Raw genomic sequence first — 288,358 nt, forward strand, 5'->3', positions numbered from 1 at the left:
AAATTCATAGGTCAGAGTTTTTTTCAAGTAACAATCCCTTCATGTGTGACTTAGGTCAACATTTGGGGTAACTTGGCATTTCTCAAGCGGCCTAAAATAGGAGTTTCTGCCCAAAGTGAGAATTCTGAGTAACTGTTAATTTTTCAAGGTGTATTACTACATGGTGAATTACCTCAGTATTTACCAGTACATATTCGGCAGGTCATACCTGCTGAAATTTATGAAAATTACTCAGGTAACGCCACGTTTCTTGATAATTCCCTATTCAGTAATGGATAGTTCAGAATTTCTAATTAAATCTGCATCCTCAAATGACTGATACCCTGTGTTGTTGGTAATTTCCTGTGCAAAAGTATAATATTGGGATTTCCCATGTGGTTGGAATGAGGGCCTACGAGGTTTCAAAGTTAAAGAATTCACATTGCAAATCAAAATCTAATGACATGCTGAGCCTGAAAAAACCATCTCAAAACACTGCACCAGGTTAATGAAACTGTTGGCTTCAAATCAGCATTTTGTACTATATTTGACAACAACATTCTGACAATACACACTGCAAGAAACGAAAAAACTTAAGATTGATTTACATGATTCTTCTTATAACATTAGAGTCATTCTACTCCTATTCCCATAGCTTTAACCATGCAAGATATCTGTATATAAAGACATTTATCAAGTTCTTGTACAATAGTATTAGTCATGGGTGATCTATTTGTCTCCGTTATTGGTATGAAACATAAAGCATATTCAACTTTAATATTAGCTTCATCTGCAGGCTTTTACACATCTACAAAACAAATGATCATCATGCATGTGCACGTGGTGCCTATCTGGTGTTACTTCCAGTAATACTGAAAAGCATTTAGGAGATTGTGCACTTTCTTAAAAAGTAATGTTTATTGGCACTTGGTAGAGTTTGAAAATATTCTTTTTGCATATTTTCCTCAAGTAATGCAAGTAATGAAATTGCTTTTCAGTTATTTTCCCTAGATGCGCCATCATGACTAGACTAAACAGCACCAAGTATTCAACATGTTGGCAATTTTTTATTGTCAACAGTTCTCCCTAAAGCAATTAGGCATTAACATTTCTCTCCAGTATTCTTCTTTTCACCTGATCACATATGCATTTTCGTCATCAATAATTTTTCATTTATTAAACAATTCAAGTTCTTTCCAATTGGCAAAGCATTCAAAATATTCTGTACTTCTTTCCAGTGAAGACAGAATTAAGCTATGTTTTTTTATAGTTCTTCCATTAATTTTCAGTATGTGATGTAGTAATTGCTTGATTTCTTTTTCCATTTTTGGAATTACTGTTTGTTACCTGTATACTGGAGAAATTACCACAAATGTAAACTCATAATACTTACAGGTTTAATTTTTTACAATGCAGTTAAAATGGGTTATCAAAATAGCACAATACACTTTCAATAAATTATTTTCCAATTACAAAATCATAATACAGGATCTCATTGGGATAGGTTGATCACTCGTGGTAAAAAGAAGTTGTCAATTGTTTGCTTTCTAAACAAGCTTGAGCCAATGAAAAACTGAGATTCGTCAACAGTTAATATTGTAACCCATTTCCATTAATTTTATCTTGTAATGGTGAGCAGAGGATTGTCCTGTATTTCCTTTCATATGAATTTGATTTCTGCATGTGGCTGTAAAGGTTAATAGATACATGTTATCCTCATCTAGAACTGGGTCTTGAGTTTCAAACCACTATTTTGTGAATGTGAGAAATCCCCATTTTGAAGTAATATCTCTTAATCTGATGGATGTCAATATGTATTAAAAAGACCACTTTACCTGTATCAATGTGTGATAGATCCACTTTACATGAATTTCTGGCTAATTGACCTTGATGGGTGTTAGAGATAAGTATCCCTTAACACTGCATCTCTTCCTACTGGCATATGTGTTTCATTGTGCTATGTTATTGCTTATGAAAACTGTAGAGCAGGTAATCTTGACACTAAGGTGCACATTTAGAAATAAATTCATAAACATATTATCTTAAATCACAGCTTAAAAGTTGATGTTTGAAGCTTACTTACATTTTGTATTTGCAAAATGTTGGGTCGTACTCAAAGACGGGTATGAAATGGGAAGCAAAAGCAAATAAGGCTGTGCCACTAACATCACACTAAATCAATAAGATGGGGAGGGAGAACAACTGCTATCTCTGCCTGGTGGTCCCTGTTAATATTTATATTTATTATAAGGTGAGGGGTCACCACTGTATAGTTATAGTTAGGTCAGAGATTCCATAGGAAGCGTATTTTTGTTTCGCTAATAACTTTAGCGCTGTTTGATGATTCTTCAAAAACTTTCCGAAACAAAGTTGATCCTCCTCAGTTCCTTACTGGAAAGATTCAGGGTGATTAGTCAAGTGGGGGCCAAGCAAAAGGAGGGTCCCAAAAACAACAAATTTGGTAAAAAGTTAGAACTTTACTCAGAAGACGTGCTTTTTATTATTTGTTGTAAATCCGTTCAGTCATTTTTGAGAAATGTACGTTTACAGAGGTGATCAGTGTTCTCATGAAGGGGTTAAAACTATAGTCATATCATCCAAAGTAGTTTAGCACAGGACCTAGCCAGAAGCTAAACACAGTGGTGGGGGGATTGGGTGCCCAGGGGGATTTTGGTCTCCGGCCGTCTCTGCAGCCAAACCCAGGCTGAGCACAGCCAAAGGCCATACGCAGCAGTAATTGTGTGCCCCCAAGAAGTTGGAGGCCCATTGGGGTTGCGTATAGGGCCTGGCCAGAGACCATACCCTGTGCCAAACCTCACACTGTGTGTTGCAGAGGATGGGCACCCATAAGGGGTTGGGTGCAGGGCCTGTCCAGGATCCAGGCCCTCCTGCAAATTCCAAGCTGCAAATTGGCAGAAGAAAATGCTCAGCAGGGTTGGGAACCCACAGGGGGTTGGGCACAAAGCCGGATTGGAGGCTAGGCCCTGCAGCCAAACCAACCCTGTTACATGGACAAAGCCGATGAGCAGCAGAGGTGAATGCAGGGGGCTGGGGCAAACCACCCACTGTGCACAGCCTTTGGCTTAAAATTGATAAAAACCTGGAATTCACTAAAAACCTAAGGCTAAAGTGACTTTATAGTTTAGTATAGTAATAAGATCTTACCTTAAGTTTAAAAAAATCTGAAATTCATATGAGTGATGTAATTTGAGATTTAATCAGTGAAGTCATCAATGATGTCGTTTAATACATAAATAAAGTTGATCATGAGCAACAGAAAAAGGCGTCTCTTGACGACAATTCCACACTCCCCTTAGCAACTGACTGGAGTCTGGAACACCCATTAAAAAATGCCCACAGAACTACAAGATATAACACAGAATGAACTACATGGAAGATGCCTTCCCCCTTAAGGAAAGCAAAGAGGAAATATATGTGATAACAAATAATAACAATATATAGTGCATCCTTTAAAATAAAACAAAATCTTTCAAATGTTAGGGTTTTCCAGCATGCCTCACAATTCTGCTGCTCCGCTCAACTGAGTGACCAATATGTGTACTATCACAATGCACAGTGCACTTTAACGTCTAAGTTAGTAAGTGCATTTGAGTTACTTCTTAATTTGCTAAGCTTTAAACATATTTCTGGAATTCATAGTGGACCCTTTTTTCGGACTTTTAGAACTCTGCTTGAGGTTTTTGTTTCTCCAGTAATTGTTTTAGCAAATTGTATTTCTTTTTGCCAATGTAATGATTCCAAATCCTTTGAACTTATTTGTACTGTAAATAACTGTGTATGATAAAGCTGTATGCTTTTTATGCAAGTTGTATATGTTTTTATGGTGTACTTTTATGGTTCTGTGAAATAAAGTGGATTGATGATGATAATACTAATTCTGACTTTCTCTTCCTGGAAAAGCCCTGTGCCCATCTTCTTCTCCATTTATCGTACCTATACCGTTACATGAAACACTCATTACTTGAACATTCTTTTCACTGTTAAATAAAAAAATCCAAAATTATCCTATCACCAAAAGTTGTCCCTGAAGATATGTTATCACTTCTAGCTTTACTCATAGTGCTAGACTGTACCTTGGCATCACTTCTTTACCTCCACCATTGGCTGTGTTCAACTCATATGACATGTTTGGATTCTTGAATTATCTTGGAGCTAGAATAAAATGTCAAAGAATTATTCCTACGACCTGGTGGCCTTCTTATTCTTGCGACGTCCTTATCTGAAAATCTGTCTCTAAGACCATTTTTAACTAATCATACCTAGCTTTACTTTAGTTTGCACTTCTTTTACTCTTTCACACACATCCTTCACACTCCATGCCTGTCTTCTTCTTTAATATTCAACTACGATATAATCCACTCAAAGGATGTCTACCCCTAAGCAACAAAGATTCTGCAACCCCAATAGTCTATTGGAGAGTATTGTGATAACTCCCAAATCTTTTTGCAACCGCAACTTTAACATCCGCTCTGAAAAACTAGCCAACTGAATTATTTCATTGAACAGGTAGTTCACTCTCTCCGCCACGCCATTTTCCCACGGGGCTGTACAATGCTACTGAGATATGCTTGAAGCCCAATGACAACAGGAAAGAATCCATCATCTGAAATTTAAACTGCATTCCATTGTATGTGACTAAATACTTTGGCATACCTTCCTTATGTAAAAGATCTTATAAAACATTTTGCTTTGGGTTCTCTTAAAAATGTATAGGAAACCCACTTTGAGTGGTAGCCAACTAAAACCAACTGTCCCTCATGCTTCCTTTTCGACAGTGCATAGAACCAAAGAAATGTATTCCTAGTTTCTCCCATGGAGATTCTGGAAACTCCACCGGGCATAAGGGAGTATTATGGGTACAAGGTGATTTGTCAGCCAACGTGCAACCTTCGAAACCCACAACATACATCTCCACTTCGGTATTCATTCCTGGCCACCAGTAATGTAATCCAAAAATTTTTTTAGGTCCAGTCATGCCTGTCAAGATGTCCTTGATGGGCAAATTTCAATTAGCGACCTCTCAGCTGCTACCAGCAATAATACATTTCCCCTGTAAAATTAGACCACCCTCCACAGTTAATTCATCCTTGACTTTGTGTAAAAAGTTTGACTTCATCACACACCGATTATCTTTGAGCCATCCTTGTGTAATACATTTCTTGAGTAAGGCTTGTCATGCATCATCACTATCATTCTTCTCCCATTCCTGTTAGAGACTAACCCCTCAGCAACCAGCACTTCATCTACCAAGACCACCACTCACTGCACTTCAACCTTATTTTTGTCTGTGAAATTGTCTAAAAGACAGTGTGAAAGGAAATCAGCCCTGGAATTCTTCCCACTAGGGATATGTCTTACTCTAAAGTTAAACTCTTGCACTCTGCATAGTAATCCGATCAATTTGGGACTCGCCTTGTTAAAGTTCACATCACTTCACAAATACACCAAAGGTTTGTGATCAGTAACCAATGAAAATAGGTTGAGAAGTGAATGGTTGCCCATTACCAGGCTAATTCCTCCCTCCTTATTGTACTATCATTTTTTGAGCACTGAAGGGATGTCTGGATGCAAAGGCAAATTAAATGTCTGGATGCTTGCTTTACTATAACCATTTGGCTTAATACGAGCCCTACTCCAACTCCACTGGTATCCACAGTAAAACTGATCTGGCTTAATATTTAAAGGCATGAAGTGCTGGATCACTTATTATCAATATCCTCTATACATTTTTCAGACTCCTCCCCCACAAGAACATTTAGCACTGCTCATCAATTGTTATCTAAAGGGTTCCGTCTATAAAGCACATTTGTCTGCAATTCTTGAATAATATTCAAAAAGACCTAGAAACAATCATAATTGATCTTCGTCTACAGGTGCCAGAGCATCCTTTACAGCTTCAACCAGGTCTGCCTTTGGTTTTATACCTTGCACCAAACTGTGATTACCTAAATATTGTACCTCATTCAAGAGAAACTGATACTTTTCTTTTTTAACAGAGATACTGCTTATCAAGATTGTTGTACACTCTGTTAAGGGTATGAAAATGTGCCAGTTGCAAGTCTTAGCACTATCCCAAAAGCTCCTTGATCCCTCCATCCTAAAATGTTATAGCCTCTCTACGCCACATAAACTTTTGAGTAAATGAGCCTGTCCCCATGTTGAATATTGCCAAAGAAATAACCCATTATTTCTATTTCAGATCCTCCAGAAGCTACAGTTGTATATCTGGAGGACATAAATTATCCTTACTCCATTCTTTCATGTACAATTTATCTGCTATAATGGTGCTACACGATCCAATATCCACTGTAACATCAACTTTCACAACCCCAATTTTCACATCAGAAACTGGCTCGCCTTTCTTTCCAGGCTTTTCTCCAGTCTCTACCATTTTAATGGAGAGAACCCTTCTTCCTCTGTCAGTTATGTTCTCTTTTTTCCATCAACCTCCAGTTGCTGCTCATTTACTAGTGCAACCTTTTGGCTGTTCTTGCATGCCCTATTGAATTGTCCAACCTTTCTGCACTTCATACACGTCTTTCTGAAGGCAACACAAGTATTGGAATTCTTCAAGTAACTCTCTGATCCACACCAACTCAAACTACTTTTCTCAGATTTCTCCTCGCTCGTAGAGGGATCACTAGAGTAGATATTTATTCGGAAAGCAATTGCATTTACATTTATTTTCTATTTCATCTGCCTGCTTAAACATTGCTAATTCTCTGGAGGCCATGACTGATTTCTCTATGCCTCTTGCAATTTTCAGTGTGTCTTCCAGAGTGGGATTTGGTCTGCTGTCTGTGCAATTGACTACTAATTGATCTCTTACATAATTATTCAAAACACCATCAATCTCACATGTAGATGCACGTATCCTCAATTTATCTAAGAAACCATCAATCGATTCATTTTGTTGTTGATGTGTAAAGAACCTCTGCCTCTCTACAATTATACTTAAGTCTCTTTAAGATGAGTCTCTAATGTATTGACAGCATCAGTAAATTCATCCAAGATAAGCGGTGCTGGAGACGTTATTGCAGATAAATGATAAAAAATCCTTTGGATCTCAGTGCCCAGACACTTGTAAATATTTACCCTTTTCCTCAACAGATCAAACCTAGTACCATCAATGGCAAGTATGTAACTATCAAAGGATCTGTACCATTGCTTCCAGTTACGCCTGGGCATTCCAAGTTTAGCAAGGAATGATGTAGATGCATTTACATTCTGCATTTTCAATAAATATCTCCACTTGGATATAAATTGATAATCTTTGTCAAACAGTGACATCAAAGGTCAAAAATGAGAGAGAGCAAAAAATCTGCAAGGATAGAAACAGCCAGGTTTGAACTATGTTATGAATAAAAATGTATATTTTAGGCAAAGTTATACTTTTTTCCCCTGAATAAAATCCAGTGACCAGGCACATTCAAGTATGGATAATATAAAGCGTTTCTGCCAGCACAGATCATATATCAGCCAATTCTTGACAAGATTTCATTGATCAATGAGAAGGTGCTTTGAAACCATCCAATCCTATACTTCATGCGAAAATGATTTGCTCAGTAGCCTACAGGGAAGCAAGCTGAAACAGATGGCTGAGTGCAGACTCTGTGGCGGTGCAGTGAAGAAACCATCAAAAAAGACCTCTGACCAGGCATGTGTGAGTTGCACTGTGTGTGACAGCTGTCAGGTAAGCAGACACAGAGAACAAATTCAGCCGCCATGCTGTGAGACTCGAGTAGGAGCTTGAGAGCTGTCGTGCACTGGGAGCTCGAGAGCCACTTAGTTATGAGTTATTTGAGTGGTGCTCCGCAGTCAACAACATCACTTTCCAGGCTCCTCTCAAAAACTGACAAAAGTTTAGAATGCTCATCAAGAGATGCCCACAGAACTACAAGAAGGTTCTAAATGTTAAAGCAACAAAGCATGAATTCCCTATAACACCATCGTTAATTCAGAGATTTAAGAACACTGGAACACCCTCCTCTTTCTGTTATGGACTGAGCACTTTGAATTCTGACTGTTCATGAGCCTGAGCTTTTTCTCATTCAGAGAGCTCACAACCCCCTTTGTAGGGAATCCACCTTTTCTACGTGGTTACCCAAGATTTTTAACCTTTTGTAGAAACCTATATTTTTGCTAGCTTTAAAACTCTGCACATATTACCCCTGCTAACAAGTAGTAAAGTGCCTGTGCTCCCCTTTAAACATGAATGGCCAGGGATGATTCATCTGAAATCAGCAGAAGGGTGGGGGCTGTGCCCATTCCATTGACACCTCACTGTAAAATTCGACTTCCCTGGTCTGTTGAGCCACATAGAACACCTAGAGTATGCTTGAAAGGGGAGAGAAAGGATTCAAGGAAAATTCTTGTGGATCCACTGTTTGGTTGTTGAAAGACTCAGATTTTGTCCTACCACACGTCTGTCTCTGGATTTGCTGTGGGAACCAGGGGTGGCTCCTCAGTTTGAGCAGAGGAGCATCACCCCACAGGCCAGAGGTGAAAAATAAAATGGCAATAAAATGTATTTATTGAAATTTTATTTTTCAGCAGTCGATCCGTCCTGAACTGAGTGACAGGATGGGCGGGGCCAGTGCTGTCAAGTGGCAGAAGAGAGCTGTGCGCTTTAAAATGCTCATGTCTCTTTGGCCAGTTGTATTGCAACGGCCAGCGCGACACACGCATGTTAAACTTCTCTAAACCAGCTGTCTTATACAGCTGGGTTAGAGAAAGCACACACCTCCAGTGCTCGAGAGCACTGAGGGAGGCCTCTCCAACTAATCCTGGCTGGTGAGAGCAGTGCAAGGATTGTTTAGGGGAGAGATGACTGGTGGAGGAGGACGTTGCATCGCGCCTCAAAGCAAGTGTTTTATTTATTTTATTTTTTGTGTCCCTCCTGCCCCAACCCCACCCCACCGCCCTTGGGAAATGGCTGCCGCCACTGGTGGGAACATTAGCTGCCTTGAACATTATTTGGGTGCTAGATGTATCCAGGACAAAGTAGAGGTCTCCAAAGGTCTAAAGGTCTCCAAATGTCACTTGACTGACCTCCTGTGTAATCTACAGGGCCATAGCAAGTTTCAAGTGGCCTTATCCTGGAAGTACCCAGCTAACTAGTGGCAACTAGACCGGGACTGGACCCTGCTGTTGGCTCCTCGCTGACACCCTGTGTTTCTCTATGAACCTCTCTGAGGTCCTGGGAGCTTTATGACTGTGCTCTAATGGTGGATTGGGACTTAACGGACTAAACCAGAAGGTAAAGGTTTTGACCAGAAAGAACGTGGTGGGTGTATCCAACCCATGCTCCATCGCGGTCAACCTAGAATTGGGCTTACGTCCCAGTCTACCGTGACCTTTGACTATCAATTGCGCTTTGGGCTTTTTGATGCTATTTCTCCTTAACACTTTACAAAGCCATAACTCTGGATTCCTTATTGGAATTTTGTTGTTTTGGGGTCACTTTATTTATTAAATTTTACTCTGTTTTCCTTATTTCATTTGGGATTTTTATTGCTGTGCACTTTGACTTTAATAGAGATTTGGTACTGAATAAATTGTGGCTCCTCAAACTTTTCTGTAATAAGAGCTAGGTGTGTTCAATGAAAAACATCTCAAGCTACTAGTATTAGTGTAGTAATAGTGACCACATCAGACACAACTCATTGGTGGCCACCCTATACAAGATAACCTGCAGTGATCACCTCAGTGCATTAGGCATGGTCGCCAGCAGTAATATCAAAAAGGATTAGTGTATTTCAAATGCCTTTTCATGAGTAGTAAATAACAGACATAGCTGCAATGTCCCTAGCACCAAGGTAACAATATTATTAAGCCTCTCCAACGCCACATGATTTATCACTCAAATAGCTTCAAAAATATTTTGGAAATTCAGCCATTTTTCTCTAAACATCTGCTGAGGAATACTGAAAATACCTCAATTTGCGTCTTGAATATACAGTTTTCAATTCTAGTATAAATATAGGAATTCCGCCAGCAAAAGGTTTCTAATTTAGTAGGCTGGCCTGTGCTCAGGAAAGCCACTTATAGGTAGGTGAAGATCAACCAGTAGCTCAGAAGCTATTTGTTGTAGAAGCCCAACATAAACACTTTACACATTGCCCTAAATTAAGCTTGTTTGGTCTGTGCCATATCTACCAGGGAATTGAGATCAGGTTAATTTAGTGACTTTGAGGGTTCTTTCAGACAAGAGTTTGGATTATTCCTCCGGGTGGATAATCAGCCACTCCAAATAATAATCAAAGTTCTCGCATTCCTATAACAAGAGACTCTGCAAATCCTGGCCTGATACTAGGAACGTAGAGAGACCAGAGGATACTGCAAAACCATAACAGAGAACATGTTATTGGGGACAATCTTTAAGTGAAATTAGTGGTACTGAGAGATGAAAAGTAAAGAGTATGGTCTGTGTTTGAGATACACAGTATTGTACAGTAAATGTGGTGTAACAATAATATGGATAGGGGCGCTCTGATCTAGAATCTTAGTGCATGAATTCTTTTAGAAGCATTCATTGTAAGGAGATATATAGACTCTTATTCACCTTGTAAAGAGCTCCGCTGCCTTTTGGCAAGGTCTGCGCTATAAAAATACTACACAGATACCTTCTTCTTACCTTCCTCATATGGTTCTTCTCATGAGTGTTGGTGAAGGGTGCATAAACTTAGCAATGCTGAGTGAATACTTACCGCGCTTCCTTTTTTTGAGGGTACCAGCGGCGACAACCTTCTGGAAGGACCTAAAAGAAAAGGAGAAAAAGATAGAGTGTACAGGACAGACAATATCCATTTGACCATGCCAGAAGAACAACTCAAGACAGCAGTCGCTCATCTTGTTTTCACGTTGAGAACCTAAATAAAGTCTCAAAATTACAAAATCAACCCAGCCTCCATGTCCATCTATTCGCCCAAGCGTCCTACGCATATACATACATGTTAAAGAGAGATGCAGGACATTAAGGGTAAAGTGATGTGAAAATCAGGGAGCACACGATCATTCTTGTCTCGTATCGACATGCTGTCCTGTGCTTTGTAAGTAAGTGATCTTTATGGCTTCTCTTGAGTGGTGTTATGGAAGGTACTTGCCTGATGTATGGTGGCAAGGAATTCCAGATCCTTATGGCCCTGCCTGAGAAAGAGTAACTAGTAGTTAGTTGCTCGAACTGTTGGGCTTCAAGCTGCAGAACTATTTTATTTCTCAGTGATCAGCCACCACTGGAGATTGCGTGCTTCCAGCGGCAGCCATTTAGGCGTCAGCAGTACTAGTGCAATGAGCTTGCATTTCTTTAACACAAGGATGAGCCAAGCATCAGAACCGAAGAGTGTTTTGTAGGGAGCCATGAATGGCACTGAGCAGCGTGTTACCGTACATAGTTCTTAATATTATTCTGTACTAAACTGTCAGCTTTAACTTTGCTCTCTGGATAAAGGGTTCTGAATACTGTCCCATTGATAGCTTGCATTTCTGGCTAGGTATTTGAAGAAGTGGGAATTGACATTCAGTTTGGAATCAGGGGTCAAGCAAGCCAAGAGATTTAGCAGAGGTGACAATTTTAGATAATGAAACAGAGGGAGGTCATGTAGTGAAGCCATTCTGTAAGAAAGCTATAGTTTTTGTTGGAGGACATTTGATAGAATTCAGTATTAAGTGGTTTACATTTTCATTTAGTTTCTCATATCAATTTTAATGTCACTGATGCAGGTTGTCAAAGTACAAATGTTATTTTTGTAGTTGATTTTTATGCTGAGCAAGAGCAGCATGTTGAACAAAGTAGATTTCATATTTCTGAGCATGCGCCTAATGATGCACTATGGATTTTAAAGATTAAAGGAATAAACAATTAGCCTTCAGGACACCAAATGGGACCAATGTGGATCAGAAAGAGAGTTTTCAACATGAACTCACATATGTAAGCTATGATATGATAACCAATACATGTATATTAACCCACATGCTTATAATGTAATATATAGACCAATGCACTTGTGCAGACCTTTCTTTGCAAGATTAATGGGAATGTGTGATGTATGGAAATGTTGAGTTACTGTCCCATGGCCTTTAGTATATTTCTGGTATAAATATGATTTATTTATAGCACGTGTAGAGTAATGTGCAATAACATGTCCTGGAACATGATATCTTGGACAAACCTGCAAAACAACACGTAACTGTACCCTCCCTAGTTACAACAACATGTAAGTGTCCTAAAGTATGGGGGCAGCTGACAAGTGACGTCATCAGTGCTTTAAGCGGAATGAAAAAGTTGGGGTGAGGGGACTTAAAATGGGTGTGGCTTATTAAGCGGCTTAAAGAAAACTTCCCAATGAGCGTGGCCTATATAACTAAGGGTGCAGTCTGATACATGCAAACTATAATCCTGTGCTTGACAAAGCATAATCAAAATCAGAGATATATATATTTTTAAATACCATTATCATTGACCATAAGCAAGAAGACATCTGACAAAGTAATTTTGAAAGTTATGTGGCAATGACTTGTGTATTCAGTTGGACTGAAATTGTACTTTAGGCTCTGGAACACCAATGGTAAACAACAGTATCCAATGTCGCTTCATCCCTGCATTGTAAAGGGGACTCACAGACACTGCGCTGCAATGCTAGTGTGTGACGGACAGGCAGGTATAGTTTTTCTTCAGCTGGACGACAGCAACAGAGGGCTTCTTAAGGCCCTGACTCAAAGTCCATTTTATTTTGCCAGGGATCAGCCCTAGGTGGACCTGGTCTTCTTAGAGCACTGGCCTTATGCCATGTGTGACACGTTGGTACACTTCTAACTTTTTATTAGGTCTTGCCTGCGAACGCAGCGCGAAGCGCTGCTGTCCGCCAGCGAGATCTATTGTTGCTGACTTGCCTCGAAAGTGGGACAGGAGATGGGCACGCGCAAGGCTTTTTGCGGATATGAGCCGGTGTACGCGCACGTGAACACGCACGTGCACACACGCGATGTGCACATCTCCTGTCCCGCTTCCGACGACATGCCAGCCCCGTTGGAGCGGCCCGCTGCAAGATGGGGCCGCTCAGAATTGCAAAAGTACACTTTCGCCAATATTAGCCCACACGGAGCACCCCCAGCCCTTCTTCACTCACCGGGCTGCTCTTCTGGGGGGGACTCCTCCTCGCGGCTGCAGCACTTCTGTTGCGGGGCTTCCCTGCACTCCTGGGAGCCCCGCGCTGCTGTGGTCATCCTCGGCCGCCGCAGTCTTCACCCGGGCCCCCTCCTGGGACCCATGGCTTCTCTTCACTCCGGCCGCCACCGCGGGGCTCTCCCTCCAGCATGGGAGCCCCGCGATAGCACGGCACGCCGGTTTCTGTTTTTGCCCGAGCAGGCCCCGCCCACGTCCCGGGCAAGGGCGCCCGACTTCCGACTTGAAGACTAGTTGCTTTTGTTATAGTACTATGGACACACGTCATAACTAACATTGGCATGGCGTTCTAACTTCTTCATTATGAATTGTTACTTAATGGTTTCTTTTTTCTCTTTGTGAACTTATTTGGTCTTATATTGTGCTGGTGACCGTTTGCTTTTATAAAGGGGCATCGCATTGAGGCTTAATGTTCTTATAGTTTGTTTGTACATCTTATCAAGGGCGCGGGGAGCAGTGACTAATAGGTGGGGGTTAACAGGGAATGGTAGTGTCCCATCGGGGACTCTGGAGTGCTGGTTGGATTGTTACTGTAGTTTAGAACTTAATTAATCCATCTATCATGGTAAAATGGAAGCCAGCTGATGACGCTCAAATACTTAATAAACCGAATAAATGCGCCAGAAAAACAAGGCATGCCTGCATCCTAAGCCAAATAGATGATCTGATAGTGGAGGTTGAGATTATATTAAACCCCCCTGCATCTACTTTAACTTGGGACCCGAGAACAGAAGAAACAAGCATTTGCAACGCAGTAGGTCTCGCATTTGCGAGAGTTTAAGCTATTGGCATTGTAAATGACAATGCCTTTTATTTATGGTTTGAAAACCAACACGTAAATAAAAGGCATTGCCATTTACAATGCCAATTGTTCAGACTCACAACTGCGAGACCTATTGCATTGCAAATGCTTGTCTAATAATGCTATGCATTCTGAGACTTTTGAATGTGATGTTAAAAGTAAAACTACAAATCCCAGAATGTGACATGCTGTGGCCTAAAATGTCAGGCCCGGCTTAAAATGTCACATTTGACACACCATTTGGAAGCAACATGTATGATGTTTCATTTAGGGAGACCACCTGTCCTTTATTTACACGGCTTGTCTGTGATTTTTATACGAGTGTCTGTTTTGCGTAAAAAGTCTCATTACGGACAGTGTTTTTGTACAATTTCAAAGCTGCTGAACTGAACTAAGATGAGCTGCTGACAGCCAATCAGTTCAGGAAATGGGAAGGATCCACCAACCCCAGTGAAATATGCTCAATACATTCAGCAGTGCCTGTAAGTTGTTTACTCTCTGTTTGGAGCAGCAACCAATAGGTGCTGATGAATGTGATGGGAGAGTGAGGAGGTCTTATTTTAATTTCTGCTCAGGGTCTCACATAAAGGCCTCACTTAAAGGGCAATAAGCCCTTCTTTTCTTGGAGTCTGGTCCTACCTGGGAGCTATCTGAAGCCTAACACCTAGATGCCAATGGAGGGAAACAAAAGCACTCAGCTTTTTGTCAACTTCACGAGTGCTTAAGAGGGACGATGCTTTGGAGACAAGTTTTTGACTTTGTTCGACCCCTGTATGTAAGAGCTATGCATGTACTTGAAGAATATCAGATGCTGATGTTGGACAAAAGATGTTGACAGCAGAAGAGATACGTCTTCGTTAGTGTATGGCGGATGGCAAGGCGGCAGATGATTTACAAACTTTGGGCCTGCTCCTTGCCGGGTTTGAAGAGGCAGGGGAGGGACGCGAGGATCACTCACTGGACTCTGACGCTTGACGACATACATTTCCCCCCCTTTTTTCCCCAGGGAGGTGGGAAGTGTATTCAAAGAGAAGAGGCTTGGACGGTGCTCACTTTAGTGATGTTTTTGTCCTTATTAAATACTTGTACGAAATTCCTACTGTTATATAACATCTGTGGAGGGATGGCGATGTTCTTGCAAAAAGTTGATGGTACAGAAGTTGCTATGCACTGTCTGTTAAGATGCATTAAAATAAAATCTTATTAAAAAAACAATATCGGATGCATCTGACTGTATGGGTAATTATACTAATACTGATTTAGATAACACTTTTTTATTTTTTCATTTAACTTCTTTCATAATACATGGGAACCTGCAATCCCTGTATAAAAGCTCAACTAGCATTTTCTTTTTACAGATGATTTCTGACCTTCCTAGTTGCCTGTAATTAAAAAAATTAAGTAGGCACTCTACTGTAATAAATGATTACAGTTGACTTCCAACATCACAATGCCAGCTAACAGAGGCGGCAGATGAGAGGAGAGGTAGGACATAGTGCATAATTCAAAATGTGCTATAAAAAACGAAAATGGAAAGATTTTCTTTTTCTAATGTCTTTTTCTAGATGACAAGGAAAAATGTATGGCAACATGTTTATTTCTTCCACACTTAAGGTAATTATAGGAAAGATAGAATATCACGGTATATTTCTGCATATTTTAAGCTTCCACATTTATTCTGTTAAGTCTGTTTTGAGTAAAACTGCTTCTAATGTCTATTTTCAACAAATACCTGTTTTATAATGTGTTTAGTTTTGCACCAGAGATAAAAAATGTATTCTTCATGTTTACAAACATCATATTTCTTTCATTAGAAAGAGAACCACACCAAAGATTCAAGTGGTTCGTGGGAAAGATGATTGTGTGAGCATGCATTATAAGGAATAAAGTACCCCCTCTCATATATATATATATGCTATTGCAAGACACCCCTGTTAAGTGAACTTTTAAAAGTTATATGGTCACAGAATTTCTCAGTTCCTTGGAATATCCTTATATGGCGCTACTCATCCCATTGTATAGTATCAAAGTCCTTTACAGCATTAAGCCCTAACATATAGGATCCTGGAATAAATGTTTTCCATTTCCAGCACTGTAGCCAATCATGTTACTTTTTAAACCATCCAAATGCCTCCCTTGAATTGGATCGCACTTTGTCTGCCAACCAATGATTGGCTGATAAGTTGCCCAGCCAATCCTTTGGATCTCCACACAGCTTTTCCTGTGCTCATTTGATGGCATGCTTAGGCTTGGGGTTACTTTGAGATTTCTGAGCCCTCTTTTTTTTCGGCCAGTGGACTTATGAACACTGGACCTAGTCCTGAGCGTGACCAGGCAAGTGAAATTGTGATGTGGCTTGCCCCAGCCCACTCTCCGGTGTCCCGCAATTTCACGTGAAGCACAACCAGTGGTGCCCCACTGTTTGAGGGGAAACCTTAGCATGCATTGCAAGCAGTGGACTTTTACCCTGCAGTGCCAGCTCTAGGCCATCATCAGTGCCCATGGCATGCAGAGCCAGCCCATGGTCCTCAGCATGCAGTGCCTGCACAACAGCTTCATTGTCGGGTACCAGCTGTGGCCCTTACATTGCACTGATTCAGCTCTCTCAATACCGTACTAGGCCCAAAGGATCTACATTGTGTGTAGCCCAGGGGTCCCTCAACTCATAATGCCTTTACCCTGCAATGGCACCCCAGTGCCTTTAACATGCGTTTGTTCATTTCTACATCAGGCCACTAGGAGCCTACATTCAATTTAGGCCATGAGTCACAGATATTTCAGGCCCCCTTATGGTTGTGACTCCACCCTTATTGCCCTGATGCCTCTTGATGCCGTCAGTGTCGGTTTCACTGCATCATGCCACTTGCAGATTGTATTGTGAAATATATTAATAAAGAATCCATCTGACCTGACTTCATGAGGCCTCCAAGTTCCTTGTTTAATATTAACTTACACCTATCAACCTTTTCTTTTAGCCTAGCATTTTGAAATTCCACTTTTTTCCTGCAATTTTCGTTCTCTTGCATTTCTCTCACTGCAGCGTCAGTGATGACTGATAGCTGGAAACATGAGGGAAAGAGCTGTTGTTCAGAGGAAAGCACCTAGAGGATGAATAGGCATTAGCTGAATAAATGAAAATACTGGTATAGCATGGCAGTGTGACCTGTACCACCTCACTGTGTTCATGGGGCTGAAATCCGAAAATTTGGGTTAGAAAAAAGGTTTTGAGCTTTTGTCTGGGGAGAAGGAGCTTGACGTTGGTGGGAAGTTGAGAACATTGGTGGTTATCTTTGCTGCATGGTGAGTAGGTTTGCTGTGAGGTTCCTATCATTGTTGCAAGACGGCTGGTCTTTCTGCAAGGTCATTGAACTTGTTGCAAGTAGTCGGCTTCATTATGGTGTTGTCAGCCTTGCAGTCACGGTGTGGAATTGCTTGACTACAAGGTGGTTGGTGTGATTTTGTAGAGGTCAACTTTTCTGCAAGATGAATAGCTTTGTTTTGGGATGGGCAACTTTGTAGTGAGGTTGTTGAATATGTATATGTATTTGTGGCACTGCAATTTGTTATTTGGTGATATTTGAAGTGGTTGAGGAGTTAATGGGGAGCTAGTGCAAAGATTTCAGTGTTGGTGAGATGATGTTCTATGCTGCTGTCCCACTACCAGTCCTGTAGGAGTGCTCTGCATCACTTAGAGGTTGTCTGTCTGAACAGGCCTGGGTTGAGTGAGTTAACTTAGCCAGAGGTTGAAGGAGGACCACTTCTCCGAGCAGAGGTTACTGAGAAGGCAGAAGTATTGGTGGACCACTGAGGACATCTGGGTGTCAAGAGTGATTCTGGAGTCAGGAATTACTTATAAAGTTTCACCTTGGTGCAGGGGTGAGGGAATGATTGACTGACAAAGGCTGCGTGTAGGGGCTTGAGTTAGTTGGAGGGTGGTGGTGTGCTTGGTATCAAGCAGGTGAAGCTCTACTTTGCTTCCAATGACTTTCTAGAAACTCCTTGAAAAGCAGGGGCCAGGAGGCAGGATTTTGGGGCATGTACTTGGTTTTGCTTGCTGCGTATCCACGGAATTAGACTTCACCTGCACCAGAGTGGGAGAGTAAACCAGCTGGTTCATTGGAGGGGCCCATTCTAGTGAGCTCCACTGCAAGAGTTATTTCTAGAGACAGCAATGGCAACAAGGATGTGGGAGCAGGGAATTGGATGGAACCATTAGTTAAATGAGAGTAACAGCCAGTGTTTAGTTTGAGCTGGTTTTCGCCAATGGGGACCACCAGCACTCATTTTGGGGACCCACGCTTATTTTTCCTCTTCAGGCATTTCTGAGACCAAGAGAGGAGCAAACACACAAAAGGTAAAGGAGGAGGAAGAGAAAGATAGAAACAACATCAACAAAGTGAAAATGCAGGAACCCATAAGAGTGAGATAAAGGGGTATGACGTGTCTGGAAGTGGATTAAAGAAGACTGGGGTGAATTCAAGACTATAGAGCCTTGGTATTTGGCACACTGACATTTCATAGCACCGGTTGCAGGCTTCTGAGCAGAGGTTTGGGCACTGGCACTCATTCTTTTACAAATTGGGTACAGGGAACAGCCAATCAAATTAGACTTCCCCAGATATCTGTCCTGCACCTCCCTCCCCTCAGGAAATGAGTCAATTCTCTCTGATGCTGGTTAGCGCAATGTTGAATTACATTTCAATTTGTGTGTGATTCTGACTCAATGCGCATGGAGCGCGTTCCCAGCCTGATATAAGCACCAAAAAAGCGGAAACAGTGCAGGGATGCATGCCTTTTGTAGATAGTATCCGAGCTTGTTATAAAGCACTCGGCGCGCTATTCTGTATGACTACTACAATTCACAGCGCTTAGGAACACGTTATAATTTTGAGTAACAAAATGCTCAAGAAATGAGTGTCATTTAGGAGGACTGCATTAAGTGAAACCTAAACTGAGTCATGCCTTTGAGTTCCTGAACTATGAGGAAACATAACGTACCAAGGTTAATATTCTTGTGTTTCTCTCGGACTGCTTGAAGGTTTCTGTGTGTATGGGTTCAGTGTATTACGTTATTATCACGTGTTGTTTAGAAATCCTTCATCCTGGGTGGGTTCAAGACCTCACTGCCTTTGTACCTCAGCATGCACCCAACTCCCAACAGACGCTCATATGCTCGTCCCTCTTGCTTTACAGGTAGCCATTAGGGACTGGGGGCGGGTGGGATTACACAGGGTGATGATATATTTCCATGGTTACTGATCTAATTCTTGTATATTTAAGGTGCTGCCTTGTACACATAGCAGGAATACCAACTCTGCAAAATCCAGGACCTCCTCCCGCGTGCCCCAGCCTTCTTCCTTGTCCAGTTGACACACATACGCAAGCAAGAGTGAAGGGACAATGGAGTTGGTTCACATCGTCTCTGCAAGGCCATACCGTGGGCTCAAGGTAAGGTTTGCGGTAGTTTCACAGGAAGACATTGCCTCAGCACAGCTCGCCGCATCTCGCCACCACTCCACTTGCTGCATCTTGCTTCTAAACATCATGGTCAGCGATCCCAAAATCTTGGCCCGGATCTCTGTACTGGGGTGAAAGAATGACATTGTTCTGCATTCTGTCGATCAACTGTTGTTTTTGCATTTGTCACCCCGAGTGGTATGGGTATGCCCAGACGTGGGTCCTGTGCTCTCCATGCCACTGGAATCAAGCTATCCTGGCTGAAGAGGGGTGAAACCCTGAAACTGGTCCTAGGATGCTTGTTTCCGGTCCAGGGAGGACATGGCTTGGCAGTTCGGGCTGGACTGTTCCCATGAGGCACAGGGTCAAGACTGATTTGCATATGGCTGGGTTCAATCTGGAATGGCATGGTGAGCAAAAAAACGATGGATTTAGGCCCAGATCTCTGTACTGGGGTGAATGTATGACATTGTTCTGCATTCTGTTCATCAACTGTTGTTTTTGCATTCAACACAGGTATACACAGTCTTATGTATATCTGCTAAAGAAACTAACCTTTGCATGGAACTTAATCTGATTATTTAACAAAGAATTGTAATCTTAACTCGAACTTTTAACAAAGAACTGTTACCTTTTTCAAACTTGACATACTGGCATAAAAGAACTATAGAAAAAAAGGGTGTGAAGAAAACCCCATGTTTACAAATACTCGAGTGAGTAGGGAATCATTGCTATACGTGTTAGATGTTTATGTTGTGCATTGTGACAGCGCATCACTGCAGTATTGGATATTTACCGCGCACTGAAGCGCCTTGCTGCATTTAGCAATTACTACATGGCATAACTTTTACACCTCAGTAACCTTGAGTTAAAGCATGTGTATTTGGTTTTGTGTATGCTGACATTAATTAAGAAACTTCTAGTCTCAGATTGTATTTCTTTGTTTAGTAGTGGCCTGAATTGTTCCTTTCATGTTGGGCACTTCTGGATAAGAGTCGGAGCAGTCATCTGATTCCCTAAAGATACCACCACTCCTGTTGTCTCCCAGGTATGGATTGGATAATCTTTACACACAACAGAGCGAGGGGACTCTGAGGCAATTAAGACTTAAGGCTAGACCCATAGTACATGGATTTAATTTCCGGTCAGGATGCTTGAATACTGGTCGGTGGATTCACACAATTGTATTGTTGAAACTATACAAAAAACAATGACCTTATGTAATAATTTTTTGTATTGATAATGAAATCAAGGTCCTCAATAAAGTATGTTAAAAAAAAAAAAAGACTTTCGGCTAGACCCAAGAACTAGTTTTATCCCCCTGGTTCACATAAGGTTTGACAACAGCGTGACAGTAGATGGCTCCACAGCAACCAGACACACAGGCCCTCCCTGAGCTCGATCGCTTATCCTGTAGAATGCTTACTTCTAGTAGAGGAAATGTATGGCATAGTGGAGGTGGGCCCATATTGTCTCTGTGAAGCCAATTATGAAGCTACAAGGTAAAGCTCACATTTATTGTCTGACAGAACACTAACCAATTTTAACTTGTACCTATGCCAGCTGTCTATTACTTTTATTTCATAGCTAGAGCCACTGGAATTATGTGACAGGGTAGGTCGAAATTATACAGCAGTGTTGATTAAATTATGTGATAAGAAGTGGCAAATTAGGAGGAATATGTGTCACATTTTTTGACAGATTTACCTCATTGTATTGTCATTTTTAGGGTCGGGCCTGCGAGAGCACGCATGCATCTCGTTTGCTAGACACTGTTGTTAACAGAGAAGGGCTTGGAGCCTGCCGGTTGCTTACCATTAGTTGGCTTGCGTAGCACTCTTCTTTACAGCCTTGTAATTTGTCACTGCAGGCCTAGCATCATTTCTGTTCCTCTCTGTAGAGCAGGAACCAAGCACTGATTAATTCAATTTAATCAGTACCCGTCCGCTGCTCTTGATGTGACTCAGGTACTATTTTGTTCTTTTTACCTTCTAGTCCCCAAGAAACAGATGGCATGTGACTGGCAAAAATGTGACCAATCTGTCCCACTCTAATCTGCTCAAACCTAATCCAAAACAATGTGTCCACTAAAATCGGCCAAATCCTGTTTGCCTCACTCCAATCCAAAATAATCTGCCCACTCCAATCCGCCCGCCCTCCAATCAGCCCCACTCCAGTCCAAAACAATCTGCCATGTTCAAACTTGCCCTACTCCAACCCAAAACAATATTCCCACTTCAATCCGCCCCACTCCAATCCAAAACATTTGACCACACTCCAATCCATCCAACTCCAATCTTTCCCACTCCAATCCAAAACAATCTGCCCCACTCCAGTCCAAAACAATCTGCCCCACTCCAATCCAATCAACCTCACCCCAATCCACCTACTCCATCACAATCCCCCCACTCATATCCAATCCACCCCACACCAATCCAATCTGCACCAATCAAATCTACCCCAATCTAATCCACACCACTCCCTCTCCAATCCACCCCAATTCAATCCACCACAATCCACCCCACTCCAATCTGTCCCACTCCAATCTGCCCAACACCAATCTGCCCCACTCCAATCTACAACAATCTGCTCTACAACAATCCAAAGCAATCTGCCCCACTCCCAATTCCAAAACAATCTGCCTCAGTCTCATCTGCCCCACGTCAATCCAGAACAATCTGCCCCTCTCCAATCCAAAACAATATGCCCTACTCCAATCCAATCCATCTCACCCCAATCCACGCACTCCATTCCAATCCACCCCACTCCCCCACTCCAATCCACCCCACACAATCCAATCTACACCAATCCAATGCACCCCAATCGCTCCCCATTCCACCCTAGTCCAATCCAAAACAATCTACCCCACTCCAATCTGTCCCACTCCAATCTGCCCCAATCCAATCTGATCAACACCAGTCTGACCCACTCCAATCCAAAACAATCTGCCCTACTCTAATTCCAAAACAATATGCCCATTCCCATACAAAACTGTCTGCCCGACTCCAATACAAAACAATCTGCCCCACTCTAACCTGCCCCACTCCAATACATAACAATCTGCCTCACCCCAATCCAAAACAATCTGCCCCACTCCAATCCAAAACAATCTGCTCCACTCCAATCCGCCGACTCCAATCTACCCCACTCCAACCCAAGCCACCTCACAACTATCCAATCCACTCTCCAGCAATCAAATTCACCTCAATCCTGCCAAATCCAATCCACCCGCTCCATTCCATCCACCTCACCACCCAACCCAATGCAATCCACCCCACCCCATCCCAATCCACTCTACCCCACTCAATCCAATCCACCTCACTCCAATCCAGTCCAACCAACTGCAATCCAATCTACTCAACTCTAATCCAACCCACACCAGTCCAATCCATACCACACTCCAGTCCTCCCCACTCCATCCCATTCCAGTCCACCCCAACACACTCCTGTCCAATCTACCCCACTCAACCAATTTCACCCCACTCCAATCCACCCCACCTCAATGCAATCCGCCACACTCCAATCCACCCCAATCCAATCCACCCCATCCAATTTCAAACCTCAGAACTCAAATTTAATCCACCCCATCCAGTCCACCCCACTCTACCTAACCCACCCACCCCATCCACCCCACTCAATCCAATCCATCCACCCCACTCCAATCCACCCACACTCCTTTCCACTCCAATCCACCCCACTCCAAACCACCCCATGCAGTCTAATCCCCCAACTCCACTATAATCCACTCAACTTCTCTCTAACTCACCCCACTCCAAACCACCCTACTCTAATCCAATCCACTCCACCCTTCCCTATCACTCCAATCCACCCACACCAAACCAATCTAATCCACCCACACCAAACCAATCTAATCCACCCCACTCCAATCCAATCGCCTTCACCCCATTTCAATCCACCCCATCCCAGTCCACCCACTCAAATCCAGCCCACTCCACTCAATCCAACCCACTCTTCCTCATCCAATCCACCCCAATCTACTCCAATCCACCCCTCTACCTCAGTTCCCTCCAACCCACTCCACCCTATTCCACTCCACACTACGACATTGCACTGTACGATACTCTCTGCCACTGAACTCTACTCCCCTCTACTCAACTCTTCCACTCTATTCCCCCCTACTCCCCTCAACTCCAACATATCCAGTCTATGACACTCTACTCCCCCCGCTCCACTCTAGGACACTCCGCGCCACTAACTTTTATCCATGCTAAACAGCAGTCACACTGTTATACAACTTGGCAAAAGACCTATTGGCTTTGCCAATGCTTGTTACACTTGTTAGCCCTATCTGGACACAGGTTTCACCTAGTTAGAACCAGTTTGACACAAATACAGCAATAAGCACCAGAAAGGTGACCAGTTTTATCCTTAGCGAAAGGGCTTTCACACAGGCTTTCGCTGTGTGACAACACGTGTTGCGTTTTGTTCTGTTTGAACTAGAAAAAAATGTGTGGTTAAACTCTGCATAATAGCAGATAACGGATTAAGTAGCAAGTGCGACAAATCGATAAATGTGGGTAAAACACCGCTGCCGCACAATCGCATACTTCCTGTGGCCTTCCCGAATGGTTCTGTAAAATGTAGCTTTTTTCCTGAATTTTGAGCTTTGTCCTGAATTTTAAAAATGACTGCCCGAAATCTGCTTACATACTAAGGGGTCACCCATTGCTGTCCTTTTTTGTATGTTTTTCACGTTTTAGAAACGACATTTAAGGCAGATTTCTCCAATTCCAATAGTTGCAAAAAGGCATACGTTTATTCTTAAGCGGAAGCCTTTCGTATGGTATCGATCTGGCTCTCTGAATCTCGTAACTGTCCCATTAACGCCTTCGGGTGTTGATCCACGGCCCTCCTGTCTTCCAAAAGCGTGTCAGTCTGCTTTGAGATTTCTGGGGCTGGTCCAGTTGGAAGGCCGGTTTGTTTTGGTGGAAGCGTAGCTGTAACGCTTATAGAAACCGCAATGTAGTTATTTCCAGCCTTGAAACTCTGTTTACCCTCTCCCTGCGCTCTTTTGTACCATTCCAATTTGAGAACAGCGAACTGTGGGATCCTCTGCTTGTTAACGCAGTGCTTTGCTTCAGTGTTGTCTTTTACGCGCTGTACGTTTTCAGCGAAGATTGCTCTTCATCGTTTCTCCCTCGCGATGTAAACAGAACTGAACCCTGTTGCCTCCAATGCAGGCGGAGCAGCCCGGGCTGGAGTTCCCCTCCCGGAGTGATGTCACGCCCTGCCCTCCCCCCTGGATCTTCGCCAGCGCTACACAGTCCGCTGGAGTCCGTAGCGCTCACTTCTGACCCAGTACTTTACAAACAATGAAACTGTCCCGTCGCTGTTCTTCCTCCTGATAGCGGCACAAACTTCCTCAAGTGCTGGGCTTTCTTTACCTCCAGCCCACAACTGCGGGGGAGAGCGAGCCCATGGCTGCGAGGGATGGGGACACCGTCTTCTCCTTCGGGTGAGTGGAGCTTGGCTGCTCGCGGCTCCTGTTCTGCCAGAAGCAGGGATTCTCTTAGAGTTGACTTGAAGCGCTTTTGGTGTGACTGTGCGGCTGGGGCGCTACCGTTTATTGTAATGTCAAATGAGAGGCCGCTTGTGCCAGAGCACGGCTATGAACTTCAAGTTCACAAGCAAGACTGGCTGCTAAAAGCACAACCATAAATTACGGCGTAACACAAGAGTACAGTGCTGCATCATGTACATCTACATTGGGCTGCACGTCGGGAAACAAGATCACACGTTAGTACATAGTGTGTGAGCCGAGCACAGGGGTTAGTTGTCTTCTAGACATTTGACCCAGAGCGCATTGTGAAGGTTCAGTCCGTCGCTGCCTGGCAATTCCAGCCACTTCAAACCTCAGTCTCTTATTAGCGCAGGTACATCTCAAACCGTGGTACACGCTTCCTCACTAACGAGATAGACAGTTACACAAGACACGCCTTACACGTCACGCAGGTGATCTACGCAAGAGCAGCTAGGAGCCAGCGTCAGGCAGTGACGCAAGAACGCGCTTTAGCGGCGAAGCAGCAGTCCTGCCACCCCGGGTCTGGCCATGGGGCTTCGAGCGTTAGGATGCTTTTCCTACATAGATAGATGAGCATATTAATTCGGCAAGAAGGACAGCTTTACACTCCCGATAATACTAATGTACATTCCAGCGTGTACACCAAGCACCCCTTTCCCGCGCTCTCTGGCTGTATAACTTTGCAAGGACAACCCAATGGAAGCAGAAGCGTTTTTTCTTATTAAAGGCTGCATCCTGCATTGCTTTGGCTGGTGTGGCGCGTGCTGTCGCCTCGCTGGGGGTGTGAAGAGCGCAGGGTTTATAGTTTATACGCGTTCGTCCCCCTGAGTTTACACGAGTTTCGTGAGAGAGGTAGGGAAAAGCGGAAATATTTCACTATGTAATGATGTGGGTATGTTGCGGTTCGCGAGGTAACACGTGGATGTGTTAGCGAGATGCGCAGGGAAGGATGGTAAGAGCTAGTGTCAGATAAGGCAGCATTGCGCGCGAGCGGCTTCCGCTGTCAGGCAGAGGCACATAGAGGGAGCGGGCGCATTTCATTTGCTGGCAGCGCCCAAAGGGGTTCCTGGGCTTACAGATTTATTGTTTGTTAAGGGTACTGCAGACGGAGTTTCCACAAAGTTACAAATGAGTTATAAGTAGTAGCTCGGGTTTCCAGAGGTTTGAGCTGTGAATGTATCCCTGGTGGCAGCAGCCTCGACTGTATCACACAGTGGGGTATACCGATTACCAGGTGGCTGCGGTGTTAGCTGTATTACAGTGGGGTATCCCAGGTGGCTGCGGTGTTAGCTGCATTACACAGTGGGGTATCCCGGGTGGCAGCGGTGTTAGATGTATTACACAGTGGGGTATCCCAGGTGACAATAGTGTTAGCTGTATTACACAGTGGGGTATCCCAGGTGGCAGCGGTGTTTGCTGCATTACACAGTGCGGTATCCCAGGTGGCAGAGGTGTTTGCTGCATTACACAGTGGGGTATCCCAGGTGGCAGCGGTGTTAGCTGTATTACACAGTGGGGTATCCCAGGTGGCAGCGGTGTTAGCTGTATTACAGTGGGGTATCCCAGGTGGCTGCGGTGTTAGCTGCATTACACAGTGCGGTATCCCGGGTGGCAGCGGTGTTAGCTGTATTACACAGTGGGGTATCCCAGGTGACAATAGTGTTAGCTGTATTACACAGTGGTGTATCCCAGGTGGCAGCGGTGTTTGCTGCATTACACAGTGCGGTATCACAGGTGGCAGAGGTGTTTGCTGCATTACACAGTGGGGTATCCCAGGTGGCAGCGGTGTTAGCTGTATTACACAGTGGGGTATCCCAGGTGACAATAGTGTTAGCTGTATTACACAGTGGGGTATCCCAGGTGGCAGCGGTGTTTGCTGCATTACACAGTGCGGTATCCCAGGTGGCAGAGGTGTTTGCTGCATTACACAGTGGGGTATCCCAGGTGGCAGCGGTGTTAGCTGTATTACACAGTGGGGTATCCCAGGTGGCAGCGGTGTTAGCTGTATTACACAGAGGGGTATCCCAGGTGGCAGCGGTGTTTAATGCATTACACAGTGGGGTATCCCAGGTGGCAGCGGTGTTAGCTGTATTACACAGAGGGGTATCCCAGGTGGCAGCGGTGTTTGCTGCATTACACAGTGGGGTATCCCAGGTGGCAGCGGTGTTAGCTGTATTTCACAGTGGGGTATCCCAGGTGGCAGCGGTGTTTGCTGCATTACACAGTGGGGTATCCCAGGTGGCAGCGGTGTTAGCTGTTTCACATAGTGGGGTATCCCAGGTGGCAGCGGTGTTAGCTGTTTCACACAGTGGGGTATCTCAGGTGGCAGCGGTGTTAGCTGTATTACACAGTGCGGTATCCCAGGTGGCAGCGGTGTTTGCTGCATTACACAGTGGGGTATCCCAGGTGGCAGCGGTGTTAGCTGTTTCACATAGTGGGGTATCCCAGGTGGCAGCGGTGTTAGCTGTTTCACACAGTGGGGTATCCCAGGTGGCAGCGGTGTTAGCTGTATTACACAGTGGGGTATCCCAGGTGGCAGCGGTGTTAGCTGTATTAACAGTGCGGTATCCCAGGTGGCAGCGGTGTTAGCTGTATTAACAGTGCGGTATCCCAGGTGGCAGCGGTGTTAGCTGTATTACACAGTGGGGTATCCCAGGTGGCAGCGGTGTTAGCTGTATTACACAGAGGGGTATCCCAGGTGGCAGCGGAGTTTGCTGCATTACACAGTGGGGTATCCCAGGTGGCAGCGGTGTTAGCTGTATTACACAGAGGGGTATCCCAGGTGGCAGCGGTGTTTGCTGCATTACACAGTGGGGTATCCCAGGTGGCAGCGGTGTTAGCTGTATTACACAGTGGGGTATCCCAGGTGGCAGCGGTGTTTGCTGCATTACACAGTGGGGTATCCCAGGTGGCAGCGGTGTTAGCTGTTTCACATAGTGGGGTATCCCAGGTGGCAGCGGTGTTAGCTGTTTCACACAGTGGGGTATCTCAGGTGGCAGCGGTGTTAGCTGTATTACACAGTGGGGTATTCCAGGTGACAATAGTGTTAGCTGTATTACACAGTGCGGTATCCCAGGTGGCAGCGGTGTTAGCTGTATTACACAGTGGGGTATCCCAGGTGGCAGCGGTGTTTGCTGCATTACACAGTGGGGTATCCCAGGTGGCAGTGGTGTTAGCTGTTTCAAATAGTGGGGTATCCCAGGTGGCAGCGGTGTTAGCTGTTTCACACAGTGGGGTATCCCAGGTGGCAGCGGTGTTAGCTGTTTCACACAGTGGGGTATCCCAGGTGGCAGCGGTGTTAGCTGTTTCACACAGTGGGGTATCCCAGGTGGCAGCGGTGTTAGCTGTATTACACAGTGGGGTATCCCAGGTGGCAGCAGTGTTAGCTGTATCACACAGTGGGGTATCCCAGGTGGCAGCGGTGTTAGCTGTATCACACAGTGGGGTATCCCAGGTGGCAGCAGTGTTAACTGTATTACACAGTGGGGTATCCCAGGTGGCAGCGGTGTTAGCTGTATTACACAGTGGGGTTTCCCAGGTGGCAGCGGTGTTAGCTGTATTACAGAGTGGGGTATCCCAGGTGGCAGCAGTGTTAGCTGTACTACACAGGCGGAGGGGGTGTTTGCTGTTAGCGGTATTGGCTGGTGGTGCTATTACTCCTCGAGATACACAAGGAAGGGGTTGAGCGAGGTGTTACCTGTTAGAGGTTGTACAGTGTGGTCCTCCAGGGTGATAGAAGTGACAGCTGTTAATGGTAGTGCACAATAGGGATCGACCATCTGTCAGAGGTAATGCAAAGTGGGTCATCTGGGGTGATAAGGCTTTAGCTGTTGAAGGTACATCTCATTGGGCTCGCCAGTTTACCAGCTGTAGCTCCGAACTCCCCCTCGCCCCCTCGGAGGGTGCACAAGGTGACCTGCAGGGCAAGGATGGGTGTCCTAAGACTGTAAGCAGGGTCACCCAGTGAATGTGTGTAGTGGCGCTTTAGCATGGGCATTGCATCGTTTGGGGCCTGGATGCTTTCGAGGGTGATGCTGTAGCTCATACATTGTAAAAAGACGCCATGCTCATTTGTTTTTAAGAAAGAGGATGTAAATGTTGGCAAGGTTATGCTGACTCTGAAGGAAGGAGCCTATTTTCTCTCACCAGACACGCTCACCAAGACTGGGGTCGGACCTGCATAGAAAATAGGCCCTGGGCACCAAAATAAAAGTGGCCCACATTGGTGAATGAGATAGCTAAAAAAAAAGTGGCCACTGTTTACAAATTGGGGCAGTTTTGTACTTGTAAAGACAGGCTGTAGACGTGTTTTACAAGGTATGGAAGACTGAAAACTTGCTGCGCTAGATTTTCTTTTTTACATGATTTTAATATGGGGAGACTAGCAGTAAAAACCAGTCTAGCAGACCGTAATACAGGCCTAAATAAGCAGCCAAAATAATGGCCCACACACCAAAGTGTCAGAGCAGGCCTCTGGCGCTGCCAGTGGCATAGGAAGGGGGGGTGGAGTGGGTGCGGGCCACCCCGAGTGTCATCACTGATGGTTGACAAAATGGCACTGAGGAGGTGAGAAAATGGCAAAAATATGTGTAACTATCTTTTTTTCCTTATTTAAAAAATGTCAATGGGGGGGGGGGGGGCGGTGGGTGACAAGAAATTTTCCGTATCGGGTACCACCTGATCTTGCTATACCACTGGGTGCTGCCTGCTCGTCCTATGGGCAAGCTCAACCCTGACCCTTACCCACTCACATGAACACGTCATAGGAGATATTTACACATGAAACATTTCTTTGAAGGCTCTGGTACTCAAGTTTTCAGTGTCTCTGTTGGACCGCCTGTTCTGAATACCCTGTCTAGTGAGGTACCCTGGCTGCAGGCAGGGCTTTAAGTGGCCGGGTCTCACCGGTGCTGAGTACCTGCAGTTTTTTTTAAAGGGGGCATCGAAATGGGTCTCTATCGGGTTCTCTTTTGTGCTCAGGCACAGGCAGTCGTTTTTTTCCGGACTGCAGTGACAGCAGGCACATCGATGTGCGCCCTGCTTACACTGCTCACTACTGGAGAAGTTACGGCATGACGTCATGCCAGGGGAGCGTTGTAGGGGAAGGGAAATCCTTTAAAGGGAGTCATTTTCTCTCTGGATTTCCCTTCTCTTTTTGAAACTCAGGAGCAGCAACATTGTTGTGGTGTCACCAGGGCTTTAAGTGGAAGCTTTTTCAATATTATCTACAAGCCATAGTTGATGCTTATTTATCTTATGCAACTCACATCCATTGACAAAGCCAATAGTCCTGACTTCTTGTAGGTATGATGTTACTTGTTGTTTTGTATGTCTCGATGCAATGACAGAAACAGCAAAATACAAGTAGGGCGGCATAGTATGCTAAGCACAGATTTTTAGCTTAAGTTTTTTTAAGCCACGCCCTTAGTTACATTGGCCACGCCCCGTTGAGAACCCTCCCCAGTTTTTTCATCCCACTTAAAGCCCTGGCTGTAGGTAATCGAAGGAAGGAGACAGCCATTGGGCGCCTGAACTGCAGCGTCACGGACCGCTAGCTTCCAGACACACGCCGGCCGCACCCTGGCCCTCGCGGATCGCTTTGGCACGGCCGCACACTTGTTTCCCTGGCACGCTTCCTAGCTTCAAGATTTAACCCTGGGCGGTGACTCTACATGTGATAGTACTATTTCCCTGCACACGCTAAAAGCACTCAGCACTGAAGTGGGAGTCTGAATAACCCTGGAAATGGTGTAACGCACGCCCTGTGTTTAAGGTTACAGCTGACCCCATGTCACCAAGAGCGCAGCGCTCCAGTCCGGAGTGTTTCTTTACAAATTTTTGTATCCCGATCAGTTCAATCAAGTGGTACCAAGGAGTAACAAAATAACAAACCTGTCTGGAGAGTTAGAAAGTGAAACGTGCAGGAAGTAGGAGCTTTTTGTACTGGGAGGCGGAGGTGCATAACCATCAAAGAAAGACGGTCGAGCCTGAAAGCTCCAGGGGTGCGGCGCTATGTAAGCTCCTGGAGGCTTCCACGTGCTCTGGGGTTCGTCTTTGTTGTATCATGCTCTATTGTGAGTTAGTGTTTTAAGTTTCTGTTGCGTGCTGATAGGTCCCTTCGAGGTGGTGTAAACGGAGTGGGACTTGTGTAGTGTGTTTACATGGACTGCCACGTGCTGTCATTGTCCGTGTGTCGAGTTCTGTGATGTCATTAATCTGGAATTCCGCGACTGCCAGTTCACCCAGTAATGCCAGGTGCTGGATGCCCGGGGGTTTGAGCTAATTAATACATTATTTGTATTGCTTTCCAAGTGACAGTGGATACTTTACATCTGTTCACTGCCTCTGTCACATTAGCTTTCCTTGTGCATTCTTGGTCTTTTTTTGGGACTTCTTTTGGTTGTGAGTGTACTTCTAATGTGATGTGTAATGCTATGTTACCGGCCCATGATCTGCCACTGGCATTGTGCTGCACTAGTTATTTTTAGTCTGGGACTTACTTTTCAATTGATGCCAAAGTTTCATTCGCAAACCGGCACGTGAGGATGTTTAGATGCATGAAGGGGCCTGTTCGGGCTGAATGTTCACTTGAGTTGTGGTTGAATATTTTTTAGTGTTGGACCAGAGGGATGTACCAAATCACATATGCATCTTCTACAATGGCTGGCTTGCCCACAGTGATGTAAATGTTTACCTCAAATATGATGTCACACTAGTGTCATCAATGATGCCAGTTAAGGTGTCATATGTGAGGTTGTGTGTAATATGTAGGGGACATTTTTTGTGTGCACCTAACTAACTATAATTGCAAGAGAAAATTTAGTGATTTCTGTGTTTATCTTATTTAATGGATTTTGGACTTAAGAAATACACAGATTAATGCGATCATATATATATTTTACTGTGTTGGTGATAGCGATTTTCTAGTATCCTTAACTTCTACGGAAAAAGTGATTTTTAAGTTTTGCCTGCACAGCACAAGTAATGTCCTTTTGAAATCTCTTATTAAAAAAAAAAATTCAAATGGGCTTAGAGTCAGCGGTGGACCAGGCGGAAGGCGCGCACACTACAGATCCCAACGACAACACTGCCCAGCTCTTAGTCTCGCCACACAGGCCTACAGGGACCACATATGGGAGGAGGCCAGGGTGCGAATCACGAAGACGCAACATACGATATACGAACTGGGGGACAAAGCTGGCAAATTGCTTGCGTGGTTAGATAAAAAGGAAAGGGGCAGCCGGTGAGTAGCACAACTTAGATTAACGAACGGGGAAACGATAACTGATCCCGACGACATCGTTAAGGCATTTGCACGCAATTACAAAACGGTTTACGCACCTGTGGTCACGACAACGGTTGAGGAAAACTTAGACGTCCTAAGAGATATACTTCTCCCAAAACTAATATCGCAAGATGCACAACTACTAGAAGCGGACCTCACGGGAGAGGAAATTGCTGCAGCCATTAAGGGACTTCAGCCGGGGCAAGTACTGGGGCCCAACGGTGTCCCAGTGGAACTGTTTAAAAGGGAGGCAGACACACTTGTGCCGCACCTGCTGAAAATGTACCAAGCCAGCCTGGTGACGGGATCGCTTCCTCGTGATCAGAAGGTGGCGACACTTATAGCAATACTTAAGCCCGGCATACCCCCCAGGAGTTCAACTCCTATCGACTGTTATCGCTCCTTAACGCAGAAGCGAAAATACTAGCTAAAGCGCTAGCGACCAGGCTGCAGCCCCACCTCGCGGCACTCGTACACCCAGACCAATCCGGCTTTATGCCGGCCAGAAATACGGCAATGAACCTGCGACGGCTACACGGTGTTCTGGCTCGAGGGCCATATATCCAAGAGGAGGCGGTGATTCTCTCACTGGATGCCAGTATGGCCTTTGACCGGGTGGAGTGGCCCTTCCTATTTGTGGTGCTGCGACATTTCGGTTTCGGACCGAAATTTCGCGCCTGGATACAGCTGCTCTACACACAGCCACTGGCGCAAGTAGTGGTAAATGGGTGCTTATCGGAGGACTTTCCGCTGGGGCGAGGGACTAGGCAAGGCTGTCCCCTCTCCCCCACTGCTGTTCGCCCTGGTATTGGAGCTCCTTGCGGCATGGAAACGGAGAGACCCAGTGATTCAGGGAATGAAGTGGACGGAGGGATGGGAGGACCGTATCTCCCTATATGCAGACGACATCTTATTATATTTGACACACCCAAGACAGTCCCTCAATTGCCTATTCGACATTTGTGCGTCCTATGGTAGGGTCTCCGGTTATTCAATCAACTGGGCCAAGTGGGTGCTATATATACTTAAGGCCCCCCCTCCCACGCCTGCCCCGGGGAGCAGAGATACAGATAACACAGACCGGCTTTAAATATCTTGGTATAAATATCACGCCCCACCATGCACAATTCAGGGAGCGTAATTTGCTCCCACCTCTGAGGAGACTGAAGAATGATGTTAAAAGCTGGCAATCACTCCCACTGACACTGCTGGGGAGAGCTGTGTTGTTCAAAATGATGGCTTTCCCTAGGTTCCTATACGCACTACAAAATACGCCCATGCCGGTTCCCAATTCATATTTTAAAGCCATTGAGGCGGAGGTAGGCCATCTCTTGTGGGAAGAAAGCCTCATCGAATAGCTATGAGTAAATTAACTCGGAGCTGGTATGACGGTGGTATCGCCCTGCCCAACGTTCAGCTATACTATTGGGCATCCCAGCTGATAGTGATTAACCAATGGCTGCACGCCTCACAGGAGGAACCAGCTCTTCGCATGGACAGGCACATTTTGGGTGTGAATGGACCCCTGGGTGCCTTATATGATAAACGAAAGAAAAGCACGCTAATAGGACCCGCGGCCCACACTGTGCATGTCTGGTACACGGCGCAGCGCGCACTAGGATGGGAGGGGGTGATAACTCAGCACACACCTCTGTGGGACTCCCCCAGGTTTGGCAAGCTGCGCATCAGCAAAGGTTTTACAAGGTGGGACCTCATAGGCATTTCCAGAGTTGGCGACCTATGGAAAAAAGGCGAGAGATTCCATTCGCTCAGCTCCATGCAACGTATCAGATGGCAGGAAGGGAACAATACCGCTATATTCAAATTAAACACGCCCTGACGAAGGCCATACCTACGGGAGCCGATCTGCCCGAGTCCTCTCCACTCGAGGACCGTTTACTAACAGACTCACTATCCAAAAAGGCAATCTCATTAACATATCGAAAATTGAGCAATAATCAGAAGGATCCCACACAGACTCTTAAGGAGAGATGGCGAGCAGAGATGGGGGAGTTGGACGAACAGGAATGGCAGGAGGCGCTGGCATTCCCGCGGGAGGTGGCGACCCCTTCCAGATTAAAACTAGTGCAACTTAAAATACTGCATAGAATGTACTTCACGCGATCAACACTACACAAAATAGGGAGGGCAGACACGCTACTTTGCCTGAGGGGTTGCAGGCTCACCGGTACTTTCTACCACATGATATGGGATTATCCCCACATTACACAATACTGGAAGGCGGTTATGACGACAATCACCCAGGTATGTGGGTTCGAGGTCCCCCCGGAACCTTGGATGTGCTTGCTTATTGTGTGGGAGCCCACAGATCTAAACCGTGAGGCTCAGAATTGGGCAACACTGTGCAACACACTAACCAAAAGGAACATTGCGCGACACTGGGGAGCCCCAACACTACCCACTCACCAGCAGTGGTGTCGGGATCTTGATAGCGCCATGGTGGCAGAAAAGGCAGTCTTTAGTAATAGGGGATGCCCCCGAAAATGGACACGAGTGTGGTGGAAATGGAACAACTTTCAGGGAAATATATGTGCCCCTCCACCCGAAGACTCCGATTCGGGCTTGAGTGACTGATAACCCGAAAACGGGCTCGCCATGAGAAAGTTCCCAATGTGAGGTGAGGGAATTCGGCAGCTGTATGGTGATGGGGTGGGCACAACTGTATTCATATTTCTATTCATTGTGTACGGAATTATTGCGTGTTACACTATGTCAATTATTCTCTATAACGGTCATGATTGTGAATTGCTCTACTCGATGTGTATTATAATGACAATAAAATGTTTCCCCCCCCCCCAAAAAAAGGGGCTTAGAGTCTGCTCATTACTTACTATTGGTTGGCTTCAACGTCACTCTCATCTACTTGCCTCTTTTTGGTCAGCATCTCCTGCTTTTGTAGTTTTATTGAGCGCCAGTTCGACCTAAAGATATTGGAGTGCTTTTACAGGTGCACCAGTTCAGTGTTAGCTGAGAGACGGATTGTCATTATTACTGTCACCTCACTAGGCTCCAGAGAGTACAGACATGCAGTAAAGTAGTACAAAATAATATTTTTTTATAAGTTAGCAAAAAGGCAAACTATCAACTCCAGGAATTCAGGTCACTGTTGCTAAGGACGGATGCGGATCACTTTGAAGGGTAGAATGCACCGCCAGTAGAGGCTGGCAGGGAACGGGATTAGAGGGGTGGGAGGTTTGCGGGGGGCAAAATACAAAAAGAAACACTTACCTCTTCACAGCCGCTGTGACCGTCTCTCCACTGTCGTATCTCTTTCTCCGGTGAGTTTCGGAAGCACCCAGGCTCCCCTGAGCCAATTGCAATGCTGCATTGTGATTGGTCTGAGCGCTGTGGTTCGGTGCCCAGACAGGCAGCGGGAGCCTGGGCATGTTCCTGTGATCGTGGGCTGTAGGCGGACTGGAAAAGCAGGCAAGGAGGCCGGATATAGTGGGCAATATTGACTGTTTATTGTACACAAGTCAGGTTGTATAGAAACCAAGGGGTCCCAGAAAGGTCTCAAGCCGCGAGAAGGACGACACTCCGAGTCGGCTTCTTCCTCTTTTCCCGTCTTGGTGGTGCCCCAGGACCTTTGATTCGTTGACGTCGACGTCGGCTTCGGCACCCGGCGGGGACGATTCCTCGGAGGGCAGTAAGAGAAAGAAAAGGAGCCGTTAGTCCTACTGAGGCTCGTTGTTTGAAACCGTAACCATAACCAGGGGTGAGAAAGGCGAAGAAATGACCGTGAGGGCAAAGGGGAGAGAAGGGAGATGGAGCGGGGCTGACAAAGGGAAAAAGGGGTGCTCGGAATGGGGCGTGTGGGACAATATGTACAAAGTGCATGGTGCTGTATACGATTTAGACAGGATCTGTCCGGTGAAAAGTACGTGCCTAGGGGAGAGGGGCATTTACACTGGAGTTACACTATTTACACAGAGCACCTAGCGTGCTATGAAGATGGTAACTGGTACTCACGCGCTCCGCCGTAACTCTCCTTCGAGTTACGGCCGCTCTTCAGCCACCTCCGTAGGAGTCCACCACTCTTCGGACCACTCTTCGGTTTCTCCGCCGCCGCCTTCACCGTTCTCCGCACCTCCAGTCGAAACCTCCTGCCATGATACTCCGACGCTCGCTGACTCCCTCCTTCCGTCTTTTCTCTGGCTGGCCGGCAGTATGGAGGAGGGACTTCCGGGGTCACGGGGCAGTCCTTTCGTTCCGGATTGGCTCCTGTAACAAAGAGAGGGGCGGGGTCTCCGTTGTCACGGACGCTGTAGATCGTTTTCCGTATGTTGTACCCTGGAAGGGAGAACATTGGAGGGGGAAAAATCCAGGGGCGGGGAACACGGGTTTTGGGTGGCTGGGGACTACCTCACATTCCCTTTCCCTAGCTGTCTTTCTTGTACGGGTTGTGGACATTGGGTAGCGGGAGAGGTAGTCTGCATTACCTTGGTTCGCTCCTTTCCGATGCACTGTGGTGAAGCGATAGGGTTGGAGGGCCAGGAACCAGCGGAGGACCCTATCGTTATGTCTTTTGTTCCGAGCCATACATTCTAGAGGGGCATGATCCGTGAATATGGTGAAGTCCCTTCCTTCCAGATAGTAGCGGAGGCTTTCCACGGCCCACTTGATTGCCAGAGCCTCTTTTTCTACAACCGCATAGTTCTTTTCTCGTGGAAATAATTTGCGACTGAGGTAGAGGATAGGCTTCTCGTTCCCAAACGGGTCTCTTTGGGACAACACCGCCCCTAGTCCCTGTTCGGAGGCGTCTGTCTGGAGGAGGAAGGGTTGGGCATAATCAGGACTGACTAATACGGGGCTAGAGGTCAGGGCATTTTTCAGGTCGGTATAAGCATTCCACAAAGCAGGGGTTGGGTTCTGAAGGAAAGTTTCTGTTTTTATGGACTTCTTTAGCAAATCTGTAAGCGGCGCGGCTCTTTGGGAAAAGTTAGGTACAAACCTCCGATAATAACCGAGGAGGCCCAGGAAAGCACGAAGGTCTTTTCTGGTCTGGGGAAAGGGAAGGGAGTGGATGGCTTCAGTTTTGCTTTGCTGGGGTCGTATCAGGCCTTCACCCAGGAGGTATCCCAAATACTTAACCGTTTGGGCTGCTAGGGTGGTTTTGGCAGGGTTGATGGTGAACCCGTAAGACCCAGGGAGGCGATGACCTTTTGCAGGTGTTCTAGGTGTTGTGTCCAGCTGTCGCTATAAATGACGATATCGTCCAGATAGGCTCCCGCATACAAGCTGTGGGGCCGCAATATGTGATTCATTGCTCTTTGGAAGGTGGCAGGTGCGCCATGCAGGCCAAACGGAAGCACTAGAAATTGGTACAACCCCTCAGGGGTGGAAAACGCCGTTTTCTTTCTGTCCTCCTCTCGGAGGGGTATCTGCCAATACCCTTTACAGAGATCCAGCGTGGAGATATACTGAGCCTTCCCTATACGCTCGACCATCTCGTCGACGCGAGGCAACGGATATGTGTCGAAGGAGGATATCTTGTTGACTTCTCGGAAGTCAATACAGAATCTGACAGACCCGTCTGGTTTGGGTACAAGTACTATCGGGGAGTTCCAATCGCTCACCGAGGGTTCTATTATACCCATTTTCAACATCTGCTCGATCTCCCTCTGTATAACCACCCTGCGGGCTTCAGGGATTCTATACGGTCTTTGCCGCACCACCTTCCCAGGTACTGTTCGTATGGCGTGTTCAGTGACGGCGGTATGGCCGGGAAAAGACGAAAAAACCGTGCGTAAGGGGTACAGACTATTGGTTAGTTCGAGACACTGTTGTGATGTCAGTCCAGAGTCTATGCAAGGGGAAAAGGAAAGGGGAGTAGGGTCCACCGAGCCAGAGAGGGCGAGACGAGGGCCTTCCCATTTTTTCAACAGGTTTATATGGTATATTTGAGTGGTACCGCGTGTGGGATCAAGGTCTAATTCGTAGGTGACTGGGGTTACCTGGCGAAGGACAGCATAAGGACCCTGCCACTGGCCTAAGAGTTTTTGATCGGAGGATGGCATCATTAGGAGAACCTGGTCACCCACGGAGAAGACGCGGTTTTTGGTACCCCTGTCGTATTGCTCCTTCTGTTTTGTTTGTGCACTCTCTAGATTACGGTGGACTATGTCTCTTATCATAGCTAAGTGTGTTTTTAGATTCTCCATGTATTCGGAGAGGGGTCTCGTGTGATCAGGTTCCGCTTCCCAGGCTTCTTGGGCCATATCCAGTAGGGTACGAGGGGGTCGGCCATAGAGCAATTCATAGGGTGAATAACCGGTGCTGCTCTGGGTTTTACAACGAATAGCGAACAGGGCCAATGGTAACTTGTCCTCCCACCGCTTCGCCTCTAGCCCCAGTAATTTGTTTAGGGTTTGCTTTAGTGTGGCGTTATACCTTTCCACAAGACCATCGGTTTGGGGATGGTATGCTGAGGTTCGGATCTGTTTGATCCCTAGGTGGGAGCAGACTTGTTTCATTAGATTGGAGACAAAAGGGGTGCCCTGGTCGGTTAGGATTTCCCGGGGAAACCCTACCCTAGAAAACACCGAGATGAGAGCTTTGGCGACATTTTGGGTTGTTGGTTGACGCAGCGGCAGGGCTTCAGGGAAACGCGTGGCATAATCCACTATGACTAGCTCGTTCCTACAGCCGCTTCGTGAGGGCAACAAGGGACCTATAATGTCCATCCCTACTCTTCTGAACGGGACATCAATAACTGGAAGGGGTTGTAGGGGTACCCTAGGTGGGCGATATCGGCTATGCTTTTGACATACCGGGCACTCTCTACAATACGTTTTAATGTGTTGGTGTACCCCCGGCCAGTAGAACCGTTCTATGATGGATTGGCTAGTTTTTTCCTCCCCAAAATGACCGCCCAGGAGGTGGCTGTGGGCCAAGAACAGGACCTTCTCTCGAAAAGGGCCAGGGATCAGAAGTTGGGGCTTTTGTTGGATCCCCCCTTTACGATATAATAACCCATTCTTCTTGTAGAAGTAAGGACCTACGGTAAGGGGATCCTCGTGGTCTAACGCTTTTGCCCATGCTTCCTGTAGGTTAGGGTCTTCTTGCTGTGCTGCCCTGAATTCCCTGTCGGTCTGCCAGGGGTGTTCTTCCGGTATGACCGGAAAAACCCAGGTGTACTCTCTTTTCTCCTTTTTCTTCTGTGTTTTGGTTTTCGGGACTTTGGATTCCATCGTAGGGGAGGATGGCCCCTGGGGAAAAGGGGCTTCTTCCCACCAGCGGGTCAGGGAATCGGTGGTGTCCTGCAGCAGTCCTGGTAAGCCAGCATAGTCGCTCCCCAGGATGGCCTGTTCCGGAAGAGTAGGTATCAGACCTACTGTAAGGGTGGTTCCAGGATCCTTGGGGTGTTGTACTTGCACTCGGGTGGTGGGGTAACTCTTCGTGTCGCCGTGAACACATTGAATGGCGACTGTGCCTGACGGGGAAGGAACCGGGTTAGGCAAGACCTGAGGCCTAAGAACGCTTTGTCGACACCCGGTGTCTGCCAGAGCCATCAACGTTTGTCCCTCAATGGACACCGGACAAAGGAAGGGTGGTTGAGCAGTACCCGGGACTGAGCACACATAGTTTCGGGCCAGGCCAACCTCCATTGGTTCCTCCTTATGGGGGCAAACCCGAGCGATATGTCCAAACCCACCACAACTGTAACATTGGGGCCCGGGGTTGATAGGCCTCGGTAGCACAGGGACAGGAGGCAGAGGGACTGGTTCTGGTCTTCTTGGGAAGGGAGGACGGTGAGCTCGTGGTCCTGTTGCGGGGTGGGCCTTAGGGGGATGATCCTCCTTGCCTCGTTGCAGGTCCTGAGCACGACTGTAGGCGCTTGCTATTTCTACTGCGACTTCCAGGGTAAGACGGGCATGTTGTCTTACCCACCTTTGCGTGCTAGGATATAAGGACATCAAAAACTGTTCAAGGTAGATTTTCTCGAGGATTTCCTCTTTGGTGGCAGTATCCGGTCTCAGCCATCGATTGGTTAAGTCTTTGATTCGAAACGACAGGGCTCTGGGGGTTTCTTGGGGTCCTTCCTTGACCTGACGTAACTTTACACGATAGGTTTCATCATCAATGCCCAGTCGTTCGAGGATGCATTTCTTGATATCCGCATAAGGAGTGGTACCCTGTATGTTTGCCTGTTGATATGCGGCCTGCAAGTCACCGGTCAACAAGGGACCCAGGTAGTGGCCCCAACGGTCGTTAGGCCACGAGGCAGCTTGTGCTAGTCTTTCGAAATTGGTAAAGAAGAAGTTGGGGTCCTCTCCTGGCACGAACTTTTGTAGAACGACAGAGGGCAGGGAGGTTGTTGGTCTCTGGTGTTCCAGGACGGTTGTCAGTTTCCCCATGGCTTGCTCGTGGGTGTCCCCCTGTCCTTTCAAGACATCGTGGAGCTGTCCCCGATCATTTTCGGCGGTCTTTAAGAATCGCTCCATTAACTGCCCCAATTGTTCTTGGGAATCGGCCATCCTCTTCATCACGGCTTCCAGGTGATCCCACTTCTGACACCAAATGTGATCGTGGGCTGTAGGCGGACTGGAAAAGCAGGCAAGGAGGCCAGATATAGTGGGCAATATTGACTGTTTATTGTACACAAGTCAGGTTGTATAGAAACCAAGGGGTCCCAGAAAGGTCTCAAGCCGCGAGAAGGACGACACTCCGAGTCGGCTTCTTCCTCTTTTCCCGTCTTGGTGGTGCCCCAGGACCTTTGATTCGTTGACGTCAGCTTCGGCACCCGGCGGGGACGATTCCTCGGAGGGCAGTAAGAGAAAGAAAAGGAGCCGTTAGTCCTACTGAGGCTCGTTGTTTGAAACCGTAACCATAACCAGGGGTGAGAAAGGCGAAGAAATGACCGTGAGGGCAAAGGGGAGAGAAGGGAGACGGAGCGGGGCTGACAAAGGGAAAAAGGGGTGCTCGGAATGGGGCGTGTGGGACAATATGTACAAAGTGCACGGTGCTGTATACGATTTAGACAGGATCTGTCCGGTGAAAAGTACGTGCCTAGGGGAGAGGGGCATTTACACTGGAGTTACACTATTTACACAGAGCACCTAGCGTGCTATGAAGATGGTAACTGGTACTCACGCGCTCCGCCGTAACTCTCCTTCGAGTTACGGCCGCTCTTCAGCCACCTCCGTAGGAGTCCACCACTCTTCGGACCACTCTTCGGTTTCTCCGCCGCCGCCTTCACCGTTCTCCGCACCTCCAGTCGAAACCTCCTGCCACGATACTCCGACGCTCGCTGACTCACTCCTTCCGTCTTTTCTCTGGCTGGCCGGCAGTATGGAGGAGGGACTTCCTGGGTCACGGGGCAGTCCTTCCGGTCCGCTGTCGTTCCGGATTGGCTCCTGTAACAAAAAGAGGGGCGGGGTCTCCGTTGTCACGGACGCTGTAGATCGTTTTCCGTATGTTGTACCCTGGAAGGGAGAACATTGGAGGGGGAACAATCCAGGGGGGGGGAACACGGGTTTTGGGTGGCTGGGGACTACCTCACAGTTCCTCACCAGACTGTGTATTACAAACCGTCATGCCTACTTGGAGTTTGCAAACCACTCCTCCCCCTGTACCACCAGCCCCGCCCCACCCTAAGCCAGCCCCGAACCTACGAAAAATAAAATGATAATGACGTTATTATCATTTTATTTTTTCTGCTCTGCGAGTAGTGGGGCAATGCTCCTTCGCTTTAGCGGAGGAGCCGCCCCTGAGCATGGCCATCTGTGCACCTTCACAAAACAGAATGTGCATCTCATGCACAGAAGAGTGGAGGTACTGGCCAAGAAAGCTTGCTCAGATAAAACTCGAAGCCTGAGGATAAGGCTGCCTTGCAAGACTTGAAGTGAACCTTGCATGCCAAACAAAAAATCTGTCTCCATATCATTCTTTTGAAGTAAGTCAACGAGTCTTGTGGTGACATTTTGCTCAACTTTCGTTCATTATTCTTCTTAGTATTTTTCAGCATTTTCCCCAGACAGAACCATTGGCACTAAAGTGATGGTGTCATTTAAGCAACCAGAAGCATTATACACGATCCACATCTGCCACTGATGTCGGAATCAAACTAGCATTGAGAAAGCCAATAGGTCTCACCTGATTGAGATCTTTTGGCTTTGTCAATGTTTATATAGACATGTTGCACATCAGTGCGGGCTACAGTGCAGTATGGTTTAAAGAAAAGAAAAAAACGTGCATTGGTGCGACCAGCATTGACCGCGTCACAACGCTTTGTTTTTCTCTACTCTATGCCACGTTGCACAGCAGAAGGCGCTGCTGTGCAACATGTCTTAGTAAATGTCGCAAAGCCAATAGATCTCACAAAGGCGAAACCAATTGGCTTTGCCAATCCTTGATGATTTTCTTGTAACTTTGGCACAAATAACGAACCTGCATTTAACTTTTCCAAAAAGGTAAATCTGGCTTAGTTTTAGCGTCATTAGATGAACGTTTGGCTTAGTTTCAACATGTCAAGTTTCTGCAGATAACTCCGGGGGTAGCAGAATGAAGGTGGGTCAAACAGAGTACTTCCCATTCCCTCACCTACAGAATAAGATGCATAAGGGAATTACACCAAACTTGGCATGATAGAACAAGTTTACTCAGACAAGGACCATATGGGTGTAAATCCCTTCGGTAGTTTTATAGAGATTAGCATTTGAAAAAAGGTTTCAGACAGTCTTCAAAGGCCTGAATTATAGAGATATTTTGACAGCTTAAAATGTGCCTGTAACTTTAGTGCTGTTTGACAGAGTTACATGAAAATTGGCAACACTAAATATGTTTAGCTTACTCTTGGTATTTGTGCATTTATCCAGCTCTGGCACGGGGAGGCCAGGTGGGGTCATAAACTGTTCATTTGCAAATAACTATGGCATCCATTGACAAACCACCATGAAATTTGGCAGACAGTCTAGCATATCTTCAAGCAAAGGGCCTAATTAAAGGGGGGTGGATCAATACGTGTCCATTTGCTAATAAATGGCACTGTTTAATTAAATAGATCTGCATGAACCTTGGCAGACACTTGGGATGTTTAATATACTTATAAAATATTCAGTTTCATATAGTTGCATCAAGGGACGTGGTTGGGAGTCAGAGGCACAAAGTGTTCTTTTGCAAAGAACTTCTATTCTCTTTGGCAGGAGTCCCAGGTTGCATGCAGATCTGGAGGTTGAAAGGTGCGTGGTGGGTTAAAAAGCTCTGAATTGCTAATGACTTGGGTACATTTTGACAGATTTGCACCTATGTTGAGATACCAGAATTGAGTTTAACTTGCAAACTGCATGTGCAGCTCAGAGTTGGCCACGTAAGAGGTTTCGTGCCTGCGGCAAACCCCAGTTGCACACAACGGAATGCTTTGTACAGTTGCTCTATGTTGCCAGCAAAACACTGGGTGTAGGGAATGGCTCAAGGCTAAGCCTTGTGGCCAACCCTTGCTTTACTCCATCGACGGCGGTGTGCATGTGGCTCGGCCGCCCTTCTAGAAGGCAGCCTTTTTAGCAGTCGGATGTGCTATATCATAAGAAGCAAGTTCACAGGAAAAATAGCTTTGGTAATAGTACCTTAATACTTGATTAAGTACACCTCCGTAATTCACTTTCAAATTCACTTTTAAAGTGAAGTTATGGCTACGAAATAAAATCTAACTCCCCCTGAAACTACTCAGTTTTGGTTAGCACAAACCAGAGCTTGCACACCTGCCATGCCAGCCATAACTCACACACCAATGAAATTATTACAATTATTACACTATTGTAAAAGTTATAGCACCAAATAAGAGGACTTCACACCACTTCTTTAAATTACATCACATTGACAAAGAGTTTATATTGTATCCGTAGTTGTGTTACTCATAATGTTAATTGTAAGGTAATCTTGTATCTTGTTTGTGGGGCGGCAAGGCATACTGGGAGCTCGTTTGCCACTGCTGTCCTGGGGTCTTTCTGTAAATGACTGTTTGGAACAGTGCTTGTCTTTTTATAAAACAAAGTACATTTAATATTATAGAGGTACCAAATACTACACAATTAAATAGGCATCAGACTTAAGGTGAAAGGATCTTTAACCCCTGGCTCATACTGAAAACTTGTATCTGCTGTGGGGCCTTCTTTCCTGCTGTACGGTATCCCCAGTGTCTAGCGGAGCCCCCTTCCTGAAGTCAAGTTTCGGCAAAATAAGGCACAGGTGCAAGTCTCACTAAGCGGCTGCCTCTGGGCAACTGGTGGATTCATTTGTATAGTTCTTTAACCCAAAAGAGTGTTCTTGATCCGGATAAATCATTATTCCAGCTTGGTTTTGCTCACATTTGCAGTCTTTGGAGGTTGTGCATCGCTTTTACCATATTTGGCAAAGGGCTATTTATGGTGCATGCGTCAACGTACAAGGTTCAGATTTAGAGTCCTCTCTTCTTCCAAGGCATTGGTCCCGCTACTCATTCTCATACTGCATCAGGTGTCGGCTTGACAAGGCAGGACTGGTTAGGGTTGGCCTTTGGGACATGCGGACTCTAGGCCTGGTGTCCTTGGCAGATGTGGCCCACAATCTGAGCGTCGCTGGCAGGTGCGGCATCCGTCCCAGGGCAAACTAACTGATTTAGCTGCGACTGGTCCCTGGTGGTTGTGCAACACGCTGGCATTTGCAGCACCAATGCTCTCACTGTAGACATGATGTTTGGCAGGGGATATGCAGTTGTGCTTTCTGACACAGGTCATCACTAGAACCACACTTGAGACCAGATGGCTTGTCACAGTGCATGTTGATCCCAACAATGCTCCTACTAGATAGTCAGCTTGTCTTGGGTGCCTCTCATTCTGTGGCACAGCTGGGCATCTCCTTCTGGACAGTCTCTCTTCCTGTAGGGCCAGGCACTATTCTTCCCTCTCTCAGCAGGCTTGCAGACCATCTAGCACTAGTTACCCCCACAGATTCTTCAGCAAGTTGCAGTATTCATGTGATGTCCCCACACCAATGGAAGACTGACTGTCTTGCAGACAATAGCCCTGGGATCACAGCAGCTCTTCGAGTACTCTGTGGAGTAAAGGATGGTTGTTTGGGACACACTTTTAGACACACTTTCCATACAGGTGATGTGGATCCAATTTCGGAGGTCTTTGAATCGGTTTGAGATGGTGTCTTTTCAAATGCGATTTTCAGGCTGTTTATCAGAGTAGCATGTGGAAGGTAATGGCTATCTCTGCAGGTCTTGATGATGCCGGCCCCAGGCAGAAGTATCCAAAACAGGGGCACAATGCAATCGGACGACTCTGCACTTAGCTGAAAGAGTAATATGCTGTTCGAAGAAGGGAGACCTATCAACTCAAAACCTCGCCTCTTGTGGCTCATTCCCACATATTATATATCATCATCGTCTTATTCGGTCAATATTGTAATTGCATTTTTATTGACCATAAAAGCACAATGAATTCACATACAAAAATTTTACTCTTCAAAAAAATCCATATAAAATATCACGATTAAGCTAAAATATTTTGCCCTCCTTAAAATAATAAATTATACAAACAGCCTTACAAAAGTGTTTGCACCCATATTTCACATTGGAATCCCTTAATGCCAACCAAATCGTTACTAAGCAATCTAGGCAAACCTGTATCAAAGTAAAAAACGCGGATCACAGTGTATATTTCTTCCTTAATCTCAGCGCTTGAGTAACAAAATTCAGCACTGAAAAGCATATCCGAGTAGACGCAAGACGATGTATATAGTGTAAACCCTCTTGATGAGTAATAAAAGAACCTCCGCTAAGTATAAGGCAAAGGAACCGTATTCTAAAAAAAGTAAACGAGGTGCAAAATAGCATAAAGTACCTAGTTGCCTGAAGTGACGTCCTATCGCATGAGCAACACGGTACTGACACGAACCAGGTGCCAGCAATATGGAAGGCCACTCGGTAAAGAATTGTATTCACTCTTAACCGTGTAAGATTAAATCTAAGTTAAGTATGGCTCCATGTCTTGGGTGGTTGAAAGAGGCATGTATGATTGAAAGGTGTGTGTATATATATATATATATATAAATATATATCTGCTATGGACACAGTCTGTGGCCAGGTTCACAAGGTTCATGCAAGTGCATGGTTTCACTGATCATGGGCCTTGTTCAGAAGCCAAAGGTCATGCACAGTCACCTGCAGAAGGTTCGTCACCGGACCTCGACAAAGTCTAGGAAATGCCACCAACCCGGTGTGCATCTGTAGTAGGACACTCATGTTACATTGGGCAAAGGTCTGGCCCTACGGCCTACCCCGGCTGCACATGATCAAAGTATGTGAGCATCAAGAACTGGCTCCCAGGGAGGGTTTGGTGCAGGGCCTGACAAACTCTGATGCCCACCGGGGCGATTGCTTTTGTAGAAGACATAAAAGCTTCCCCAAATCTTTGTTAAAGAGAAGTAGTTTCTTCTGCCCGAAACCCTTTAAGATGCTCAAAAAACTTGGAAATTCCCTTAAAAAACACAGTTAATAAAATAAACAAAATAAAACCATCAGGCAGATGTGGTTAGTTCACAAACCTTAACTTGCGCCCCTGTCATGAAAACCATAACTGCTTATTTATAGTGTGTTTCATGTTTTGTGTCTGCCAAAGATACTTTGTGAATGTTTACATTTTGCAGTGGTGATTGACAGAGGAGCCTCTCTCTTGAATCACAGCTTATATGCCAATGGTCAGGCATTGCAGAGGAGCGGCCTGCTGATACAGCACTCCAGTTAGTGCTGGAGACCCCTAATTAGCTGCCCTGGCTCTGCAGGGGAGCTCTGCTGCCAGCAACAATACACCATTAGATCAATGATGTGCGGGAGGAATTCCCCCATGTAAGCTGGCCGCCAGGTGAACATAAAGACATAGTCATCTTACATAAGGGAATCCTCCTCCCATTCCTGTCAGACCGCTGGCAGTGGCAGCCGACTCCCATGCAGTGCCTAATCAGTACACTTGGGTGGGCCCACCGAGGAACTGCCCCTTCCTCCTGCTGCCGGTATGTGGCTGGTTTTCTCTGGACACTAGCATGCCTCCATTTGTGCAGTTATTCTCTAAATGCATTACAGGTTTGATAAGAGTCCTTCTGTCCTAAACAGTACAGCTGAGGAGCAAATATGACATGGCTGACATCTGGTTAGTACAGCTCCCCCCCCCATGAACTGCACACTGGAGACCCTGAACCATCAGTTCTTCGCCTGGTGGAATTTGCAAAAGGTGAACTGTTTGGCGACACCCTCCGTTCCAGAACACATGGCCCGCTATGCGAAGTCCTGCTAAGTACCATGCATCATTCGGAAGAAGCAGCCATCCAGTTTTCGTCCTGTCTGAGGGACCTTGCTTCCTGGATGTTAAGTAATTGCCTCAAACTGAACAGTAGCAAAATGGAGACCCTGGTTGTGGGGAAATCCCCCTCCATCTGGTCCTCAGCGTGGTGGCCGCAGACTCCGGGGCCTACACCTAACCCTAAGGAGGAACTCAAAAATCTAGGAGTCTGGCTGGACTCTACTCTCTTTTTCGAGACACACACTAGGAAGATTGTAGGGAAATGTTTTGGCATTCTCAAAATGTTGAGAAAAACCTTGGTTATCCTCCCTACTTCAGCCAGGCAAACCCTGGTTCACTCCCTTGTAACGTCCCAGTTGGACTATGGAAATGTCCTCTATCTAGGAGCAACGAAAAAATGCATTCAGAACGCGGCGGACTGTTTCGTTCTTAATCTACCTAGGAAAGCTTCCTCTGTGAAGCTCTTGACTCCCTACATTGGCTGCCTATTAACAAAAGAATCCTTTTCAAAGCCATGTGCTTTTGTCATCGGAGCCTGCAGGGCAAAGGCCCTTGTCCCCTATAATCCGATTCAACATCTTAGATCTACCGGAGCCTATCTGGTCAAAGTTTGCGAAGAGCAAGAATGGGTGAACGCTCGTTCGGCTATTTGGCAGCCCAAAATTGAATGCATTGCCTCCTTCTCTCCGTGCCGAGCCATCGGAGAACATTTTCCGGAAAAGATTGAAAACTTGGCTTCTCCAGCTCCGAGGCTCGTGTCCATTCTAACCCAGTTCTTTGTGTCCCGGATTTTCAGCTTTTTAAAGAGTGGTCTAAGCATGGGGACACACAAGTTGGTGTAACCAGGCCCTTTATAAGTGGTGTTATTTTTATTATTTTCAGGGGTTAGACTAACGCTTTTTAGTGTGGTGGTCCGCTTTGCTGCACTAAAATGCATAAATCACGCATTTATAGCGCTTCCTGACACCACAGGCGCTGAAGCAGACACAAGCAAGACGAGACGCTGCCCTCTATTCGAAGCACTTAAGCAAGCAGCATGGACCACACTCCTCTGGCAGAGTGCACTGCACTGCACTGCACACTGTGCGGTGCTGCCTGGTGGAGTTGAAGTTCACTCAACATTCGGAATGGCAGTGGCTCGCGCCGGCCCGGCCGGCTCAGCTGTGCGAGTGGCTTCATTCATTATTTGACATTGGCGGCATCACATGACATGGCGTTACATGACTGCTACAACATTATAATCACACAGTGTGTCCATTTGATTTGCTGACAGGAAGTCACTGTCTGAGTGAGGTGGCGGGCAGCAGCTGTTTCTCTGCTGCACCGCTGCCTCCAGTTTGGGGCCTCATCGTGCGCGACCAATGGGAGAAAAGAGGCCACTGACAGTCATCGCAGGGTCATTATGTTTACAAAACATGATCTGACTGCCTTACAGTGCCGTGCTGCAAGACTTGTTGACCGCTCTCAGGTCTGTGTGATTCATGACTGACATGTTCTGGTTGATATATATTAAGAACATCAATATAATTTAATATTAGCAGCCTGAGCCTCCAAGTAGAACTGCTCACCTTGGGCTGGTGCCACGGCGGGCTGGGCTCAGCTGACTTTATTAGCAGCTGAGACCCCGCTGTACCATTGCTGCCGACTGTTTTATGTGGCCTGTAGTTCCTTCCATCAGTAAACTAAGTGAGTTAATCTGGGGGGGTGGGGGGAGGGAAAGGAGGGAAAGGCGAGAGGGTCTGAAGGAAGCTGGCACAGTGGAGGGGAGGTTGTCAAATTGCTATTTATTCTTTTAACACAAGATTGGGGTTTACTTTCTCCGACTGTAAAACAGGAGGATTTTGTAAAGTGAACTGTGTGACAATCTTGCTGGGGTACAGAGTGTGAAAAGAAAAGCTGTAGCATGTTGTTTTCTCAAAAACACAACAGAATGTAAATACCTGTAAATTAACTGTACAAATGTTTCAGAATATATCAGCAGTTACGAAAGCACAAATTAAAGACTTTTTAACAATTTTAAAGCATGATGGAAACAAAGATTTTAATAGGATTCAAACAAATGAAGACCCTTTACTTGGTGATGCGCTGTTGTTGAATATTCCCTGAAACGCGGTTTCACACATTGTCATTTGTGATACTAGTAAACCTGTACTGATTTACAAATTTAGTGGCAATTTCAATGGAAAGTGTGCTGTCTGTAATTGACAGTACACTACCACCCCATGCTTTTAGCAATGCATTTGTGAAATTGTGCTCCAAAATGCACCACTGGCTACATACTTTGCCCATACCGCTCTCTAATTGAATACATTCTACACTTTTTTATGTGACACTTGGATTTTTCGCAATCCATATGACTTTAGTAATGTAACAATGATGACAGCACCCCCACTTTGAAAATGGTTCCAGCACCACTGAGGTACTGAAGATACACTGGCACGCTGGTAGCGCTGAGACATTGGCAGCAGCGCCCAACGGCTTTCTGACACACAACTAGAATTTTTCAGAAAAGTTAGACTGTGTGAGTCCTACAAGTTACTAAGTCTCCCTGGAGACATGGAGGAATAGCAGTGGCATGTAGGATTTTTTTCACGCTTGAAGATTTTGGGGTAAACTACCATTCTGTTGGAAATTAGGCTTCTAAATTAAATTACTTTACATTTTACACAGCATTAATATATCCCATAAAGCATGCAATGGCTGTTGTCTGCATTCACATGTTTGCCTGTGTGTTTTTGTCAATGCAACCTAACACCTCACACCACAACATAAGTTAATTTTAGCAAAAATACCTACCCCCCCCAAAAAAGCGAGACGTATTGCCTTAGGCAGTGCTTGTTCCTGGTGTTGATAGTGAGCTGCTATTAACAAAGCCAATACATTTTATTTATAGTCTAGTTTATTAGTGAAAGTGCTTCTTTATTATTATAGGTGTTCACAGCATGTAAAAAATGCTATCTTTTCTAACATGGCCAGTATTGTACTCACTGGGCACTATCATGCAATCTATGCCCATATTAACTCAGGTATTATTACCATGACAATGAGGACTATCATAATTTATGCCAGAGGCGTGCTCCATTGTGTAGCTGAGAGAATCAATAGACAGTGGGAGGAGACATACACTCACACTCTCTCTCTCTCCAACCCACAGTCTACCTCAGCAATCATATATTTTATTCGCAAGTACCCAGCTCATCTTGACCTGGTTACCAGTCTATCATGCAAAGACCCCCTGTTCCTCAGCGTGCACCTGAGAAACAGGGGGTCTTCGCATGATAATCATGCCAGGACTCGTGACTTGATATGTACACACGAGATCTGATTGAAACTTTATGTAATGGTTGTTTGATAAGCTTTATTTCTGACGGAAAATATAGTTTATGAGGGATACGTTTTGGAACATTTTGGGGAAGTGTCTAGTCCCCTCAACTCTTTGGATAGTGCAACAAAAAAATACTTCTTTCTGCCCTGAAGAAGTCCGAAGCCTAGGGACGAAACATGTTGGCTGTGTCTTTGTCCCTGCTTTTAAAAGTGTAAGAAAAAGAAAATAAAGGATGAATTCTCAGAAAAAGTCTCCTGTTGTTTGACTCCCAGTTCCTGTGTTGCAATGTCTCTGTAACTCTGTTTGTCGGTAATTATTTGATAGGTATAATTTTCCCATACATTGATTGCTAGAGTCCCATGCTGCCCATGCATGGGTTGCTGGGCTGCTACGTCTTTCTTGAAATTGTGATGCGAGCCCCTCTAGTTTGAGAAGCAAAAGTAGTGACAATGAGAGCATGGGGTCCCTGGATAAAACAAGTGCATCAAGCATGGTAAGGTCAGTATTGACACCAGCCCTAGCTGGTCTTCACGTTTGAACCACTGAGCGGGTTACTAATACCACTGCCTCGGGCACTTAGGAAGCTAGATTTATGTAGGTTGAGTTGGTGGTTTCTCTGCTTTAGCAACAGAGGTAGATTTCTCCCAGGAAACAACGGATAGAACCGGATAGAATCGGGATATATTCATCACTGTAGTAAGTGGACTAACACTATATAATGCCTTGACTGACTCTTTTACTTTTTACTTTTTGTTCATTATTGTGATTCATTTCCTTTCCTACTCTTGTTGTTATAGTTTCGCCTACTTGTGAATAAAGAAAGGGCATCCACAAATGTGCTGCCACTTCGGTAAGATTTGTTATATCAAGGCGGCGGTTAGCGTTGTTACACTCTTGGGTCATTGTATATTCATTATTATCTTTAGTTACAATTTTCCTCTCTTTATTTTTTAGTGTCTTGGTCCTGAGGAGAACCCCTTCGGTTAAACAAATAGGGGTTCGAAACGCGTAGACCTTTTTCTGTTGTGATACCAAACATTGGTGTAATTAGATCTCTCCGGTGCATTGCAAGAATTATTTTGCTTAGTTGTAAAACGATTGCCTAAATAATAGGTTATGTGCACATTTAAGCTGGATTGATAAACTGTTTACCATGTTTGGATAGTCCTTTGGTTCATTCAAATTGTTGTCATTAGGCAACCAAAGGCAGTTTGTTTGAATGAGTGTGTTTTTAATGAATGAGGAGTGGTGTATGAATGTGTTTGTAAATTAGTACATCTGCCAAATTGGCAGTGCAGTCATTTTTGTCAATTGTGAGGAGTATATATGTTTCTTTGTCAAAAAATTGTTGTGGTGCTTAATTATTTGTGCTCTAAAAAACCTTTCATACAAGATTTATTTGAATAATATAAAAAAAGATGTCGTTTGAATAAATACTATTAATTAGTTCAGACGTGGTTGTTCGAAATTTCTTCCGCGGTCTATTTATTTAGCAAATTGGTTATCCGCATTGGCACTCTCTTTTGTTTCTCATGTTTTCGGGCTCAGCCTTGCTGATTCGAGCCACACCCATTCTTGTTCCCAGAATGCTGTGGTAGGCGGAAGCAATATGTGAATGACATTTAAACAGACCAATGAATGAAGCCAGATTACCAGAAACCCCTCTAGGTATGTATAATATGTGTGAACGTTTATGAAAAACAATAGTATGGTGAGACAGCTGTCTCTAATGCCGGACCTAATGTTTGCTATTGCAACTACCCATCATATAGTGGCGCGGTAGAGGGCTTCTGTGGGGGAGAGCCTTGCCTCTTTCCAGCCACATTTAAGGTAGTGAAAGTAGATCTGTCTTTTTATGCCAATAAAATGTCCTTAATGATAGATTACAACTCTTCTGAATGTTCCCTGTTTGTTTAAATTAATCCAAATTAGCGGAAGCTGAATCCTTATAAAACTAATGTATTGCTAGCAGAAGGAAAGGCTGGTTTGTGGTCTGATCATATTTGGTCATTGGAGCTTTGGCTCTCCACCCCCCCCCCTTTGTCACCAGCTGTTAAGACCTATCAGTAAAAATAGATGACAATTTGGAAAATGTCACCTCCTGTATCCGCAGTAGTGTCAGCCTGCACCTATGCGAAACCTATGGAAGATGTTACAATTTTTATCTGTGGATGGTCAGCATGTGGCAATAACAGCGTTGACTGGGCCCAGATTAGACTATTGTAATGCCATTTGTCTTGGCATGAATGAGTCCCTGATCACTGACTTCAGTGCATCCAAAATCGAGAAGTTAGGTTTGTGTTTTCGAGTACACTGTAGCTGCCTCTCTTGTTCATTGAATGCATTGGCTGCCACTCCTCTTTAGAAATTAGTTCAAGACTTTTAGTTTGTTTCATAATACTATTCATGCTTCTACTCCAGAATTAATTGCTTGACGGATTCAAATCTACACTCATACAATAAATTTGTGTTCAGCCAATCTTTTCTTGTTAAAAATAATTTTATACTATGTTTAATCACTTAGCATGGTTCTTACGCTTACAACCGTCAAGAGATCTCTGGGTAGATGAGACAGATGGAAATCATTGAAAACCTATATAAGTGGAAGTACATATAGATCTGCAAATTTGTGGGCCTGTGAGAGAATGAGAAAAATTAATTGGTTGGAAGAGGCATTGGATGGATCATGGATGGAAGAATAATATGGTGCATAGATTGAAGAATCGCTTGTAGTCTTTCACTCCTTCGTCTGTCAATTCATAAAGACATTATCCATCTACACACTCATCCATTCATACAGCCAGATATCCATGTTCTCACCAATACACTCAACCAGCCCTGCACTCAGTAGGTAAATCATTCACTGACGCACTTACTCATTCACTGATGCGTTTACGCATCCATCCATTCTTCAACCATTGCTTTAGTTTTGCATTCATCCAATTTCAACAGCCGATGAGGAAGCAGCCCTTGCACTTACAAACAAGCATTTACAATGCAATGGTCTCGGCATTGGTAAAGTTAGAGCTATTGGCATTGCTTATGACATTATTTTTGTTTTTGTTTTTAAAACATTTAAAGAAACGGCATTGTTATTTACAATGTCAATAGCTTAATCACTCTCAAATGCGAGACCTTTTGCATTGCACTCACACACAGAGCCACACACACATAGCCACCCACACACAGAGCCACCCACACACACAGAGCCACTCACATAAAGCAACCCACACACAAATGGAGCCACCCACAGAGCCACCTACACACACAGTTACCCACACACAGACAGAGCCACCGCGCATAGAGCCACACACACAGAGCCACACACACAGTGGCTTCCACAAACCTTCCAGCACCTGTGACGAGATTAGCAATAAATCATCAAAATGCAAGTTGGGCGGCACACTATTCTAAGCACAGCTGTTAAGCTTACGTGTTTTAAGCCACGCCCTTACTTACATTGACGACGCCCCTTTGAGACCAATCTTTCATCCCACTTAAAGCCCTGCCTGTAACCCTTAAATTTCAACACTGGAGAATACAGGGTTACTTCCTCCTAGAACATAGACGTCACACAGAGTAGTCCAGCAGGCTCATGAAAGAACTTTTGACGGCACAAGTCGTAAAACAGAGGTAATTGCTGTTTACGACTTGTCCTGTCTGCATTCATTAGGTTACATTTAAAGTTATATGTGTATATTACCTTTAGACACCTCAAACGCAAAAAAAATGGCTGAGTCAGCGTAGTTCTTCAAAAAGAGTAAACTGTATTTCTTTTTTTTATAAAAACGTAGAGTAGTTCCTGGAGCGCCGTGCGCATGTTCAAGCAACCGGCTGGCCGGTATGGCGGCTGTCTGTCGCTCCGCCTGTTTGCCTACCCCGGCTCGAGAGCTCGCGTCCGTGCAGCGACAGCTGCGGCCCCCGCGCTCCGCGTGTGTGTTGTAGAGGCTGGTGCAGCTGTCTCTCCTGTGTGCCAACACCCCCAGTCCTCGCGCGCAGAGACACGCACACGCGGCCTCCTCCGCTTCATGAATATTCATGCTTGGCTCCTGCCTTACACCGCCACTTTGGGCGGCAAATGGCCGCACAGCTGCTGGGAGCCCAGCATTGCAGGTCTGTAAGGGAGCGCGCTGCGGACGAACATCTGCGCCTCTAGTCCCTGCGCACAGCTTAACTGTGTCCAGCACGCAAGGGAAACTGAAGGAAGGGAGTTCATGAGAACACGGAGAACGTGGCGCAAGAGGTGGGCGGAGAAATGCGTTACCCGGGCCGACAGGAACCTATTATCAGTTATTTAATTTTGTTTTGTTTTGCTGTGTACAAGCATTAACAAGGGCATCTGAAGGGCCCCTGGAGGGACCGTGTTTAGATCGAGGAGCAGGGGATGATGCCATCAACACCACCGCCTTTCTCCGAGGCGAAGCAGAAATGCCTCGGAGAAACGCAGTGGCGGTTTCGAATTCGGGGGCGTGTTTTCCTTTACTCTCCTCTTGCCATTGGCTGGAGGAGATAATTAGACTTCTTGAAAAAAACACGCCCCCGAATCCGAAAAGGACGGGGCCTGTTCGGAGTGACGGACCTCTTCTCCAATGGCTGGCCAGCATTCAAGAGGCCAGCCAATGGAGAACAGGGGAGAAGAGGGGCGGGTTCAAGCCCCTCTTCTCCAAGTCATTAAATCTCGGATCGTGACTGCGCAAGCGCAGCCTTCGAGCCGAGACCTAAAAACAAATTGTTATAAAACACACCTACTGTCTTCGTCAGTACTTCTTCTCTGTTCCTGTTAATTGCCCCATTTTAATCTTTGTGCTTTGTTGTAAGTCATGACGATTATCCCTAGAGCTCGGTGTGTTTTACTATTCACATAAGAAGCAAAGGCAACGTTGATAGCTTTTAGAAAGCAGCTAAGGCAACTGCCAGTCTGACTCCAGAGCAACATTTGCCCACCGAGTAGGTGGTGGGTAGTTTAGAGGAGTGGGTATTTGTTAGAAAGCACTCTTAGCTTAGTTGGCGCTTAGAACTGTTGCAAACCACTGAACATTTCCTAGTATTACATTTAACTTTCTTTCTGGATATAAGGTAATGCGTAGTGGATCGACGGAAGCCGCATGCTGTGCCTAACATCAGTGCTCGCACACTTCACAAAGACCAGTCGGCATCTGACGAAGGTTCCTGAGCCTCAACCCTCACTGTCTGAGCGGCAGAGCTTTGTCTGACTCTTGACCTAAAGTGAGGACTTGGGCCATCGACGCGGGAGCAGGGCCATCAGGGGAAAAAGCTACAGTCTCTGGAATACTTTCAGGTTACTTGATTTGTAAGACAACTCGGTTGTCCAAGAGTCTCCTGTATTGATATTTAGGGGATGCAGAGCTTATATCTTGCAGTCCTAACTACAGCTCCTGTTTCCTGTGTCTAGAGGGTTAGGGACACTGACTCCACCAAGTTTGGAAAATTGCTGCTCCTGCTCTGACTGTTGAGACCTATTATAGTCTCTCTGGTGCCCATGTAGGGGCACAGAGCAGAGATCACGCTCAACTTTTCAGTATTGTAAGCTTATATTTCCTCCTATAAAAATTCCAATTTCGTTGAAAACTGGTGCATAACCCTCATTCTGCCCTTCGGCGTGAGTGCCGAAAGGATCATAATATGGCCTCAGCAGTCACAGTAGCTGCCTCCCACAGGAAGACATGGAGCCCTAAACCCCAAAAGCTGTGCTTCACCACTTGGTGATGCTGTTTGAAACTGCACCTGTCCTTTAGTACGGTCTCATCTCCACTGCACCCGCTGCTGGAGCTGCGATATGTGTGTAGCTTTGCATTCATTGGAAGTTGTGTTTCTGAATTTGCTGGATAGTGGTACGTGCAGCTCTGGCAGGTAAAACTGTCTCTTGACAAACTTCTTTATATAGTGACAGGATCTAGATAGCTAGTACCCTGCATGAAAATGGCCCCTATTGAAAACAGACCATTCCCTTCGTACCAGTTTTCAGACAAATCGATTCAATCCATATCCTGATTGTATCCGTCCAGATGGATGTCAGTCTGGAAAGCATTGCAAATGTTGGAGATTGTAGCATTTTGGGCAGTTGACACTTTTACATTTCTTGCAGAGGGCAACAGTGACAGGCTTGAAGTACAAACATCTGCCTCATAAAATCAGTATCATCCATCGACCTAGGGCGCATTCTAATCTGTTTAATGAAGATGTCCAGTTGAAACAGTAAACGCGCGCTTTCCCTGGCGCACCCTTCTATTTCTTCCCAGCACACTGCTGGAGTAGCCACCCACCACCAGCATGACCCCCACAAACATGGCTACCAGATAGTAGGATCTGGAATTGGACCTCCCAACTTGCAGCCCCCGGCTGGGCATGGGAGAGAAGTGGGTATCAAGATAGGTGTGCAGTGAATGCCATTGACCCCAAGCTCAGCAGATGAATAGCGGCAGCGGCCCTATTGTCTGGGCAGGACAAGCAAGTACAAGCAGATACGGTGGGCTACACCTCACACCTGGTTTGAGCTGCACCTGCAGGGTGAGAAGGCTTGCTGAGTGGGAACACAACGCAGTACACCTCCATTGCAGTGCATAGATACTTTATCTTCCATGCACTGCATTGGAAGCACTCTTGTACTCCTACTGACCAATCACATGGCCAGCTTCCGTAAAGAAGCAAAACAAGATACACCATGACTGACACTTCCAAACATCGAATGGTTTTCTCTCAAAATGTGAACAAGACTTCCAACAACCAATGGCTGAAGGGGGGTGGCCCATTAATCCTCATTGTATATATTGTGTGCTGATGGCATTAGCTGTGGCACACATCTACAGATGTTTATGACCAGACCTAAAAAGAGGCGCTATGCTACACTGCCTGCGCAGCATGACGGGATGTATTTACTTTCTGTGTCTGTGTGAGTGAGAAGGGAAATTGCATCATGCAGTAAAGCGTCAATATTTTAGGCTGTGATTTAAGAGGGAGACGCACTGTAGTGAGTACATATTTAGACGTGCCAGTGGCTGTGCATTGATGTTTTGAGCTGGAAGGCGCCAAAAGATTCTGGCTCGTGCTAAAGCTAATGCACTCCAGCTGTTCTGTGGGACAGCGGTTCCCTAATGAGACAGCTCTTGTTCAGTTTAACAAACCTCTGTGTTGCGGTTTCAGGCTCTACTATTCATGTTTGTGTTACCTTGGTTGTTAAGAGGCAGTTTCCGCGTGTTTCTTTTGGTCATTGGTGGAGGGAGGCTCATCTTTTAGTGACACACTATGGATTTTTTTTTCTTTACAATGTTTATAACATTTGTCATGAAAGTTAGCATTGATGAATTTAATTAGTTTTGCATACGGAATTTGTTTTCAGCAGGTGCTAAAACAGGATGGGGAGAAGGTAGATTGATTCGCGAGTTATTAGTGTGATGCATGCACGATAAAGGGAAATAAACCCAGGTTAGCAGAGCTGTAATCTCAGTGCTGTTTCACACCAGGCAATTCCTATGCCCTGGCGAGCCTCGAGGCTTCTGCAGACATGGCGCAGGCTGGCGTTATGGCTGCACAGAGCACAGAAAAATAGAATGGAAGGAGGAAGGAGGAAGTCTGCGTTGCTTTTATGTCCCGCTCCCCGCAGGGCCCCTCTAGACCTAAGATAATTGCATCACTTATTTCATCTCTCACCAAGTCCCTCCCAGCACAGACGATAAAGCAATTATGAAGCAAGACACATATAATGGGTGAAGGATTGTCCTCTTTAACGTTGTTCTCTCCACAGTAGTGAACACAGATCGCACTACGGGCCCATTCGGGTTCCAGTTGGCAAAAGGCACCGGAGACGTGTATGTTTTTGTGGATGCTCATTGGCTCTTGTAAGGGCCACCAGTCTTTGTATGTTTTTGTGTATGCTCATTGGCTCTTGTAAGGGCCACCAGTGTTTGTGTGTTTTTGTGTATGCTCATTGGCTCTTGTAAGGGCCACCAGTGTTTGTATGTTTTTGTGTATGCTCATTGGCTCTTGTAAGGGCCACCAGTGTTTGTATGTTTTTGTGTATGCTCATTGGCTCTTGTAAGGGCTACCAGTGTTTATATGTTTTTGTGTATGCTCATTGGCTCTTGAAAGGGCCACCAGTGTTTGTATGTTTTTGTGGATGCTCATTGGCTCTTGTAAGGGCCACCAGTGTTTGTATGTTTTTGTGTATGCTCATTGGCTCTTGTAAGGGCCACCAGTGTTTATATGTTTTTGTGTATGCTCATTGGCTCTTGTAAGGGCCACCAGTGTTTGTATGTTTTTGTGGATGCTCATAGCCTCCTGTAAGGGCCACCAGTGTTTGTATGTTTTTGTGTATGCTCATTGGCTCCTGTAAGGGCCACCAGTGTTTGTATGTTTTTGTGTATGCTCATTGGCTCTTGTAAGGGCCACCAGTGTTTGTATGTTTTTGTGTATGCTCATAGCCTCCTGTAAGGGCCACCAGTCTTTGTATGTTTTTGTGTATGCTCATTGGCTCTTGTAAGGGCTACCAGTGTTTATATGTTTTTGTGTATGCTCATTGGCTCTTGTAAGGGCCACCAGTGTTTGTGTGTTTTTGTGTATGCTCATTGGCTCTTGTAAGGGCCACCAGTGTTTGTGTGTTTTAGTGTATGCTCATTGGCTCTTGTAAGGGCCACCAGTGTTTGTATGTTTTTGTGTATGCTCATTGGCTCTTGTAAGGGCCACCAGTGTTTGTGTGTTTTTGTGTATGCTCATTGGCTCTTGTAAGGGCCACCAGTCTTTGCATGTTTTTGTGTATGCTCATTGGCTCTTGTAAGGCCCACTACCAGTGTAAGCGTCTCACAATCTCTAGAGGTTAAAGGAGCAAATCATGTCTGTGTCTGGTTATTGTTCTGAGTACATCTAAACCTGTAGTGAACTGGTCATGAAACCTTTACGTTCCTGGCACCATTACTGTGACAACAAAAATGTAGCCACGGGTATACCCAGATTTGGGCCCCGTGCTCACTGTGCCTCTGGGACCAACCTGCACCCGACTGAAGAGGCCCCGATGGGCTTCAGCAGCTCTCGGGTTCCATGTGAAGAGCTGGCTTGGCAGGTCGGGCTGGACTGTTCCAAGTGGAGCAGGAGACCAAGGCGGGTTCTATATGAGGTGTCTAACCTGAGGTGGCATGGGGGGCAATAAAACGACGCATTGGAGTGCTACTGCCAAAGATTGCCAGTGATTAGACTATTTACAAGCATTTCTTTTAGCATGTTTCAGTTATCTTTCACCAGCTATTGAACCACACTTCCTATTTTTTCAGGGCATTCCATGATTCTGAAGCTGCTTATTATTCAATTATTTACCTGACTGTAGCCTTTAGAGCCTGGAAACCGAAGAGATAAAAACTGTGTTTACCCTCACCAATGAATAAAAACTGCAGCAACAGATGGTATTCCTTCAAAACGTTGAAAACAACACTTTTAAAAATAACATTTCTGAATTACTAGTTCTAAACGTAAATACTTCGGAACAGGAAGACTCCCTGAGGTGAGATGAGGACAGTGTGAACAGGGTAAAATGTTAGCAGTTACTGGTATGGGGTTATGCGTGTGGGTTAAGGGTTTGAGGTATAGGTGTTAATGTGTGTGAGGTATAGATTATGGGGCATCAGCTGTGGGCAGAGGGTTTAGGGGTCAACGGTACAGCGTTAAAGGTTTGGGGTATAAGATCAAGGGTTTGGTTTTTAGCCTTAAGTTTTATGCATTTGAAGTTTAGGGGTAAAAGCTTCGGGGTATAGGTTTTAGGGTAAAAGGGGCGAAGGTTATCTGGTGAGGTGTTGGGATTAAGAGTACAGTGTTTTGTTTAGTCCTGGCAAGGGCATAGGGCTAAGGTTTGGGGTACAGGGTTAAACGTTCCACCCTCTTACCACCAAAACCTGCTTTTTCCTGGCGATGATTATCGGCCAGAGCAAACCTGATCACGTCATCCTTCACTTAGAAGCTCAGCTGCCTTCCAGTTCACATACAATTATTTTACCTTCTTCTGCAAAGTCATATATGTCAATAAATTACACCATCCAGATCACAGAACCCTGTCTCTGAAGCCATAGCTGCACCACGAACTACATGATCCTAGAAATCCCCACAACAAGAAAGGAAAATTGAAGATAAAAATCTTTCTCCTCCTTTGTCTCAGCCCCTGACTCTTAATATTAAGGTACAGCTGAAGCCTCAAATAATTACCAGTGTTTGTGATTAGCTCAAGTATTCAATCCATCTTTTTTTTGTAATCTTCATTGTGATACCCTAAGTGTTCGGGTTTGTCCAGATACGGGTCCCATGCTCACTGTGCCACTGGCACCAAGATACACCAGACCGAAGATATCTAAATAGGTTGAAATCGGTCTTGGGTTGCTTGTGTTCCAATTCAGGGAAGGACAGTCTTGGCAGGTCAGTCTGGAGTGTGCTTATTGGGGCAGGAATACGGCCGATTTGCCTATTTCTAGGTCTAATCTGAGATTGCATGGTGGGCTGGAATGCGTCCCAAGTAATTTCCATTGGGTGAGATTAATTCAAGTATTCATCCATTACATTTTTGTATTCTTCATAATAATGTACAAGAGAGCTGTGAAGCCGAGCACCAAACGCATGTCATCATATTCCGGTGTCATAAGTGTTTGCCTGACTTTCGCGTGAACCAGGCTGTACGTCAAGAGATGAAAGTGACTTGTCCCGAATGACACATCAAGTCATTTTGCCTTTCTGTGTACAGACACCCATTGCCTGCTTGGCACATCTGATGGCAGACAATGAGTCTGACATATCATGACTGCTGTATTACTGCACTACTGAACAGATGTCCACACATGCTTAGTTTTAAAAGCTGTTTTTTGTCGTTTTTTTTTTATCAAAGTGAACTTCTTGGCAAAATTTGAAATTCAACTTCTTGTTCAGTTATTGCATGTGTTTGATTAGGGAACTGCTAAAATGTTTAATTCCATGGCTCCAAGAGATTTAAAGTTAAAGCACACATGAAGACTTGTTAAACGGCCAATACATACTAGTATACTACTGGAGCAAACTGATTAGAATCAAACATTTAATTAAAAAAAATATAAGTGAGAATGATTTTGAGCATACTGTCTTCGGACTGTGTTATAAATAGTAATTTGCCACTAATGTGAGTTGAGCCACATTCCGTATGTGTGGCTGTTATTGTGGATGGAACGGTAGCACATTAGCACATTTCCAGGTGTTTCTGTTAAGCCAAGTTTGGAGAGGGAACAATGTATGAAAGGCTTTGAGCCTCTGTTGATTTTGAGTTGGAGATGACATATAAAGAACATTTGCTAAATGTAAACATTGTTTTGGGGCAGAGTTGAAAGTGTTGAAACATTTACTTCCTGTATAGGTTAACGGTGAAGGAGAAGATATAGAGGAATATGTGGAAGTGTGGCAGAGAAAAATTATAGTCTGAGAGGCCACTGAGGTCTAATAAATGGTTGATGGCAAAAATACAGCAATCAACAAAAATATTGTATGTGCAGATTTGTAAAGCAACGGGACAGCAATTCTTTGGAGCATATAATCGGGGAGAAGATGTGGCCTAACGGCCAGGGCGGTTGACCTCAAAATCTCGGGGGACCGGGTTCGAGTCTCGGCAAGGACGCCCAATATCCTGTGATTCTGTGCAAATCACTTGATCTCCCCGTGCCTAACAAAAATGAATGTGTCCTCATGTAACTGGTGCTCGTTTAAAGCGCTCTGATACCCGATACCTTCGGGTCAAGTTTGCGCTATATAAAACTCAGTAAAAGAATAAAAATAATAATTCTGAATTAACTTTCATTTTACATTTTTCTTTTGTACAATTTCTGTATTCAAGCAAACAGCCAATAGTTCATGTGATGTTAAATGAAACTCTAGATAGCAACTACCAAGCAGGTGCCTAGTCCTTCTTGTGGGAGAATGTTCGGAGACCATGAAGTCTGGATACAGTAGGTTATGGTAGAAGGCTGACCTCACTTAATCCATAGTTCTAACCTGGCTTTTCTAGCCTCAAATTAAGGCTACACTTACTCAAACAGTGAGGCTAAATTTGCAACGTACAACATCGAAATACAAGATAGCTGCACGTTTGAAATTGTGTTATTGTGCAATAATACAAATGCTTTGGTAGTACTTTTAAGCAGTCATAAAAACTTTTCACTAGAGTCAAAAAGGTTGGTGTGAGACTTACATTTTTAGGAAGACGGCAACTACCTGGTGATCTGATATACAGTTTTCTTGCAGGGTTGAGTTCGTTGGCAGCTAAATGCAATTGTCGATTATTTCATGATGAAATGATCAGAGGCCAATTACTTCATAGAACAAAAAAATTTGACATTACAAGAAAAAATTGATTTAAAGACATAACTTTGGAGAAATGACAAATTGTAGGACAGTTCACACCTAATTCATAGTGAATAAAGCAATTGTCTGTAGAGTAAACAATGCATGCTAACGCCCAATGAAACAATGGGGTTTAAAGGTGTTGCTATTGCTAAGTATCCCGTCGTCAAGTCTAAAAAAATGTGCCAAAATAAAGAAAAAAATGTGATGTGAACACTGTTAAAGTCTACACAGGGGTTTGATGTGGGTGGTGCAGTCATGTTGCTTTGTCCAGCGATACGTGAACTTTGAAAAAATGTGTAACAACAAGTCATTATGTCCACTTGGGTAAAGGCAGGATAGCATGTGATGGTAAACTTACAAAAAAATTACCAGTCAGGGACAGGTTAAAGAAGTGGAGAAGGCATCATAAAAAGTTTATTCTGGAGATTTGTGCCAACAAGCATAGTCCTTATTGTAACAATAATATTGGTCAAAATGTTGTGGTAAATATTTAATTACCTGTACTATTTTTTTATGCGGTAAAGTCTAGTAAGAATAACTCAGTAAAAATAAGAGGCAGAATCCGTGGTATTAGAGGTTCTGAAAGGCTTTATTCCTTACAAGGAATTATGGTTCGAACCATAGGCATCAAATTCCATCACCACGAGGGTTCAGGAAGGGAAGGCAATACATTATTGACAAGTAAAGATATTTATATGAAAAGCATTACATTAAGACAGATGCAGGAGGCGTAACAGCTGATAATATAGATAATAATACACATACGTAATGTAAAAAGGCGTAAACATAGGCGTAGACTAGAAACGTCATTAAACATGATGTCACAGGTGGGTGGATCCATAAGAGAATCCTGCAATGTCAGCAGAAATACTTGGCAGAGATGCGTGCGCAGCCGCATGACGTGTGATTGACGTGCAACTAGAGGGTGAAGGGGACTTGACATTTAGCTCTACATGTGGAGACAGAAGTCTGGGGGGTCATGTCAACCTAATCCCAAATCATATCTAATATCTTATGTTTAAAGAACTGTATTATCCAAAAGGAAAGGTCTCTCGGACGGAATCTATTCTATACTGACTGTTAGTGCGTGTACAAGCGTCTAAGTGTCTACATGAGATGCGAGGGGGCAGGAATCTTCCATGATAACAGGGGCTATGAATTACTTGCATGAGGACAGTGAGGCCTGGCCCTTTGCTCGGTAGCTGGAAGAATGTTTACCTAAACTACTAGACAGGAATGCATTGGATGAGGAGCGGAGCAGATAATCTTGAAGGTGAAATACAGTTTTTGGCAGGCAACAGGCCGGATCAGGCACCGTTAGCCGCGCAGGGAGTAGAACAAAGTTCATGGATACAGATGCGGGCTCGGACTGGAGCTTTCAGAGGCAGAAGGCAGGAAAAGGCTTGATGGCAGAATTCAGGGCCTACTCGCCTGAACTGTAAAACGTGGAAAGTGAACCACATAAAGTCGGTGGCCTTTCATATTTAGGAACGGAATATCCGACTCGTTCATGGCGGATCTGAAAGAGGACATGTTGACGGTGGACGCACATGTATTTGCGTCTTCATAACTGGAACTGGAGGGAACATACATGTACTTGTAGCATGTACATGGAGCCGTTGGGGTCTAAGATAGGGGACATAATCTGATCATAAAATTCATATTTCCTCATTCCCTCCTTGTCCCCTACGGACCCTCAGGAGATATCGATCTTCATCAATCCATCAATCTGTTCATATAGCATCATTTGTTCTTCTTTCTTCTTCCGGGATCTTGAATGAAAACTTGGATGCGGAATACACGATGTGGCACACAAACCACAAATCGCTGGCCCACATTGTAGACATAAGCAGCAACTGAATAGTATGAGAAAGCCAATACCTAGGAAGGATAGAATCCTCCATCCCCAGGCTGACAACACGCTCCAGAACCAACCGGACCAAGTCCAGGTGCCTGGACTCTGGTGTATCTGGCTTATAATCTTATGAAGGCGAGTTATGGCTTTATATACTGACGGCGAGTTTTCTGGTATGAAAACACAGCAACTTGATCCGATGACTCTACAAGCTCTGCCCCTATCGGCCAGAATGACGTCAAGGACAAGACGATTTTGGAGAACAACAATCCGCATCGCAGACTGCTCCTCTGTTAAGTTGCCTAGGGCGGAAGTAGTCTCATTCACTACTGCTTCAAGGGTTCTAGTTAATCTACGTATCAGTTTACTATTAGTGACTGTACCTATATAGGGAAAGAAACCTTTATTGAAATCTGTGTATTGCTCCCATGCCGTTTCAGTGTAATCGACAATCGGGAGATCTCTCTGCTGTCTATTGTGTACTAAATGGGTATTTCTGTGATAGTCCGGAGGGGCTAGGAAAACAGGTGGCAGAAGGAATGCTATGTAACAGGTACCATCCCAATCTAGAGGTAAACGTATATATGCAGTCTGGCCACATATGAAGTAGGAATGACGAGAAGCTCTGAATGTAGACTTGCCTTGATCACTGAATTTTATCACAGTGGTGCATTTACTATGGCCCATGTGTATGGAACCATTCTTTCTTACACATAATTCACCTTTAACTGGAAATACTGACATAGCGGGCAAGATTGGTGTAGCTTCGGATTCAACATTCAGGATCATGAGATTAAGTGTAAAGTTACCTAATCCATATACTTCATTTTCTAGATCAGTTCCTGTTCTTTTGGGAAGTCCCTCCTTGTTAGGGTAGCAGACCTTAAGTAAAACTAGGTTCAGGTTTCCCCAAACCCAGTTGTCTTGATAAACTACTGAATTTGAATCTAGGGAATTAATCAAACTAAACCATGCTCCACAGGAGCCATTGTGTGTGAACGGATACGGAAAGAGAGGCAAAACTCCCTTATAGTTCTGATAGGGAGGGAGTCGGCCACATATCCAACAATTGGTAGCATTGTTGGTCTGATGGGAATGATGTAACATACTAATAAAAGTGTTGTTGCGCAGCGCAAATCTATAAGACAACTCATGTGGGGGTAATTCGCTAAAAGAATGTTCGGCAGTAGCATTGAAAGCACGCTTGGAAATAGGGTAATACATATGTAGCAATACACTAGAAATGATGATCAGAAGACTTAGAAAAAACAAAATTAATAATGTCACTATGCAGTGACTACGAAGCGATTTACAGTACGCATGTTTTTTAAGCTGTATCTGTCTATTTCTCTCTCTATTTCGGTCTAGAGGATACATGTCAGAGACAAATTCAACCGATTCACCTTGGAGAGGACTTAAACAATCAAATTGTCTGACTTGCTAGACCTTAGTTTCAGTTTATAGAGTTCGTCCTCCGTCCTTTCAACCAAGGGGAGCTTTGAGTCTGTCTGTGAGGGAATGCAGGGCTGAGTGTTCACATCGGACGGTAGTCCATAATATTTCTTTATATGGCTCGAGTGCAACCACCCTTTACGTCCCTCAATCTTCACGGCTGTCCTTGTGGTCAGCAAGACGAGCTTGGGCGACTGCCACCTAGGCTCCAGCTGGGTCTTCCGGTCGAAATTTCTCACAAGAACCAGGTCACCTGGAACCACGTCATGGGGCTTCACCTCAGTGTTATCGGGAAAAGCTGCAGCTACCTGTGAACGACAAGATTGTAGTGCAGACATCAAGGAAGCCAGGTAATCTGTCAGCATATTACAGTCAACATCAGTGATTTTACGAGGTATAGGCGTCCCCCACATATTTGGTGGTCTACCGAAGATCACCTCATACGGGGATAGCCCTGTTCGAGAATGTGCTACCATTCTCATGTAAAAGAGCGCAACTGGTAAGGCTACTATCCAATCGACACCTTTTTCTCTACATACTTTGGACAATCTAATTTTCAGAGTTTGATTATGACGTTCCACGAGACCTGCTGCCTCGGGATGTCGGACACAGTGGAATTTCCATTGATAACCTAACAGAAGTGAAACGTGTTTCATTAGTTCGGATGAGAATGGCTGGCCGTTATCTGAGTATACAACACGTGGTAAACCGTATCGTGGGAAGAATTCTCGAACTAACTGTTTGGCAGTAGTCGGGGCAGTGTAATCTGAAACCGGGTAGGCTTCTGTCCAACGGGAAAGAGCACAGACAACTACGAGAACATATTTGAATCCTCGACATCGTTCCATCTGGATATAATCCATCTGGAGGACTTCAAAAGGGTGATCGGGAGGTTGAAATCCACCCTGCTCTACGGGAATGCTTTTACCTGGATTAAACTGACAACATATCATACAAGTACGTACTTTCTGTTTGGCTGCTGCTCGCAAGTGTTTGTTGAACCAAATGTGTTGAATGCTGTCTAGCATAGCTTTTTCTCCTAGGTGCGCTGGACTATGTATTGTGTTAATGATGACTTGAACCATGGAGTCGGGAAGAAACCATATAGATTTTCCCTTCGTCATCCATCCTTGATCCGTTTGGATCCCTCCTAATTCAGTCCATCTCTTTATTTCTTCTGGTGTAGCATGTGTCTGTATGTCAATTACATCAAGGGCGGGATCCTTAACTGTCATGCAATGTGTTGGTGTCGGAACTATTGTCTTTGTCGTGTCAGTTGTATGAGTCTGGTTCTGAGCAGTCTGTTTAGCTGTTCTGTCAGCTAGGTCGTTACCCTGGGAAATGATATCGGTAACTTTCGTATGGGCCTTGCATTTCATAATCGATATTGCAGTAGGTAGATGAATCGCGTCTAATAGAGCTTGAATGAGGGGTCCGTGTTGGATGTGGGTACCGTGAGAAGTTAAATAACCTCTCTCTCGCCACAGTACGCCGAAGTCATGGACGACTCCGAATGCATAACGTGAATCTGTGTATATGTTGACTTTCTTATTTTTGGCTTGAATACAGGCTTGTGTCAGAGCGATGAGCTCTGCTGCTTGAGCTGACAGAGTGTTAATACAATTGGTTTCAATGACTTCAGTGTCTGTTGTGACTGCGTAAGCGGCCACTAACTCTCCTGTACTTGTTCTCATACATGAACCATCTACATACAATGTTAGGTCCGGATCTGATAAAGGGATATCTGTCAAATCTTGTCTGGGTTTCGTCGTGATAGTAATGACTTCAATACAATCTTGTGCTAATGGATCTGTTCCGTTTACTGGCAAAAGTGTGGCAGGATTTAATGTATTACAACGTCTGATTTCTATGTGTGGCTGAAACAATGTTAATTCATAACCGGTGAGTCTTGCTATAGTCAAGTGTTGTGTTTGCGTTCGGTTCAAGAGAACCTCTACTGCGTGTGGTACTTGTACTGTCAATTGATGTCCTAACACTATGGCATCGCTTTGTCTGATTGCTAAAGCTGTTGCTGCCACTGATTTCAGGCACGCAGGAAGAGCCTGAGCTACCGGATCCAATGTACTAGAAAAATAAGCACATGGTTTGTGTGATCCTGCTTGTTCCTGAGTGAGTACTGACAAGGCAGTACCTTCGCGTTCTGTAACAAAGAGTGTAAAAGGCTTACTGTAACATGGTGTTGCTAAAACAGGTGCTTGACATAAAGCTTTCTTTAAGCTTTCAAAAGCTTGTGTATGTTCTTGAGTCCAAGGGAGGACAGTCGATGTGGCTGCCTCCTGTGTTGTCAACTGAATGAGTGGTTTTGCTAGAAATGCATATTGAGGGATCCACTGCCTACAGTATGAAGTGAGGCCTATAAAAGCCCGCACCTCCTTTTGTGTCTTGGGTGGTGGCATGTTAACAATTAACTGGATGCGATCAGGTGTAAGCTGTCTTCCCTCCTTGGACAGCAAGTGCCCAAGGTAAACAACTTGCTGGACACAGAATTGCAGCTTAGAAGGGGACACCTTGTGCCCCTTTTTTGCTAGAAACTGTAAAACCGTCAGTGACGCTTTTTCACATTCAGGTTCGCTTCGGGCAGTGATCAGCAGATCATCGACATATTGAAGCAGGGCAGTGTTAACTGGCATGTGGATACTGTCAAGTTCTCGTTTCAGTGCTTGGCTATAGATGCTGGGGCTTTCTGTGAATCCTTGAGGTGCGCGTGTGAATTTAAAACTTCGTCCATTTAAACTGAATCCGAACAAATATTGACTTTCCGGATCTATTGGGACGCTAAAGAAGGCATTCTTGAGATCAATTACAGTAAAGAACGTTGCTTCTGAATCAATAGCTGTCAATAATGAAGAGATATCTGGGACCACAGGGTATTGTGGTACAATACATTTATTTAATTCGCGCAGATCAATAACTAATCGATATACTGGTGGTGCCTTTGGATCCGTTCTTTTAAGAATCGGAATTATCGGTGAATTACATACATTGGAGTCGGTTTCCACAACCACTCCTTGTGCAATGAGCTCGTCAATGATTTGCAGCAAAGCCACAACAGCATCGGGTGGTAACTTGTATTGTCGCATTCGTGGTAGTACCACTCCTGTTTTTAGTGTGACTCGATATGGTGTAATGTTCATGCAACCAACATCAGTAGGGCCTTGTGCCCATAAATGTGTAGGTAAATTCTGCAGCCGGTGATCCATGTCTCTGGACACGTAGTGACCTTTGAAGTCACGTAAAAATAATCGTACTCCATCCGGAGAACAACATATTATAGCTCCTAGAGCTTTCAATGTTTTTATACCTAACAAGTTTTCTGGACATGATTTAGTAAGCAATAAATCTGTAGTTCGTGTCAATGGACCAACCGTAAGTGGAAGGGGTTGCGATACTTCATTAATGATAGGCTTTCCTGAGAATCCAAGGGAAATATTCTGTGAGCCTGAGAGGGGTGCCCCTGGAACTTCACTGCGTCGTATAGTTGTTCTGCTTGCCCCTGTATCAAGTAAAAACTTTCTGTCTTCCCCTAATAGTTCACTATGTACATAAGGTCCCTCTTGATCTACAGGAACCTCGATAAGGGGTAAGCCAACTTCCCTCTCTAGGCTATTTCATGTGTATCGCTGATAATCGGGATAATCAGTTTGTGCGTACTGGTACATCTGTTGTGTCGTTGCTTGTGTTGCAGCAATAGGCTGCGCTTGTGGTGTTGCTACGGTCTGTTGTGGAGCTGCCTGTTGCGGAGCTGGCCTAGATTGTGCATGCTGAGGAATTTGTGATTGGTTCTGATCCTGTCTAGGTGGACGTGGTTTTTCCTGGGTTTTACCCGTGGCGATATTATGTTTCAGAACTGCACAATCGTGTATATAATGACCTGGCTGTTTACAATAGTTGCATGTCCCTCTAACAGGACCTACTGTATCATTGGACTGTGTCGTACCCTTTTTATGACCGTCAGCTGGAACTGATTGGGCAACAAGCATTTTCATTTTCGTGTCTTTCATACATCTTTGTTCATGTTCTTGTTCTTCTCTAATTCTATTGTGATGATATTGTAACATTTGTAACATCTGTGACGGTGTGTTACCTTGCCAAGTACTCTCGAATTTTAATACTCTACTCTTAACTTGTGGCAGGGAATTCTCAACTAATTTTGTCACAAACAGATGTGGATATGATTCACTACTTGCTTTTATGCCGCTATTAATACCAAAACATTTTTCAAATCGGGAATAGAAATCACTAGTGTCTTCATCTTGTTTTTGTTTACAGGCTGAGATTGCACCCCAGTCTTCCTTTTTCGTAGTTAATAAACGTGGTAGTACCTGCACTAATAATCCTGGTAATGCTGTAGTCCTTTCTCCAAGCCCTGAACCTGCAGCTCGGGCCTTTTCTTCGTTTTCTAATATTGTCCAATCTATCTTTTGGTCTCCCACCTCCCATTCCTTTTCCTTGAGTTTCTCGTAAATACCGGCAGGCAATAATACTTTTAATATTTTCATAATGTCGGGGTAGGTATACTCTCCCATGAGTAACATGTCTTTTATCTCACGGTGGAAACCTGCTGGATCCTTGTCATGGCTGGGTACTACTTTCTTCATTTCTAATAATTCAATTTTAGTTATAGGCGTGTACACAAACACGCGTTTAAAGGTATTATCTTCACCTCTGATTGGGTGTACTTCGCGTAAGGGATTCTGTCTATCTATGTGATACATTTTTCTTCCCATAGTGGGAACTGGAACATGTTCTGGGCATACGAAAACTATATACTGGTTTCGAAATTCTAGAATTTCTTTAATTAAATCAGTACCTGAACCTCTCCATTTATTCGTGAGTAATTCTGTCAATATGTCAGGTAGGGGTCCAGGATCGGAGTGTTGGCTTTTATATAATATAAGGAGGTGTTGAATCATGTATATACAGCTAATCGCTGTTCGTCTGGGTTAAGATTCAGAAACGTGTGTGCTAGTGTATCATCACTGTATTTGCCGGGACTGTCAGCCCATTGTACTGCTGACCTGGCTAATTCTTGTTCATCCATGGAATCGAGCATATGGTACCCCCTTCGGTCTCGGAGTAGTTTATCAGCAGCTTGGAATAGGTGTTCAGGAGACCTTATATTTAACATAGGGGCTTGAACATTTTTGTTACATTCTGGACGTATCGGACGTATTGGATCATTAAAGCATCTGGTATTATTAAAAGATCTTCCTTTGCCTACATAAGCCATTGTCTCTAAGTGTCCTGTGGGCATTTCTGATTCTTCGTCCTCCTTTCCCTCTGATTCATGTTGGTCTGTCTCTAATCTTTCTTTATGTATTCGTTCTACTTCTTTGCGGATCTTTCGGCACATAACTACTATACATGTCTGTCTATCATGTTTCCCTTCTGATATATTCTGACCCCATTTGGTAAGTACTTGCATTTCCTTCTGCTCTACCTCAGGCCTGTCTTGGTTTCTGATCACACAGTTTATGAAGAAGCGTAACAGTTGTCTCTGTACATCCACTTTCTGGTATTCCATGGCTTCGTCAATACTTTCAGGGCCTCGCCCTGATTGGACAAAGTGATATATATTGTCTAAATGTGCCACCATTCCTGGTAGCGTCGCTAAATACCTTGAAGCTCGTCGTATACGTAGTGATGACAGCAGCATACCGTCCCGTCTACCGGGCACAGGATCATATCTACAATCCACTAGATGCTCTTTAAACATGTCGGAAGTTGCTAGTTGGGGTGTACGTTCGTATGCTAAATCTCTAAGGGATAATTTATTTCCTCGGGGTGGCGTGGCAAAAATTTCTGTCGTCCCTCCTGTCGCACCGTCTGAGGTGCTAGGCACGAAAGGATTTGTTGGATGTAAGATAGAAACTGTAGATGTGGGAAAAGCGGTAGAAACAGATGGACCTGTGGGAATGTGCGTAGGAGTTTGTTGTTGCGGGGATACAGACGGATGATCTTGGCGTTGAGCATCATCGGTAGGCGGTGTGCGTGGCGGAACATTAGCGTATTCAGGAGCTACATCATCTAAATAGGAAGAAAGGAAAACATCTTTTGCTGTTTTGGGATGTGCTTTTATCGGGAGTAATGGAGGTGTCAAGTCTTTCGGTATTTCCGGGGTGGCCTGAGGTAACCCTTCGGCCAGAAGAGGATACATACCATTCATAAGGGTGTTTCTTTGTCTGTCTACTTGTTCTGCTTTGACTCGGGTACCTTCCTCAATTAATATATTTTCTCGGGCTTTATTCGAATTCTCCCTACTTTTCTCTTCCTGTCTGAGCGCCTTTTCTGTACGTCTATATGATTCTTTACGCCATAATTCAATGGCATCTTTCTGTGACTGTCTGGCTTTCTTTTTCCATAATTCTTCTTCTACTCTCATGATGCAATCTGCATCCCAGGTCCCAGCTGCGGGCCACCTCTGACTTTCTGGTAAATCTTTGGTGTAGTCCACCCATAAATCAAGGAATAATACGGCATCTAAGCCATGCTTATGATACATAAAGTACCCTGGAGTGTCCCTAGGTGGAATGGGAACAGCTTCTTCGAGTACCCCTTTTCTGGTTTTGATCTGTCTTAATTTTGAAAAGAGCGGCATTTTTAGACCTTATTACTTATTCTTGAACACACTTAATACAATAAACACAATAATGAACAATCATTCACACCACAATATGTAGAACGTATTAAAACATTTAACATTTAACAGTTAACGAACGATGATAACTAATAGGAAACTAGTTACTGACATAATACTAACACTAGATAATACTGAATTATATGCAAGACATACTAGATATACTGCTAAACAGTACATATACACTGCTGAAACAGTGCAGACCGGATTTGTGTACCCAAACCCGTCTTGACCGGCACAACCTAATGTGCACGTCTAAATGCCTCCCCGGCAACGGTACTCACCGGGTAGCACGGAACGGAAGGCCTCGGAACTGAACTGAACTGGACCGGACTGGACTCGTCTTGACTCGGAACTTCGGAACCTGGTAGGCCTCTGTATACCTCGGATCTTGCTCTCTCAGCTAGGCTCTGGTCGGGATACTTCGCACTTCTCACCGCCTCGTCTGGGTGTTGATCGCAGCCTCAGTCGCCCCCGCTTGGCCGGAGGGAGATACAGGAAATCCTGCGGGTACGCGTTGTTGTCCGTCCGGCTGTGGCAGGAGACCGGGCCTGCAACGCACCTCCGGCGCGTGAGATGAGAAAGTGTCCCTGTTCGGGCGCCAATTTATGTGGTAAATATTTAATTACCTGTACTATTTTTTATGCGGTAAAGTCTAGTAAGAATAACTCAGTAAAAATAAGAGGCAGAATCCGTGGTATTAGAGGTTCTGAAAGGCTTTATTCCTTACAAGGAATTATGGTTCGAACCATAGGCATCAAATTCCATCACCACGAGGGTTCAGGAAGGGAAGGCAATACATTATTGACAAGTAAAGATATTTATATGAAAAGCATTACATTAAGACAGATGCAGGAGGCGTAACAGCTGATAATATAGATAATAATACACATACGTAATGTAAAAAGGCGTAAACATAGGCGTAGACTAGAAACGTCATTAAACATGATGTCACAGGTGGGTGGATCCATAAGAGAATCCTGCAATGTCAGCAGAAATACTTGGCAGAGATGCGTGCGCAGCCGCATGACGTGTGATTGACGTGCAACTAGAGGGTGAAGGGGACTTGACATTTAGCTCTACATGTGGAGACAGAAGTCTGGGGGGTCATGTCAACCTAATCCCAAATCATATCTAATATCTTATGTTTAAAGAACTGTATTATCCAAAAGGAAAGGTCTCTCGGACGGAATCTATTCTATACTGACTGTTAGTGCGTGTACAAGCGTCTAAGTGTCTACATGAGATGCGAGGGGGCAGGAATCTTCCATGATAACAGGGGCTATGAATTACTTGCATGAGGACAGTGAGGCCTGGCCCTTTGCTCGGTAGCTGGAAGAATGTTTACCTAAACTACTAGACAGGAATGCATTGGATGAGGAGCGGAGCAGATAATCTTGAAGGTGAAATACAGTTTTTGGCAGGCAACAGGCCGGATCAGGCACCGTTAGCCGCGCAGGGAGTAGGACAAAGTTCATGGATACAGATGCGGGCTCGGACTGGAGCTTTCAGAGGCAGAAGGCAGGAAAAGGCTTGATGGCAGAATTCAGGGCCTACTCGCCTGAACTGTAAAACGTGGAAAGTGAACCACATAAAGTCGGTGGCCTTTCATATTTAGGAACGGAATATCCGACTCGTTCATGGCGGATCTGAAAGAGGACATGTTGACGGTGGACGCACATGTATTTGCGTCTTCATAACTGGAACTGGAGGGAACATACATGTACTTGTAGCATGTACATGGAGCCGTTGGGGTCTAAGATAGGGGACATAATCTGATCATAAAATTCATATTTCCTCAATGTCCTAAATGTTTAGACAGATTTGGGGGCTAGGCAACTCTGACACGTGATGATCAGCTTAGTTTATTTATAGGAGGTCTCGTTAAGCCCACATTAAATGCCAATCATGTTAAATGATTATGGCAATAAATATAATTATGTGCTGGGATATTTTGTAACCCTGAAGTAAGGGTAAAAAGACTCAGGCAAAAATGTATGTTGTGACCCAAGTATTATCTGTATTAGGGAGCTAGAACAAATTTGATAGATGATGAAATTGGATCTGAGGCAATCAGGTGTATGCTATGAAGATGTACAAATGGTAGTAGGAGGGATGAAACCAGGTTTAAGTGGGAGAAATTGTTTACTAAAGTATTTACTGATTTCTTAGGTTTATTAAAAGCTTTTGTTCAAAAATTTATTTTGAAACGAGAGGCAAAACTAAAGGCTTATAAAGCAAGATATGTTCCTGTTTCCATCAGAAATTATTTGAGGAAAGAATTAGGTAGTTTATGCCAAGAAGGTGCTATTAAAGAAATCGGAACCTTTGAGTTGCTATTCCCAGTGGTGTTGGCCATGTAGTCCAATGGCAGTATAAGACTATGTGTTGACTTGAAAAATCTGAACACTAGTGTATAGGTTGATCATCATTTGCAACTTTGGTGAAATGCTGTTGACGATAAGAGAAACTTTTTTTATATTGGACTTTGTGTCAGCATGCCATCAGATAGCCTTGCATGAGATCTCAAAATCTTTAACTTCCTTTGATACTCTCAAGGGCATACAGACCATTGCCTTTTGGTTTGGTGTCAGAATCAACTGTGTACTAGCCAGTGACAGATCAAATGTTTAAAGGTTTCAAACAAGTATCATATTTTCAAAATGATATATTGATTTTTCGGCCTACATATCTTAAAATGACGAGACCTTGTTTAATGTTATTGTCCATTTTAGGGGAAAGTGATTTGATAATTTAATGGGAAAAGTGTTGTATCGGAGTTCAGAGAGTGCCATTCTTGGGACACAACATCTGTAAAGGTGGTGTAACGCCCAAAATAATCTGTTTATAGCATTTCTAGATGTATCAGGGCCCAAAGATAAAGTCCAATTAAGATTGTTCTTGGGATTGGCAGAATATTATTCACAAAATAGTTTCATGTATTCAGACAAAACAAAATGCATTGTAAATTTAATTAACACAAATTCAAAGTCTGATTGGTGTGAGAAATGTACGCTGGAATTTGAGGACATTAAGCAGCTTGTTAAAAAAGCTGCATATTTGGAGCCTTTTGGTACTGAATGTAGGTCTGTGGTCATAACTGATGCCAGCAATGTTGGTCTTAGAACAGTTTTATTAGAAGAAAGGAATGACACATTCGAAACTGTTGTCTTTTCATGTAGACCCTAAAAGGATGAAGTGGTCCACTATGGATCTCTAGCTTGCTTGGGTGTCTAATGCATGCCTGTTACTATGTGTGGGAATCTCAGTTTAATGTTCACACGGATCGTCACCCTTTGGTGGATCTACTAACTACAAAATGTGGGGAAGAGCTGCTTACGAGTTGCAAGGTGGTAATTTAAATTGCTGGAGTTTCATTTTGACATGGAGTATGTTTCTGGAATCTGAAATGTGTTGGCAGATTGTTGTTTGCAATTCCCCCTGTGAAAAAAAGAAGATGAAGAGATGGTTAAAGATGAGGGTATGATTGTCACTTCAGTTTAGAAGCGTCAAATTAAGTTATTATGAGAAAATAATGTATTGAGATGCTCATAAAAGATGGGGTGTGCATGAGAATACTTGAGTGGTGGTTGGCCTGAGAAGAGGAAATTAGAGAGCAAAGAATGACATACATCAGACTAGTTAATTAGCTATTTCTTGTAGGTGGCCTTTTGTATAGAGGAGAGTTACTGGTTTTGCCTAAAGACTTGTGTACATTTTATTTTAATCATTGTTCTGTGACGGTCATCCAGAAATAAGTTGCACCACGTAAAGGATTAGTATAGGTTTTTGTTGGCTTATAATTGACATCGCATTGACTTAGCATTTAGATCAAATGTGTTCATGTGTAGCATGTGCATAGGCTCACAAGTCTCAGTAGACTTTAAAATATCCCTGTGAGAGTGTGCAGATATTCTCGCTTGCCTGTATGCCAAAAATTACTTTGGATATTTGCGGTCATTTTTGTGTTTTAGCTGTTCCCCCAAAGCATGTCCTTCTACTTGTAGTTCTGTTTAACTAGTGGTGAGGAGTAATATTTTTAATTCAAATTAATACTTTTGAATTTACATTTGTTTAAAGAAATATTCTCCCAGGAAGGCTTTACTTGGAAAAATTGTCCCTGACAGGGTTGAACAATTTGTGCCAAGAAAGTTGAAGGAATTGCTTATGTTACATGTTATAGAGTATAACGTTTTTTTTGGTAAGTTAAGTTTCATTTATCATCTTACTTCTCACATTTGCTTTTATGTCTGGCTGGGGAGTGCAGCTTCATTTCACAGCAGTCTTTCCCATTTCAATATGAATTTAATTGCAAGTTAACTCTGATGCTCGTTCATTCTGTAGTCTCTCTTCTGGTCATTTAGGGCAGTTCCTCCTCTGAACCCAGCCATCTAGATAATTGCACGTTTCGCGCCTTTTTATTGTGCGCGGCTCTTTCAGCTGGATCCGCCTTTGGCAGCCTTTGTTTTCAGAGCGTGTTTGGACACGTGCTATGAATCGCTTGGCGTGCATCGTGCCAAGGAAAGCGCAAGATAAGCTGGCACTGTGCCACCTCTAGCCCGTGTCCTGGCCATCTAGATAATTGTGGAGCACAGCTGAAAGACGTGGCAGCTGATTATTTTAATGCCACAGCAAGAAAGTGACTCCTTTGAGTGTCCAGGCTATTATTTGTATGATGCACACAACATAACTCTTATTGCCGCAAAGAAACGATAGATCTAAGAAACGCTACATCTAGCTTTAAATTACCGTAACCTAGGACATAGTTTAAACAAACAAGAATAACTTAAAACATAAAAAAGGATAACAAACTGGAAAGGAAAAAAATGTGCAAAGTAATGTATTGGCCAACCCGCCTTGTCACTGAGGTGCACTTCTTTTTAGAGGATGTGCACAGGTGAGCAGGAAAATGCCACCACCCAGAGTGCAAGAGAGCCAATGGCAGAAATGGTCTGAGCCATTTTCCCATGCTGCATGCTATGATGGGCAGATCTAAAATGTGAATGACAGATCTACATACCATTGTTTCTGAGCCAAAGCCAAACTATGCTCTACATGTGTAGGATGTATTTTTAGGTCCAGCCTGCTCTGTGAGGCATGCTGTATTACAGTATGGACTTGAAGCTCCGCCCACTCTCTGTCCATATTTTTCATTGGCTTGTGTCATTTTCCTTTGTAAATGCTGGCTTCTGATTTGTTAACAGGCTTGTTAGTCTCTCCTTAGTGCGGCCTTGTCTTCGTTTGTAACCTTCCATGAAGACTGACCATTTTGCTTCTGTTGTTACACGGAATGTTTTATTTAGTCTGTAAGCGCTATTTTTTTTAGCGAGTTTCTTCTACTGTAGGCATGACATGCTTTCCTGAAACATTCAGCGTGCCATGCGCCCTTTCGCTTTCCAAGCAGCCCGGGACAATGGCGGCCGCTTCTTACAAATGAAATAGGTCTTGCATTTACAAGAGTTTGAGCTATTGGCATTGTAAATGACAATACCTTTTATTTATGTGTTAATTATCAAAACAGACAAATAAAAGGCATTGTCATTTACAATGCCAATAGCTCAAACTCTCGCAAATGCAAGACATGTTGCATTGCAAATGCTTGTTTTAGGAAGTTTTTGACTACTTGTAGCTGGCGAGGCAGCCAAAGTAGTCTGTAGAACAAGCCATAAATGAGAGCCCAAACAACTATCGCTTAGTGCCCCTCCTCGACTCTGTGAATATATTTTGTTGACTTGTTAACAGTATTTGAATTTGAATGGCAGATAACAGTATCTCAGCTCCTCCCCCAAATAGGTAGGGTTTAGAAAAGGATCAGGTACAGTTTAGCAGGTAATGTGCTGAACCTATTATTGACAAAATACACATTGACATAAAGAGCTGCATTTTTACTGTCTTTAAGAGGTCATTGATTCTGTTACCTGTACTTTTTTGTGGACCGCAGCAAAAGAAGATGGACTGTCTATAAGCATGAGAATGATGTTCCAGAGGGCACAGAGGCAGTGGTTTGTTTTGGGTCCACTTGTGAAGTGTCAGGATGCTTTTAGGTTGAAAGAGTAGTCCGAGATAAGTCTGGACTGGGCCCCCTACACATCTTACTCTTTAAGATGATGCAGTCATTTTGATGCAGACTGAGCTTTAATTTAGTTTTTTTTTTAAATGGCTTCATAGATTACTGTGACTAAAAGGAATCTGTCATCAATATTGTCCAAACTAAAAAAACAAATTGGTTTGGGAAAGCTCCTGGGTGTGACATATCCCTTTTCACCAAGTGAGAGAGAATAGAGTGAGAGAGAAACACTCCGTTTATCCTGGTTGCTTGAGTTTATATATTACCTCAAATATGCATGGTGTGTGGGAAACCCCGGGAACTAGTAAGAGAGGATCGATAGTTACTTTTAAGGAGAAGTACTGGCTACTAGTTAACACCAATAGTGGTAGAAAAGATGAGAGATAGTGTAATGTCCATGAACTGTTTTAGAAAGTAAGTTGCTATCAGGGTTGGACAGCTATTTCTCCTTCAGATGACGATGATGGGGACATCATGGACCAGATAGTTAAATGGCAGAGAAGGAGCATGGGCTATGTCTGGGCTAAAACAAGAAGATGTAGGACTTTATTTAGAGATTGGCGGACGGGATACTCTGTTATAAAGATGGTGGATGTCCTGTCTTCCATATTGCAAGTGCATTATAACCTGTGCTACGTGTAACACAGCAGACAGGATATCCCACACGTTGTGACATAGTATCCCATCCGCCAAACTCTAAATAAGGCCTTAAGACATTGTTGCACTTTTTCTTGTGCCCATTATATTTACAATTTGAGACAATGGTGGCTAAAACCTGTTTTAAACCACTGTTGTATCAGAGTTAGATGAAGCAATTACGCTATAATAAATGGGATTCTGCAATGCCTGATAAAAACATTGTCTCTAATTTCTCGATAATAGGCAACCTGTGACGCACCCAGTCACCGACTAAGAAATGACTTATCTGCTCAACTAAACAAGCATTGGCATAGCCAATAGGTCTCGCCTTTGGGACCTTATAAATGTTTAGCTATGCAACAGTTGCATAACTAAATACTTATAAGGTCCCAAAAGCGAGACCTATTGGCTATGCCAATGCTTGTTCTTATTGAAGAAAGTCCTCTGTAAAGCTGAATCCTTGTTCTGCATTTGCTTTTAAAATATGCGAGTGGTACAGATGTGTACGTTGTGCTCAGTAGCTTGAAAGAATCAATAGTGTACATGTGTTAAGGCATGAATCTGTCATTTTAATTTTGAAAGCGCTTGTGTTGAAAAGTGCCATAGGTAAAAATGCATACAATTGAACAAAAAATGAGTTGTTAGCAGTGCATAATACAATGAGGAAACCTATTCTGGAGCAACAATATATTCCAATCATTGTACGATAGGGTATAGAACACGTCAGTAATTACTTTTTATTAACTTATAAAAAGAGAAAAAAAAGCAAATTAACAAGGGGTAGATGGCAGACCACACTTTAATGCAATAAAAGAATTAGAGAGGGAAACCGTCACAGAGGAGCCACTAAACATGGAAAAAGAGAGAACATATGAAAGGGGTGAGACGGTTGCTATTGAATGACAGGAGAGTAAATGTAGGAAAAGGAAAGCGATTGGAAAGGTGTAATAACTAGCCAAGAAATTAAAAACACAAAATTAGGAAGTCACTTGAAGCAAGAAAAAAAGAGAAAGAGAAACGTGCACAACATAAACATACATTGGCAAAGCTAATAGGCCTGGGTATATTGTCGTAACACATGCACCAGTGCTTTACTTTTAACATTAAAAGTAAAGCGCGGGTGCCGCGATTATACCAAAAGTAAAGAAATAGATGTTTGTTTCTATTTCTTTACTTTTGCTATAATCGCGGCACCGACGCTTTACTTTTAATGTTAAAAGTAAAGCACCGGTGCCACGATTAGCAAGCTAAAAATACCACCGCCAGCCACAGCTTGCAGTGCATGTGCGCGAGTGGTGCGTGCGCAGCAGTAATCACGCCATATGGCGCCTCTGCTGAAGCGCACGCCTGCGCACATGCACTGCAAGCTGTAGCCAGGCGGTAGCATTTTTTAAAGCCCTTACTAAAGTCTCTTCGAGCAGCGCATGTGCGCTGACTCAGCGAGACCTAAAAAATTCTTACAGTTGACATCTGATGTCACAGTTCCTGCTGCCAGAACCAGCAGTGGAGGAGAAAGGCAGGTCTGATCAAGGAGCATAATTAAAGCAACCGTTTAGAGAATGAAAGCAAAATATTGGTTTTTTTCTTCTGCTCTGTTTTTTCTAGCTGTAGAGTGACAAGCAGAAAGTTTAGAATCTTTTTGCATGTTTATATGCATTCTGAGTGACTGCGCCTTTTTTAAAAAAAAAGCTGACTTGTATTAATATTAAACTGATTCTAATATCTTGCAATAAATATTTAACAGCTTTTTTGATGTGCTACATTTTAAACACTAGGAATTACATTTGTATTCTTGCTCCGTCTTTTAAAGAGCTACACAGCAAGCATTTAAGTAGTTTAATGTACAGCAGGGAATACTTTATCCAATAGCAACCGAGGGTATGTGGTCCAACATGTGATTACGGATTATGTTTCAAAAACCTGGAGGATTAGGATGAAGGTACACAAGAAGCGAAAAGTAAAAAATATAACTCGTTTTCAAACTTTTCTCGAAATTTAGGAGGACAAAAGAAAATAAATATGGATGGGAGTCTAAAACTAATGAACGCTAGTGATGCTTTTTGGTGCCCAAATGAATTGGTATGTATGAATTGTGATTGCCATATAGGGAAAGACACATCAGTTGGGCCAGTTATAATATACAGTTTTCTCAACATACTGTTACCCTCAGACAATATTTGGTCCATTGCTGAATGCACTCTTCCAGAGGTGTAGCAATGATCACCGGGTGCACACAAGTGGGAGGAGCTCATTGCACCAATCAGAGTTGCCAGCTTACCCTGGTTATAGCTGTGTTGTTTAATACTCAACCAGGGGTGGGATTGTGCCCATTCTCTTTGCTTCTCTTTGGGCTATTGGCTATGGTAACCTGCTTGCATTTCGTCTACCTAATGGAAATAGCAGGACACACATATTGACATCATATTGTACCGACCTCTGGCACTTGAGATGCATCTCTCCATTAATAAGACTCTCTCTGTTCCTTCACTTTGTAGTGCCAGTCACAAATATTTGCAACCCTCATTCCCTTAAGGCGATGCGATTGTCATGAAAGGGAACACTGTTCACTAAGGGGACTTAGGCAAAATATTGAATAATTTATAAATCCCCACCCCAATAATATAAATAGCATACAAAGTATAAGATAAAATATACGAAAAAATATGTTTCCATTGGATCAAGCTTGTTGAACTATTTACAACATAGTGGCGATTCGCTCGTGTGAGGCAAACCAGGTAATTATCTACAGCGCCATGTACAGGGTCTGTATTCTTCACTGTTGCAATACTCATGTGTCAATCTATTTCAGCTCCAGTGTATGTCATGGAGGGCTAAATCCATGGTAAATTTTCAAGGTAAAATAAGTGTGACTGAATTTGGTACGGGCCAGTGGTAATCTCTATTCTTGATCATACGTTTATGAGTCCAGTATCGCTAGCAGGGTTTTTGTATATTGAATGTGAGTATTCAGTACATTCTGAACCAGTGATTTACACATTCCATTTAGGAGAGAGTGCCTTAATCTAGAGCGTTTATTTGCTGCTACAGATCAACGCTAATGTGTATTCTTGGTCGCCGAGAGTTTTCACAAAAAAATATGATGTTCAAGTTGATTTTCATTAAAATAAAAAGAAACCTTGCCCGTCTAGTGATGTGCTTTGAAAATGAGAACACCATTCTGGTTTAGTGGTTCAAAATACCATTATTTGCTATGTGGTATATTGACTAAACATTGCATTCTTTGCTCTGTTTGTCATACCCTTTGTATTGCCCCTTTAGATCTTTGCTTGTTATATGGTTTCGGTTACTCTGGCTTAAAATTAGACTGTTCCCATCAGGCACAGGGTCAAGACTGATTTGCATATGGCTGGGTCCAAACTGGAATGGCATGGTGAGCAAAAAAACAATGGATTTAGGCCCAGATCTCTGTACTGGGGTGAATGTATGACATTGTTCTGCATTCTGTCCATCAACTGTTGTTTTTGCATTAAAATTAGACAACACAATATATAATGGCAAAAATCATATTGTCAGACTCGATCAAATCAATCAGGTGTTTGTTAAGCGTGACTACTCACACCCGTAAGGGTCTCAAGGGGGTGGGGGGGTCGCAGGTTCCAGTCCATCAAGGAGGGGGTCTGTCGAAGAGCCAGGATTTGAGGTTTAATTCGAAGATGGGGAGCGATGTTGTCTGTCTGAGGTGGAGCGTAAGGTCATTCCAAGCTCTGGCTGCGCGGAAGGAGAAGGAGAAGCCTCCCGATCTGGTCTTTCTGGTGCGGGGGACCACGGTGTAGGAGAGCTGAGCTGATCGTAGGGTCCTTTGGGGTGCGTGGAATTTGAGTCGGCTGTTCAGGTATTATGGTCAGGTGTCGTGGAGGGTCTTGTGAGCATGGGTCAGCATCTTGAAGGTGACTCTAGCTTCGATGGGGAGCCAGTGGAGTGTGAGCAGGTGCTGGGAGATGTGTCAGTGTCTTGGCAGGTTGAGGACCAGTCTTGCGGTGGCGTTTTGGATGTTCTGTAGCTTGCAGGTGAGGTTTTTGTTTATTCCGGCATAGAGTGCGTTGTCGTAGTCGACCCTGCTGGTGACCAGGGCATGAGTTGACAGTCTTTCTGTGTTCAAGGGGGATCCATTTGAAGGTCTTACGTAGGAGGCGGAGGGTGTGGAAGCAGGAGGACGAGACGGAGGTGATCTGGCGGTCCATTTTGAGCTCTGAGTCAGGATGATTCCCAGGTTGCGTGCGTGGTCTGTGGGGGTGGGCGGGCGTCCGAGGACGGGGGGCCACCAGGTGTCGTTCCAGGCATCGGGGTTTGGGCCCATGATGAGTACTTCCGTTTTGTTGGCAGCTGCTTTTCATCCATTTGGTAACGGTTTCTATGCCTTCTCGAAAGTTGTGTCTGGCAATATTGGGTTCGTTGGATAGGGAAAGGATGAGTTGGGTGTCGTCTGCGTATGACACAATGTTGAGTCCGTAGGTTCTGACGATGGGGGCGAGCAAAGCCATGTAGACGTTGAAGAGCGTAGGGCTGAGGGAGGACCCCTGGGGGTCTCCGCAGGTGGTAAGTGTAGGGTCCGATAGGAAAGGGGTGAGTCTGAAGCACTGCGTTCTGCCGGAGAGGAAGGAGAGGATCCAGTCGAGGGCCTTGTCTTGGCCCTGCGTCGTGGAGCCTGCATATTAGGGTGCGGTGAAAGACTGTGTCGAACGCCGCTGAGAGGTCGAGGACGATGAGGGCTGCTGTTTCTCCTTTGTCCAGTAAGGTGCGGATGTCATCTGTTGCGGCGAGGAGGGTGGTTTCGATACTGTGTTTTTTTCTGAAGCCGGATTGGGAGGAGTTGAGGATGTTGTGCTCTTCGATGAATGTGGCGAGTTGGCTGTTGATGGCTTTCTCGATGACTTTAGCTGGAAACGGGAGCAGGGAGATGGGTCTGTAGTTTTTGAGGTCGGTGGGGTCCGCCGAGGGTTTTTTCAGGAGGGGGTTGATCTCAGCATGTTTCCAGTCGTCGGGAAAATGAGGCGGTTGCCAAGGAGCGGTTGATGGTGTGGCAGAGCATGGGTGCGATGGTGTCGGCGGCTCTGTTGAAAATGTGGTTGGGGCAGGTGTCCGTGGGGGCCCCAGAGTGGATTGACTTAATCGTCTTCAGTGTATCTTCGGTGGTGAGGGCTGTCCAGTTGTCGATCGCTGGCTTCAGGGTGTCGGGGTGGTTGGTGAGGGTTCAGTGTGTTGGTTGTCATCGTCGAAGTTGTCGTAGATTCTCTTGATTTTGTGGTGGAAAAAGGTGCTGAGTTTGTCGCATAGGTCTTGTGAGGGAGGGTTGTCGGTGGACTAGCTGGTGGGTTGGGCCAACTCCTTGATGATGTTGAAGAGTTCTTTGCTGTTGGGTGCATGACTGGAGATTCTGTCTTCAATCGCTTTTTTCCTCATTTTTCTGATGAGTTGGTGGCAGCTCTGAAGTTGTTGTGGGCTTTTGTGGATTTGGTGTTTCTTCAGGCCTTTTCGAGGTGGCGGCAAGTTCGGTGGTGAACCATCTAGCTTTCTTGGCATGGGTGGTGTTCTTTTTCTTGAGGGGGGCTATGGTGTTGGTGCTGTCGGAGATCCATCTGTGCAGGGTTCGGGCTGTGGTGTTGGGGTCATCGTTTTCCGCGATGGTTGGGGTGGAGTTGCTGAGTGATGAGGTTAGCTAGTTGTCGGTGATTCTGGTCCAGTTTATTCGTGGGAGCAGGTGCTGGTGTCTGTGGATGGTGGGTGTTCTGAAGGTGAAGTGGACGCATCGATGGTCAGTCCATGGGAGTTCGGTGGTGTGGCTGAAGGTGATGGAGTTTCCTGTTGTGAAGAGGGGGTCGAGGGTGTGTCCTGCTGAGTGCGTGGGTTCGGTCACGATCTGGCGGAGTCCAATTTTGTGGAGGTTGTCCAGGAGAAATGTGGTGCTGGGGTCCAGTTGGTTGTCGAGGTGGAAGTTGAGGTCTCCCAGTAGGGTGTAGTTGGTGGACGCGATGGCCTGTGGGAGATGATGTCCGTGAAGGAGTTGGTGAAAAGTCCGCAGGGTCCAGTGGGTCGGTAGATGAGGGTTCCTCGGAGGGTGGAGGTAGGGCTGGCCAGTATCTTGAAGTGAAGGTGTTCCATCAGGTCTGTGGGCTCGTCGGGGAGTGTGCTCAGGCGGAGGGTGGATTTGTGGACGATGGCGATAACCCCTCCCGGGCGGGTGGGGCAGTCCTTCTTGGAGATCTTGTATCCTTGTGGAATGGCGATGGCGATGTCCGGTCCCGAGATAGTGTTGGTCCAGGTTTCGGTAAAGAATGCTTCGTCCGGGGTGGTGCTGTCGAGGAGGTCCCAGATTTCGGTGGCGTGTTTGTGGAGGTATCGGGCGTTTAGGAGGATGCATTGCAGGGTCTTCAGTTCGGTTGTGTTCTTGCGGGCAGGTTGCGCTGGGTCCGTGGTCTTGGCAGTGCTGCAGGTGTGCCTGCAGCGGTGACAGCTGAAGGGTCCGTGGGCGTCAGCTGGTGATGCTAGCTTGCAGTTGTTGTTGCGGCCTGGATTGAGACCGTGGAGTGCTGCTGGGTCGTAGCGTTGGCGGTGCAGAGATCCAGGGTTCCTGGCGCTTGGGCAGTTGGGTCGCGGACGGGCGCAGACAGGCTTGCCTTTGGCGCGCCGGCAGGGCGGCTGCTGCGCTGCCGCGTAGTAGCCTCCATTAAGTAGGGGTCGGGGAGGGCTGGACAGCTGGGAGGCGGGAGTGGGGAGGGGAGCTGGATTGGGCCGGTCACGCTGGGGGGCAGGGCCGGACTGGAAACCAAAACCGGCCCTGGCAAAGTGCTCGGCCGGCCCCCCGGGGCTTGTGGGTGCCGCCGAGCTCTTTGCCAGGGCCGGTTTTCGGCCGATTTTGTTACAGGGACGATTTTGCAGCTATGCTGCAAAAGCGGCCCTGTAACAAAATCGGCCGCCAGGGGCCCAAAACCGGCCCCCACCCGTGCGGCGCACCGGGGGATTGCCCGGTGCCCGCTACGGCCAGTCCGGCCCTGCTGGGGGGGAAGGGCCGCGGGGGCAGCAGCGGCGGGGAAAAACGGGCTGAAAAAGACAAAAGGAAAAAGGCAAAAAGAGAGAAAAGTGCAAATGAGGAAGAAAGAGTGGAGGAAGGACACCGAGGACAAAGAAGGAGAGTAAAGGGGGGAGCTTGAAATGAGGGGAAAATGACAGAAAACGGAGGAAAGACCCAGAAGGAGAGTGAAGGGGGGAGATAGAAGTGAGGGGAAAAAACTAGTGAAAAAGGAGAGAAAAAGCGTAACGAGAGAATGGAGACAGAGGTGCACTGGACCACCAGGGATGAGGCGCAGGTGAAACCTGCGGGTGGAGGAGGGTCTCGAACACCAACACTCGAGTGTGCAGGGGCTCGGGGGAAGGCTTAGAGGGAGGGAGAGCAATTTCACTGACAATGAGTCAGTGGTCTTGCTCGCCTGTCCCCGCAGCAGCCGCCATTAAGTAGGGGTTGGGGAGGGCTGGACAGCTGGGAGGCGGGGAGGGGAACTGGATTGGGCCGGTCTCACTGGTCATGTTGGGGGGGGCATGGTTGCGGGGGTAGCAGCGTCGGGGAAAAACAGGCTGAAAAAGGCAAAAGGAAAAAGGCAAAAAGAGAGACAAAAGTGCAAATAAGGCAGCAAAAGTGCAAGAAAGAGTGGAGGAAAGACACAGAGGACACAGAAGGAGAGTGAAAAGGGGGAGGCTGAGATGAGGGTAAAAAACGAGTGAAAAACAGAAGAAAGGCACAGAAGGAGAGTGAAGGGCGAGCTTGAAAGGGGGTAGCTAGAAGTGAGGGAAAAAACAAGTGAAAAAGGAGAGAAAAAGCAGAGCGAGAGAATAGAGACAGAGGTCCACTGGACCACCAGGTGAAACCTGCGGGTGGAGGAGGGCTTCGAACACTAACACTCGAGAGTGCAGTGGTTCGGGGGAAGGCCTCACTTAATGGTGGAGCTGCGAGGGAGGGAAAGCAATTTCACTGACAATGAATCAGTGGTCTTGCTCAGACTTTTTGAACAGAACATACTTGCCAGTCTGTGCGACATTTTCTTTTGTCCCTCTCTGAGAGTCCTATAAATTTTTGTATCTCTTGATCAACACTTGTGAAAACCCTGGTTTAATGCATTTGAATTTACAGAAGCCTACAGATTAGTATTTCAACACATTGGGTCTAGTTCCTGGAATATTCTTGCTAGATAGCATTGCTTACTTTTTCCTCTCCTTTTTAACTGAAATATTTCTTTTGTTTTCTGGCAGGAAACCTCCATACGGCGATGATAAAATGTATCAGAGGTGTATAGGAGTGGACTATTCGACCCTGGATGAGCTGGACGATGATGTATTTCACCCTGATGACTATATATTTCCAGGTCAATCTGAAAGTCTGAGCCCACCTTCTTTCTTTAGCCAGACACAGTCGTACACATGTTTCCTTGGGAGAGTCCAGCTGTTTCCTCTGTCCCATTGCTGTGGCCCAGGCAACAGGAGCACAGAACATAAGGATAAGGCAACGCAAACCCACAGCCCGTCATCTCCCTGTGATGATATCATGTTACCCTGTGGAGTAACCGAAGAACCTCAGAGACTTTTCTATGGTAAGGAAGGAGTGACCTTAAAATCCACTGCAGAGTATCTCTGAGTGCACGGTGTCTTTTGTAGTTTTACAGCGAGTTAACAATATAAAGGATGAAATCAGCAGTTCAAAATGGCTATTGGAATATGTATGCTGTATTTGATCAAACTGCAGACCTGTGTTTTCTAATACAATTATCTCATTATTTAAAGCATCAGTGTATTTCATATCATATATATTGTAGGGGTCTGGTGACATCACACATCAGAATATTTGTTAAATATTTTCCAAGCCAGTTGGCAAAAACATATGCAGTAAATATTGTAAGCGTACAGTATAATGCCAAAAAGCCAACCCTGTGACTAAAAAGTAGTAATTTCCGGCATATGTTAGTATAGGCTTCCACTCTAGCTGTATTGTCCTCACCCTCTGTGTCGTTTTATGATGACAGAAACACCATTCGACTCTTTGAGCTTATAGTTTCTACATAATTCCAATTTTTGATTTATCCAGCCGGCTGGGGTTGAACTTTCACGGGCACACACATGACATGTTAATGCTATTAAAGTGTCTTAGTTAACTAGACAATTTAGGGTGTTTTTCTCGCAGCAGCAGCCCAGATGGGAGGAGGGCAGTCATTAACCTACATGGATTTTTAAATCTGGCTTGACAGTGCATTCATAAGCTAGACCTGTTTGCATTGCTTGTTGTTATTAGTTATCAGAACCTGAGTTTTCTCTGAGTTGAGTTTCAGGCCATTAGTGCTCATCCAGTTCCAGATAAATGGTAGGGTTTCTTGAAACTCCACGTTAGTAGGGATAAATGGTAGGGTTTCTTGAAACTCCACGTTAGTAGGGAGTCTGATACCCTGTCTTAACACAATCCTATGTTTTATCTGTGACATGTATAGGTTAGAGCCTTTTGAGACAAGGTCTTTCGCCAAATGTGTTATGTAAATATTAGAAAAATGTAGTGAGAGGGAGGATCCCTGGATGACTCCGCACTTCACCTGCCTTTCTTTTGCTGTATATGGAGCCAGTTGTACATCCTGCGTTCAGTTAGTCAGGACCGGTAAGTGCCTTTCTTGTGCTGTATATAGAGCCTGCTGTGCAGCCTGTGATTGGTTAGTCAGGACCCGTTGATCAGGTTAACCAATTAAAGGCATTGGCTCTAATGCCCGCCACCTCCACAAGGTTCAGAAGAGTTTTGTGACTGATACGTGTCGAAGGCTGCAGAAAGATCCCGGAGGTCCAATGCTTCTTGAGTACTGTTTTCTACCTCTAGTCTGTGGTCATTGAGTACTGTGGAATCAGTATTGTGTTTGGGATGAAAGCCTGCCTGGAAAGCATTCAAAAAAATTGGATTTCTGTAAATAGTTAGAGATAATCCCAACCACCTACGTATCCAGAACCTTACTGTAGAGGTCATTTGATTAGGATCATCAGGAATTTTCTTTAAGTGTGAGAGCACTGTAGCTGTTTTGAAAGGGAGTGGAGAGGTGCCTTGAGTAAGTTAGGCATTAAGCGCCTTGAGTGATAGTTTTTCAATTGCTCACCGAAGCTTTTTGTATATATCAAGGGACCAGGGAAGCTTGCTCTCCAGTTAAGGTTTATTTATTTTTTAGTAATTTCAGTGCTTCATCAAGTGCAGCATGTTTCTTTTCAGTTACATCAGAGCGTCAACACAGCCTATCAATTTTTGGCAATTATTGACCTGACAGAGTCGGGGTGGTTGGACAGTAATTATTTGAAAACAAATGGGCAGATTATCAGATTGGGCCTAATCAGGTCTCCTTGTTAATATGGCATGTCTCACAATAAAGCCTTCAGCGATTTTTAATAGTCAATCATGGCCAATTGAAATGAAATGAAAAAAAATATTTGATTAAGCGCACTGCGGCCAAGCGGCTTCCTGGCGCTGGTAGCAAGAGCAACAGTCACAGAAACAGCCCGAAGGAGTTAGCCGGAGTACGCCTGAGAGAAAAGAAAAGTTTTCAAAGATTTACGAAAATGGGAGTAAATGGGAATGGATCGCATGGACAGGGGAAGGCTATTCCAGAAACGGGGGGCCAAAACAGAAAAGCGTGTGCCTCCAGTTCTGGTTTTGCGGAAACGGGGGACATTAAGAAGGGCCAAAGAAGAAGAGCGGAGAGTACGAGCCGGGGTGTGAGAAGAAATAAGGGAACATATGAATGCAGGGGCAGATCGAGCAAGGGCCAAGAAAACCAGACAACCCATTTTGAAGAGAGATCGCTGAAGGACAGGGAGCCAGTGAAGAGACCTGAGAACGGGAGTGATATGATGGGTTTTGGGAAGGTGAAGAATGAGACGGGCGGCCTGGTTCTGAATAGCTTGCAAGCGGCGTGATTCGTAGGCTGGAATGCCCACGTACAAGCTATTCCCGTAATCAAGACGGGAGGTAATCAGAGCCGTAATGATGATTTTGAGTGCATCTGAGGAAAAGAAGCGGGAGATCTTTCGAATAAGCCGAAGGGATAGAAAACAAGAGGAAACAACAGAACTGATTTGTGCATGCATGGAGAGATCATGACTGACCTGAATACCCAGAGTTCTGACTGAAGAGACGGGAGTGGGAAGAGGGCCAAAAGAGGAGGGTCAAAAAGCAGAAGACCAAGGACTGGAAGAGCCGCCCGTCAGGACCAACTTGGTCTTGTCCGGGTTAAGCTTGAGATGGTTAGAGCTCATCCAATCCGAGATAAAGACCAAGGTAGAGCGAAATTTAGAAAAAGACAGAGGTGAGGAGGAAAGATCAAAGACAAGCTGGAGGTCGTCGGCATAGTTATACACGGAGACCCCCTGAGCAAGAAGAGCGGAGATTAGAGGGTAAATGTATAGATTAAATAGCAGAGGAGAAAGAGAGGAGCCTTGGGGAACACCACAGGAAACCAAGCGGGGAGGAGCAGAGAAGCCAGACAGGTGGACAGCCTGAGAGCGGCCAGAGAGAAAAGAGGCAAGCCAAGAGAAAGCAAGGCCCCGAATACCCGCCGCGCTGACACGGTCAAGAAGGATGGAATGGTCGACCGTGTCAAACGCAGCGGATAGATCAAGGAGAACCAGGGCTTGAGGAAGAGAGGAATCAGCCTTAGCTTTCAGCTCATCGAGGACAGCCAAAACCACTGACTCAGTGGAGTGGCCTCGACGGAAACCTGCCTGATGAGAGGCCAGGACATGGTTCTCCTCAATGTAAACAGAGAGGCAAGAGGTGACATAGCTCTCTAAGACCTTGCCAAGATAGGGAAGAAGGGAAATAGGCCTGAAATTAGAGGGAAGTGAAGGGTCAAGGCCAGGTTTTTTTAAAATGGGCAGAACAATAGCGGATTTGAAGCAAGAGGGGACTAAGTCCAAGGCAAGAGAAGCATTGAGGAAAGAAAGAGGGGGAGAGGGACAGTTAGTAAATAGAGCTCTTAAAATCCGGGCCGGAGCGCAGTCGGCTGGAGAGCCTGACTTGATCTTAGCGAGCAAAGTGAGAAATATGTCCAAAGAAATAGGGGGAAAAGAATCAAAAGAAGAAGAAAGAACCGAAAAAGAGGAGGTAGGGGGAGGGAGCAGGGGGATGTTAGCTTTAATCTTAATGATCTTCTCGATGAAGAATTCATTAAGCGAAGAGCAGAGGTCTTGAGAAGGGATAGGGGTGGAGTTGGTACGATTCGAGAAAGCCAGATCTTTGACCAAGGAGAAAATCTCCTTGGATTTATTGGCAGAGAGAGCCACTTTCTCAGAAAAGTAATTTGTTTTGGCCAGGAGAACGGCCCGCTTATATTCCAGGAGGAGATGTTTATATTGGGCCCGAAGAACGGGGCAGTAATTTCGTCTCCAATGACGCTCAGAGCGTCTCAGATCTAATTTCAACGCTTTGAGCACGGTGTTAAACCACTTATGAGCGTCATAGGGACGAACGGCCTTAGTTTTCCCAAGCGGGGCGACCTGGTCGCAAGAGGAGGACAGCCAGGTGTTAAGCGCTTCAGCTTGGGAGTCCAAAGAGAGTTCAGAAAGATCAGGAGTAGAAGAAACAAGAGAGAGAGAAAGAGAGTTGAGGTCGACCCGGTTCCAGTTTCGAACAACAAGGTTTTTGGGTAGGGAGGGCCTGTCGGGAGCACCAAGAGTGATGGAAAAGGAAATAAGAGAGTGATCAGACCAGGTGCAGGGAGAAATGCTAGGGGGAGAAAGCGTACAACTTAAAGACCAAATCTGGTCAAGTGTATGACCCTGAACGTGGGTAGGGCCAGCAACATGGGGATGAAAATTAAGACACTGAAGAGTAGCTGAGAAATCCTTGGAGGACAAGTCCTCCTTAGCGTCATCCGGCCAGAAATTAAAGTCCCCCAACAGGAGAACCGAGGAATTGTTAACCGCAAGTGTTGCAAGGAGTTCCTGAAGGGTGGCAACGAACAAGGGCATGTGCTGGGGAGGGCGGTACATAAGGACAACCGTGAGAGGAGCAGGGAGGTTAAGTGAACGAGCAACCAGAAAATCCACATTGGGTATAGGTGAGTGAGGGAGAAGCTGAAACTGTAAGCTGGAACGAACTATCATGGCCACACCGCCACCCATCTTGCCGTCAGGGCGATCCGACCGGAGGGCGTAATAGGAGGAGGGGAGAATGGCCAGGACGTCAGGAAGAGAGTCGGACGAAAACCAAGTTTCAGTAAGAAAAAGAAAATCAGGGGACTCAGTGTGCAAAAGGTTAAATAATTCCAATTGATGTTTCACAGCTGACCGAGTGTTAATTAAGAGAGCAGAGGCAGAATTGGGAGAGATGGAAACAGACGATGGAGAGGGATCTAGCAAAGGGGGGGGAGTCTGAGACTAAGATGCCAAGCGAGTCCAAGTGTAGCAGCAGTGAGGGTGCAAGAGGCTGAACAAGTTTACAGGAGTGCAGTTGAGCGGAGGTGTACACCTGCAAAGAGGCAGAGTCCATGGCCCCTGGTCCCGGCCCGTCGCGGACGGGCGCAGACGGGCTTAACTTAGGCGCAACTTCGGCGCACCTCCGTCGCGCCCGCTGCGCTCGTCCGCTGCGCTGCCGAGGAAAAAGGGGCATGTTATAGGTGCCAATGACAGTAACCGGGCGTGGCAGGGGGTGGAGGGACCAAGAGACTGCACCGCCAACCCCAGAGCGTCCAAGATGGCGAGCTCACCCACCCCGCTCCAGGGACCAGCCGGCAAAGGAGGAGAGCGAGGAGCGGAAGGCGCTCGGGAGTGCAGGCAGGTAGGAAAGTGCAGTACTTGTTTTTTAAAAAAGCGCAGAGTCCACAGCGCTGGCAGAGAGACTGCCAAGGTTCCGTTTAAAAATGAAGCTGGAGGCAGGCGTTTCTCCCGGAGTCGCGTCGGGAGATCAGGGACGTCAATCAAGCTGGCCGAAAGGGTCGCCAGGCAACAGATATACCAGCCAGGGGGGGAGGGACCAAGAGACTACACCGCCAACCCCAGAGCGTCCAAGATGGCGAGCTCACCCACCCCGCTCCAGTGACCAGCCGGCAAAGGAGGAGAGCGAGGAGCGGAAGGCGCTCGGGAGTGCAGGCAGGTAGGAAAGTGCAGTACTTGTTTTTTAAAAAAGCGCAGAGTCCACAGCGCTGGCAGAGAGACTGCCAAGGTTCCGTTTAAAAATGAAGCTGGAGGCAGGCGTTGCTCCCGGAGTCGCGTCGGGAGATCAGGGACGTCAATCAATTGTCTTCTGGTGGCCGAGGCAGCTAGATAATGTCATGGAAATAGTGTCTGAAAAAGGCAAAGAACACAAATGTGAGTATGTATGTGCCATTGCAACATAATTTGACGATCAAGAGAACTTTAGCGTTTTCAAGGCTCGTGTTTACATGTCAAAGGAGAGCGCAGTTTATGTGCTTCAGACCCATCTCGCACCAGCTCGCGGTTAGATGCAGATAGTTCTCGTTGATCAATGAGAGACAGAAGACAGACTAACTGAGCACTGCACTCACCTCTCACATCCTCTTAACTCTTCATAAAAATATCAGTAACACATATGCGGAAGCCCACACTCACTACATGAAAATGGCTATGCTTCATTCTAGCCCCCACAGCCACTGCCCATGCAGACATATCACATAACTATTCTGTATATTTGGGTCGTTGTGCACCCATCCACCTAATATTGATCTCCCTTTTTGTCAGCACCAAACCCAGCATCAGGAATTTGCGACTAAGTCTCCTTTTAGAAGGGGCTGGTATCAGGCTCAGTAGAACATCGCTTGGGTTACAGGGAACTACCCACCCCGTCGCCCCATTTAGGTTCTGCAAGATCTCATTCCAGTAGGGCACTATAAATGGGCAGCTCCACACCACATGTATAAAGTCCGCTTTCGGGGTCCCACATCGCGTACATCTGTCAGATCGAGTGGGGTAAATAGCGTGGAGTGTCTTGGGAGAGAGCTCAGCTCTAAAAAGATACCCAGAGGGGATACTCTTACTCTTAGTTCTTCTGCTTGTGTTAGTCGCATAGCTGGGGGGGGCGATAAGAAGGGACAGCCATGGGCACCTGCTTCGCCCCCAGTTATGCAAATTTGCATATGTGCTATTGGAAGGAGCAGGTGCTTGGGGACATGGAACAGTGGATGGTTCACAGTATACTACAAGTCACATACATAGATGATCTGTTCATATTATGTAAAGGCACACTAACACAAGCAGAAGAATTTGTTTAAGAGCTTAACCGTAATAAACTCAATTTGAGCTTCACAAGTAAAATCAGTCAATCTGAAATATAATTTTAGATGTTCTTGTCAAATTGGAGGGTGACAAACTGGTGACCACAGTATTTAGAAAACCTACGGCATGAAATGCCATTTTACTTGCCCACAGCTTCCATACAATCTCCCTGATTTAGAGAATCCCCTTGGGGAATGTTTTTTAGATCAAGACACTTGTGCAGCACAGAACAACAATACAACAGTGCAGAAACAGAAATGCCTACACATTTCAGAGAAAGGGGGTACCCTAAAACCATTTTGGAGGAAGCCTCTAAGAGGGCGAGATCAATAAAAGAGACAGGACCTTGTTTACATCCAAGACAACAAGGCAAAAGACCAGCAAACAAAGGATCATAACATCATACAATGTTGACCCCAATGGATTGTGAAGGGACCTACGCAAACATTGGCACATAATCAGAAATGATTTAATAATAGGACAGGATATACCCAGCCACCACCAAATTTGCTTTAGAAGAGCTTGATCAATTTGAGACCAGCTAGTGAGAAGTGACTTTAAAAGAAAGCACCACAACAGACATGGTTGACACGTAAGGGAGGATTTATTAAGAGCAATCAATATAAAGCCTGTCAACATGGAGAGAATCTATCTGGGATCACTACACCGCTCAAGAAAATACTTAAGGTGAGAGGGATGCTTGCCTGTAAGAGTGAATATGTGGTCTACATGCTAAAATGCAGATGCCTAAAAATATACATAGTAAGCACTATATTATCCGCACACAAACGCATACTACAACATCTCAGGGCTATCGCTAACAGGGATAGAACCTACCCGGTTACTCAACACTTCGAGAAAGTACACAACAGCAATGTAACTAACATGAAATACAGTTGCCTGGCACAAGTTTCTAAAAACAAAAGAGGAGGAGATAGAGAAATAAAATTAAGGCAGTTAGAATCAAGATATATCTTGAATATGGACAGTAAAGAGCTGTATGGCCTTAACAGTGATGAGGATTTATATGTATTTTTGAGATAGACTACAGCTATACCTGTATCCCTCATGCACATATAAATTTATATAATTGTTTTCCACATAGCTTTAGAGCACGAACGGCTGTTATACAGTCTGGCACTTACAGGTAGTCTAATATGTTTTATATGAGCGATCTTTGAGACTAAAACAACTTGGATTTTGATGTATCATCCAGTGTAACACTATGGAAACGAGACACTAAGGAATTGTTGGTTGAACAATTAGCCCACTTGGGCACAATGATGAACGTTCATATCGGGGACTGTAAGTTACAAAACTGCTAAATCTCACTGGGGCGAGATAAGGGAACAGAGACATTTGTATGTTAATATGCCTCGGCTATTAACAGCAGGGTCACATTCACGTAAAAAAGTCTTTTAGAAAGAACCCAGATTGTATAATGATGACAGAGACACTAAGTCCATGTATAATATGTATTCCAACTATGAAAAATAATCACAGTGAAATCTGTGTTTGTTGTAACACAATTTAGATGAATTAGCAAATGAGATAAATTTGGGGGATTCCTCAAGTCTCACTAATGCACGTTGTTATATGTATGACTATTGCAATATGGCCACCAAGTGCTATGCTTCAAGCAGGAAGATTTACAATGCCATATGTATGTTGTTTATGTTTGCACACAAAAATGGAATGTCTAAAAAAAACGAGGAATCCAAAATGGCGCTTATTGTGAGCAAGGTTGCAATGCAACTAAAACGTGTTGATGTTTCTCACACGCCAAATAAATTGAAAATATTGCCAAATACTGCTGGGAGTGTGATGTGTGTATATATATATATATATATATATATATAGATATATGTGTATGTTTATTGAAAACACACTCGAAAAGCAGAAGAAGAGCGTTCTTTTATTTGCCAAGTGCACTACTGATCCCAGCGTGCAACACTAGGTTGAACTCACCTGTGAGGCCCACTGAGGGTTAATTAAATAAAGGACATGCAGAGGAGAGTGCCTTTCCACCTATCCTACGCTGTATCATGAAGCCTGTGACCAAGGAACTGCTGCTCTGAAACACGTAAGCATCTGAATTAAAATGCCGGTTTCTGTTAAATAAAGAATCAGTGGAATTATCTTCTTTTTGACTTTTCAAGTGCGTCTTCAACTGGGGATATTGGGGATATTTTGGTGATTGATATAGATATATATATAGCTACTGGCTGTTCTTAAGTTGCTGTGTAGCAAACAAATTCCTACCCTCGTTTTGGATGACATCACCCGTCCTGTGTTCGGAGCGGCTGGTGGGAATATGTAAATGATGTTTAACGGGCTCCAGAACCGCCGCCGAAGCATTTTCTCATCGTCCATGGCGGACGCGAGATATTCAAGCTTAAGGTGTCTAAGTTATTGAACGGACACCTATGGACATTTCTGGCACGCAAACCGGCGGCTGTGGCGAGGGGCAACTTCCACAGAGAGTTGGCAATCTCTACACAAGGAGAATGTGATTGTATACATTTGCCGGATGGGACTGTGTCGATATCTCTTGAACAACACGTGGTATTGAGATCCCCTTGCAACCTCCATCGGGGAAGGATTTAATATTTTGGACAATTTTGTTTGATATTATATTCGTAAGGGAGACCTTAAACCACATACGACATGGAAGCTGTATAATCATCTTACATGAACATTTTCAGTCCTCTCATTAGCTGACAGCTTACCAATGACAGCAGCGGTCACTATATATCTCCAGCCAATCAGACTCTGTGATGCAATACCGCATTTCCAGCACTTAAAAAAGGCGATCACGCCAAAGCGCGTCGTGCGGAAATGGCTGGTGAAGAATAAAATCTTCCAAATGACCCCGTGAGTGCTCCAGTTTTGTTCTAAAGTTGCTGTGTAGCAAACTGGTTCCTACCCTCGTTTTGGATGACAGCACCCGTCCTGTGTTTGGAGCAGCTGGTGGGAATATGTAAATTATATCCATATGTATATATATATCTATATCTATATATCTATACTGGCATTCACCACTCGTTCGCTCACTTCAGCCGCTGTTTTGAAAGTTTCAGGGTGATCCGTCAAGCGGGGGGGCAAGAAAAAGGGGGGTCCCAAAGTACGTTTTTCCCATGTTAATTTCTATAGGAACTTTAGACAGGGTTAAAGCCCAAAATGCTGAATGGAATTGCACCAATTTACAAAAAGGTCACTTTCTGGACCAACAGCCACCTTTCTGCTAAATTTGGTTTAATACCATTCAGCAGTTTGGGCTGTAGACAAAAAATGAAAATATTCTCATAGACCGAACATGGGTAAAATGCATTTTGGGACCCCCTTTTTTCTGCCCTGCTTGACGGATCACCCCAAAACTTTTAAGACAGCACCTGAACCAAAAAGGGGAAGTCTTGTGAAAATGTCTTGAAGATTCGTCAAGTGGCGCCAAAGTTATTGGCAAAGAACTCTTTTCCTATGGAAACTTTGGTCTGAACTATACCTACTGGCTATCGCCCAGTACCCCTACCCACCTCGTAACCCTAAAAACACCCTTAACACCTAATACTTTTAACCACCCCTAACCCTTAAAAATACCTTTACCACCCAGAACTCTTACCCTTCCCAAACCCTATAAGCACCCTTACCGCCCATTAGCCCTACCCACCCTAAACCCTAAAAACACTCTTACCACCCAATATCCTTACCCACCCCTAAACCGTATAAAACTCCCTTACCCTCCAATACCCTCACTCACCCCTAACCAGTAAAAAAAAACCCTATAACCCAATACCCTTACCCAACCCTAAACCCTAAAAATGTCTTTACCACCCTATACCCCCTAGCTACCTAGTTATCCCTATCCCTAAAATAGCTTTACCACCCTAGTCTATTTAAGGTATTATTATTGAGGTATATGTGTGTGTATATATATATATATATATATATATATATATATATATATATATATATATATATATATTATCTACTGGCGGTCGCCAGTAGATAGTTATAGTTAGGACCGAGTTCCCATAGGAAATCTGAAAATTCTATTTTGAATAACTTTGGCGCCGGTTGACGATATATATATATATATAATCTACTGGCGGTCGCCAGTAGATAGTTATAGTTAGGACCGAGTTCCCATAGGAAATCTGAAAATTCTATTTTGAATAACTTTGGCGCCGGTTGACGAATCCTCGTGAAATTTTCAAAACTAATGGGGTGCTCCGCTCAGCTCCTACCCTGAAAGTCTCGGGGTGATTCGTCAAGCGGGGGCTGAGAAAAAAGGGGGGTCCCAAAACGTGTGTTCCCCATGCATTTTCCCATAGGACCTTTAGTCGAAGGTACAGCCCGAACGGCTGAACAGAATTACTTGAAATTTGGCGAAGATGTAGTCCTCAGGTCAGGCATGTGCCTTTTGCATATATGGTGTCAATCTGTTCAGTAGTTCCTGAGAAAATTGCAGTTAAAAGTACATAAATATCTATATGCGCGCACGGTGCGCGCACCAAATGTCCGCGAGCGTAATTCGGATTGGTGGTTAGATGTCAGTCAACATTCCAATCGGTCGAAATCAGGAAGTGTCGGACGCCATTTTGTGTGTGACAGTGAAAAAGAAAGGTGGAGAACGTGAAAAGGGGGCAGGGTAGAGAGTTCCTGACCCCCTAGCCTTTGTCAGGGGGTCCCTGAAGGACCCCGAAGGGTGAAAAAAACATTTTTTTCAAAAAATCACAGGGTGCGCGCACCGTGAAAAACCTTTAAAAAACAAAACATTTTAAACTGTTTATAAGTTTATAGAAGATATTAACTATGCTGTTCAACTTTATCCAAATTTAAAAAAAAAAGAGCTGAGCCATTCCATATTACAGGGTACAGTCAATCTATAACTATATACATAGGTAGTTTATTGTAAAATAAATATATAAAAAATATAATAATACATACATAAATTAGCATTTAAAAAACCTTGCAAATTCACTGAAAAAACCATAGGTTTCACACACGTTATAGTTAGGAATTAGCATTTAAAAAACCTTGCAAATTTACTGAAATAACCATAGGTTTCACACATGTTATAGTTAGCTGGACATTTCACTCGTACAAAACCATTGAAATTCCCCCGTTATAATTAGTTTAGCTAAATATAGCTCGCGCGACCGCAATCCACTGCTGATGACGTCACATATTACATCACTCATGACATGGTCAGTGACATCACTGATGACATCATCCATGTAATAAATTAGTGCTTCTTCTCACACCCTAATATAACCTGCGAGCACCCTAACGTGCGCGAGCGTAATTCTGATTGGTGGTTACATGTTAGTCAACGTTCGAATCGGTCGAAATCAGGAAGTGTCGGCCGCCATTTTGTTTGTTTTCAGTGCGAGAGTGAAAAAGGAAGGTGGCGAACGTGAAAAGGGGGCAGGGTAGAGAGTTCCTGACCCCCTAGCCTTTGTCAGGGGGTCCCTGAAGGACCCCGAAGGCAGAAAAAAACATTTTAATTGTTTTTTTTAAATCGCGGGGGTGCGCGCACCGTGAGCGCACGGTGAAAAACCGAAAAAAAAAAAAATTACTTTTTTTTTTAATACGTAGTTTATTGTAAAATAAATATATATAAAAAAATAATAATACATACATAACTTAGCATTTAAAAAAACGTACAAATTCACTGAAAAAAACCATAGGTTTCACACACGTTATAGTTAGGAATTAGCATTTAAAAAACCTTGCAAATTCACTTAAAAAACCATAGGTTTCACACATGTTATAGTTAGGTGGATATTTCACTCGTAAAAAACCAATGAAATTCCCCCGTTATAGTTAGTTCAGATAACTATAACTCGCGCGGCCGCCACTCTATCACAAGGATGATGTCATCAGTGATGTCATGAGTGATGCCACTGACCATGTCATGAGTGATGTAATATGTGACGTCATCAGCAGTGGACTGCGGTCGCGCGAGTTATAGTTATCTGAACTAACTATAACGGGGGAATTTCATTGGTTTTTTACGAGTGAAATATCCACCTAACTATAACATGTGTGAAACCTATGGTTTTTTAAGTGAATATATATATGTGTATATATGTATATCGACAATCTTTGGACGCCAGAAATTGAGAGCACACACAGAAGTTTTGTCAAGACAAAGTGCTTTAACGTGCAGACGCGTTTCGGCTTGTGCCTTCCTCTATGTCAGTTTTCTGTGATAACACGGAAACATTGAAGTCGAACAATATATCACGTGCAATGCATAAAAAGAGAAGATGCCTATAAGTCAAGGTTAATTACCTGATTTCATGGCGGCCATCTTATAACGTGGTTTTAAACATAAACAAGTGAATCGTGAATCAACCCATGTGTATTGCTTGTGACAAATTAAAATTGCTTAATAGAAGCAGATAATTTGTGAGAATAATAAAATATTTTGCAAACACAAATGAACAAAGCTATAAGTCCATTATTAGCAATTATCATTGAATGCGATATTTATATATACACATATTAAGAATATATGTATATAAATACATTTCATCAAACTACGGTAGACATTTTGATGAAATGTATATGTATTCGTATATTCTTCATTTACTATGTATAAAACTCTGTGTGTGGTCTCAGTTTCTGGCGTCCGAAGATTGTCGCCGTTGTGCTTTTATTTATTTATATATATATATATATATATATATATATATATATATATATATATATATATATACATACATATTTACATTACCCTCCTTTTTTATTAGCTTTACAACCCAATACCCATACTGACCCATAAAGCCTAAATTGACCCTAACCACCCAATACCCCTAAATTCTCAAAACCTCAAAATTATCCTCACCACGCAATACCCTTACCCCACCCTAAAAACACCCTTACCACCCAATAACCTCACCTATGCCTGAAGCCTAAAAACACCCTAATCACTAATGCCTACCCTAGAAATACCCTTACTCTCACCAAAATCCCCAAAACACCCTTACCACTTATTACCCCACCCACCCTAAACACTAAAAAGAGCCTTACCACCCAATATCATTATCCACCCCTAAACCATAAAAACACCCTTACCACTCTTACCACCCAATACTGCCACCCTCCCCTAAAAATTCTCTTACCGCCCAATACCCTTACCCTAAACCCTATAAATACCTTTACCACCCTATACCCCTACCCCTACCCATCCCTAAATTCCTACTCCACTATAAACCCAAAAACTATCTATCTATCTATCTATCTATCTATCTATCTATCTATCTATCTATCTATCTATCTATCTATCTATCTATCTATCTATCTATCTATCTATATCACGCATTTAAGGTGGGTAGAATTTTTTATTTTTTGTATGTGTATATATATATATTATGTGTGTGTATGTGTATACACACACACAAATAAACATTTCTCCTTACCTTAAATGTGTGGTAAAGGAACTGCATGGTAAAATCTTTATTGTGAGGGCTGTTCCCGGCAAATTCAACACTCCTCACCCTCACTACATCAGTTGTGTATTCTTTGTCAAAAGTGTTCAGAAGAAGATGCTATGATGGCCACATTAGAGTGGAATTTGGGTCCGCCCTCCTCTCCATTTTTGAATCCAGTGGAGGTGGCTGAGCACTGCCTTGACCTGATTGTGGGGCAGCTGTTGGCCCTCTGAGTCCAGAAGAAGACGAACAGCTGATCTCCTCTTTGTGATCCATGAGTTGCGCCTGACCAAGATAGCACAGCTGGGATTGTAGACACGGAGGATAGAGATCAACCCCAGAGTGCAGGACTACAGAATGGCTTCTTACAATAAACAAAGGCTGGAATTGTGTTGGAGCTGGCAAGTTACTGGGATATCTCTGGGCCTTGAGGCTGATTGGCACTGCTGGGGTGGTGTAGCAGGGAAAGAGCTGGGTGTTAACTTACCACAATCTGAGCTGCAGGGTAGCTGAGACGTGATTCCCTGATGCAGCCAGCAGAACGTCACAGATTGAATAGACGTTGAAGAACTTTACAGAGTCAAGTGATTTTGGAGTCCTGGTTGAACACCGCGGAACACTGGGATTTGACTGACAGCAAAGGAGGCAGAAAACAAAGTATCCTGAATGAAACTCCTCCTAAAAAGCAAAAGTCCAAGACTGCTAGAGACACAAGAGACTTTTTCGTATCCAGATCAGCTTCAATGCAGGATGATTATGACCCAAATAGAAGCCAGACTGATCTCTGACTGGGCAACCTCACCAAAGTGAAATATAGGTTTTTTGGAGGGTGGGGGGGTTTACATGTTACAAGATTTTCAACAAGTTGGGAAGAGAAAGGTGTTGGAGGAAGCTGTTGCACAGATTACACACCAGACTATATAATAGAGAGATAGAAAAACACTGACTCCAACACTTAATTTTTGCAATGTACCAAGAACTCAAGAAGGATGGTTTTTGGTGATCCAATAAGAAACATTGTTAAGGAACAGTGAAGTTGCATTCATGATTAGAACAGAGGCCAAAAGTGAAAATTTGGAAAATAAAGCAGGACTGAGTATTTCAGGGTTCAAAGCTACTCCAGAGAGTGAAGACATTAAAGCTTTCCTTCTTGACCTCTTTCACAATGAAGTTTGCACTATCACTCTGAGGTATGGATCCTCCTTTGAATTAAAACAGATCACTCAGGATAGGTGATTAGCTTAGGTTTATTGTTAAGTACATCACAGAGACCTCATCCAGCAAGTGACACTCTTCAACTACCACTCTTCAATCTTCAAAATTCCACCCTGGCAACCTCCCACATTCTGAATGCTTGCATCATCAATGCTTGCATCATCAATGCTTGCATCAAGCCCTAGCAACATATTCAATCCCACAAAGATTAATACAGAACACCACATCACCCCCTCATTAATACAATAAAAGATAAGAAAAGGAAGTAAAATAAAAAGGAACAATAATGCTGAAAACAACTTAGAAAACACAATCTTGTAAGCGAAGGGGAATCTTTCTTGCACAAAGAAGGCCTACTCCTCCCTTCCTGTTGTGCAACAGGTATATTTGTCTCACCAGCTTCATTAGGTTGACATTTGGCAATCCTACTAACATTCCATATCTTGTGATCATCAGTTTTAACTGCATTCTTAAACATGTTAATTCACTGGTTGACTGAATTTTGACTTCCTCACACCCTTTTCTGGCAACTTGAGTCTGACCCAATCACCCACACACACCACGGTCTTCTTCACTGCTTTTCTCACATCATACCTCTCCTTCCTTTCCTCCATTTTCTCCTTCTCTCTTTCTCTCTTCTATCCTTCTGTACCATCCACACCATCATCCACTACTCTCTTTTATATAGTCACCTACAATGGAGTACTTCAGTCCTAGCTACCCTTCCTTTGAACAACTGAAAGGCAGCTAGTCCTAGAAGAGTGTGGGGTAAATCTGTATTCCCATACCTTTTCTCTCATTGCGACTTCCCAATCACCTCCATTGACCACGGCTTGTTGCAGCGTCTCTTTAAGCACTTTCACAAATCTTTCTACTAGACCATTGCTCTTGAGGTCATAAAACGCCGCCTTCTTATGCTTGATCCCTCTCTCTCTCAAAACGTCCTCCACCACCTGGGAGGTAAGTTAAACTCCATTATCTAATAAAATGGACACAGGAAAACCCTCACGTTCACAGAGTTCCTCCACAAAGCCAATCACACCTCCAGATTCAACCGAATTGACTACTTTTATTTCAGGCCTTCTAGAAAACATATAATGGCAAACTAAAACATACTGGTCTTGAGACTTTAACTGGACCTAAAATATCAATAGCTATGTCCACCCATGGACCACTAGCTTGCTCTCTGATTACCATCGGCTGGGTCCTGCACTTCAAAATCCTATCACTACACACACATTGTGAACAATCACAAACTACCCTCTCTATTTGCATATCCATGGTAGGCCAGCAGTAAGCTTCTCCGACTCTTTCTTTGGTTTTAGCAATACCCATATGACTGGCATGAGCATAACACACCAATTTGTCCCACACACTACTGGGAGCAACCAATTTGCTACCCTGCATGAGGAGACCATCAATCACTGCCAAGTCTTCCCTGACCTGCCAATAACCTCAAGATTATCTTCACAACTTCGCTTCTCACCCAAATTACCTTGTACTTTTGCCATAACCTGCTGTAATATCGGATCTTTATTCAGATATTCTCGCCATTCGATTTCTGAAATCAAGCCTTCACTGATTTCACAGACCTTGATCTCCTCTTCAAACTCTTCTCCACCCAAGAAATCCTACTCCTCAGAAGTGACAGGATTTTCAGATGTTTCAGTCTCATTCCGACTTAGTCTGTAAAGACAATCCGCCAAAACATTCTTAGAACCAGGTAAATAAGATACCTTAAACTCGAACTCCTTAAGGCTACCGCCCACTTTCCTATTCGATAAGATACAAAATCAATCCCTTTCTGAGTGAAAACTTCCCTCAAAGGCTTATGATCCGACAACACCTCAAAGCTCTTACCTCACAGAAGTTTCCTCAGTTTACGTACCGTCCAACAAACACCTAGAGCTTCTTTCTCTACAGCTGAATAATTGCATTCAGCTCCTCTCATTAGTCTGGAAATAAACAAGATCGTTTTCTCTATTCCATCTACCTTTAGTAACAAGACCCCACCTAAGCCCTTCGAGCTTGCATCAGTCATAATGTAAGAGAACTTGGTAGGATCAAAGCTTTCCAAATTAGGAGCATCATTCAAATGTTTCTTAATCATTTCAAACACATCGCTGCGAGTTTGACACCACACAAATTCACTCCCTTTCTTGAGTAATGCTCGCATGCATTCAGTTTTCTGGGCAAACTTTGAATAAACTTATTGGAGAAATTCAGCCATTCCCAGACGTTTTACCAATTTATCCTTGTTTTTTGGAGGAAGCAAATTACAGATGGCATCAACCAAAGGAGCCTTGGTTCTAATCCCAGTTTCAGACACCAAGTGCCTTAAATATTCAAATTCTTGAACATCAAATTTACATTTGTCTGTCCTGAGAGTTAGTCCAGACTGCATTAACTTCCCCAACACTGCTGTCAAACTTTCATCATGTTCTTTGAGTTCAACCCCAAAGATCAACTCATTGTCTTGATAGACCTTGACACCTTCAATCCCCTTCAGAATGCCCTCCATTGCCCTCTAAAATACTGAAGCCGCAGATATGAGTCTGAAGGGCATCCTTAAAAACTTGAAGGAACAAATGGCGTGACAAAAGCCATGAGATCTTGAGAAGAGGAATGAAGTTTGACGTGGAGAAGTGTCTCGCACTGCAAGAGGACACAACATCTCACTTATATTAGGAAGTGGATAATGATCAACCACCCCCGCTTTGTTGAGTTCTCACAAGTCGATGCACACCCTAGCCTCTCCATTGGCCTTGCATGCCATAACAACCAGAGAAACCCATTCCGCGGCTTCCACCTCTTTAATAATACCATTTGATAATAGTCTGTCCAGCTCAGCCCTCATACTTTCTCTAACTAATAGGGGCACACTCCTAAGTTTTGCCACTTTAGGAATGGTCCACGACATAAGTTTTATTTCATGGATGTAATTCCTGAGACAGCCTACTTTCTTGTCAAATACCTCTGGAGACCTTCTGATCCAAACTTCACACCCCTCACCCACCATCCAGACAGAAGGTAATTCTTTCAAGTACACTGAAGGACTTTCATTCAGATCCAAATACACTTATAAATCACGCTGGTGAAAACAGCAAATTAAAGTGTCTCCTTTCATACAAACATACGTTTTCCTGGTATAATCCTTCCCATGAAATCAATCCTGCACCAAAAATAACCCAAAAGATCAATAAACTCCCCCATAACCTTTTGTATTAATGTCTGGCTTCAGCAGAACGATTTCACATAATGTTACTCATAAAAAAACCTTTGGGGTATTCTTAGCCCCTGAGTCAAAAAGCATGTCTACAGATGCATCATTGATCAACACACTTTCAAACGGGCCTTCATTCGCACGTTCATTCACACGTTCCTTAACCTGAAGAATATTTACATTTTCAACAGCTTGCTCATAAATATCCACTTCCACAACTTTCCTCTGTTCTTTGCTTTATTTGCAACATCTGGAAAAATGGCCCTTCTACCCACAGATGCTACAAGTGACCTTCCACCCTGGACACTCTTTGAAATTTGCCATATGTCCAGAGTTACCACATCTAAAACATTTACCCTGAAAGCTTCTGAATTTGGACGTTTTAGTTACTCTGGCAGTTTTATCAGACTTGTCCCTGACTTCATTAACCACCTCCCCCTCACTTTTTCCCCAAAGAGTTCACTTTGCATATAGTATCCACAAATGCTTTTGAGTGCTCATGCATTTTGAGTATTGTGATAAATTCTTGTAATGAAGGATTGTCCTCTGGCACAAACTATTTTTAGCTTTATCAATAATGTAGCCCAACATCAGCTGATCCCTCAGCTTTTTCTTGCAAAGTCCCTCCAAAACAACATGTGGATGCTAACTTAAGCAATAGAGTAATGAATTGCTCTACAGACTCCTCTTGTCTTTGCATTCTCCTCCCAAAGTGATACCATTCTAGAACCATACTAACTTTGGGGAGATAATGCATATCCATTTTTGTGATACAAATCTCATATTCAATCAAAGCTTCATTGTCTGGAAGTTCAGGGAGATGTTGAATCACCTCCTGACCTTCTGAACACAAACAATGCATGAACAAAGAAGACTCTGTCAGCACTCAGAGAAGTACCACATCCTCAAAAAGAGTGCGCAAAAACCTTCTTCCATTTTAACCAAGGAATAGGGGGATCAACCAGAGAAGACAAGAAGAATGGAGGGGCAGTAACGTTCTGCATTGTGTACCAAAAATGATATCCCTACTGGAATGTACAAAAATAATAAACAAATTTGACTCAGACAGGCCCTTATCCTAAGTCCTGGAGTGTCCCTTTCCTTCAACCAACTCAAACACTGGGCTGCTGCAAGCATAGAAATTCTCGAGTAGTATGTTTCAGTGCAAAACAGCAACACACATCAGAAGTCAAGAAAACCAATAAATAAGAGTCAATCTTAGAACATGGCAATAATTAGAAACATCAAATCCTCACCAGGAAGGCTGTGCACATCAGCGTGTCTGCCAGATGCAGTGCAAAGCTTAACAATACCCAAATGCTGCGAGATCCCGCCTGAAACTTGCATGCATCATCGCTTGACGAAACACAATAAACTTGAATAATGTGCGCATCAGCGAGTCCGCTCGATGCACTGTACACCCAACAAAAAAGACTTCAGCTGTGCGCATCAGCGCTTGGCAAAGATTGGGAAATCAGCTTCCAATGAATACCAATTTCAGCTGTGCTCATCAGCGCTCGGTGAGACCAGCCTCTGATCAATTGTTCATGACCAATGCAAGATGGCCGCCATGCACATCATGTCACACGCGTCATTGCGTTAGTCGCAGAGGTCAGGTAGGCCACCAGCGCTCATCACGAGAGACAGGAAAAACAAACACACCTCGTGCAAATCCAGCACAAGAGCATTCACAGCTGCAGCTCTCGTGCAAATCCAGCGCGAGAGCAGCCATAGGTCTTGCTCGAGCCCTAATGCCAAATACCTTTGCTTCGGTTAGATCCCCTGGCTGGACATAACAAAGTCCTGAGTCACTACCAGACCGGCAATGTCCTGTTCTCCACTCACTGCCACTGCCAGGGACAGAAAGACACCCTCATACAGGATAAGGAACAGGAAGGGATAAAAACAATAATCCCTCCACTGACCAAGGAGTCTAGTAAGCAATACAAACACTCGGGCAGAGGTCAGGAGCAGCAGAAAGCCGTCAGCAGTTAAATGGTAATGTACGCCAATTTCTTGTACAGTTTCCGGTTCCTGTAGATCGAGGATTCTTCTATGAATGGTGTTGAGGTCTCCTTACTAATGATATAAAGCCATAGTTTTTGCTCGTCGCCTGAATGTGGTATGGATCCTCCTTTGAATTAAGACAGATCACTGAGGATGGGTGATTAGCTTAGGTTTATTGTTAAGTCCATCACAGAGCCTCATCCACCAAGTGACACTCCTCAACTGCCACTCGTCAATCTTCTAAATTCCACCCTGGCAACCACCCACATTCTGAATGCTTGCATCATCAATGCTTGCATCAAGCACTAGCAACATATACAAACCCACAAAGATGAATACAGAACACCGCACACTTCTCTACAGCTGGCTGTAAATAAAGCAATGACAATCCCTACTAAAGTGCTAGATGACCCCCAAGTGGCATGGGCACCATTATTGTAGATTTAGGTAGTGCTCTAAGAAACAAGCATTGGTAAATGCACAAGGTTTCGCCTATGTGATTAATAATAAGCAGTTTTTTGTTGTAAGTTGTAGCTTGCTGAGTAGTTGTACAATATAAGTTACAGAAAGTCTGTTAAAGTGTTATTACTTGTTTATGTAGAAATAGGCAATATATTGTGATGTTACTAGTGGTATAGTGCGGGTAAGAATTAGCAACATTTTGAAAAATGAAATGAAAGAGGGAAATATTAAAATTAATTGATATTATAACAATATTATGTATTTAGAGGAGTTCTGACCACTTTTGGGCTCTGTGCAACTGCACCTACTGCACCATTCAGATCATGTCCCTAGTGCCTGCAAGATAACTGCATTTGTGACTGCCTGTTTAGCAGTAAAATATAGCAATATTTGGTGTTTGGAGGAGTTATGACAACTTTTGGCCCCTGTGCCACTGCACATGTTGCACCATTTAAATCAGGACCCTATTGCCTATAAGGTAACTGCACTTGTGACTGCCTGTTTAGTAGTGAAATATAGTAATATTTAGTGTGGGCCCTAAAGCTTTTTGCCCCAGTGCCACTGCACTTACTGCACCATTCAAATCAAGCCCCTTTTAACTGCACGGTAACTGCAATTGTGAATGCCTGTTTAGTAGTCAAATATAGCAATATTAGATGTTTAGAGGAGTTCTGACAAAGTTTGGGCAACGTGCTACTGCACCTGCTGCACCATTCAAATCAGCCGCCGTTTGTAATGTTCCTGTTGTCTGCAGGGTAACTGCACTTGTGGTTGCCTGTTTAGGAATAAAATATAGCAATATTAGGTACTTAGTGGGGTGCCTGGAGCTTTTGGTCACGGTGCCACTTCACCTGCTCCACTATTGAGATCATGACTCTAGCGTTTGCTAGATAACTGCACTTGTGACTGCCTGTTTAGTAATAATATATAGCAATATTAGGTGTTCAGAGGAGTTCTGAGAACTTTTGGGCCCAGTGCCACTGCACCTGCTGCACCATTCATATATTGACCCTGTTGCCTGCAAGATAACTGCACTTGTGACTGCCTGTTGAGTAGTAAAATATAGCAATATATGGGATTTAACTGAGTTATGACAACAGTTGGCCTCTGTGCCACTGCACCTGCAGTACCATTTAAATCAAGCCCCTTTAACTGCGAAGTTTCTGCAATTATGACTGCTTGTATGGTAGTCAAATATAGCAATAATGTGTTTAGAGAAGTTCTGACAACTTTTAGGCCCGGTGCACCTTTCAAATCATGACCCTATTGTCTGCAAGGTAACTGCTCTTGTGGCTGTTTAGTAGTAAAATATAGAAAAGCTCTTGAATATTAACTTTATTTTTAAAGTGCAATGTTTATTACAACATTTTCAGAATTTTATCATAATGACCAAATAGATTAAGTTGAAAAAATCAATCCGATAATGCCTACAAAGTGCAAAGAAAGTTACTGAGGTATGAATAGGAAATGCCACACACGTTCTAAGGCTCAAGCATCTGCTTTACACAACTAAGTAATAAAAAGCAAGTATTGCAGCATACTATTAGAAGCTGCCTGCCTTTTACGTGGGAAGAGATCTTATCTTGACAGTGAATGGGGCTTAAAAAGTGTGAACAGCTTTAGTAGAAGTATCGTAAATTTGTGCAGCCAGGGGAAGTTAACAAAAAAGTTTCACACAAAAGCAGATGAACACAGTCATTTGGTAATGGGAACTGATAAGGATAAGGATATATTAAATACAAGAGATTTCACAAGCACAGCGCAAGCGCTGTGCAGGCAAAACCTAAAAAGGACCTGACCTTGCATAATAGCAGAATTCATGATTTTCCAGATTTGTGCTGTGTAATGCAACTAAAGAGACAAGATCTACAGTTTCTCAAGAAAGAGCTGAAAAATATGTAATTAGAGGCTGAGAGTAGTGTGATACGGGGTAGTCTGTGTCTTTGATACGGGGTAGTCTGTGTCTTGATTTAACCCAGTACCGCACTAGATTTTCTCTACAGTGTAAAAAGCATGGATAGGCAAGAGGAGACTTCCTCAGTCGGAACATGACTTTGGAGTAGCGCAATTTAGATTCCACCCTTACATGTCAGAGAAATGCAATTATATACGTGCATTTGACATTATATTCACTGTGCGCCTTAACTTCATTAAAGTTTGTGAAGCATTACATGCATTAATGAAATGTAATAACTCTAGAAAGTAGAAATTTGTGTAAGTGTGCACTAATGTTCATGTTTATGGTACATGTCTGTTTAACAGAAATCCTCCATGATTGAGATTTTCTACTCAAGATAGCTTTTCTTTGGGTTCTTTCTGACAGTTCTGGTGCAGTGGTTAGAGTAAACAGTATATCATTTTCATAGTACTGTCTTGACCTAGTTTTCCAAATCGAGTGCAGTAGTGCATTAGTGTTAAACAACAGCACCCACCAGTGATACTGTCCAGTAACCACTGACTACCCCTGTGTCGCAAAAAAAAGCCTTACTCCCAATTGGTTAATTCTGTGTTTTCTGCAAATGCAAAATATGTCTTCAAGTGATTGTATCCTATTAACACTTTTGATACTTTATAGTTTATTTTCCTGATTAATCATCTGATGTACTCATTGGTCTGTCCCACCATATGCAAGCCTGTTGTAAATAAAATAATAAATGAATAACTGTGTGTCCCCATGCTTTGGTGTTACTGCACAAAATAGCATTATGATATTTTCTCTCCCAATGTTTCAGGGAATGCTGGGTATCGTTTGCATTATCCAACCAGCCTAGACCCAAATTTGCATCTCCAAGAAGGTGTTCAACGTGGGCGGCAGGACATAAGTGCTGAAGTCCAGATTGCACGGAAACTTCAACGCATCGGAGACCAGTTCCATAGGCTACATATACAAAGGGTAGGCTTAACGATAAAGGAGTTTTTCTTATAGATGCCCTCTTTTCATCACCTGTACCCTGTCAAGGTTTTCTCTTTCGATACCAGTGTCATGCATTGTTACTTTAAAAGTGCAAGGGCCAGGACCATTGGTTTTAGGACGGTCTATGCCAAATAGCTCCACCAGGAGATCGGCAAAGCCTACGTCACCATGTGTTGATTTCCGCCACTCACAGTGCATTGTGTTCCCTATTCTAATTTGATAGCATATTTAAGTTATTCAACAGAGACTTTGGTACCTCCAGTAACGTAGCTAGGGTGCTAATGGGTCTAACACAAAGACTGGTAATAGACACCGATCTACCCCAGATGGATATGAAATTAAGAAATTATTAAACTTCAGGACATTTCTGAATATAAATTACATTTGATTTACCTTTCTATTTTTAGAAACGCTCAATCTCCATCTTTCTCGTTGCTGTTATGCAAGCGGTGTCCACACACTATTTCTTCTATTTCCCCACACAATAGGAACCAGATAATAAATGAATCTCTTACATGTCTAATTCTATTCGAAGTGTCAAATTAATGTTGGCAAATCACAATATAGTTTGAGGACTTTTTTTTAGGTCTTGATTAAAGATTTGTTTTTCCAATGTATGCATATACTTGGAGGGGGCTTGGGATAACTCCTTTGCGGGCTGTGGTGGGTAATCTGATGCTGGAGCCAGCCTGCCAAGTATCACGCATCAGGCATTAGACTGACTAATTTCAGTGTGGTGACCTGCATCACCGCACTGAAATGCATTGTCACGCATTTATAGAGCCCCAGCTGTCCGCAGGAGCGCTGCTATTTAGCAGCTCGTCTGACTGCCAAAGCTCTTAGCGTGGGGGTTGCTGGCTCAACTCATGGCAGGCTACAATGTTTTACCTTTACTCACCACCGGCAATCACTAATGTCAGGTCACGAGTCTGTCCCATGATTTTACTTTGCCCAATCACTGTAGGCGCCGTGGTGGGCGGGCGCAGGCGCATCTGAGTGCCATAGTTTCAGGTCTTTGGCAGCTGCGCACTTGAATCAGCTGCAGCTCGCAACATGCGGCTGCCGCCGGGTCAGCGGAATGATTCGGCCGTTGTTAGAGAGTGGCGAAGGTGCATGACTGCCTCAGCCGCCACCCTGCAGTCATGTGTAGGCATGTGGACCAGTTTTCTGGTCCGAGCTTGTAGCCTCTTTGTGCAACCAACAACCTCTATTGTAACGCACTGGGCACCTGATGCTGATTTTGCACCTTGCACCTGGCTGCCCCTGTGTCGCAGGTGGTGTAGCTTGGGTGCTGCCCTGTGACCCCCCCCCACTCCTCCCCTGTGCTGATCTTAAACCCGGGCCTGTGCCCTGAACACCCGGGTACTTAACTGCAAACCATGCTTCTTCAAGGTGCCCCAAGTCTCCGTTGCTTTACATTGGGCCCAGTGACTTCTGCACTCGCCCGCCCCAGTGCCGCTGGTGGTGCAGCACCTACCTGAAACTTAACCTTGCCCAGTGTTGGCCAAAACCCCCGAAGACTGGGATTGTAAGTCGAGTACTTACCTGCTAATGCTTAACACTGTTTTCCTCCCATAAGATTGCATTGTGTTTTACCTATTGTATACAAGTGTCTATCTTTAACATGAACACGTGCTGTTGTTTCAGATTGAACAATACAAAAGCATTTCTAAGACTGTAAAGCATTTCTCCTGCCTAGCAAAACATATCATACTGCATTTTTGAAAGTATTACTGCTTTGACCACTGTTACCTGCAACTGAGTATTTCTTGGTTCTAGAAATAAAATAACAAAATAATAACTTTTTATGCAAAACAAATCGTCTGGATTCACTCTTTGAGTGTGTGCTATCATTTCTTGCCTGAGTGTGTGCAATAAACACTTAACACTACCCTCTAATAAGCCTACTGCTCGATCACACTACCAGAAATAGAGCTATTATTATTATCTAATTGAGCCTCTGTAAGCCTTTGGGGATTCACTGCGCACTATACCTTACTTTGGTATAGTATATACAGAGCTAGCTACCTACGTGATGTCAGTAGTGGTTTCTTATTTTCCGGCCTGTGTGTATCAACCATCACACATCATACCCCTCTCAACTAGGTTGCAGTGTATGAAAGAGTAGGAGGCTCAGCCACAGCCTAGTTCTCTTCATTCCTCTCAAATTGTACTCACCAGTTGAAGCTGTTCCCATGTCTCTCTGAGAGGCATCCCGACGCATGTAGGGTCACTAATGGTGCTGCCCTTTCTCCCTGACTCTAGGCATACACATCATCCCTACCCCAATTCCTACCCCACATTCTAGAGGCACACAAGGTATGTAACCCTATGCACGTGGCCAACACACTGATCTTATTGAAATCACAAGGTTCTGGTGCCCATCACGAAACGCTAGAATCTGAAGCAACACCACTGCTGGATGACCAAAACTAACTTGCCCTTAAATGTCAGAAAATAAAAATCCTTCTTCTGAGTCCTGCCGACCCTCACTTCTACTTTCTACAAGCCCAGATTCTATAGGTCCCCCTCATATGTCCATCCGCAGGGTTAGTTAGTAATCTTTCATTCACTCCTTGTGTGAACAAAAAGCACATTTTATTGTTTATGGCTGCTTCAGTGCATCCTTCCTTTTCTCCAGTTATCTTGACAAATTGTGCTTGACATTGCAGTGGCATTACCCTGACTGGACTACCATAAAAGCAAATTTACTGGCCTCCCCAAGAATTTAATTGACAGATTGTAAAGAATTAAAAAACATGCAGCAAATCTGCTTTTGACCTAGAAATAGACGCCTGTGTCAGTTTCAGTTCTTTCTTATCCATCTCTAAATATGAGCTTCTCCATTTTCTCTCAGCCTTCTTGCATGTTGCCCGCATTCATTTCAGCTCCTCGCTATACCAGGGGGCTGAGGCTTTCCTCCTATTCTTGAGTCTTTTTACTGGAGCTAACGGGTCCAAGGTACCAATTATGTAATTGTAGTGTGTTTGATAGTTTTTCCCCACTGAGTCATTAAGGGCAAAGAGATTCTGATTCGGGAATGTCGGGTATGTTCTGTTTTTTATTAACTTGGCCCACTCTCTTCCCTCTCGGTAGGTCACCGACCAGTTATTATTATCCCCTGACCTAGGTGTCGTGATTCTAAAATGAATTGGAGAGTGATCAGTCCAACTTTGAGGCAATATATCAACCACTTCAGTCTCAGTCTGATTAGCAAACAGGAGATCTAGGACATGCCCTCCTTGATGGGTTGGCTGTCGTACCAGTTGGTATAAGTTAAGATTCTTGCATGTTTGCCTTAGATCTCTCAGATGGTTACCTAGGTTCCCATTGTCCCATAAATTGAAATCTCCTAATAAAATCATTCTAGAATGTGTTAGGGTCAGATCAATAATGGTATCTCATAGTGCTTGATATTGGGTATCTAGTCCTGGAGGTCTATAACAGACTATTCCTGTTAGTAGCCTACCTTCAGCCTCTTGCAGTGAGAAGCCCAATAGGTCAATCCCTGCAACATCGCCTACCTGTTGTGGTGCAAAGTTCAATTTTTCTTTCAAAATCACGCCAACCCCCCCTCCTCTCCAACAGCCCTTGGTTTATGAAACATTTTATATCCTCCTGGACAAGCAAAGCCCATTTCTACGGCGGAATCGGTGCTAGTCCAGGTCTCTGTTAGAAAGAGGGCATCCAGACCCATGTCCTCTAGCATGTTAGACACCTCCTGGTGGTGCTTTATCAGAGACCTGTTATAAATCAGACCGCAGTTTAATGTATTTTTGTGATGAGAAATAGCAGCTTGATGTTGATGTTCCCCCCCCGCCCCCCCAGCATCCCTCTCGCCGATGTTAAACAGCTGTTCCCAGGAGTATCTTATCTTATCTTGACTCGACCACTAGAGCGCGACCCAAGATGGCGCTGGAGAGAGTGCAAAAGCCCCTGATTCCCGCTAACCAGCGAGATGCGGTGTATAAATTTTAATGTGCGGGTAAGAGAACTGAATTTTAGTTCTATTTAAGTTTTACATGAGAAGGGTTATATGCAGCGTCTCACAGCTTCATTTATTTTCACTCTTAAGCCCCGATTTTAAGTCAGGCGGAGTGAAATGACGTCATGGAATTTTGCTCTGACTGATTCAGAGTGGGTAGGTTTTTCCACACCCGGTTTTTCTGGGTTGGGTAGAGAACAATACTCAGTTTTTCTGGATGGTAATTCTGACTGGAAAAATGACACAGAAGCAGCCTGATTTGCCTTTTTTAAGTGAGTAAAAACCCTTCCCTCCCCTCTCCTCCTTCCCCCATTACCCCACCCACAGGTCCACACCTAACATCTGCTCAGACCAGGAGGCAAATACGTGCGTTAAAACCCATTCCACGTGGTTTTACGTCTGGAAAAATCAGTCCCACAAGGTAATTCCTCATGTTATGGGATTTTACTCACAACTGCATGATACTGTTGCAGATTACGAGTTGGTAAATGTAAAATCGCGGCCGACTTTACCCTTACCCCAGTATGATGCAACTTGTAATCAGGCCCTAGGAGAGAATATCTTTCATTCTGCCACTAGGTGGCAGAGGTTCGCAATGGTTGATACCAGCATAGGGATTTAAAAACGTAAATTACCTGAGTTCCCACAAGTGACTAACTTTTCCTTTTCTTGCAAGCCTGATTGATGACGGGGTCCCAGATATAATTTCTTAAAGACGTGCATAATTCTGGAACTTTTTTAAATCATAATTTATATCTGGAGAATGCCCGAACACTGCCTTCTCAAGTTGAGCACTTTTAGTTTTAATCTTCTCTCTTGTTAATTTGCTGGCAGCAAACAAATAGTTAAATCCCAGGGGAACATTGTGAAAGAACTGGTTTGTACAGTAATATGACTCCTTTCATCGCCGACGAGCATGGGTCAGCTTTATGTCTTGTTCTGGGCGGCATGTCTACAGACTATGATTGCATAAAAAAAGCCCCCTTGTTCATTTTCGCTCCAGGCAACAGCATGTGCTGTGCCAGACCACTAAGTGTTGTTTGCGAGACAGGCATTGATATGGCTTTCTGGGACAGTCGCGTGTCAGCCTGGCTCTACGTGCGTGCGCGCGCGCGCGCGTGCGAAGGAGCCAGCATAACAAAGCCAGCCAGGAAGGCTCCCAATGTTAATAATTTGCAGAACTGCCCTGTGATGTCAACTCTGGACTGAGTTTACTGAAACTGGAAACTTCGAGCTCAGTTAACAATTTAAATATGAATCACACAATCAAATCCAAACACCTTTATAACTACGCTGGTTTTGTCCTTCTTTGAAGAACATACATAGGTGGTTTTATCTTTCGAAATACTTACAATTAAATCATCTTCTCAAAATGTTCGTGCACGACAATTGATTTAGTTAAGTGAATTGCACGCATTCATTTTTCTTGTGTGGTTTGTGCAACTTTTGGAAGCTCTAAGGGTTTTTGCCAACCTCCAATGTGTGCCGCAGAGCACTGTGGGAATGCAGTGATGCTGGAGAGAGCAAGGACATCTGTGAGGCACAATTACACACTAAGTCCGGGTTCCCCACTGTTGGATAAACTCTCCTCTGTTGGTCTCCTCCTCCTGCTTGTAGCTAATCTGCACAGGATTGGGGGCTTTTTTTGGTCCAGGTGTAAATGCTAGAGCTGCCACCTTTGCCAGGGAAAAATACCGGCCCTCTGCTCACGTTTGAACCATATTGACGTGATCCTTACGTAGAACTTTACGTGAAACTCCTGTTTTCCTTTTTAGGAAGGCCTTTCTGTCTTTGCTTACTTTATTGATCAGTCAGAGATCCTTAGGGTAGCCTTAGAATACATTTTAAAGAGTTTTCTTCTAACGTTTACTTATTAAAGTATGTACTGACAAGGGTAAAAAATACCAGCTTTAGGTGATTTTTTAAAAAAATGTTGTACGGGCCGGGACATTAAAATAATGGTCACACCGGTATAGAACTGGTCAGCTGGCAATCTTAAATGTGTAGAATGGGGACATAACAGTCATAAATAGAACCTGCATCTTAGGAAAACACCCAGCATTTAGAATTCAAGCTATCTGGGTGCCATCTTCTGGGAAGTTTATGTACCAACTACTAGGGTTGTCACTTTTCCCACAAAAAAATACTGCCCACTTGTTCACATTTTAAGATTTTTATGCAAATGCCTGGACATGATACATAGACAGAACTTTATAGAACATAGACTCTTGTCAATTTCAACATGTCCTTTCTGTTTTTGATACCCTTAATTATCAGCCAGAGATCATTAAGGCAGCTCTGGGATACATTTTAAAGTGCTTTCTTCACATTTTTTCAGTTTTAAGTATGTACTGATTAGGGGAAAATACTAGCTTTAGATGATTTTTGTACCAGCCAGAACTTGAAAAAGATACGTAAAAAATGGCCGGGTGGCAACCCTAGTTGTAGCGGGGCCAATAGAAATGAAAACAACTCTGGCTCTTCCAAAAGCAAGTTGCATTCTCATTCAGACGGTGCACACATACAAGTGCTCCTACTGTACTTCGCTTGCCAACCCTTGAAGCATACTTCCAGACCAGTTGAGATATCCACTCTTCTCGCTGCAGTCCTGGGCAGAGGAGCCTCCTCCCTCCCCAACGATGTGAACCTAGAAGTCTTCTGCACTTAATCTAGGGGCTATTGTCCCAATGACCTGTGAGGCAGGAATTCACTTCTGTGAGTTGATGAGAGGCTAAATCTGACAAAGGATTTGTCTGGTCGATATGAATGGTGGACTATGACTTAAATTTGTGTCAGGAAAATGTGAGGTACATAACCTTTGCTGTGGTCTAAAGGTAACATCATATCAACTCTTAAATCTGTGAGCCACAATTCAACTCAGTTCCATAAAACTCACCGATGGGTTGGTAAATCTGTATGGGTTGGCTGTATGTCAAGACTTACTGCCAGTTACTGCAGATCCCTGTCCGGCAAATTCTTTGCTATCCTTTTGAGACAGAGAACCTCTGAGAATTTACCCATTGATGGCTTGATGAGACTTATGGCTACATGTATCAGGCAACGTTCAAGTTGGAGCAGAACTGCACTCCAGATGCCAGGGGCACAGCTGAATGTCACCTGATGAATGACTTATACCTTTCTTCATCGTTCAAGTTAATCCAAAATTAATCCATGTACTCCAAAACTTTTAATTTAGTTTCATTTTATTTCCTTTGTTCTTTCCGCACGTGATTTGCATTTGCGTATTTTATATCAAAGTTTCTCATGCCGGGGATATGCACATCCATGCCTTTTTCTAGGCACGCCAAAATACGTAAAGCATCCTCAATTGTTAGTGAATATATTACCCAATGCATTTCGGGCTTTCAAAGCCCTTCCTCAGGGGTTCTTATTACCTACGTGATAAGAGAGCAGATCACGTTATCCAGTGAGCACGCATACAGATTAAAATTCGAAAGATTGGTTTAAAATGAGCAAAGTATTAATAATTATGGGCACGGCATTCTCCCACAAGTATACATGTATCAGGCAGCCTCAAAGAGGTTGATTCGCAGAATTGGCTTTTTTGAGACCGCTAAAAAGCATTTTGGTATGTATCAAACGAAAACTGTGATTTGATAGCACGTTACCGAATTGCAATTTTGGTTTGCGACCAAATACCGATTCGCTATTTGAAAGGGGCGTAGTTTCCAGATACCGATTCAGAATGGTATGTATTAATGTTTTGCGATTAAACACCAGTCGCAATACATTAATATTTGATCAACTACAGAAGTGTAGTGGTAATGCATTTGCAAATGGGAAAAGGGTCCCATTAGGATCCATTTACATTTGTATATGTAAAAAATAGGTTTGTGTAAGAAAAGGCAGTGGCCCACAGGACCACTGCATCTTCTTAAACAAACAAAAGAAGAAAAAAAGAAACTTTTCTTTTTAAATGCATCCCATTTTTCTTTAAGGAAAATGGGTTGCATTGTAAAACAAAAGACTGCTTCATTTAAAAACAATCACAGATGTGGTGGTCTGCTGACCTCAGCAGGTCACCATCAGCCCTGTGATGGAGTCGACTCCAAATGGGTCGCTAATTGTGACCTACCTCATTAATATTCATCAGGTAGGTCGGTTTGCTACCCACTAGGAATCGCTAAATGAAAAACTATGAGTTTCATACATTAGGAATTGCGATTTCCTAATTGCGTTTAATAGAAAATCCCACTTAGGTAATTGCTAATCCTAATATTGATTCATCTGGCCCTTTGTGCCAGGCTGCCTGCCCTTGAGCTCCTTCAAGTCGTTTCCTTCCTCCTAGTTAGAGGCTTGGGCTTAACAGGGTCACTCATGGAAAGGATGATGGCAATTCTCTTTCACTCTTACTGGGCTTGGCAGGATTGGGGCCCTTCTCAGTCAGCATCCTTGAGTACGTCTCGTCCCACCTCAGAGAGCAGCTCTAATCTCCCTCTTCTACGAGAAAGATCCACTAAGTCAAACGTTCAGGGAAGCATCAGTCAACAGCAGTATCCGTCACTCATGGGCAAGCCCATTCTATTGCCACTGATAGCTTTCTCCTTTGTTCCTGAAAGACATAGAGTGTCTGCTTTCTCTAGGGCCTACTGACAAGTAGCTTACATGTAGCTTAGGTCAATAATGCACCTGTTGCTGTTACTGAGCACCATACATGCACAGCCACACATACCAGTACAGAAGGTGGGCCTACACTCCATCCCCACTCCCAGTCAGGTCCAGCCCATTCAGAACTGGTCATAGGGTTCACATTCTCAAATGCAGAGAGAAATCACACTTGACGCACACCTATATCTATATGATGCTTCAGACACTCCCTCAGTGCTCCAATTAAGAATTTGTTTGACTCTCTTTACTTGTTGTAGGCATGCCATTCACCCACTACATGTCTACAGCCCCACCACTCTTCTAGCCAAACTTATCCCCTCAGCTCTGTGGATCGCAGACCTGTACACATCCATACTACAACTCCAAAAGTAACCCCATGCCCAATTTAAAATCAGACCGGTTCCAAAGGAATTCACAACAAACATCCTAATAGCAATATTTTCTTAGCTATTTGCTCTTTACTCTGGGTGTCTCTCCCAACAACACCAGGGCTATGTGGGTATTCACTCTGTTTTGGGCCAAACATGCATCCTTTTGGGATCTACCAGTCAGCGTTCTTGCGCTACCTTGCCGCTGCACAGCCCTTCGTCCCACACTCTGGGCCTGATTTAGAGCTTGGCGAGCAGGTACTCCATCACGTTTCCCGTCCGCCTTATTACATGTACCATTGGATGTAATGCACTTGGAGTACACCCTAGCAACACCGTCACAATTTGCTTCCCATTCTGTCGCTCTCAATCAGGCTGACTCAGCCTGAGCAACAAATGGAAAACTTTTAGATTGTGATGCAAATAAATGGTTAGATCATGGTACAATATTTCTATTTCTGGGTTTAGCGCAGCCAGGGTCGCTGCAATCGGATTTCTATTCGGCAGTTTTCAGTGATCAGTACCTACCGATTAAAGGAAAATTGAACGTGCGAGTCTGCCACTCCCTTACTGTAATTAAATCAAAATTATTATACATCTTTTCGAGCATGAAAATATCCATAATATTGCAACTGCATGTTTACAGTAGTCTTCAATGTATTATCAAGAAGATCAATGTTGTGTCTTCTTACATTTCTGCTGCTGTTTTTCAAATGACCACTAGGTGGCCCTGAAAGGCTGTAAACTGGTGGTGCTTAAATGTGGCTCTATTTTCTTAGATGCAATGCTGTGTTAAGATCAAGACGAATGACGAATCCAAAAAGTTCCTGTGGGTGGACCAAACACAGAAAGGGAGGAACACCACAAATAAGAGCAAGGCAAATGAGATTGACATGATAGTCGTCCAATCTTGAGCAAGGATTTGCCTCTCTGGTTTATGTTATACAATGCCGCCTTTGTGAGAAATTTGGAGCTGTTTATAGCAAGCCCACAAAATAAAGGAGTGCTTCTCTTGCTTTCTCCAAGCATCGTTAAGTTGTATCGCATTCTCCTTAATAGCAATTTTGTCAAGAAGTATGAGTGTCATTGTGTAATTATCCCTTCCTCCACAAATTCTCAAAACTCTTATCTCTGTAGTCAAAATATATAACGGTTTTCAAATTGAAGACAAATTTAAATAACCTGTTCTGTATTTTGGATCTTCTTTAACAGGTATCCCCCTCCCTCCTGGAACCCCAATCCCTCCATTGGGTTATTTACACTTTTACTGTGCTATACAATACCAAGGACTCAGGATGTACCGGCAGGCCATGCCCGTAATACAATCGATATTGTAGTTGTTCACTTCCTTACAGTATCTTTCCTGTAACTGTATCCCACCTTCTTGCAGTCTGAGTGCTGCTCCCTCAGCTACCTCTCTTTTTAGGTCGAAGTCTGCCAGGTAGCCTCTGTCTGGTTTCTCAGGGCTTATCGGGGACCTGTTGATAGCTGACCGGGAAAGCAGCACTTCGCATTGCTTTCCAGTGACTTTTTGTTTTGCCACTTTATTTACTTGCTTTCTATTCAATGGTTTTAGTTCTTTTAGCCTACCCATCTAGTATTTGTCCCTCCCGTTGAGTATAGCTTGTTTATGATCTCTCCGATTGCGTTTATCCATTCACAAGTGACTTCTTTTGGGGATTTTTTTTCTTTTTCTAAAAGTACTCCATGACAGTGAATGTGTTTGATCTATTCTGTGTTTTCCCACTTCTCCCAACACCTTTCTTTTTATAATGTTATAAAATTTTCATTTTTTACAACTTTGTCCTTTGAACCACTCTTACATACGCATTCCACTCGCTCATTTTACCTTTTTTGTTTACCAATCCAATTCGGATTGCTAAACAAAAGAAAAAACGTGCTTGCGTCATTTTGTAGTCACGTTAATGCTTGGTGCACTCGCCTACAAAATGACGCAGCTGGCCCTGCAGGCTATTTTCTGTTTGGTATCCATGTGGCACAGCATAGCACGGCTAAAACCATTGGCACAGCCAGTATGTACCAAAGACACGACCTATTGGCGTTGCCAATGCTTGTAGTTAAATGCAATCATGAATAATTTAGTTGTCCTAATTCAGTTCAAAGTATTATTTACAGAAATTCAGAAAGTATAAATGAACTCTTATAGGAGTTGCAACTAAATGTTTATTAATTGTATCTTGATCTTTCATCTATCGATATCCATTTTCAACCTATCACTTTGAAATCGCTCATAAAACCCTCAAAACATGTTTAACATGAGGATTGTGTAGTGTTAATTAGATTAAATGATATTGAGGTCCTTTTCCTTCTCTGTCCGAGTGTTAACCAGCCACAGTACCACTCCCATCGAGTTTCTTTTTAGTTGGACCATAAACATTACATTGGAAAGGCATTATCCAATGTATTATAAGCTGTAAAAGTCTTCTTAGTCCTCTATGTGCAAATCCTTCAACATTAATATTCGTAATTATTCTACATGAAGTCATACTGCACTATGGGCCATATGTATCATTCCAAATTGCGATCGCAACCGCCGAAATTAGCACAATATCGGCGTTTGCGATTGCAGTTGGGCTCAGTGGTATGTATGAAAGAAAAACTGCCTCGCAAAAGAAGGAATCGCAAAATTTGCGATTCCCTATTTTGCGATTGCATTTAAGTAATCGCAAATTGCTATTCCTTAAATGTAATGTAAGAAGCACAGAAAAAGTGCAATTTGGCCATAAGGAATCGCAAATTACTTCCAACTTGAAGTTGGTGGTAATTTGCGATTTCTCTGAAAAATGCACGTTTTGTCATTTTTCAAAGTGCCATGTGGCGCACATACATGCCCATAGGGCATGTATGTGTGCCACATGTGCACACATGCACATTTTAGGGGTGTAACAGGGTGTCCTTTTGACACTCTGGCACCCTTGAAATTGCATTCTCAATTTGCGCTTCTCCAATTGAGAATCGCAAATTGAGAATGTCTTCCCATTCATTCCTATGGGCCTCTAGGCCCATAGGAATGAATGGAGAGGCCCATAGGAATGAATGGGGAGGTATTCCTTAATTGCAAATCGCAATTTGCAATTCACAATTAAGGAATATGTAGGATTCGCAAAATTATTTGCAAATCCTACAAACATAGCGTTTTGAGATTCTCAAATAGCGATTCGCAAAAAATCGCAATTTGAGAATCGCAAAATCAGAGTTTGATCCATATTGCCCTATGTCAGTAGAGATTAAGGTTAGAACAACTTTATTTATGTTTTAATTTTACATGCCACTAGATGACTTCTTAGATGCGTGCACAAAACTATATATGCCTCTAGCCTTCACACTACATGTTAAAAGATGTTTTTGCGACTACGTAAATAAGCTGCCAAACAGGCAATTTGGGGCAAAGATTTAAAAGTGATTTGAGTGAAATATGTTATGAATTTTTTTCTCTTGCACCTTAAGTAGAAAACGTTTGCACAATACTTCTTGCTAGAATGCATTTGTGTTCTGCTAAAACTTATTAGACAGTCCTTCCTTGGAGAGCAGAGGGGATAATAGGTGAAATGCACTTTACTTATGAAGCCAGCGCCCTCTGCACACAATGCTGTTATCATATTCTAGTCTTGTCTTGATTGTAGTCATGTTAGTTTTAACATTGCCTTTGTTGCTGGCCCTTTGAGGTGTGAGCCACAGATACAATGGACAGCTCTGCACTGGGTCATTTCTAAATGCTCTATGTAAGAAAATGGGGTTTTAGTTGGTTAAGATATAAGGTCTTCCCAGGTAAGTCCAAAATACTGTCGGGTCTAACAAATTAATTCAATAAAATAAACATGGGGCTAACCCCCAGTAGCTATGGCACAGAGAGACTTAACTTAAGGAAAAGAGTGTAAAGTATTTAGAAGAACCAAAACAATGAAAAAGTCAAACACAATACGATAAAAATTCCACAATAAGTTTCTAAAAACGGAGAAATGTTTCATGAGAAAAATGACACAAATGAATATAATCCAATACGGGGAACGTGAGATAAGAATTTTTAAAGTTTAAGGGCAAAGGATCAAGAAAAAATAAAGCAGGTATCCGAAGTCACTGTTTATGGTTGACGGTGACCTAGGGCCGATTTCTAGCTGACTGCTATGTTCAGAGGTCACATACACCAAGCAGGTCGCCCCAGTCAAACTTTTTACCTTTTGACTGAAATGGAAGTGAAATCTTCCAGCAGAGAAGTTTTGAAGGCTGTATCTGGTGAAGTCCTCTCAAAGCCGGATAGCCGTTGGACAAGGTCCTGGTGTAGCCATTGGTGTTGGTGGGAAATGTTCAGAGCGGGAAAATTCACATTTCATGCCCACCGGAGATTTCTTGATGGTTGGATAATTTTCATGCTTTTGCTTGGTCAAGATTTCTACCTTTAGACTCAGGGTCTGAGGTAGAGTTTGACGGATGGATACTCTGTCCCAAACATAATGGATATGCTATCCGCCTTATTACAAGTGTATAAGGATATAGTGCACTTGTAATAAGGCGGAAATCAGTATACGAGTCACTTTTGTGATGAAATACCCTTCCCCAAACTATAAATGAAGCCCTTGAACTCTTTTTTGATGCCCAAAATCCTCCAGCGTGGCAAGCCTGTAGCTGTATCCAACAAAGTCTTCTTGGAACCAAATACTTTAGCACGTCGGCTTAAACCCTGGCGGTCCAAATATATTCTATGTACCAACTTTTCAGACTCTCTGGAGCAATTCTCCGGGCCTCCACATAGGTCACAGGCAGCAGGTCCAGTCCTCTTCTGTTCATCCACAGTTCTAGATGTGTCCGGAGGAGCTGGGTTGAAGTCCAGTTTTTGTACAATTCACTAGTCAGTGGGCAGGTTGACTTCTGGCGCTATTGAGGAAGAAATTCCCAAGGGCTGACCTTCCCCACTTTTTCAACACATCTTGTTTGCCTTACTGCAGATTACCTCGCAGTGCACTGCTGCAGTCAAACGCAACATGGCAGAACTCTTCGGCCCTTGGTTTCTTAGAGGCCCAGCAAGACGTTTGTCTTTGTAAATGAGCAGCACCCTCCTCCTCAACAACACCAAGTGGGTTCTGGTTCTAGCTTCCTCTCCCACTGGAATCGTGCCCGGTTTACCATGCTTGGCCCTTGGATCAAAGGACTCCTCTTCCCAAGTTCTCACTTTAAACTTAAGTATGAATGGGCAAGCTTTATCCTGGTCCAAATCAAGGGGGCAAAGAAGTTCTTGAGAGAGCATGAGTCACATACCTCACTCAGAGGTCTGCCAGTCAAAAGGCCCACGCCTCTGTTTCTGGTCTAGGAGCAGTTTTCACACATTATGAAGGGGTAAGAACTGATGAGGAGGGCAGCTGCAGTCAGGCTTATTAGCCAGCTGGAGTTTCAGGCAGGCAAAATCTAACTCTTTAAAAGTTACTTTCTCTGTAAATTTATCAGAGCTCTAACTTAACCATTGAATTTGAGTTTTAAATAATATTACAAACAGTGTTTGAATAATTTGCAGAGCTTATCCCAAACCCAAATTTGCCAAAATTGTATTTTCATTGCATTTTAGTTTTCCTCATAGCATCAGTGGCAGCCATATACAGTGAAAATCCACAGAAAGTGCTGCAGTCTGAGACAAAGCTGAAGCCATTGTGGTTTTAGGAGTTGTTTGTGCTCATTGAGGGGATATATGCGGAACAACAGTTGATGGACAGAATGCAGAACAATGTCATGCATTCACCCCAGTACAGAGATCTGGACCTAAATCCATCATTTTTCTGCTCACCATGCCATTCCAGTTTGAGCCCAGCCATATGCAAATCAGTCTTGACCTTGTGCCTCATGGGAACAGTCCAGCCCGAACTGCCAAGCCAGGTCCTCCCTGGACTGGAAACAAGCATCCTAGGCCCAGTTTCCGGCTTTCACCCCTCTTCAGCCAGGATAGCTTGGTTCCAGTGGCATAGAGAGCATGGGACCCACGTCTGGGCTTATCCGTCCCACTCGGGGTGACAAATGCAAAAACAACAGTTGATGGACAGAATGCAGAACAATGTCATGCATTTACCCCAGTACAGAGATCTGGACCTAAATCCATCATTTTTTTGCTCATCATGCCATTCCAGTTTGAACCCAGCCATATGCAAATCAGTCTTGACCCTGTGCCTCATGGGAACAGTCCAGCCCGAACTGCCAAGCCAGGTCCTCCCTGGACTGGAAACAAGCATCCTAGGACCGGTTTCGGGGTTTCACCCCTCTCAGCCACGATAGCTTGATTCCAGTGGCATGGAGAGCATGAGACCCACGTCTGGGCATACCCGTCCCACTTGGGGTGACAAATGCAAAGACAAGAATTGATGGACAGAATGCAGAACAATGTCATACATTCACCCAAGTACAGAGATCTGGGCCAATTGTGTGTCTTTTGCCATTGAGGGGATATACGCAGTGAACTGCCAGTTGTTAGAGTCTGGCCATGTAGTGTTAATCGGTTGTTACTATTTGTAAACTGAACTCTCAGTTGTAGTCTTAGCTGAAAAGTTAATCTAGCTGATAAAGTACATAGTTGAGAGACTGGGAGTGTTTGTGAGTATGTATATTGTTGAGCAACAAGGACGAACAGGGTTTGCAGTTGATGTTCTCCTCTGTAAATAGTGACTGACAAATGTCTGCACTTTGGCTGGGCCTGAATACATTGCCTGTCTGTTACAGGCATACACCATCAGTGTAACTGAGATTTTAGGAGACTCTCCTATTCGACCACTGTTTAAAATGGGCCTGTTGGGCAGCGACACACAGTTCAAACCCGAGTAAATAGGTTTCGCTGAGGGGTTTCTTAGTTGGGCCGGAGCAACAAGGCAATCCCTAAAGAAAATGAGTGTGGACATTTGTGCAAAAGTTAAGAAGTAATTGTGGTAAATGCAGTTCACAGTGATTTCTTACTTGAATTTTAGCTGTAGTGGTTCACCAAAGTTGGTGCAGGTTAGTGCTGTGAATCTCTAGACACATGTGTTTCTGGATATTATCCGTCTTCAGTAGAGATAAAAAACGAAAATTCCTTCTGGGGTTGCTGGAAAGGCTGCCATAGTCTCTCAGGTCTCAGTACCTCTCTCTGGCGCACAGGTGCATCGCCAAGAGCTCGTCAGCTCAGTGGCTCAAGGGAGCCTTTTCAAACAAAAGGGGGATGGGAGCACACTGCCTCACCTCCCAGCACAGTTCGCCCCTTAGCATTGTGGTAAATGCAGTTCACAGTGATTTCTTACTTGAATTTTAGCTGTAGTGGTTCACCAAAGTTGGCGCAGGAATAGCATGAATTGATCAAAAGTGACGGCAAAAAATAATTTAATCGAAAAATTAGAAAAATCAAGAGTATCAACCATACTGTTTGTCTTTGTTCTTCCCAGCGCCTCAGAGGTTAGCAGCGGAATCTTCCAGCATGACTGGACTCCACTAATCTTTACAGGACCGTCCAACTTTTCGAATTTTAACTTTCAGTTCTCCAGGACTGGTGTTTCAACAGCAGACCACTTGCTTGAGAGGTCTTTAGGAGCAGCACTTTCCTCTGGTTGTACCACATTTTTGAAGCTTCCAAGCTCACCCCTCTTTAAAATATGCTCTTTCCTGCAGGCAGTTTTCCCAGCAGATTTCTGTAGAACAGATCAGGATATTTATGTTTTGTTGTACAAGTGGCCGCAGGCACAGACATTTGAGAAAGGAAATGTTGAAAAACTGCTGTCTTTGCAGGCAGGGTGACACCTTCTTAGTTATTCTTTACACAAGGTCTGAAGTCCCTGTGGTCTAAGCAAAAGTTTATAAAAGAGGAGTTAGCATAGCAATGGCAAATGACCATAATCAATTCAGTAAGAAGGTCCAACCAACCCTAGATCTTATTGCAAAGAATGTTGTTCGTTTGATTAGTGCCGTTCACACTTAATCAGAATGCTTTGCCTTAAAGTCAAAGGTGGCATAGGATAACTCTGAATCTAATTAGCCTTGTCCCCCTCCCAAATCCACCCACTGCAAACGAATCCAGCCCAGCTCACTTCCACGGGATTCACCAGCAATCTTGCAGGGAGTTATTCTGGGCAGTGGAGTCCTATGAACTGGGAAGGTCTTCAACATTAGGATTTCTAAGTGGGCCTGATACATTCAGTGATGTGTTAAAACAGAGCTCCCTATGTACATCTTCCCTCCTCTTCTGACTATTGTAGAGATTCTGTTTGAAACATGAGTCACAGAGGTCTTGCAGGAAGATGTACCTACGATGTCAGCTGGAACTGGCTTTGTATGCAGTGGTGGAACATAGGTGCTTACTGGCCTTAGCTAAAGCATGCATCTTGTTAGAGCACTGTAGTTGTGTTAAGAACACAATCATGTTGATTGCATTTACAAAACCTGAGATCCAAATTGTTAGACCTTAGACCTGTCAGCCTTGGGGTGGCTTCCCGCAAATGCTTTGCCTTCTCCCCACTTGTTTTGCTGAATTCATTTTTGATAGTCTTAAGACTCTGTGCACTCTATTATTGCTAACCAATGCTAAAGTGCGTGTGCTCATTTCCTAAAACTTGGTAAAACTGGCTTGCATCTAATTGGTATACTTAGTTTACTTATAAGTCCCTAGTAAAGTGGTATAACATACACCAGGGCCAATAAATTAAATGCTAATAGTAGGCCTGCAGCATTTATTGTGCCACCCACTTAAGAAGCCCCATAAAACATGTCTCAGACCTTCCATTGCAGCCTGTATGCCGTTTAAAACTGCCAATTTGATCTGACAAAATAAACCAGTTGCCAGGCCTAGAGCTCCCTGTTTATTACATGTAAGTCACCCCTAGGATAGGCCCTATAGAGCCCATAGGACAGGGGGCAGAGTATTTAACCCCTTCAGTGCCCCGCCCTTTCCCCCTCCTGTGCCGGGCATTGTATTAGCGGGCGGGGTCCATGACGAGATAGTCTCGTCATGGGCACAGCGCAACCGCGCTCCATGACGAGTCTATCTCGTCATGGGCATAGAAGAGGTTAAGCATTTCAAAATGTACTTTTAAGTTTGACATGTTCTGGTAGTTGAAAACTCACAAATGAGTTTTTCACTACTGTGAAGCCTACCTCTCCCTTAGGACAACATTGGGTTACCTTATTACATTTAATAAGTGATAACGTTTGTATGGGAGCAGGTAGAAATGTCTTGTTTGGTGTCTAAGGAATTGTGATTGAAACCCGTCTTTAATGGTAAAGTCGGATTTCAAGTCATAATTCTGAAAATGCCACTTTCAGAAAGTTGCCATTTTCTTGTCCTAACTATTTGGTGCCTTATTTTTTGGGTCACATGACTAGGTGTGGTTGGCAGTTGGCCTCTGGGTATCCCTCCCAGACAGTCACACAAAATGGGTACTGAGTGTTGTCAGGATGGGGCATCCTTATAGGATGGGAGGGGCAGAGCTGTGCACAGCCCCACTTACACTTCAAAGAAGCTGCCCCAGCAAACACGCAAATAACTTCACTCTAGACGTTTGTGCTCCCGACATCCTGGGATCAGGGCAGGGTGGAAGGAAATTCCAACACCATCTGCGGGGAAAACTCTAGAAGTTTCTAGCACCTCAAAGCTGGCACCAGGTATAAAAGTAGGACCCTCAGACCCACTCTTCTGTTCACTTCTAAACCTACAGAGTACTCTCAGAGGACTGCCCTGTGGCCTGCTGCTCCAAAAGGACTGTCCTGATGACTGAAGCCTGTCCTGTGCCCTCAGAGGATTACCCTGCTGCTTGAGATCTGCTTTTCTGCTTGAGCCTAGGACTTCCAGAGTGACTCCAAGGGCTGGTTGGCTGGTATCATGATCTGAGCCTCAAGGACAGAAATGGCTCCAGCTTTATTGAACCCACACCTGGATCCAGCCAGAGTATGTCCTGACCCTCCAAGTGGTGCCCCTCCAGTCCTGGACCCTTGGATGTGGTGATAAAGGTGCCCAGATAGCCCAAAACCAAAACTTGAGAACATTTTCAGCCAAAAATGTGCCCTGAAACCTTAAAGGAGACCAGGACCTACCTGCTCACTGATCTGCCCAAGGTGCTTCGCCGGCCAGCCTGACTTTGCAGTAGCTACTGCTACGTTCTTCTCCGCAGCAGCAAATTCTGTTCAGCGGCTCCTTGCAGAAAGGGTATCTGGTCTCGTGGAGTCATCATCGTCTACAGCCTGCTGCTCGATCCCAATGGAGATTTTCTACTTTTAAATTGGAGACTAAGTCAAATGTAGAAATCTTCACCGTGACTTTGTCCAGTGGCTCCCTGACGACGACACCACCTCCCACCTTGCCCCACTGAACTTTATCTTAACAGACATTTTTTCTCAAAACTTCTAATGGGTCCGAAGGTCAGTGGAGGCCGGGCACAATCCACTTCATGTATCCAAACTGCACTCCATTGCAGTTGGCCATTACTTTGGACTTTACCCTGGTTTCGCTTGACTAGTTGTGCACTGTTGGCGCTTTGATCTTTTAGACTCTATTTTTCACTTTAAACTTTGACAATTCATAACTCTCACTCTACTGATTGGATTTTTTGTTGTTTTGATGTCAAATAATTTATTAGAATTTACTCTATTTATCTAAATTGGTGTGGGATTTTTCTTGAGTTGTGTTTTCACTTGTTTACTGTTTAACTATGCTTACATGCTTTATACATTGACTCGAAGTTAAGCCTGACAGCTTTTGTGCCAAGCTATCAGCGGGTTAGCGCAGGTTAATTTAATGACTTTTTGTGGTTCAGGCTGACAAGGATTGTGGCAGTTGCTTTAAAATGGCTCACACTCATCTAAACCAACAACCCAATTTCTGATTCAAATGAATAATAGAATAGCACTGTCATTCAGTTGGGCAATGGGACCTAAAGCAAAGAGTTGACTGGGATCTTAGAGCATGGAGCTAGCTACAAAGCAGATGACTTAACCTGCTTCCCAGTTTTTATTGTTGGCTCTCGTGCTGGTTATATTACCATGAAATACTTCTTTTGACTAAGATGAGTTGTGAATATTTTGACATGTGTCAGTGTTAACCTAGTGCCTTCTCAGTTCCTGGTTCAGGACTACAGCAGTGGGAGTTTCAGTGAGAAGACAAATCATACCCTTTTCACACAGCACATGTGTATGGCGGGCCCTGTCCTCGGCATACAGCACAAGCCAAGAATCCGGAGTTTAAAAAATAAATAGAAAAAGAGGTGTGGAAATGCACCTTTTTTAGGGGTATACTGGTGCAGGGTCACCCTTTTGTCCACGGGTTCAAAGACCAACAAAATAGAGATTGGCACTGGAGTTGGAATAAATAACAACTTTATTAATCACTCATGAGTGGGACCACGTCCACACAGCACTCTCAAGTGCTGCAAGGAGGTAGTACACTGAATTCACAGACTGTGTCCCTTTTATACCGGTTTTCTGCACTGTAAGCATGTGAAAAGAAATAGGAAAAACAAGTTTTAGAAATAGTTATCAGCAAACAAGGGCAGATGAATAACAATGTGGTCAGCAAAGTGGGAGGGGGAGCAGACATGCTTATGGCAGCAGTAAATGGTTGACAGTTAACATCTATGACCAGGTGCACTGGCAGCTACAAGCACGTACATTGCTTTAGTTGAGTCAGGAAGTCAATTAAAATAGATAACCCAAGCAGAGTGAAAAGACGTGCAGCAGAGGATGGGAGAATTGCGAAGGAAACAAAATGAACACCACAGCCAAAATGGCTGTTGCTTATGCTAAGTAAAATATTACACATTTCCACAGACGACTCTTTTAGCATAAGCTAAGGCATTTTCTTATGCTTCAAAAGGGTTATGATAAACATCATGTATATCAATTAACATTATATTGCTTACTTCTCGGTCTATTGCTCAATGTGCATTTACATTTTGAACATTCGCTTTAAATGGTAGACAAGTAGTAGAAGTAGAAATACAGAGGGAACAAAGCATTGGCCCGCATTGGATACATAAACAACAAGAGAAGAGAATTGCAATAATTATGAATAAGGCAGATAATATTTTTAAACCCCATACAGAAAATACGCTCCAGAACCATCCAGCCCAAGTCCATGTTCCTGAGTCCTGATGTATCTCAGTAGTTATTTTGTGTAGTTTGGAGATGACTGCATATACAGAAAGTAAATTGTCCGATGATACAGCATGCTCCACCTCAATCAGCTAGAATAACATCTAGAACAAGTCTATTCTGCAAAGCAGCCATGCGGATTGATGCTTGTTCTTCTGTCAAGTTCCCTAAGGCCGCAGTTGTCTGATTGATCACTGCTTCCATTGTACGGGTGAGGCGGCGGACCAGCTTACTGTTCTGTACTCGGCCAACAAAGAAGAAGAATCCTCTATTAAAGTCTCTATTGTTCCCATGTGGTCTCTGTCTGGTCGACTACAGAGACATCGATTGCACGTTTTCCCCTACTACCAGCATGGTGATCGAACAATTGCAAATCTTGATGGCAGGTTGGGGGAGCTAAAAACACAGGTGGAAGAAGGAAGGCTATGTAACAGGTACCAGACCAGCCTGGATGTAGGAAGTAGTATGCCTTACACAAACAAAATAAGTTTGACGTGATGCAAGGAAGCTGCTTCGGCCTCTCGTAGACATCTGCAACATTGTAGTACAGTTACTGTGGCCCACTGGCACATCGCCTGTACTTTGTTCACAAAGGGGGCCAGTGGTCATGGCAACAGAGATAACAAGGGGTCCATTTCCTTTAGGCGACTTAGACTTTGGATACACATAGTTTGCTGCTGCACTTTCTTTACTATATTCTTCCATTTCTAAAGCAGTCCCTTTTGCTTGTGGGTCCCCATCTTTGTTGGGGAAACAGACTTTGTTCATTAGAGGCATATAGAAGTTTGAACCAAGCTGGGCACGAGCCATTGTGAGAGAATGGCGGCGGTGACAACGGGATTCCTTTTATGTTCTAATTAGGAGGAATCTTGCCACAAACCCAGCAGTTAGTAGCATTGCTTAGCTGGTGTGTCTGATGCCACATTTGAAGAAATGAATTGTTTCTCAGATTTTGCCGGTATCCCTGTTCATGTTGCGGCAAATCAAAATGATGGTGCTCTTTTGCAGCACGTGATGTAACAGTAATGTTAGATAAGGAGGCTCCAGGCATTACTTCCTCCACCACCCACATTACAGTAGCGATGATGGCAGCAGTCAAAGTCAGACCAAGGATGCAGATTGTACAGCCGTTGCAAGTTAAGTCCAAAGAACATATCAATATCTGGCAAGGTCATAGTGCAAGAGCTAATGGCTCCTTCATCCTCCTCATAGAACGCGGCAGGATTTTTCCGGGGGTCGGGCAAAGCAGCCTTAAGAGCCATCACATCTCTTCAACTCCAAGGGGTGTAACCCCAATTATATATAAAATATCCCTTTGCATCATCCGAAGTTTTATCATCATTTGTTCCCGCACCCTTAGGAGGAACATAGAGGGGTGCAGCTTCACGCATAGGTTTTATAGCAACTGTAGTACTGCTGGGTGCAACCTCTTCCACCGTAGCATCTACGTCCTGTGCTTGAGTTTGAACTGCTTCTATACCTCTCTGTTTCTATGTCGCAGCGATCTCCTTTTTCTTAGGCGAGCTCATTTTCATCGGCAAAAAATAGATGATGCCCTAAGGTCATGGGCAGGCGTTGGTTTCTTCACTAAAGTTGAGACGAGTAGTCACTATTAGGCTACCCCCCTTTGTAGTCAGTCTTTAACCACCCAGGACAGTGGCTCAAACAGTCTCTTTCTGTGATGAAGTGTCTTTCTTCCTGGATTGAAGTAGGTATCTAGATGCACCAGGGAACGCGTGGTCCGGGAATACTTCCTCAGGTCCTTCAGGTGACACAGCTCGTCCTCTCTCGGAGACCAAAATGTCGTGATGATCTGTCAGCAAAGCAGGGCTCACGAAGGAAGAGCTGCCCGCACCTGCTGATAAATAGAAGACAAGCTGTCAGTTAACTGGGACAAATAGTCACTCATCAACATGTCTGGGATACCTAATACTGGTGCAGAACAAAGGGCTTGGCGTAACTGTTGGAAGGCGCTCTGGCACTCAGCAGTTCATGGGAGGGGCATCGGAGTATCTTTAGTCAAAAGGGCCAACAAAGGTTTAATAATGTGCGAAAAACTGCCTACAAAAGGAAGTGAAGCAAATCAGTGCCCGACCATCCTTTTGAGTGCGGGGTACAGGAGTGTCTAGAATGGTCTGAATGCGGTCTGGTGTGTGTGCACGTCCCTCCTTAGACAGGAGGTGACCTAAATCGGTAACCTGCTGTCTACAATATTGCAATTTCTTTTGCGAGACTTTGTGATGATGGGAGGCAAGAAATGATAACAATAACAGTGTTCCTTCTTCACACTAGGTAAGGATGCCAAAGCGGCATCCTCATTGATAAGACAGGATCTCTCAACCATTGGATTAATTGTTATTTAATATAACATGTACACCTACCGGAGAACAATGTTTTGTAGCATGAAAATATTTAAGCATATCGATACCCACAATGTTGTCCGGTGTGGTAGGGGAAAGCAAAAATGGACATGCTGCAGTGAATTTATCAAGTCTGAATTCAAATGACTGTGAAAGTGGGCTAGGTGCAGGTGTCCCATCAAATCCTATCGAAGTTATCATTGTGCCAGACAGGGCAGCCCTAGGAACCATTTTTCAGACAGAGCATTACGGGTAGCCCCTGTATCAACCAGAAACCGACCAGTAGATCCCAAGACGTTTGTGTCAACATAAGGGCCCATTTGATCTACTGGCACCTTAACCGGTTCCTTACCCCATTCTAGGCATCCCTATGCATAATCGGAATCCGCAAGGGCATCAGCAGAATAATCAGACATTTGATATTGATTTCGTCTATCAAAAGTACTAGAGTAATTTGGTCCTTGTTCAACTGCTTCAAATCTGGGGCGAGCTCCTGTACCTTCCCTGTTTCCTGAATTCCCTGGGCGTCTTCTCACACTTCCCCTTCCCTGTTGATACTACTGACCTCGCAAAAGAGGGCACTCAGAATGCCAATGCCCAGTCTCTTTACAATAAGCACACTGATCAGGGGACACATTTTCTCAAGGGAGAGGGGGCACCCCAGGTGTATACATTGCACGTCCGCTTCTTCCACCTCCCCTAAATGGTGGACCATATACTTGAGCCAACATAACTTTCGTCTTTAAATCTTTAACCTTCTTATCCTCCTTGCCTTCCTTGCCTGTCGCTTCCTGATCCTGTCGTTCATAATATTGGACCATAGTCAAAAGGGAAACTGGCGAAGACGTGGTACAAGAACTCTCGCTGGCCTTTATGCGACTAGCTATTTCTGGTAAAATATTAGCGACAAATTTGTCAACAAACAAATGCTTACCTGTATCATCGGCCCATGACTGACCACTAAAATCATGCAATGTCTCTTCAAATCTTGAAAAGAAATCAGCAACGAACTCATCCTTTTTTTGTTTACAGGACGCTAACGTAGTCCAATCTATTTTCTTAGGGGGTATGAGAGTCTTTAAGTTAGTCACAATAGCTTTGGGAAGGTCTAATATCTCCTTCTGAGGTTTCTGCACAGGCTCCCTTTCCGCATCTATTTGTTCTAAATGTTCCCAAGTATCACCATATGCTACATTATCATCTATTTTACGTATTGTTCTCCACATATCTGGGGGCAAAATAAGTCCAAAGAACATATCAATATCTGGCAAGGTCATAGCGCAAGAGCTAATGGCTCCTTCCACCTCCTCATAAAAGGCGGCAGGATTTTTCCGGGGGTCGGGCAAAGCAGCCTTAAGAGCCATCACATCTGTTGAACTCCAAGGAGTATAACCCCAATTATATATAAAATGTCCCTTTGCATCATCCGAAGTTTTATCATCATTTGTTCCCGCACCCTTAGGAGGAACATCGAGGTGTGCAGCTTCACTCATAGGTTTTATAGCAACTGTAGTACTACTGGGTGCAACCTCTTCCACCGTAGCATCTCCGTCCTGTGCTTGAGTTTGAACTGCTTCTATACCTCTCTGTTTTCTAGCTAATTCTTGCTCCTTTCGTAAACTTAATGTTGCGTCTCGTATTTAAATCACTCGTCTAATCATATCAGATAAGGCCGAAAAAAGGAAAGTCCCCTCTGTTAATCGTTTATAATCAGTATTTATATCAGCTGGCTCTAGTTCCTGAAAAATGTGTCCATAATCAAATATTACCTCCCAAGCGAATTTTTCTACAAAATAAAATTGCTCTGTATTTTTCCACTGTTGAACCATAGTTACAATGAGCGATGCAGCGTGAGGCCGACGAGCCTCCTCCCTAGCAATAATTTTTAATTTATCTTTTTCTGCTTTAGTCAAAGTAGAGCGAGTCTGTTGCCCATCTTGTTTATCTTCTTCTTTGTCATCTGAAGACAAATGCTCATCGTCAGAAACCTCATCAGGGAGGGAGGAGCCTAGCGCGTAACCAAGATGGCCGCGTAGGTGCGAGGCTCCCGAGGACCTCCGCGACCTCCTGAATTAATCCTGGCGTTATCCTGTCCTTGTTGAGGGGACTGTGTTGGGGAACCCGAGCTGAGGCGCCACCCGTTTTTTGGGCTCGAATCGGACCCCGAACACCGGTGGGAGCATCGATCGAAGGTTGCGGCCTTCTCCTCGCCGGCCCCCCGGATTGGAGTAGTGGGGCGATCCGGGGACAAAGTGAATAACAGCGGCGAGCAGGGCTGGGTGACTTGCGTACCCCGCACTTTCACTTTCGCTTTTGCGCCCTCCTTGCTCTCAAGCGGGGTTGGGTTGCGGAGCGGGGTGCGGTGGTGTGGCCTTGTCCAGGAGCCAGGCTGACCCGCCGGCGGTGGGTTGACCCGCGGTTCGGTGGTCGCCCCCGCCCCCCCCCTGGCACCCGTGACCTGGTATAGCGGCCCGTTTGGGGAGCTTGGCACGACGGTGGAGAGCCAGCATGTCCACCAAACAAGATGGCGACCGGGCGAAGGTGAAGACAACCCGCCGTGGCACGATGCACCAGGCTAACAGTATGGACCGCTACACGCTCCAGAAGGGTTCTCCGGAGACATCGCGTGCATCCCCGGTGGGCCCGACGGAGGCATCTGCTCATCCGGTGGATCTGACCCTCCGGGACGTCATGGGCGCCATCGCAGAGATGAAGGCCTCGGTGGACCAGCGTTTCGACACCTTAGCGCAAAAAATAGACTCGGTCCTGGTGGATGTGAGCCTTGTGAGGGCGGACTTGTCCAAAACAAACGACCGAGTCGACTCCCTGGCCCACACCACAACGAGCCTCACGACAGACGTGGTGGCCCTCCAGAAGGAGGTGCGCCGGCTTGGCCAGGCGAGCGCCCTGATGGACCGGCGACTGGAGGATTCCGAGGGTCGGGCCCGGAGGAATAATGTCCGTATTGTGGGGGTGCCGGAGGGACGAGAGGCGGAGGCGGCGGATCTGTTCGTGGAAGAATTGATCCTGACCCATCTCCAGCCCCGGGGGCTGAGTAAGCTTTTTGCGGTGGAGCGTGCTCACCGGGTCCCCGGGGGCAGACCTAAGACTGGTGCCCCGCCGCGGCCTCTCATTGCCCGGAGTTTTAATTTTAGGGACAGAGATGCTATCCTCCAGACCTCCAGGCAACAGGGACCGGTCAAGCTTGACAACATGGAGGTACATTTCTACCCAGACTTTACTCCGGCGGTCCAGAAGCAGCGACAGAGCTTTCTTGGTGTTAAACGTCGCCTAAGGGACCTGAACCTCAAGTACTCAATGCTCTTTCCAGCTAAGCTGAGGGTAGAGGTGGATGGTCGCACGCACTTCTTCGACCGGCCCGAGGCGGCTGGGGACTGGTTGGACACTCTGCCTGGAGATCGGGGCCGGGGGGTCGGGGGGGGCGCGGCTGGCGCGGAGGGCCCGCCGGATCAGAATTGAGGGGTGACTGAATAGGCCCTGCTCTGGACATTGTTCCTTCACCAGTTATTGATTGCGTATGTTCCCCTCCTATGGAGGTCGTGCGGGGTCTGTTGGGGGCTTCCCTCCTCCTCTGGGGGACTAGTTAGTATTTAGCTATGGGGCGACAGGCACACTGCACTTTGGGGGGGCTGTCTGGGCTCATGCAGGGGTGCAGGGAGGGGGGAGTTCTGTTGGGACCGGGGGGTGGGGGGGGTGTGTTGTTTGTTAGCACCGCAAGGCAAACCCGCTACTGTGTTGTTGTTTTTAGGATGCTCGATGGGGGACGACCGATTGTTTCGACGTATGATGGGGGGTAGGGATTTGACTGTGTTGTCATGGAATGTTAACGGCCTGGGGGATAGGATTAAGCGTGGTGTGGTCCTGCAGTACTTAAAACGTATTTCACCAGATGTTGTCTTCCTGCAGGAGACACACCTTATAGGTAACTCCTTTCAGGCAATGAATCGGCGGGGATATCGTTTGGCGGCCCATTCAGGCTTCACTTCGGGTTCGCGGGGGGTGGGTATTATGATCAAGAACTCGCTCCCGTTGGAGATTGACGAGGTGCGCCATGATGAGAGGGGACGCTACACTGTTCTGGTGGGAAGAATGGAGGGTAGAGTGTTTATCTTTATATCAGTGTGCGTCCCGCCTGGGTTGCAAGCCACCACGTTTGCGGACCTGGGGCGCCTCCTTCTGGACCTTCCGAGTGGCCTGCTTGTGGTTGGAGGGGACTTTGATGCGGTGGCCTCTGGGTCTGTGGATCGCCGTCCCCCTGGGGGCCTCCCGCGGGCGCGGGCGTGGCTGCCCGGCCTTTTGGACGCGCTGGGCCTGGTGGATTGCTGGCGATTAAGGCATCCCGCATTCCGACAGTGCGCCTTCCACTCGGGTGCCCATGGTGGCCTCTCGCGGCTTGATTGTATCCTTGTCCCGGCGGCCCATGCGGGGAGGGTGGGGGAGGTGCGCCATCTGGCGCGGGGTGTCTCAGACCACTCCCCGTTGTTGTTGCATTTCGATGTCTTCCCGAGGGGGGATGGCAGGGTGGCCCCAATCAATGCATGGTATTTGCGCGACCCCACCATTCGTGCCGATTTGATCAAATCCTTACAGCGATATTTCGACGAGAATGTGGGGTCGGTCCCTTCGGCCATCTCCCTGTGGGAGGCTTTCAAGGTAGTTCTTAGAGGGGAGGCCCTCTCCTTTATCTCCCATGCCCGGCGGCGCGAGCGGGAGGAGGTGACCCGGGTAGAGGCCGAGATTGCAGAACTGGAGGGTGACCTGGGGAGCGGGGTAACAGACGCCAAGTTGCATGTTCTACACCTAAAGCAGGCGGCCTATCGGGCCCTCGTCACGGAGGCGGCCAGGGGCCTCAGTAGAGAGCAGCAGGGGCGATTGTACGATGTGGGTGATAAAGCTGGCAAATTGATTGCGTGGTTGGATAGGAGGGAGAGAGCGAGCCGCGTGGTGCCTCTGATTGAGAGTGTGGATGGTGCGTGTGTCACTGAGCCGGAAGCCATTGTCTCCTGCTTCGCGGATTATTTCCGCGAAGTTTACTCCCCGGCTTCCCCCTGCTCGGAGGAAGATTCCCATGCCCTGCTTCGGGACATCGCACTGCCCTCCCTTACGGTGGAGGACAGGGATTCGCTGGACGCCCCTCCCACCTCGGACGAAATTGCCTTGGCTATTCGCTCGGTTGCATCTGGCAAGGCCATGGGCCCCAATGGTATTCCCATCGAGCTATACAAGCTACGCCCGGATGTGTTGGCGCCCCACCTGCGCGCGATGTTCCTGGCGGCCCACTCGCAGGGTTCCCTCCCGCCGGACCAGCGTCTGGCCACAATTGTGGTGATCCACAAGGAGGGGAAGCCCCGTGAACGGGTGACATCCTATAGGCCGATTTCGCTCTTGAACGCGGAGCCCAAAATCCTCGCCAACGTGTTGGCCAACCGGTTGGTTGGCGTGGTGGGCGATTTGGTCCACCAAGACCAATCTGGCTTTATACCACACCGCAACACGGCGCTCAATCTGCGGCGCTTACACGGGGTGCTCGCGCGTGTCCCATTTGTGCGGGAACCGGCCATCTTGGCGTCCTTGGACGCCACCATGGCGTTTGATACGCTTGAATGGCCATACATCTGGGCGATGCTGGCGAAATTTGGGTTTGGCCCGGGTTTCATTAGCTGGGTCAAATTGCTATATTCGGGCCCATTGGCGCAGGTGGTGGTGAATGGGCGAGTCTCGGCCCCATTCGCGCTGGGGCGGGGCACGCGACAGGGTTGCCCCCTGTCGCCTCTCCTGTTTGCCCTGGCCCTGGAGCCCCTGGCGGAGTGGCTGCGGTGGCACCCTTCTATCCGTGGTCTCCGCTGGACCCCCGAGCATGAGGACCGTGTGTCCCTCTATGCTGACGATATCCTTCTGTATCTCGCCTCCCCGCGTAAATCACTGATTGTCCTGGTTGATGTTTTGCGCTCATTCGGTCGCAACTCAGGCCTGGTCATCAACTGGGCGAAATCCTGTGTTTATGTGCTTTCCGGGGGGGCTCCGGTCCTGCCACGGGACTGTCCGATCCAGATTGCTTCCCAAGGTTTTCGGTACCTGGGTATATATATCACTCTTGACCCGGAGGCCCGCTATGAGCGGAATTTGCTACCCCCCCTCCAGCGCTTGAAGGAGGACGTGGTGCGCTGGCGGCGTCTGCCGCTCTCGCCGCTCGGCCGCGCGGCCTTGTTTAAAATGATGTCCCTGCCGCGCTTCCTATACGCCCTCCAGAATACTATGGACTTGGTCCCGGCTCGCTACTTCCGTGAGGTGGAGGGCCTTCAGCGGCGCCTGTTCTGGGACGGGCGGCCGCGTATTGCTCTGGCTAAATTGACGCTCCCGTGGTACGATGGGGGGGTCGCCCTCCCGGACATTAAACGGTATTACTGGGCCTCCCAACTAGCTGCAATTAATCATGGCCTTTACGGGCCCGCCTTGAACCCGGCATTTGAGATGGACAAGATGCTCCTGCCCGGTGGCGATTACAATCGAGCGCTCTACTCTGGCGCGCCCGACTCCCGTTTGACGGGACCGACGCGTGTCATGGTGCGTGTCTGGCACGCGGCTAATGCAGCTATGGGGTGGAAGGACCGTTTGACCCGGGCGTCACCGCTGTATGCGTCTGAGAGGTTGGGCTCCCTGTGGACGTCGAAGGGCTTCGAGAAGTGGGACACGATCGGAATCAGCACGGTGGGAGATCTCTGGACGAGGGGGAGATTCAAAACTTTTGAGACGCTGCAGGCGGAGTTTCAGCTGCAGGGCAGTGAGTACTTTCGGTACCTGCAAGTCCGCCATGCGCTGGGCTCCGTCTTCCCGGATGTCGCATCCATTCCGGAGTCTTCCCCCCTGGAGGACAGAGTGCTAGATGGCCATGTCCCGGACAGCACGATCTCCCTCATATACAAAAAACTGATCAACGATAGATCGTGCCTGCTGACTAGTCTCCGCGAGGCTTGGGTTGCCGACGGGCTGGAGCTGGACGACGAGGATTGGATTTCCGCGGTGGCCTCTCCGAAAGAGGTGGCCATCCCGGCTCGCCTTCGTTTCGTCCAGCTCAAGATCCTTCACCGGGTTTACGTGACGGGGCCTAGGCTTCTACGGATGGGTTTTGCTGGTGATGGAATGTGTAAGCGTGGCTGTGGTGCGCTGGCGACTTTCATGCATATATTGTGGGAGTGCCCGAAGGTGGAGCGATTCTGGCGTGGTGTGCATGAGGTCCTGCGTGTGGTTACGCGTGTCGCGCTGCTGCCTGAAGCGAGGAGATGCTTGCTGAATGTATGGGAACCGAATGACTGTTCGGTCCCGCAGACGCGGTGGGTGACTCTGGGATACATGATAGCTAAGCGTGATATTGCTCAATTGTGGGGATCCCAGAGGCCCCCTGCGGTGTCGGCCTGGAAGGAGCATATGGATTGGTGTATGTTTCGTGGGGAGGTGGTGTGTGTGGCGGGGGGTGGGCCTGGGGCGTGGGTGAAGCTCTGGGGCCCCTGGGGCGCCTGCCGCGGGGGTGTTTGTGGGCCGCCACTGCTACCGCCTGCCTCGCCTGCTCCGTCTCCCTAGACGGCCCCCCTCCCTCGGCCGCGGGCGCGCGGTCCCCCAGTCCCTGACTTACTCCCATTCCCCTCTTCAGGGTTCTGCTGCTGGTTTGGATCCCCCCCTTATGGAGCACGTGCTGTCACTTGGGATCGCGGGTTGCCTTGCGGGTGTGGTTTTTTGGTGTTGTTTTGTTTCAAGAAAAAGGAACCGTACTGTGGGCATGGAGCTGTGTGGCCTGCACCATTGATTACTCCTGTTTCACTACTCTGCACTGCCGAGCGACTTTTACTGTATGTATGCAACATGCTTTTGTCATTCTAGCGGCCGGCCGGGTGGTTGTAGGCCCATACCTGTAACTTTTACAAACTGCAATAAACGGTTTCAAAAAAAAAAAAAAAAAAAAAAGAAACCTCATCAGGGGCACTTGGAGTGGGAAATTTATATGGGGGTGGGGAGCGTTCTAATAGGATACAATCATCCTGAGGCATATCAAGTAGTGGATAGATAGAGCGCCTAATAGGATACTGGCCCTTTACCTCTAATCGACGTTCCCTATCTTCTTTTCCTATTTTTTAATTCTAGTGCTTTTTGACATTTTGTTTTTCATTGTTCTTTTTCGGCTATAGCGTCTGCTCTCTTCGCTCTCTCTCGTACTTCTTTCTCCCACATACACACACAATCAAACATACACAGTCTACTTTTTCTTTCAACTAAACACTGCTGTACAAGTTGAAACTTTTTAGAATCAACTGATCCATTCACTAGCCATTGTAGATCGGAATCTTTCTTTGTGTAGTTGTTCCACAGTGTACCGTACATTATAGAAGAAATACCATATTTGACATACATGTCTCTATTAGGTGTCCCCTCTGGGGGAGCCGGCTGACTTTTTTCCAAGCTTACTTTGGTACCACCAGAGCAGCAACACCGCCTAAGGAGTGTGCTGAGAACAGGCATACTTTACCAATATGTGTAAAATATTACTATTCCAAACAAATATTTCAAAAGGAGAAAAATCTCCACATTACCTGCCTTCAAACCTTGAAAAGATTGAATAACAAATCTAAACAAAAAGCCCAGGCCAAACAAATCAAGAGTGCCGCTTCAGCGACCTTACCAAACAGAAGTCTCCAACTCCCACCTACCAATCTCTTGGTCGACCTAATAGTCACTTCAAAATTGTGCCAAAGAAAACCCCAGTTGAGACCTGCCACCACCTGAAGGGTAAAATCGGGAAAAACTGAAAAGTCACGTCGGACTGCAAAGACAAATGTCTCCTCTTGCAGTGCGCTTCCTCAGTAAGATTTTGATCCTCTGTCAAGACCACTCCTTTGGATGGCCGTGTCTCCAATGGAGCCCCACGTGTCGGGCGTCAACTGTGAAAATGCACCCCTTTTAGGGGTACACTGGTGCAGGGTCACCCTTTTGTCCACGGGTTCAAAGACTAACAAAATAGAGATCGGCACTGGAGTTGGAATAAATAACAAGTTTATTAATCACTCATGAGTGGGACCACGTCCACACAGCACTCTCAAGTGCTGCAAGGAGGTAGTACACTGAATTCACAAACTGTGTCCCTTTTATACCGGTTTTCTGAACTGTAAGCATGTGAACAGAAAAAGGAAGAACAAGTTTTAGAAATAGTTATCAGCAAACAAGGGCAGATGAATAACTACGTGGTCAGCAAAGTGAGAGGGGGAGCAGAAATGCTTATGGCAGCAATACATGGTTGACAGCATCAGGAAGTCAACTAAACTAGATAACTCAAGCAGAGTGAAAAGACGAGCAGCAGAGGACGGGAGAAGTACGAAGGAAACAAACTGGACACCACAGCCAAAATGGCTGTTGCTTATGCTAAGTAAATTATTACACATTTCCACAGAGGGAATACGCAAAGTTGATGAATTTCCTCCTAACCACCCTTATTAGAAAAGCAATATTAGAGGCGGCATTCGTGTCTGTCTGAGTTTTCTGCCCACAACCCTGCGAGCTTCCGGAGAATTTCACCACTTGGACATAGTTTGCTCTTGCTGCTGGTGCACTACATTTTGTTAAATTAGCCACCAATGTGCTGTGCTTGAGTCTGCCTTTGGCACTGGTTATAACTTGTACTGAAGGATATGGTGATCAAGTTTTTGTATGCCATCATGATTATCTAATGCGTGCATGAACTATTTTCCATCTCCTCTCTCATATTCTGTTGAAATGAGGGTTGCTGCAGACATAAACAGGATGTCACCTGTAAGGGTACAGCACCTGAGATTTACACTCTCCAGATTTTCAGTGTCAACAAGACTGCAAAAATTAGAAATGAACAGCTACAAAATGAAGTGCTTAGTGCAACAGGAGCCATATGTCTTTTCCTTGTTTTCATTTTCCTACTCTGATGTTTCCTTGTGTTACTCTTAGCAACAACCCTTAACTTCAATTGTTGTTCTATTTCGTGTGCAGGCAATAGTTATACTTAGCAGCAATGTGTACTGAATGCCCCAGTTAAGTAATGTCCCCAAAACTATGGAGAGCCTAGACGTATACTGTTGTCAAGTTTTACAGACTGACAGAACTTGTTGCCTACAGTCTCTGGAAGTCCCAATAGTTGTAAAATGGACTCTCGTGACCTTCTTCCTTAAGGAGTTATAACTGGCTCTTTAGATCTCATAAGCGGCATCATAGGATCTCCACTCAGTTGAATCGCACGTTCTACCATCTGAGTGCCTTTGAGCTAGGTTTTCGCTGAGCTGGCCTTACCATATCTGATCTTTTTTCCCTTTTGAATGAGCGGCATTCTCATTCTTATCGGGGTCCTTACTCCTTCCATCTATTAGGAGCTTTCACCACCATAGGCTATTTTATCCTGCTCACTTGCTTGGGTCCGAAGGGGTTTTTTAGACCATGTGTAGTATGGACTGAATGCAAAGTTTCAGCTCAAGACTTATTTTTCAAGGTTCCTCCATGTCGATAAATCCTTTGAATCTCCATCTGAATCTGCTGTTGCACTAATGACTTCAGTTTTTACACCCATTTAGATGACACCCAGATTGTGGATGGCTACATTCTGAGTTGATGCCTGCGGTCATCCCAGTCCTTCCGGCCCCCCAGCCCAGTACTGAGGGTGGCCGCAGACCTCTCTCTTTCTCGAGACCCAAATAGCGTGGAGCCCTTCATCTTCATCCTCATGTGTTCTCTGATTTAAACTCTTGCAACGACATTGCATAAATCCTCTGTTTTCCTGGAAAAAAACAAGTTATATGTGGAATAATAGCCTAGTGCAAACAGATTAGCACCTGGTGAATGTGTGCTGCAAAACTTTAGTAACATGCCTTATTAAGAGAACAGGTAGAACATTCAACACTCAGAACCTATTTGCTGGTAATTGACCTATATATTAAAATCTAATTTCTGAAGGTCCGTTTTAATGAAAGGTGTATTTGCACACTTTAAAAACAAAATTATCATCTTGATGACGTTCTTAAAGGGATGGTTGTCCATTTATGAAAATAGAATGGCATGTGCCAGTATGGTTTTGTAGGCCGGGCGGTGGGTATTTGTTTTGAAAGGAGATTTTTCTCATAGCACCAGTTCTTCCCCGGAAGGCAGTACTTAATTTGAGCCGGTGAGGCCTATGGAGCAATAGCTCTGCGATCCGAGCTGGGGAGTGTCAAAAGGGGAGGGAGCTAGCTTAAAAGAGCCCCCTCGGCATTGTGCGGATGCTAGGGCCCCTGGCCTGAGAGCTCCTGGCTGGGCCTCCGTGTGCTTTGCGGGGGGGGGGGTGCCTCAAGCTTCCTTACGCCCCTGCGCAAGGGAGTGAAAAACACACACACAGGGAAGACGATGAAGAGAAAGACGTAAACACGACCACAAAGGGAGGATGCAGGATCCTCTAAGAGTGAGGTAAAGAAGCAGGGAGTGTCCGGTGGTGGATTAAAGGGCCTGAGGTGGATTCAAGACTAACAGCCAGGGTATTCGGCGCACCGACGCGTAATTGTACCGGCTGCGGGCTTCTGAACAGCCCTTCGGGCACTGACACATTTTTAACCGCTGCATTTGCAACGCGAGCTCGTAAATTGCTTTAGATTTGATTTGTAACTGAGAGTAATGTTGGTTCTCGTTTTGACTTCTTAATTGTGTTTTCTGCAGTTTGGCAAGTGTAAAAAAATGGTTGCATAGAATGAGCACTTTTTCTTGCAATATTGGTCAGTGTGCTTCTTTTCTACGCTGGGTTTTACTGGTTGGTGTACGTTTCCCCGTGGCGCCCTCTTAGTAAAACCTCTTGCGGCTCTCTCCTTGCAGCTTATTGTGAAGTGGGCAGGTAGCGTTGATATATTAGTCACAGGGTTGTGGTGTGCTGGCAGGGCGCAGCCTGTGTGTGCTTGTCCTCAGCAGTAGTGAATCGTCAGATTGGCGGGAGTGGAGCAGTCACGCCGCAGGTGAGGCTGCCTGTGCTTCTGGCCTTTGTTCTCCTGAATGTGCTGCTCTGGCGCGTGGTGGGTTTTCTTTTCACTCGGAGCCTCGTGTCAGATAAGGGATGGAGACAGTGAAAGGGAGGCGGTGGGGTGTGTGAGTTTGCTTTGTGGCAGGTTTCTTGTTTGTATCGCTTTCTAATTTTAGCCTCTGAGTCACGGGCCTGCTGACGAGAAAGCCCTGTTACACACGACTCCCAGGAAAGTGACTGACTTCTGCTTTCTTTGTTCTGCCAACCAGAGTTATCGATGTTGCTGCCAGTGCCCTGTTATTTTAATGGGTTTCTTCTTCAGTTCACTGCTGTTGTTTCTGAAGTGTGGGGCCGATTTTTAAAAAATTATTTTTTTTATTCTTATTTTCATTTTAATAGTCAACACGGTCGAACTGTATTAAAAGGAAGTACATTATAATAATATACAATGCAAATTCTACAGCAATTCGAAGGTAAATTGAAAATCTGATAGTCAACACATCAGCGAGCCAAGTCCATTTGGAGCATTTGGAGCAGGGAGGGGGTGTATAATTAACCATGAGAAACACATCAATGCGAGGGCACAGCTGAATATTACATTTTCCAATTGTCTGCTGCCAGATCCGTACGTAATAATGGCCATCACCAATCTTTGAGCCTAGCTGTCTCCGGTAGCACATGTAGCTAAGCCTGTTAACCACATCTCACAACCCTAAATGAACCCCCATGTGTCTAGTCTATGTCTTTTGATTGGCTTACTCTATTGTACCATTTAGCAAAACACAGTCGCTGCCAAGACAAATGTATATTTCGTAGTCTCAGATGTCTGGATCCTCAATCTTATATTATATTGAATTTATCAAGTGTTTCTGGATTTTAAATTTTCTTTTGAGAAATTGGTTTTTTTTTGTTGTTGCTTTGAGTCGATATGTATTAGCTCTGTATAAAACCCAACTCTGTCAATTTATTAGATATCTATGTTAAGAAAATGTTTCCTCTGGTTTATTCTTCGTTGCCACTTACCTGCCATCCACTGCAAAGTGATGTTGAGAACCAGTAGGAGGATCATTTTTAGGTCTCGACTCTAGACAGCGCATGCGCTGTCTCTAAGAGACATGCTGTATATACTTTGTGGACTTCAGCCCTCCCATAAGCTTCCCATTGTCTCTCTCCATTGTTGCTCTCCTATTCCTTCTTCCGAGATGTCCATGGCATGCAGGAGTGATGCCTTTTCCTGTGTTCAGCCCTCCCTGAGAGCATGGTCCAAGTGCTAGTATCAATTACCAGCTGCCATTTTAAGACCTGTTTTGAGACCCTTTTTTTTCCTTTGGTTTAACCGCACTCTATTCAGTGTTTGCGCTTTTCCCAGCTGTCCTTGCAAGGGAACGCTTCATCTTCATCATTGAAAGCTTGCAAAACATTTGCATGCCAGGTGCAACACAACCTGCAAACATAAACAAGCATGCATTCAAAACAGCATTGCAACTCCTCTTATTTTTGTAATCAACAGCGCTTCCCCATGCTTTTCTGTAGCCTCCAACCTGCTTTCCCCGGTGCTCGCTCTCCGATACGGTAGAATGTAAACACATCACCAAGCTTGTTTTGAAATAGTTTTTTCTCCCCTCACACACCTCCTCTTGGCTGAAGCTGTTGAGGGCAATGCAACAGATCTCCATCTCCGTGAAGCTTGTGCAAGATTACTGGTGAGATGCTAAAAAGGGACAACAGCTGGGTAGGAGCAACAGCTTCGCTTTACCGTAGATCAAGATGTCAGCGCTCCTTCATTTAGCAGCTGTTTCACCCAGAAGTACAATAAAGATTCTGTACAACATGGCATCCTCCTCACACGTATATCATACGTGAACTATAATAATGCTTGTTCTTTGTGGCCTTATAGATAGCTGCCTCTTCATCTCCTGTATCTGTGCGCACAATTGCACGCTGATGCTAGCGCTGTTGCTTTGCCAATTCGAAACAAAAATGTCCATATTTTAATCAATATCCTAGTCAGGAGCAGGGAATAGGGAGGATAAAAGTGATGTTGGAACGAAAACTGCTGGAATTAACTTCCTCTGTAGACTCTATGCTCCCAGAGGGCGGCATACTGCTCCAGGCTCTACCGGTGCAATTTTGTCTCTAGTTTGCTTGTGCAATTTTGCAGTTATACCATTGACCACAAACATTAACAGTCATGCTTGGCTGGTTCTTCTCCGTGGCCATGTGTTTGTTGGGTGTTGAAGACGAAGCTTCCCTCACCAATAGGAAGAGTTGTTCATCTAATCACAACAAAGTCTCCTTGCCAAGAAGAGATTCACTTTGCCAATTCTATTTTTATGCAGCCTCGCCGATTTATTTTGTGTTGGCGCATATACAATGAATAGTTATGCCTTTGTTTTTAGCAGATGGGGCTGATGTGAATGGCCCATCTCCCATCCCAACTCACTGCTTTCTCCGTGTGCCTCACCTCAAGAGTGCTCTTTATGATTTTGAGCTGGCCCACACTGAGAAGTCATGCCTGGCACAGTGCCCTGGGAAGCAGCCTTCAATTGACCCAAGTTACCACTTGAGCCTCACTCACTGCCTGATGACTGACCCAGATGGCGGTGCCAGCTGGCAGGCTTGATCGATGAAGCAATGCTCATCTATGTGTGTGTATTACTACCACCATGTTAGTGCAGGCTCTCATAGTAGCAGGTACAAACAATGTGGACGTACCCACTAGATGAGAAAAAGGTTATGGACTCACTGTAGTAGTAAACAGTGCCAAAGAACCATTAGGTTTTATTAAAAGACCCCTCACACACACCAACCTGGTTGGTGTCATGCTTCATCATTGGGGTCCCAACTGGGTGGCCGAATGCCGCCCGGTTGTGCTACGACGCCTGATTACAGTGGAGCTGGTGTCGTGTATTAGTGGGGTGTGATGATGTGCAGGTTAAAAATATCTCTGGGAATCCTTGCCAAATGTGTTTATTTGTGGCGTCCCAGGATATGTTAAAATCCTAGAGCGCAACTAGTAGAGTTATTTGACTCTTAGTTGTCTGTAGTAGGTCTACATGTTTCAGCCCAGAAAGAAATTGGATTGGGCTTTCGTCAGGACCATGTGAAAAAAGTGAGTGAGTGGCAAAATCTGGCCGCGTGATCATGTGCCTGTCCAGCCGATTAATCTGCCATATGCCATTACATGTCATAAGCACTTTGTCCTCCCGGCTATCATACTAAAAGGATTCACTGCTGTGCCTATCGTATAGATATAGACAGGCACATGATCACGCAAAAGATTGCATTTTATGTTGCTTCTTAAACATTTTTTAATGTGTTTTGTCTTGTCTCTTCCCTTACAGGTTCCCTCAAGTGGGGTCGTAAGTATCAACTCCCCTCATTTTTTCCAACACACCTTACCGCGTGTGCTGAGATTTTACTATTCACGTGGCCAGATTTTGCCACTGGAGGGCACTGAAGAGTGGGCTTCACCTCGCCTCCCCCACCTGAGGGGTGGAGTTGGCAGAGGTGGGCACACCTTCTGGGCTGGCAGGTTTTTCCTGCCTGTCTTCCCACCGAAAAGGAGGGGAGACAGGGAGGGGGCTTGCTTCTAATAGCAGGAGAAGCTGGGGGTCGCATTAAAAAGGCCACCAGGCCTTTGAAGCTCCCCTGCCGCAGATGGCTCTTCCTGGTCTGGGGGAGGTGTGAACAGCTCAGCCCAGGAAAGGCTTTGTTTCTGGGCTCAGGGAGCGAAGGCTCCCACCCTAGGGGACCAGAAACATGTCTTGTGGTGGCAGGCTGGTGTGTACCAGTCAGGGAACCCACCAGAGGCGAGTAGTTTTTCAGGGGGCATCTCTAAGAGGCCCTCTGTGTGCATTTTTCATTAAATCCCACACTGGCATCAGTGTAGCCATTATGGTGCTGTGGAGTTCGTAATGACAAGCTCCCAGCACCATAGACTCCTGGACTGCACTTACAATGTCTAAGAATGGACTTAGACACTGTAGGGGTACAGGGCTCATGCACCTGTACTCTCACCACTGGCATAGGGTACCCAGCTAGAGGGGTGACTGATCTATGCCAGGGCAGTGGGTTGTAGGCATGGCACACATCTGTGCCATGTTGACTCTTCACTTTGTTCTGCACCAAAACACGCTGCCTGCAAAGGCAGTGTGTGTGTAAAGGTACAGGGCCTCTAAGGGTGGCACAAAAAGTTCTGCAGCCCTTAGAGGTCGTCCCTGGTCACAGTGCCCTGGGTACCTGTGGTACCATTTACCAGGGGCTGACTTGTGGCCAGAGATGCTAATTGGGTTAGTTTGGGGGAAAGAACACAGGCCCAGGGAACCTGATTGGCAGGGACCTAGGGCACATCAAGTGAAAGTGCAACAGAAACCCACTCTCCTACAGGGGCAGTTGCGTAGCTAGGCCTTAGGTCGCACGTGGCGGCCACTGCATCTGCTGCCCGCGGCCTAATCGAAGAGCGGGGGAGAGCAAGATGCTGGTGCTTCATGCGGCCGTGACGGCCACACGTAAGAGCAGAGTTTGGGGGGGGGGGCTTAATGCCAATTCTTACAGCCGCAAGTAAGAAAGGGGGAAGGGGGCCGGCCGCCGCCCCAAAACCTGTGCCGCCTGGGGCAGTCCGCCCCCCTAGCTATGCCACTGTACAGGGGGCATGTGGGAAACACTGTTGCGCTTTTGTTACAGGGGACGATATTGCAGGCGCCCAGTAACAAAAACGGCCCCCACCTGTCCAAAACTGTACTTCACCCTTCCAGCCTAACTGGAAATCACCTGGTGCCCGCTAAGAGTCCGGCCCTGCCCATGGTTCCCCAACGCGATCATTTCTTTCAGTTTAAAGTGCTTTTATTCATACCTTAGAGGATATTTTTAACAGCCCATTTGCTCCCGTCCTTGCCCTCCCTTCATCCTCTAACCCCTTCTTACACACACCAACAGCACCCTCATCGGCGTGACGCAGGTACACTATGGGTGGCTTAAGTGAGCTGTGGGAGGTCTGAAGATATTTGTGTCCAGAGGCTATTCACTGCTGAGACCGGGACTGACCGATGAACACAAAAGGGGGCCCCAAGCTGCCTCATTTTATTCGCTCCCAATACAAAGGGCGCCACATTCCTCTCTCCGCCCAGGGCTCTGTGATTGCAGAGGCCGGCCCTACAGCTCCGCTCCCTGCAAAGGCTTCCCGTGGCATTGGCAAGCACATGTTTTCTTTCATTATATGATCTATATATTGCTAATGGTTCCTTTGTATTGTTTGTGTTTTGCTCCATGCTCGCATCCTGCTTTGCGTTGCTGATAGTGCTTTTATTTGTAATATTCTGTGTGTCCCGCTTTGAACGGTGTATGTTCAAGTGACCGCCTGGTTCCGGAGTGTCGGGCTGGTCAGTTGCCTGCCGCCTTGGAGCTGGACGGGAGCTTGTCCGTCGTGGGTCCATCCAGGAAATAAACTACGGATTTACTTCATACAGCAGCCTGTCTACTTCACTTGTGGAAGGTTCACCTCCACACTACCCTCCCTGTGCTCAGAGGATGTGCAGCCCCGATCCCTACGCTCCAGCCTCTCCGTCGGGGACAAACATTTAGAGTGCACACAACCCTCACGCTGGCCGCTCTCGTATATTGCCTACATTAATTAACTGTATAAATTACAAATAAACACGGGTCACAACTCAAAAAGGATCCCTGGTCTTTTTATTCCACCCAAAGCCCACCCTGGCTGTCCGTATAGCAGTGTGTTTGCTGCCCTCAAGGCAGGCTGGTGTGCCTGCGTGTTTAAGTAGGACTTGTATTCTATCAGCAACACAGTGAAGTCGTCAGCGCTGCATTAACCACATTCTCCCACAGCGCTTGTCTATTGTTGGCCCTTTGTAGCTCCGGAGAGAAGCTAATGTCAGTACAGTGGTCCGTTTTCACTCCAGTCCATTGTTTTAATGAGCCAGACAATTACTGCGCCGTGCGTCCCTGTAATGTGCTGGTAAGATGCGGCGCTTCTGGTAAGAGGAAAACCCAATTTGTAAATTTTTACTGTCTCCGACACAGCGCGGAAATGCTTAGAATTTTGAGAATTATAATTTCTTTATTCAAGGATCAGTGACCGAGGCGCCACAGCAACTCCCCTCTGCATTCCTCCCCTGTGCGTTTTGTTCTTTGTTTTCGAGTCACTTTGAAAAAACTTTGTGCTTTATTCCTCGATGGGTCTGCTAAAGCCCAGTGAGGTTATTTATTTTAAGCAAAAGACGCTGTTAATTGCAAGCACACAAAAAACACATGCAGCAGCGGGCGGCAGGGGCCAATTTAGAATGGTATGGGGTGGGGGTGAATGGTATGGGGCAAACAACATGGTGGTGTGGGGGTAAAGACGCATGGATAATGTGTTGGAGCTGAGGAGGCAGTGAGGGTCAGACAGTAGGCGATAAGACTCGCCCGATTCTTTCATCCACAGCTGGCCAGTGTTTTTTTACAGAAGGCATTTCCATCAGGGAAACAGATTTTCGGTGGCCTGTCACCAGCACCGAGTATTCAAATGTAGGCCTGGTGCATGCATGTGTCCAGACAGGGACTTCAGCGCGAGGGAGGTGTCCATGTCCGCTATTATTTACTATTATTTGGACATACTCTTGTAGCAGTTCAGTTATTTGTGTCCTGGGTCGAAGGGTGTCTCTGCTTGCCTTACGAGCTGTTCTCACAGTTCTGGTAAGTTTGCTGCACATGCTGTCTCTGCTGGGCCCCCAGGGGGCTGCATTTTGGTTCAGTATCTCATCAACCTGTAGACTACTCACACGTGATGTTGAGCTCCTTCGGAATCACTACAGCAGCTGTACATTTGCTATTTATTCTTCCACCCTCCCACTCACCCTGCCTGCTGCTCCGCCCATAGCGCGCGCACACCACTCTACAACAACTGTACCACTCCATATAATTATGGTCCATAACACACAATCCCACTCCGAGAAATTCTACTACACTCAATACCACACGATTACTACCATCGTAGTTCCAGTGCACACCGTGCCACATAATTCAACTACACATAACTCCACTCGACACCACACAATCCCACACCACTCAATTCCACAACAAACAATTCCACTACAACCAACATAATTCCACTCCACACCACATACATACACTCCACCCCATAACACGTAGCTAAAAACAGTAACATTGACAACGGCAATAGCTCTCGGATTGCCGCGACCTATTGTCTTTGCCAATGCTTGTCATTTTTAGGTCTGGCGGTAGCCAAGACCTTTTGATTTTAGTAAAATATGTATAATATACTTACATATAGGGGCTGTCAGCCACCTGTCCTTATCTATCGGTCTGTTGTTGTGCCACTCACATTTTACTTCCACCCATTCCAGCATATATAGCACAATTCAGTGGGCCAGACTACTCAGACCACTGGTTAACTTCACATTGAATGACTGCATTTTGTCCTCCCACAGGGAGAACATCCACACAGGCTGGTTCCCTTCAGTGCCAGTGTTTTTGTTTTTACTTTAATTACTTTAGTGTGGCCTTTGTGTTTAGAGCCTGATGTGACAACAGGATGCGTTTGATGCACATTCCATCTTTATCAGATCCCATCTCCTGCCACTGCTGTTGTAAATTACTTTTGGAGTGTTTTACTTTACTGACTGCTGCTATTGTATACCAGATTGTGTACATTTGAAACTGTTCTATGTTATGTTATCTGATTTTTGGTTTCTTTCTTTCATTTTTTTCCTTCTCTCTTTCTTGCTTTTCTTTTTTCTTTCGTGCCTTCTCTCTTTTTCTAGCTCCTTTCATTTCTTCTTTTTGGTTTGTTTCTTTTTTCTTCTCTTTTCTGTTCCCTTTCCCTCATTCATTCTTTTCCTTTCCTTCCTACTTCCTCTGTCCGTCTTTCGTGCCTTTTTTCTTGCCTGCTTTCTTTCTTTCTTTCTTTCTTTCTTTCTTTCTTTCTTTCTTTCTTTCTTTCTTTCTTTCCTTCCTTCCTTCCTTCCTTCCTTCCTTCCTTCCTTCCTTCCTTCCTTCCTTCCTTCCTTCCTTCCTTCCTTCCTTCCTTCCTTCCTTCCTTCCTTCCTTCCTTCCTTCCTTCCTTCCTTCCTTCCTTCTTTCTTTCTTTCTTTCTTTCCTTCCTTCTGTCTTTCCTTCCATCTTTTTCTTCCTGTCTTTTGTTTCTTATTTTTTCTCTTTACTTCCTTCTTTCTTGCCTTTTTTCCTTATCTCTGTCCTTCTCACTTTCCTTCCTTCTTTCTCTTTTTCTTCTTTCTCTTTCTCTGTTCTTCCTTTTTTCTCTTTCTCACATGCCTTTTTTCTTACCTTCTTGTTTTCTTTCTCTCCCCTTCTCTCCCTCTTTGTTTCTTTCCTTCTCTCTCTGTCTTTCCTTCTTTCTAGCCTTCTTTCTCTCTTTCCTTGGCTCTCTCTACTTCTGTCTATCTTTCCTTCCTTCTCTCTTTCCTTCTTTGTTTGTTTGTTTCTTTCTTAAAAACAAGAGAGGCTTGCAGGCAATGCCAGACTGATTTACTTGTTTAGGTTTGTTTTTGCCAAGACCTTTAGATTTTGCAAAAAATTATGTGTATAACATAGTTACATGTGTATAACATAGTTACTTATGAGGGTTCGAGACCAGACTTCATACATTAGTCCTTGGTTGGTGTCATTCACCTTTTTCTTCCACCCCTCCAGCATGCATTAAGGGGCAGTGTATTAGCTCACTTCAGCCATTGGCTAACTTTATTACAAGGTACGGCATGCACTATATTATAAGGAACACATCCACACAGAAAGTAGTTACCTTTATTGTCAGGGTTTACTATGGTAATGTATGCTTTTTTTTAGATCCAAAAACTATTTACCTGTAGCAATTTTTTTTAATTGATGAGGGCCTGGTATATTCTGAAATAATAACGTTTTACAAAACAAGAATTGCCAGAATGCTGGTGGCCAACACCAGACCGATTGACTTTGCCAGTGCTTGTTTTGAGTTTGTCTCCCCGGCCCCTTGTTTATCTCTTGTGTTGTGCGTTAAGCTGTGTTCTGCTTAGCCTCTTTTAAAATGGATATCTGGTATACAAATAGTACTACATCTACTCATAAAGTACCAAGATATCTCACGATTTCTAGTACCACTCAATAAGACCAAGAAAAACTAAAACTATATTATTTAACACTTCAAAATCCTTAACTTTACTCTAATGGGATAGGGGGATGAGAATACAATTATTACTATCCCTCCCACTGTTATAATTAAATGCAGGTTGAACATTGTATCCCTTTGAAAGAGTCCTACGTTGTATTGAGATATTACTTCTAGTAGGGACTGGCCATTAACTCTTCCACCGCTGTAGATTGAGCAGGTAGTGTTGAGTCTCAACCTCTCAAATATACCAGGTAAAAGCTACCCTCATTTCCTATTTTGTAACTGAACCCCCCACTAGTATATCGGCTTGCCACTTTTTTGGTATTGCAAATGCTGGCATTAAATAGTACATCCAGAAATGCACTTAGGCCGGCCAGGTTTGAGGGTACCTTGCCAGGAAACTGTTGTTATAAAAATTAACTATAATAGGGCTTGTGTATGCAATTTGAGTTGTAGTTGAGTTTCAAGTTTTAAACCACCTCCAGCATTTTGGCAGAAGGCCCAGCTCAGCCAAGTACGCTGTCCCTGGGGCTACCTGTGGATTATGGACACAGCAGTTTTAGTAAATATTTGATCGCCTTCTAAGAAACAATCCCTCAAGTTCCACATTTCCTGGAGAATTGCAGTGTGATGCGGTTTTACAAAATCAGTCCATGACTGAGAATTAATTGGTTGCAAAGCTCTACAATATTCAAGGGCATTACTTTCTTACCTTTAAGACTGTTGGGCGCGCCTGACGCAGGCATAGATGTTGGATTGATACAGGTATGAACGGTTACTGCAACCAATGTCACACTCATTTGCACAGGAGTGCGTCATTCATACTTTTCATATGAGGTGAGTTCATCAAATCTATTTGTTACTTGTATTACAGCTGCAGCAGTATTTGGAGCAAGATTACAATTCACAGTTACACTACAGTTTCCCCCTCAAGGCCTGATGGGCCGCTCTTTGGATTTCATGACCATTGCTGATGACTATTTAATCTGTTTTCCATTGGTCGACAGGTGATGTCATCTTAAAAGAGGAATTTCTTTTGGGAGGTTTCTTGATTCTTGATAACCATCACAATTTGCTCTGGCCTTCACTTACTTTTATGAGGTTTGGACATCATCCGGCAGAGGCTTCAAGAAAGGAGATACAGCCTCATTTTGTTATGAAGTTATCAAATCAGGGTGACTGACAAAATAAGAGATAAGTCGTATTGTATTTAAAAATGGCGTAATACAAGACTATACTTGTCAATAACCATAATGCTAAGTCCCAACAAGTCCTAAAGCGTACACAACATATTTAAAATCTGCGTTGGTGGGCTTTGACCTAGGGTCTTCCTATCGAAAGGAATGAATGATAACATTGCTCTCCAACATAGAAAGATCTAGAATTAGAGTATTAGTGCTACAGTGGAAATGTTGTCAATAGAAGCACTTTTACTACGAAATAGATTGGAGACCTCCCGTACCTGGAGAAGGCTTGCTTCGCTAGGATATTCCTCAACTTCTAGATGCATTGACAGATGCAAGCTCGATTCTGGGCCCCTGAAACTGAAATTAAAGTGCACAGTGAGATGAAGGAAGAAGCTGTGGAAGTCTGGCTTTTATGCCAAGAAGACGACACTTAACTTAAAAGGAATGACTGTGTGGAGAGAATGAGTCCCCAGACAGTCACACACAAATGCACCAACACAGAAAGGTGTCCCGATGTTGCTGGTTTTAGAGACAGAGAGATGCTGGCTCCATCAAAGAAGGTCACCAGCCCAAGCCTTGGGGCGGTCTACAGATCAGGTCTCATAGGTTTCATGGTCTTGCACGCTCAAGAAGAGCACAATGACCACTGCAGTAAAAATGCACATCTGTAGCATGTCAGCAGAAGTAAAAAATAAAACACCAAAGCACCTTCTGTCTCCTCACCCAGTGGTATCTGGGTATCAACCGGTGAAAGCTTGTGAGCGTGCAGCAGGTCTGTATGACCCTCCATTCTCACCGGATGCCCTCCATGGAGGCCACTTGGTAACATAAGAGGACAGAGCTGGGCTAGCCAGGGTCCTGTTGGAAAGAGCTGCTGCCAAGAGGGGTTTTCAGAGTTACTTGCTTATATTTATCTAAGCCCTGAGCGGAAGGAGGTGACGTCCCATCCGGCAGAGCTCAGGGGCCATATACCAGAAAGTTTGCGCTGGTACAAAAACCGGTCCAAAACCATGTTGGGCAGTTTTGCTGCTTGAGCAATAGAGAATGGGGAAGCAGATGTTGTCCGACTCCAAGAATGTTTTTGAGCCATGGATTAGAGGGATTATTGCTAAAAAAAACTAAAAAAAAAACGAGAAACCCTCACAAACCAAAAGAAAATTGATGGTGCACTGGTCTTCTAATTCCTGAAATAAAAAAGAATACACAGCTTTTCACATATAAAGAATGTTTTTCCCTTTGCTGTTCAGCAAACAGCAAAAATACAGCGAAATCACTGTGTGGCGCACAACGTTTTCTGTTCCCTGCTTCATGAGCATCACAAATGCTGCAAATGAATTTGATTGTGTTTTTTCTTTTCCAGTTCTATATTTATTTTTGTATTTTTTTCCAAGTTTGGCTTTTCCTTTAAAACAGCTGGGCACAAGAATGGTTGAGTTGCTGATCACGAGTTAAAGATAGGTTAGGGCAACCTTTCTAACTAGCCAGGTCAGGCTTGGCAGGAACATAACCTTTTTCCATGAGAAGGAGGATCAACTTTTCTTCTGCACCATGTTGAATGTGTTGACGTTTCACGGTTCAGTTAGGCACGTCTGGTATTATCTCCCTTTCACTAGGGTTTGTTGTACCAGATGTTTCCTATTCAGATTATAGACTTTCTTAACCTTCACAGAAGTGAGATCAGTTCTGTACTTGTTTCCTCCCACACTTATGTGGGGCTTAATGAAGTAATTGATAGCTAGGAGCCCGCTTCAGAATATTTTCTTGGAAAAGAGGGCCCAGTTCACAAAGATGAGTAGTTGTGTCTTCCTCTAGCCTTTAATGGGAATCTCACCTGGATATTGAGGCCTGATTAGCAAAGCGTAAGCAGTTGTGTCTTATGCCATGCAACTTACTTATGTATTTCCAGGAATAAAATATGCTTACCAAAATTAAAAAAAGAATGTGATTCAAAAAGCTTTTTCATTACTCAAGTATGACTTTTGAGACTGCACAAGAAAGACACATTAAAGGTCAGTGTAAGACCCAACTACTCACAGGTAATGCTTTGAGAATCAGGCCTGTATATCCAGGAGTCAATTGCACCTAAACAAATGGGGAGTAGTACACAGGTCCAAGTAAGACAAGCATTGGCAAAGCCAATAGGTCTTGCCCATGTGAGAGCTATTGGCATTGCCAATATCGTTTATCCATGCTGTACATCAGCATGGCTAAAAGTTAGTGGCATGGCGTAGAGGAGAGGGGTGCAGAGTGGAGTAGATTGGCGTGTAGTGGCATGGAGTGGTGTAGAGGAGAGTGGAGTGGCATAGAATAGAGTGCGTGGAGTGGAGTAGAGTGGCTTAGAGTGGAGTATAGTAGAGTGGCGTAGAGTGAAGTAGAATATCGTAGAGTAGCTTGGTATAGAGTAAAGTGGCATAAAGTGGATTGGTGTAGAGTGGAGTGGAGTGACGTAGAGTAGAGTGCTGTCAAGAGTGAAGTAGAGCAGTAAAGTTGTGGATGTAAGTAACTAAAGCGTCAATAGAGATGGCAGATAGAGTGAAAGCAACATAAATAAGCTATATTCCTGTGTTAAAAGTAGGAAACCATATTGCACAAGCAGGAATAACACAGAAATGCTTATATAAACATGCATTGGCAAAGCCAATAGGTTTCACCTATGACAGCTATTGTCTTTGCCAATGTCTTTTTGCCATGTTGTACAGTAGACTGGAATAAAGTGGCATAGAGTGGAGTGGCGTAGAGTGAAGTGACTTAGAGTAGATTGGCTTTGAGTGGAGGGGGTAGAGTTGAGTGGCATAGAGTGGCGTACAGAGTAGTGGAGTGGCGTAGAGTGCAGTGGCTTGGAGTGCTGTAGAGTAGAGAGTAGTAGCGTAGAATGCAGTGGCATAGAATGTAGTAGTGGCGTAGAGTGCACTGGCATAGAATTGAGTAGTACAGAGTATAATGCAATGGCATAGAGTGCAGTGGTGTAGAGTGGTCCAGAGTGCAGTTGCGTAGAGTGGTGCAGAGTGCAGTTGCGTAGAGTGGTGCAGAGTGCAGTGGTGTAAGGTGCCATGACATAGAGTAGAGAGGAGTGGAGTGGCTTATGGTAGTACACTTTTGGGTATAAGTAACTAAAGCATCAATAGAGACTGTAGGTATAGTGAAAGCAACATAAATAGCCATATTCATGTGTTGAAAGTAGTAAACCACAATGCACGTCCAGTAATAACACCAACATGGTTATACAAATAAGCATTTGCAAAGCCAATAGGTTTCACCTTTGCAAGAGCTATTGGCAAAGCCAATGTCTTTTTACCATGTTAGATAGCAAAGGGGAGTCGTGTAGGGTAAAGTATACTGGCATATAGAGTAAAGTAAACCGGCGTAGACTGCAGTGGCAAGGGGAGTGGCATAAAGAAGATTGGTGTAGAGTAGAGTGGGGTAGAATGGAGTGGAATGGCATAGAGTGGAGTGTGGCAGAGTAGATTAGAGTGAAGTGGTGTGGTGTGGAGTAGAGTGGAGCGGCATAGAGTAGAGGTGTGTAGAGTGCAGTGGTGGAGAGCACAGTAGAGTGATATAGAATATAGAGCAGTGGTGTGGAGTGACATAGAGAGCAGTGGTACAGAGTGGAGTGACGTAGAGTACAGTAGAGTAGAGAGGCATAGACTAGAGTGGTGTGGAGTATTGCAGGTTAGAGTGGCGTAGAGTGACTTGACATAGAGTGGAGTGGTGTAGCGTAGACGGGTGCAGAGTACAGTGCAGTGGCATTAAATACAGTGGTGCTGAGTAGAGTGCAGTGGCAGAAAGTTCAGTGGTGCAAAGAAGAGTAGAGTAGCGTAGAGTGTTGTAGAGTTCTGTGCATAGAGTAGTGTGGTGTAGAGTAGAGTGTGGTGGCGTAGAGTGCAGTAGTACAGAGAAAAGTAGAATGCAGTAGCATACAGTGGAGTGGTGCAGAGAAGAGTAGAGTGGCGTAGAGTGGAGTGGTGTTGAGTGGAGTGGTGCAGATTAGTGTGCAGTGGCCTAGAGGAATGCAGTCAAAGACCCTCCGTTTAAGTTCTTCGCTGTCTTTAATTTCTGAAGAGAAGCTGCTCTCATGGGGTTTGTCAATGTTTCACAGAGGCACTGAATTGGTGAGCACTGTATTTTGGAGAAAGAAGAACACAGCAGAGTCAATGTTTTACTCAGGAATTGATATTTGGGGGACAGGAAATAATGTTGCAACATTCTTTATTTGGAAGGTAAGCAGAATCACAGACACACTTTACAGTACACAAAAGACACACAATTGATGGACGGAATGTAGAACAAATCAAAACATTCACCCCCAGTCAAGAGATCTGGGTTAAATCCATCATTCTTTTGTTCACCATGCCATTCCAGTTTAGACCTGGCCATATGCAAATCAGTCTTGACCCTGTGCCTCATGGGAACAGTCCAGGCCGAACTGCCAAGCCAAGTTCTCCCTGGACCGGAAACAAGCATTCTAGGACCGGTTTCGGGGTTTCACCCCTCTTCAGCCAGGAAAGCTTGATTCCAGTGGCACAGTGAGCCCAGGACCCACGTCTGGGTACACCTGGTGCACTTAGGGCGAGAAAGCAAAAGATACACAATTGATGGACGGAATACAGAACAAATCAAAACATTCACCCCCAGTACAAGCATATGCGTATTTTGTGCCAAAACGATGGTTGTCTTGGCTGTTATAGAGGAGCTGATTTGCTTACATTCTTGGGCATGGAGGTGTGAGGTAAACAAAGAAACATGGAAGGGTGGTGAGTGGGAGGGAATAGAAGCTACATGAACGGGGATATGGGAGACAGATTGAAAATGCAAGCACTCATATGAAGTGCTTGAACTTAAAAAAAAAAAAAAAGTAGCTCCAAAAATGGGAGCAGTAGAAGGACACAAGTACTTGGATCGTGCTCCAATGGACCGCCAACACAAGAAGAAGTGACCCACACATTCCGTTACAAACTGGAGCAAAGCAAATGAGAGCAACACTGAAGCTAATCAACAGTAAGCTATGAATGGGATGTACCTCCACTGTATGTAAACAACATTTCTCACAGAGACAGCGCGTGTGCTGTCTTGACAAAGCCTAAAAATAGTGTGTTGCGAAAAGACGAGAAAGGACAAAGACGAGGAAGCGAAACTTTAGAAGCTTAGTGCCTCGTGCCCGGAGTGTCCTGGTTAGGTCAGTTTAGTCGCTCATACAGAAAACTGGAGGCACATTGTTAACACTTATCATTTAAGTTGGTTAACCACAGGGAGGAAATGCCCCTAAATCCTTCCTGAATGCCATATTAGAACATCGCTCAACGCCTTTTAAGGACTCGGGGTGTCCCTACACATCTGGGACAAGACTCTTCTTTTCTCCTGGCTCTAACGCCATAAGATGTACCGAATGGGCAAAAGTAGTCTACTTAGAAAAGTAGGCTGCACGTCTGGGAAATATTCTTTGGCTACACCACAGTGTTGTGTACAGGAGAATGCCATGTCCATTGTTGCTCCGGAAAGAATAAAATCTTCATGTTAAATAAGCCATAGCAGCCCTTCTGAGAAAAGTAATCATTAACGAATATTTCCATCATAAGTTTTGGGTATTTTCCTTGGCAAACGGGCACTGCAGTTTCCAGATTTCCAAGTATGATATTAATTGAGATTTAATTAACCCCAGCCTGTAGGAGAGTGCTTCGGCGCTTATAACTAGTGGCCCAACGTCGAAAGTAGCTATAAAAAGAGACAAGCTTATCTAGTAGATGTTTTGGAGTGAAGTAGAGAGTCGTTTGTGAACTGGCGTTTTTGCAAGGTATGAAAAACGCTTTTGCTGGCTCAGCAGCTGTGGTTTACAGCTGAAGTTTAACCCCAAGGCCTTTGTGGCGCCAAATCACTTACAGATGGTTCGCTGGTTCTGCTTTCATTTATTCCTTATAAATTCTACATTTTGTAACAGTAAAAAAACACTGGAGGAAGGGCTCAGCCAAAATGTTTTGTCCAAATACAATTTTAGCTTGCTTCCTGCCTCTCAGTTCTTGACGTGATGTACTTGTAGGCGGAATAGTTACTGAACTTTTTTACACAAGCTTGTCAACACTTCATGGAGCACTTTTTGCATAGCACACTTTATAGAGTTAACAGTCTTTATGTCCTGGTGTTAATCGGCTGCGAGCTGACCGATTCCAAGGGAGGCATCCTTTGCTATACTGATAATTATACTCGAGAAAAGACTTAGAGGTGTCTTAATTTACCATAGTTAATTTTTCCTTTTATAACATGAGGCAGAGTGCTCTACAGAACTGTACAGGCTGCCTACGGTGGTCACCTTAACCCTAGACAAAGTGTGTTCACGTTTTCTTTTCTACAAATACTCAAAACGTTATCTGGTTTCTAAGCCTTTCAGGGGCAGTTTCACCAGTGGGCTTATGCAAGAGGCAGAGATTGACAGTGCTTTGTATCGGCTGCACTTTGTTTGTTTAGAAGAGTATGAGCACTTCTCAGCAATGGTGCAATACATTTAACTGGCGAGTACCAGCACTTCTCAGTAGCAGACTGGTACTCTGCGATATTGAGTACATGCACTTCTAGATTCCCATATCCACTGACGACATGGGTGAGATTTTCAGCCATTCCCATGTGTGATGATGTTTTCTGAGACCTGGAACGGATTGACTCATTGCACTCAGTGCCTCTTGTATCTGACTTAACTACAATTGTGGTAGCCATTAATAAATGGCTTTGATATAGTCCAGTTCACTACTTTTTCTTCCTTATTTTGTGTATCTGGAAACATATGCTGTTAATAGTACGAAATGCACCTTACTGTACACAAATGATAAAAAAATATTCAGTATGGTACTGCGCATGAGTTAAGATTGAAGATACACATGTGAAAAGGAATAAACTAAATAAATAATACTAAATACGATAGGCAGGACCTCCACCAAACTTTCAAACAATGTATGGTATGGAACAATTTATTACATAACCAGGTAGCACTGCAATTAGAGGCAAAAAGAGTGAAATCATTTGCACTATGCAGACTTTTTTGTTGGTAGTCCTGCAGAATAAAACAGAAATAATGGAGGTTCTCAGCATCATAAACTCAATGTATTTTTTCTGGAATGAAACCTTGTAAACTTGATCCACACAAGCTGCAGCATGTATAATTATACTAATGTGTGCACAATATTGGTATCTCCATGTAATCATTCCAGGGAGATCAGCAACAGAGGGGCATCTTGTGTAGGCGTGAGACGAAGGGAACAAGCGTACTCAGAGCTTCGGTCAATACCTAAGGGTTGCATTGATCCACACAAATGATTTATACTGCTGTCTCCAGCTCATAAAACTGCTCTCTCTGGCCTCATTGTCCCAGATATGTGCAAATGTAGCGATGCGTTTTCTTACAATGCAACTGTCTGCCTTCACCAGCATGCACATAATGGAAAGCTAGTGCAGGTTTCTGGAGAAGGAGCAGGCAAAGGAGATGAGGTCCTGCTCCACTTGGCTTTGCTGGTACAGGGCAGAGAGTAGGAGGGTGCATATATGCAAGTGTTTTTGTGCTTGTGTGTGAGTGCGTGGGCCTCACTCTGTTGTGGTGTCCCTCTTCTATGCAAAGCTTCTGATCCACCCCTCACCTTTATACAGAGGGCATCTCCATAATGATGGGGGGCAACACTTGCATACTATTGGTATAGTATATTGGTGCACATCTTTAGCTTAATATGTGCATACTTGACAGAAATGGGGCTCTGCTTGGTATAATGGTTGCCCTGGCATAATTGTGCCAATCTTTGACAATTTCTGGAAATTCTTGACATAATTGTGATTATCACTGGAATAAAGTGGAGGCTGGCATATATGTATCCATGCATCAGATGAGCATTTTTTAAATAGTGACTACCTCTGACAAATTGGTGCCCTGGCATGATGGCCTCCCTGCTTCTCATATAGTGGGCATTCATGACATATTTGTGGTTATTCTTAACATAATGGTAGGTCTGGCATAATGGTGCTCATCCTTGACAGATTGTGGGCCATCTTGACATAATTATGACTGACGCTTCCATAAGACGGTTCCCACATAATGATTCCCCTCCTGATATATCGCCGGTATTCCTGGCAGAATTGCAGCTGTACCCAGCTGAATAGTGGAGAAAATGTTTGCCATAAGTTGGGCGTCCCCGGTATTTGATGATGGTGATGATACATGGGCATCAACCTTAGAACCTCTCCATCTTAGTCAGTGGCACATGTGAGAAACCTATGCAAAGGACATGGTTTATTAGCAATGAAAATCTGTCTTCTAGGGGCATTTTTTTCATGAATATTATAAGAGTTTGCTTGTGGGAAGTTTTGTCTATTTAAAATTAAAAGTTTGTATTTGATAGCAAAATGTGTTTATTTTCTAAAATTACCAGTCTGATATTTGTTGACAAAGTGGTTGGATTTCTAAATATATCTAAAGTTTGTATGTCAATGATAGTTTGTGCTGAATTCAGGAGGGGGATTGCCGACCTTATTGATGCTAGAGGGTACTTACAAATATCGATGTTATTTCATAGCTCTGTGGCGGCATTTTATAACCCAATTCGATAATGCTTTTAATGATGATGTTCTTCTGCCTTTTGTGGCATGAGAATGTAAAATTGGTGTAATCTGTTTGCTCTCCGGTAATCCGGTAAGGTCTCTAACTTCAATGTTAACTGTTGTATTTGAGCCTGTTAGCTTTGTGTAGCTGTGGTATCATGAGATATGCGCACCTTTCCATTTTTCTACTGAATGAGAATCTAGTTGAGATAGAAAAATGAAGGTAAGCAGAATGAAGAAGTGACAAACGTGTAACATAAATGTTGACAAATGGTAGGCCATGTGAAATTGCATACCAGTATTTTTAGAACCTCCAATACTACCTATATCTCTTTAGTACATTTAGAGGGACATTTACTGGAAAATGCTTTCTTTTCCGCCAGTATATTTCTTGAGCACACCTTTAGGATCTGTGACACATTAGCCAATTTATTTCAAAAGTGTGCTGTAAAATACACTTGTCCCTTTTTTAGGTCGAGCCTAGAGTCAGCGCGCATGTGCTGCTCTGCGATACTTGTTGTAGTGGAGTAGAGAATAGAAGCCCCGCCCACTCTCCGCCCATATTTTCCATTGGCTTGTGTCATTGTCCTTCCTAAATGCTGGCTTCTGATTCGTAAACAGGCTTGTTAGTCCCTCCTTAGTACTGCCTTGTCTTCATTTGTAACCTCCCATGGTGACTGACCCTTTTACTTCGGTTGTTACACGGTACCTTTTATTTAGTCTGTAAGCACTATTTTCTTTATCGAGTTTCTCTTACTGCAGGCGCGACGTGCTTTGCTTACATTCAGTCCGTGGTGCCTTCTTTACAACCCCGCCCACCCTCCCGTTGTCCGTGCCTTCTTTACTCCCCCACCCTCTCTCCCGTTGTCTGTGCCTTCTTCACCCCACTGCTCTCCCGCCCATTGCCCTTGCCTTCTTTACCCCCGCCTTCTCTCCCATTGCCCATGCCTTCTTTACCCCCGCCTTCCCTCCCGTTGTCCATGCCTTCATTACCCCCCCGCCCTACCTACCTACCTACCGTTGTCCGTGGTGCCTTCTTTACACCCGCCCTCCCTCCCGTTGTCCGTGATGCCTACCGTACCCCCGCCATCTCTCCCGTTGTTCGTGGTGCCTACCTATTGGCTATGCCAATGCTTGTTTTTTTAATTATATGCTAAATAATGGCGACCGCATGTCTCGCTGCGCGGCTCACCCAACTCATTTACATTTTTTTTTCATTTACATGCTAAATAATGGTGGCCACACGCAACGAGGCGCACAGGTCACACAACTCGAAACAAGCATTTGCAATGCAATAGGTCTCGCATTTATGCGAGTTTAAGCTATTGGCATTGTTTAATGACAATGCCTTTTATTTATGTTTTGGTTTTTAAAACATAAAAGGCATTGTCATTTACAATACCAATAGCTTATACTTGCGTAAATGCGAGACCTATTGCATTGCAAATGCTTGTTTCTAAGGGATCTTAGGAAAACTCCCTGCCTCCCCCACCTGGCTCCTGTGAATGATCCATATTGAAGTCGGCCTCGTGAGCTTTGCTGACTCACTCAGGCCAATTTAAAGTATTTATGGCCCACCAGTTTTACAGTTCCCAGACGTCACTGCCTGTATGTTTGTCGGTATGGGTACACAAGTGTATAAGGTTGTGTTGGTCTATGGGTGCGTGGTGATGCTAGTATGGTGCTACATCTGCATGTATGTGTGAGTATGAGCAAGCATGCAAGCATGTTGTTTTTCTCTGTGAGCATGCACTACACAGAGCCCAGACCTATTGATGTCCATTCATGTTTCAAATGGTAGGGCCCTAGGCCTTTCCGTCGGTGATTTATTTGTGACGTTTGTAATTAAAGTAGCACATCTGCTAGACGTTTTTTTACAAAGCTAAGAATGGAAAATAGTCCATGCTTTCATACTGACTTAAAAAGCAGCTAGAATGGAATAAATATTTGCCCCAGCACTGTTATCAAAAGCCAAGTCCTTTAATAATTCCATTTTATTGTGCACCCCAAAAGAGCAAAAGTCTGATAGTTTATTTGCAAGAAGGTCCTCCTCTATGCATTTCGTTGACCTTTTATTGATACGCCTTTAAATACTTTCTACATGATGTCCATTTCCCAGCGGTATTCCATTTTATACCCTTAATACTTTAACCTCACTATTTGCCTATTTTGTACTCGTTATTCATATTGAAAAGCTGCTCTGTTTCGCACTAAATAAAACTGCATCCCTATTCTTAAGGGTCATAGGGTGCAGAAGATCCCTGAAGAGCCTTTACTTTTGTTTACAAATATTTGGCAATATAGTTGCATAATCCTTGGGTAGCAGCTACCTATAGAATAGGATTACATCGAGCTAGCCAAAATGAGCTGCTTGGGTTTAAGATATGTCTCTATGATGGTTTTAATGAAAATGTGCATTTCCCTATTCTCTTTTGAATGTGTTTTTACCTCCACTTAATGTCCTTCTCTAGCAAGTACACGAGTTGTAGGGAACCACCAGGCCTAATGTGTTTATACTTTGCCTTTCGGTGTGGGATTACACATTTGAGTGGTTTGAATGTTTGAAAGAGAAGTTGAGGAGAGTCAAATAGTTTATCCTGTTTATCCACTTTATATTAACATTTCCTTTATCAAAGATATACGATAATGACCAGGTTTAATGGGAGGATTTGCTATCCCTTTCTCTGTTTGAATTTGAAAAAGAGCAAAAATTACAATTATATTGAGCATCCTCAGAGAGTAGTTAGTGCAACCCATGGATCAATCTGCATTGTGTAGTTAATGTTACATTTACTGGATTTAGTAGTACTGAAGTGTGTCATTTTCTCATTTCGCAGCTGAATCATTAGCATCTTTGCACTTCAGATCAGCAAACCCAATGCATATAAGGGGAAACACAAATTCGATAGTTCTGTGGCACCCCTTGTCAGATGATATTCGTGGTGGCCAGTTGTCATGGGTGGAACACGGAGTCTAGGATAAAACTAGGAGCCTAGGTTAACTCCATTCAGAGCTAGCGATGTCATGATATATAGGAACATTTGTTTGCAATGGTACATCGAGTTCTAGACAAGGTCATTACCTTAGTGGCCTTCTTTGGGAGAGGGAGAGGGCAGTCATTAACCCATTCAACTGGGTTTAGCTATATAGGTGCTAAAAGTGGAGGCACAAACAGTTACCTTGCCAGGAATGCCAAAATGATTTCTGCTGACACTTGCTCCATAGTTTTCCAAACCTTAACATCATTCGCCATAATAGCGTTAGTCATCGCTGTAAGAAATTATTACTTGGTGGGTGGGTGGCTGGCTACAGAATAATCACACCTGATTAAGGCGAACCCCCAAAGTCAGAAAATGAACCTGTGCTCATTCCCCTGCTATCTATGGCAAAGAGCAGACAGGCATAACTTAGGGCAATGTATAAAGTATGTATGCCGTACAAAAAAGTACTAAATTCAAAATGCAAAAAAATAAAAATCCCAAACCAAATTAGGAAAACAGAGCAACATTAAATATAAAAAATGTCACTAAAATTACAAAAATCCATTTGGGAACCAGAGGTATGAATGTTTAAAGCTTTAAGTAGAATTAGTGTCAAAAAGCACAAGCATCAATGTTTGTCATGGCTATGGCAGACCCAGACCTAGGTGCAATTTGGGCTGGCCACAATGGAGCAAAGGTCCGATACACCAGCCTGGTCACCCTGGTCAAGGATATTAACTTCTGACTTAGTCTTTAAGTCGCATTCCACCACAATAGTACACTTCTTCAGGGGAAGCACTTAGTGACTCACATGGTGCCAGGCAGAGGCAACCACCAGGGTCTAGTCTAGCTGGTCAGCTGTGTACTTCCAGGAAAAGGCCTCCTGCAGCTTGTTGTCTCCATGTAGCCACACAGGAGGCCAGCCAACTTACCCTTAGAGTCTACGCCTTTGTCTTGGGCACAAGATGGAGCAGGTCCAGTCCTTCAGGACTCCTCTCAGTGACAGACAGCTGGTCAAGTCCTCTTCTGATCTTCCCCAAGTCCAGAAAGTGTTCTGAAGTGAGTGCCAGGAGATGCCACATTTTTTTTATAGCCAATTTTATTGATTTCAAGAGTATACATAAAATAGAATGTTAACATTGCCATCGCCGATATTCTCGCCCCAGCCTGAAATTTCTCATAGGAATATGTGTTGAGTAATCTATGTACAAGCCCACAACCCATAGTGATCCAATCATTTCCCCCACATTTGTTTGTGCTTATGAAAGCAACCCCTAGACGCATAGATGGGTTTCTCTTGTGTCGCCTGCCAGTCCATTCCTTACCCACATTCGGTTATCATTGGTGTATTTGTCAGTTTATATTTATGGCCAATGTCTCTTTTTGCCACTATCGTAGCAATCCCAGTTTAATATTGTTCAACTCTATTATTACCAACTTTGTCAAGAATCCCTAGCATGGTGTCTCGAGGTGACAGTGTAAGTGTGTACCTAAGGACTCAGTAGAGAGAGGACATAATGCGTTGCCAGTAAGTAATAATTAGAGGGCACAGCCATGTCATGAGAAATAAATTTGCCTCTGGACTCGAACAGCAGAAGCCAGTGGGGGAATGTGTCTTCCCCACTTGCCATAGTTTTATGGGAGTGATATATGTTTGGTGGATGTAGTTAAGTTGACTCAGTTTTAGGTAGGAGGATCTATCGATCTCGTGGGGAACCACACAAGCTAGTTACCAGTTTGTGTCTTCCGGGGGGCAGATTCAAGCTTCCCATTTCCTCCTCATGGGGGTGAATATGTCAGGGGGGTTGTTAATCATGGTGCAATTGATGTGTGATACCCCCCGTGTTCCCATCAGTAGCTGAGCTTCCAATTGATTGTATCCAGGGCTTGCGACAAGGTCTTCTATGTACATGGTTAGAGCATGTCTCATTTGCAGGTGTTTGTGAAATTTGGTCTTATAAAGAGCGTATTCTGTCTAAATGTCTTGAAAGGACATAATATGGTTCCCTTTCCAGATGTCCCTCAAGATCGATATGCCAATGTTGTTCCATGTCTGAAAGCACTGAAAGCTACAAGTATGCCTGAGGCAGCGACCATGCCACAGTGGGGTCTGTTGAGTAAGTGTATCCTGCCACTTCATAGACTGTAGTGCCCCCCCACCAAGTCAGAAAGACTACTTCTGTCAACTGAAGCAGATGTTTGGGGATTAGATCTCCATAGAGTAGTCCCATGACCTTATCTAAATCTAATATGGCTAGCTCGACACGCAGGATCGTCCCTTCCACAGGTTAGCCAGTCATTAAGCACCAGTAGTTTTGTGGCTCTGTAGTATATTTTGGAGTTCACCATCGCCATACCTCCCTCATACATTGATAGTCTACATTTATTCCATGCATTGCAGGGTGGACAGTTAATCCAGAGGAAGTTGCAGATCATGGAGATTGTCTTGGAACCATCGGTCTGGAATCAACAGCAGGAAGTTGTGGAGGATGTAGGGTTAGCGCAGAAGGATCATAATTTTAAACAGGGCCACACGGCATAATGTGTTAAGTTGGAGATGCCACATTTAAGTCTGGCATGAGCTAGTGGTTGGGGGTGGCTGCAAGCCCTGTCCTAATCAACGGGGTAAAGGTTTCAAGGCCATGAGCTACCTGATTTGAAGTAGTTCTTGTTTGTGGTACTGCAAACAGGTTCAAAATGCAATGTGTCAGGGCACATCCTGGGTGGCAAAAGACTTCATCCACATTCAACTTGGGCTCTGAGGGCTGGGGGTTTGTGGGGGGCGTGTACTATGGTGATCCTATTACCCTCCCACATCTAACACTAAAATCCAGATTGCAGTAAGTACTGTAGAAACAACTAACCCCAAGACAGAAGTCTGGTAGGACAAAAGCAGGATCCACCAGCACATCAACCAGACATGGGACACACAAGAATGATCTTGGCATGCTGTTCTCTCCCTTTCAAGTGTGCGCCAAATGTTACATCGGACTCCGCAGACCTGTTGAGTAGGATTTGACACTGTGCTGTCAAAAGGTGGACCACAGCCCCAACCCTGCATATTCTGCTGAACTTAGAGTAGTCATCTCTGCCCATACAAGTCAGCCTATTGCTTGCTCTTAGAGGATTTCACACATTTTTTTAAGCTACTCAAGGCTAATCACTGGCTGGGACGAGCTGGAGAGTCAATGCAAATTAGCTTCCAGGAACAAGGTAACTTTCTCAAAAATACTTTTGCTTAGTATCTAGCCTGACTCATTCCCGAGATACAGTATTAGTATTTAATATTGCTTCCCAGTGTTTCTCTATGGCCCAGCCAGACTTCCTACAATGAAAAAAGCTTATGAGTGCTACTCACTGCAAGAACATCTTAACATTAGTTTTTTACATGTTCTACTTTTATACGCCATACACTTGCCTTGTGGGATAAATGCATACATAAAGGTGACATTATTATATTAAAAGGAGGTTTTGATCTGTCAAAAGAATTGTTTTTGACAGGTTGAATAGCAGTTTTTACACTGCTACAGTCAGGCTACTATGGGAGGCCTGAAACCATGTTTGCACTGCGACTGTAGTGGATGAGACTAAGTGCTGCAGTCCACTAATGGCATTTAACTTCCTGGCCCTGAGTACACTTTGAACCATATGCTAGGGACTTGTATGCAAGTAAAATGTGTCAATTAGGAGTATGCTGCTGTGTGGAGTCCCGCGCAGCGGGGCTCCTGTGTTGAAAATAAGCACCTACTGGTGTGAAAACGATTACGTGGCTGCGACCCCTCCCTGTGCTGCACGGGTGCTGGATTCCTCACCCAGTTGCTGCTGCTGTGTGGAGTCCCCCAATTCACCCATGTTTAAAGGGGAGCACAGACACTTTACTACTGGTTAAAATGCATAGAGCTCTAAAGCCCGCAAAACAGGACAACTATCTGGGGGACATCATGCAACAATTTGTCATTTACTACAACCCCACTTCTTTCTTTCACCTAATAATTAATATTCTTGTTGGAGTAGTTAGATCTACCTTTTTATTAACCTAAACCATGGGTCTCCAACAGGTCGATCGCGAGCTACCGGTAGCTCGCCGACCATCTGAGAGTAGCTCGCGCTGCTATTTAATTATTGAGATGTCATTTGCAATTCTATTTTGTTTCCCGTCATTTTCTTTCACAACTATCAGCCCTTTTTCACATCTAATCAGCACTTGCCCGCCCTCACACAAGCCATCTGGTCTGATTGGCTGTAGTGAGCTTAGCCGGGGCTGGGCGGGCTGAAGAATGTGACGTTTTTCCTCCTAGTCACGCGCCACCTGCCATTTCCAGGCTGGCACCGCGCTTCGCATCATCTTTCACTGACTTGGGCCTCCCGGAGCAGCTGTGAGGTAAGAGGGCCCCTGACCGTGAATGAGCTGAGTCGCTAAAAAGCACTCGGTGCTTGCAAGGCCTTTTGATTTTAGCATTGTCTGCCACTGCACTTTACATCTGCCTTCAGTAATAAAGCGCAGTGGCAGGCAATGTTAAAATTAAAAGTCCTTTCAGGCACTGGGCCGATATCGCGGTGGCAGTGGATGTTAAAGTGTAAGATTTTTGTCTGCACTAATCCGCTTTCACTGACTTTACCACGCTTTCATTTGCCTTAGCGTAGTAGTCAGTGAAAGCGGATTAGTCCGTGAAAGTGCATGCAAGTACCTTTGATTTTAACATCGGCTGCCACCGTGCTTTACATATGCATTTGGAATATAGTGCGGTGGCAGCCAAAGTTAACATCAAAGGTCCTTGCAGGCACTCTACCATGATGGCAGCCAACGTGAAGTTCTTGCCTGCACCGAACCTTCAAATTCATGAAAAGACAAATATATAGCGCGGTGTATTAATCAGTGAAAGCATTTCACTGATTACTACACCGTGCTATATATTTGCCTTTTTATGACTGTGACAGCTGTTAGCAGGCTTGGTTTAGAGTAGACTAGCATGCAAGGACTTTTGATTTTAACATCGGCTGCCACCGTGCTTTAACATTTGCCTTAACAGTAATAAAGCACAGTGGCAGCTGACATTCAATGTAAAAGTCCTTGCATGTACTGTGCTGCAGCGCAACTTATGCCACCAGGAGCTAATGCTGACTTCATGCGGGGGCGCCAATATAAATATAGAAAACACCTGCTACTGAGTCCCTGGCCTCCAACAAATTTCTGCCAACAATAAAAATGGCAAACTGGTTCATGAATGTACTTCCTGGAAACCGAGAGAGAGATCGTTTATGTAATAATTTGTAAATTACAGAGGAAGTTTTTACTCACCGTAAGGTAGCACAGAGGGTTAATATGCCTGCTGCAAAAAAGGTGCAGATTGTTGCTAGCTCGCTCTTTATGAGTTAAAATCCTAATGTAGAACTGTGAGCAAGTAACTTATCAAAGAGCTGCATGAAAGCTGCAAGGTATAGGCTGGCTGGCCTGGGCTGGGCCATTATGATTTCCCCCAGTTGTTGCAAAATAGGTTCATTGGGCGTGGGGGGGGTCGCTCGGAAAAATGTGCGCGTTGCTTGGGGTTTAGTAGCTCACGATGATTTTTACTGACCAGAAGTAGCTCTCACTACACAAAAGGTTGGAGACCCCTGACCTAAACCATGACAGGCATGATGAAAGGAAAAATGAATACACCTGTAGTCTGACCATAATCTTGTTATACGTTAACGATTGTGATGGTATTGTCTTTAGAGAAATCTTGGTTTAATCTGTGCTTTGTATTATGGAGGCATATTGGACGTTATTAAAGTTATGGTATGTTGGTTTTGGGTGTGATTGAACAACTGATATAATTTAATTTCCGGTGGATCCATGCTGAGAAGTTTCAGAAAAGGAAATAAAATTACCTAACACACTTGATAAGGCTAAATTATCATTAGAACTGGTTTGTGAAATAGTACACTATAAGCTTGCAAAACGTGCATCCTAATATGATTGTTTTTGTGTTAATCGTATTTTATTTTTTTGTAAATAATGTAGCACTCTATAATCCTCCGTGCTTGCCCCTTGTGACTATCCCTCATTTCAAACATATATTGTCATGTTTGGGTGCATATTTTTCATATTAATTCAGAGGCTTTTAATTCACACTGTTCTTGTGAAGGAGGTGGTGTGGCCTGGAGCAGGCATGACTGTGCCGTAATTTAAATAACATAATCATGTTATGGAAGGCGCTGGTTACCTTTCAAATGCTTTCAGTATACCATACTATAGAAATTATTGTTCGAAGCACTGCAGGGAGAAAGGTGATTTTCACTGTATTGTTTCAATGTAAGCACAAACAGCTAGATTGTTTGTCGGGAGGTGCTTAATCAGAAAGATAAGTTGGTAGTAATTAGTTTGCGACAGAGAATTTTTAAACTGCAGTGCCCACCAAGACCTGGGACAGCGAAGGGGAGAATTGCTATTTTAGGTACTTTTTTATTTTACTTTGCAGCCTTAAGACTTAGGTTCATAATGTCAAATCCCTTCATATCCCTCTGTCTGAAATTAAAAGTGTACATATCAACTCTTCAGAATGCCACCTGGCACTGTCCCAATAACATTTTGCAATGTTCGCGCTTGTCACATTCTGGTTTCTGTAATCATGTCCCAGCTTGAATATTCACAGACTGTTCTGTCTTATGCACTTCACCTCATCCTTCAGGTGCTCCTGTTATAATAAACATGTTATGTATAGGGTTTTCTAAAGGTAGGTTCAGGTTATGTCAAATTGCTCATGGGAAATAAATGGAACTTAACGCACCCGCATTGGTGGAGGTAAAATAATTCAGGTGAAAAATAGCATTTATTGACAGTTGGCTACCTTTAACACGTCTATTTTGGGGCGATAAGCTTGATAGGGTGTAGCATACCTGTTCAGGCTGAACTGCTTTATTGATGGTGTGACCAAGACTTCTTTTCATATGGTCAGATTAAATTAACTTTAAGGTGATGGGGTGGCATGCTGCCCTAAGGAAATCATGGTAAGCTAGAAGCTTGCACTCCAGCTCTTCCATCCATCAGTTTTTGCTGTCTCTTAAAGCAACAATATGTCCCTGTAATTCCACCGTGCTCTTTTCCAACATTCCAGCCAGCAGATGTAACTCCCTTTCAATTAGTTCTATGCCTTCCACACTTTGTAGAACCAGGACTGGAAGGACTCGCTAACTAGAGAAACAAGCATTGGCATAGCCAATAGGTCTCGCTTTTGGGACCTTATAAGTGTTTAGCCATGCAACAGTTGCATAACTAAATACTTATAAGGTCCCAAAAGCGAGACCTATTGGCTATGCCAATGCTTGTTTCTGTTTATTACTGCTCTGTAGTAATGGCGGCGCACAGGCGCTACCATTACTACATAGAAGTAATAAACTGGAGAAAAAAAAAATGGCTCACGAAGAACATCAAAGCGGCCGTGTGGCTGCGAAAGTGATCGCGTTCGGGATCAAACATCAAAGCGGCCGCGAAAGTGAGGCGCGCGCCCATGCACATGCACTGTAGCTCTAGGCTACTGTGGTAGCACTTTTTTGAGCCCTCACAAAAAGTCTCACCAGACCAGCGCATGCGCTGGGTCAGGCGAGACCTAAAAAGCATTAGTAAATGCATTAGGTTTCGCCTATGTGATACATAATAAGCAGTTTTTGTTGTTGTACCTTACAGCTTGCTTAGTAGTTGTATAATATAAGTTACAGAAGGTCAGTTTAAAGTGTCATGACTTATTTATGTACAAAAAGGCAATCTGTTGTGCTGTTACTAGTGGTATAGTGCGGGTAAGAAATAGCAAAATTGTGAAAAATGAACTAAAAGAGGGAAATAATAGAATGAATTGATGTAATAGCAATAATATGTGTTTAGAGGAATTCTGACAACTTTTGGCCCCAGTGCCACTAAGGTAACTGCACTTTTGACTGCCTGTTTAGTAGTAAAATATTGTATTATATGGTGTTTAGAGGGGTTCCTAGGGCTTTGGGCCCCAGTGTCACTGCACCTGCTGCGCCATTGAAATCATGACCCTAGTGCCTGCAAGGTAACTGCACTTGTGATTGCTTATTTAGTAGTTAAATATAGAAATATTTGGTGTTTAGAGGAGTTCTGACAACTTCTGGGCCCGATTGCTACTGCACCTGCTGCACAATTCAAATCATGAGCCAGTTGTCTGCAAGGTAACTGCACTTGTGACTGCCTGTTTAGTAGTAAAATCTAACAATATTATATTAGATATATTAAATACAAGAGATTTCACAAGTACGTACAGGCGAATACCTGAAAAGCTGGAAACGAGTGCATGCACCTGCTGAACCGTTCAAATCAAGTCCCTTTTAACTGCAAGGTAGCTGCAATTGTGACTGCCCGTTTAGTAGTAAAATATTGCAACATTAAGTGTTTATAGGAGTTCTGACAACTTTTTGGACAGGTGCCACTGCACCTGCTGCACCATTCAAATCGTGACCCTGTTGTCTGCAACGTAACTGCATTTGTGACTGCCTGTTTAGTAGTAAAATATAGCAATTTTAGGTATTTAGTGAAGTGCCTTGAGCCTTTGGTTCTGGTGTCACTGCACCTGTTGCGCCATTGAAATCATGACCCTGTAGTCTGCAAGGTAAGTACACTTGTTAAGTTTTACATTTTAGGGATGATCTGGGTTTAGTGGGTTCCTTAGAGCTTTTGGCCCCGGTGCCACTGCACCTGCTGCACCATTCAAATCCAGTCCCTTTTAAGTGCAAGGGAACTGCAATTGTGACTCCCTGTTTAGTAGTCAACTATAGCAAAATGATGTGTTTAGAGGAGTTCTAACAACTTTTGGGCCCGGTGCTACTGGACCTGCTGCACCATTCAAATCATGACCCTGTTGTCTGCAAGGTAATTGCACCTGTGGCTGCCTGTTAGAAGTAAAATATAGCATAGCTCTTGTATAGTAAATTTATTAACACACAATGTTTATTACAACATTTAGATTTTGATCATAATGACCAAATAAATTAGGTTGAAAAAATCAATCAGATATTGCCTACAAAGTGCAAAGAAATGTACTGAGGCATGAATAGGAAATGCCACAAAAGTTATAAGGCTAACGCATCTGCTTTACACAACTAAGTAATAACAAGCATTTTCAATGCAGTAGGTCATGCATTTGAGCTATTGGTACTGTAAATAACAATGCCTTTTAATTAGGTGTTTTGAAAACCTGCAAGCGGTGCGTAAACATGCAGTTTGTACTTATACTCCTTGCTTACAAGAAGCAAGGCTGGCAGTAAAAGAGGCGCAGTTACTGCCAGCCTTGCTTCTCAGGGATGACTATAAGTACAAAGTGCGTGTGTACACCCCGCTTACAGATTTTCGAAACACATAAATAAAAGGCATTGTCATTTACAATGCCAATAGCTCAAACTCTCCAAATGCGAGACCTATTGCATTGCAAATGCTTGTTTAAAGCTTCACTGTTATGGGGTAAACCCTCGGCGTACAATCAGAGAGGAGCCACTGTCTGTCAAGTAGGCGCTGTTTAATAGAGCGCTGCTTTCCTCCCCTGATGGGTTAGGATGTTTTAAAGCAGTAAACCACCAGTCCTATCCATCAATGAAATTCAGCAACCTTTTGTCCCAAACAAATCATTCTAAAAGGTCTCTGGAGACAATCACTATTACAGGATATACTCCTAAGAGTACATAAATGAAACTCAGTCTGCCAGTCTTCATAGCGCAAGATGGACAGTTCCAGCCAAAAATATGAAGGGGCCTGGAGCTTTATTGACATTTACATCACAAATACTTAGCAATGAAAGCAGCTGTTGTGGAGAGCGTTCCACACAACATGCTTGGAATATGCTGTGAACTGAAATAGAAAACTCCTAACAAGCAATTTACCTGCTGCCAGTCTCCATGTTCTTGCAGCATTACTGGGCACTTACTGTGACAGACGATTTAAAGCGGCACGTGTACCGTTAGGATGATAGTTTAAATGCAATTAGAGGCAGGAAGTAATGGGTTGTGGACTGTTATTCTTAATGGCCAGTCATCTGCAGGATGACACCGCAGCAGGAAGGTGGCTCTGCTGGGATTGGCTCGTGGAATCAGACACCATTCATTGTAATGAAGAGCTGATGGTGGTTCTAATGAGCAGAGCACAAGGCAGCGCAGTTTGATGAGCATTCCTCTGACTTCCATGTTGACAATACATAGATTTCTACAATGCCTTTATTTGAGAAATGTGTTTGCAGCTATTTGAGATGAGACAGTTTACTGCATCGCCATGACAGCTAAGGACAAAAAAATCATCTGCCAAGAGTTAATAGGGAAATATGCCGAACAGAGCATTGCTCCGTGAAAGGGCCTGAAAGCCTAAAATGATGTTAATAGCCTACACAATACAAGGAGTCACAAGAGGTGGTGTGGCAAAACAACCCTTTATTGGCAACGGCTTCCAGCCAATTCTCCCGGCACTGCATTCCTGACCACCCTGTAACTGGGATAGTTTCCAAGTTGTGCAGTAAAGTGAGACAGGTTAATTAATGGGCAAGGGGGTGTCACAATGTCGGGATCCCCATTGTTAAAGATGAAGCCATTCCGAAGCTTCAACAGGAATAGGTTTGTTTTGTTGAAGAAGTCCCCAAATGAACCAATGAACATATACGGCATAAGGAAACTGTACTCGACTGGTGATCCTGATTGAAAAAAGCCAGTGATGTATCAGGAGCACCAGTCAATGAGTAGCCACCAAAGAAGACCGACAGCAGGAGTGAGCCAATTATAAACAGCGGGTGGGATTGCACTCCCAACATTGATTACAGCAGGTCTTGCAGACGGCGCATGCGCGCTGCCTAGGTACGACCTAAAAAGCAAGCATTACATATACCAGTTCCAATGTTTGCTAGCCTCTTGTTTGAGGTACAAATTAATTCACTTTTCTTGTTATTCTGAATTGCTGATGGTGTTTTTTGTGAGTTCCTGAGTATTCCAATGCTTACCTGCCCATGGATGTGTGACAAAACTAAAATTACTTTTCGTCATGTTTTAACAAACACTATCTTGTGTCGCACTAGGTGAAAGGCTTGTAATAAAGTGGTGCATTATGCTGAGCCACAGAGGACCATAACTCATTATAGTACCCAATAGATTAAAAACGATCCTCATTATGAACCACATATTTCATATGATACACAAGTCTGGGGGTAGAAATCACACCACAAAATATCATTTCTGCTTCTTAAGCACTATCTGTTCTGTGTCAAACCAAAGAACATTGTTCTCTATTCACCAGTTGTTTCTCAGATTTGAGCACCTTTCTCTCTCAAACTTCTAACTTGCTGTAAAGAAAGTGCTGACTGTAACAAAAATATTCAGTTAATCAAGGCACTTTTACCTGTCCAACTTTGGACGACAACACCACAATGATTCAAACAAAAAAGAAAAAGCAGTGCAAACACACACTTCTCCATGAGTAACTCTAAGTGTAAAACACAGATGCAACCTCAGACCTTAAAGCCACTTCAGACAAATTCTACATGCTTCTTTTATCACTTGTTGTAGTGCTTATATCTGGAGCAAGCAGTATCGGTGGAAAATCACATCCTGGAACCTGTGAGTAGAGAAACAAGCTATTTGTGCTGTTATATTTAATTGGCTTTCTTAAGGGTCGGAAAACACGGGGCGTGTGTTCCATCTGCCAGACCTATTTTTCTTTTTTGGTCTAAAGTTTAAAAGAGGTTTTGACTCCATAGTTATTGCACTGAAAATCTGTTACACCTAGTGAGGCAGTGTTGAGTGCTTGTTTATAAAAAGGGCATTAAATGAGTGCCATCCGCTTCCAAACCTCTGTCTTTACTAGATTCGGGGCAGATTTATTTTCCAGGTACCTACCATGTTGTGGTTGCCAGATCACTCAACTATCACCAGGTGAGCTGTGGTGCAGTGCTAAGCCTTTCACCTAACACGTGTGTGCTTTCTGAGAGCTGCAGTTTTGCTTCACTTCAATTGAAACATACTTACTGGAGTACCAGTTTACAATGGAGCGTTAATAAGACCCAGAAAGTGAACATGGTGACTTGTTTTGTTGAATAAATTGTTATCCCCATGGTATTAACTTTATTATGCAATATGGAGGAGTCTAAAGTAATGTCTAATTGCAGGCTTCTCTGCCTCTAACCAAAGATTGAACCAGTTATGTTTCATAGAGAGGCTGAAATAAAAAATAAATAATACCACCCTGTCAGACCGCCGCATCTTACTGTTCACTTATCAGTCACATTAGAGAAAGGGGACACATAGCGTGGGCTACTAGAAGGGCATGGATTGGATGTTCAAGTTCTTTGATGTGCAGGACACAGCAAAGATAGTCATTTTAGTCTGTTATAGATAAAGTAAAGCAAGAAAAAAGAGATCTTAACTGTGTTGCAAGTTGCACCCCCATCCCATACATTAGCCATAAATGACTAGCTTGGTGAGAGAGCCCATAACGTCACAGAAGAGGAGTTCAGGGTTGTATTTGAGATGGCACCATGCATCGGGGAGAGTTTTATAGAGGAGAGTAGATGTATTCAGCAAGAGATAGATACATTGATAGCAGGTCTAGCAACAGGGCAGAATGGGAAACCGAGTTGACTTAGTTTCAAAACAGGACATTTTAGTGAATGGAATTTGAACCGAGTATTTTACAGGATGAAAGAAACTGGAACTGACCACAGTCTCACACAGGACGTGTGGAACTGAAAACACACAAGGGAATTAGGTAAGAATCCCTAAACATGAAGGCAAAGGTACAAAAATAATGAATAACAATCCACTCTCAAAGCAGTGGTTCTCGCACAGAAAATCCAAAGTGAAGAAGCAAAGACAAGTAGGACTGGATGGAAGAGCTCTGAAATTGTGAAGACATTTAGAAGCAGTTAAAGGAGGTGTATTGTAGCTTATGAAGGGAGGTTTACTAATTGAGATTCACACCGGTGTTTTGATTAGATCTATAACTAAATAATTGTTTTACTGCTTCATGTCGGATGCAACAGAATTTATCAGGTGCACTAACTTTTGCCTTGAAAATGGGGCATAACATGCTCATTTATGTGCTCACTGCATCAAAATCCATGTCTCGGTATTTATTGGGTATTTTTTACATGTTAAATTCAGGCAAGATCGCCCTGCCAACATTTAAGGGGGGTTGAGAACTTTGTTGCACTTGTTAGTTACTGGGTGCAATGAATATCGCCCCACTTATAATTCCAGTCTCTGCACAAACAAATGTTTGCACATGGATCACAATTTAACTGGGCTCGTGTAATGAAGCTACAAGATGACCCCCACTCAGGTAAAATGGGACCAGTACCAAGATGGCTACTGCTTCGGCATGCACCCCTACTTCTATGTGCATGCTTCCCTGAACTTCCCCTAGCCGCAAGATAACTGTCACTTGCCACCTCTGGCTCCTGGCACATTAACAATGTGAGCAGGATCTTCCACATACCCTATCCTAGTAAGCAAAGAGAGAGAAGGTGTTAATTTATCCTGTGAATGGTGGTGGCTTCTAGTGCTGCTAGGGAAACACCTCTTTCCCTGGCACTTTGGTCTATCATGGACCACCTGCCCTTGCAATCATGCTCTTGTGACCTGATCTCAATTACCACACGTGATTTCCATTTCCTCTGAGGACCTGAGTCTGGGAGCATGACAATGCCAAAGTTGAGAAAGCCCATTTCCTGACGATCTCTAATAGTTTTTGCAAACTGAACTTCATAAGTATTTGAAAATACTTTGACTTCCTGAATCTGTTCATTTACTGTCTTATAAATCACCCGAATATGTGTTTAGATTAGCCCACAGGGAGAACTGTCCAAAAATGTCCCTACCAGTTAGGCAGCTATATATTTTTCCATTTTATTCAAAGGGAATCTGAAAATCCTTTTTAAAAAGCTTGTTTTTTTTCTGAATGGGGTTCCTCTATCATATTCAGTAGTGTAAAGCAGAGACTGCATCACTATTTTAGATTTGTTCCCTTTGACTGCAACATTACCATTCTTGCACAATAGCTTTAATAGCCCAACTCTGCCTTCCCACATTAGAAGGTAGTTTTGCACGGCACTGATGATGGCAAGGGTATGCCACTGGTTAGCAGCAAATTTGCAGACTCACCAGACCTGGTGAAGTGACATGTTTAATATAGCCACATACAAGAAAATCATTTACAAACCTGATAAATAAATTACACAGTTTGAAGATGTATGGGGTAGCTTTCTCATAACTTAAACACTGGGCAGTGAGATGGAAATATCTATCCAGCCACTCATTAATTATCGTACCAAAACAAAATGGATGACCACTGACGTACTTGTCTTTATGTGAGTTTGGACATTCTCTACATATACGAACATGGAGGACTCTGAGCTCATAAAGATCCAGCATACATGCTCCAATTAGCTAATCATGATCACTGGTGTATGCAGTTCCTAGTAAGTACGGATTTGTCTGCTTAAGTCAGTTAAGTTCCAGAGAGTCAGCAGGGGGCATTACTCTGCAGGAACAAATGCCTTCACACACCTAGACAGGTGTCATGCTTCATCATTGGGCTTTTGCTCCACGTCGGGTCGGCGCTACAATGACCAATGGGCACCCTCAATGGGGGCCCTGTAACGGAGATCTTTTTATAGGCCGTATGGTGAAGTGTGGGTAAAATAGTAGATTGGTGTATTTTAAGTAAATACGTGAAAGAGTGAGATAAAAATAGGACAGGGGGTACTCAACAGAAATATTTTAATGATTGAGTCCTACTGCCTATGTTAAAATATGTGGTGCTACCTACTGGAAGTGATTATCTAAGGTAGCTGAAGATCGACATGTTTCAAGCCTAGTTTAGTCATGTGAATGATCTAGCAGCTTTTCTTCAGGACCATAAAAACCTAATCTACACAGTGACTGGGGTTTCGATATACGAGTTCATTTGTGTTACTCCCAGCCACCTATACTTCTCTATGTATCAATATAAGTAAATCAATTTTAGAGAACATGTGTAATGCAAACAAAATTATAACATCATCAATTTCACTATTATCAAAAAATGGGCAATTTGAGACATCCAAGCATTCTCACATGTTCATGTTCCATGAATTAAAATGTGCAATCCTCAAACATCACATGGAAGATAAAACACATATCATGAAATTCCAACACACTCTGTTGATCAGTGAGGAAACGTACCCACTGAGGGTCTATATCAGGACTCCTCTAGTATTTTGCTTGGTGACACACATATTAGCGTGCTGTAAAATATCAAAATACAGGATTGGTTGACCTGTGTTAATGATCTATCGAGCTGTTAAATTGCACCAACACTCTCTTTTGGAAAAATAGAGTGGCTATGCTGTACTTACGAACTCCTGTATATCAGCACACTGGAAGACCTACTCACGTCGGCAACCTCAGAAGTGCCGAACACGGTGGGTCTCCAGTATTTAACGTGTCTTCCATCAGTGTTAATTGGAAGCAGGTGTGCACTTCAAAGACACTGACTAGAAGCTTCTCTTACCTTCCAGAACCAGGACACCAGGGTATAAAAAAGGGATCTCAGCCACCAACCCTCCAGTACACTCTTCATCTGTGGATACTTTACCAGAAAGAAGGACTGCTGTGCTGCTGCAGGATTGCCCCTCTTCTGGACTGCTGCTCTGAAACTGCATCTCCTTGACCCAGAGTTATTCCAAAGGCTAGTTGTCTGGCCTGCTGATTTGAACCCTGAGGGACATAACCAGCTTCGAACAACCTTGCACCTGGACTCTACTGGCATTAGGACTACCCTGCCAAGTGGTGTCACCCCAGTCCTGGTCCCTTGTATGCGGGCCTAAGGTGCTTGCCAGCGGAACTGACGCATCTTTTCTGCTGAGCAGTGCATCCCGAGCAGAACCAATGCATATCCTCTGTTGAGTGGTGTATTTCCGAGCAGAATCGACACATTGCCTCTACTGCGTAGATTGGACCCATCGCAAAGACCCCCTTCGCCACCGCAGTCCCAACAGCGCATCCATGGCACAGGCCCTTGCATCTCTAGTTGATGGTAGTCTTGACGATGACGCCGGACTTTACATGTCCGCCTTGCAGCTGCTCGGAATCAACACATTGCCCAGACTGCGCTCTGCATCCCCGACACCAGACTTTGCATCGCAAGCCAAATCGATGGGATCCTCGAAAGCGACGCAACGGGACCTCACACTGGGGCCTCGCCGCATCCCGGAACCAACGCATCACTTCGACTGCGAGATGCATCTTCGACGAGGATCCTCGCTACACTCCACACCCAGGATTTAAGGTGCTTTGTTCAGCAGGACTAACTGGGATCCTCTAGCCAGACAGTGCTCAATCGCGGTCAGTCTGAACATTTGACTTTGTCTCGGCCCGGTGCAACCACAAACCCAGTTGACACGTTGTGCTTTTTGGCGCTATTTTCTCTAAAATCTTTGAAATGTAATAACCCCGGTTCTACTGATATTAACTACTAGTTTTCACTGTTTTACTGTTTGAAGTGTTGTACAAATATTTTACACACTGCCTCTATGTTAAGCCTGACTGCTCTGTGCCAAGCTACCACGGGGTGAGCACAGAATAATTTGGGGTTTGCTTGTGTCTTACCCTGACAAGAATTGTCATTGCTGCTTGACTAGAGCTCCCACCCCAGTCAACCAATAACCTAATTTTTTACAGGAATGTAGTGAATAAAACTATATTTACTTGCATTTACTTACCTTCATGGTGTTGTAGTTGTTGATTTTCAGGATACACTATTTTTTCAGGATGATATTTAAAATTTGATATTGTACCAGATCACCGAGTACTACAATGCAAAAGGTGAAGTTATCAATAGCGATCAATAGGGAGAGGAGTTGGCCTAGCGGCTAGGGCTGTCGCCCTCGAATCTGGGGAACTGGGTTCGAGTCTCGGTAATGACAGCTGAACATCCTGTGATTCTGGGCAAATCACTTAATCTCCCCATGCCTAACAAAAATGAATGTGCCCTCATGTAATGCAACTGGTTCTATGTAAAGCGCTCTGATACCCAATTCGGGTCAAGTTTGCGCTATATAAAACTAAAAAAATAGCAATTTCCAGAAACGATTTATCAATATAAAATGCCTCCATATGCCTTATGAATAAACAGCCACAGCAGCAAGTGCCATCTGGCACAAAGGAAATACCTATGGTCATAAATCTCCTAAAGACACAATGAATTGTCGGATTTTAATATATTTTGGATTTTCAAAACATTTGCTTTGAAATATTAGCAGATCACTTTTTCAAAATACATGTATTTCTATCAAATATGTCCTTTTTATTTTGGGTAAAAACACTCCAAGAATATCTTTTCTTTTTCACATATACTATGGGGCATATGCATCAACATTGGCATTTGCGATTCCTTATTAGCGAAAAATAAGGAATCGCTAATAAGGAATAGCAAAAGGCTATGCATGTAGGAATCGCTATTCAAATAGCGATTCCTTAACTTTCCTTAATTGCTACTAGCAAATTGCGAGTAGCAATTAAGGAATGCCATCCCAATCATTCCTATGGGCCTCCAGGCCCATAGGAATGAATTGGAGATTGCATGAGCAAATAGCGAGTACCAGTAGGTTCTCGCAAATTGCTCATGCAATTTCAAGGGTGTCAAAATGACACCCTATTGCACCCCTGAAATTGATATGTGCACATATGTTGCACACACACATGCTCTAAGGGCATGTGTGTGCGCAACATGAAACTTTGAAAAATGCACAAAAGTGCATTTTTCAAACTTTTAGCAAATTACCATGCAGTTCATCTTCATGGTAATTTGCTCCCCCTATTAGCGAATTCGCTAATTTTTTTACTTTCATGCATTGCATTTAAGGAATCCCAAATAGAGATTCCTTAAATTAAGGAATCTCAATTTGGGATTCCTTAAATGCTATCGCTATTTAAGGAATCGCTATTTAAGGATTCCTTAAATAGCGATTTTTGCTTTTGGGTTGATGCATTGGGATTGGGTATTTTTAACTCAATACCGGGAGCTATTAGCGAATCGGTATTTTACCGACTGGATTTTGGCTTGATGCATGAGGCTGCTAATGACTTATAGAACGTTGCTTGAAAAGTGAGAATTCTCGATGTGGTTTTGCTAAATTGAGAGTGAAAACAGTTTGCCATGGTGCAAGTCCCACAGGCGGTCACAGTATGTGTTTGTGTGTAAGCGTGTTTCGCTGCCATTGCTTTGGCTGGCTGCCACTTTAAGGGTCCAGAGATGTGTAGTGCTGCCTTCTTGCTGTGGCGAGACCCTAAGTATTATGTACTGTGCTGGATTGCGATTCAGAGTGTCAATTTTCAATTCAATTAAATAATCTTTATTCGGTTTAAAAATTAGAAAACATAAAAGATACAAAATAAAAACCAATTCATACATGCTAAGAAAACACATCTCGAAGCACAAATTAAGTGGGTGCCAATCTCTAATTGCATCTTTAGACATTTGCAGGAATCTTTGGTTTTTACATTTATGTTAAAATAATAAAAGTACCAGCCAGTCAATGAGTCGTATCTAGTACAATACAAATATTATGCTTACTATTCAATACAGTTAAAACAGAGAGGGAATTTATAAATGTTTTAAAGCTTCCTAAGTGGCTTCTGATCGACAGATAAAGTGTAAATGCCATAGTAGTGCATATAGATACTTGGAACAGCACGGGGAAAAAAGTAAAGTGCAAATGCTATGGTAGTGCATGTAGGTACTTAAAACAGCACATAGCTATCCCAACAAGCATTGGCATAGCCAATAGGTCTCGCCTTTGGGACCTTATAAGTGTTTAGCCATGCAACAGTTGCATAACTAAATCCTTATAAGGTCCCAAAAGCGAGACCTATTGGCTATGCCAAGCGGCCGAGCGGCCGCGAAAGTGATCGGGATCAAACAGCAAAGCGACCGTGCGGCCACGAAAGTGAAAGTAATCGAGTCAAGCGCGGCGCGCGCGCCCGCGCACATGCACTGTAGCTCTAGGCTGGCCTGGTAGCACTTTTTGGAGCCCTCTCAAAAAGTCTCGCCAGACCAGCACATGCGCTGGGTCAGGCGACACCTAAAAAACTACATATAGGTATCAAGGGCTTCCTACGTAAATGCTAGGCAGATATAAGAGTCACTTCCTGAGTACTGGTGAGCCACCAGCAGCTCCTGAGTTACGCATTGGAGACCCCTGATCTAGAAGGAACTCGGTTGAGCTGTGCAGTGATCATCATGATGAGCTTATTCGATTTTTATTTATATTATTGTGGGATTTGCCCTTGCCCTTCATAGGCCATGATGCCCAGGAGGTACAGTAAAATCTCTTTCAACCAGTACCAAACCAAAATCAACCTCCGATTTGTCTCGAGTAGAAGACTACATTTCAAAGATTACAAAATGACCAGACTGCACAGTTTGTGGAATCATCTGAGCACACAGCATTTGTCACACCTAACACAATATAAGTATCTTCGAATATATAATGATAGAAAAGCAGATTTGTATATTTTCCCAAAAGAAGCATTTAATAATTTGCATACCTTTAAAAGAAAAAGAAATACGAGTGTATGGGGCCAACTGCGGCAGACAATATTGTTAGCAAGTGGGCTGATTGTAGAAAGAGAACAAAATTACAAAATGTAAGCAGTGAAAATGTTGCAGTGCGTGCTTTTGTGTATGATCGATGTCAGAAACGCTCTTAGCAAGCGAGGCATGAATGTCTGGCAGCAGAGTGTCTTGTGTTAGTGCACAGAGGCAGTGAAAGGGCCTTTTTGGAGTCACTACAGTGAACACATACCTTGTATTGGGAATGGTGCAGAGTTCCTTTAAGGTTGTGGATTCCCTGCTCTGTGTTAAACTGAAAGATTTGACAGGCTTTTAAGAAAGTGCGTTTCTCTGCTGTTCTTGCTGCATTACAGAGTGAGGCAGGGTAACAGCTGGACCGATAACCTTCTCGGGAGTTACCTTTGTTTACACTGCTGCCAAGAAGAGCAGACTGCAGATGAGCGGTCTTCACGTCCGAAAAGTCTGCTTAGTCTTAAAAGGAAATAGAAGGGACAGTTGCAGGTGTGAATTACTCATGTGTAGTCTTAAAAGGAAATAGAAGGGGCAGTTGCAGGTGTGAATTACTCATGCTTAAATTATTCCTACTTAATTAAGACTTTAAGTTTTTAGAGATTATGGTGTACACCACAAAGGAGAAGATTACAAAGCAGGTGTGGTGAGTCATAGTAAAGCACAGATTTTCTCCTCTTTGTCTTCATTATAAACAGCTGTTTTAGCCCACCTTTGGGCATTTTATTTGGTCATATTTGAGGTAACTGTGGGAAAATGTATTCGTTTTTAAAGTTACTTGTGAAAATTGTCTTTTTTTTTTTTTTTTTTTTTATTCCTCATTTACTGCCATGGTTCCAGACTACTGAAAGCCGCTGCTTGGATAACAGGAGCTACGGGCGCACCGTTGTGCTGGCGCAGCAATTGCTGGGAGGGCAAACGGAGGGAGATCAAATATAGAAGCCCTACAGCCACCACGGCCGCCCTAACAGCTCAACCCTTGCTAGCCAGCTGACAGAAGTTAACCATCTTTGTGGTTATTCATGCTGAAAAGGATATGTGTGCCTGGGCAAGAGAGAGAGGGAGACCATCAATAAAACAGCAAGGTGGCACTATGGCAGAATAATCATCGGAGCTGGGAGAAAAAAAAAAAAAAAAAAAAACCAGCAAGTTCAAGCAGTCCCATCCCGCATCCTCCAGTATTTTCTCCTGTCACGATTACCGGCCCTAGCTATATCTAGTTTAGAGAGCTGAAGCAAAGAACTACGCCACTCAAAAAGAGATGGTGGCGTAGGTTCTTTCCAACGTTTACAAATTTCTCTTCGAGCCGCTAACATTGCGTAAAATAGTAGGTTACCAGCCATAGATCGTAAATTGTCTGCTATTCCAAAAATTACAAGTTTCAGATCTATTAATATTGGGCGACCCAGGCTGGCCGAGAGTTTGATACTAATTGCATCCCAAAAAGAAGTTAAATGGGAACACTCAAAGAACATATGTGTATCAGCCGCCTCCATAAGTCCACATCTCGGGCAAGCCACCGGGCCTCCAGCAGAAAATTTCGAAAGTCTTTGTGGAGAATAATAAGCTCTATGTAAAGTGAACATGTGATTCCTGCGAAGCCAAGCTGGTTTGACTAATTCCCACAACAATTTACAGGACCTCAACCAGAGGTCTACAACATTAGAGGCTGGCAGTGAAGAGCTCCAGAGCTGTTTTGGGAGATCAAATTCGCCGTCCATTTCATCCAATATTAAAGAATACCATAGTGAAACCTCTTTTTTTGCAGGAGTATGATCAACCAAAAGAGTTTCCAAGTAGTTTCCTCCCCCTAGAACAAACTTATCAAGCCGTGTAGATCGTGATGTTACTGCTTGGGACCAACTTACTATTTGTAAATACTTAAATCTTGAGAGATTGGGCCCAACTTTACGAACTAAATCCTCCCAGGGGATCAAGATCCCTTCCACAAAAAGATCTCCCCAAACAGCTATCCCTGATTCCCTGAGTGGTACTGCAAGTGCATCATTTAGCCAGTTTGGGGACTCTGGAAGGTCCCAGAGGGGAGCTCTGCTGGAATAATACCCTAGTTTAGTAGAAGATTTAATTTTTGCCCAAGTTCTTGCCAGGCCCTGTAAAATCTTTAACTTCACCTTTTTGAAAAATTTAGGGTCTCCAAACTTAAACAAAAAACCTGACTGCCCAGCTCCTTCGCTCTTCAACAAAGTGGAAAACAGGGTGCCAATCCCATCACCTGCAGGAGTTTTTAAGAGCATACGTGAATGGGAAAGCTGAAAAGCCCAGGCATAAATTTGTAGATCGGGCCCTGCCAAGCCCCCCTTCTCCCTACGACGCCTTATCTTTTTCCAAGCTATCCTTGGATTTTTATTGCACCAGATGAAAGAACTGATCTCACCCTGAAGTTTAGACAACAAAGCAGGTTCAAAATAAAGAGGGATTGTGTTAAACAAAAAAGAGATTTTGGGAAGGATAGACATTTTGACTAAGTTAACTCTGCCAATTAGAGTAAGAGGAAGATGCACCCAAGCTCTCATCAGTTTCCGACATTCCTTTGCGATCCTGGCAAAATTATTGGACGCAATCAAAGTAATATCTTTAATAATATTTAACCCCAAATATCGAAGGCATTTATTCGAACCATTACTAAAACTGCTCCCGACATCATTCCATACCAACGTTTCAGTTTTGGCAGCATTTACCTCGTAACCGGAAACCTTTCCAAATTCGGCTGCCAAACTAATAACTGCCGGGAAAGCAGTATCGATGTCTGCTGTCATAACCATGAGGTCATCCGCGTACAACGCGACTTTCTTCTCCCATTCCCTATATCTAAAAGGTTTGATACGGGGTTCCTCACGAATTTTTTGAGCCAAAGGTTCGATATAGAGGTCAAATAAAAGAGGGGAAAGAGGACAGCCCTGGCGGGTCCCTCTAGAGATGGAAAATGATTCAGAGAGACCTCCATTAACAAGTACCCGAGCTGTTGGACAATTATATAACAACCGTACAGCCCTTTGAAAGTTTCCCCCCACGCCAAACTTATCCAAGACCCCCGACAGGTACAACCAATTGACCCTATCGAAGGCCTTGGTGGCGTCGAGCGTGAGAATGGCCAACGGGGCTGCGTTCAAGGTGGCCATATCTATGGCCCCAATTAGATCGTATGTTAACTCGAAGAGCTGGCGGCCTCTAATAAATCCCTTTTGGTTAGGATGGACTAACGCGGGTATGACTTGACCCAGTCTACTAGCCAATAAGGAGGCAAAGATTTTGTAGTCTGCATTTAAAATGGATATGGGGCGATAAGAACCACAGTCATCGGGAGGCTTACCGGGTTTTAATATAAGAGTAATAGAAGCTTCATTCCAAGTTGCTGGTGGTATGGCCCCTCCTACTATGATATGGTTGAATAATATTGTAAGAAAGGGAGAAATTTCTTCTACCAGGATCTTATAAAGTTCTGCTGGTAGGCCATCCGGACCAGCAGCTTTCCCCCTCTTGCTAGCACAGATTGCTGCTTCTACCTCTTCCTTGGTTACCTCCTTTTCCAACATATCGCGTTGCAGATCCGAGAGTCTTGGGAGAGAGATACCCCTTAGCCAACTCTCTATATCTGCTAAGTCAATATTCTTGTCCTCCAAATAGATGTTCTGAAATTTTTTTTTAAAGGCGGTTCTAATCTCTATATCGGAGGAAGCAGTCCCCTGGGTGGTTGTTACCTCGCTAATAATGTTACGCGCTCTGTCAGACTTTGCCTTCCAGGCCAACAGTTTACCAGCCCCCTCTCCATATTCAAAATGCGACAGCTTACTCGCTTCCCATTTTTGCAAGATACGTGTATTTAATATGTCGGATAAACCCGCTTTAAGGGAAGCCAACTTCTCTTGGAGGGGAGAATAAATATCTGTAAGATCTTTGTTCGTAACATTAATTTCTGCTTGCACTTCCAGAAGCGCTGCTTCAATAGATGTTACCTCCTGGACATAGAGCCTCCTACGATGTACAGCCTTATTTTTAATCACTCCACGGAGACTACACTTTAATGCATCCCAGACGACACGAGGGTCTGAAGATCCAATATTTATACGCATGAATTCAATGGTTTCTGATCTAATAGACAATACGTCTTGGGAACATGAAAGTAAAGATCTGTCAAATGACCAAGAGTAGGTGAGAGGTTTAGTTACACCGACCAGTTCCAAAAGAACAGCAGAGTGATCAGAGAGATGCGAAGGAAGGTAAGAGATGTCTTTAACTGAATCAACCAAGATATGGCTTATCAGAAAATAGTCAATTCTAGAACGATGGTGATACTTGTGATTGTAAAAAGAAAAACCTGGTTTCGTACCAGCTCTTGCCCGCCAGATGTCCACGTACCCATATTGTTTCATAGAACTCTGCAGAAGAGCTCTGGCTTTAGATGGAGCTAACTGCCTACTACGAGGGATCTTGTCTAAAGATGGATCGAGTACAATATTAAAGTCTCCTGAAAGGATTATGGGATCCGGAAAATGTAGCAAACTTGAGAAAAGAGACTCTAGAGGAGCAGGATCATCCTGGTTGGGACCATAAAAACCTGCAAGTGTTATGTTTACCCCTCCAATAACCACCTGGGTAATTGCCCATCTGCCTCCCGGATCAACCTTAGAGGTTATGATCCTAGTATTAACTGATTTTTTAAAGAGAACTGTAACACCCCTCGTATTCGAAGTCTGGGAGGTGGATACCGATATGTCAATCCACCTGTTCCTTTTCACTAAATCCAACATCTCCTCTACAATTAGATGTGTCTCCTGGAGAATAATGATCTGCGCATCAACATCACGAAGGTACTGAAGAATTCTGTTTGCCCTTGATTTGGTACGCAGACCATTAACATTCCAGGAGAGAATCCTGAGATCACTCATAGCTCAAGTTCCACCCTTTAAATGAATTAAAATGTAAGATATGTAAGAATTCATACCAGGAAAAAACAAAGGAAAGTATAAATCTACAAAACTGAATCTGGGACCAGACTGAAAACGAGGAAATTTTTCTGTTAATGCTAACCCACACCCCTAACCTTACCCCTACAACCCAGTGACCTACACGCACCCCCCCTACCCCCTGGGGAACCCTTGCCAAGTCCAACCGGAACCCGGTATGTGATGCCCCTAGCCCAACCCCACCCCCCGGAGTGTATGTACAATTGATATAATTCCACTGTATGTGAGTGTATATATAGGTTTTTTTTTTTTTATTATCTTTTTTTTATATATATTTTTTTTTTTTTTTTTTTTCTTTTTTTTTTTTTGCTTTCTTACTCCCACTTATAATTTACAAAATGCTTCAGATTTCCCACCTTACTTGCAATTCCATGAATGTACGTAAGAATAATCTATGGATGTATAGAAAAGTGGGAGAATATGAAATTTCCTAAGAGTACACCTGAGTTAAAGAACAATCGCTGTGAAAAGAGTTGAAATGGGTTACTCAAGGTTACTCAAGGAGGTGCCCCGGCTGCGCCCTTATCGCTTTGAAGGGTAGCTAACAAGTCATCAGCCACCTGGACTGATCGAATATTGTACATTTTGTTACAAAACATAACCTTCAAAATTGCAGGAAAACTTAACTGGACCGTGGCACCAATCTTCCGAAAAGCATCCATCCTTTTACCGAGTTCCCATTGCTTCTCAAGGGTCACTCTAGACAAATCAGAACGTACTTGAAATGAAAAACCTTTATATTCGAGGGACTTTAACATTAGAGCTGCGTTAAGAATCTGCTCCTTTATAGTGTAAGTATGAAAATTCACAAGAATCCTCCTCGGTTTTGATCTTTGAGGGTTCCGCCTAAAGGGTTCTCTGTGTACCCGTTGAATATCCCGAACTATATCTTCTTCAGATAACGCCAGCTTTAAAGATTGAACTAGCAAAGGAACAATGAAACCTTTAAGATCAGAGCCCTCAACTCCCTCGGGTACATTCAAAACTCGGATGTTGTTTCGCCTTGCGTGATTTTCCAAAGTCTCCATCCTCTCAGAAATAGAAATATCTTCGTTCTTAAGTTTCAATATCTCGTCCCTCGCTTCATCTATATGCACGGATAATCCACCAACCGCCTCCTCTAACGCATTAGTCCTTGCAGTGAGCCCATCAACTTTAGTACCCAACGCCTCACAAAAGCTTTTGATCTCTCTTTGAATCACTGCTGATTCTTCAAAACCACGCTTAATGTCGGCTGAGAGAGATCGAAACATTTGCTCTAGAGAGGGAACTGGTGGGAGAGACAAAAGAGGGGTTACTATATCAACTGGAGTCGGTTGATGCAGTCCTACCCTCAATGTCTGTGAATCATGCTCAAAGTTGCCGCTCAATATCACATCCTGCACTCCTTGAAGCGAGCATTGCTCCTGTACCAATGAATCTATTGCAACCTGGTCCGAGTAATGATCATCATCCCCTGCCCCCTGTGGTGCCTGAACCGTAGTATCTAATCCTCCCAGCTCAGGCTTTGTAACATGAACGGGGCCAAGGACAGGAACGATGATACCTGGCACGTTGGCCGGCAGAGGTGGAGACTCTCCCAAAACACCTGGCTCAATAAACGGGGTTGCCACCACCAGGGCAGGGGGAGGAGTACTCATACTCGTACGCTCCAGGGTAGACTCGGTAGTGGGATGCGAGGGCGCAGAGGAGGAAATGTGACGAGAGACCTCCATTACAGCCAGAGGTGAGGCAGATTGCCGTAAGTTTATGGAGACGTTTGGCAGAGAGGTTATCTGATTATTGTTGGACGGCAGACTGAACTCGGGGAATGAAACAGAGGCGGAGAGAGAAACAGGCGCTGACAAAGAATAGTCTAGCTTACGCCCGTGAGCAGTCTCAACACTGGGCAGAGGTGGACTGCCAAGATATGCTGGGGGGCTTTTGTGAATATTGAGGAGTTGGGGGACCACCTTAAAATAAGAACGTAAAGAAGGTGTAATCTTAGAGTGGGAGTCTAGAACAAACTTAGCAGATTTTACCACTTTATTTGCCTTAGGAACTCGTTTAGCCTTCACCTCATTAGCTAAAAAGGATGAGGATTTTTTTGCAGGTTGTGTCTCTTGAGGGGGAGCCGCTGCGGGCTGATGTATTTTCTGCAACTTTTGTGTCCTTGCCCCCCTAATAAACGCCTTATTATCGTGGGAGGGGTGATTTTTTAGAGCCTTAATACCTTTTTTTCCCTCCCTCCCTGCCTCGTGTGCTTTAGAGACACAGTCCCCGGCTCCAACACTGTCAGTAACCCCCAAGGGCCCAAACTGACTCTCCCGCTCTGCACCTGACTCGTCTCCCCAGGAGGAGTCTTTCAAACGCCCCCGCAACCCTTTCCCTTTCCCTTTCACCTCAGGTCTCTGCTTCCCCGAGGCTGCTGTCGACCTCGTAGTAACTCGATCTTGTTGCTCCGCGTTGGTCTCACCGGCAGCCGCCACCACTGTTGCTGCTTGAGTCACTGCTGGAGTCCCTATGCGAGCCGCCACCTCCACGTTAAAGCAGATCGACCCGGTGAAGGGAGCAGCGGAAAGAGCAGCCGTGATCCAGTAGCTTCGTCTGCTCCGCCACAGATCAACCGCCGCAATGCTCCAGCGCAACACACCTGGTGAGAGGCTCTGACTCAGCTGACTCGAGGACGCCGACCCCGGTTCCCTCACACGATCAATCCAAACGCACATGAAGGAGAAAGGGCATCCGGACGATAACGAGAAGAAGACGCGTAATAATGTAAGTAATCTGAGTTTTTCCTAGAAGCTCACGGAGTTTAACAGAGTAGCCCCCTGAGATATCAGAAGTGAAAGCGCTACTGCCGCATTCCCACTCCGGAGGTCAGGGGCGGAGCACCGCGACAGCTAACCAACTGCCGCCATGTTCCCCACAGCCATGCTCTTGTGAAAATTGTCTTGTCCATGTCCACTTTTGGAATTATAGGGAAGAAAGAGTTTTTTTATTTTTAAGTAATATTTCCTGCATTTACTTACACCTGTAGTATTTTTTTGCAAGACTGCAGATTACTGCATTACTTAAACTTATACTATGTACATTAGTGGAAGAACCCGTTTATGGTAAGTGACGGTGACTAACATAATAGTGAAAACTCTTGGCGACAGTTTTACAAGAATAATAATAAAATTCTCTTTCTGGCATATTTCTTTTAATATTGAAAAAATATATTTGTGTTTTTACAGGTGCAACAAAACAGGAATCAAATTTGGTGGCAGATCTTCCGCTTCTTCAGAAACCTCGCCATGAATGCCTAGGATATTAGAAAGAACAAAGGTCATAGCTGAGGCCACGACAATTGAACCTGGTACATCCGGTCAACAGGGAGCACTGACAGAAAATGAACACGGGTTCACGAGCAATCCGCCGCTGGACGGCTGTTGCGACTCTTTGTTTTGTGTATTTTTACTGTTTAAAAAAAATTCTCCTTCTGAATGGTCGGGGACACTGGTCAAACACTGTACAAGAAAGTAATTGAACCATGATCTCTGTGGTAAAGTATTTTAGATGATGGTGTAACTGGACATTGCAACACAGGTTGCACACTTGGACAACATTGAAACCGGTCCCAGGATGCTTGATTCCAGTCCAGGGAAGACATGGCTTGGCAGTTCGGGCTGGCCTGTTCCCATGAGGCACAGGGTCAAGACTGATTTGCATATGGCCATGTCTGAACTGGGGTGGCGTGGTGAGCAAAATAACGATGGATTAAACCCAGATCTGTGACTGGGGGTGAATGTTTTGCCAATGTGCAACATTCCGTCCATCATCGTGTGTGTTTTAACGTGGACAACTGACCAGCTCTGATTTTGTTGAGTGTTATAGGGCAGTGAAACACATTTGGCCTTTTCATAGGGTCTAGTATACCATTGACACTGCTCTTTATCAGTTTTTTATGTAAGTGGCAATGCAACATAACCTAAAGGATAGCTACATTGCCAGGGAGTACATTGCGGTGAATACTTGCATTATAGTTTACTGTTGAGCACGGGCAAAGCAGCTTATATGTCTTTGTTCGTTCCTGCTGAGACTTTTCTTGCACTATTTAGAGCTTCTCATTGTTGAACAAGAAGATGCATTCTCAGTCTGCCATTTCTGGCTGGTTGTATTTTTGTTTAGCATGCCATTCTAGTGATAGTGGAATGAAAAACTAAATTTAGTTTGCACATGCATTTCTCAGCTAGCCTATACAACACTTTTGCGCAACATATGATCTACGTGTTAAGAATCTGTTCAGAAATGGTCAGCCTAGATGGGCCACATGCTTCATATACAAAAGTACTGCAAACCTCATACAATAAATTGCCAATATAAAATATCTTTAGCCCTATCTGAAGTGAGCAGCTTCATTTCTTGGGCAAGAATGACAATGTATGTACCTGATCTATTCAGATCATTTATTTGCAGGCTCGAATCTTGTAGGTTCAGTCTGTAAGTTGTTTGTAGCTTTATAATTCATTAGATCAGTCTTTTAAGGACCTCTTCTGCATAGATATAATTTTTAAAAAAATTGCATTTTCTGCACACTCGTTACTGTGAGCATCAAATGCAAACCTCTGTAGTCTCCTGTTTCCAGAAATGTTGTATTTAGGGGTATAATAATACTGAATGAATCAGAAAAGTTATACCAAAAAGTGTTTGAATGTTGTGATTGTGAAGAAAAAACCTTTGCTTTCATGGACTAATAATTCTCTATTAAACACAAGTTAATCAAAGGCAATAATCTGTAAAATGAGAATGTGATATTATCTAGTTCAGATCTTTTTGAACCTATTGCTTTTTTACCAGTGTTACCAGATAACCAAAATCTAATCACCAAAATGTTTGAATGATCCAAGGGTTAGTTGAACTGAGATTCCTGGGGCAAGGGTGCAGTTTCATATTCCACTATGGGCAGACACAAGCCACAACTTCACATGGTACTACCTTTCTCTCTCCTAACCCGGATGGGATTTGGGCTGAACTTCATCTCATACATACACCTTCTATACAATGTACTGACAGTTTGGATAAGGATAGGGGGTATCCTGTTCGACTCCTTCACTATCATGAGGGGGACTCGTTAGGGATGCCTGTTGCTACCACGGCTGTTCGCCCTAGCCATTGAAATCCTAGCACGAATGCTTAAACAGGATACACAGTTCGCAGGATTCTGCTGGTCGCCAGCAGTGGAGGGTAATATTGGCATAATATGCTAATGACCCTCTGATATATTATAGTAATCCCATAGCATTAGGAGCACATGTTATACAACTTCTATATGCATTTGGTAAGCACTCTAGACAGAGTAAACTGGACAAAATCCAGACTCTTCCCTCTCTGCTCCACTGCAGAATATGGTTCCTGCAAAGATTGTGCCGACTCACTGCATCTGATAACTGGGAGTCTTAGTAGATAATAAAAGAGGCAGTTGTCTGATCCGACAGGGAACAACACTAATGGACCGCCTGCAAAAAGATAACTTTCACTGGTCCACTCTCATGCTATTGCTAATGAAGAGAGTTGCACTAATTAAAATGATTACCTCACCAAAATATTATACATCGTACCAAACTATCCATATGGACCTCTCAAGTCAGTTCTCAGAAATCTTACATCTCTGATGAGATCCTGTCTTTGGCAGGGTGGACACCCGAGGTTAGCCATGACGACATGCTACAAATCCACTTAAGAAGGGAGTCTAAGTATGGTCGACCATATCTATTACTGTACAACTACCTATTTTATGGTGATAAATGATTGATTGTATGGTTCTGCATCAGACCCAGCATTTAGTACAGAACTATACTATACACTATTTGGCTATACTCCCCTGACACATTGCAAATACAGAGGGAAACAGCCTACCAGAATATTCACTGTAAATAGAGGCTCTCCCTCACACACACAGACAGACAGACAGACTGGTCTAATAAAATCACTAGTAAAACCTCACTCTGGAGGGGAAACCGGTTCCCGAAGTCACAGCCATAAAAGGTTTCAAAGAAAGGGACTATTCAGACATCCCCTCTCTTGGCGACATTGCTACTTTTAATTAGGTTAAAGTATTTGCAGAAGTACATGAGGAATTTTAAACTCCAGCATTCCCAATTCTTGCACTACTCCCAGCTCTGGCACTTTATCCCACCATACCGAACATTGAGAAGGTTCCTACCGAAAACACACTGGAAGCCAAAATCACCATGTCCCAGCTACCGGTGAGAGGCACGATATCTGGAATATATAGTACTCTTATCTTATCATAAATACCCCAGACACATTCAATAAGTTGAAAAAGACATAGAAAAAAGATTTAGGACCCCTGGTAGATTAAGAATGAATATTTGCACTGATCTCTATCAGATGTTTTTCATACAGTTTAAATACTTAATCTACCATGGGCTCTGACCTTTCGAAGATGTCAAATATAAACGGGAGACTTTCTCCATACTATCTAAACCTGCAGAATTATCCAACTCTTCAGAAAGCCAAGATTAGGACTGATCCTGGGGGAGAAGAATATTGAATAAAATTGGAGGACAGCTCTCTGTGTCCCTAAATGGAAAGCTGGTCTAGACACGTCGGATCCTAGAAATCCCATTGTATGAAACCAGAGGCTGGCCCCATTAACACAAAAATGTGTGAAAAATGGGCTGAATACAGAGGAAGGGAAGAGAACGTGACTTGGTAAATATATAGAGCCCAAGGATCGAAGATTGATTTGCATGGGGCTTGTCTCAACATTGTACCCCATAATGGGAGAAAAACAGATGTGAAATGTTTGAAACAATCAGAATACCTCAAGGGTGCGCCATGTAGCAGTGCCGATTATTGGTTTCTATCCATGAGTTGTTTCTCCTCTATTGTATGGTTGTAACATTGCATACTATATGTCAAGAGAGTTATATAAAAAAAGGTTTCAGGACTCATTGGGCATTCTTCAGACCAATTGTTTTTAGGTCTGGGTTCTGACAGCACAACTATTAAACAGCTCTTGTTAGCCCTACAGTTTGTGTGGGCTTTGTGTCTGCCTCATTCAGCCATTGGCTTTCTTTGGACAACCCTTTTCAGCCATTGGCTGGATACTTTGGCAATTACATCCCTTGTCAGCCCTGTAGAGTATTGAACTGTCACCTAATGCTATTGGCTGTTTGGGTGAATGCTTTCCACCTCCACCCTAGTGTTTCCATTAATCTACATTAGGGACTACTTTTAAATTGTAGCCCTCGCTGTCCAATCCTGTTTGTTCTTTCTCAAGTGTTGCGCTGTAAAATGCTAACACAGCATACATTATGATTAGCACATTAAACTGTAGCTTTGCCAATGCTTGTTTTGTTTAAGGCCTTTGGTGGACACCAGATTCCTCTAGGCTGCACAGCTTTAAAAATAAATTTAACATGTTTGGTGCTGCCTGGGTCTATGCAGCACACTCCCTCTTGCACCAGGCGTACTATGACAGTTTACTATGAGCAGATGTCTCGGTCACCCATGGAATATATGTTTTACTAAAGTCAGAATAAATAAACTTAATCAGGAGCAAGAAGGAGTGCACAACAGCAGCCTGATCACTTCCAATGTGTGTAAAATCATTCTTTAAATTTGTAATGCTCTGCAGAAGCCTGTCCTTCCCCACAGAGCCTCATGAAAAAAAGGCACACTGACTGCCCTGAGGTGGGTAGCCATTTTTTGGAGGGCTTGGAAAAAACATATATGCTTCTCTTCTGCATGATTTGGCCTGCTGTCCCAATTTGTGTCAGAAGGTTGAATCTTCAAGGAGACCTGCTGAAACTGGAATTCTCTTGTATAGATTCAACCAATCCCTCAGATCAGTTTTAAAAGATTTGGTAAAAGTCTTATGAGAACCAACAAAATCCTGCAGTGACATTGATAATGTATTTAAAGTTGAATCGGTAACTTGCGTAATTTGAAAGTTTTTGAAAAGGATTCTTATCGAGGTAGAATGCATTTATCATCCAATCATAGTTACAATATATTTATTTTCTGATAATGGTTCTACTCCCATAATATGTACTAACAACATACAGAATTCTGGACACCAAAACTTGATAACAAGGTCAAGAGATTTTGTAAACTCAAATACCTTTAATAGTCCTACACAAATTTGTGGATCACATGTTTGTTTTTAGCAATGCTTTGCTGCATCTTTAAAAAAGTGTGTGTGCAATATTTGTTTTCATTTTAAGCAAATCGGTTACATTTAAAATGCCTTTGGTGTATTTATAATATCTTTTGAAGGATGATATGACAATTATTTACTTTCAAATGAATTCCCTGTTATTGCTTTGCTCACATTATATGTTTATACATAATTGAAATGAAGGAAACCAGATTTAAATAATACTTTAAAGTAAAATATATTAGTTATGTCTCATTCTGATGTGGGTGAATATTCATTTAATGTAAGCATCCCTGGACACGCAATGGTTAAGACCTTAAAATTCCTTTCCATATGTAACTCCATAACTAAACAGAAGAACAGAGATTATGTCAATAGAACACACTACGTCTCACGTGTTCACACAAGCTCTGGCTGTATGCCATGATTTAAAAATGAATGTTCCAGGAGAAAGACTTAGGGCCTGATTACGAGTTTTGCGTGTGGGAGCGGGTCGCCACTCCAGCAGCCTGCTCCCACACCGCCAAACTCAGCCACCCACCAGATCACGAGTTTCCTCATGGCCTGGCAGGCAGCGCCTATAAAAAGGCACCGCAATGGGAGTTTCAATGGCTATTCCTTCACGACATGGACTGTCCAGCCCATGCCATTCAGGAAAGGGGGTGCATGCACACAGAGGGGCACACCATGTGACCCCCTGCATGTATCCTCAGGCCCAGAGGCAACAAGGGGCCCTGTTTCCTCATTGCCAACATTTTTATGGTGTGAGTACTGCCATGAGAGCGCTGGAGGTGAGGAAACTCATAATATGCTCAGCGGTGCCTCAGCGGCACCGCCAAGCATATTGCTGTCTCAGAATGCCGCTCCACTGCCAGGGATTGCAATTCCACAGCCGTTGCAGCTGTCCCATGGTGGTCTAACCGGCAGTGCAGCAACTGCTGCGCCACTGTGGGTTTGGCGGACTCATAATCAGGCCTTAGAGCAATGAATAGTGAAATAATATCCAAGCAGAACCAGAAATTTAACGTTAGTATTCATGATTTCAGGCAAAGTAGAATAAAATGTGTTTGGTAAAATATCAACCATATCCACCTGAGATTAAATAAAGCAACATCTTGAATTGTACACCTTTATTACAGCCCAGTACATGTTAAATAACACTGCTTGGAACCATAGAATGTAAATTATGCTAAAAAATAAGCACATCCTAGAACACTCCCAGGCCTACTTAGAAAAGCATGTACTCTCTCCACATCCCAGACACAACAGACCCCACACTCAGCAATTCAGCAGCAAGTTTGCTGAAACAGTCCTTCCACAATCCCAACACAGCCACTACTGCCCATATATTAGTTCCTTATTCCTAAAATTCAGTTTTATGAAACATTGTACTACTGCCACCTGGTCACCAACACTGTCTAAAAATCTGTAATGTAAAACTGGATATGAACAAGATTAATCAATGATTGAATTCCAGAGTAGTGTCCAATGCTTCTGAGTCAAAAACCTTTAGATAGTGTCAATTGATTTATTCCCATGCAGTAAGTCAAGTATGATCCTCGACATAGGAATATCCTTCACAAGTGATTTGCCTTAATTAAAATTTGAACCCTGGTGTCTGGAAAGACATAAGGCCCGTATTAAAGAGGCTAAATCAGCTTATTATCATAAGTGGACTACTCATACCCGCAATTTAGCCAATGAATTATTTTGTATATTTGAGGAATTGCAATTTCCAACTTCATTGGCACCAGACAGTCCATCATCTGAAAGGTTTTGTCAAAATTTAGCAGAATTCTTCCAAACAAATTTTTACAGTGAGGGAGGCTATACTTTATGAAGAAAAAAAAAACCTTGAATTGGGGCCCTGGATTTAAATGAGGATCTGGTTGTTTCTAAATTCATTATTTGAGCCAGTTTTGGAAGAATCGCCATTAGATATATTGAACAGCGCCCTTCATGATCTCAAATAGACCCTGCCCCAATTAGTTGGCTGCATTCTTTCAGAAACTTGCTGATTAAAAACATTTGTTTTGATTTTTAACAGCCATTGTAGTTAAACCTTTACTGAAAAAGGCCACCCTAATCCTTTTGAACCTTCATCATTTTAGACCTATCACATTATTGCCACAGTGGTCGTAATTTCCTGCTGGGCTTATCTTTAATCAGTTTAACAAAAATATGTTGAGGACTGATATTCTTGGTTGATTCATGCTTTAGGGTCAAAAGCACTGAGCTAGTGATGACCTTCCTAAAGTGGTAGACAAAGGTGAGGTGGGGGCCCTAATATTCTGTGGCCTTTGATACCGTTGACCAAAACATGGTGTTCACAGGCTTAAGATTGGCTGGCATTTCTGGAACAGGACTAGATTGGTTTATCTCCTGTCTGGCCAGGAGTCCGCAACTAGTCGTGCTGTCCCCTTTCGAATCCAAGGATGAACCTTTAAATTGCGGTGTACCTCCGTGCTCTGTTTTGTCCTCATCATTTATCATCTACATGCGTCTTTTTGCAGACAACCCCAAATTGATTTTTGGATTCTTTCAGATGTATACAAATGTATCCTCATCAAACCGCAGCCTCTCTTGAACCCGTTGATGGATGTTGTCGAACCACATGAAACTGAATCCTGAAGAAACGGAGTTAGTCATCACCCCAACAGGCAGTCTAACATTATAGTTACTATACTGGCCAGAAATGATGGGTTAGTGTCCATTCCCCTTTCAGACTGTGGGCAATCTTGTTATATCAATGGACGACAGTCTGTCCCTTGAGTCAAATATCTCAAAAATTGCCATTATTTAGTTTTTTCTAAATGAAGATTGTGTGGCTTATTTTTACCTACATTGAGAAGCAATTGCATGTCCCCAGTGCTTAATTTGTAAAAGAATAGGTGCCGGGGCTCACATTTTCTTCAATAGCCCGCCGCTTCTGGATGCCTGGGTTGTTTCTCTGTGCTGGTCGATGTATACTTGCAGCGCACCAGGTATTTATGCACTATCTACGCAGCCTCAGACGATAATATAACCAGGGGCAACACTTTTTATTGTTTGTGTTTAGAAAAATGAAACGCGATTCACAGGTGCTAGAAGCTGAGCCTTGGACATACAGACTGCATGCAGATTAAAGCAGCAAAGCCTGTACTCTGAGCTATCCCGCACTTTCGATGAAACGCTCTATATTAGTCATTCCAGTATTGTAGTAAGGGTGACATGAGCCTAATGCAGTCATGGAAAGTAGTCCTCCCCGTCCCTTTTAGGAAGTAAAATGCTGCCATAATATACCAGGTGATTCATCCAAGTTACATCTTTTATTTTATTTTCAGTTCGGGACCACCACCAACTGGAGAAAAAAACCTGTAGCCCTGGCCCTGTAAAAAAAGTGCTGGTGCTAAGCACCGGCTCAAATTAAGCACTGCATGTCCCTATTGTTAATAGCCTCACCAGGTCTATGGGACAGCTTTTTATAATTGGCCTCTGAAATTGCATTGAAGTGCTGCGAAGGTTCGGAAATGAAAGCAAATTACGTCAGTCTCAAAACAACTTCACTGTCTTCTTTTTAGGAATCTGGTGATGTTTAAGTGTATGGTAATAGTCCATAGTGCTATATATAAGGATCTTCCTGAATGTATGGCCTCTTGTGTTTAGCTGGCACAAGCCTGCTAGGACTCTGTGTGCTGCCTCACAATATTTTCTTTAGGTACAGAAAGTTAAAACAATCCGGTTTGGCGACTGTGCCTTTTCTGTTGCTGCTGCCAAGGCGCGGAACTCCTTGCCTTCTCCCTCGTGCCAAGAACCTACTCTGTCCTTTTAGACAATTGTTCACCTTGTTCATAAGATGACGTGACCTGTTTTATTAGTGTTATAAACATAGGTGTCCACGTGCTCTACAAATTCCTGCTAACATAAGAGTGGCCATAACCTATTGGTGATCATACTTATAATTCAGTTAAAAAAATGATATATTCACCTAAAATATACATTCACACAGAGTGTCCCACTGTTATATTGTTCAGCATAATAAAAAAACTCAGTTGAACAGTTCTAGCCTTCTTCAAAATGTGTCCAAACCTGGTACAATAATTCTCACCCCAGTTTGTGATTGTTATCCTGAATGAAGTCACTTTACATTTTTTAGGACCTTTTTAAGCAACCTTTTATTGAATTTAATTTAAATGGCACAAACTGAGTAATTTCTTATCATAAAACCCACACTTCCTGATCTTATCCTTTCTCTTGCAGACCTATTGTTTTTGGATATGTGCAGTTTTTGGAGAATCTCAACAGTATTAAATTGCTTCCAGCCTCTGGGGAGATTCTAATTTCCTGTTGATTTTCATATTCAAGTAAAAAGCAGCATATATTATTTTGCAATCATTTTCCGAAGAATTACCATAACTTGCTTCAGTATCTCCGAGCTTGTCTCGGTGCATTGTCTTAAAGGAAGGCAGCCCTACTGGTGTTTCTCAATATGTTAAGGTTACAAGTTGCCTGTTTTTACAGCTGCATGTTGTAGAAACTGCTATCAAAGCAAACGCATTAGTTTTCTCTGCACAGTAATGGCAGCTATTGTCTTCCTTGTGTTTGGAAAAGCTTTATGCAGACTGACTGCACACTTATTGCCTGGTATATTACTGAACTTGAACATGAAGAGGTTGCGTGTCAAAGGGTGCTAGAAAATGTCCAAGTTGGACCTAGAAGGTAGGCTGTGAGACAAGTGCAAGCATCTTTGTATGATTTTTTTTTCTCATAGTGTATATACTTTGGTATAGGCCTAAGTAATATCAGTAGTGCAACGTGTTCAGTTATTTTGTATATCAGCACTTTCTTAGTCTGTCTGCTCCTGAGCGAGCATGTGTGATTAGACAACGGTGAACCAGCCAGACACATATTTGACTAAAGGGCTGATAATATATACATTTCCTGTATGTTCTGATATATATACATACATGAAGATGTATGTATTCTCAACACTTATTCGAAGTGTGATGTTCTCAGTAGCATTGTACTGTGGAAAGGAAGGTACTGTTGTAGCGTGCTACTTTTGTAGTGTCATGCAACAAACGAGAACGTTTATCTCCACACATTTCAAATGAACAGCATTACTGTAGCTGAGTTTTCTGTACAGACTCGCTCTATTGTGGGTTTGCAGCGTGGTTTTCAGTCTCACCATTACCTGTTCTGTCCCTATTGCAAACGCCAGATGCTGTCTTAGCACAGTTTTGTGCATCACATGATAGCACCTTGGTTTGCTCTGGTTCCTTGTTTTATATTTAGAAAACCTTATCTGTTGAGATCACAGTTGCAAATTAAATTGTGTATATAATTGCAGCAGTGTGTTTAGCAAAACTTGTCAATCATTGTAAATATGACTATGTTTTCTTTTTATTCCAGTTACTACTTGAATATCATGTTTTGTATAGCCCACAGGGCTACATTAATTTGTTATGATTCATTGTATGATTACAAATCTTCAATAAAATGGTCTTGGGTAACAGTGCAATGCTGTACAGTTATCTCAAAATATACATATTGTTGTCCTTTCTTTCATCAGTAAAATGTTTTAGCTTTCAGTTTCATAATGAGAAAGCCCCTAAAATCCACATTCCATCCAAGCATTAGTAGGTTCTTGAATTCTAACAACTTTCTTGGAATAGCTTTATGTTTGCCATGCTTGTGAAAGTCATCAGCTGATCAATTTTACTTTCTGATTTGAGCACTGAAGTTCACTGATTCTTCGTTATCATTTTTATAGTGTCTTTTACATTAACCTAACGTGAATATATGGAATTTTTAATGCCAGGAATAAATGTAGGATCACAGCTAAGTCACATACTAAATGTATTTGAAATGTTACAGTGACTGCTTTGTGGAGAGAATAGAATTTCTGTCCATGCTTTCTGCCCATGCTGCTTCACAATAGTGAAATGAAAGGAGCAATCTATTATAACCCCATATTTCAGCTTCGGGCTTTGCGAGTCACCGAAAAGAAAAAGACAGATATCAAGATGAATATGGAAGAGGCAAAGTGTCCTACATTGACTTTAGAAAGAGAATGGTTGCATATCAATTTTTTATTCAGAAACCCCGTCTGTACTTTAGTTTGTACTGGCTCGAGAACGCAAGTCTCGCAGGATACACAGTCCAGAAACTTGAAAACTAAAATGTATTCAGAACTTAAAGACAACCTATATAAGGTAATTTTGGTCAAACTCCATATGTAAACAAGGATTGGCAAAGCCTCCAATAGGTCTGGCGTTGGCCTCCAGCATTTTCGGTTTGTCAGTGCTTGTTTTTGTTTCATCTTGGGTTTTTCCATATGCTATTGTTGGGGAAACTGCTGGGCAACTGGCAAAGGCAATAGGTCTAGTTTGTAACTGAAGAAGCCTGGATGCTTCCAAATATGCAGTGACTCATCCGACATCCTTGCATTCAGTCACTCATTATCCATGCACACAGACATTCATTCTTGCACTTTTGCATCTTTTTATCCACCTACTTGACTCATTCTTGCATTCACCTACTACCCATTGCCAGTCCAACACACAGAAAGCCACTAATCAATGAAGAGGTACTTTCTGTCCTAAGAAAGTTAGAACCTCTTGGTTATGCTCCTAGTCTGTGAGAGGGCTTCTAGTTCTGTATGACTGCTAGTGTTTCAAGGGTGTGAGAATGCTGTTGGCACGGTGAGACCGCTAGCATGTGAGAAGGGTGCGACTGCACTTGGTAGTGTGAGACTGCTAGTGTGATGTTGTGAGAGTGCTTTCAGTGATGCGAGGCTATTATTTAAACCCCTATTCAATGGTGGGTGCGAGAGTCCTAGTCTGTGTGAGATGTAAAAGTTGTGTCTGTACTGTGAATACTACTCTGTGAGGATCAGGTTCCCATGCATACTCCTCTCTCTCATTGCCTGCCCAGTAACAAGTATGGGGCATGTGGTGTGCAGTAGCCCATTTCACTTTCCTTTATTCAACTTGGAAATCTCCATTAGGGAATGCCCTCCCCCAAGCCCTAGTTACATACGAGGAAAGCCCCATTACCCTTTAATGCCCTATATTTTCTCTTAGCGCAAATGTTTGTAGGAGTCAATGTATGTGTGTTTCCCAGGCAAGAACAGCCATTAACAAAGTTTGTGAAAACTCTCAAAGTTCAAAATTTGTGGGTGTCAAGTACTTGCATCCTAATCCTTCTCCTCTGGAAACACCCATGTTCTCGGCTCTGCCCTCCACTTACTACTGCAGCAAATTATCCTAATTAGTAAGTTGAATGTGTTTAGAAAATAAATGCAAATTGTGATTTTGAATCATAATTTGATCATCGCGACCGCAGATATGCCTTTTAATACACCTATGTTGAGCCTCAGTGCACAAAGACTTGGTCAAACTTTATGGTGGTTGACTTCTTTTAGATTTCATGCTTTTAATGATTTGGTTTTATGTTTTAACTTATGTTCCACTGTTTATGTGTTTAGGTTGTTTTTAATAATACTTCTCCATAAATTCTTATCAGTGCTTTTATTTTGCCACTGCAGTGCATAAATTGTGCTTAACATTTATCATGTTAATTTACTTTTTCCATAAAGTAATGAAATGGCAAATTCTGTTGCCCCAGAATAATTTTCAGTGAACCAGATTTTAAATTCTTGCAGACCAAATTCTATCCTTTGTATTAAATTACAAAGATTTACCACAAAACATAAATGTATTAGTCTGATTGTAACATATATCCATATGTCGTACTTATTATGTACTATAAATTGAACTCAAGAATGTAAGACAATGAAGATTCTAGTTATGATTAACTCACACTTTACATCGAAGAAGTACTTTTTGTTATGCTATTAACTTTCGCCTCACTTGAGCAACGTGCAGAAAGTTTTATACATATTGATCTAGGGGCAAAGTCACAGATGGGTCCCAAACTGGGAATTTACCTTTGATTTACATTTCTTAAGGCACACAGCAATATCTGCTGTACTGATTTAAACCAGAACTGGGCCAGAGGATATCATATGGAACAAGTTAGAATCTGAGATTAGTTCAGTTCAAGTCCACTACAGGCTACAGGTGTGTGGTAGAGGTACGGAGAGGAGAGGTGAACTGAGTTACACATTTAGTGGACATCTGTGAAGTTACAGCACTTTTGGAAACTTAGTAAAATTAGGCCGCTACCAGGATTTCCCTGTACAGGATGCACCAGAGGTGCTTTTACTGGATATTCGAGATCCAGAGGTGAAGGGTAAGTCTAAGAACAACAGAACATTGGTGGGGCATCTCTTAACAGCTGCCAAGCAACTCATTGCTAGACACTGGAAAAAAACAGACCCACCAATTTTTCTGGAATGGTGTACACAGGTGTGGAATATGATTGCAGTGGAAAAAATAACATATGATATAAATCACCAGCATAAAAGATCAAACAGATCTGGCATCTACCAATTGATCACTGTTTAGAATGGAAGCCAGCTCTACCAGACCGCACAGACTGAGAGCTTTGGACCTGGATTACTCAAATGAAGGGTCATCAATGTGAACTGAAAGAAGGAGGAACTATCAGGAGACAAGAGATGAAACATCCACAAAGAGAGCTATTTGTCTAAACATAGCGTACTGTGGGCAGGGGAGGTGAGGTTGGGGGGTAAAAAAGTGGGGCGGAGGGAGAGGGAAGCAAAAGGGACTACCAATATAAAAAGCATGTTTGAGTGTATTTTTTGAGTGTTATAGTTTTGTGACGGGTATGTTCAATAAAAAAGTTAATAAAAAAATGTAAATGTAGGAATATTTTGTTAGCTAGTTACATGAGCCAGTTTTACAATGGTACATTTTTTTTGTAAAATAGAATCTGATTATCTGAGTAACTTTGTCTATTGAGCCATTTCATGGTTCGATAAAGGATATCAGATGGCAGGGTGGCAGTAGAATGGTAGAGGTGGTGAACAGGAGGCAAGGTGGTAGGACATGGGGACTCTGTATACTCGCTGAGAGAAGTAGGCGTGGGTATCAGGCCTTTTTCCACTTGCTGAAAAGTTACCCAGCTGGAGGTGCTGCCCGAAAATAGGCCTCAGAGATATTTTCTGAAGTGGAGGAGAGATGGGGCCTTGCACATAGTAGGAACCAATCTGACTTCTGTTCTTCATCTTCCTGATCTCCAGTCTGGTGATCTGCTGATGAGAGTTTTGCTTAGTCCTTCAGATACCTTGATCTTTTTTTGCTCGATTTATGGGCTGCTATTGGTGGCAGCATTGTAGACTATACAGTAGATCTTGAGGGTGATGCGTGTGGGCAGAGGAAGACAATGGATGTCTCTGTGCATTTAAGTTATCTTAGTAATCATCTGAATGCCATTGGTAAGTCGGCTATTGCTTTAGGCACATTAAATGGGCGACTCGGATTCCAGCAAGAAGAGTGTTGCCACCTTCCAGGTGAGATAGGAAAAGTGCTTAGAAGGCCGTCTTGAAATTGTGCTTGGCCAGGAAGGGCATCACTCTGTGTAGACAGTCATTCATCTGTAGTATGGGACCTCAACTTCCTTTGGTTTTTAGCCAGTTTAGAATCCAACTTTTTATTACGTGGTTGCGAAATCAACTGTACACAGTTTAGCTGCCTACATCAGGTTGCCGGCAGAGCGAATAGCACTGAAAATGACACAGCGTGTAGGTCTACATCCCGGAGGACGCCCCCGCGTTCAGTTCAAGCAAAGGTAAAACGTGGAGGCATCTAGCGAAGAAACCACTTTTAGAAACACTTAAACAACAAAAACCACCCCCCACCCCCCAACCCACCCTCCCTCCGCATCAGCTCGGGCATGACCACCTACTCCACACCTCAGCCTCCAAGCAAGGGACCATCATCTAGCTACTCCAGCATTGGATACTCCAGGTGGCTCTAAGTGAATGAGCTGCAAGATTTGCAAAACATTTCGGGCATGTTACCTCCCTCATGTCTCTATGGAGAATCTGCAAGAATTTAGCCAGTTTAAAGTTTGATGTCTGCAGGAGACCTGGTCGCTCACCTTGATGCATAACCAGTGTACCGTTGCTTACTTTGTATACGTGTGATTGCCTAAACACCTTGGTCTCAGTCGACCTTCTTAGTGGACATATTAAGCTACCCCCTCACTTCTCAAGCTCCAGCTGTAAAATCTAAAGTGGGCAACTTTATTTTTCTATAATGTATACAATAGACCATGTACAAGCACAGAAGGCCCAATTTTGAACATGTGTACTCTTCTAATTTGTTCTATGGATACTACTTACTATTCCTTTGAGATCTCTGGCAAATTTAACATATTCTGATGCCATTCCTTTCAATTCAAAACGTGCTTTGTGCACTGAAGCCTATGGCTTCCAGGTGACACCGAAGGCACAGGCGGTGAAGTAAACGGGTGAAAGAGAGCAATGTGGTGGAGGCAGAGAGAAACAGATGGGCGAGAAAGCTATACTAGGGAACTGGGGAGAAGCAAACAGGCAAAACAGAGTCACAGATCGGAGAGGAGAAGAGAATTACATGAGGGAGACAACTGGAAAACATGCACTATCGTAGACTGCTTAAATAAATTGCACTTGGAAAGTGAGCAGTGGAAGGACACAAGTATTATTTCCATGGTCCAGGGGAGGGGCACAGGCATAAAGAGGAAGGAGAACCCACATGATGTAGCGAATAAGGAGCAAACCAATGAGAGTCGCAATAACGCCAACCAATGGTATGCAATGGGTGGGCTATAAGCCCAATCTAATAGGTCTGTCTTGCGTCTCGCAGTAGACAGTGCATATACAGTAATATGAAACCATGTGTGGGAGTCTCAGTCCACCAGATAATGTGTGTGCTTCAAGTTTGTGTCACTTCAATCTGAGTCACCTGCCCCCCATTTGTAGCCTTTAATTTGTCAAACTGACTTGATAAGTGTTGGGATGGAAAGGTCTTCAGCATGGTTAAAGACGAGTACCCTTACTCTAGGTGCCCAACTGCACTGTTGTCTGGATTTCTAATGCTGATTTTTGTCATAGGTAAACACGGATCATGCGAGTGCATCATGACATAGGCCTTTCACACGGATTGCGGTCTTGTTGGACCGAGAGGGGCACTCAAAGTGCTACCCTTATAGTGATGGAAGGCTACTGCCTTCACCCGGAGTTAAGCAGCACAACCCCGGTGGTGGCAGCATACAGTGTAGTGAACAGCAGTACTGAACAGGTCCTTTTTAGGCCTCGCCTGAGCCAGCGCTTTAGCGCTGCTCTGGTGAGAGTTTTAGTAAGCGGGTTTTGGAAGTGCAAACTAGTGGCTTTTTTCAGACCTCCAGCTACAGTGCATGTGCGCCGGGCGCGCGCACCATTTGTCAGCCTGCATGATCACTTTCACGGCCGCTATGATGTTCTCAGTGAGCCGCGCGGCCACTGAGAACATCAAAGCGGCCGCGAAAGTGCACACCATTTGCCAGCCTGCGTGCCTCTCTCCGCCTTAGTGCGCGCGATGTGCCCTACCCCCTCCCTTATCCCACTTCCTGCTTGTTCACATAAATATCCTGCAGCGTTTTTAAATAAACTTCCATTCAAAGCTATTGCAGCGGTTTTAAATAAAGTTTCTGTCACTTGCCTCTCCCCCTACTTTCATTCCTCTCTCTTCGTTACCCCTTACTTTCTTTCCACTTTCATTCTTCCTGTTCACTCATCACCTCCCTCCTCTCTGAATCTTTTTCTCTCTCAGGCCCCCTTTCTCTACCCCCATATTTCCTTTCTTCGTCTCTCTCACTGGTCTATCCCCCCCACACTCATATCTCAACTGCTCCTTCTCTTTCCTTTCCTTATGTTTCCTTCTCTCACTCTTCGCCATTGCTCCGGTTGTGCCACTCTCCATTCGCTCTTTCTTACACAACTATTTCCCGGCCTCACCTCTGTAGCCCCCCCCCTCAATACCCACAGCCCCCCACCCTCAACACCAGCTGTGCCTCGAGGACACGCACGATTGGAAGCCCCGCTGACAGTGACGCAAGTCTCTGCTGCAGTTCTCGACCGACACCTCCGTATTACGGAATTTATCCATGTTTCATAATTTCCGTACTCTTAGTGATGAGATGCAGTTGACCCTCAATGCACCGTCATATTTAAATGGTGTTTTGGACGGTTGGTGAACCCTGATTCACGAGCGGGTGTCCTCGGCGTGAATTTATTCCAATGGTATGCTGCGCTGGAGACCATATGCGTATGTGTTCCTCAGCGTAGGTTTTACTCGTTATGTTCATTTGAAAAATATGGAAGGAAACTGTGGCCCGTGGCATGTCGCATTGCTGAATAGGTCTCAACATAGGGCCGCCCGCCCCATATAACGTGTAAATGCGAAGGTCCCTCCACCCTATTTACTAGCCGCCGGAAGTTGTCTTGGAAATATATTTAATTTCCATGCACACAGGGCTTTAAGTGGGATGAAAAAACTGGGGGGGGGGGCTCTCAAGGGGGCGTGGCCAGTGTAATTCAGGGCGTTGCTTAAACACTTAATCTAAAAATCTGTGTTGAGCATAGTGTGCCGCCCCACTTGTATATTGCTGTTTCTATCATTGCATCTAGATATACGATACAACAAGTAACATCATATTCACAAGAAGTTAGGACTATTGGCTTTGTCAATGGTTGTTAGTTGCATAAGATAAATAAGCAGCAACCATGGAACTATGGCTTGTATATATTATTGAAAATACTTCCACAAACCCCCTCCCCCCCCCCCCCCCCCCAACCCCCCTCCGTTGTGTGTGGCAGCCAGGCTGAGACAGCTTCCCGGGCACACACACAGCCGCACCCGAGTACTTCACAGGTCTTTAAAAGACAATTTAGGTGTTAATGAGGTTTCCTTGTTTTTCACCCCTTCTTAGAGCCCCTGCAGCTCCGGTCTCCATATTGCTGGAAGAGTCGCCCCCCCCCCCCCCCCCCCGAAATTTTTAGTAGCCCCCCGCCCCCGAAATTTGGCTTTAGTTATGCCTCTGCCTGGTATGATGTCATGCCATTTTGACTTCTGCACTAGTGAGAAGTGAGCAGTGTGAGCAGCGCACATCAATGTGCCTGCTGTCACTGCAGTCCGCCTATGCCAGGGCACAAAACAGAGCCCGATAGAGACCCGTTTCGAGGCCTCCTTAAAACAAGCATTGGCATAGCCAATAGGTCTCGCCTTTGGGACCTTATGAGTGTTTAGACGTGCAACACTTGATGTTGTTGCACCAAGGGTATTGTGCTGGTTAACTAAACACTTATAAGGTCCCAAAGGCGAGACCTATTGGCTATGCCAATGCTTGTTACCCTTTGTCACTGGAATAAGGCCTTCAGGCTCACTCACCTATTTAAAAGGTTCTGCTGTGTTCTTAACTCACCATTGGCCTGCATCAGGTAGATGTGAAGTGCTACGCAGCGCAGGAGTAGTGACTCTGTGCTGGATGGTTATGTGCCCAGGAAAGGTACAGTACAGGGATAGAGCAGTACTTTGTAGTGTATGTATGCCTGCAAGTAATTCATGACATGAAAGATCTAGTGCTGTGAAGTACATGGGCAATGAAAGCATGTGCTTTGTGTATGTGTGCTTGCATGAAGTACAATACAAAAAAAGGTGTGTGTTTTTAAACAGCACACCCTTCTCGACTAGAGAAAAGCTTCAGTGCTGAACAGTGCACACAGACTGAATGTGTGTGCTGAATGTATGTGTACTTGTCATGGTGCAATGCATAGAGGTAACCGTGCTGAACAGTAAGACCCATATTTATCATAGTGTTGTGTCGACCTTGCATCTCTTGATGCAACACTAAAGTCAAATTCATCAAGCCATACAGGCCCACATTGCTAGACACTGCTTGGCTTGATAAATCTGGAGTAATGCAAGGCAGTTCAAATCGCTGCCTTGCGTTACTCTGCCTTAGTGAGGCATTCCATCGTTTGAGCGTAGGCATTCCCACGCATCCACCTGTGGATTTTGGTGCATTCTAAGATTTACCATTAGTGGCAGACCTGGGAATGTGTCAACATGCTACCCCCCCCCCCCCCATGGGAGGAGTAACAAAGAGAAAAACCTTTGTTTCTCTACTTTTTTCCTCTTTTTACGTGTGCCGCATTCTGCAGCACACACAGAAAGAGGAAAATGCTTCAGGATTGTTTTTGTGCAGGAAGATGTCCCTTCCTGCATAAAAACAATCCTGCCTACAATGCAGGCACCCTTGCACCAAAGTGCAAGGGGGCCTGAGTTGGCCAAAGGCAGCACATTGTGCACCAGAGCAAGGAAAGGACCAGAATGCACCGTATAATATTAAATACAGGGGACATCACCCAAGACCACCTGCCCTGGAGCATCAGCACCTGCCTGCTTGCTAAGACCAGTGTGCCATGTGAGGAATAGTTGAACATTGGAAGGAGCAAGATTCAGTGTGGATCCCTACCTCAAGGACTCCCTGTGCAAGGTCTGAGGATTCGTATGTGCACCCATCAGACCACTCTCTGTGCAGTGTCGGGTCGGTCACCCTCATATGCCAAGAGAGTGCTCCCATGGACTGAGCGGTGAGTCAAGTACCATGAGGGACTGGACGGGCTGTCATTGTCGCGCAGACCCTGTATGCCAGAGGAGGCATATCGCAGCAACCCCATATGCCAGGAGGGACTGCCGATACCAACATTGCTAAAGGATTAGGGCTGCTGCCTCAATGAGAGACTGAGGCTACGTTTGGCAGGATGGGCCGGCAGTGCGAGGGAACTGCCTCTGACTGACCACTGAGGACTGCTGAGGATGCAATTGATGCTATTGCACCCTCACTGGACTCCAGTTGGGAGTTGAACAAATGATCCCCCCACCCCGGACTAAAGACAACTTACTGTATCTTTGCTAGGTGGGAGCTGCTCTGACAACTGAGACGCTCAGGATAGAGAGCCTGCACTGCCGGATGCTGCCACATGGGCTGTTAGCAGCCAGACTTCTCCGAGCAGAGCAGGACTCGTTGATGCTTGCACAGAGGACACGCTGCACCACTGAACTCTTCCGTGCTGCAAGAGCAGGTAAGATGTGAACTGGGCTGATTAGGCCCAGGAGGTCTCACTGATAAATGTGCTGTGACACTACAGAAAACTTTGACCTAAACCTGTAGCGTCAAAGGGGAACTTTTAAGTACAGTCTAATAGTGAGCATTCCCTGGGTTGGGCCACCAGTGAATGAAGAATTACCCCGAACATGTTACATGAAGGTGGTTGGACAGGGATTTGCCGGACAACTGCTAGAGCATCGACCTTAAGGGGATTGTGTTGTTGCTTCTGAATGTCGTATTTCTTTGCATGTATAGAGCTAGAATTGAAAAACGTATTTTCCATTAAAAAAACAAGTATTTGACTGTACATTGATTTATTGTTCTTACTATTTGCACTTTGAGTTGTGTCGTGTCACTGACCTGCATCTACATATCTCCCTTCACCCCCCTCAACCAACCCCCTCGCGAGGGAGATTTGACTGCTCGACCACAGCTACCCCTGAGAGTCAAGTGAGAAAGGGGTACCTGGCCCAGTTGCCCAGGATCCATAGTATGTCAGGCAACAAGACATTAGGAGTAAAAGGCCTCAATCACCATGGTTAGGCCCTGTAGCCCCTGCGTGTCCCGTTGTCCTCTCAAAGGGGTTGTGACAGTAAGGATTTACTTAACAATCTTGAGAGCATTACAAAGACCTAGTAGGAGCATGGTGCAACCGACGTGTATATTGCCACACATGGATAGGTTCAGACGAAACAACTGGGTGAAGTCATTCTTGGTGCATATTATGAAGGGTGCGATATTGTATTCTGACTTTTGTTCTAGTCCTCTATTAATATATATTCCTACATATTTATTGTACGTCATGGAACCTGAGGCTGGCTCTATTAGCAACTTGAGGCGTGCTTTGCATTTCTTACAGTTTATTTTGTAGCTAAAGAAATGTGAGAAGGAATGAATTAGTGACTTGAAAGCTGGAAGGAATGGTGAAGGTTTGAGGTCATTGAGGAGGATGTCGGTGGCAAATGGGAACACCTTAATTGGATCAAATATAATAGGTTTCCCTTTTATTGTTTCTGCTTGTCGGATCGATGCAGATAAATGTTCTCAGGCTACAGAGAATAGTAGGTGGGATGGTGGGCAGCCCTGCCACGTCCCTCAAGGAATTGTAAATGGATTTGAAGGGAACGCCCCCCCCCCCCCCGAGGTGATGCTATATGTCGGAGAACAATACAGCCAGCAAACCTTAGTGATAAAATCATTGTAGAGACTGGCTCTTTCAGATGTATGGAAGTGGTATGTCTCGTCTACACAGTTGAAAGGCTTCTCTGTACCAAGTGATACAGTCAAGGTCTCCTCAGTTCATTCCTTTGTTATCCAAAGTAACTGTGACAACGTTCAAATGTGATTCCTTGAGTAGCGACCTGGCACGAATCCTACCGGTGAATAGTGTATTCAGGAAGGTAGGACCTTTAGTAATCTTGTCCAAGAATCTGACATCCAGATTTATTGATAAAATAAGACAACTAATCATTGAGTTTAAAGGATCTTTATGACATAATGAGATTGTACCCTAATGGAAAACGGTCCCGGGGAACCTTAGGACTTAGCTTCTTTATATGCTTTAAGGGTGCTTTCTTAGTTTGTATCCCATATCATTGGATCAAAATAAGAGCTTTCTGCCAACAATTTATTGCCACCTTTTTAATGACAGAGAGCGCCTCAGGCCTAGGATCACCATATCGCAGGCTGATCCAGCTGAGATGGTACAGTACGGTCTGGTATCTTGTTTGTTTATGAAGAGGGCGGCTACACTCCATTCACCTTCACTTGTGCATGTGGCTGGCTTAAAGGTTTTGATCATAGGACAAAAAGTGATGGCTTAAATTCATGCTTTCGACCACACAAAAACAAATGTTCATTTAAGGGTGTTGAACGCTTTCTCAAAGTCAACTAACATCAACATATGGGGAACGTTACGTTCATGTGCTTGTGCATGGCCACGGGAACACTGCGAATGCAATGCCTCCTACCTTGATCCAGCAAACATACACTTTGACCGGGATTTAATAAAGACAGGATAAATTAAACATGCCTTTTAGGCAACAACTTGGCAAAGATTTTTACTGCTACATCTGGCTGATGAGCCCTAACTAGGGCAAAAATGGTCATGGGTTGTTTGTGTTTCGGTTCAAGGAGTACCTGGCCCAACAGTTTAGCCTGGACTGTTCCCATTGGAGCAGGGTTGAGACTGATTTACATATAGCTGGGTCCAAACTGAGGTGGCATGGTGTGCAAAATAACAATGGTTTTGGATGTGGCCATGAGTGATTACCAGTGGCTGAGATTAATTCAAGCATTCCATCCATCACTTTTTTGTATTCTTTTGTAGGTCACCCTAATTGGGATGAGCATGCCCAGATCTGGATCCCGTGCACACTGTATCACTGGAACCAAGCTATACCTAGCGGATGAGCCCTAACTACGGTGAACCTGGCCCATTATATCGATGGACTGGGATGTGACCCCGAGTGATTACTAGTGGCTGAAGTTAATTCAAGCATTCCATCCATCACCTTTTTGTATACTACTTTTTGTATACTTTAATACTGTTGATAAGGATAAACGGGTCAAAGCACAACACCATCAGATCAACACTCAAATCAATTTAAATTCATCATAAAAGCCAAACCCAGACCGTTTTCATTGCTGTGGTCCACCTTTCATTCTGTCCCTCAAAGTATTCCTTCCTTTTTTGCTGCTTTGAACAAAGTAGCAAAAAGCTAAATCATTCCAGATAATTCTGGAATACAAGCATGTGTGACTTAAAATTTGGATGTGGCAGTGCTAGTGCAAAATGAGGTGTGTTGTCTGGCAATCGAATATCTGTGCTTCCCTCCCCCTCCTAACAGTCTTTTCTGAAACTCTCATGACATGATTATGCTAGTAATTATTTTACCACTGTATTGGTGAAGTGATTAGATCTTTGATAGGGAAGACATGCCCCTTTTCCCTTTTCTGTGAGGGAGTTGGATTTAACCATCGCTACTGCACACAGATTTGTGAACCTGCACCCTTCCTTAATCCCTTCTCCTTTAACACAGCTAGATACAGCAGACAGAGCCATCTCTCTAATGAAGAGCCTACATTTTCCTGTCACTGCTTGCTAATCTAAAAACAAGTAAAGGGCTTCTCTTTTTTACACAGATATGATGAAATGATGTTTAACTAGGGTGGTGAGTGAGACTGACAGTCTTTGCAAGGCTTTATATATGGAGAAAAAGTAATTACTTTTTCAGTTTGCAAACTTTTATGATAAATTTTAAGAGTGTGGAATACACTCTCTGCCAACACACAGTGATATGTAGGCAGCAAAAGAAAAGGCAAAAAGGTGGTTTGTTATGTATGAATTAAATAGATTTGTGGAGTGCACTCCTACCCAAAATGGCTCCTGGCACTAGAAAGACCATCATCCATACAGGGAGAACTAGATTTATGAATTTCCTGAATGGAGTTAAAGAAGTAGAATTAGGCAAGTAGAGAGGAAGAGTGTTCCACCATTTTTCTAGGAAAGCGAACACCATGACAGCTGCTCCTCATGAGTGCTTTTTTTTTTATAATAACACATTTTATTGGTATTTTTGCTGGTACATCATGGCCCAGGGGGCCCATTGCATACATCCACTTAGAGAATATTACATAAGTATACCGAGATTGTGATACATCAACAAAGGCATAAAAGCATAATAAAACTATGAAAACCAAATCTGGCACAGGCGGTGCACCCAACCCATAAAGATTACCTGCGAGTGCATCTGAGTGATCAGGTCCGCTAATCAGGGGAGGGTCTATAACTATGTAAGTGGATGTCCTGTATAATGGAAGATTCTAGGTATTGTGTGGGGGGCAGGTCTATACTTCTGTATGCGGCCCAGCAAGACCAAATCTTATTATGCGTCTGTGGGCAGCCCTGCGCCTTGAACACCGCTATCTCCATCCCCATGCATTTATCCACGGCACGTTTCCACCCACCCAAAGACGGGGGATAGGTCCCCTTCCAGTGCTGGGCAAGGTCCCGCTTGGCTAGTGTAAACCCCAGCAATAAAAGGTGTTGCATGTATCGGTTTCCTCCAATCCCGTCGGTGCTGTGTAGTAGGAACTATTTGGGATCCAGAGCGAGTCGCCAGGATAAGACCTGTTCTAGGCACAAAGTCACCTTCCGCCCGAAGGGCTTATGTGCCCTGCAACTCCATACTATATGTAAGAAGGTCGCCTCCTCATCTCAACATCTAAGGCAGGTGGGGGACAGAATAGTGCCCATACGCCAGAGACGGGACCTCGTGTAGTATGCTCTATGCAAATATTTGAATTGGATTAAGCGGTACCATGTAGCGATAGCGGCTCCACAGGGATTTGCTAAGGCCTCAGTCCAATCATCATCAGTGAGGTCTGGAATGTCTACTTCCCATGTTGTGAATAAGTGTCTAGTGTTGTGTGATTATGAGTGATTAGTATCTGGTAAATTTGTCTGATTTTGTGGGTGCCTAGGTCTCCCCTCAGCAAGCACCCCTCCAGTGGGTGGAACTACGGTAGGTCCTCCAGGGATCGGATATATGGTGCCAATGTATGCCTGAGCTGAAGATATCTATAGAATTGGCTGTGGTGCAGCTGATATTCTGTTTGTAATTGTTGGAAGGACTTAAGCACCGTCCCCTGCATTATATCACCCAGTGTTGAGATCCCAATAGTGTCCCATGCCTGTAAATCCTGGTAATGTGGCTACCTGGCGGAGGTAGGTACTGTGCCAGAGGGGGGGGTCGTCTGTGTCAGTCGCCCATTCCAGCCCATCTTCTTAACTGTGCAGCCAGACTTCTCCGAGCACAGCACCTTGTATGCGGGCGGTAGGTGATCTAGGTTCGTCTGACCATATAGGAGGTCTAGTAAGGTCTGAGGGTTCATCGCTCGCCTTTCAACTGTGAATGCTGGATCCATCTGTGCACTGTACCACCACTCATTAATGTTGAGTAGGTGAGAGGCAGAGTAGTAAGCGTATATGTCAGCCGCAGCGAACCCTCTGCAATAGGTGGACTATGTGCAGGTCCTTTGGGCCACCCTAATAGCGCCTCCCACCCCACAGGAACGGATGTAGAAGAGCATTAACTTGTGGGAACCACGATTGTGGGATGGCAAATGGGAAGTTTTGAAGTTGGTACACTATTCGTGGAAGGGAGACCATTTAGAAGATGGCCGACTGCCCATATAGGGGTAGAGGCGACCACGCCTTTGTCTCCTCTCTGAGACACGGTAATATTGGATGAATATTGTGCAACCATGAGATAATTGGACATGGTGAAATGAATACCCCTAGCCATAGGAACCCTCCTGTAGCATGGGTTAGTTGAGTCAACCAGTAGCCCCTCCCCTGGTCTCCACAGACCGGGAACAACACCCACTTTGCCAGGTTGGTTCTAAGCCCAGTGGTTTCCCGGAATACTCGAAGTATTTGCAAGATACACGGGCCGGAGAGCCCGGGGTCCATAAGAAAAAACGATAGGTCATCTGCATATAATACAATTCTGTCAGACATTTCTACGGACCATTCATATCCCTTCACTAGGGGGTCCCGCCTCACCCATGTCACAAGAGGCTCGATAGCCAGAGCAAATAATAGTGGGGAAAGCGCGCATCCCTGTCTTGTGCCCCGATGGATTGGGAATCGCTTCAAATGTGTCCCTGTCACCCATACTGAGGTGGAGAGTTCTGTGTATAGATGATGGACATATGAGAGAAAACGCGGGCCAAAATTAAGAGCTCGCAAGAGGAGGAATAAATAGTTCCAACTGAGTGAGTCAAATGCCTTGTCAATGTCGGCGAGTAGGAGGGCTGCGGGACTCACCCCCAGTCAACTGATCTGGGTTTAATCCATCAGACATGGCCATATGCGAATCTGAGGGTGGTGGAGTGAGCTAAAGTCCAGGGATGACATGGCTTGGCAGTTTGGGCTGGACTGTTCCCATGAGGCACAGGGTCAAACTGATTTGCATATGGCCGTGTCTGAACTGGGTTGGTGGAGAGAGCTAAAGAATGATGATGGATTAAACCCAGATCAGTTGACGGGGGGGTGAGTGTTTGATTTGCTCAAGCGCCCCGTCCATCATCCCCTTTGGTATCGCTTTGTTCGCCCTAAGTTGGCAGGGTATGCCCAGATGTGGGTCCCTTGCTCACTTTGCCACTGGATTCAAGATAGTCTGGCTGATGAGGGTTATGAACCCGAAACCGGTCCCAGGATGCTTGTTTCCGGTCCAGGGAAGACATGGCTTGGCAGTTCGGGCTGGACTGTTCCCATGAGGCACAGGGTCAGACTGATTTGTATATGGCCATGTCTGAACTGGGTTGGTGGAGAGAGCTAAAGAATGATGATGGATTAAACCCAGATCAGTTGACGGGGGGGTGAGTGTTTGATTTGCTCAAGCGCCCCGTCCATCATCCCCTTTGGTATCGCTTTGTTCGCCCTAAGTTGGCAGGGTATGCCCAGATGTGGGTCCCTTGCTCACTTTGCCACTGGATTCAAGATAGTCTGGCTGATGAGGGTTATGAACCCGAAACCGGTCCCAGGATGCTTGTTTCCGGTCCAGGGAAGACATGGCTTGGCAGTTCGGGCTGGACTGTTCCCATGAGGCACAGGGTCAAACTGATTTGCATATGGCCGTGTCTGAACTAGGTTGGTGGAGAGAGCTAAAGAATGATGATGGATTAAACCCAGATCAGTTGACGGGGGGGTGAGTGTTTGATTTGCTCAAGCGCCCCGTCCATCATCCCCTTTGGTATCGCTTTGTTCGCCCTAAGTTGGCAGGGTATGCCCAGATGTGGGTCCCTTGCTCACTTTGCCACTGGATTCAAGATAGTCTGGCTGATGAGGGTTATGAACCCGAAACCGGTCCCAGGATGCTTGTTTCCGGTCCAGGGAAGACATGGCTTGGCAGTTCGGGCTGGACTGTTCCCATGAGGCACAGGGTCAGACTGATTTGCATATGGCCATGTCTGAACTGGGTTGGTGGAGAGAGCTAAAGAATGATGATGGATTAAACCCAGATCAGTTGACGGGGGGGTGAGTGTTTGATTTGCTCAAGCGCCCCGTCCATCATCCCCTTTGGTATCGCTTTGTTCGCCCTAAGTTGGCAGGGTATGCCCAGATGTGGGTCCCTTGCTCACTTTGCCACTGGATTCAAGATAGTCTGGCTGATGAGGGTTATGAACCCGAAACCGGTCCCAGGATGCTTGTTTCCGGTCCAGGGAAGACATGGCTTGGCAGTTCGGGCTGGACTGTTCCCATGAGGCACAGGGTCAGACTGATTTGCATATGGCCATGTCTGAACTGGGTTGGTGGAGTGAGCTACAGAATGATGATGGATTAAACCCAGATCAGTTGGCTGGGGGTGAGTGTTTGATTTGCTCAAGCGCTCCGTCCATCATCCCCTTTGGTATCGCTTTATCCTTCATTCATCAGCTGTCTGGTGCTGCATCTTACTCACCAGAAATTCATTTTTTAGGTCTCTGCTCTCGACGAACCAAGACATCCTGTATCTACATTGTGGGCTTACAGCCCGCCCATAGGCTTCCCATTTGCTGGCACCATCGTCACTCAATTTTACGTTCTCCCCATTCGTCAAGGGCATGCATACCTTATGCCTCTTCCGGTGTTAACCCTCACTGAGCGCACCGCCCAACTACAGGGAAACATATGCAGCGGCCTTTTTGTTCGGTACTACTTTTTTGTAAAGGGATGACCGAGGAGGCCCTTTGAGTTGCATGTGCATGATTGGCTGTGGGAAATGTAATTTCAAAACACTGAGCAGTTTCCTCCTCGCCCACAAGTCTGCAGTGCAAGATGGAGAGTATGCTTTTTTCATTCTTCGCATTGAGTTCTTTTTTATGCATGAGAAGTGCGGACTATCTTTGCCACGACCTCCACCCACACGCACATTGTACATGAGCCCCTGCCTTGCTGTGGCTGAACATGTCTGCAAATATCGTGCCGCTGTTCACATGTATATGTCGCACATCCCTAAAGTATAAAAAGTATACCTCAAAACGAAGTGCTACTGGCTCAAACACAACCACACTCAAACCCCAAAACTCTGTCCTAAAGTGAAGCTAGTCTAGCTCAGACACGCACATGCATGAGCAACACATGCATGCCTGACACACATACATATGGCTGAGACCCACAGACAGGACTAACCCACAGACTCACATGCTTGATAGTCACACACACACATGTATGTCCGACACACAGATGCATGCCTTACACACACAGGGTTGTAGGAATATCTATACGAGGCTGGTGTGCACCTGCAGCACACGTACTGTACATACACACGGGGGTTGCAGAGACAAATCGGAACAGAGAGAGAAGATTGGTACAGTAACGTTAAGAAATGTTTGCATGGAGTTTGGGTGCACTGCACGTGAATCATAACTCATGCCACACAAAGTTGTTTACAGAGAGGGTTTGGGCGCAGACAACAGAAGTGTGGTGAACATGCAGACTGATTTACATTGCAGTGCATCCATGTGGCTGCATTGTGCTTGCGGCACAAGTATCTCTCTCTCACTGACGCACGTTTACATACAAGCAGGTTGCACTGGAAGCAGAGGCAAATGGTCAGCTCGTGCGTGGCATCTTAGAGCTAAGCTTGTCTCTCCATATTAATTTGTTGGCTCACCCAGTTGTAGTTAAAATCCATGCTTTGTTACATTAAAACTGTTACCTGTTACAAGTCACAGTCCCCGTGGGGTACTCCCTTGTCCAATTCAGGCACCAACTCTTGCGCCATTCCAGACAAAACTGCACATGCAATGAAACCTCCCCTACCTGTCTTTTCCCTGCCTGCTCAGTAACTCCTAGCTACCCCAGCCACACCACAGTGACATATAACGCCCGCACCCGAATGGTGGTCTGACATCTGTCAAGCCGGAGGTGCATATGCATGCAGCTGGCAAAGTTTGTCCAAGTAGAAGCGGCATGGCCAAGGACCTTACACAACATGAGACTCAGAACTCACACAGTTCAAATGACGGTTTATACTGTGGCTCGTGTTTCTTTAGCGTAAACACAATTTACAAACAGGCTACCAAAAAAAGTATAGGTTTTTTAGACTTTACAGGCCCATAAAAGCAAACTTGTTTAAAAATAATTCTTATCATTATTCTATTTGCATATAAACGTGTCGGTTTTTTGCAGAAAGTTATACTTTTATTTTGGTTTAACCCCACTTTCCATTCTATTATAATATGCCTGGTGGCTGCCGGTCCACCAACGATGCTCTACTCAAATTTTTAGGTCTCGCGCCTAGCGTGCAGTGCGTAACACTGCTCGTGCAGCGAGAGTCCTTTTGCACAGGGTTCATAAACAGAGCCTGAAATCGCACACGCTTGTGCGTGTGCTTTTCCTTTGGTGGCCCGCTATTGGCCTTTGCATGCGTGTTTTGTACTAAGACAGCACGCAATAGGCCAGAGGCGGGCGCATTGCTCTGCCCATGGCCTATTGGTGTCTGTTAGGCGCACCAAAGGCCATGTGGTTTCAATTATCGTGCCCAGACACGGGCGCGATCAGTGAAACCACATGTTTCGCTGTGGCGCGCGCACCACTCGTTCAATATTATATACAAGCCATAGTTGCGGCTTATTTATAACATGCAACTAACAACTGTTGTCAAAGCCAATAATCTGGACGTGTTGTAGGTATGATGTTACTTGTTGGGTAAGCAGGGGGGCCAGCTTTGAGAGGAGGCCTCTCTGGGCGGTGTTATGGGCTCGAGTGGTGTGAATTGCGTAGGAAGGACAGCATGTCCTTCACCAGGGGTGTTTGGTCCCTTTTAGCTCGCACCACTGACGGTCCAGCCTGAACGGCCAGCAGGGCGGCCTTTGTCTTGCTGCCTGCCTCCAAACCGCTGCTAAAATTACAGCTCTCAAATACCCTGGCAGCGGCATCTCTGGCCGGTGAGGAACAGGTGATGCCGGTCAGCGGCTTCCCGTCCAGCTGCCCGCCTGACATCACAGGCCTATTCTTCACAGTGTGAAGTTTTCATGTGTGCAGAATCCTGCAACAAAGGACAAGCTGTAAGCGTGTGAATTAGCACTTCCCTCTCAGTGTGGTGAGCGGGACAGCCAATCAGAGTCCAGGTTTAGGACTTAATCGGGATGTAAGGGGGCAGCACATTCAAAGCATTGGCTATGAGGGCAGGAGTGAGGTGAGAGGGGTGATGGTGCTGGCAAACTGACGTGCTGATGGAGGGATGTGTAACACATAGATAGCGCTGTATAGTTCTATCCATTTCTAGGTGTTGTGCTAAGCGTTTCTGGTCTTGGAACCAACCAGTCACGAGTGTCCCATAAAACCACTTTTTTTCTCAGTTTTATGGAGCGCAACTCGACCCGAAGGTATTAGGGCGCTTTACATGAGCTCCAGTTACATTACACAAGGACACATTCATGTTTTTTGTAGTCACGGGGAGATTGTGATGTGCCCAGAATCACAGGGTGTTGAGCCGACGCCGAGGCTCCAGCCTTGTTCCCTGTTCTTAACCTGCAGCTCTGTCCGTGGCGCCCCCTTAGGTGTCCTTACCTCCTGAAAGGCACTTCAGCGCTGTTGACCGGCCATCCACTCAAGAATTTTGGTAAGGGTCATGCCTAAGGGTGTGCGAAATTTGCAAAGTTGACTTTAGCGAACTTCGCAAGTTTTTTTTCAAGATTTTGCAACTTGGGACGTCCTACGCAAAGCTAGGTTGTGTGCGAGAAAAACATGACAAAACTTTATTTTTGGGGAAAATGGCAAAAACTACTTTCAGGGAATATATCTTATGTGCAAACTGTTTTGCGTGAAGTTTCACCTATAAGAGATGACCATGAAGTTGACAAACTTTTTAAAGTAGTAATATCGGTCATGTTTCACAAAACGTCGTTGACAATAGTACACGCCCCTAATTACGCTGGCCCTGATTCACAATGCTATTTAAGCACGTTAGTTCCTTTTAGAAGCGCAAATAAAGTAATTTGTATGGGCAACATTTAATTATTGATCTATAAAATCACTAATGGTCGTAATTTACTCTTAGAACTTGAATTTGCTGTTATAGAAATTCTGCAGATGGGGGCGTGGCTACGGCGCCACGCAAGATGGCTGCCTAGAGTCTCCGCTCTTCACACCGGGACCTTCAATCGATATTACCGGCATGATTCCCCCTCACGGACGCTCGTTTGCCGCCCGCATTGCTCCAGAGAATGCTTTGTGCGTATCGTGAGGCGGTTTGTGGATGTTAGCAGCTATGCACTTTGGAGTTTGACTGCCAGGGAAGATTTCCTCGGTGCGGCCGCCATTTTGGATATGCGCGCTGCGATGGAATGAGATGCCGTTCCAGCTGAGGTGATTTTCGCCCATTTTGCAATGCTCAATTCTGCTCGCATGGCTGGGATTTTCTAATGTTGTCATCTTCCATGACCCCAAACAACTTTTTTTTTTTTTGCTGCAGCTGCCTCTAAACACCAGGTCTGCCTCTGTTTTATTTTCTACGCTGTGCAAGCTCCTCTACATGAAAATGACTCTTGTTTTTTTATTTCTGCGGCTATGATTATTTTTCTTAGCGCCAAGGACTTATAACTTTGTGTATTTTGTAACTCTTGCACTTCGCAGGACCCGCATTATTACCTGGAGGAGAGTGGTTTGTGGGGATTGCTTCTTTTTCCTGCCTTGTTCTGCGTCCATGTTCCCCATTGTGGATTGTAACGTCATCTACTGGGCGCCTTGAGGTTTGTGGACAATTACCTCTTTATGGGAAAATTGCGTAGTCCAAAGTTTGTTTTCATCCCCTCTAGACGCCCTCCCGCGACAACGAGTTCACCCTCCTCAATCACAGACTCTCCTTCAAAAGCAGACCTAATGGCGGGAGTTTCTTCAAATCGTCCTCTGTCGGCGCAAACATCGACTGGTAAGGCTTCTCCACCTACTACCTCTTCTAAGTGCTTGAAGCACGATCCTCCCTCCCCAGATAAGACGGCACCCCCTGTCTCTCTGGAGCTCCTCCTAGACGAGATCCGTGCTTTGCGGCCGTTTGTTGAAGAAACCAATCACAAGGTGCAATCCCTTGAGGAGAAGTGGTCCGTTATGGAGAATAGAGTGTCTCTGATGGAGCAGCAAGTTACAGACATTCCAGCCAATTCACAGCGAATTTCCTCCTTGGAGAAGTCGGTCCTCGCTCTTCAGCAACACACCGAGGATTTAGAAAATCGTAATAGAAGGAACAATCTTCGCGTTTATGGTCTGCCGGAATCTTTGGAGGGAGACGATCCTGTCTCATTCTTCACCTCATTTCGCCCGAAACTTCTGGATATGCCATCTACCACTTCTCTCAGTATTCAGAGGGCGCACAGACTTGGCCCTCGCACATCTTCCTCGACCAAGCCATGTGGAGTCATCATCCTCTTTTTGAAATTTACAGATCTTCTTTCGGTCCTTTCGGCTGCTAGATCCAAACGTCAGATCTCCTGGATGGCTCAGATGGTGTTTCTCTCACAAGACGTCTCCAATGCTACTGCGACCAGAAGGAAGGAGTTTCTGAATCTTCGAGCTCCTCTTCGCTCTCTAGGCGCTAGATATGGTTTATTCCATCCATGTCTTTTCAAAGTCACGTACCAAAATCAAACGTGGACTTTTCAGAATCCTGCAGAACTTAAAAACGTTATTCATATCCACGCTCCCAACGGCATGGACACTTCCACCCCTTCTAATGGTTGATCGTATAATCTTTTTTCCTTACAGGTCTTGGATTCCTGAATTCATATTTTTTGCCTCCGGTTTCATTGCAGTTGTATTGTTTTGATGTTGTATTAGTTGTCTTAGTGTAATGTTCCTCTTAGGCTTTGCCTCTTTTCAGGTTTTTATTTTTTAGACATCATATCTCTATTCTTAGGTTTAATTCTTTCTGTGTTAATTGCTTTTCTTTGTTTTGCTCAAATAGGTTGCCTGGGTATAGTTCATTTTGTCGCCTCCTTCTCTGCGTTTTTCCTTGTCCTGGTGTGGTTCGGACTCCCGCATATAGGGGGCTCGTCTTGTTGAGTGTCGCCATTGCCCCACCGTCCTCTGTTCCCCTCTCCCCCTCAGGTATGTTGTCTTCAGTCATCCTTTTTGGATATGTACTGTCTCTTCTTGTTTTTCCCTCTCCCTTCCTCTCCCCTGTCATCCCTTCTGTCCTTTTTATTTTTTGGTGGTACCTTTCCCCCCTCTTTTGTTCCCTCTTATTATTTTTTCTCTTTTGTTCTCTTATGTTTCCCTTTTTAAATTCTTTTCTTTCTCACTCTCTCTTCTCATGTATTTTTTGGCACTCTTCTCTCACTTCTTGTCCTTATGGCTTTTCTTTTTCTATTACATTTTTATTGTTTTTACCTTCAAAGTTATTTCATGGAATGTAAAAGGTTTTATTAATCCTATTAAGCGACAGAGAATACTTTCCCACCTGGCTTCTTATAACCCTGATTTAGTTCTCTTACAAGAAACTCATCTGACTGAAACCGAATCGCTTAAGTTGAAAAGGGGCTGGGTGGGGACAGTCTTATTCTCCCCGTCTTCTAATAAAAAGAATGGTGTTGCTATTTTATCCCACAAGAAACTAAATTGTAAGGTTGTATCCCAGGATACCGACTCTGAAGGTCGATGGGTACTAGCTAAGTTATTAATTAATTCTGTATTTTTAACTGTTTTTAATGTTTATGGTCCTACCCAACCTGATTGTAATTTCTGGCCTTTAATCACCGCGAAATGTTTCCAACACAGAGATACCATGTTTATTTTAGGTGGTGATTGTAACCAGATTGTTGATCCATTTCTTGATCGCAAATCATCCGTGCGCTTTATACCTCACAAATCCCATAGGCAATTCGTTGACACTATTTCACAATCACATCTCATTGACTCATGGAGACTCTCACACCCCGATACCCTAGACTACTCCTTTTTCTCTCCCCCTCATGCTTCTCTTTCTCGTCTTGACTACATTTTTCTCTCTTAACCCCTTTCCCAAATTCTCTTGTCCTCTTCTATCAAACCCATAGTTATTTCTGACCATGCTCCTATTGTAACAGACCTTGATCTCCTCCCTTCACATCCTAAATCTTCTCGTTGCCGGTTTAATAATTCTCTTCTTACGGACCCCCTTTTCTCTTCTTCTTTTCTTTCCTTTGCCAATGAATTCTTTTTACTTAATTCTGATCCTTCTCTGTCCCCCCATCTTATCTGGGATTCTTTTAAGGCGACGGCACGAGGTTTCATTATTGATTTTGTTTAAAAAAAAAGAAATTCTTTCTTAATAAGCGGAAAGGTTTGTTGGCTCATATCAAGTCCTTAGAACATAGATTTTACACCTCCTCTAACAATTCTGTCTTACCAGATCTCATACGTGCTAAACTTGATTTTAACAAAACTACTACTGATAATGCCTCGTCAGTTCTTCTTCGGAGCAGTGCCCGTTACTATGGTGGTCGCAACAAAGTGGGTAAACTTTTAGCTAACTATCTTAAATCACGTAAGGAGCGTTCTTCTATAGACTCCATTTATTCTTCAGATAATTTACTTGTACACAAAGAGCAAGATATACTTGCCCAATTCCAGCTCTTTTATCAATCCCTTTATACACCCGAATCTCCTTCCTCCGCCTCTCTCATTCAATCCTATTTTGAGAAGCTACCTGCCCCTTCTACCTCTCATCTCAATTTTCTTGACCTTGAACATGAACTTTCCCTTACTGAAATTGATAGCGCTTTAAGGACTCTTACTAAAGGTAAGTCGCCGGGACCTGATGGTTTCTCTGTCGAATTCTACATGCATTTTTCTGATCTTTTACTCCCTAAACTTTTAACTCTCTTTCAATCATTCTTTCTTTCTGGCAAAGCGGCAGGCACTTTCCATGAAGCCACGATTTGCCTCATTCCTAAGGAGGGTCGCGACTCTAAATTATGTAAAAATTATAGACCGATATCTTTGGTGAATGTGGATTACAAATTATTTGCTAAATTGCTCGCTCTACGTTTGGATCCTCTTATGCCCCATCTCATTGGTAAAGAACAATGTGGTTTTGTTAAAGGTAGACTTACTTCGGACAATTCTCGTCTTTTCCTCAACGTTTTAAATAAAGTCTCATCTCTTTCCATTCCTCTCGCCGCTGTTTCTGTTGATGCTGAGAAGGCATTTGACAGAGTAGATTGGTCCTTTCTGTTTGCCGCTTTACACTGGCATGGCTTTGGTTCTAAATTCATCTCCCTCATTTCCTTACTTTATTCGGCCCCCAAAGCTTCTGTTCTAGTTAACGGTCATTTATCCTCTTATTTTCCTGTCCAACGCGGTGTCCGTCAAGGCTGTCCTTTATCTCCGCTTCTCTTCGTTCTTGCCCTTGAACCCTTTTTGACGTCTATTCGGAATAACGTATCCATTTCTGATTTTCCATATGGTAATAATCAATTGAAACTCTCTGCATATGCTGATGATATCCTTTTATTTATCTCTGCCCCAGAAACATCTATTCCCGCCTTACTTTTTGAACTTAATTCCTTTTCACAAGTCTCTGGTTACAAGATTAACTCTGATAAAACGGAGATTCTCCCTCTTACAAAATTCTGTCTCCCTCACCATTTTTCCTCTACTGGTTTTGCCTGGAATTCCTCAAAAATTAAATACCTGGGTATATGGTTCTCTAATTCCATTACCTCATCCATTCAATTGAATATGTCTACAGTCCTCTCCCGTATTAATAAGTTGCTATCCTCCTGGAACCCTCTTCATCTCTCGTGGTGGGGTCGGCTCGATTCGATTAAGATGATGATATCCCCCATTCTTATATATACCTTTTCCATGCTCCCTATACACATCCCCGAAATTCACTTTAAACGCATTGACTCCTGTCTTTCAAGGTTCCTATGGAATCATAAAAAACCTAGAATCGCCGTAGCTTTTCTTCGTAAGCCGAAGTTAAATGGTGGAGTCAACTTCCCAGACTTTCGTCTCTATCATAAAGCTTTTTCTCTACGTCAAGCCTCCAAATGGCTTACATCAGAACCTTCTCCTTTTGCTCCTCTTTGGCTTTCTATAGAACGCATGCTACTTTCACCTTTTTCTCTCCATGAAGTTATACACTTCTCTACCAAAAATCCATATATTTCTCTTCCCTTATTCAGATATACTGCTTCCCTTCTAAGCTCTTTGGTTCGTTCTGCTCCAGTTACTCGCGAATCCTTTTTGGAAACCCCCATTTGGCATAATTCGCTTATTCTTCTAAACAATAGACCTATCTGTTGGCCTTCTTGGAGATCAAAGGGTCTCAAATGGGTTAAACAACTCTTTGATGGACTCCTTCCTTGCCCATTTCCTCGATTTCGACTCTTATTTCAGTGCCCTCAATCCTTTTTGCACAAGTTCACTGTTCTCATGACTCTTATTCTCGACGTTTACTATTCCCTTTCTCCCTCATCTTCTCCTATTTCTCAATCTCCTCTCCTTCAAATTTTGTTTACTTCCCCTAAAGCTTCTCTTATTTATAAATTTTTCTCATCTCCCAATCCAAACCGTGTTAAATCTAAACTGGAACTTGCTTGGGAGTTAGATCTGGGATGTGATTGGTCTGTTGCTCTTTGGGATAAAATTTGGTCCAGATCTCTAAAAATTTCTCGCTCTGCTTCTTTGACCCAGTCTTTGTTTTTTCTATATCATAGACTGTATCTCTCCCCGATTTCTATTTCTCGCTTTTCTCTTGCTAAAGACTCTAATTGTTGGACGTGTGGCTCCCCTGATGCTGATCTTCTCCATCTTTTCGTTCTATGCCCTCCTGTCGCTATATTGTGGGATGAAGTTTGGTCCTACATCTCTCGCCTATTTACTATATCTATTCCCTATTCTATACCTCTTCTTTTTCTAGGTAGTCTTTCTGACTCCGTAGATCTCCCTCCACCTTGCTCGGGTCTATTAGACCTTATGCTTGCTCTGGCATTCCAACACATATCCTTTTAACTGGAAAACTCTCAATAAGCATTCTTTACAATGTTGGTGGAACTCTCTTTGTCACCATCATAGACTTGATGTGGCATTTGCCCCCTCCTCCACTCCCACTCTCAACAGGGATCTATTCTGGTTACCCCTCACAACATATCTTGATCGCATGGCCTCGAAAAACATCTCACATTTCTCCTCTGAAAATTTTAAACCTCTTTGAATGGTATTTGCTCTGTCCTCCTTCTCTTAATTTTTCATATATTTCCTATTATTCCTACATTCAACTGATTAATATATTATTGATTTTCTTATTTGCCTATTCAGTATGCCCTATTTTCTTCCTATTTCTTTTGTAATGTTTCATTCCTCCTTTTCCCTTTACTTCTCCCCCTTTTTTTGTTTTCCCTTCTCTCTTTCCTTCCCTTCTCACATACAAAATTTTATAAAATGCTTTTCGTCTTTTTGCTACATGGTATTAACCTATTGTCATCTTACTTAAGTACTGGATAATATTATTAGTTATGGTGGGTATCTCTCTGTTTTAACAATTTTCTTAATAAAGCATTTCAAACTCAAAAAAAGAAATTCTGCAGATATGGTGGGATTTCCGTGTGAGCAGTGCTAACTGCAAGGGTACGAAGGGGGGCTCTTTTTGGGTGTGTCGACATGCAAAAGCTGGTGATAACTCATAAACTCACACGTTTTATGGGACTACGCCACACAAACTTACTCCTGTCAAACACAGGTGTAAATGTGTTTTCCAGGTGATTATGAGGAGGCAACAACTCTAATATTCTTGGCTATCTGGGAGAGTGTTATGAACTTGTGGAATTTTATTTACACGGAGAAACAAAAACTATAAGTTCAAATTAATTCTTGAGCCACATTTCAACATGCAGAAATGCATATCTTATACATTTCCGTGTGTGGAAATAGTAACGTCTGAGTACCTCTCACCCTCCATCTGCTGCAGATTCTCAGGATATTGTGTTGTATTCTAGCAGCCTTTGTATAGTGCCTCATACCAATGGAGATGCCTCAAAGTCAGATTTGCTCTTGCTTTCCCCTGAGGCGGAAGCCGGGGGCTCTTTCATTCTTTCCCTCTGCCCACGGGCACTTACTCGCTGTCCGCTGAATTAATTTTTAACATTACTGTATAATATTTTGACCAGTTCATTTTTACCTGCTTGCACTGCCGATCCTTCTGTGTGGGTTTCGCGTTGATCCGAGGCCCCTCGATGCCACTCCCTGACCGGTGCAGCCGAGTTAGGTGCTGACGCCGGTAGGCTTGGAGGGACGACATCTTGGGGAAAGGAAGACGGTAGCGGTCCCGTAGTTGGACGCTTCCCGCACGCCCGACCAGGTATATTTACTCGCTCCTCAGTCAGGGCTCAGATTTGCTCTTGCTTTCCCCTGAGGTGGAAGCCGGGGGCTCTTTCATTCTTTCCCTCTGCCCACGGGCACTTACTCGCTGTCCGCTGAATTAATTTTTAACATTACTGTATAATATTTTAACCAGTTCATTTTTACCTGCTTGCACTGCCGATCCTTCTGTGTGGGTTTCGCGTTGATCCGAGGCCCCTCGATGCCACTCCCTGACCGGTGCAGCCGAGTTAGGTGCTGACGCCGGTAGGCTTGGAGGGACGACATCTTGGGGGAAGGAAGACGGTAGCGGTCCAGTAGTTAGACGCTTCCCGCACGCCCGACCAGGTATATTTACTCGCTCTTCAGTCAGGGCTCAGATTTGCTCTTGCTTTCCCCTGAGGCGGAAGCCGGGGGCTCTCTCATTCTTTCCCTCTGCCCACGGGCACTTACTCGCTGTCCGCTGAATTAATTTTTAACATTACTGTATAATATTTTAACCAGTTCATTTTTACCTGCTTGCACTGCCGATCCTTCTGTGTGGGTTTCTCGTTGATCCGAGGCCCCTCGATGCCACTCCCTGACCGGTGCAGCCGAGTTAGGTGCTGACGCCGGTAGGCTTGGAGGGACGACATCTTGGGGGAAGGAAGATGGTAGCGGTCCAGTAGTTGGACGCTTCCCACACGCCTCCCACCGGATATAAAGATGACACATCCCCGCCCGCGCAGCGGGCGGGCGCAGCGGGCGCGCCGGCGGCGCACCGATGGCGCGCCAAAGGAAAGCCCGTCTGCGCCCGTCCGCGGCCGACCGGGGCACGGGGCCAGTACCCCTGCCTCTTTTATCTCTAATGACAGAAATAATAAATTACTTATCAGGTACACTACAGGTGACCTACTTGCTCTCCGCCCCAATGTAGAAGACAGCAGCCGCCACACCATGTCAATGGTCCCTCCTATGTTACAATGTGCGACCTGCCGCTTCCCCATTTGTGGGGGGAGAAAGGATGAGTTGAGGCTGTTAAATATGAAGATGACATTACTAAATTGCAGATCCCTCAAAAAGCACAAATTAGAGATATATGACTTGGTGCTAGAGGGAAATCTCGATGTCCTATTCCTAACAGAGACATGGTTAGATGAAGCCTCTACTCCCGAAATTCTGGAAACTGTCCCTGCAGGATACAACCTGCTTAGAATCGACAGAGAAAGGCAGAAAGGTGGGGGATTGGCAATGATTTTCAAAAACGACCTACAATGTACCTTAGAAAAGGCTATATTGCCCAATAGTGAATGTGGGTTTTTTTACGATTAAAGCCAACCCAAAAAACATTATAAATGGACTCCTCTTATACCGGCCTCCAGGTAAAACTTCACAGTTCTGCAATAAACTGACAGAGCTGATAACTCAGCACGCACTTCGGTATAAGAAATTTCTTATTTTAGGTGACCTCAATTTCCATTTTGAGGACCCTAATTGTAAGGAGGCACAGGCTGTGGTAGATGCCCTAAAATCACAGTCGCTCAAACTGCAATCTATATCCCCGTCGCATCAACTGGGTCACCTTCTCGACCCTATTTTTGCCAACTGGGAAGGTGTTAAAGTGGCCACACCATTGCAAATTACATGGTCAGATCATTTCGTTATTCCATTTGAAGTCGAAATGGGCCCTCAGGGTTACAATATTACCAAACCCACGCCTCAGAAACGTAGAGACTGGAAAAAGTTCACGCAGGAAAACTTTAGATCCGCTCTACTTAAAGAATCCCCACCTCCCAGTGACACTCTGCTTAAAGCATGGGCTGATTACGAAAAATGGATGTCCAGGGCTCTGGACATAGTAGCGCCATGGACACTCAAGCCCCCCGCCAGGAAAACTAAGACTGCGCCCTGGTTCTCTAAAGAACTTATAGAAGCTAAAGCTAAATATAAAAATACTGAACGTGGATGGAGAAAAAACTACAATCCAGAGGACAAGCTGAACTATAAAAGAGAGCTAAAAACATATCACAAACTCGTAAGAGCAGCCAAGGGCGCTTATTTTAAAGAACGTATTGAATCTGCTAAAAATCCTACTAAGGAACTTTTCTCGATTTATAAAGAGCTTACGGTTCCCACTAGACTAGAGGCCCAAGATACTTTCTATAATGAACTGTGTGATGACATCGCAGATTTTTTCGTAAATAAAGTAGATTTAATACACGCCACTTTTACAGGTAGCCTGCCGACTAAATACTCGGCAATGAGAAACGATTCTGCTACCATGTCCCATCTGACATGCTTTAGAGTTCCTGAGAGGCCAGATTTGCTCACCATCGTGAACAGCATCCAGTCCGGTTCTCCCCTTGATGTGATCTCTCCAAATCGCTGTAAGGGAATCCTTGATTGTATGATTGAGCAGATTGAACATTTGATTACCCTATCTTTTCAGGAGTGCCATGTGCCTAACGTATGGAAAACGGCACAGGTTATTCCCCTGAAAAAAAAACCTAATATACATATTTCCCAGTTACAAAATCTCCGCCCTATCTCTCTCCTCCCCTTTTGTGGGAAAGTTGTGGAGAAGGTAGTGAACAGTCAACTCATGAAATTCATTGAGGAGAACTCTCTTCTCCACCCCACACAGTCAGGGTTTAGAGCAGGTCACTGTACAGAATCGGCGGTTCTCTTCTCCACCGAATGTCTGAGACAACTTGTAGATGAGGGGCAGACGGCAGCGTTGGTTTTATTAGATCTTAGTGCAGCTTTTGACACCGTGCTGCACTCGACGCTGCTGTCTCGCCTCTCAGACTCGGGAGTTGAAGGATCAGCCCTGAAATGGATAGAATCTTTTTTAGAAAACAGGAGTTTTCAGGTGCACTGCCCTCCTTACAGATCGTCCCCTCGTAAACTAAGACATGGGGTTCCACAGGGCTCGAGTTTGAGCCCCACGCTGTTTAATCTTTATATGGAGCCCCTAGCCCATATTGTGGAAGCCTTTGGTGTGGATATCGTCACATATGCTGACGATACCCAACTAATAATCAAACTTACCCACAATCAGGCAGAGGATGCCAATAACTTTTCTAACTGCATGAGGTCCGTGGCAGGGTGGATGAACAACAACTGCCTACGCCTTAATGGCGATAAAACAGAACTGTTGGTGGTTGGAAAATCCCCCTCTGCCTGGTCGCAGGCCTGGTGGCCAACAGAACTAGGTGCGATCCCCCTCCCGGTAGGCTCCGTTAGAAATCTAGGAATCTGGCTAGATGCGGAGCTTTCTTTTAAGCAACAGATCAGCAAAATTACGGGTAAATGTTTTGGAATATTAGAAACACTGCGCAAAGTCCTCAACATGCTCCCCATCAGAGCTAGGAAAACACTGATTTATGCCCTAGTCACTCCTCACTTAGACTACGGCAATGCCCTACTCCTAGCCCTAAGTAGAAAAGGTATACACCAATTGCAGTGCGTTCAAAACGCTGCCGCCCGCCTGGTACTCAACCTGCCACGCAGGGCATCGGGAAAAATGGCATTACGAAAACGTCATTGGCTCCCTATTGAGGAGCGCATCAAGTTCAAAGCTCTCTGTTTTGCCCATCGCATTGCCCAGGGAAAAGGTCCAGGTTACCTGCGTAACCTTCTCACTATCCATCGCCCCACCCGTAATCTTAGATCTGCTGGAGCGATGCTGTTTCAGCTTCCTCGCGTATGCAGAACTAGGATGGGAGGAAGCTCCTTTCGCTTCCTAGCGAGTAAGCACTGGAACAACCTCCCTCTTGACTTGCGCATGGAGCCTTCCGAAATTAGATTTAGACTTAAATTAAAAACTTATCTTTTCCCAAACTAATAACGGTCTCTGTATGCCCAGGGAGCAATAGCTTTTCTTAGCGCGGGGACACACCGTCTTGAGTGTAACCAGGCGCTCTAAAAGTGGTTTTATTATTATTATTAAAGTCAAAGCGCTTTAGAATGGATGAGTAAGAGTCTAATCTGTTTATTGGAATTGGTTGTCAGAGAGTGTGTTTACAATATGGCTGTTGTGAAAGAGAATATGCCAGCAATTCTTTATACATTCCTTACAAAAGTCAGTATTTTACTAGACAATGCACATTTCTGGCCTTTTCCAGGCAAGTTGTGTGAGTTGGGTCTTAGTGAGAGCTGCACAATCGATGCCGAGGCTATCTATTGAAGCAGGACTGTAATTCCACATATATAGTGCAGTGGTGGAATTATGGAAACACTTTTCCTATTTTTAAGCCTGTAACAAGGGTGAGAGTAAAATTAACCATGATTTTCTCTCCCTCTGAAGTTCTGGGAAGCTTATTATAGTTTGAGTTTCTTCTCTCAACACATCTGTCCAGAAGACCAGCCGCATTCCAAGGTGGGACTTGCTTTAAGGGGCAGTTAGCAGTGTTTTTACCCGCCTTGTGAGTGGTCCGCCAAGGATGGGCCCCACGGAGTGTTTAGACATGAAGAGTAAGTGGCTGGTGAGCTCTGTGCACATTAGCTGACATCTGCTCTTTTAACGTCAAAATAAAGCACAATTCTTGCTGTTTGATGGGTCTGTATCTCTTAGTTAAATGTGGCCACAAGCCAATTTCTTTTTATGTCCCTGCCACTCTCTCCCATATTCATTTTTTTAGGGTCCGCTGCAGTTGAAACAAGCATTTGCAGCAGGTCTCACATTTATGCGAGTTTAAGCTATTGGCATTGTAAATGACAATGCCTTTTATTTATGTCTTAAAGGAAACATGAAAAGTGAATTTTCGATTTCTTTAATATAGGTATATTTTTCTGCTTTGGTTTAATTGACGTGGTTAAAATGTGACCAGTCGTTATCTTCATGTCAAATATATAGTTATTTTTGATATTTGTGTCATCTTTATTTAGAGCTTTAAGAAATTATGAAAAGATTCACAAAACGACACCTAAATCGTAACAATAATATTATAGTGTTTAACGTAAATTGGCATCCTCTGGTATGGCTAATTTAGGCAACAAATTATAATTTGTCAGAGTAATTCTTCTATTTTTACAGTACGTATGCTGAAAAGCATTCTAGGTTATTCTATTGTATTGATATAGAAAATGTAGGTGTACAGCAACAAAACAATAGATTTACTTAGTCCTGGGATGTCAGGATCTTGCTTCTTCCAATCCCAGCTATGTAAATTCCTAAATGTTCACAAAAGTACCATTTGACTGTCTTTCATATGGGCTTCGCTGGGTTTTAGTTACCTTTACCTGTACTTCACATGGCCGGGAGTGCTACTCAGAAGGCACAGTACTTGCGGATTTTGCCTAAGCCTAGTATGTGTACCAAAGCAAGCTGCCCCTGACCTGTCAACGATGTGCAGTGCATACCGTTGGCGAATCCTAGCTTCAGGAGGATGTAGATTGTGAAGTCATAGATCTCACAAGCATTGGCAAAGCCAATAGGTCTCGACAATCTGAGAGCTATAGGCATTGGCAATGTCAATGCATTTGTGTATATCAATAAAAACAGCCCCTGGGCCATACACAAATGCATTTACATTGCCAACGCCTATAGCTCTTGCCGAGAGCAATTGGCTTTGCCAATGATTGTTTTCATGTTTTCCGGCTTCATGAACTGCTTGTGCGCTAAAGGGTCCTATTTAAGTGCTTTTGCCACAGAGCTATGCATTACTCGGACCATCCTTTTTACACAGCCGCTTATGCAGAAATGTCACCCTCTGCATACTTCCTTTAACTTAACAATGCTTATTAGGATCCCGAAAGCCCACTCAGGAGGTCAAGTGCTTTCCTATCATGTCCCAAAGTCTGGAACAACTTCCTCCCTGCATTGTGACTTGCCCAGCTATCCTCGGTTCTACAAAGCCTTTTTATATTTAATGTCAATTCTCTGATTATATTTGCAGCTTTAGCTACACTGTCGGAATACCTCTTGTTAGTACTTTAGAAATTAAGCTGAAGTCAACACTAAACTCACTTTAAAGATTATGAGTGCATACATTAATTGGAAGTAAAGAACAAAAGCCCAGGATTGCACTCGAGGTTAAGTCTAAAAAAAAAAAACCTTCAGATGTTCTTCCAGTAACTATATTCGAAAGAACTGCATAAGGGGAAGAGCAGGACATTCTGAGAGGGGTAATAAAGACAGTAGTGTTTTGGGGATGTGAGACTAGTCTATTGAATAATGGCCATTAGTTCAAAACTAAATAATCATGTTCCACCTTATGTCTAGTTTTGTTAGCGTGACCTGAGAGGAAAGAACAAGCCTCGGGAAAAATGTTTGTAGGCGCAGTACTTAGCAAATCAATAGTACAACAGTAACAGTGAGAAATAAATAACTTCAGTGGCCACAACTGGTTTGAGTTAAATAACAAATTCAATTAAATTATAAAGATTAGGCAAAATTAAACACAATGGTTAAGGGGTTCAAATGCTACATATAAAAAGAACACTAATAAATATGCTATGTTAAAAGACGTCTTCCTCAACGTTAATAAACAATACAACATAATAAAAAGCATTACAAGCATAGATATTTGTTAAAAATCAATACATCAATGCATATAAGTATGATTTCTATTAAGTTAAAAATTCTATACTTGACCTGAAATAATCAGTACTGGGCCGGCCATCCACCATCACAAGATAACCAGCGAGGAAAAGAAAAAAACCATCAAAAATGGAACCGTTAATGCTCATATGTGTATCATGCTAACTGCATGTTGTTGTTGAAATAGAAAGATCAATAATTTTTTTTTTTAATGGATCCATTAAGAAACCATTGAAAGAGGACTTATATACTTTACCCAAGATGCCCATCACCCAAAAACGTATATCTAGTTCTTTTTGGAAGCTACGCTATTTTTAAAAACACTGGCACACTTATATCTGATTCCTGAATCATCTTTGTGATGAAAAAAATATCTAATCCCCCAGTTTTGTTTAACACTGAGAGGGAACATCTAATAAAGCTGCCTGGTAGTTAATACATATATTAGGCATGCCAACCCTTTTTATTTCTCCAATTGAAGCACCTCCAAATTCACCCTGTCCATTTTTTTATTCCAAATAAAACTCCTAAAAACTGAATCAAGTTCCTGAAAAAAACTGTTAGGAATTTTTCTTGGTACGTTGGAAAATAAAAATATTTACAGAGGGAGGATAGACATTTTGATCATGGAAACACGACCTATGATGGTCAAGGGTAACCTAGACCATCTGTCTAGTAATCCCTTGATTTTACCTAGCATTTTTCGTAATTCAAATGAAAAAGACTGAAAAACTTATTTGTGACCCAAATACCCAGATATCTAATTGGAGACGCTATCTGAGCTTCCAACTTTTAAGAAGAAGGAAGGTCATCAACTGCAACATTTTTTACGTTTCAACAAGATGAAGCATTTCTTGCAGATTCACTACAAAAATAAGGCACAAGAGCTTCAATCGATTAGTAATCTTGCCATCTCGACATCGGAAAAATACTAGGAATTGGCAACTGGTATGAATATTAAAGGAGGCTTCTGGCAAGTTAAAGCTAGCAGACTTTTTTTTCAAGGGTGCTAGGAAAAACACAATGCCAGCTATCAGTGAGCAAGTGGAAACTATTTGCAGACTTATGCTATAAATCTTTACGCACAGCCAACTATAAAAGAATGGCATTTCTGACAAGATGGCTGGTGTATTATACCCCAGAAATGTTCCACAAAATGTATCTAGCAGTTTCCAATAACTGCTTTCGGTATCAGCTTTTAGGCGAAGGCTGATGGCTCCATACGTTTTTTTATGTGTCCACAGCTTACCAATTTCTGGCAGCAAGTGTTTCAGGATATAAGTCAGGCCATAGGATGTACAGTTCTGCCAGATCCTAAACTGCCTTTATTTGGGTTCTCTAAAAAGAGCCAACAAATAACAAAGGGTCAACAATCTTTTATTTTTGTAGCCCTGTTGAATGCATGTTCCTTGCTCCTCCTGAATTGGCGTACCAGTAACCCTCCTACAACGTTGCACTGGATCGATAAAATGACTTGCGCTATGAAGTTTGAAGAGGTCTATGCAAAGCGAGGATGGAGACTTAAAAGATATAAGGCCATTTCACAATTTTGGAAGTAGGGCGTTGAAGTAGCAATGTATTGAGTTTACATTGCTACATGAATTGGGGTTCTTTTTAAAAAAAAAACACACAAAAATTTAAACAGGAGACCACTGGCTTTTTTAGATTTACTTCTGATCCGGCAATTTTTTAAAACCGAAGTTACAGTGCACCAAAGATATATTATTCACTAGAAGCAATAACACACTTTATTCTGAAATATTATATTCGTTGAAAAAATTGATAAATTGACAGAATGATAAAGTGGCAAAATGTTCATGTCAATATAATAGCACTTTGCTCTTTACAAATGTGAGATTAGGATTGGAGCAGAGGCGGTGGCGAAGTAGATAAATAGATTTTAGAACTAGTCGTATTTTATCGGTCTGCACTTCTCTAGCTATCCTAAATAATGAAACAATATACGGCAGAAATGAACAAGTACAATGAATATTATGAATGGAATTTTTCTAGATGTTTTACTGTGTATTTTAAATGATTTGTTTAGATCAATGTGTGATGCTATTTTTTCCTGGTTAATCTTAATTGTACTATTTATCATTCAAGAATTGTGATTTTTCTGCTATGTCTGCTCGATATTAAAAAAAAATGGATCTGTTAAATCGTGATGATGATTACTGGTATTCATACATAGGGCCCCAGTCAGTGATGTTTCACAGCAAATTCTCTTGTGAACCAATCATCCCTCTCTCGTGACAAAATCACAATCATAAAACGTAGATGCTTTACTCCTAACATGGATGATCCTATCTTTTAGGAAAGAGGTTGGGCTATAGAAGAATCTAATCGTAGTAACATTAAATCACAGTTGGTGAATTATGTGCTACACCGATTATCACAATTATTCAAATCAAAGTCTATGCTTGGGGGGTGGGTGGATTATAGATTATGTAAAGCCCTTCATATGTGTGAAAAGAGTATAAGGATGTGCCAACTAGCATCAAACCGAACAGCATGTGCGCTGAAATGTGACATGCTAAGTATACTTATACGCAATATTCTAAATAGATATGATAGTAGGCTTGAATCTGTATTGTATACCCTGGTTAGTAAAAATAAATAATTATACATGGCAGAAGAACCAGGCCATCACCCAACAACTCAACTACTATTTATATTATTAAAAACTGGATTAGTATAAGTATCATACATATGTACAAATGTCAATCGCTATTTCAGTCCTGGTCAAGACCGCATGGTAAAGTGGTGGCGGTGGGTTATTGGGCCTAATGTATTGGAGGATTGGAGAAAGTCCTGTTACGAATGCCAACCACATTATAACTAAAATGCATATGGAGCCTTATTCACAAACTGCACTTTGTGGTTCATTTGGTAGTACTACAATAGTACAACTCACGTACTGCAAAATGCCGATCAGTAACCACATGCAGAGAGCTCAGCGGCTCGTATCATGTCTATGAGGAGATCTCTTCCCCAGATGTGGAGATCTCCACTTAATAAATATACGTTTTATTCAATGTTAAAAAATTCTGTATAATTCCAAAAATAAGGAATATTTTACTGTGGATCTTAAACTTTTTAAAATGTTTAAATTAATTAATCTTTTAATTTTAGCATTCAATACATATATTTTATTAATTTTTAAAGAACAAATAAAAATACACATTTATTGTAGGGGATAGTAATACATCTTTAAATAAATAATAATGATACATTAATTAAATATATTTATATTCATTATTTTTAATACACTTTTGAGATATTGGTGCTGTAACTTTTAGTATTTGTTCTAAGTTTGAAAAATTATTTAAAAATATGTTACGTTAATATTTAACATTAAAATATTTATAGTTATTGTTTCAAAGTTTAATAACCCTTTTTCATTCATTTTTTTTTGTAAATATTTTTATTAAGAAATTCAAACAACCTTTTTCATTTTTGTTATACTTTACCATAGGGAGATGTTCGCTACAGTGGTGGTACCTGCCACCCTGTGAAAAGTTACTAGTAGTTTTCACCCATCGATTTGGCTCCAGTCCCTGGTTTCGGGGGATGGGAACATGTAAGTCTACACTTTCGAGTAACTTTACACTCTGCAGTGGTGAATAGTAACTGAAGTAGAAGAGTTACTACAAAGTGTAAGAGTAAATCTACATGTGAGTAAATCTATATGTGTAAATTTTCCTTTGTGAACATGTCCCTTAGTTGCTATCAAGTATATTAGAGAGGAGACTCCTGAGGCTGAGTGTGAATGGATTAAAAACAAGAGATATCCTCTAATCAGGAGAACCCCCCCCCCCGACTCCATACGTCACTATTAGGTAGCTAAGACAAGTAGGTACTCTACAGATTTTAAGCTTTACACATAAAGTGGTTCCTCGGGGTGACTTATCATTTTATTCTGGCTACCACACTTGTGTCCACTTCATACTCCCGATACTGATGCCATTTTCAGCTGAACCTTTCACGTTTTCAATAACTTGCGTGTCGACTGCACCTGTGTACTAGCTAAGACGTATAAACATAGTTAGGGTAAGAAAGTGAACACCAGGAAAATTATTTTCACTCCTATTTACCAAGACATTTTGTAAATTTGGTGAGTCATTGTAAATGTCTACACTGTGTTAGGGTATAGTGTACTCCTACCTACCACTCCCTAACCTAGTGTTGCTTTTGGGTGGGTGATCTGCAAATCCCTTGCCGGGTGGTCTAACTCCCCATTACTTGCGAGTGTGTGCCAACAGGCAAACAGAAATCATCCAAACTTGAATTCTGGAATGCAGTGACCTCACATTGTCAGCTGAGTGCTCCTCTCCCTTAAACATGAAAGTGGTTTGGTATATATATTAAACAGCACCCATGTGGCTATGTTGAAACCCCTGTCAGGCCTCAATTGTTTATTCTAGTTTCACAGCTTTGTCTCTTACCTGACAATAACAATAATGACATTTGCGCAGTGAACTTTATCCTTTGTACTGAATGTTCAAGTTGTTGTGATTGTATGCTTTGTGTTGTAATCTTATCTATGTTGAATGCTCTCCTGGCATGGAGTGTGGAGCACTGTTTCTAGTGTATTCCACGTTCCACCTGGGGGGAGAGGATTCTGTACTAGGCAGTTGAGGACTGGCTGGCCTAGGATGAGCATCGCTTTCCACGCAGGTTATCATCTTCAATAAAAGAACAACTTTACCTCATCTCCTGTGTTCCTTGGATGATTGAAGTAACCATTTTACATTGGTGACGAGTTGGCCAGCGTTCCTGCTGTGGTAGCGGCTCAAGACCCACGCGGTGTGCAAAGTTAAGGAAGATTCGTGTCAGAGCGAAAATAACGCCACCTTGGACTGTCAAGACTCCAGCTTCTTCTTTCAGGTAGTTGGGGCGTGGGGAAATTGAAGAAATTCCTCATTTTTGTGGAGCGGTTGACTGTTGGTTGGTGCCGACGCTCGAGCTATTACTCGCGTGCGCAGCAGCGCGTGAGGCTTTCTTTGGACTTTACAGTCTCTTGTGCCCAACTACCCTTTGAAACAAGAGGTCAAGCACGCTTCGTACGTCCATAGAACAAGCTCCACCGCCTTCAGAAAGCTCGTCATTATGACATCGGCGGACATCTTGATAAAGTTCATTTCGGCGAGTTCCTTCAACCGATGCACTCGTCTGTACCGTAACTACCAACAACTTACGCGTTTTAGCAACTTGCTTTCCGGGAACTGTTTCTCGCTCTAAGGTACTTACTGCTTACATTTTTTTTTTATTTGACTATTTGTTGTTTCCTCAATTTTAAATAGTGAGGCGCTTGCCGGTCTCCTAGAGCTCTTCAAGTATTCAGCGTTTCATAAACCTGTGTGAATTCTACACACTGGCGCAGTAAAAGGCTTCATCCACAATAGCTTTATCTGGATTATCTTCATTTCACTAGCTTTTCAGCAATGGAATCACAGGGCTCAATCATTTCACCGCCCATTTTTCTGGCATCTTCGGGACCTCTATCCGTCGAATGGGAAGACTGGCTACCCATGTTTGAAAACTATATTGATGCACTTGATGGTTCTAAGTTTAGTGCTACAAGGAAAAAGGCTCTTTTAGTAAACAACCTTGGCAAGGAAGGTCAACAAATTTTTTAATATCTTCCCCTTGCTACCTCACCTAATGGGAATGCTATTGAAGATGTTTATTTAAAAGCAAAGAAACGTCTTGAAACTAGGTTTGCTAAAGAAATCAATATTGTTATGAATCGGTATCACTTTTATACACACAAGCAGGAAGAAAATCAATCTGTTGATGATTTTGTATCCAAACTTCGTGAACTATCTCTAAAGTGCAACTTTGGCGCAATGACTGATGAACTTGTTCGTGACCAACTAATAGTACAGTGCCAATGCAAGAAAACGCAAGAATACGCAAGAGCGACTTTGGGCAGCAAAAAATCCCTCTTTAAAAGATGCTATAGATATTGCAAAGGTCCTTGAACAATCTCAATATTGTATGCGTGAGTTGACCAAAAGACAAGAAAATATTTCTGACAGTGTATCTGTTGTGTCTAAAGACGATTCAGATGTTGCTGCAGTATTTAAGTCAGGTAGAGCTCCACAAAGGGGTAGACAACAAACAAGGTTGTGTTATAGATGTGGAAGCTCGTTTCACAATGCAGATTTTCGCAAATGTCCAGCGTTAGACAAAATTTGCAAGAAATGTGGACGTAGGGGTCATTTTTCTAATATGTGCAAGCAATCTTTTAAACAAAGAGTTGCCATAGTAGAAGATAATCACAATGCAATGCCTCTTAACACTGACTCATCCTGCATAATTAATACTACTCAACAAATTGATAAAATTTTAAGTGTAGATGATCCTGTTGATAACATTTTAAGTATTGATGAACAAATAGGTAGAAAGAATAGACCCAAAGCAGATTTTTCAATTAATGGGAAACCAATACAATTGATGGTGGACTGTGGTTCCATGTACACCATCATTCCAAAAGACGTATATGATATGTCATGGTCAGAAGTTACCCTTTTACCCAAAGATATTAATCCTGGGGGTTATCAAGGGGAAACAATAAACCTGTTAGGATACATGAATTCTACCATAGAATTTAGTGGCAGATCCATACAAGGTAAAGTATATGTTGCCACTGATGAACCACCCATTCTAGGATGGATGCATCAATACGATCTCTCGATCATAGTTGATCCCAGGGCTCCTACTCAAGTGACGGTAATTGAAAACCCATCTTTAGAATTTTTTTTAGAGGAAGCGAAAGATGTATTTAGGGACGAACTAGGCTGTTTTAAGGGATACGTACATAAAATAATTCTAAAGTCCAATGCCATTCCTGTACAACATAAGGTGCGCAGGACACCCTTAGTTGCCAGGGAAGCCGTTAAAGATATGTTGAAGGACATGGTCACTTCCGGGGTGATAGAACCAGTGGAAAGCTCCTTGTGGGTTTCTCCGGTGGTCATCACTGAAAAATCGGATGGAAAATTCTGATTCTGCATTGACCTCAGGTCACTTAATCAAAATGTAGTAGTTGATACCTTTCCTCTGCCGAACATCAACGAGTTGATTTTGGCTCTGAGTGGTGGTAAATTCTTTTCTAAATTGGATTTAAAAAATGCTTATCACCAGATAAAACTACATGATGAATCCAAGCCACTCACAGCCTTTATCACTATGGATGGCATTTTTCAGTGTACCAGGATGCCGTTCGGCCTTTGCTCAGCTGCTAGCATCTTTCAAAGGATGATGAATGTACTATTTAAAGATGTTAAAAACATAGTCTTCTTTCAAAATGACATCCTTATTTTTGGTGACACTGTAATCAACACAATTACACACTCAGAGAAGCTTTATTCAAAATCAAAGAATCTGGCTTAACCCTCAGACGTGAGAAATGTAAATTTTTTGTTGATAAAGTCGACTATCTAGGGTATGAAATTTCGGACCTTGGGGTAAAACCCAAACAAAATCTTTTACATGCCATTCGTTTAGCTCCCATTCCCTTTGATAAGGACAAGCTGAGGTCCTTCTTAGGACTCATTGAATACTATTCAAAGTTTGTCAAGGACTTTTCTACCAAAACAGCCACTATGAGATCTCTCTTAAAGAAAGGTGTTGTCTTTGTCTGGGGCACAGATCAACAAACAAGCTTTGAAAACATAAAAAAAAGTATTTGTGAAGCGGGTATTCTCACGCCTTTTGATACCAAACGCCAATCTGTACTGACTGTGGATGCTAGTGCTACTGGTCTTGGTGCTGTCGTGGCTCAACTGCACAATGGTCATGAGAAAACAGTGGCATTCGCATCCAGAACACTGACTAATTCTGAAAAGAATTATTCATTGATAGAACGTGAGACTTTGGCGGCTGCTTGGGGTTGTGAGTACTTTAGAACCTATTTGTGGGGTTCCAAATTCACTCTTAAGTCAGACCATAAACCTCTTATCAAGGTACTGTTACCGGGAGGCGCTGCCAAGTGCTCAGCGAGGTTAGCTAGGTTGGCTTCTCGTCTTCAAGAGTATTTCTACAATATAGTTTATATTCAAGGTTGGAGAAATGTGCAAGCCGACTGTTTATCGAGATTGTCTCTTGATTGGGAGACAGTTGATAAAAATGCTGTTTTAAAGAGACAAAGAGAAGGAGCTGTTGCGTCAGTTCAAGATGTATTAAGTGTGTTTGATTCTCAAGCCTTAACTAAAACAGATTGGATTAAGGAAATGTCAACAGATAGTTCCATGTTAGAACTCAAATGATTAATCCTACTAGGAAATAGGAGAGAAAGCTCAGTTTCTCCTTCCATCAGACCTTATGTTAAGTTTTTAGATGAGTTATCTGTATGTGGCGATGTCGTAATCATGCAAGGAGAATTGTTTATTCCACCTGTAGCTTTAAGACACAATCTAATCAGTCTAGCTCATGAAGGACACTTAGGCCAAACAAAAACAAAAAAAAGATTGAGAGTGAATTGGTGGTGGCCCGGCATGGACTCTGATGTTGATTCTTGGGTCGTAAAGTGTGAAATTTGTAAGGAAAGTGACAAGCGTTTGAAAGTGGGAGCTCAAGCTTCCATGGGTCACATAACCGATCCAGGTCAACCATGGCATACTATTTGCTTAGACTTCATTGGACCCATGAATGGTCTCAAAGAAAGTTTGCGCTTCGGTTTAGTGGTGGTTGATGTCCATACAAAGTGGCTAATAGTTAAGCTTTTGAAAGATATTACTTCTTTAACTGCCATCAATACCTTGAAGGAAATTTGCGGGGAGGAAGGTATACCATCAATATTAATAACAGATAATGGTACTCAACTGACGTCTGATGAGATGCAGAAGTTTTTAGGTTCTTTTGGTATTAAACACATTCGCACCTCTCTTTATAATCCACAAGGCAATGGTATGGTTGAGAGGGCAAACCGTCTCATCAAAGGTGCTATTCAAATGGCAACGTCCAGTGGGAGAGAGGTTAATTGTTTGGTGTCTGAAATGCTTTGGGCATATCGCTCAAGTGTGCATGGGGTGACGGGCAAGACACCGTTTGAAATGATGCGTGGTAGACTTCCCAATACCAAACTTGTTCCCACTTGGATTAAGGATATTGTTTCGAGAGATTCCACTCCCATTGATACTCCTTCCTTTTCTCCTCAACAAGGTTGGTGTACCGATAAGAAAGCTGAGAAACGTATCTCCTCTGGTGATTGGGTGAAAATACGCTGTGGTAGACCAGGTGCACGTTTTTCAAACATTTTGGGTCCTTATAAAGTCAAACACACTTTGCCTTATGGGGTTGTTTTGGATAATGGGGACAAATGGAATTACAGAAGTGTGGCTCTGTACCAGAAAGGAAGTGCAGGTGGTAAGGTCGGAGCTGATTATCAAAATGCTGGTTTGAGTAATATCTTTTTATCTATGTCTGACAACGACCTCATGAGCAGTTCTTATGCTAGGAGTTCCACCCATATGGGAAGGCAAGGGGGTGGTGACGCTTCTGTTTCTCCAAATGAGGTTGAACCAAATGTTCCTGTTGCAAGAGAAGTGCGGCATGTTAGAGGTCGTCATCCTCCAAGTTATTTGAAAGATTACATATGTACTTAATCTTCAAAAGTTTCAATCTATAAGTTCCTTCATAAATTGTTAAATGATAACTTATGTTTAAAGCATCATCTGTGCTGTGTAGTTCGAAAAGTTGTAGACTATGCGCTTTCTAGTTTCTTTCTTCTGCTTCCCATCTCATCTTACCCCAGTCACCTTAGTCTTATTCCCTATATATCTTCTTTGTTTTGTTTTTATCTGTTTGTATAAGAGGAGAGGATGTGTTGTAATCTTATCTATGTTGAATGCTCTCCTGGCATGGAGTGTGGAGCACTGTGTCTAGTGTATTCCACGTTCCACCTGGGGGGAGAGGATTCTGTACTAGGCAGTTGAGGACTGGCTGGCCAAGGATGAGCATCGCTTTCCACGCAGGTTATCAACTTCAATAAAAGAACAACTTTACCTCATCTCCTGTGTTCCTTGGATGATTGAAGTAACCATTTTAACACTTACGAAGTGGAAATGTATACAATGCCGAATCAGAGCTTATTATCCTGCATTGTCACGCACGCAAATTAATATCAAAAGCCATTGTGTGTAAAAGAGAAGGCAACTTAAGAAACGGGAGCATAGAAATAATGGTATTTCTCACCCTGCCTATCCTGACCAGGTGACAAGAGGAGAACCATTTTTAAGAATTATGAAAGTAGGGTATATTTAAGTTGATATCTTGGATTAAAGAGAGTCTCTTACACATGTACAACAAGGTGTATGGAGCTGATTAGGTGATCGCTAGTGGTGTAATACATGTTGGAGGGACATCTGCACTGCGATGACGAAAAGGATAAAGTACTGGAGGTATGGCAGGACGTTGGTTATGAAAGATGTCCACCAAAATATTTTTTTTTCAGAAGCAAACTCTAAAAGTGAGAGTTTGTTTTTGAAAAGCAAATGGCTAATGACCCCTAACTCCAAAGATCTAATTTACCTCCATGTGGGAAGGTTACTATTTTTTTCTGCCCATCACCGTCTGCTTTTTTTTGGCAGTGGCCGACAGAAAAAAATATATATCACACCATCCATATTAAATAGGGTAGTCGGTCTGCTGGCTTTACTCCTAAGGCCTCTAGTCATTTGGTTCATCAGTGTAAGTTTTAGAAAATGGAGTCATCGGGGCCCTGCAGTTGGAAAACTGATTGTCTGTTTGCCTGACTCAGAATTAAGTGGGCAGACCTGGGGTTTGGCGGACAAGGTACTCCTTTACATTTGTGACAGAGGGTCTGATTATGACTTTGGCGGTCCTCCTGCGGGCCGCCACACCAGTGATGATCAAGCCACGTAAATCTGAATACGGCAACGGACCACCAGTCTTGTCTAAAGTGTCTATCCTGTTTAAGCATCCACTATTGTAGCCATTTTTGATTCTTTAAGATCTTGAAAAGCGCAATTTTAATTCAGGCTTCCGCTATTTCCTCATTATCACTCAATACATCTGACACCTGTTATTTTTCTGATAAAAGAAAGATTTGGAATCCAAGGATCCTCTTAAACTCGAGTATACAGTTCCCTCCCTCCTTGTAAAGTTGTTTTAATGTTAAGGGTCTTTATGTGTGTGTGATCACATACATTATTTTTTCAAGTCAATGTTTAAATGGTAATTACTTGTAACCTTGTACCTTTCCTAACTTTTAACTCAAGCTTATTGACTCATAATTGAGCATTTCACTGTCCACAGTTTTTCATACTATTGGACACTTTACATTCCTAATCCTTCCAGCGAATATTATTCCTTACATTTTTTACCTCTATAAGTGTGATTTCTGGTGCATGTGTCAATATAGTCCAAACAGTCTGTCTTTTTTCTATGGCTTTTACAGTGGTGTTGCTTGCAGTGTCTTCTTGAATCACTGAAAGTCTTCCTGGCCTAAGATCCCTTTCTTGCTTTATTCAAAGTCAAATAAGCTGTGCTGTGGCTCTTTTCAACTATGCTGCAAGTTAAGATACTAAATATGCTAGTTAAAATAATGCACAACTTGCATTTTGTATTGACATTTGTACTCTATATCTGTATTTCCCCCAGACAAGTTTCCTGAAAATCGCCTCGTCCAGGTTGGTTAGTAATATTTTAACAATTTGATGCAATTTTGCTCATTTGTTCCTCATGGCCATGCTTTGTCTACGATGATTGCTGCTCTTTCTCTGCACTACTTGCAGCTTATTTGCGCCACTGGAACTCTCCTACTCAATTTTCCTATTCATAATACCGATAAGCTTTTGCTCTGCCTTTTTGTTATATATTTTGTAGGGAGTGCATTTCGTTCTAGTGAGTTTTTGTAGTCGTGCACTAATTTATGATCAAATTAGCACTCATTGTTCTTTGTATTAGTTTTATTTCTCCTTGGTCTCCATCTTTATCTCTCTCTTGCCAATTGATGCTTGTCTTGTGTTTCATTTCTTTCTCTCTAGCAGACATTTCAGGCCACCCATAGTAATTCCACTGAGTCAATTGATTACTCTTTCAGTTCTGGAACTGTGTCATTGCTAGACTAAAACTGATATTAGCTGTTTCTTTTTTAACTCCATCTTTTGCATTTGAGTGTTTTCTTCCTTAGACCCACTGGTTATTTTTGATTCATAGTCTGAGGGTTCTACAGCCAGCACCTAATAAATTATTCTGTTAGGAGGATATGTGAAGTAAGGTATTTATGTAGCCTGGTAAATGTGCCAAGCTCACAAGACATGAATGTTTTCAGGTTGCTGATGATGGACTTTACTCCTGTGTTCCCAAAGGCCTTTCTGCGAAATGTCCTCTTTCAGTGCATTTGTCGAAGTAAACTGCACTATAATAGATTTACACACATATCTTTTCTCACATGTAAAAGTACACCAGTATTGTAAATATTCCGAGATCCGATGAACGCTAACAAGGGTAAAAATGGTCTTGCGTTGCTTGTGACTTCGTTCAGGGCGGACCTGGCTTGGCAGTTCGGGCTGGGCTGTTGCAATTGCAGCAAGACTGATTTGCATATGGCTGGGTCCAAACTAAGGTGGCATGATGTGCAAAATAGCGATGGACTGGGATGCGGCCCGAGTAGCTACCAGTGAAGGACTGATATTAATTAATTAATTCCATTCATCACTTTACTATACACTTCAGTATTCCGAAATTAGAACACCTGGGAAACTAGCAAGTATCAATGTATTCAATAACGTTATCAGATAATAAAATATCCGTAAAATGGTGGGAAATGTACTTTTGTCAAGTGTTGAAAAAGAAACTCTGTTTGCAGGGCAGGAAACGGACGGGGCGTCTAAAAAATTGACGCGGGTTTATGGGGACGGGTTTCTCCGTAGGGAAATATTTTTTCCCTTTAAAGAAGAAATTATAGCAAGTGCCAATGTACTGCTGCATTATATTTGACATTTGTAACCAAAGTATACTCAAGCTGCATTGCTGAACGTATAAATGTTTACACATGGGAATCCTGCTGTGATGCTGAGACTGACCCAGCTTTCTAAGAGTACTCTTGGAATTATTTCCTGAACAGTCACCCATTTGTTCCAATTATAGGAATAATCCTACATGACCATGTTTTCAATTTTGTGAGTCAAGCTCCTTGTAAATCTCATTAGGCACATGCGCATCTCATAAAATGCTCAGAATTGCACATATTTTTACAGGGACTACAGTAAAAGATTGTTGGTGTGAATCTGATATGCTCGGGTTATCTCATATTTTCTCCCAGGGCACATTATTATGTAACAAGGCATGTTACTCACAGATTCGAGCTAACGCATCCAAAGTATGACGCATTAAAAAACAAAAGGCTATGTTTCTGCTCTGAATTTGGGACTTAGATTAATGATCAGTCCTCTCTCTCTTTTCATGCCCCTGTCTCTGCATCTCCCCATTCGCTCACTCTTGTACTCTATTCCCCATCTAGTTACCGGTTTCTATCTACCCTTATCTCTCTCCATCACGCCCTCTGATTCTCCACACCTCTGCCGTTCGCCGTCTCCCTCACGCACACTCTCCTTTTCCTCCCCCAGTTTCGCGGGCTCTCTTCTGCTGTCCAACTACTGTATATTGGTACATGGTATCGCCTTTTAAATCCTTCTTTGAGGTCACTCAAGTTCACACTCGGCCGAAGCTTAATATCTTAAATCGAGCAGCATACTGTGTCCCGTGCTGAGTAAATACAGGCCACACTGGAGTAAATAAACAGCCAGGCACTGTCCCAGACAATGGGCCTTACAATGAATTAATAAACCTTGAATCTCGCATTAGCTGAGTGTGACTAAACCTGGCCACGGTCCCTGAGTGTCGTCCAAAAACAATTACTACTCGCCGGAGCCAGAGGAGCGCTGGCACGAGACGCCCGCAGCTGCGGATGAGGTCACCGCGCCGAGCGCTAAGAGGAACAACCGCGTGCCTGCCAGTTTTCAGGATAAGAGGGTCAGGCATGTTTTCAGAGCGCCGACCTCAGTCTTCCACACAGATCTGCGGCACCTCATCGCTATTATTGTGTCAGGAAGCGTGATTTGTCTCTTTGTCTGGGTAATGTCAGGCGTGTAAGAAAGCATAGGAGTGGACATCTGTGTCACTGTTAATTATCAAAGATGTATTATATAAAAACATTAATAATGGCGCGGTGAAACTGCTCTTCTGTGTCTGCTTATACACCAAAAGTGTAATGTCATAGATTTCATTGGTACTTGCGTGTGAGTGTAAATTGTTTCAGTATATCAGAATTATATGGCACCAAAGCCTCCCCGAGGATAGAGTAAGAGCGCATTCGAGCTAATACTCTGGCATAGTTCTTAACCGCATGTTGGCCTCCACTGAACCATTACTGTAATCCAGGGACCCCCACTGAGTCATTATTGGAAGCCGGGGACCACCTGCCTAAACAATTTCTATAACTTGAACCACAAAATAATACACGAAAATACAAAAACATATATACAACAAAGAAATGCCCAAATATTGGAATTATGTATATTTTAAGTGTTTATTTATTAACATTGTCCACGAGTCAACAATGTTACATGAACTGCAGAAAGAGCAATGTTCAAAAGACTGATTATCTGTGCAAATTTGGTTCACCCACAAAACACCTTCGGCCCTTTTTTTCCATCCAGTGCCCCGGACCCGCGAGGACTTCCGAGTAGTGCGCCAAGGTCTAGGTACAATGGTTCAAGCTATCCCCCAAGCAGACACTCATTTGCCTTCAATTCTGTTCCGCCTCCGAGTCAGGTGGCATGGTCGGAGCCATCAGTTCCTGAAACATCCAACCCATTCAAAGCAATCTTCCTCCATTTTTTCATCAGTTCACACCTCCAGCATCGGGCATTCTTCCGCCAGTGCCCATTCCCTCATATACCTGCTCTACTGTGCATAAGTAGGTCCTCGTGGGGGTAGCCATCGAATAGCAAGCCGTTTATTTGCTAGTCCCAGTCCCAATAATGCAAACTTATACAACACCTTGCTACCCTTTGGGTTTGGTATTAAATGTAATAGACAATGTCGTGCAGTGCACTCTATGTGTATGTTAGTCACCTCCCGAAGCCGGTGGGTAATCATGCCCCAGTAAGCTGTCAAGGCTGGGCATTCCCATGCCATGAGTTGAAAATCTGCATCAGCTCACGCACATCTGGGACAGGCACCCGATCTGGTCTTGTCTATTCCACGCAGTTGCCTTGGCGAGAGATAGGCTCGGTACAGAACATAAAAGTGTGCTAATTTGAAGCGGGCGTTATTATAAATCCCTCTCACCAATACACAATCTCTTGACCAGTCACTGTCCTTTAAAGTCTCACCCAGGTTCCCATCCCACCTCTGCTTGGCCACCAATTGGTTTACCAGTCTATCACCCGCAGTGTCCTATATAATCGTATAATTAACCCTTGGTGGCTTTGCCATCTAAAAGTACCTCTAATAAGAGGCTACCTTGGCTTGCTTCATTCCTGGTTCTAAGATGTTGTTATAAGTTCAGTGACATGCAAGGTTAACACTATTGACGTTCACGCTTGACCATTTTATTGTTTGATTCACATTATTGCTACCCACATTATGCTGCTATTATTTCTATTTTTTGTTGTCTTCTAGTAACAGAAGCCAAATGTGGCCAAGGGGTACCTTGTGGCAATAGAGAGGTGGAATCTTATCTCCTCCATAAGATGGAGATGGTGTATTAACCACCCATCATTTCCGTGATAACAAGTGAACACGGCCAGTATAACCATCTGATTGACTTTAACTTCATTTGTGCATGCAGAGTGACTTGAATTGTCTACTGGTCCTCATGAATGCCTAAGAACTCCTGTTGGAGTCTACACAGCCAGAAACATGTTGACCACTATGGGGGTATTTTTGCTTGGAACCCCCAGTCCTCTCAGTTTTTAACCCTATCCAAGGGTACCACCTAATAAAGTTATTGGGCCCCTGAGATAGTTTTATCTCATCCGTTGTTTTGATTTTGCACTCTACCCATTTGCCTAGGGTTATCCCCCACTCTAAAACACCTCAGCTCCTCTCCACCCGTTTTACCTTGACTTGGTGGAGAGTCGTAGCCCACATCTGGGACCTTAAGGGCCCGATGTTAGAAGGAAGCCCAATGATGAAGCATGTCACCTTAGGGTCAGTGAGGGTTCTCGTCCTCAAAAAGGATCACTTTTGGTCTTCTTTCTTCTTTTTTATTTTACACAACTTCCGGTTCACGAGAGACGTATTTTTTGTGAGTTCCATACAAAGCTATACTGCCTGCATTTAAACCCAATATATGAAAATGAAACAGAAGGAGCACCAAAGTTATAACTATCCATCAATCAAATATTGTAGTCCAAAAATAATGCAATCCAGATGAAAACTTCCAGTTCACTTCTTTAATTTCAAGTATTTCATGTATAACATGCTCCAACAAGAAATGTCAATAACTCAGCATAGTTTGTTGATTTATACAATTTTGTACAGCCAATCAGTTGATTCATACAGCCAACGCGTTTCGTCCCCCTTGGGACATCATCAGGGCTCCTAAATATTAATACATCAATATAGATGCCAGATGTGGGAAATTGTATATATTCTTCTCTGTGTGTTCTCCTCAATCTTAAGGAAGTTGCTCCTTCAAACAATAAATGTAATCTAAAACATGGTGATTTCACCCCTGCCAAAAGAATTACTCTCCAAACTGTATTCTCCGTGATAATACGAATTCTCAATGTAAGTTTTGCTCGCTATGTCTGTTGAATGTTCTGAGTCGAGTCGCATCCACAGCCGGTACGATAATTCCGCTGTGGACTATGCTGAGTTATTGACATTTCTTGTTGGAGCACGTTATACATGAAATACTTGAAATTAAAGAAGTGAACTGGAAGTTTTCATCTGGATTGCATTATTTTTGGACTACAATATTTGATTGATGGATAGTTATAACTTTGGCGCTCCTTCTGTTTCATTTTCATATCTTTTGGACATTAGTGGCTTGGACGGTGGGCCACTGGAAGTTGAGCATCAGAATCAATGGATTCATAACATGCCTAATATACCCTTTCTATAAAAAAATACTCAGCGGTGCACACAAAGAAGTACCCTCATTGTTATAGTTAATTGAATTAAACCCAATATAGTAAAGCAACAATAAGTGCTGCAGAAATATTATAGCTGCTTGCATCATGGTAAATATATTAAGTGGAATGAGTCATTGGACAAATGTAAGGCTAATATACTAAGTTTTTCTGTGTATATGTGAGAAAGACCAATGATTGCATTTTGAGCCCAGGCAATAGGTATCAAAACATCTGTGGCTTGCTACCCCAGTTGTGTCGATAGCATAGAAATACAGCCATGTCTAGAGATTAAACTGGTTAGGCATGCACCATACAAATGAAACAAGCAAATTACCCTACTGTTTTCAAGTGAAATGCATATACCTGCATGATGTGTGAGTCAACGTAACTAGCAGTAGCCAGTCTATAGATCCCTGGGCTAGCCCAAAGTGACCTCAAGGTCCATATTCACCAAGCCATTTACTGGCCTAAATATACGTTTTGACCATAAATGCCTCAATGTACACCTGACAGCTATCCACAAAAGCATGGCTGCCAGATGTAAATTGTTTTACTACTCCACCGTAAGTGCTTACATTTATGCAGTAGTAAAGCCTGCACAATGGGTGGACCATGGGAGTAACAAGAGGTGGTTTGACTTGTAAGTTTGTCAATTCCCACAAACTTGTGAGCTTGTTGACATTCACAATCTGATCCTTTCTTGCCCTGTATACAGCCAAAATGTACTCCCGTGAGGTGCTGGAGTAATTCTTCTCGAGGGTGGAAAGTGTTATGGATCACCTGCAAACTTGGTGGAAGTGCAGAAGGGATTTCTCACACATCGGGCTGCCCTTCAATGTACAAAGTGGAGGAAATTCAGCCAATGGATTCTCCTTCCATTGTAGCATTTTCTTCGGAAATTAGGATATTTTCTATTACTATTGAAATTTAAACCAGGCCCTTAATCCTTATAAACATACAGACATGTTTTTGTAGGCATCATTCAGTTTTGCAGTAAATAGTGTAATATGTGGCACTTATGACATCTGCTGTTTCTGTACAATCATGTAATTACAGAGGTTCACTAAACGTGGGAAGATTCACGCACTCTTTAGTAATCAGATGTAATCTATTGATTCAATAAGCGGTGCAGGTCGGTGAAACCTCCTGAGTTAGAGATTTAAAAGAACATTTTTTGAAAAGCACTATCCTCCTCCTGTGAAAAGCGTCTCCGATCTGCACTCATATTATTATTGCAGATGAACGGCTGCCAATGACAGGATTGTAACTTCACCAAACTATACGGTTCACCATAGAGGTAGACGCGCTTTCGTAGTGCCCCGCTTCTATACGTTTGTTGATTTTTAGTTAAACTATTAAAAACATGCATGCGGAAAATGCTTTATTGACACACTTGACTTGCCGAAAATTACTGCTTTGAACTTGGCGACTTGACCGGTATATAACATCACTACGGGGTCCACCAAAGAGGGAAGTGCGCCTTCGCAGCACCAAGTTTTCAACACGTTTTTTGATTTCCAGTTAAAGTCCTAATACAAGAATGACATAAATGGTTGACTTGCCGAAAACCAATGCCCTAAACTTGGCAAGGTTATATACGATGTAGGAAAGTAGGATCTGCTTCTTATGGTTACCCCCACTTTTTGCTTCATGTGATACTGTTTTTGACTAGTCTGACTGGGATCCTGCTAATCAGGACCCCAGTCTATCTACTTTCTCCCTAAACTGTTATGCCATGTACTTAGGCACATTTCAGATTGGATATTGGATACTGGGGTACCCTTTTCAGTCCCTAGTATATGATACCCATGTACTCAGGGCATAGGTACCCCAGAGGCCTCTCATGGGCTGAAGCATGTATTATGACACCCATGAGAGGTCAGGCAAAATGAAACTACAGGCCTGCCATTGCAGCCTGTGTAAGATGGTGCATGCACCTCTTACTTTAGATATAGGTTTCCTATAACTAAGGGTCACTGCACTTAAAACCTATAAGTCACCTTTATAGCAGGCCTTAACAATCCTGAAGGAAGGGTGCTTGGTTCTAAGAGAGAGGGTGCCCCTGCATGAGCAGGACACCCCTGCAGCCTACAGAGTCCATTCTCCTGGGTTGTCAGTGTTTCAGCCATTTACAACATATAGAGTGGAATTATGCGACCAACTCTAAAACGGCTGAAAGTAACCCTGTCGTGTTTGGTATCAAACATTGTGGAATCATACCCTCACGCTAGTAACCGGTGTGGAAGGTAGGATTCCACCCCTCAGAAACAAGCTTTGTGAAGTCCCTGGTGTTACCGGTACCTGTCTTCTAGTCCCAGGCAGCCCAAAAGGGTTGCTGCCGACCAGGGACACATGTCTGCCCTCCTGCTGCTGAGCCAAGCTTGAGCAGGGGAAGGCAGAACAATAGGCATCCTGTCACAGGGAGGTGTGACCACCTCCCAGACAGGTTTTAGTGTATTAGACCGGGGTGGGTGCACTTGCCAGCAACCGAATGTCTGCATGAGGGGCACATTTGGTGTCCCTGTGCATAGTCCAGTTCCAACCAGTCCTGGGAGCTGTTGGCTCCTGCTATGGTGCGAAACTGGTTACATGGGAGTAAACTCCCCACTGTCCAGACCCTCCCCTGGGAGGGTCCCCTGAATCTGTCCAACCCTCTCCCGTAAGTACAAAATGGCTTACCTGGCTGTAGGACCCTAGATTCGATGTGGACAAGATTCTGAACTAGAAATCACTGAAATTCGACTGTCTGGACACTCTGAACTTTGTTTGGGCCCGAATTCGTATCCCTCTCAGTCTGTAGCATTGTCTGTGCCCATGCACCATGCAGGCTCCGTGCAGGACCTGTGGAGCATCAAGGACAACTGAAGACATCTCCCTTGTAGTGAAGGAGTCACTCCCCTGCAACCGCAGGCACCACATCAGGATTGACTGGTCTACTGCTCATGAGCTCCTACGGACTCCTAAGGCTCCAGCAACACAGGAGGTGGGTTTCCAAGTCCCTCGAGGTCTAAGCTGCCCTTTTACCAAGTTTGAGGTCAGAATCCCTCGTGAGGGCTGCAATACCTGTACCCCTGTGCACTGCGTACTTTTGCAAGTGCATATGCTTGTCGGCGTTTCCAAAAGAAGTGCACTGGGCTCCGAGTATCCCCAACCTCTGGCACCATTTGCTACAAAGAACTCTGGCCTCCTTGCACCGAGTGCTCCGTGGGCTGCAACTTTGCGAAACTGGTTGAGGTCCCATGGCGACTCTAGTGCCTCCGGCCTGTGGGTCCTTTTGAGGGTCAACACTGCTTTTCTTGGGCTCCCCTGGTTGCTCCAGGCTTGCCCTGACACCCCTGTGTTTGGTGAGTCTCCTGGACCTTGCTGGTCTGGACTGTAACCCTTCTTGACCTTCTCTGTGGGATGCCGCTGCCAAGGCATGTTGGTGCTCCCGCTGGACACTGACCCCTCAGCACTCAACAGCCTTCATGGGACAGCTCGTATAAGGCTCCTGGTTGTCCTCAACGTCTCCTGGTCCCAGTGGCTGCAGAGTCAAGAACCCCTTCAACGCACCTGACGCACCCAACATCGGTGGGAATACGTCTACCGAGCCCCTGGTCACTCTTGAGTGACCCAGACTCTGTCCCCTCTGCTTTCAGGTACTCTTCATCCAGAATCCACCTTTGGATTCCAACTGACACTTTTCTTCTTCCCAGCAGTTGCACTTCTTCGAAGTCCTCCATTGAGATCGACGGCGGTTTCTGATGCCGCTTCAGACCTATGCACCCGGCTCCCCTGGGATAGGTAACTCTGGTACTACAGTATCCACGGGTGGGGTGGCTCTCCAACCTCCTAACTTCCACTGGGTTGCTTCGAAGTCCACTCAGAAGGGTCCTTCAACTTTATAATTGCAACCGCGACTCTCCCATTGCGCGCGGTCGTGTTCCCACACTGCACCCATCCTCCGTGGGGTCCCTACTTCCTCACCTTGGGTGATTCCTTCGGGTCCAAGCGGTTCTACATCCCCTAGACACTGCCTTGACTCGTGTCGTGGTTCTTATACCACTATTTTAGTATATGGTTTGGTCTCCCCCTGGAACCCACTGTGTATTAGTGCTACGATTGTTTCTGTGCTACAGTATTGTGTGTTTTGTGTTCATCTGTGTGTAGCAGATACTGTGAAGTATTTAGAGTGTGTTATAATAATAAATACATATTTTAATAACTACTGTGTGGTTCTCCTTTCATTTAACCAATACACTAAGATTGCATTCTGGTAAAACAAGCTGCTGAACATTCCTTCAAGACTAAGCCTGAAGGCTGCTCTCCACAGCTACCACTTGGATAGCTTTCTAAGGTTATCTTTGACCTCTTAAATCACCATAAGGGTTGTTTGGACTGGTAGAGGGTACCCACTTTAAATAGTGGACAGCATATACCAGGCCAACTTCTCACACAAGAGGCAAACGGGTTACCTGCATTAGCCAGGTTTACTCACAGAGCACATTTATCACTGTTATGCTTTGACCACTAGGTTTCACACAATTAGATTCGCTAATACGTGTAATAGCAAAAGGATTAGAATACCACCATTCTAGCTGGTACTATTAAAGAGGCTTGTTCACGTCCACTATACTAATTGTTCACAAATTATTTCAGATTAAGAATGGATGAATCTTTTATTGAATATAGTTTCTTCTATTTTTGTACGTATGAGCTCCTGATGAAGGGCGTAGCCCGAAATGCATTAGGCATAATTACTAAATTGGATTAAAAAAAGTTATAATCGGAATGCAACGGTACAATGATATAAATCATGATATATGAAAATAAATGAACATTTTGAATACCTTCTCGATTATATTTTGAATTTTTGAAACTTTATCGAATTGAGTACAGCTCGGAGACACTTTTCACAGGAGGAGGAAAGCGCTTTTCAAAATTGCAGAGGTTCAGCCATAGGTATGCTCTTCTGTATGTTTTTTTTAATCTCAGTGTTGGGTTTACCCTCTTTTCCTGAACCAAAATAAAAGGGTAGAGGCCATACATTTACAGCACTAGGCCAATGAGTACATGCACAAAAATGAAAGGTTAGGAATTCACCCCTTTGCCCCCCACATGTGCACTAATTCCCAAACAAACTCAATAATAGTATTCAAATTAATGTGTTCTGCTTCAGTGGGAGCACATGTCTGGGTATTATTATGAACTGTGGTAGACCACATGGTTCTGTGTGTTCTTATATTCCACAAATAAACCACATTGTACTCCTCATTCATGGCACTGCACTGTGCAGATATTTTTATGACCTCTTCTCAAACAAAAGGGCAGAATGTAAACTTAGTATTATAGAGGTAATCATACATCAACATATTTTAAGTACATTATTTATTACATTTATCATTTGCAAATAGCTTTCTGAGAGAGATAAAATCCTAGGAAATTATCCAGTGTACACAGCAAAAATGGTAGTGAGAAACAAAATCTTAGGTTGCCACTTTTAAAGCAAACAAATATTATAACAACCAAAAATAAGTAAATACATTTTTAAATAAGGAAACCCACAGGAAGGAAAAAAGACGGAACCACAAAAGGAAAAACTAAGAGGGTCATTAGGATGGCCGCCCGCCATCCTGTCGGAGAAGGGGACCGCCCTCCATCGGTGCGGGGGTCCCGTTGCAGACATTAGGATGCGCCCGCCACACTGGCACACACAAAGCCATTTCATCAGAGAATATACTCACTCTATGTGATCATACACAACCATACTTGTTGTGCATTACTTTCACATAACAAAATGAGAAATATGGATGTGGCCTAATGGCCAAAGCTGCTGACTTTGGATCTGGGAAACCAGGTTTGAGTCCCGGCAATGGCTCAACATCATTTGATTATGGGCAAATCACGGCATCCTCTGTGCCTAAAATAAAACTTATCTGACATTATGTAGTGTAATTTGGTGTTCATGTAAAGCTTTCCAATGCCCATGGGCCATATTCGATAACACGAAAATGGATATGGGGACATTCCCCATACGCTGCTGCAGAAGGGGTTTTGCAAATTTGCTAAAAGTTTGGGTATCTACATCAATATTTTCCAGAAGCCTTGTGATTTTAGTGAACAGATGCCATAGGCCAGTTCCCCACTCTGAAAAGCGTTCCAGCTCCAGACTCCAGTGTAGTTCACCATCTGCCACTTTTGCAGGCAGATCAATATCTTGATCATAGTGTGACATCGAAGGGCATGGTCAGGTTTGCGACGTTTACAAACAGTTGCTGTTATTACATTACAAAATCGCCCTGCCTCATGTCTATTAAAGCTAGGTGAGTCGCAAAAGTTTGTAGCTCTAAAAATTGGGCCGTAATTCTAAAAAGGTTTGGGAAGCACTGGTGTATGATATTATGCATTCGGTAATAAACGTAACCTTTTCTAGGGAAAGAAGAATGATGATGAGCTCCATGGAAGAAGGACTGAGACCCAGGAATCCAAGAAAAGGTTGACAGAGTTATAGCCAAAACCACAAGAGATAGGTAGATTCAAGGTTGAGAAAGTAAGTCCGCAAACAGGGAAAATCAAAGTAGGTTCAGGAGCGATGGGAAGGAGAATCAAGAGGGAAACAGAACAAAAGTGTGTGGACAGGAAAGCTGGGCGATGAACTAATTGGCAGTGAAAAAGCCGAAACAACATGGGAGGATGCCTGGTATCAGAGTTGGTGCAGCAGGACGTTTTGCACTGCCCCTTCTCTCCTTGCTCCCAAAGTTCAGCCCTAGAAACCTGGAAATTATCCCCTGTGAGCCTAACCCTAAGTAATGGAATAACCTAGAGTTCCCAGTTTTCCATAACCACTAGTTCTGACAAGTTCTTAATTTAAAGAATGCATGGAAACCTCTTTCAAAACCAAGGCTGCTAGGATCCTGCAAATTCTGACTTTTAAGTTGTTGTTGCCTTCTTAGTTAAATAAAAGGTTTTAATGAGAAACCTGGGCTTATCCCTTGTAGCTATGGTACACTGCAACATTATGTTCCTTGGAGAACTGTAATCAATTACATTTCCAAACCATTTTAGAAAAAAGTAGAAAACTGGAATAGGTAAAATTACACAACCAAAGTAAAATGACACAACCAAGATTAAAACTTCACCCAGGGACCTGAGATATGAATTTTTAAAGGATTAGTGAGCACAGGGAATAGTACTATAGCAGAGCTCTTGCACATTCTCTTATATGCCTTTGCAAACCAGCCCCAAAATGCCCAATATCCTATTAATAAAAGTCCATAAAAGGGCTAATTGTACATTAATATTCCCTGAATATTTTTATTTCATTCCAATTTTAGAGTTTTGAGGCCACTTCACAAAGGCATGCAAGAGTATGTAAAAGAGTACTCCTGGAGTGTTTTTACGTACTCTTACAGCGTTTATGAGTTAGTCCCAAACTGTGTGGTAAATTTAAATTACCTAGACTTAATTTATGCGGTAAAATTCAAGAAGAATAACTCAGTAAAAATAAGAGGCAGAATCCGTGGTATTTGAGGTTATAAAAGGGAATTTATTCCTCACAAAGGAATTATGATGGTTCGAACCAGGCAATCGAGTTCCGTCACCACGAAGGTTCAGGAAGGGATCAGCAATACATTATTGACAGGTTATAATATATATAGTAAATGCATTACAGTAAAGACAGATGCAGGAGGCGTAACAGCTGATAAGAATACACATACGTAATGAAAAAGGCGTTACAATAGGCGTGCATAGAGGCGTATACTAGAAACGTCATTAGGATGATGACACAAGTGGGTGGATCCATAAGAGAATCCTGCAAAGTCAGCAAAAATATATGGCAGAGATGCGCGCGCAGCCGCATGACGTGTGATTGACGTGTAACTAGAGGGTGAAGGGAACTTGACATTTAGCCCTACATGAGGAGACAGAAGTCTGGGGTGTCAGGACAACCTAGTCCCAAATCATATCTAATATCTTGTGTTTAAGGAACTATACTATCTGGAAGGAAAGGTCTTTTTGGACAGAGTCTATTCTATACTGACTGCTAGTGCGTGTACAAGTGTCTAAGTGTCTACATGAGATGCGAGGGGGCATGGGCCTACCATGGTAACGAAAGTCATGAATTACTTGCACGGAGACAGTAAGGCCGGGCCCTTTACTCTGCAGCTGGAGGGATGTTTACCTAAACTACTAGACAGGAATGCATTTTTTTGAGGAGCGGAGCAGATAACTTGAAGGCTGAATACACTTTTGGCAGGCAACAGGCCGGGCTAGGCACCGTTAGCCGCGCAGGGAGTAAGACAAAGTTCATGGATACAGATACAGGTCCAGGCTGGAGCATTCAGAGGCAGAAGCAGGAAAAGCTCGATGGCAGAATTCAGGGCCTACCTTGCCAGAGCTGGAAAACGTGAAAAGTATACCATATAAAGACGATGGCAAGGCATACTTAGGAATGGAATATCTGACCCATTCATGGCAGATCTGAAAGAGGACATATTAACGTTGGACACAATTGTATTTGCGTCTTCATAGCTTGAAGTGGAGGGAACATACATGTACTTGTAGCATGTACATGGAGCCGTTGGGGTCTAGATAGGGGACACAATTGACCATAAAAAATTCATATTTCCTCATTCCCTCCTTGTTCCCTACGGACCCTTCATGAAATATCGATCTTCAGGAATCCATCAATTTGTTCATGTAACATCATTTGCTCTTCTTTCTTCTTCCGGGATTTTGAATGAGAACTTGGACGTGGAATACACGATGTGGCACACAGGCCGCAAATCGCTGGTCCACATTGTAGACACAGGCAACAACTGAATACTATGAGAAGGCCAATACCTAGGAAGGATAGGACTTTCCATCCCCAGGCTGACAACACGCTCCAGAACCAACCGGACCATGTCCAGGTGCCTGGATTCTGATGTATCTGGTTTGCAATCTTGTGAAGACGAGTTATGGCTTTATATACGGATGGCGCGTTTTCTAGGATGAAAACACAGCAACTTGATCCGATGATCCTACAAGCTCTGCCCCTATCGGCTAGGATGACGTCAAGGACAAGACGATTTTGGAGAACAACAATCCGCATCGCAGACTGCTCCTCTGTTAAGTTGCCTAGGGCAGAGGTAGTTTCATTCACTACTGCTTCAAGGGTTCTGGTTAATCTGCGTATCAGTTTACTGTTTGAGACAACACCTATGTAAGGGAAGAGACCTTTATTGAAGTCTGTATATTGTTCCCATGCTGTTTCAGTGTAGTCAACAATCGGGATATCTCTCTGGGGTCTATGGTGTACTAGATTGGTATTTCTATGATAATCAGGAGGGGCTAGGAAAACAGGTGGCAGAAGGAATGCAATGTAACAGGTACCATCCCAATCTAGAGGTAGGCGTATATATGCGGTATGACCACATATGAAGTAGGAATGACGGGAAGCTCTAAATGTAGACTTGCCTTTATCACTGAATTCGATCACAGTAGTACATTTACTATGACCCAGGTGCACTGAACCATTCTTTCTTACACAGAATTCACCTTTGACTGGTAATACTGACATAGCCGGCAAGACTAGTGCAGCTTCAGATTCAACATTCAGAATCATGAGGTTAAGTGTAAAATTACCTAATTCATATACTTCATTTTCTAGATCAGTTCCTGTTCTTTTGGGAAGTCCCTCCTTGTTAGGGTAACAGGCTTTAAGCAAAACTAAGTTCAGGTTTCCCCATACCCAGTTGCTCTGGTAAACTACAGTGTTTGAATCTAAAGAGTTAATCAAACTAAACCATGCTCCACAGGAACCATTGTGTGTGAACGGGTACGGAAAGAGAGGCAGAACTCCTTTGTATTTCTGATAGGGAGGGAGTCGGTCACATATCCAACAATTTGTAGCATTGCTGGTCTGATGGGAATGATGTAACATACTAATGAATGTGTTGTTGCGCAGCGCAAATCTATAGGACAACTCATGTGGAGGTAGTTCACTAAAAGAATGTTCGGCAGTAACATTGTAAGCAGAATGAGCACGCTTGAAAATAGGATAGTACATGTGCAACAGTATACTTGCAGCAATAATAAAAAGACTTAGAAAAAACATAATCAACAATGTCATTATACAGTGACTATGAAGTGATTTACAGTATGCATGTTTCTTGAGCTGTTTCTGTCTATTTCTCTCTCTAATTCGGTCTAGATGATACATGTCAAAGACTTAATTCAACCGATTCACCTTGGAGAGGACTTAAACAATCGAATTGTCTGACTTGCTAGACCTTAGTTTCAGTTTATAGTCTTGAGATTCAGTCTTTTCAACCAGGGGGAGTTTTGAATCAGTCTCTGGAAGGGGGCAGGGCTGAGAGTTCAGATCAGATGGTAGTCCATGAAATTTCTTGATATGGCTCGAGTGTAACCAACCCTTGCGACCCTCGACCTTCACTGCTGTCCTCGTCGTTAGAAGTACCAGCTTTGGTGTTTGCCTGCGAGGCTCCAACGGACTCCTCCTGTCGAAGTTTCTGATGAAAACAAGGTCTCCAGGAACCACTTCATGGGGCTTTACTTCGGTGTTGTCGGGAAAGGCTGCAGCTACCTGTGAACGGCAAGATTGTAGTGCAGACATCAAGGAAGCAAGGTAATCTGTCAGCATATTACAATCAACATCAGTGATTTTACGAGGTATAGGCGTCCCCCACATATTTGGTGGCCTACCGAAGACCACCTCGTACGGGGATAGCCCTGTGCGAGAATGTGCTACCATTCTCATGTAAAAGAGTGCAACCGGTAAGGCTACTATCCAGTCGACACCTTTCTCTCTACAGATTTTAGAAAGTCGTATTTTCAGTGTCTGATTATGACGTTCCACGAGACCTGCTGCCTCGGGATGTCGGACACAATGGAATTTCCATTGATAGCCTAACAGGAGTGAAATGTGTTTCATTAGCTCGGATGAGAACGGCTGGCCATTATCTGAGTACACGATACGGGGCAAACCATACCGTGGGAAGAATTCACGAACTAATTGTTTGGCAGTAGTCGGGGCAGTGTAATCTGAGACGGGATATGCCTCTGTCCAACGGGAGAGAGCGCATACAACTATGAGGACATATTTGAATCCTCGACATCGTTCCATCTGGATATAATCCATCTGGAGGACTTCAAAAGGATGATCGGGAGGTTGAAATCCACCCTGCTCTACAGGTACGCCTTTACCTGGATTGAACTGACAACAAATCATACAAGTTCGGACTTTCTGTTTGGCTGCAGCTCGTAAGTGTTTGTTGAACCAAATGTGTTGAATACTGTCTAACATAGCTTTTTCTCCTAGATGTGCTGGACTATGTATTGTGTTAATGATAACTTGAACCATTGAGTCGGGGAGAAACCATATAGATTTTCCCTTCGTCACCCATCCCTGATCTGTTTGGATCCCTCCTAATTCAGTCCATTTCTTTATTTCCTCTGGTGTAGCATGTGTCTGTATGTCAATTACATCAAGGACGGGATCCCTAACTGTCATGCAGTGTGTCGGCGTCAGAACTATTGTCTTTGTCAAGTCAGTTACATGAGTCCGATTCTGAGCTGTTTGCTTAGCAGTTCGGTCTGCTAGGTCGTTACCCTGGGAAATGATATCGGTGACTTTTGTATGGGCCTTACACTTCATGATAGATATTGAAGTAGGTAGATGTATTGCATCTAATAGAGCTTGAATGAGGGGACCGTGTTGAATGTTGGCACCGTGAGAAGTCAAATAACCTCTCTCTCGTCAAAGGACTCCGAAGTCGTGTACAACTCCGAATGCATAACGTGAATCTGTGTATATGTTAACTTTTCTATTCTTGGCTTGAATACAGGCTTGTGTCAGAGCAATAAGCTCTGCTGCTTGAGCTGATAATGTGTCAATACAATTTGTTTCAATGACTTCGGTGTCTGTCGTGACTGCATAAGCGGCCACTAACTCTCCTGTACTTGTTCTCATACATGAACCATCCACATAAAGTGTCAGGTCTGGGTCTGGTAATGGGACGTCTGTCAAGTCTTGTCTGGGTTTTGTCGTAATAGTAATGACTTCAATACAATCATGTGCCAGTGGATCTGTTCCACTTAATGGCAAAAGTGTGGCAGGATTTAATGTACTACAACGTCTGATTTCTATGTGTGGCTGAAACAATGTCAGTTCGTAACCTGTCAGTCGTGCTATAGTCAAGTGTTGTGTTTGTGTTCGGTTCAAGAGAACCTCTACTGCGTGTGGTACTTGTACTGTCAATTGATGTCCTAATACTATGGAATCGCTTTGTCTGATCGCTAGAGCTGTTGCTGCAACTGATTTCAGGCACGCAGGAAGAGCTTGAGCTACGGGATCTAATGTGCTAGAAAAGTAAGCACATGGCTTGTGTGATCCTGCTTGTTCCTGAGTGAGTACTGACAAAGCAGTACCTTCACGTTCTGTAACAAAGAGTGTAAAAGGCTTACTGTAACATGGTGTCGCTAAAACAGGTGCTTGGCATAAAGCTTTCTTTAAGTCTTCAAATGCTTGTGTATGTTCTGGAGTCCAAGGGAGGACAGTCGATGTCGCTGCCTCCTGGGTTGTCAACTGAATGAGTGGTTTTGCTAGAAATGCATATTGGGGAATCCACTGCCTGCAGTACGAAGTGAGGCCTATAAAGGCCCGTACCTCCTTTTGTGTCTTGGGTGGTGGCATGTTTACAATTAACTGGATGCGGTCAGGTGTTAGCTGTCTCCCCCATTTGGACAGCAAGTGCCCTAGGTACACAACTTGCTGGGCACAAAATTGCAGCTTTGAAGGGGACACCTTGTGCCCCTTGTCGGCCAGAAAATGTAAAACCGTCAGTGAGGCTTTTTCACATTCGGGTTCGCTTCGGGCGGTGATCAGCAGATCATCGACATACTGAAGCAGTGCAGTGTTAACTGGCATGTGGATACTGTCAAGTTGTCTTTTCAGTGCTTGGCTGTAGATGCTAGGACTTTCTGTAAATCCTTGAGGCGCGCGTGCGAATTTAAAACTTCGTCCATTTAAACTAAATCCGAACAAATATTGGCTTTCCGGATCGATTGGGACGCTAAAGAAGGCGTTCTTGAGGTCAATTACAGTAAAGAACGTTGCCTCTGAATCAATAGCTGTCAGTAATGAAGAGATATCTGGGACCACGGGATATTGTGGTACAATGCATTTATTCAATTCGCGCAGATCAATAACTAATCGATATACTGGGGGTGCTTTTGGATCAGTTCGTTTAAGAATCGGAATGATCGGAGAATTACATACATTGGAGTCGGTTTCTACAACCACTCCTTGTGCAATGAGCTCGTCAATGATTTGCAGTAAAGCCACTACAGCATCTGGAGGTAACTTGTATTGTCGCATTCGTGGTAATATCACTCCTGCTTTGAGTGTGACTCGATATGGTGTAATGTGCATACAACCTACATCAGTGGGGCCTTGAGCCCATAAATGTGCAGGTAGATTCTGTAACCGGTGATCCATGTCTCTAGACACGTAGTGACCTTTAAAGTCACGCAAAAATAGTCGTACTCCGTCCGGAGAACAACATATTATAGCTCCTAGAGCTTTCAATGTTTTAATACCTAACAAGTTTTCTGGGCATGATTTTGTAAGCAATAGATCTGTAGTTCGTGTCAATGGACCAACTGTAAATGCAAGCGGTTGCGATACTTCGTTAATAGTAGGCTTTCCTGAAAAACCAAGGGAAATATTTTGTGAGCCTGAGATACTCGGATACCTTCGTCAATTAATATGTTTTCTCGGGCTCTTTCTGAATCTTCCCTACTTTTCTCTTCCTTTCTGAGCGCTTTCTCTGTGCGTCTATGCGATTCTTTACGCCATAGTTCAATGGCATCTTTCTGTGACTGTCTAGCTTTCTTTTTCCATATTACTTTTTCTATTCTCTTGATGCAATCTGCATCCCATGTTCCAGTAGCGGGCCATCTCTGACTCTCTGCTAAATCCTTGGTGTAGTCCACCCATAGATCAAGATATAATACGGCATCTAGGCCATGTTTATGGTACATAAAGTACCCTGGAGTGTCCCTAGGTGGAATGGGAACAGCTTCCTCGAGTATCCCTTTTCTAGTTTTTATCTGTCTTAATTTTGAAAATAACGGCATCTTGAACCTTGCTACTTAATTCTTACTCGGACTTGAACACAATTTATACAATAAACACAATAATGAAGATCGAACAATCACTCATACCACGACATTTAAGACATATCAAAACATTTTAGAACGAACAATAATAATTAGAATAAAACTAGTTAACTGCATAATACTAGATATACTGTATGTACTGCTAAACAGTACAGATACACTGCTAAAACAGTGCAGACCAGGTCTGTGTACCCAAACCCGTCTTGACCGGCACAAACTAATGTGCACGTCTAGATGCGTCCCCAGCAACGGTACTCACCGGGAAGCACGGAACGGAAGGCCTCGGAAGTCTGGACTGGACTAGACCAAACTGGACTGGACTCGACTCGTGACTTAGATACTTCGGAACTTCGGAATCTGGTGGGCCTCTGTATACCTCGGATCTTGCTCTCTCAGCTAGGCTCTGGTCGGGATTCTCCGCACTCCTCACCGCCTCGTCTGGGTGTTGATCGCAGCCTCAGTCGCCCCCCGTTGGCCTGAGGGAGATACAGGAAATCCTGCGGGTACGCGTAATTGTCCGTCCGGCTGTGGCAGGAGACCGGGTCTGCAACGCACCTCCGGCGCGTGGGGTGTGAGAGGTGTCCCTGTTCGGGCGCCAATTATGTGGTAAATTTAAATTACCTAGACTTAATTTATGCGGTAAAATTCAAGAAGAATAACTCAGTAAAAATAAGAGGCAGAATCCGTGGTATTTGAGGTTATAAAAGGGAATTTATTCCTTACAAAGGAATTATGATGGTTCGAACCAGGCAATCGAGTTCCGTCACCACGAAGGTTCAGGAAGGGATCAGCAATACATTATTGACAGGTTATAATATATATAGTAAATGCATTACAGTAAAGACAGATGCAGGAGGCGTAACAGCTGATAAGAATACACATACATAATGAAAAAGGCGTTACAATAGGCGTGCATAGAGGCGTATACTAGAAACGTCATTAGGATGATGACACAAGTGGGTGGATCCATAAGAGAATCCTGCAAAGTCAGCAAAAATATATGGCAGAGATGCGCGCGCAGCCGCATGACGTGTGATTGACGTGTAACTAGAGGGTGAAGGGAACTTGACATTTAGCCCTACATGAGGAGACAGAAGTCTGGGGTGTCAGGACAACCTAGTCCCAAATCATATCTAATATCTTGTGTTTAAGGAACTATACTATCTGGAAGGAAAGGTCTTTTCGGACAGAGTCTATTCTATACTGACTGCTAGTGCGTGTACAAGTGTCTAAGTGTCTACATGAGATGCGAGGGGGCATGGGCCTACCATGGTAACGAAAGTCATGAATTACTTGCACGGAGACAGTAAGGCCGGGCCGTTTACTCTGCAGCTGGAGGGATGTTTACCTAAACTACTAGACAGGAATGCATTTTTTTGAGGAGCGGAGCAGATAACTTGAAGGCTGAATACACTTTTGGCAGGCAACAGGCCGGGCTAGGCACCGTTAGCCGCGCAGGGAGTAAGACAAAGTTCATGGATACAGATACAGGTCCAGGCTGGAGCATTCAGAGGCAGAAGCAGGAAAAGCTCGATGGCAGAATTCAGGGCCTACCTTGCCAGAGCTGGAAAACGTGAAAAGTATACCATATAAAGACGATGGCAAGGCATACTTAGGAATGGAATATCTGACCCATTCATGGCAGATCTGAAAGAGGACATATTAACGTTGGACACAATTGTATTTGCGTCTTCATAGCTTGAAGTGGAGGGAACATACATGTACTTGTAGCATGTACATGGAGCCGTTGGGGTCTAGATAGGGGACACAATTGACCATAAAAAATTCATATTTCCTCAACTGTCAATGTAAGATGATTGTTGAGGGCGAATGTGTCCTGGGTGCCTTTCAGGCCTAGTCCAGAAGTGCACCTGGTCACGATTTTACATCCTGAATTAGGAGAAATTAGGAAAGTTAAGATGTTCCAGTGGAGCATAACGGTACTCTGTGCCCTGCAAAGGTCCCATGAAGTCAGATATTATGAATGTGGAGTCCTACAGAGTCAGAAAGCTCTGAGCAGGCAATCTTGAAATATTTAGCTACCAAGTTTATTTCACTACTGGGATCTCTTTGCTGACTTTTCACACTCTCCAGTTATACCTCCACAGTTAAAAGAAATGATGGAACTCAGAATCCTCCAATGGGACAAAGGGTTTCACAAAACCAGATACCTCTCTTGTGAAGTAGTGCTGAAGCTTGTTTTCTTCTCCGCAAAAAGCTCAGCGTGGGGAGAAGCAAAAAACTTTGGCCACTGAGTTCACACTTTTGTCAAGTAGCTTCGGAACCTTGCCCTGGACCTCTAAATGTTGACATTTTCCTAAGTTCCCACTTTTCTTGGATGTTGAATTTCTTTCTCATGGGCCCTCGCTAAGCTCCCAAAACTTAAGTGCAGACTCCTAGACTCCCAGTCGCAGATAGCAGTTGAAGACGGGCTTACAATTGATGAGCTGCTCTCAGGGCAGGCGCAAACTCACACCTACCCTGGGGGCAGAGCATTCAGTGAAATACAAAGCAGCTGCTTACAAGTTGTTCCATGTTTCACAGTGCAGGTGGCATGCTGCTTGCACTTCAAAGAGAGGGAGATTTCCATGCAGGCAGGTGCAGTGAGTGACTGTACCTGCCTGTAGAGGGATGTCTGAGAGGTCCATGGGACCCTATTTGCCCCATCCAGAGGGATGGCTTAAGAAGCACACTGAAAGTGTGTCATCTTTTTGTGGTGCACTGTCAATGCGCTCCTTAGGGGTCTGTTTACCTATGTGCTGCATTCATAGTGGTGTGTGGGTGCAAAGGCAAAGTGATGCTTCATTTGTATGCAGTCACCCCCCAGGCAAATGAGAGAATGCACTCTAAAGATAGCACTGGTGCCACATGTGTGCCAGCACTATCAGCATTACAGAAGGGGCCGCATAAGAGTCTGTGGCCCCTTCTGAAGTACCATAGTATCCAGGGGGTGCAGAAGGTGGGCACACATGCACATTACACTCCATGGCACCATGTGTAATACAGCCCATGTTGTCCACGTTTCTCTCCTTTACTCAAATTCCATGATTTCATTATTAATCTGACCATCGAGTTGTTAGGCAGACTACTGTGTTTAAAAATTCTTTGGGTTTATTGAGGCTGTTTGTGTTTTTTTGTGGAGCAGGATCCATCCGTGTACACTCAAAAAAGTAGAGGAGTTGACGGAGAGGTTGCAGAGGGCTACAGAGGTGACATCACAAACATTCACCGCGTCTGCATGGGTTGTGGAGAAAAGGAATCCCAATTCAGAAGAAATGCACCATGGTGTCTTTGGTGTGTGTGGAGCTTGAGGTTAGCGTTTTATTCCGGCAATACTTGGTGAACCAATCCAATATGTAGGAAACCAGTTGTTTCTGTGATGCCGGTCAGCCCAATCCAAGATTCCATCCAGGATCCTCTTCTAGGTCAGGGATAATTTATTTATTTTTAAAAAGCGATGTGCAGGTTTTTTCGCCACATAATTTTGTGGTGTAGTGGGCTTCTTGTTCTCCACTGCAATTTGCCCCGGCTTCCCTTCATGCACCTTTTTGTTTTCCTTGTGCCCTTAATGGTAGTTTCCCTTAGGCAGCTTATTTGTTTGTTGTTACTCCTTACCTCTGGTTTTTGTATTCACCAGTTCTTCCCCAGAATCCTGCATTCACCCTGCAGGCAGAGCTTCCCTGTATCCTCCAGGCTGTAAGTCACATACTTAAGTTATCTGAGAAAGAGAGAAGTATTGTATGTTTTCTATTCCTGAATTTGTTTATTATGTATACTGCTATCAGGAAGTTATCTGGTTTTGTGCAGCCACAAGTCCGCCAGAAATCCAGTGTTTCTCAATTTCCTGTCCATTCTCCCCCTTGTGTTCCAAGGGCCTGGTTCAAATTGCTAGTATTTCCTCAATAGTACCTAGAATCCGAGACCTCAGGGATGCTGCAGGAGGGTCTGTTTAAGTTGACCGTCACTGTGTCTTGACATTGTGTTTGTTCTGTCCACGCCTCGTGTTTGCAATGAGACCAATGGAGAGCAAAAAACGGAGTAAAATGTAGAACAGTACTCAGATATTTATGTGTTTCCTTACCCATGCATTTTGAAAATAGTTTTATTAAAAATTTACTGTTGTATGATAACTCTATAAATCAACTCAAATTTCTACTTTTCCTGCTAAAATTATGATACATGCATTGTTCAAAGATACATGTGGGTATAATTTTATAAATAAATAAATAAACCTGGTACACAAATTTAAATAGTTAATAATTTGAAAACATAAAAAACACTGTACATTAATGATGAAACCTGAAATCTAAGGAAGCAGCAGGCGATTCTTAGATTTTCTTTTCAGGTTGTTACCAATTCCTTTTATATCTGGCATGGCAGTGCAGCTGCCCCGAGACATTATGGTATTAACAAAGAAATACATCTTTCAGAATACTGAGAACTACTGAAAGCTGGTTTTGGCTCCTCCTACATGTTGATTTCCCTTAGTGCAGGATTTGATTGGACTGGAGATGTGTGCTTCCACTGAAAAGACTGCTTGTATTGCACTGTCTGGCTTGTGGCAAAGCTTATACTCAATACATCAGGACTAACTTGGTTTTGATTGCAAGCCAATGATCATGGCTACAGGCCTGTTACAATAAAGACAGTAGGTCTGATGTATTTATTGTGAAAGCGTATGTTATAATCAATCCATTTAAGGTTGGATTGTTATTACTCTGTAGGAAAGCCTGCAGAGGAGGATTTTGTTACATGGAATATCACAGATGAGTGTGCTAGGAAAGAGTTTTGGTGGTGGTTACCCCCGTGGCAAACCATAGCAATAGGGGTTTTGCTCTGTGAAAATCCTTGTTAGTTCCTCTTAAGAAAGATAGTATTTTGCGTAGCCAAATTTAATTTTGTATACCTTTGTAATTTTAAGACTGTGTGTCTGATGGTTGCCTAACGGGAATCTCTACACTCAAAACATCAGGCCAGAGTTGTTTATGGTGACAAACTATAAATCTAAGTGGTGCACTGGGAAAAGTTATGTTCGATGCCATAGGTCTGCTGTGCTTATTATGAAAAGTTATGACAAGTGTAGTAAGCTTAGCTTATTTATTGTCAAAAACATCTGTTACAGCCAATAGGCCTTTAACAATGGGTTGTTATCACATTGTGTTACAGGCTATAGACAGGTATTTTGTTACATGTAATCTCACAGATTTCTGTAATAGGTAAGGGGTTTGAGGTTGGCCATCCACTCTGACAAACCCAAGGGGTTTTCATTGTGATGACTCTTGTTGGGCCCTAATGAGATGGGCTGTATATTGTTTTGTACACAGTGAGCCATATTCTCAAGGAGCTATCGCTGAGTTATCAGCACCTTAACGCAGCCAAATTTGCGATAAACATACCACCCATTCACAAGCTGGTGCAAACAGCCCATATCACCAGTTTTCCAGCGATAGCAGCAGCAAAAAACATCGCTAAGGATGACCCCGGCACCTATCGCTAATGAGATGCAGAGTAGGCGTTCCCGAGCAAAAAGCCGCGACAACACCACACCACAACATTCTCAACGACCAGCCTGATCTGCGATAAGATCACAAAACATGCGATAAGGCGTGTTAGCACCAGGAAACTAACACCTGCTCCGACCTGGTGCAAAGTCGGACTACAACCTGCACCACAAAAGAGAGCCCAGCCCAGAGCCACACCTGAAGAACAACAGATTCCATGGAGCCACAGAACATGCATCCCGGAGCCCCAAGAGGGCAACAACACCCACCGCCATCACCCCCAGGACCCCATCCCCCCCCTCCAGGGCCCCAATAAGGGCACCCCCCACCCACCCTGGATAAAGATATGTCACATCAACCACACGGAATCATATACCAAATAACTTGCATGATGTCGCACAATCACATCTGGTGACATGCATGTGTCGTCACAAAATTGAGCATCACACATTCACCTTCGAAGCAACAAATGAAAATGTATTAAAATAAACACAGAACAGAAATGAAGACACATGTCGGCTCCCCTCGGGACAATCCGTAGGTCACAGCCTGCACGACAAAAATCATGATGAGAATGTGTGTCTTGTGCACATCAAAGGACAGAGAGAGAGCGTGCGAAGGAGAAAGAAAGCGAAGGAGAGAGAGAGCGAAGGAGAGGGAGCGAGAGACAGACAGAGAGGGGGAGAGAGAGATAGATGGATAGAGAGGGATATACGAACAGATAGGGGGAGCGAGAGAAAGACGGACAGAGAGGGGGAGCGAGAGAAAGATGGACAGAGAGGGGGAGAGAGAGATAGACGGACAGAGAGGGGGAGAGAGAGATAGATGGACAGAGAGGGATATACGAACAGATAGGGGGAGCGAGAGAAAGACGGACAGAGAGGGGGAGCAAGAGAAAGATGGACAGAGAGGGGGAGAGAGAGATAGATGGACAGAGAGGGGGAGTGAGAGAAAGACGGACAGAGAGGGGGAGAGAGAGATAGATGGACAGAGAGGGGGAGAGAGAGATAGACGGACATAGAGGGATATACGAACCGATAGGGGGAGAGAAAGATGGATAGAGAGGGATATACGAACAGATAGGGGGAGCGAGAGAAAGACGGACAGAGAGGGGGAGCGAGAGAAAGATGGACAGAGAGGGGGAGAGAGAGATAGACGGACAGAGAGGGGGAGAGAGAGATAGATGGACAGAGAGGGATATACGAACAGATGGGGGAGAGAGAGACAGACGGACAGGGAGGGATATACGAACAGATGGGGGAGAGAGAGCTAGATAAAAAGAAGAGAGAGACAGGGAGAGAGAGTGCCGACACTGCGCACCCAGGCCACATTGCCCACCTGCTGCCACCGTATGTAGTGAAGTTCACCAGGTTCCACATCTGAGACAGACCCGCCATCTGAAACAGAGTCCAGATACCTGAATGGCAAAGTACATACAATTGCACCAGACATCATCACCTGACCGCCCCTGCGCACCCAGGCAGCTGCACCCCAGCCCCTCCCGTCGCCCAGCGGTGCATGCCCACCCCTGCGCACCCAGGCATATGCACCCCAGCCCCTCCCGCCGCCCAGCGGCGCATGCCCGCCCCTGCGCACCCAGGCCTCACTGCTCACCTTCCGCCACCGGCGTGTAGAAAATAGGGCACACAACGTGCCGCTACAAGCCACAAGCCCGGGGCCTGCAGAAATGGCACCCTCCACATCATGCAGCCACGCTCCGCAGGCCACCAGGTCTCACATTTGGTGCTGGGTCTTGATTACTCCATGGCAGCGGACATACCTGTGCACCCGGCCTCATCGCTCAGCCTCATAGGTGCCAATAACTCTGTGATCCAGGAGGCGACGCCACATGGCGGTAGGCACGTGCTGCCCGCTAGCTCAGGCCTACACTGCAGTCCAGCAGGGTACACAAAACCTGAGCCGTTCGGACCGCCGGGACGGGGCATCATCGCAGGCTGCACACCCGCTCCGCACTTAAGGTGCCCCTACCTCAGTGCACTCAAAGTCACCGTCCCGTGGCGGTGTGCCTGTGCTGGCCGCAGTGTATCCGGTGCCACCAAGTCTGTTTCCTGCTAGTCATGGACCCTCTATGATTGGGTATCGTGGTGCGGAGGCCATCATGTCACCTCCGGGCCTGCGGAATGTGATGTCGCAGGTCCCTGGGCCCCCATGCCTACATGCACCGCACAGGGATACACCTCAAGAGAGGTTGGAAATGGCGTCGTGCACGTGCACCCGGCCCTTTTTATTGGCAGGGTCACATGTGCTGTGACGGGTTTGCTGGATGGATGTGGTGTGGGTGTAAACCAGCCGTGAGGGAGTGGCTGTGACATGCTAACAACTAGACCTGTGAGCAGCAGATAACTATAGGTGAGTCCTGGCACATGTGGCGTTGTTGTCCCCCCCTGGAGCGTAAGCATAGTGGGCTGGCCTGGCGTATGCCACTCCAGAGTAAGTGTTTGAACAATGACCCCGGGGGTCTGTGCGTGTTTCCGTATGGGGCTGGACAAGGAAGTAACAACTGTGTGTGTCGCTGTTGTTGCGTCGGCGCCACCCGGACGACAATCTACAATGTGTCACCCTGTGACCCAAGTCCAACGACATGGACCTAAGAGGAATACACTGACCCCACATTCATCCATGCTACCACACTTGAAAGACCATAGAGACGACATCTGTGTGATTCGGAATGTTTAATGCACATTCAGTGGAGTGTTGCATCTGGAGCAGTACAGGGCCGTACAAGCCACACTTTCAAATGTTGGCCCTTGGAGGGCCAGCCAGAGTCATTCAGGGAATGACCAGTCCAAAGGAAGTGGAAGAGTTCAGTCTGCAGTCTGATAGCAGTGTCATTGGCGATCAAACAGGTTATGGCAGTCCATGTTGAGGTCCAAGGTGAGTGTCACAGAGTGTATCGGGGGACAGTGAAAGGCGATGATGCAGAAGGCAGAACCAAGCTGACACCGGACATGATTCGGAGATGGATGCTACTGCCTCCTTCTGACCATGAGGGCAGATTCATCCGCATCTTCGTCCTCTGCTGTTTCATGTGCCTCACGTTTGGTTGGTGCTGGCCTCTCTTCAGCACTGTGTGGCAGTGACACCCCAGGGGCCGGAGGTGGAATATTTGCCACACTGTGTGGCACTGACGCTTCAGGGGGCGGATATGTGGATGTAGTGGTAGCAGCAACATGCATCGGCGCCAGGCCTTGTGGCAGCAATGCCATGAGGATAGTTTTGAGGTCATTGTGGAACCCAGCTACCTCTCACCGGTGTGCAGCCATGGCAGCCACTCATTCCGCATTGCCCCGCACCAGGTTCTCCATGAGCCTCCACATGAATCCCAACTCCCGGGCGAGCTCGCTGGAGCCACTCTGACTAGCAGTCGTTCTGGTCTCACAGCCAGGACACTAGCGATGTCAGCCATGGTTCATTGGAAAGCATGGAGCGGACTGTGTGTGTCCGTTAGGGACTGTGAGTGGTCCCTGATGGGACTTAGATACCCATGTATGGCATCTAGTTTGTCTGCCATGCAGTCGAAGCCCACCCGCACCAGTTCAGCCAGATGCTCCTGGCATCCCAACACACGGCGCTGGAAGGCCATGTGTTGTTCGTGGTGGTCCTGGGAGGCAGCCATGGTGGTGGGTGCTGCCTGCAGTGTGGTCTGTGCAGGGGGTGGGTTCTCCTCATTGCAGCTGGGCTGCCCTGCTCCTGGAGGTGTGCTGCCGAGACTGTCAATGAACTCTCAGAGCGTGTCGGAGTCAAAGGTGTCGTGGTCCTCTTCGTCATCAGAGAAGAGAGGTTGTGACTGCTCTGCAGGAGGTGGTGATTGTCCCTCTGCAATGTGAAGGGGAGATGCAGTTTAACAATGCGTTCACGTGTGTTGTCGCATTGTACATGTTTACAGTCAGACTGCATGACTGTGCACATAGTGGCTGTTTTGGAGGGGCTGCCCATTTGCTGCGGGACTGTGGACATTTCGACAACATCACGGCTGTGTGTTTGTACTTGTACATTATCAACTCACATTTCCCTGCAATGCCACTTGTGATTGGCCAGTGTCTACACCCAGTCGGCACCAGTTGTCTCCTCTGTTCTGTGGTGAACGTGTTGCGGTTTGTGCCCCTTCGTTGTCGATGTTGATGTGCTGTGCAAGTGATGTGTGTACCGCATTTTGGGGGAGTCGCCCCTGCAGCTCTGATTTGGCTGCCCCTTATCCCTTACATGTGGTGTGCCTCTGACTTCTGTGCTCATACAGTGCTGAAATGTTGCATACTTGGGTACATATTTCTCTTGGTGGGAGTTGGGGTCTAGGGCATGATTTGTCCACAGCTGTGCTCTACTTAATTGAGCATGTGTGCCATTGTGCCCATCTCCCCCCTTCCCCCTGTCCCTGGTCATTACTCACTCTCTTGCTGTTGTGTCTAGTCCTGTTGAGCAGTGTCTGGTCCCCCAACTCCTGCCACCGTCTCCCCACTGATGACTGTGGCCACCATTTCCTCCATGTCGTCCAGCTGCTCCTGTGGCGCAGGACTGCCACCCCCAGTCTGCATTGCTGCCTTCCGGTTGTTGGGGAGTTTCAGCTTGGTTTTGCGATTGATGTCATTCCAGCGCCTCTTGACCTCGTCCATTGTCCTCTTCAGCACTCCGACTGCATTCACCTTGTCCAAGATGCCCTGCCATAGTCCATTTTTTGTCGCCAATGACACAGTGGAGGTGACGAACAGTTGTTGATGGTGTTCGACCACCTCCGTTATCAGGATCCTGTTCTCCTGCGGACTGAAGCGCTTCTTCCTACTCTTCTTCTCCTTGGCCTTCCCTGACCCGAGGTCCAAGGCAGGTCCTCCGGGGGGCTTGTGGGGTTCTGGTTCTCCTCCGTACTTGCTCCGGCAACATACATGGTTCTTCGCTGTAGTTTGGCATTTGTTTGTCTGTTTTCTTTCACCTTTTATGGTGACACGTGTGGATTGCAGGCCTGTGGCTGGTTTTCGCTGATTTTTGTATCGCGATTGGCCTCTTTTTTTGCGTTCGTGTTTCGCATTTTTGCGGTGTGGCGTTGATTTTAATGCGGCCATTTGATGCGTTGTCTGGTGACTATCGCATGGTACCGCCGTGTTGTGAATACCTGGTTAACACGGCGTAAATGTCCTGCAATGGACTGCGATGTTGAGGGTTGCGTTAAGTAACTTTTGCGATGGCTATCACACGTTCTTGAGAATATACCCATGTATTTTTCTACACATGAGTGCATTTATTACTGTATACATGATAGATGCAAGTTCGTGTGCATTAGAATAAGCCGGTATTGGTTATGGTGTAAAGCCAATGGAAAAGGCTATCTGCCTTATCTGTTCATTGAGAAAATGTCTGCCAGACTCCATCGGTTCGATATATTTATAATGAGACGTTTTGACAGAACCAGTAGTCCTGACCTAATTATTGTGAAAACATGTTAACTTAACAGCGTACTAAAGCCTGTAGGCAAGTATTTTGTTACATGGAAAATCACATGGAATTTTTCATACAAGGCAAGGGTTTTGGTGTTGGTGACCCACCCAAACAAACCACGTGGATAGAAGAGTTGCACAAGCATAATCCTTATTAGGCTATATTAGGAAGGATTGTTTTGCAATGTGATAGAGTCTGCAGTCAGATTTTTTTACATCAAATTCCACTGATTAACTTTGTTTACACTGTTGGTCACCCAGTCTGACTAACCCTTGGAGCAGAAGATTTTCACTGTGAAGATTATTGTTAACCCTATTGAGAGGGGTTCTATATTGTTTCTCCAACTGTAATTGTGCACATATCTGTAATTTTATAACTGTATGTACAATGGTTGCCATCTTCTGCACACTTCTGCAGGCCTGTGCTATAGTGCCAAGCCAATGGTAAGGACTATATGGTATTGTTTCTTTGGGCAACGTTATGTGTGATTCCTCAGACAATCTGTTTATAATGAACATTTATGGCAAAGCAAGTAAGCCTAACTTTTTGTTAAAATCATGTATTAAATTTGCAGAAAGAATATTGCACATTACTACGATAGGCAAGGGTTTTGGTGCTAGTGAACCACCCAATCAAACCATGCACACAAAAGATTTGCACTAAGGCATCCTCATTAGGCTCCATTAGGAGGGACCTGGCTCTTCGATCAGCAGCAGCACCCAATCCGCCACTGGGTCGAATTGTTCTAAACAACACACGTTCGCTTTGGATTTTCAGAGCATTCCGTACACTCACAACAATATTAAGATTCATTATGTATCTTTCCATAGCTCTCAATGATCCGTTACCTTAGGTTCTTCCACTATGACCAGGGGGATTTTGTACTGACCTCCTGTTCTTTTACCAATTTGAACCGAGCTTAGCATTTATTGAATACTCGGGCCATTATCAGACTAATCTTAGACCTTATGTCTTTATTTGTCTTTTATAGACAATTGGATGACGACTCCATAAACTGGAATACATTTGCACTATTCACTACGTGTGAAATAGTTAAGGTATGACACACTTCGTTAAACGCGTATGTGATGCTATAAATTATTGATACTATGTCCCACCAGTGACTAATGTTCTTGCAAACAGACGTGTCTGTTTTTACTTTTACATATACAGGATTATTGAAGTACATTGTGTCGACCACTGGGTGACGGTTTACAACTTGGACCTTATCCACTTACAATTTGCTTCACCTAGAATTTAAGGTATTTATTATCCCCTTAGGACCTTGGTAACTTTTTATACTCACTTAAAGCGCGAATGTTATGACTTTACTTCACAGGGAATTCTATTCACTCTCGGTTTTTGCGCTTTGAATTATCTGTTGAAAGTCTCACGTTTTCTCACACTGTTTTTGGGACCTCTTTGTAACTTTCTAGCTCACGCCTTCTTTCACTGGGGATTCGAAGGAAACAGTAACACTCTGACTTTGCTAACTCACTGTTTCAATATATCTCAGCACCTATTCCTTCTGGATTTTAAGGAATTCTTTCTGTTGCTTTTGATGCACAGATATTTGTACATAGACCCATATGTCCAACAAATGTTAATTTCAGTTTTTTTCTTTGTGGAAATTGCATTTACAGCCTTGATAAAGTTACATATTGTAACAAAACACGTGTCGGCTGTCCTGGACTGTTTCCCCCTACGGGGCTCTTGTGTTCCCTGACCTTTTTTTTCAAATATCTATCCTGAGAAACCTTCAGGATCAGATATTCATATAGTGTCATTACTCTGTATATTGTGCATTCTAAATGAGACATTTGAGTATTAAAATTGTGTTTCCTAATATTAAAATTGTGTTTCTGAATTCTGTACAGTGTATGAAGAATTAGTTTGAAACCACATAGAGTGTGCTGTATTTTTAAGAGACTTTGTTGTAATCTATAGTATACTTTAATCATCATTTTTGAGACTGCATTTGGTATATTTTAAAACCATTTACACCACATCAAATTATGCGGATACTAACTACACAAATCATGTTTGTACATTGATGTTCCTTTGGGTTCTTTTCAAGGAGCTCTGTATGACATATATGGTCTTTTTCTGAGGGGACAGTACTGATCATATGTAAAGTCACCTATGGTTGTACTTTACTCACTTTTTCAGAACACTGGTTGACATTGCAACTTTAACGTTAGAGTGCCGGGGTAGTTCGAAAATTCAAAAACGGTTTTGGTATCAAACATGTTGGAATCCTACCCCAACACTGATTCCAGTGTTGGATGTAGGATCCCATGTACTGGGGCCCCCACTAGGGAGCCCCCCTGTATTCCCTTTCCCTTTACCAGCCTTTCAGGATCTAACAGCAAGCCAGTGCTGCTGCTGACAACAGACACAATTATGCCCTCCTGCTGCTGAGCTCAAGCAGGAGAAGGTAGAACAATAGATTTCCTGTCAAAGGGAGTTGTAACCACCTCCCAGACAGGACTTAGTGTATTGGGCGGGGTCGCTGTCCTGCACCACCAGACTGCTTTGAAGGGCACTCCTTGCATACTTCAGTTGGAACCAATTCAGGGAGCTCCTGATCTGGCGCGAAACTGGACAAAGGACATGGGAGTATCCTCCCCTCTGTCCAGCTCCTTCTCTGGGAGGGATCCTTGAATCGTCCCAATCCTTTCCCTATGGTACTTAAGGGCTTACCTGTGGGTAGCTCTTCACATTCGTCGTGGGACAAGATCAGATTCAAAACCACTTCAACTTCTACCGTCTGGGCACTTTGGACTTCATTGGATTTTGCCTAGACTGCACCAAAGAAGACTCCTGCTGCTCCTTGTTGTCCTGCCAGTCTTCTGCGTCATCTGTGCCTGTGCTTTTTACAGGTTCTTATCCAGGCCTGTGGGCATCAAAAACACTTGAAGGAATCTCCCTTGGAGTGAAGGAGTTACTCCCCTGCATCTGCAGTACCGCAACTATGCTGACTGGTCTGCTGCTCCTGACATCCCACAGACTTGAGAAAGCCAGCAACACAGGTGGTGGTGCTGCAACACCCTTGAGCCCAGCACTGTCTTCTCAGCAAGTTTGAGGTCAGTATCCCTCGTCGGAACTGCTGGAACAGGACCCCTGTGCACCCCGTCGACTTGGTGTTGCCAGTGCCTGTTGACTCTGTCCTCCAGAGATCTTTGGACTACATGAAGCTCCAACTTCCAGCATTTCTTTCTACCAAGGTCTTTGTCCTCACTGCATCCTCTGCCCCGTGGGCCTGCATCTTTGGTGAGCTGCTCGAGGTCCTCTTGCGACTCCTGTGCCTTCGGCCTGTGGGTCCTCTTGAGGGTCGTCTTTGGCTTCAGTGGGCTCAACTGCTAGCTAGGGGCCTGCTCTGATTCTCCTGCACTTGGTGAGTCCCTTGGACCTTGCTGGTCCCAATGTTACGCCTTTTTAGTTTACCATGTCTGTTGCTGCTGCCAAGGCTTGTTGGTGCTCCCACCGGACGTTGACCCCCTGGTTCTCGACTTCCCACATGAGATAGCTTGTAAATGGCTCTTTTCTTCCACAGCATCGCCTGGTCCCCACAGCTGCAGCGACAAGGTCACCGTCAACTCTCCTGCATCTTCCGTCCTCGGTGGTCATTGGTCTTCTGTGCCTCCTGGTCACTCCCGATTGGCATAGACTCTCTTCTTGTAGGTACTTCTCTTCAAGAATCCATCCTCGGATTCCACCACACCCTTTCACCTTCTTCGCCCGTAGCATCTTTACTGAAGTCCTCC

At 44.1% G+C, this 288,358-nt stretch overlaps 1 protein-coding gene across 1 annotated transcript; it reads left to right on the plus strand.

The window, feature by feature from the left end:
* Positions 1–24,614: 24,614 nt before the first annotated feature.
* BMF (Bcl2 modifying factor) lies at positions 24,615–201,333 on the plus strand. Its single transcript, XM_085626912.1, has 4 exons — positions 24,615–24,918; positions 88,184–88,521; positions 112,258–112,418; positions 197,536–201,333. Exons 1-4 carry the CDS (start codon positions 24,881–24,883, stop codon positions 197,605–197,607), a joined length of 609 nt encoding a protein of 202 aa, XP_085483038.1. The 5' UTR covers positions 24,615–24,880; the 3' UTR covers positions 197,608–201,333.
* Positions 201,334–288,358: the final 87,025 nt, after the last annotated feature.

The sequence above is a fragment of the Triturus cristatus genome, chromosome 9 (assembly GCF_964204655.1).
Source record: "Triturus cristatus chromosome 9, aTriCri1.1, whole genome shotgun sequence".
NCBI classification, from domain to species: domain Eukaryota; kingdom Metazoa; phylum Chordata; class Amphibia; order Caudata; family Salamandridae; genus Triturus; species Triturus cristatus.

Excerpts from the sequence above, each read along its gene's own strand:
- BMF (XM_085626912.1), top strand. The coding sequence starts at position 24,881 with ATGGCTGCGAGGGATGGGGACACCGTCTTCTCCTTCGG. Across the intron at positions 88,522-112,257 it reads ACCTCAGAGACTTTTCTATG|GGAATGCTGGGTATCGTTTG; the intron begins GTAAGGAAGGAG and ends CCAATGTTTCAG. Across the intron at positions 112,419-197,535 it reads ATAGGCTACATATACAAAGG|GTGCAACAAAACAGGAATCA; the intron begins GTAGGCTTAACG and ends GTGTTTTTACAG.